Source organism: Symphalangus syndactylus, chromosome 1 (assembly GCF_028878055.3).
Source record: "Symphalangus syndactylus isolate Jambi chromosome 1, NHGRI_mSymSyn1-v2.1_pri, whole genome shotgun sequence".
Taxonomy (NCBI): Eukaryota; Metazoa; Chordata; class Mammalia; order Primates; family Hylobatidae; genus Symphalangus; species Symphalangus syndactylus.
The window spans coordinates 27,466,341-27,710,133 of NC_072423.2; the positions used below are offsets into that span (position 1 = coordinate 27,466,341).

Here is a 243,793-nt window from a genome sequence, read left to right on the forward strand (position 1 = left end):
CATGGGGCCTTGGATGGTATCCTTCATTTCTGAGAGTCTCAAATCCCTAATCTGTAAGATTTCAATAATATCTTCTTCAAACTTTGCGATGAGGCTTGAAAGAGATAAAGTGTTAAAGTACCTGGCATGTAGTAAGTACTCAATACATGTTGACTGAAGAGTAATTACCAAACCCCTAAGACTCTTTCAATCTTTGGTACTTAGTTGACTCCAAATGCAGAGTTCAAGGACCCCCAAAATGAATGAACCTCACTTCTGATACCAATTGCAAGGTTACAGGCCCCCCCAAACCACCCCTGTGTTCTGTAATTCACTAAGAGGACTCATAGAACCTTCCATGGTTATGGTTTATCACAGCAAAAGGACACAGGCTAAAATCACAACAAAAGGACATGGGTTAAAATCAGCCAAGGGAAAGAACCCCTGGGGCAGGGGCCAGGGAGGTTCCAAGCATGAAGTTTCTACCCCCAGTGGAGTCACAGAGTACTGACTTTCTCAGCAACTATATGTGACAGTGGCAGACTATTGAGTACTGCCAACCAAAGAAGCTCACCCAAGCCTTGGCGTCTGGAGATTTGACTGGGGCACCATCATGTGGACGTTTGTGGCTGCCCATGTGGCTGAGCTCAGTCTCCAGCCCTTCCCAAGGTCAAGCTGATACTATATGACCCAAAGCTCCCCACAAATATTGTTAGACCATTTGGTGCCACTCAAAACCCCCAGAGAAACAGGCTCTTATCAGGCATGGCATTCCAAGGGCTTAGCTATCACCTCTCTGGAGCGGAGGCCAAAGTGCCGAGTGCTTTTTGGGTAAGGTTCATTGTTTAGTAGACAGCCATAAATTTCTTGTGTTATCAGGTCTGACCCTTGCCTCAGTAAATCCTGCAGGCAAGGGCTGTGTCTTTTTAAAAACCTTTTTTTTTTTTTTAAATTTTAGGTACATAGTAGGTGTGTATTTTTAGGAGGTGCATGAGATGTTTTGATACAGGCATGCAATGCATAATAATTACATCATGGAGAATGGGGTATCTACCCCTTCAAGCATTTATCCTTTATCCTTTGTATTACAAACAATCCAATTGCACTTCTTTAGTTTTTTCAAAAGGTACAATTAAGTTATTATTGACTATAGTCACTTGTTGTGCTCTCAAGTAGTAGGTTTTATTAATGCTTTCTATTTTTTTGTACCCATTAACCATACCCTCCTCACCTCCCTTGCCCCAGACTACCCTTCTCAGCCTCCAGTTACCCTCCTTCTACTCTCTATGTTCATGAGTAACACTGTTTCGATTTTTAGATCCCACAAATAAGTGAGAACATGAGATGTTTGTCTTTCTGTGCCTGGCTTATTTCACTTAACATAAGGATCTCCAGTTCCATGAATGTTGTTACAGATGATAAGATCTCATTCTTTTTTATGGCTGAATGTACTCCATTGTGTATATGTACCACATTTTCTTCATTCATCTGTTGATGGACACCTAGATTGCTTCCAAATCTTAGCTATTGTGAACAGAGCTGCAACAAGCATAGGAGTGCAGATATCTCTTCAAAATACTGATTTCCTTTTGGTGGGGTATAGACCTAGGAGTGGGATGGCTGCGTCATAGGGAAGCTCTATTTTTAGTTTTTTGAGAAAACTCCAAACTGTTCTCCATAGTGGTTGTAGTAATTTACATTCCCACCAACAGTGTACAAGGGTTCCCTTTTCTCCACATCCTCATCAGTGCTTGTTATCAAGGGGCTGTGTCTTGTCTCACGTCTTCATCAAACCATCTAATTTAGGATAGAGACTTTTGCAATTGTTCAGCAAACAACTGATACCAAAATCAGTTGAAACCTATTATAAGACAGCGTAGACAAGAAAATGAACTCCCCTTGTGCACATGAATGATGAGAACAAACGGGAGCTTGGGTGGAAAGGAACCCTGGAGGGGGGAGTGTTTGGGGAAGGAGGCCAGTGGTATATTTTGGAAAACTAGGCAATTAAAAAAAATAGTTTTAATGGCATTTGCTTTGCTTTCTAAGTAGCTCTATATTCACAAATTCAAATTCAAAACGTACAAAAGTATATGCACCAAAAATCTTCCTCCCAGATGGACAATTTTAAAATGGAATTTTGAAGATGAAAACATCGATTCACTTACTATCCCCTCCCTCCATGGTGTTATTGTTTTGTTTTTACCAAATGAGCTGCATATAAAAAAATCATCTACATTTTAAATTGCGTGTCCTGCTCTCTGCCACGGACAAGGATAAGGTCGAATTTATTAGAAAATACTTTTCTTGGGCCGGGCGCGGTGGCTCAACGCCTGTAATCCCAATACTTTGGGGGGCCAAGGCAGGTGGATCATTTGAGGTCAGGAGTTTGAGACTAGCCTGGTCAACATGGTGAAACCCAGTCTTTACTAAAAATACAAAAATTAGCAGGACATGGTGGCACGCACCTAAAATCCCAGCTATTCGGGAGGCTGAGGCAGGAGAATTGCCCGAGCCTGGGATGCAGAGGTTGCAGTGAGCCAAGATGGGCCAATATACTCCAGCCTGGGTGACAGAGTGAGACCCTGTCTCAAAAAGAAAAAAAAATACTTTTCTTTTATTCTAAGATAGTAAGTAGCCTTGCTCTTAGACTCTTCCCTGTGTATTTGGACTGACTTGGGCACCTTCCTTTGAATGATGAAAGGCTACCTGACCTTGAAGCAAGGATCTAAATCCACACATGCTCTCCGTATTTGATGAGTAGATCTTCCTCAATGCCTCTGATCAGTTGAACTTTATTTTAATTTGAGAAATCACGTATTTTTCATCACTTTATTTGCCTTCCCAGTTAGAGGGCTTTGTACTCACAGAGGCTTCCTGTTCTTTACCTGGCAAATAAAGCAACAATATTCTAGGCCTGTTTGTCTCCAGGAAGCCTGCTGAAGTGCTATTAGCCAGAAGAGTGTGTCCAAATGGAAGCATGCAGGTTAATAGAGACCAGCCTTTGCAAACAGCAAACAAAGTCCAGCTGCTGGAAGACAGGACGAAACCATATTTGCAATTACCTGTTTGTTCAGAAACCGTGTGGAGTGTGTCTGGGGCATGCTTCCTTTAGAAGACCCTCCCCATATGCCCACTGCACTTCTGGGCACCTGTCATCAAACCTGGCAGCAACTGTTTGTCTTTTCCCTGCCTCTTCTCACTGCCGGTGCTGGGAAAACAGAAGGACGGTAAACAAAGCCCTGAGGGCCAATTAACCCACAGCACCACCTCTCACTCCCAGCCATTCTTCCCAAACACTCAGATACATGTTTCTGATGCACTGTTGGGGACTCTCTCTTTCCTGCCCAGCATGCGGATGGCGTACCTTGGCCTTGCAGTCTGCAGAGGGACGTGCAGCCCGGCCTGGATTTGCCTCCTGCCTCTCTGTGCCAGGTGTATTCATCTGTTCAGGCTGCTATAACCAAGTGCCACAAACTGGGAGCTTACACAACAGCTATGGATAATCTCCCAGTTCTGGATACCGGAAGTCTGAGAACAAGGTGTCAACAGAGTTGGTTCCTGCCAAGGCCTGCGAGGGAGATTCTGTTCCTTGCCTCTCCCCTGGCTTCTGGTGCTTGGCTGGCGATCTTGGTGTTCCTTGGCTTCTGCTGTGTCCCCCCATCTCTGCCTTCATCTTCACATTATATTCCCCGTGCGTCTATGTTGGTCTCTGTATCCAAAGTTTCCTTTTATAAGGACATCAGTTGTGTTGAAATAGGGCCCACCCTACTCCAGTATGAACTTATCTTAACGAATTTCATCTGCCATGACCCTATTTCTAAATATGGTCAAATTTTGAGGTATTGGGTGTTCGCTGTCAACATTTGAACTTTGAGGGAAACACAAGTCACTTTGTGATATGGTTTGGCTCTGTCCCCACCCAAATCTCATCTTGAATTGCAGCTTCTATGATTCCCACATGTTGTGGGAGGGACCTGGTGGGGGATGATAATTGAATTATGGGGTCAGTTTCCCTTATACTGTTCTTGTGGTAGTGAATAAGTCTCACAAGATCTGATGGGTTTTTGTTTGTTTGTTTTGAGAGGGAGTCTCCCTCTGTTGCACCCAGGCTGGAGTACAGTGGCACAATCTCAGCTCACTGCAACCTCCGCCTCCCGGGTTCAAGCGATTCTCCTGCCTCAGCCTTCCGAGTAGCTGGGATTACAGGTGCCTGCCACCACGTCCAGCTGATTTTTTGTATTTTTAGTAGAGACGGGGTTTCGCCATATTGGCCAGGCTGGTTTCAAACTCCCAACCTCAGGTGATCCACCCCCCTTGGCCTCCCAAAGTGCTGGGATTACAGGCGTGAGCCAACGTGCCTGGCAGATCTGATGGTTTTTTAAGGGGAAACCCCTTTCACTTGATTCTCCTTCTCTCTTTGCCGGCTGCCATGTAAGACGGCCCTCTGCTCTTCCTTCGTCTTCTGCCATGATTGTGAGGCCTCCCCAGCCCTGTAGAACTATGAGTCAATTAAACCTCTTTCTTTTGTAAATGGCCCAGTTTCGGGTATGTCTTTATCAGCAGTGAAAAAACAGACTAATACACCTTGGAAAACCAGGTGAGTGATCTGGATGGGCTTTTCAGCCTCTCATACCCTTCGTGTCTTTAAAATCAGGAGATGATGCCCATCTGAGGAGTGAATTTGGTAGTTTTGCACAGAACCTAGCACATGAAAGACATTTGATATTTCTTCAAACAATCAAAAGACTCCAAGATTGTTACCCTATTGTAGCTAGATCAGTTTGGCCCATGATGGTTTCACTTACCGGATTCTACTTCTGTTTTTAGAAAATGTTCTGCTGCTTAAACACAAACAAAACAAACCACTGATCTAAGAAGTACTGATCTAACAAAAGCAGCACTTTTCTGACATTAGCACTTGTCCCTGTCCCTCGCTTCAATATTCCTGCTCAGTGTGACACTCTAGAATGACTCTTCTGAGTGATGGGATGATCAAAACTAAATTAACAACCAGGACTCCAGGACTACAGAGTCCGACACAAGATCAGAAGAGCAGGAGCCAGTCCCAACCAGCTCTGGTTCTAACCAGCAGGGTGACTTTGAGCTTCAGGGTCCTCCTGTGTGAAGTGGAATATTTCTACCAGCCCTCTCTGCTCTATGGAAGAACAAGCAAAAGAACTTATGTAAAAGCCCGCTGTGAAGTGTATACTGTGAACAAGAATGGAACGTTCTGTCTTGCCAGGCTCTGTGATCAGAAATATGAGAAGAATTCACTCCACATGCATACCTCTTCTCCACTATTTGTCAATTCCATGTTGTATTGATCCCAACAGCCACTAAATCCATTGCTTCACACGGATTTATAGGCCAGAAGGAGACCCATATAGCCGATATCATTTATTACACCGTATTCCACCACAAAATCAATATAAATGTGTCATGAAAGATCAAAATTCTTCGAGTCTGCACCATATCCATAAATTAAGCAAAGTTTGGGGATTTCTGGTTTAATTTAGCCATAAGTATCAGGAAATAGAGAACAGGAAGTTGAGCAAAAAGAAACAGAACAAAATCAAAAGAAGTCAGAATCTGAATGAAACACAAGGCCTAGAGATTTCACTGCTCAGCGGTGGGTCCTGGGCGTGGTGGGCTGCTGGGTTTGTGAGTCCAGGGAACCATACCCCCGATTCATATCTTGCTTGGTTCCCTCCACTTCAGTGTCAGCTGGGCTTGTCACTAGTCAGCTTGAACCAACAAAGTGGCAGAAGGGACACAGTGTGGTTCGGAGCCTAAGCCTTAGGAGGACTTGGCAGCCTCCACTTCTGTGTACCTGAGAGCCCTGCGCTACCACGTTAGAATCTGGACCTCCTGCTGGAGAGGCCACATGGAGAGCACAAGCCCTGAGACTACCTGCAGAAGAACCAAGGAACCCAGGCCAGTGGGAAGAACTGAGGTCCCAAAGACGTGACCTCCAGAGAGCCATTCCAGCCACCCCCAGCCATTTGAACCATCCTTGCTGGGGCACTGGACATGGGGTGAAGACACCGCCCTGAACCTGTCCCAGCAGACACCACTCGGAGCAGAGAGAAGCTCAGAGGGCCACTGAGTTACACAGCAGTGGCTCACAGAACAAGGGTTGAAGAATCCAGGACAGGGGGTCCAGCTGAGGTCAGCTGTGCTCTGCCTCTAACAATTCCTAGTTGGAGCTGAAAGCAAGTATGGGCAAATTAAAACCCTCAAGGGGCAAGTTAGGAAGCAAAAAGAGGAGTTACTTGGGGCAAAATAGAGAATTCACAGATGTTCTACATACAAATAGAAGGAGGAAAGATGAGGAGAGGGACTTAGAAGGAAGGAACTGAGATGCTCTAATGGGGAATTTGATTAATTTCTTCTTCTCCATTATCTCAGGAAACCTTCAATACTGCTATCCATTTCTTGTGAATACATCGTAAAGGTAGATGTTTGAGAGATCCACCTAAGAGCTGGATGATACACTCAGGTGACACCTGCTCCTCAAAAGTTGTGTGCTGAAGCCTCAGGGAACTAAGGATTTTGCTCGTTGATTGGCTAAATCATGTTAATAAACTTTTGTGATTCAAAGATTTTCCTGCTCAAAGCATCCACGTAACCCCAAAGATGCTCCAGGAAGAGGCAATCCAGTTCTAACACAACGTAGCTAAATTATTTTGCATGGATAAGGCCAACCTCAGGTAATATAAATCCAATGCCTTTTTCAGTGATGACCAAGGTAAGGCAGGCCCCAAAAGAGCCCTGGGAAGAGAAAGCCAGGCAGATGTAGTCTTCAGGAGCCCATTTAATGGTCCAGAATTACGGGCAATTATCGCTGAAGAGGTCAGCATGCCAGAAGCCAGGCTTCAAACACTACCCTGCGCCTTCAGAATCCACTAACTTCAGCCAGATTCAATACACATGGTTTCTTACTTATATCCACACCAGCTGCAGCTATCTTGGTCTTGGGTTTTCTTGGGATTTTGCTATTTATTTGGCTCCGATTTTACCATTGACTACTGGCACTCTGCTACTGATCCAGGCCTTTCCATACTCACACCTTGCTCTCCTTCAATCCATCTGCCCAGGGCTGACATCAGCACGGGTCCCTGTCCCTAGCTTCAGTATCCCTGCTCAGTATAAACATTCCAGAATGACTCTTCTGGGGGATGAAATGATGAAAACCGGATTAGCAACCAGGACTGCAAGGAAATGAGAGGGTTTGAAGCAAGCCAAGCAGGCAGTTAAGAGACAGAACCTCCAGAAGAACATGGACATTGGAGAGGAAGGTAGGGCAACCGGGAATCTGAAAAACAGCAGGAATCCCAGACAAGCAAGGATCTAGCCAGCCTTCTCTAAAGATCTAAGAGGAGCAAGTCAAGAAACCGGGGAAGAAGGCTGGCCACAGCCCCAGTGCAATATCATGTGCACTGTTGTTGAGAAGAAAAATGACCCTGAAAGCGAAAAGTGATAAAACAAGAAGCCCTTGACCCTAAGGCATACATTTAAACCATCAGAGGATCTTTTCCATAACTCTGTCTCAGGGACAGGAAGACAATCGAAAGAGGAGCTGGGTGGCTGCACCTGCCCAGACATGAAGACAGGGCAAAGGTTGGGATGAAGGCAGGTTGGGGACATTACTCTCTACTTTGGTCCCTACATTCCTTGATGTTCAGTCAGGCCACATGAGTAGTATTGGAAGCAGCCTCCTATGCCCAAGTGAATGCCCAGACTTACTCTGAATGTAGCCTCTGTGCCATTCACGGAGACCCATCATCTCCTCATCCTTTCTCCTTAGACCTGTATAGTTATTTGATTGGAGTTTTAGAAAGAGGAATGTCAGTGGCAAGAACAGAAAGTTCACAGTCCCCATGATATGCTGAACAGGACAAAGAAAAGGAAATGTCACTACCCTCAAAAGACAAGTCACACACCAACCCTTCCAATCAAAAACACAACAGAGTGGCAGCTTGTCCTTTGCATGTGATCCTCAGACTCACCTTGCAGTGCATCAAGCTGAGTCACATTTGGCCATCGTTGAGGGGTGGCTGTAAAAGTTGCCCCTCTGTGGCCCTCCGGTTATTCCATGCCACAGGCCTGCCCAGTGCCATTCAGCTGCAGGGCCACCATGTCTTCAAAGACCACACAAATAACAGACTGTCAGAAATCTGCATAAGACTAGGAGAGATTGTGAGACCAAACAAGAATGACTCTCTCTGCAGAACCCTGCTGCAAACTGCCCCTTAGTTGATCTGAAAGGAGGACAAGCTCCATCTATGTGGGAGGAAGAGCAAAGTGCCTTCCTTCTGGTGTCTCTGAGCAGATAATTGGAGCCAGAGTGACGGGGAGAAAGCAAATTCACACCAGAGCAGCTGTTTCTTCTGCCTGTTTTGAAACTCATTGCAAAAATAATAGACTTCAAGGATGGAAGTGCACTCAGTTGCCACGCCCAAGATGGCGGTGTCATCTCACATAGCAGAGGGAATGGTGCTCTCCCTGGCCAATTTTGCATTTTAATGCTGAGAGGCAGCTGTCTTGTCAACAGCAGTTTCACTGTGTTTTAAGAGAGTTTCTTTCATATACCTCCTCGTTCACAGTGGAAAATATTGTCTCAAAGAGCCCCTAGAAGTGCTTTATTAGAAACCTAAAGTTTTAGGCCAGGCACAGTGGCTCACACCTGTAATCCCAGCACTTTGGCAGGCCAAGATGGGCAGATCGTTTGAACCCAGGAGTTCAAGCCCAGATGGGGCAATGTAATGAGACTTCATCTCTACAAAAAAATAAACAAAATTAGCCACATATGGTGGCGTGTACCTGTGGTCCCAGCTACTTGGGAGGCTGAGCTGGGTGGATCGCTTGAGCCCAGGAGGTTGAGGCTGCAGTGAGTCAAAATCACACCACTGCACACCAGCCTGGGAGACAGAGCAAGACCCTGTCTCAAAAAAGAAAAAGAAAAGTTTTGAAAGGTGTTATGGATTGAATTGTGTTCCCCTCAAATTCATATTCTGAAGCCCTTACTCCCCAGCACCTCAGGACTGTGACCTTATTTGGAAATAGGGTCATTGCAAGTGTAATTAGTTAAGATGAGGTCATACTGCTGTAGAGTGGGCTTCTAGTCAAACATGACAAGTATCCTTATAAATAGGGAAAATGTGGCCACAGATAGTGGGAACATGCCACATAAAGATGAAGGCAGAGATCAGGGCGGTGCTTCTGCAAGCTGAGGAGCCCTGAAGATTGCCTGCAAACCATGGACGCTGGGGGAGAGCATGGAACGGGTGCAAACCATGGACGCTGGGGGAGAGCATGGAACGGGTGCAAACCATGGACGCTGGGGGAGAGCATGGAACGGGTGCAAACCATGGATGCTGGGGGAGAGCATGGAACGGGTGCAAACCATGGACGCTGGGGGACAGCATGGAACGGGTTTGCTCTCACAGTCCGCAGAAGCCACCCCTGCTGACACCTTGATCTTGGACTTCAGGCCTCCAGAACTGTGAGACATTACATTTCTATGGTTTAAGCCACCCGCTTTTTAGTTCTTTGTTACTGCAGCTCTAAGAAACTAATACAAAAGACATTGCTGTATACAGATGAAAGAAAAAGACGAGTCAAATAAGCCGGTGCCACTTAATGAATTAGGTAGATTCTAAGTGTTGAAAGGGGTTAAAGAGCACATAATTCAAGGAGAGAAATATTTCACCTCCCAGGAATGTATTTTCTCACTGGAAAAACAAACTAGGTATTCAGGAATCGAGCCTTGGGTTTTTTTGTTTTTCGTTTTTTGGGTTTTTTTGTTTGTTTCGTTTTTTGTTTTTTTGTTTTGTTTTGTTTTGCTTTTTCTGAGACGAACTCCTGCTCTGTCGCCCAGGCTGGAGTGCAGTGGCGCAATCTCGGCTCACTGCAACCTCCACCTCCCAGGTTCAAGCGATTCTCTTGCCTCAGCCGCCTGAGTAGCTGGGATTACAGGCACACGCCACCATGTCCAGCTAACTTCTTTGTATTTTTAGTAGAGACGGGGTTTCACCGTGTTGGCCAGGCTGGTCTCGAACTCTTGATGTCAAGTGATCCACCTGCCTCGGCCTCCCAAAGTGCTGGGATTACAGGTATGAGCCACCGCACCCGGCCTCTTACTTCCTTTTTGAAAAATCGCATCACTCATGATATGATCTCAAGTCTCACAGTCCTGGTTCCTAGTTCTTTCTTATGTGTGGGCTAAGTCCCCCGGCCCAGGAACTGTGGCCAGAGGTCCCAGGCCTGAGCTGAGGGGAAGTCCCTGGGCCTAAAGCACAGAAAGCTCCTGGCCCTTCCTGCAGCCCCTGCCCCGACCCCTTAGAGAGGTTGCAGGGAAAGGAGAATTCAAGGACTTGTAGCATGTCTACTGGCCAAACAGGTGCCAGAGCTCTCATCACCCACTAGTCACCAGCACGGAGCCCTCTACATGAGACACCAATTAGAGGATCACGCTGGAAGGGCTGGGAGAGCCCAGTGAACCCACCAATGAAGAACGTGAAGGAGGATCATACCCTGTAGCCAAAGGGCAGGTATCAGAAGAGGGCAAAGGCAAGTGGCAAGGAGGTACCTGATGGGCCACAGCCTCCGGTCATTGCAAAGTTTCCTTGAGCATCTCTGTTCCTATGGTCTGGAATCTCCCATCTCAAGGACTACCATGTAGTCTTCATCAGAGTGCTGATTAAGGGCAGAGGCCAGGGAATCAGCTGGCCTTGGTTCAAACCCTTCTCTGTCAGTTACTAGCTGTGTGACCTTGAACAAGTGACTTAACCTCTCTGAGTCTCACTTTTTTCAACTATAGTATGGAAATAATAGCAGAGACTTTGGGATGGATTAAGTTAAATAACCCATCTAAAGGGTTTAGTACATCAACAGGTACATGGTAAGTTCTCAATCCATGTTAACTCATTAATAAACTCACTTTCACACCTGATAAAAGCATTACCTCCTTGCAGCCCATCTGGAAAATGTCCATCCTGCTTAATCAAACCCTCTCTCCTTGTTCACAGCAGCAAGTATAGGTTTTCTCTCTTTTTTTAAGAGACAGGCTCTTGCCCTATCGCCCAGGCTTGGAGTGCAGTGGCACGATCATAGCTCATTGCAACCTCAATGAGTTCTCTTTTTGTTGTGGCAGATCAGAGCAGACCCCATTAGATAGTGATGATTAGCTGTTGATTAGAGTCATTTCTACTATGAGATGAAAAGAAATCGCATTTCTCTCTCCCGGCATCCAAATTCCAGGCTCAGTTCCCTGACAGTCTAGGGGTTAGAGAATTAGGCAGTGTGTTCCTCTGCACATGCAGAGAAAACTTTTATTTATTTATTTATTTATTTATTTATTTATTTATTTATTTTTGAGATGGAGTCTCCCTCTGTTGCCCAGGCTGGAGTGCAATGGTTCAATCTCAGCTCACTGCAACATCCACCTCCCGGGTTCAAGTGATTCTCCCACCTCAGCCTCCTGAGTACCTGGGACTACAGGCAGGTGCCACCCTGTCATAGGGACAGGGTTTTGTCTTGTTAGCAAGGTTGGTCTTGAACTCCTGACATCAGGTAATCCGGCCACCTCGGCCTCCCAAAGTGTGGGGATTACGGGTGTGAGCCATGGCGCCCAGCCCAGGGAGAGCATTTTTGTGCTTTAACAAAGCATGATGTCAAAGTAATATGAGTAAGCTAGACCGCCAGAGAAAGAAACACTGGCAAGCTGCATTCTTTCAGAGCCAGACCGCACCTGAATTGGGAGGAGCAGAGTGAGTGAGAGCAGATGAATTCAGCGATACTGAGATCAAGTGTGGCCAGCACATCTCTGCCCACATCACACAGCCAGCTGTCAGGTGAACTAGATCATATATAAGCAAACACATGTCTCTAATTGTTGAGTCAGGGAATATGAAGTCACATGGCTATGCCTGCAAGGGAGGCTGGGAAATGGCGCTCAGCTGGGCAACCATGTGCCTAGCTACAGTCTGCTATTATGAAAGGAGAAGACAGATGTTGGGGAACACATAGCAGTCTCTCTCACAAGGGGGGATAAAGAGAGAAGATCGAGGAGGGGAGCCAGGCATGGCGGCTTAGGCCTGTAACAAGCCTCCCAAGTTGCGGCCAGGAGTTAGAGACTGTAGTGAGTTGTGATGGCACCACTGCCCTCCAGCCTGGACAACAGAGCAAGACCCTATCTCTAAAAAACAGAGGAGGGAATTAGAGAGTGAGAACAGAGGTGAGAATGGAGAAGAAGAGTTAATTATAAGTAGAAGAAAAAACTCCAGTTGCTGAGGCAAAGCCCTGGGGTTAGATTCCAGTCAGTGCCAACAGCATCATAGCAGTGGTTGAGTTGTTATTCTGGGGTTTAGGAAGAGGATGTCTGAGACTACAGTAAGGAAGGGGGGCCTAGTCCATCTCCTGGGCCTTACCAGCCTCCACTTCAGGCTCATCTTGTTTCTGTCATGATTTTGTGCTTCCGACTCTTAAAATTGTTCTGCATTTTGTTCCCTTTTATTTGCCCACTGTGGTTAAACAACTCGACCAGACAACTTGAACAAAAGCTATGACTGAACAGGGATCATGAAAAGTGGGGGTCCCCTGCTTCCACTATGAATGGAAAAGTATAGCACACTTTCTTCCCTTTGCATAGTGGTCATTTTTCAAAAGTTTCTTGCAGATGTTGTCTCAATTCCTTCTGTAACAAAACTGCAAGGCAGGGACAGACACTTAATAATAAGTAGTGAGGGTGCAGCCTCTGGGGTCAGACTGACTAACTGAAATCCCAACTCTGCCATTTATGAGCTGTGTGATCTTGGGGAACTCAACCCCTCCGAGCCTCATTTCTCTCAACTATAAAATGGGATACTAATAATATCTACTTGGAAAGATTGTTTAGTATCTATTTCTATGAGTTTTGTGTATTACATGAAACAATTCTGTTTGGCACATGGCAAGCACTTTACAGGTAGGAAAACTGAGGTTCAACTAAAGTGATTTGCTTAAAGATTCAAAATCTGGTTTTCTAACTTCCAATTCTACTCTACCTCAAAGCATAGGTTTTGTGGAGCTCAAAGCAGGTGAGTGGCTTGTGGCATTAAATAAAAATTAATGTAAAATTATGAAACAGAACAAAATATATAGATCAGAGAAAAGAAACCCAAGGAATGGCGATGTAACACAGAAAAGAGCCAGGAAGGTAATGAGAGAAAAAGAACAGAGCTAGGGAGAGGGGAATCATGGCTGCCAGAAGCATGAAGAGCCGGAAGCTGTCATTTTCCAGAAAAGGAAACTGAGGCATGGAGCAGTCACATGCAACTCCAGCAGACAGGGCTGCAGCAATGTTGGAAGGAAATGCATCCCCAGAATGCCAGAGAACTTTCTCATTCTGGTGATTCAGCCTCCCAAGTTCCCGGGGAAATTCTCTGGAAGGACTTTGGAATCTTCCCACTGGCTGCCCATCACTGCGGTCAGACAAGCACCACCAGTTGAGTGAGGAAAGCACACAACACAATGTGTTCTTCTTGCTTTTGTTTTATTTTAATCCCTCTAGGAACAGGAGACAGATAACCTTTCAATAATCTGAAATTCCAATAAAAAGAAACTCTCTCTGAAAAGTACACAGTGTTTGGGAAGGCTTTAGTATTTAGTAGACTTTAAAGATTTTCATCAGCCCTCCAATTTCTCTGTGTGCTTTGGAGGCATTGAGGGGAGTAATATTAGCTGAATAAAAGGTCACCACCACAAGAGTTGTTTTTAGCTAAATAAATTTGACATGGCAGGGTTGAAAGCTCTAGATAGATATTAAATTGCTGGTAATACTTGTGAGCAGGTGCAACTCTCATTTCCCACACCCCTAGGCAGCGGGGGAAGCTCTTTCACTCTAGATGGCTCGTAAATTTTTTTCCTCTCTGTTTTTGCTCTTTTTCTACATTCTTGTCCTCATTTCCTCTATGATGTATTTCAAGCTTCACCTGGCTTTGCAACTATAAACATTTTCACTTAAATGCTGTGTTGCTGGTTCCCAAACTTGAATAGAATGATCTCAGGGCCTTTGGAGACACTGATTGCTGGGCCCCAGCCCCAGATTTTCTGATGCAAGACGTCTGCATGGGAACTGAGAACCAGCGTTTCTAACAAGCTCCCAGGTGATGCTGCTGCGCAGGGTCCAGGACCCACACTAGGAGAATGGCTGGCTCAGATCACCCTCCCTTGGCTGTGCCCTGGACTCTGTCCTAGCCAAGGCCAGCAAATCACTCTGCATTTTTGTCTTCCTGTGGTTCCAAGGAGACTTTCCTCGTCAATATTGTAGCACTCCATTCAAGACCCAAAGATGCACCAATGAAGCTTCCAGGGGGGTGCTGTGGAAGTCAGCCTGAGAGCTGAGCAATGCCAGGGGGCACTAAGTCTTGGGCATCTCATCCCAAAGCCATCCCGGAAAGCACCCTGCTTGTTCTTTACTCCCAAGACAGGTGTAGATTCCACGTTAGTCCTTAGGTTTGCGATATCTCTGGCTGGCCCCCAGGGTTGGCTTTGATCAGAGGTCCTGGAACCTGGAGCTGAGCAGTTCTCCCAGCCATCCACTGACCCAGGAATGCCAGAGACCTCCACAGGGATCTCCCTCACCAGAGAGCAAGCACTGTCCCTTAGCTGAGGGTAGGAGGATCCAGCAGGACATTTGTCTGATGCATTGGGTCTTAAGGATCCAGGAACTTTGAAGTCCAGTCTGACCAGCAGTCTTTACCTTAGAAATTGAAAAATAAATAAAACATAAGATTCATTTCAAGTTCCTCAGAAAGAAAGCAGTGAGAATCACTGAAAAAAAAAATACTGTTTTCCACTGAAAATGATAGATTAGATTAGAAATATTAGATGTATTTCCTAAAGGATTAAGTGAAAACCTTATTTGGACATTCTAAACTCCTTAGTAGGCTGGTCATTTAAAAGGAAGCAATGAAGGCTCTTTGACTCCTCTACTTCACAGTCTGACAAAGTCTACAGTTTTCCTAGGAGGCTTCCGGTATGTTCAACAAGGCAGCGGGGCCGACACTGGTCTCTTACGTGCTGCCCTCTCGTGGTCACCCAAACACATGCAGCTAAAGCTTTCTTCCGATGCCGCTCATCTATTTGTTCAAATCCACTGGAACAGAGCCCAGGATAAAGGGGGACAGGTGATGGAGGTTGGCTACAGCACAGGTGATTCCACAGGTCTGAAACTGTTGCTATGGCTGGCACTTCGTCAATGTGTGGGGTTCAGAGGAGGTCAAAAAAATCACAGAGGCAAGAAACAGTGATTATTCTTTAGACTTTGTTAAGAGGAAATTTGGAAAGAAAACGTGTGTGTGTGTGCGTGTGTGTGTGTGTGTGTGTGTTATGCATATGAACACAGAGGTGGAGAGGGAGACAAACAGAGGAGAGATAATCTGATAGTGTGATTTTGTTCCAGTGCGCTGCCCACGTGGTCTGGTAGGAAGAGCAGGTGGGTGAACTTGGGCAGGAGACAACGCAGTTGCCTCACTACAAAATGATATCCTGGAGTAGATTATCTCTAAAGTCCCTTCCCATCCCAATTATGATTCTACTCAAAACAGAAAAGAAACCCCTTTCTTTCCCTGTGCTCATTTCACGCGCCCTAGGTGGTGGTCCTGGCTGCCCTTCTGCCTGCCTGCTCTCTTGCTTCTCTTTCCCTGTTTTCTAACAAAGAACTCCTTATGCTGTCACTTTGGCTTACATACATGCTGCCTTCTTTTTGAATCCATGGGATTTTCAATATGATGTACTAAAAGTTTCATTTTTCTTTTTGAGCCTCAGTCAAGGGTATTCCAATTGTCTTGTCTCTGAGTTTTTTTTCCTGCTTTTCATGCTCCCCTAAAACTTTCATGTGTATCTTACCCTGTCCTTTGTTGTTGGGAAAGATAAGTTCCTGGCCGAAAGCTGTCAGTGTCGGTCTTCAGCACAGAGCCCCTCTTTTAGGTAGGAAATACACCACGGTTGTTCATTCCATTAATCTGCATATTGGCTTAGAGTGGTGATTCTCGAAGTGTGATCTGGGTACCCTCCAGGAGTTCCTGAAAGACTTCCAGGAAATCCATAAGGTCTACACTATTTTCAGAATAAAACCAAGATGCTTGCTTTTTTCCCTTCTCATTCCTTTATGAGTGAGTGTATGCTGGAGTTTTCCAGAAGCTACATGATATGTGATACTGCAACAGACTGACAGCAGTGGCGGATGTAAGATCAGCTACGTCTGCTATTTAGCCGGCCATTAAAGAGATTTGCAAAACTGTAGCACAATGACAGTCCTCTCACTAGCATTTTTTGTTATGAAAATATATGCACTACCCTGAGCTTTAAAAAAAATGAGAAATAGGCCAGGCACGGTGGCTCATACCTGTAATCCCAGCACTTTTGGGAGGCTGAAGCGGGCTGATCACCTGAGATCAGGAGTTCAAGACCAACCTGGCCAACATGGCAAAACCCTGTCTCCACTAAAAATATAAAAATTAGCCGAGTGCGGTGGCTCACACCTGTAATCCCAGCACTTTAGGAGGCCAAGGTGGGCAGATCACAAGGTCAGGAGTTCGAGACCAGCCTGGCCAATATGGTGAAGCCCTGTCTCTACTAAAAATACAAAAACTAGCCAGGTGTGGTGGCACGTGACTGTAGTCCCAGCTACTTGGGGGGCTGAGACAGGAGAATTGCTTGAACCCAGGAGGCGGAGGTTGCAGTGAGCCGAGATTGCTCCAATGCACTCCAACCTGGGCAATAGAGGGAGACTCTGTCTCAAAAAATATACATATATATAAATTAGCCAGGCATGGTGGCATGTGCCTGTAATCCCAGCTGCTCGGGAGGCTGAGACACAAGAATCACTTGAACCCAGGAGATGGAGGTTGAAGTGAGCCAAGATTGCACCACTGCACTCCAGCCTGAACGACAGAGCAAGACTCTGTCTCAAAATAAATAATTGGTATTTTCCATAAAAATATGTTAGCATGAAATGTATAATTTGTTATATTTAAAGGAATTTATAAATATTGTCCAGTTTTTTCCATTTCTAATTTCTAGTATAGTAAATATCAGTAGATATATCCCACATAATAAACAAAGGCTCTTCGGGTCCCAGATAATGTTGAAGGTATAAAGAAATCTCGAGTCCAAATAGTTTCAGAATTGCTGACATAGAGGAACCGTGGGATTGCGGGGCGGCTCCGAAGCTCAGTTTGCACATGTATCCTGGGCCCTGATGTAACATGAGGAGAGATTTGGGGTGGGTGCCAGTTCAATAGTTACCTGATTTTAAAGAGTGGAGGAAGGGGGTTAGATTCAACACCGTTCCCCAGGAACAACCTATTCTCAGGTTGCATTCAACTTTCCCTGAGCCCAGGAAAAGTAAGGCTCGTTTGCATTGCACCTGTGCTAAACCAAAAGGCGTGGTGGCCCCAGCTGAACGTATGCTGCTGTGTGATACCAGGCAAGCTTGTTTCCCTGGTGCCGCTGCAGAGTCTGTGGCTGAAGATTCTAATAGGCTGGTCCTTGCAGCAGCTGTGGGTTCCATAAAGGGACTGGCCTGAAACAGATCCCCCCAGCTTCTCACTGCTGTACTGTAGAAACCAGAAAGCTAAATGTTACATTTTTAAAAAACACATTTGCAGCTGGGGTACTGTTATCAAATACTCTAAATTGTGTTCCAGAAAAGCATGTAGAAACTCTAACCCCAGCCAGACACCGTGGCTCACACCTGTAATCCCAGCACTTTGGGAGGGTGAGGTGGGCAATCATGAGGTCAGAGGTTCGAGACCAGCCTGATGGTGAAACCCCATCTCTACTAAAAATGCAAAACTTAGTTGGGCATGGTGGTGGGTGCCTGTAATCCCAGCTTCTTAGGAGGCTGAGGCAGGAGAATTGATTGAACCCGGGAGGTGGAGGTTGCAGTGAGCTGAGATCACACCATTGCACCCCAGTCTGGGTGACAGAGCAAGACTCCATCTCAAGAAAGAAAGAGAGAGAGAGAGAGAAAGAAAGAAGGAGGGAGGGAGGGAGGGAGGAAGGAAGGAAGGAAGGAAGGAAGGAAGGAAAGAAGGAAGGAAGGAAGGAAGGACTCTAACCCCCAATGTGACCTTTTTTAGAGATAGGGCCTTCAGAGAGGCAACTAAGATTAAACGAGGCCATAAGGGTGGGTCCCTAATGCAATAGGACTGGTGTCCTGGTAAGAAGAGGAAGAGACACCAGTGAAGCAAGTGCACAGAGAGAAGGCTATTTGGGGACACAGCAGGAAGGTGACTGTCTACAAGCCTCAGGAGAAACCAAGCCTGCCAGCACCAGGATCTTGGACTTCCAGCCTCCAGAACTGTGAGAAAATACATTTCTGTTGTTTAAGCCACTCTGTTGGTGATATTTAAACATGTCACAGCAAACTAACACAGGCAGTGACTGAGACTTAGATGCTGCCAAGCAGGCATTCACATGGGATTTGGAAGGTAGAAGTGAGATACAAAACCTCTGCTGCTTCTGCTGGAAAACATCTTGGACATGTCTGGTTTTTCTGTGGCAGCTTCTTGGTCATGGCAAAGTATGATTATATTATGATATCCTGATCATGGTAGATTCCTGATGATACTAGTTTCCAAAACATGGTGGAGGAAGCATGGCTCTGCTTCAGTAGCTGCGGCAGTGACTTTCCAAGTGACGTGGCTTCCTGGGAAGTAGCTCTCATGGTACTGAGATGTGGCTTTGAGAATTATTCCTGAAAGTGATAGGCAAGAGAAGACTCTCCAGCTGGTCTACCTTTGCCATCTGGCCCCTATAAATAGTACTCCAAGTATCTGTGGCACGTCAAGTAGCTCTATGAAACCTACGACAAACCCTTAAAGGTCTCTGGGGTCATGGATCAAAGCCAAGCCCTCTTTGGCTATTAATATTCTTCTAAGTAAAAGTTTCTAATTTGTGGCCAGGTGCAATGGCTCATGCCTGTAATCCCAGCACTTTAGGATCACCTGAGGTCAGGAGTTCTAGACCAGCCTGGCCAACATGGTGAAACTCCACGTCTACTAGAAATACAAAAAAAAAATTAGCTGGGCCTGGCGATGTGCACCTATAGTCCCAGCTACTCAGGAGGCTGAGGCAGGGAGAATTGCCTGAACCCGGAAGGCAGAGGTTGCAGTGAGCCGAGATTGCGTCACTGCACTCCAGCCTGGGCAACAGAGCAAGACTCCGTCTAAAAAAAAAAAAAAAGGTTCTAACTTGCCGTTGGGCCCTTATAAAAACAGAATACCTGGCTATGGGACACTAGTGGTCATGTGACTTAAGCTATCCATAATGAATTGTTATCTAATCCAGCAAGTCAGAAGGTTGGATGCCTGCAGAGGTCTCCATCATAAGTGGGTATGGAATATGGGGGCAGGTCCTGAAAGTGCCCGTACATCACTGGAGCAGAGGCTATACAATCTCAGTGCACCACCTCCTCCTGTTACAATGCCATCTGCCATGACCTCACGGCTGGTTTCCTGGGATCAGTTGACTAAGAAAACATTGAGCCTGGTTTACAGAAGGTGCCACACAATCATCTGAAAGTTGATACAATATTATAGCCCCATTCAGGGGTAGCTCTGGCAGGACAAAGAAATCCTTGTAACGGGTAGAACTTTGAATTCCTGGAAGAAGAGATGGCGAAATATATAGATCTTCACTAATTCCCAGGCAGCAGCTAACCAGTTAGCTAGATGACTAACAGCTTGGAAGAAGTGAGACTGGAGGAATTCTTGACAAGGCCTGGGGAAAGTTGTATGGAAGACCTTCTCAGAATAAGCCCCAAGTGTAGCAATAATTGTGTCCCTCATTACTATCATGGAAGAGCACCGCACATAAGGCTCTTAATTCTCAGGTGAGCAGGATGCGCATGATTCTTTGGCTGTGAGCCAGCCTCTCCCCATGCAGCCAGCATGCCACCTTGCTGATAATCCCGCTGAGCAAGCACAGGGTGGCTGGATAAAGAGACAGAAGCAAGGCAAGCAGCAACCTTTTGCTGCTTTTTTTGCCCTGGAGCAGGCGCCGTCCATGGAAGTATCTGATCTTAGCAGCATCCTCATCCTCATGGCTCCCTTCTCCACATCCTGCTCCACACGATGGTGCTGTTTTCATATCCTCTACCTCTAGGAGCATATTTTGGGACATCCAGGCCCTTAATGTCAATATCAGTGTTTCTTGAAGTGTAGGCATCAGAATCACTTACTTATGTTTGTTAGTATGTAGGAGTCAGGAAATGGATTTTTATCAAAATCCCCAAGTAATCTTTGTCTTCACTAAATTTTGTGACAATCTAATCTTGAACAAAAAGAAAGTAGTTCTCTTTTTTATTCTCTGTCTCTCTCAACTATCCACAGCCTGCCCTCTTAGTGCAGTTTCCTGGGCTAAGGACTTCCTTTTTCCTAGTGTCTGGCCCCAGGAACAATCTCTTTTTAGTGGCTGTAGCCCCCATATCTGCAAGATGGAGCCTTAAACCTCATAAAACTCTACAGAAGAACCACATCCCCATTCAGTTTTGCCTTGGCATCCATGTAAAAAATCTTCCCTTCCAAGAACGGAGTGGGTTGGGTCTTCCTTCTTTGCCCTGCCAGAAGTCATCATGATGAAGAAGGCTGACAGCTGGAGGACAGAAAGCTGAAGATCATGGGTTTATTGGTCCACTCCTCACTGAGGAGGGGTTGAGATTGAAAAATCCTAAAAGGGAAGCACCCCCCAGACTGCCAGCTGGGAAGGCACAGTCTGGGGCCAGAGAAGCTCCCCACTGCAGATCCATTTCCAGCGTGGAGAAAGCATCCTCCTGCTCCCTCCAGTCTCAGCCTGTCCTGTGGTTTTCTGCAGCCTTTCAGGCAAACACAGACAATGGCATTCCCATCTGCCCTAGTCCCTCCATTCCCACCATGCCACCTCCCCTCAGCAGAGTCCTGCTGATGTTCACCTAAGCCTCCACCCTCTCAACCCCTAAGCCTCCACCCCCTCAACCCCTAAGCCTCCACCCCCTCAACCCCTAAGCCTCCACCCCCTCAACCCCTTTATCCTCATCACCATAGTCATTACAACCTGCTTACTTTATTCATACCAAGTAGCAACTGAAAAGTCAAATTTATGCGGCTGGGAATGCTTAGCTCCACCAACAAAGTGTCTATATGTCAGACCACAATGGAGCGCAGTAGTTTGAACTTTTAAAATGTAATTAACAGCTAGACAGTGCTTCTCCAAACTCCCAATCCAGTAAGCGCTGAAGTGTAGAGTATCTAAAACCTTAACAGACTTCCCCTGTTTCTCGCAGGGGCTTTATAAAAGGATATCAAGGAGAATGACTGCCCTTCTAGCCCAGAGATTGTAGTAGGGGATTTGTTTAGAGTTAAAGAAAATCTCTCATGGGACTTGGGTTCTGTTGGGTTCTGGACACTGATTGTTGTGTCCAACATGACCAGATTTGCTTGAAGCCCATTGGTCTCAGGTTCATTCTCTGTAAAATAAGACATTTCCCAAGAAAGGGTCTCTATGTGTCTCAGAAGCTTTTACGAGGCTGTGAGCCTCATCTGATACCAGAGGAAGACATCACCAGCTCACTGTTCACAAGTCCATCCCATTCCCAGCGTGGATCTGAAAACCACAGAGTGCCAGTCTCTGTAAGTGTCCTCTATTGCCTCTGATCCAGATCCATGAAGATCCTGAATATGTTTGCATAACTGGAGGGAATAAGGGGGCCTCCTGGGGAGATACAGGGAGACTGTGTGACAATGGGGAAAAAGCAACACATTTGGAGGAGCCCTGGGTCCCCCAGGTCTGGTTGTAAGGCCCTCTTTTAAGCTTCCTTAGTCCTCATCTTCCTCAAGCATTGAGGAAACACAAAATACCTCACAGAATCCTCAAGGAGTGCAAATGTCCTAAGTCTTTCTCACCTTCCAAGCCCACATCACACTCCAGCTTCCAGCGATCTCTCTCCTGCATTTCACAGTCAAACTTCTGGAGAGAATTGCTCATAAACCCCCTGCCTGTTTAACCCATGAGGACATGGTGGCTGAGCATGTGGGCTCTGGATTCGAATTGCTTGGATTTATATCCTGGTGCCCCCACCTGGCTATGTGGCCTTGCACCAATGACATATCTCTGTGCCTCAGTTTCTCCATGTGTAGATGAGGATAATAGTGCTTATGTGCGTGCTGTATTAGGATTAAATGCCTTGGTTTCTGTAAAGTGCTTAGGATGGTACCTGGCATATAATGAGCCCTCAATAAATACTAGGTATTACTGTCTTACAAATCTCAATTTAGGCCGGGCGCGGTGGCTCATGCTTGTAATCCCAGCACTTTGGGAGGCCGAGGTGGGAGGATCACGAGGTCAGGAGATCGAGACCACGGTGAAACCCCGTCTCTACTAAAAATACAAAAAATTAGCCGGGCTTGGTGGCAGGCGCCTGTAGTCCCAGCTACTCGGAGAGGCTGAGGCAGGAGAATGGCTTGAACCCGGGAGGCGGAGCTTGCAGTGAGCCGAGATTGCGCCACTGCACTCCAGCCTGGGCGACAGAGCAAGACTCCGTCTTAAAAAAAAAAAAAAAAAAAAAAAAAAAAACAAAAACAAAAACAACAAATCTCAATTTAGGGCTAGCTTCTCAGAAATTCCACTTCAGGCCTCCTAGTTAGGGTCAGGCTTTCATAGTTCTCACTTAAGTTGAATTTAGGTATTTTTGGTGTGATTATCATGACCCTCATGCAGGGCACTCACTATAAGGTCAAAGGAAGCAGAAATTGCACCTGTGTTTCTCTACATTGTGTTCCTACTGCTTAGCTCAGTAACTGACACATAGCAGGAACAAATACGTATTTCTTGAACATACAAAGGAATGAGTGAGTGCTGGTACTGGCCTGAGTCCACTAATGAATGGAGGCTGCTGTCAGACAGCAAGTGCCCCAAGATCCTGGATGAACCCGTAATGGAAGAGATCTTTGGCCAAAGCGTACCTGGCCGCTTGAAAGAATGACTATGGCTCCTAAAGGGGGCCTATTAGGCTTCGAAGCCCTTTGGGCATAAGAAAGCTGACTTTGGGCCAAAGACTGTGCACGTCTTGGAGAAGTTGCTATTTGCATGTGAATGTCATCAATTGAGACCGTGATGTGGAACAAATCCTGTCACTCATTGAGTCCTGTGGCTCATTGGAATCCTTTTGGAAGTTTTGGAGAAAAAAAAAGCACGGATTCCTAAGCCCCACTCCAATTTGGAAATCTCCAGGAGTAGATCCCGGGAACCTAGATTTTTAAAAAGCTCTTCGGTTGATTCTGTTGCCACCAGCCTGTACAGACCAGCAGCTCTAATCTGGCCAAATTTTATCTTTTTACAAAGGAGGAAACAGAAACACACTTTTACCCTACATCAGTAAAGAGGGCATGAAATTTTTAATAAACACAGAAATTAGATGATAATTTGTTAGGGACTAGAAAATATGATGTCTGCCCTTGGAAACAGCACATAATACAAATCATGCATGGTAGGGGTCATTAGCATGAAATGAGGTCTGATTAAAAAGCACTGACAGCACTTCCTCCTCCTCCTATTGTGATTAGAGCAAATATTAGACTGTTTGGCACACTCAGTCAAGTTTCCTCCAATAGACTCGTCTCTCTTGGCCAGGGTATGTTTGCCAAGTTTAATACAGGATGGCCCAGTGTTACTTATCTAAGTGCTGACAGCCCTTCACACCTGAGTGTTCCTGGCTGGTGTGGACTCAGTGATCCAATCATCACCATCATTCTCTAACCCAGGGTTTCTCAACCTGGGCACTATTGACATTTTTATCGGATATTTCATTGCAAGGAGTGGGGGGTGCACTACCTTCTGCACTGTAGCGTGTTTAGCAGCATCCACGGCCTGTGGTGTCTACTCACTAAAGAACAATAAAGCATGCCCCTTGGACATTGCCAATTCTCCCCTAGGGAGGGAAAAAAGCCTCCCCTTCTCCCACCTCCACGTTGAGAACTGCTTTAACCTTACAAATTCACTTAACAGAGAACTCAAAGGACCACAGCACGACATCAGGAATTTTCACTGGAGCCTTTTTCCCCAATAGAAAAAAATATAAAAGAATATTTCTATGGATTTCACGGACAAGACCCAAAAAAGGACAAAACCAAAAGAAAGGATTGATAATTTTGCCTACATTAAACTGTAAAACTTTCATAGGAAAAACATCATATATGAAGTTGCCACAGGGGAGAAAGTATTTACAACACAAATAATCGATGAAAGGTTAATGTTCAGAATACACAATTGTATTAGTTCCTTCTCACACTGCTATAAAGGACTGCCCAAGACTGGGTAATTTATAAAGGAAAGAGGTTTAATTGACTCACAGTTCCGCATGGCTGGGGGGACCTCGAGAAACTTACAGTCATGGCAGAAGGGGAAGCAAACACGTCTTTCTTCACGTCATGGCAGGAAGGAGAAGTGCCAAGCAAAAAAGGGGAAAGCCCCTTATAAAACCATCAGATCTCGTGAGATCTCACTCACTATCACGAGAATAGCAGTAAGGTAACTGCCCCCGTGATTAAATTACCTCCCGCTGGGTCTTTCCCCTGAACTACAATTCAAGAAGAGATTTGGGTGGGGACACAGCCAAACCGTATCAATAAAGGATGTCTCAGAATCAATAACATAAAGAAAAACATCCAATAAAAAACTGGGCAAAGGATATGGTAGGCAGTCTGTGAAGAGGAAACTCTGAATGGCCAATACACTTGGAAACTGGTCAACCCCGTTAGTAGATAGGACATGCAAATTGAAATGATCACATCCTACCTTACACTCATCAGAGGCAGTAAATGAACAGGTTAATAGTACCAAGTATTGGGGAGCAGGCACCGAAGTGATAGTATCTACTCCTATACAGCACTAGTAGAGGCATAGATTGGTGAAAATCGCTTTAGAAAACTGTCTAGCATTATCAGGTAAGATTGGCTCTGCCATTACTCTCCTGAACACATACCCCAAAAAACTAACACATCTCCACAAGGAAGCAACATCAAAGGGTGTTTACAATAATGTTTACAATAGTGAAAAATGAAACAGACCAAGTATCTACCAACTGGGGAATGGATAAACATTTAAGATACACGTGCACATGATAGAATATCATTAGCATTAAAAATTAATGGACTCTATAACTATGTGTAGTGGGAAAATCATATTTTAAAGGGTAGTATAGTATGGACCCAACTATATAAAGCTTAAAAACAAAGAGTATACCATTTATAGACACATGCATATTGGTTAAAAAAAAATGTGTGAAACTTGGATAAAAGGGAGGAAGTAAATGGGATGCAGGGAGGTCTACAATTGAGTTTACAATGTTTTATTTTTTAAACAAACAAAAAGAAGAACATCTGAAGGAAAAATGGCAAAATGTTAACCTGTGTTTAATTGGGATTGTGGAGATATGGGGTATGAATTGTTTCATTCTCTAGACTTGTTTGAAAATTTTAGTTTTTTAAATTAAACATTTTAAAATAAATACATCTAGAAAAGGCAAAACTATAGGGATTGAAAACAGATAGGAGGTTGCCAAGGGCCAGGGATGGGGGTAGGTGTTGACTAAAGAGGCGCCCCAGTAATTTTCAGGAGTGATGGAACTGTTTTATATCCTGCTTATGGTGGTGGTTATACAACTCTATTCATTTGTCAATACTCACAGACATGTACACTTCTTAAAAGGTGAATTTTATTGTATGAAAATTACACATTAATGAAAAAATAAAAATATCTGCTAATAATGGTAGGAACAAAAGGTGCAGAATTAGACATGAATTATTTTAAGTTTCTTACCTAACAAAAAGGAAATACTATATAAAATTGAATTGTTACTTAGAAGCGTATATCAGTGCATTCCTAGGTGTAATCAATACATTTTAAAAATTCAATCAACATTTGAATTAATAATAATAAATGCATTTATATCACAGAATCTGCTGAAATACCCAGCACTTTACCCCTTTCTTAAACGAGAGTAAAATGCAACTTCAGCTCATTCTCTCTGCTCTGGGTGCTGGAACAGAACAAGATTTCTGACATTCATATTAATATTCTTGACGTTCTTATAATAAGTAGCTGTCAGAAATATTTGGTTACTGACTGAATGACTGAGTCAATAACCAAATGAGTGAAAGAAGGAAGAATCACTTCTCTGTCTTAACATCCTGTTCCTATTTTACTGGGGCAAGTTCTCTTACCTCTACAAGGATAGTGATAGTTTCATTAAGTTTTCTTCTCTCTGCATAATCTCCTCTCTCAAAATTCCTTTGTTCTGTGGATTCCTTTTAGTCTTACCCCTTGCAGATGTGAAAGGCTTTTCTTTTGTGATAACTGGTTGTGCTCATGATTAAGGGTGAGAGACTTACAAGCTGACTGGAAGCTTTGAGTCAGGGTGACCAGCACTGAGGGGTGTCCTGGAACGTGGGAGTTTCAGCACCAAAATCAAAACAGTCCCAAGTAAGCCAGGCTGAGTCGATCACCCTACTCTGAGCCCACGGTGTGAGCTCCACTGGAGGGGATCTGGCTGGGACTTTTCTGGAAGAGCCTTTAATGTCAATATTTTTAGGGATTTCATCTTGGGCCAGTCAGAATCCCCAAAGAAGCAACTTCCAGCCTTCTACCTGGAGGGTCAAGGCCTGTCTGGCAGGGATCCGGCAGCCTCCAGGATGCGGTATTCACACAGCCCTCACTCTTCTGATCTCTTCTGATCTTAGCGTAGAATCCCCATCCTCCTGGCTTCCCTCAGCCTAGAGATCCTGCTCTGTCAGCCTCTGAGCATCAGCCTTGTCCTTCTTCACATTTACAGATCTAGAAGCGTGACAAGGCTGAAGGTGGTAAAGACAAGGATTTTCTCCATGATGCCCGCCCCCCTCTGCAGCCATGCCCATCTTTCCCAGAAGTCCCCAGGGCACTTCTCCTTGTGTGTCATTGGTCAGAGCTGGGTCACGTGCCCAAACCTGCACCAGTCACTGGCAAAGAAAAAGAGGAGGCACATTATTGGTTTCTACCAAATATGATGATTTCCCTTGGTATGGGCACCTTGATAAGGGAAAAACATCAGGGTTTGTGTAGTGAAAGAGGAAGGGGTGTGAATGTGAGTAGGCCACCAAAAGTGGCTGCCTCGCAGCATATACGAGCGGTGTTGATTTAAATCCCACTTGGGGTCTAGGGACTAAAGTTCTAAAGGCTTCTCATCCCTTCAAGGGCCCTGGGGCCTCTCAACTTTGAGCTTCACTAGAAGTGTTACCAGTGGAGGGTGTCCAGGTTCTTGATGTTTTGAACAAAGAATTGAACAAAATGCACAAACAAAGCAAGGAAAGAATGAAGCAACAAAAGCAGCGATTTATTGAAAACGAAAGTAGACACCCCAGGGTGGGAGTGGCCTGAGCATAGGGCCTCAAGAGCCCCTTTACAGAATTTTCTGGGGTTTAAATACCTGCTCTAGGTATTTAAAATCCTAGCACTTTGGGAGGCCGAGGCAGAAGAATCCCTTGAGGCCAGGAGTTGGAGACCAGCCTAGGCAACATAGTAAGACCCCATCTCTACCAAGAACTTAAAAAAATTAGCTGGGAGGTCAGGGGCGGTGGCTCACAACCTGTAATCCTAGCACTTTAGGAGGCCGAGGTGGGTGGATTGCTTGAGCCCAGGAGTTCGAGACCAGCCTGAGCAACATGATGAAACCCCATCTCTACAAAAAATACAAAAATTAGCCAGGTATGGTGGCACATGCCTGTAATCCTAGCTACTTGGGAGGCTGAGGCAGGAGGATTGCTTGAGCCTGGGAAGCAGAGGTTGCAGTGAGCTGTGATCACACACCACTACACTCCAGCACTCCAGCCTGGGCAACAGAGCCAGACCTTGTCTCAAAAAAAAAAAAAAAAAAAAATTAGCTGGGTGTGGCAGCACACACCTATAGTCCCAGCTACTTGGGAGGCTGAGGCAGGAGGATCACTTGAGCCCAGGAGTTTGAGGCTGCAGTGTGATATTGCACTGCACCCCAGCCTGGGCAACAGAGCGAGACTCTGTCTCTAAAAAAATAAAAATGAAAATAGAGAAAAAGTATGAGGTTCCATGGACCCATCATCCAGCTTCAAACATTAACCACATAGCCAGTCTTATTTCATCTATGCCAGTTCCACCCAATATTGTTTTGAGGCAAATATCAGATTTTATATCATTTTGTTCATAAATATTTTAGTATGCAACTAAAAGATAAGAGATATAAATGTATGTATATATATGTAGTAATATATAACTACAATACCATTATTACATAAAAAGTGCAATCAGCCCTTAATATCATCAAATTACCTAATCAGTATTTAAATTTCCAGGCTTATAAACATCATAATACTTTCTTACAATTTGTTTCAGGATCCAAATAAGGTATACACAATCTATAAATCTTAAACTTCCAGGGAATTCTAGATTGAAACAAACCCAGAACAAAACTGGATTTCTCTAACCCTGCCTTATGTTATATAAAATTACACCAGTGGGAGGGTTGGGTTTTTTCCCTTATAAAAAAGTCTTTCCAATGCTGTGTCAGGCATTAGCTAGCTACTTCCACGGGTCCGAGATTTCTGGCCTCATAACTGGAAGCATTTGGCAATTTGGCTGCAGAACGATGTTGGCAGGTGAGTCATCTCCCACCGAAGTCCACCCATGTGGCAGTGTTACCCTGAAAATGCCACTGGTCCTCAACAGCTCCTTGGAGGCCTAATGAGGTGAGAGGGTTCAGGTGCCAAAGCAGCCACCAGGGGGCTCCCGAGGAACTCGATGAACTTCGGCGTTCACTGAAAAGCCAATTTGGCTGCCTTCTCACAGCGCGCCTGTTGAGCCTTGGCGCCCCACTCCCTCAGGTCGGCTTCTGCAGCAGAGGGACCAGACCTCAGGGAGATGAGGCTTGTCCCCCGTGGCTGGCTGGCAAGGCCAAGGTTAGCTGTCCATGGCCATCAGAGTGTTTGAAACGTTCAGCCCTCCCCTCCCCACCCACATTGGTCATCTTTGCAAACGCACTGGACAGCAAACAGCATCCTCAGATGTGGCGCATCCCACGCTAATAAGGACCCTGTAGCCTGCAGTTGTTAATACTTTAATGATTAAGTAAACAAAGAGCTTTATTATAAGCGATGGAATGGACTTAATTAATCCATAACTGTAGACAGTTAATGCAAAATTATACACCTAGAAAACACACACATCCGAGAGCCTAGATCCCAGCATCTCTGTTTGGCCTTGCGAGTCTCTCCTCATCTCTAGGTCTCATCGCTGCAAATTGAGGGGGTTGGGCTGGAAGCCACTGGCTGAGGTCTCTTCCTTCTCTGTTAGTTTTTGTTGAGGCGCTATGTTGGTGCATAGGGATATCCATCTATCTAGGGCCGCTGTGACAAAGTACCAAAAACTGAGTGGCTTGAAACAACAGACATGAATTCTCTCACAGTTCTGGAGGCCAGAAGTCCAAAATCGATGTGTCTCACAGGGCCATGCTCTCTCGGGCAGCTCCAGGGCAGACTCCGTCCTTACCTCCGCTGGCTTCTGGGGTTTGCCTTGGTGTTCCTGGGTTTGCACGTGACTGTCTTCTCCCTGGGTCTTCACATCGTCTTCCCTGTGTGCATGCCTGTCTCTGTGACCAAAGTTCTGCTTATTATAAGGACACCAGTCATATTGGATTAGAGTCTCCATCCCCAGTGACCTCGTTGGACTTCATCACCTCTATAAAGACCCTGGCTCCAAATAAAGCCACATTCTGAGGCAATGGGAGTTAGGACTTCAACAGATCTTTTGGGGGAGGGGATACAATTCAGTGCAAAACAGGGACTAGAGTGAAGAATAGGTGATATTTGAAAGGCCCTCTAATGACAGACCCATGAAGTATGCATGCTAGTGGGTCATACCACCGAGGTTCTAGGATAAAGTTACAAGTCTGCAAAGACGCCATAATAACACATAAACAATTCCGTCGTGGGAAAGTGCATACTGCATATTGTAATTTTACAGAGAAAAGTGAAGAGCATAACCCAAATGAGCTTCATAACCCAAATTACATTAAATTCATGACATTTAATCATTTCCTGTGATCACTGATATAGACAATCAAATGCAGGTTAAACCAGAAAGAAATCCAGTTTTTGTTTTGTTTTTTTTGTTTTGCTAAAATGGTACAACAGAAGTTTATTATTGTGCTACTAAAAATCTATAGAACTCTTTTACATCATAAGCACTAAGAACTCTTTCACATATTAAATACAAAGAACGTGTATATATTAAACTTTCACAAATTGAGATGCACACCCCTTCTCAGGAACGCAAGCATTCATTGCATAGATAAGGCCACCTCGTCTTTGCTCGTCATTACCAACAAGGCCCATCCATTCTTTTGTGTTTTAACCACAACATTCATGGCCCAGCAGGCACTGCTTCAGTTCCTGACATGGTTTCTCAATGAACGGCCTCAGGGCCAGCCCAGTGACGAAGGTCAGCACACAGTGTCCACAGAAAAGACAGAACTGGAGAGAAAGTGGGCAGGGTGAACACAGTTTTACTCTGGGATTCCTACTGTGTTCAGATCTAAAGTGTACCATCCTAGCTCTATGAAATGTATCTGTAGGACAATCAGTGCTACATATTAAAAATAAAATAAATAAAATAAAAGATATTATCCTGTGCTGAAGCTCTCCCTCTTTCTCCCACAAATAAAGCAAAGAACAATGAAGTTCTTAAAAAAAAAAAAAGGCTTCCACAAAAGCAAATAGGTTGCCTTGTTGCTCAAGAAGAGAACAAGCTATGGTACCATAGCATACAGTAACAGAACTAGGAGCTGCGTGCTGACTCACCACGTTGGTGTCAGTGTAGTGAATAAGTGTTTCCTCAAGGCGATTGTAAAGGATGATCAGAATCGGATGCACCAAGTAGCAAGCATAACTGATGCTGGACAGGAAACTCCAGATGTCCCAAGAAAGCACACGGTTCACCAGACCTGGAGGGAACAAGCACTGATGCATGAAGCCACAGCCTGTCTCTGGGCCGGTGAAGATGCCCCATCATCCCATCGATGCTCCCATTGCACTCTGCGCCTAAGTCTGTGAACTTTTCCTAAGAAAGTCTTTATGCGTTATCATTGTAAGACAATGTACCAAACCAAAAACCACCTTTCTGTTGCAAGAATTATGATAACACAAGAGAGATACATGGTTTCAGCCCCTGAGCATAAAACATTCCATGTATAAAACAAGGTATAAATTCCTCATACTCACCTGGGTTCTGGATCAAGATGCAGCCACAGGGAGGCCTTGGGATAAGGCATTTAACATTGCCAGGCCTCAAACTCTTCATCTGTCAGTGAGAGGCTTGCATTTGATCACACTTTAGGTGTCTTTCAGGACAAATATTCTGTAACTTGGTATATATTCTAGAACTGTGTTGTCCCAGACAATAGCCCCTAGCCACTTGTGGCTATTTAACTTAATTAAAATTAAATGCAATGAAAACTTCCTTTCTGAGTAGGACTTATTGCTATCTCTCGTGAGTTGCATGGTGATCTTTCAAAAGATATGTCCACCCAGAACCTCAGAATGTAACCTTATTTGGAATAAGAGTCTTTGCAGATGTCATTAAGAGAAAGAACTAGAGTTGAGATCATCCTGAATTAGGGTGGACCCTAAACCCAATGACAAATGTCCTCATAAGAGACAGAAAAGGAGACACAAATGCAGAGGAGAGACACAAAGAAGAGAACCACGTGATGACGAAGACAGAGACTGGAGTGAAGAGTCCACGAGCCAAGGAATGCCAAGGCTTGCCAGCAGCTACCAGAGGCTAGGAGAGGGGACGGGACAGATTCTCCCTCAGAAAATCCAGAGGGAACCAACTCTGCCGACACTTCGATTTTGAACAGCTAGCCTCCAGAACTGTGAGGGAAAAAATTTCTGTTGTTTTAAGCCACAGAAATAAAGTATAACTTCTGTTTCTCCTTTGCACAAGCCTCATTTAAAGTGCTCAGTAGTGCATCACAGTCTGCTCAGGATAAATCTTTGGAGCTATCCCAGACTCCTTTCATTCCAGACTCCATAGAGTGCTTCCAAAAATGTGTCTCAGATCAGACCATTGCTCCTCACCTCCATGGCTAACACCCTCGTGAACCTTCCATCACCTCCTGCGTGGGCCTCCATGGTAGCTTCCCAGTGGAGCTGTTGGTCTCTGCTCTCGTTCTTGCCACCCTATAGTCCCCATACCACATCCAGAGTAATCATTTAAAATCACATATTAGGGAGAAATGGGGGAGGGGGAGATATTGATCAAAGAGTACAAAGTTTCAGTTAAACTGATGGAGTAAGTTTTAGTGATCTATTGCACTGCATAGTGACCACAGTTAATAATAACGTACTGGATATTTTTCAATGGCTAAAAGGAAAGATTCTTAACATTCTCACCACAAAAAAGAGATAACTTGGTGAAGTGATGCATATGTTTATTAACATGATTTCATCTTTCTACTATGTATACATATACCAAAACATCACATTGTACCCCATAAATACATACAGTTATTATTTGTAAATTTGAAAATAAATTTTACAAATCCACAAATCAAATCATGGGCTATGATCTGAATGTTTACATTCCCCCAAAATTCATATGTTGAGATCCTAATCCCCAAGGTGATAGTATTAAGGGGTGGAGTCTTTGGAGAGGCAATTAGTCCACAAGGGCTGGGCCTTCAGGAATGGGATTAGTGCTCTTATGAAAGCGACCCCAGAGAGACAGCTCTACCCTTCCACCATGTGAAGACACATCTAGAAAGTTCCATCTAAGAACCAGAAAGCAGGCCTTCACCAAACACTAAATCTGCTGGTGCCTTGATCTTAGACCTCCCAGCTCCAGAACTGTGAGATATAAATTTCTGTTGTTTTTAAGCCACCTCATTTATGGGATTTTTGTTATAGCAGCTGAAATGGACTACGACTTCATGCGACGTGGCATTTAAAATAAAATCCAAACTCTTCCTATGGCCTTGAAAGCTCTGCCTAACCTGGGTCCTACCTTCCTCTCTGAGTTCCCTTCCCACCTCTCTCTCCCCCTTGACCCTTGGTTCCTATCTCACTGGTCATTTTGCTCTTCCTCCAAGCCACTAAGCTCGTTCCAGTCTAAGGACCTCTGCCTTCACATTCCATCTGCCCAGAATGCTTTCATACAACATCTTTGCAAATGTACCCCTAGTCCAGTTAGTTACCCACTAATCTCTGCTTTATCTTTATTCACTGTATTTAAACTTCCCCCGACCCCATTGTAGTCTCTCACAAGGGAGGGATTTTTCTTGTCTATTGCTGTATCCCCAGATTCTTGAACAGTACCTCGCATAGAATAAGCATTCAAGAAGTATTTTATGTAATTAAGTGAATAAATACAGATGGACTTACAGACAAAAGACGCTTTTCCCCCAAGTGAAGGCTATAAAAGGTAAACCACAATTTCACTGTAGAACAAAACAAAGTAATTGTAGAAAAATGAAGTCAGCAAAGAACCCATGCTCACACAGATAAGCCAAACACAAAAGAACACGCCCTAAAGCAAACAATACCGTGTTCATATTATGAGCCACAAGTGATTCCAGCAACTATTCATCACATCATATTAATGTTGCTAATGCAGATTTTATTGGTTGTATAGTTTTATGATTACTTCATACATTTGCTTTGGCTTTCTGAATGCACATGCTATAAACATAAAATTTTGTATCTAGGTTTATGTTTGTTCATGTTTAGGCAAAATTGAAACAAAAATAAGAGCATATAGTCAGGGTAACTTGAATCTATGTTCCCAGGAAAAAAAATGTATTGAAAAAATCTGAATAAAAATAATTTGGGCCGGCTGGGCGTGGTGGCTCACGCCTGTCATCCCAGCACTTTGGGAGGCTGAGGCGGGCAGATCACGAGGTCAGGAGATCGAGACCATCCTGGCTAACACAGTGAAACCTCGTCTCTACTAAAAATACAAAAACTAGCCGGGCTTGGTGGCGGGTACCTGTAGTCCCAGCTACTCGGGAGGCTGAGGCAGGAGAATGGCGTGAACCCAGAAGGAGGAGCTTGCAGTGAGCCGAGATGGCGCCACTGCACTCCAGCCTGGGAGATGGGGCGAGACTCCGTCTCAAAAAATAATAATAATAATAATAATAATTTGGGCCAACACCAAGAATCCAAAAGAATTCTTATTTCTTTAGAATAGGCCCACATATACTTAAGTTTGAGGAGGAAAACTGTAGGTGACAGACCACTACTGAAGGGCTTTAACTGAAGGAGTAATGTGGTCAGATGACTCTGGCAGCTCAACAGAAGACAACTTTGAGCATAACAAGACCAGCATGGTCTACATTGCTACCAAGCAAAGATGGTTAAAGATTCATTGAATCATCAAGATCCCTTCTAGTCCTGAAAGTCTCAACTAAACATTTATTCTTATTCAAACTTCTTATTTTTTTTCTAAAGATCATCAGCTAGACACTTTTTTTTTTTTTTGAGACAGGGTCTCACTCTGTTGCCCAGACTAGAGTGCAGTGGCATGATCCTGGCTTACTGCAACATCTGCTTCCCAGGTTCAAGCAATTCTCCTGCCTCAGCATCCCAAGGAGCTGAGATTACAAATGTGCACCACCATGCCCAGCTAATTTTTGTATTTGTAGTAGAGACAGGGTTTTGCCTTGTTGCCCAGGCTGGTCTTGAAATCCCAGGCTCAAGCCATCCACCTGCCTCGGCCTCTCAAAGTGCTGAGATTACAGGTGTGAGCCAGGTAGACACATATTTTCCAAAAATGTATTTAAGCTATCACCTCCTACATTCACCTACTAATCAATCTTGATATCTTATAGATAGTTTTGGAGATACAAATCTAGGACATCAGGTGCCCCTACAGTTATGGATTGGCTAATGACAACACACCTTTGAATGATAAATTGCTCAAGAATAAGTAAACTGGCTTGCTCATCACCTGGGTGATGAGATAGCACCCTTACTCAGACTAATGATGGAGAGCGTTTACTTGTTCCACTGTAATAATAATGCTGCGGGCTGGGCGTGGTGGCTCACGCCTGTAATCCCAGCACTTTGGGAGGCTGAGGTGGGTGGATCACGAGGTCAGGAGTTCGAGACCAGCCTGGCCAACATGGCAAAACCCCGTCTCTACTAAAAATAAAAAAATTAGCCGGGCGTGGTGGCAGGCGCCTGTAATCCCAGCTAATCAGGAGGCTGAGGCGGAAGAATCGCTTGAACCCGGGAGGCAGAGGTTGCTGTGAGCCGAGATCGTGCCATTACACTCCAGCCTGGGTGACAAGAGCAAGAGTCTGTCTCAAAATAATAATAATAATAATAATGCAAATTTGTTTAATCTTCTAACTTAACCTAAGTCATTCCTCTCTAATATCATTTCTGTTAGCCAGTTATTTTTGATAAACAGCAGCACCTCTCACAGTAGAGAGGAATACTGTGATGTTTGCAACATTATAAATGGCCTGTGCCAGGCCACAGGGAGTAGTTGTTTATGAGGCTCTATGACAGCTCAGGGACATGGTCACGGGGTGAGGCAGCAGGGTTGTGGCAACATATCCCAGAGTTTCCCATAAATGCAAATACATCCAGTCAGAGAGAACACAGTCCATTTCCTCTTTAGTATCACTTTTCCATATAAGGGAAAGCTTTTAGAATTAAAATATGAAAGATCATTAAGGCTCATTTTAAAATTAAAACATTAAAGAGCATTGTTATATTAAAATACTTATAAAATTTAGGAACCATTTTAACATCTGGGAGAAGTGCTATCACTTAGGAACGAAGAGCACTGGCTTTGGACTTTGTGCTGGGACCTGGGTTCATTTCCTAGTTCAGCCACTCACCAGCTGTGGGACTTTGACTCGGTCGCTTTCTCTCTAGACATGGTTGTTCTCATTGCTAATTATAGGTCTTCCTCCCAGGGGTGTGGTCAGCGCTACCGGGGATCTGGGTGATGTTTCCCACAAGGTCTAGTATACAGCATGTGCTTGATCAGCTGGAATTGTTTATCATACCATTGTTTTTCTCTTTAAATCATTATTTCCCACCACCTTTGCTGAGGCTGACTGGCGTGGGTTTACAGGCTAAGTTGAAACTCCTCCTGATGGGTTATTTCCCTAGAGTATGAAGCGGGCATGCTTCCCCCCAGATCCACTGCTCCTGTGTCAGGGCTTTGGGTCGCTTGAGGCCAGAATCTCTTCTGGGAGCTTCCTGCCAGCCTTGTCCTGTTGTTTGCTGACATCCCAAGCACACAGTTCCTACCTCTCGCCAAATAGAGAGGACAGGGAGAAAAGCACCAGGTGATTTGGATACACCTTTCTAACCTGGAGAAGATTCTTTTCCATTGAAGCCTTTTATCTGCTTGGGTCTCTGCACATTGAAAGCCAACTCAGTTATCACAGGGGATCCTGGCAAGCATTTAATCTACACCTTCAGATGGGAAAACCAAGGCTCAAGGTGCTGTGACTGGAAGTCTTGCTCCCAAGCACTGATTTTTTTTTTCTCATGACATTACTCTGCCTGAATTCCCTTTCCACCTTCTAAACTAGGTGCATTGGAGAGGCTGCATCTTTTTCTTTCAGAACCTGCACTTGTGCATAAATCCATGTAAAAATCTTATACACAAATCCTTTGTCTTTTCCAAGGATAGAGAGAAATTGATATTTTTGAATCAATATCAGTCATTCATCAACCACTCCAGAAAACAGAAATCGCTCTGGTACCCTCCTTGTGTGTCACCTTTAAAGGAACAGGGTGTGAACCCAACAGCAAAGCCCGGAGCCGCTTCCATACCCCCATATCCTCCGTGGCACGCAAAGAGGACCCAGCCCACGGCCGCCGCCCACAGGGTCCGGTGGAGGGCTTGGTAGAGAGCTGCAGCTACTAGAGAGGAAGCAGAAGAGTCATCCACCATGTATGCCAGAGTGGCCACCACAAATAGGGTGACCAGGGAGCAGCTCCACCCCAGCAGGACCTGCATCTGCGGGGAGAGGAGAGGCGGGGCCCAGCCCTTTTTAGCCATTGTAAAATTCCCTCCTCCTACACAAACTTATTTTTTGGTGTTATTACTGTGACTTAGGTCTTTATTCGCAAACCTCAGTCAGCACAGATCTGACTAAAATGGAAGGTTGTAATTTAAAAGGGGTGGCCAGGAGATCTTTGTGGTGACAGAGAGTTCTGTACCTTGACTGTGGGGGTGGTTGCACAAATTTGCACATGGGACAAAATTACCCAGAACCATACAGATGTGCGCAAATGAGTATGTGTAGAGTTGGTGGATCTGAGGTCTATTGTGCCAATGTGATTTTCTGGCTGTGGTCGGGTTCCATAGTTATGTCACACGTTGCCTGTTGGAGAGCCGGAGCATACAGCACCTCTCTGTACCTAGTTTCGCAACTTTTGGGGCATCTATAATCATTTCAAAATGAAAGTGAAAAGAAAATCTATAAGTAATGTTCTAACCCACTCCTAATCTCCCGTTTTGTCCCTTAACCAAATTAAGGCTCCTTGATGGCTTCTGCCTTCACCGTAAACATGAGGGCCTCCAGCACACAGCCCCGGCCTGGGCAGCGGCCTAGTCAAGTGGAAGGAATGGGAGGATGAGAAGCCTTCAGCTCAAAGAATAGCCCCATGAGTTAAATCCTAACACCTGACTCGGTTCAAGATCTTGACCTTGCGTCACCTGAGTTGACCTTTTTAGACCCAGACCTGTCTTCCAAAGAGCTCTCTTGCTTCTCTGTGCTGTACTCAAGCTGCTGTGATGATGTCTACACTGCACTGAACCAACATCGGATCAGTCCACCGTCTTGTCTCTGAGACGTGCTTAGGTCTCAGGTTCCTGGTTGCGGGAGAGGAAGGGTACGTACCCAGGAGCACTCCACTCTTTTAGCCTGGGATCTCCCTCACCTCTCTGCTACTTCCCTGGCCCAAATGGGCCTGCAGTCTCTCAAAATGCATCTTGGGTATCATGTTCTGTTTCTGTCCTTATCTGCTTATCTTTATTATGGTACATCCTGCCTTATCTCACTCCTGGCAGCTTCCTCTAGCTTAGACCCTGTGTCTTTATTTTCTAGCTTCTAAAGCTTTGAGTTTGGTATACCCAACTGTTCGCGTTTCTCCAGGTTAACTTGGCTTGTGTTCCAGCTCCGGGCTTCCTGGTCCTGACCCTGGCCCTTGAAGTCATTCCCAAATGCTCCCTCTTCAAGTTAAGTTTTGCCCTTTGCTGACACGCATTTTCTCCCTGGTCCCCCATGTAACCTGGACTATGTTGAAGCCTCTCTTTAATGGCACTCTGTTATAATCTACAACTGAATTGTGCATTTCCAGGAAAATATCATAACTGCAACCTATAGAAAAAGTCACATAGCTTCTGTATATTCATTCCTTTCGGTAAAATCTTATCTCCTCTTCCTCCCATGGGCAGCACAAGGTTTTCCAAGGACCAGGGCCTCTTCTCTGGAACATCTAGGTGAGGTACCCACAAAGCCTAGGCAAACAAAGGCAGGACCTGGCAGAGGGGTTTGGGGCAGGAGTTGTATCCTAATTTCTGGCCCTTCCTCCATTGAGAAGAAAATTCTCTTTCAGTCATTCGTGTGTTGAGTACCTTCAGTGAGTCAGGATCTCAGAACCAGATGCTGGCGATTCAGAGGTGAGACAAGTAGTGAACTCCAGGAGCTCACAGTCTATGGGGTGAATAAATGCTTTATCATGCGGTACAAACCAGGGCCCAAGAATACACAGTGAACAGAGGAACCCAAAAGAAGGACACAGCCTGGCCTGGAGGGATAAGGAAAGACTTCCCGGAGGTGAAAACTCTAGGTAAGCCTTCTAGGCAAAACAGGAGTTAAGTCAGATGAAAGGGAGAGGGGAGTAGAGGGGAGGGGGTAGAGGCAGATTCCAGACAGAGAAGGAAGCATGAGCAACTGCACAGATGCCAGGAGCAGCTTGTGTGTGTCAGTGGCGGCAGTCAAGGGCACTGTGAGCAGGTTGGTATCACTGACGTGCAAAGTGCAAGGCAGAGAGTAGTGAGAGAGATGATGCTAGAGAGACAGGCAGAGTGATGTCATGGGGACTCTGAAGGCCTTGTTGAACAGATCAAGCCTTATGATGGATGTAAAAGGAAGTCATTGAAAGATTTTGCACCGTTCAAGGGCACAGCCAAGGTGGTGTCTTAAATAGATCACCCCAAGAGTAGATTTGAGATCAGTAAGACTAGAGGCAAGGAAACAAGTGACAACATCCAGGCAAGAGATGAGAAGAGCTTTAAGGTCAGTTCAAAAGGCTGAGAGAGGATGGCAGGAGAAACCATCGGCAGGGCATGGGGGATGATTGGCTAAGGGCAGTGGTCAGTGAGGAGGAGGCATCCAAGATGAACCCGGGTTTCCAGCTTGAGTAACGAGATTGGATGGTGAACTAGAATGATTGCCCACAAAGGAGCCAGAGATGAAAATGAGTGCTTGGGGTACATCTGGAAAAGCAAAGTAACAGCTTCTTCCCCTCTAGACCCCTCACGTCCTGATTCCCAGACACAACCATCAAATCTGACCAAGAATCTTGTATATAGAAACCATTGAGCATGTGCTGTTAAAAATCCAACCCAACACAGTATCCTCTTCCAGAAGAAAGTCTTGCACTGTAATTTCACTAGGTATGTTTTCTCACATTGGTGGTTTCTTTGGGTCAGTACCAAGGCTCCTACAGATGGGACCACACTGGGTTCCAAATCTGGAGGATCATAAGGAGAGGTTAGTGAAGAAAGCAGAGAATCAAGCTCTGGCAGGAAGATAAAGGTCTTATCTTTTTAAAAAACAACAAAAAAAATGAAGACGGGGGTCTCATCATGTTGCCTGAGCTGGTCCTGTACTGGACTCAAGGGATCCTCCTGCCTCAGCCTCCCAAAGTGCTGGGATTACAGGTGTTAACCACTGCACCTGGCCAATTCCTTCTGATTCTTTAGCACAGAGAGACATCAATAACACTCTACAGCACAATACAGTACCTAGCAGGCTGACTCCTTCATCCACAGCTTTGGAAGAGCCTGGCCAGGTGGGCCACACAGTCCCAGCCAGACCCATGCCCATAGAGTGAGGCACGGGAAATCATACCTTGGTTCTGAGAATGTTTTCCTGGTGGCTTTGGTGCATGCAAAGGCTCAGAAAGAGACCCACAAGAAATGGCCCAAATCGGCAGTAGGGCTTTGTGTAGTACTCCACGAAATACAATACAGTCTCCTCTTCACTGAAAAATACAAGGAAATAAGGCAAAATGTTATGTTTGATCTGGACATGGCAAAGGGAATCCAAATCCCTGAGATGTCCATTGGAATAATCAGCAAGCCCAAAGGTACATTTAGGGCACACTTGTTCCTTAGTCATGGTGTGCAAACAGTGACCTCATGGCCCTGCCTCAGCCAAAGTTGGCTTGCTTAGGTTTCAAATTCCCTCAGGCCCCTCCACCCAAGATCCCAAGGAAATATGATATGTGTGTTCATTTTAAATAGCTCTGTCTGGTGGCCAATATGTCAGAATGCTCTAAAAATGTAGCACCCAGATGTGAACCCAAGGGTCCCAAGGACAGAGACTGTCCTGAGAGAGAAGTGATGAGAGGTCAAGGCCAGGCCATTAAAAGGATACCAAAAACTATTCTTTGAAGCTGTGTTTTTCAAGGTTTCGTCCCTTAACATCAACAGCTGCATCAGGCCAGGCATGGTGGCTCACACACGTAATCCCAGCACTTTGGGAAGCCGAGGCAAGAGGATCACTGAGCCCAAGAGTTTGAGACCAATCTGGGCAACATAGGGAGACCCCATCTCTACAAAAAAAAAAAAAATTAGCCAGGCCTGGTGGCACATGCCTACAGTCCCAGCTTCTCAGGAGGCTGAAGCAGGAGGTTCGCTTGAGCTCAGGAGGTTAAGGCTGCAGTGAGCCGTGATCATGGCACTGTGCTCCAGCCTGGGTGACAGAGCCAGACTCTGTTGCAATAGAATAAAAAACACAAACAAAAACAAAAACACCTGCATCACCTGAGAACTTATTAGGAACCCAGACTCATGGGCCCCACCCAGACCTACTGGCGGTGGGCTCAACCATCTGTGTTAAGAAGCCCTCCAGGTGACCCTCAAGGCTGAGAAGCATTGCCTAAACAGTGCCCTTCACGGGGGACATCCAGGTTATACCCAAGCCCATGGAATCATCATCTCTGCACATGGACTCATGGACTAGAAATTTTAAAACTCTCCTGAGCTTCCCAAATGCAGACTGAGAACCTCTGCTTTAAATTTATCACCGTTAAAATTATCACCGTTCCCCACTGAAGCTAGACGCACTCTCAGCCCCTAGCTGCCCACGCAGCGACCACTGGAGGAAGGGAAGGTGTTTGAGGACTAGACGTACGGTTCTTCAACTGTGGCTGCACATAAGAATTTATTCTGCAAATTAGAATTTGTGAGCACCCTGGGAGTGCTTACAAAAGTCAGCTGCCTGGGCCCCATGCCCAGAGATTCTGATTCAATTGCTCGGAGGTGGGTGGGGCTGGACGCATCAGTAGATTTAGAAGCTCCCAAGTGACTCTAATATGTGGCCAGGGTTGAAAACCCCTGGGCTGGACATGAGTGAGCCCCCTCCTCAATCACTTCGCCATGCCATGATATGGGAAGGGCATGATAGTCTCCTGGTCAGGAGGCTTGGGATGTCGTCACCAATTCATTCATTTATTCTCACATGCCACCCACTCACAGATTCACATGGAACACTCACATGCCAGGAACGGTTCTGGCCATTTTATTTTGGAAGATCGGCAAAGGCTGCTCTGAGGAGGTGACATTTGCACAGACACCTGAAAGATGTGAAGGAGAAAGCCCTGCCAAGATCTTAGATTTTAACAGAAGACTAATTCAGGCTCAACAGCAAGTGCTAAGGACCCGGGTTGGGGAGGGTGGGGAAGGGGGTTCGGGGAGCATGCTTGGTGCGTTGAGATGAGTTGGTGTGGCTGGTCCAGTGTCAGCAGGTAGGAGGGTGACCAATGAGGCCACTGGAGGAATTCGAGCAGATAACTGACATGATCTGATTTTCATTTGTGTCACTGCATTGAGAAAGATTAGCAGGTAATCATACCAATTTTTCCTGTGTAATTGTCATACGTGCCTCATTGGGGAGGGGAAACAGCACTGTGGATTGGCTTCTAGGTTCAAATCACACCTGTGCCACCTACTAGTTGTGTGACCTTGAAGAGGTAGGTTCAGTTTCTCCATCCAACAGAGCCACCAAGCAGCAATTGGCTGCTGGAGGAGAAACATAGTAGAGCCACATGGGGGCGCTCCTTTCCTCTGAGAAGCGTTTCAATGGGCAACGTGAGTTCAGAGAGGACCTACCAGTGCAGGTTGAAAGGTTCAGAAGTTTGGAAGCAAGAAGGCAATCAGCTTTCCCATCCAGACCAAAAGTTTCGTACCCACTTTTTCCATGAACCAAAGGGCACAGGGTGAACAGCCTGGCATTCAGCAGCCCTCCCCAGGAAGTCCTGGCCAGAGAGGGGCAGGCTGGGGAACCCTGTTACCTGGCTTCTGATGGAGCCACGACAGGAAGTTTATATGCCAATGTGATCAGAGCAGTGGCTGTGAAAGATGCCCAGAACAGCATGGCCCCAAGGAGGATGAGGATTTGTGTACTCCTGCAAAGAAGAGAGGACACGGAGAGGAGTGCCCTTCAGTTTCTTGCCCCACACATGCGCTTCCTATGGCACGAAAGCCTGGAAATCCTGACCATCAGAGGAACCTCCTGCTGGCCCTGCTTTTGAGAGGCTGATGAGGGGCAGGGAGAGCTAGGCTGTGGCTGGAGGACCCGAGGCAGCCTCGGTCTTGACCATCCATTAGTTGTGCCACACCGGGCAGGGCCTTGAACTTGGTTTCCTGATCTAGACAGGAACAGTAATCGCATCCTCGCCTGCCCACCCTGAGGCTTACTATGCAGCTCAAAAGGAGTCCATGCCTGGGAACGTCCCTTGTCATCTATGAAACATGATATGGACACAAGTGGTGGTTGATTTGGGAGAGAGGACTGTCAAAGGCAGGGTGGGACACGCGGTGGACCCACTCCAAGCACAGGGGAGAGAGGATCAAGAAGGAGGATGGTATGGTTTGGATCTTTGTCCCTGCCCATATCTCATGTGGAATTGTAATCCCCAGTGTTGGAAGTGGAGCCTGATACGAGGTGACTGGATCGTGGGGATGGATTTCCCCCTTGCTGTTCTTGTGATAGTGAGTGAATTCTCATGAGATCTGGCTGTTTAAAAGTGTGTAGCACCTCCCCACTTTGCTCTCTTCCTCCTGCTCCCACCATATTAAGATGTGCCTGGTTCCCCATCTGCCCTGATTGTAAGTTTCCTGAGGCCTTCCCAGAAGCAGAAGGCTGTACAGCCTGCAGAACCATGAGTCAATTAAATTACCCAGTCTCAGGTAGTTCTTTATAGCATGTGAAAATGGACTAATACAGAGGGGGAGCCAGGCATGCCTTCAACTGAGGAGCAGAGCCTGAGACAAATGTCTGGGTGCAGGTAGTTCACGTGGGAGTAGGAATGAGGGATAGGGTAGGAGAACAGGGAAGCAGGGAAAACCAATACCAGGATGTGCTATCAAGGTGGCCAATGCTCAGTTCTTCCAGAGTGTTCCACGGGGCCTTATGAAATGTACCTTAAAACTGTCCTGTGAGATGAAAGAGAGAAGCATTTTCCCACTGTCTTCTATCTCACATGGGTTAAGGATGGTCCCACACAAATTAATTCCTCCACACTTTGGGACTCTGCATGTATAAGACTAGGATGTTCCCTAAAGCACCCAGAGTGAGGCGCTGTCTGGTTGTACCTGCTCGAAGTGTGAGGGTTTGGATTAAGAGGATCCACAGTGGTGTGGAAGAAATGTCAAACACAAGTGCGAGACCATCCAGGCACACCCTGACCTGGAAAATGCCTTTGACAATGCAATTCTGCTAGTAGAAGTTGCCATGGCTGTTCATGAGGAAGGGATGAGATAGACGCTATTCAGTTATCACCACAGTGATACAGGGAGAAAATTATTTTCAGCCAGAGTACCAATGTTAGTGTAATATTTGGAAAGAAGGATGAATTCTAGCTCCAGGGTGCTATGATTGATTAGTAATGTCTGCTATGAGGGTAAGCAGGAGGTTATGGTAATAATGCTGTATGTATATTTACTGTGACTTCTGCCAGACCCCTTAGCTCGTCTCTCCTTTAATTACTGAGCTCCAGAAACACCTGATTCCACTGGCATTCCATGGAATTATATTCTCTAAAGGAAGAAAAGCCCTATTTTTATACTTCCCTCCACTTATAAGCTAAATCTTGTTGCATTGTCACAAGTTTGGACAGTGTGGGCTTTCAGCTGAAGGACTGAAATCCACCTTCCACAACAGCCTTTAGGAAAGATGCTGCCATTGGGGCCAGTGCTCCTCAGTCACAAGGACACTCACAAGGGTTCCCAGGCAAGTCTAGAGTGGGAAGGCATAAGAACTCAGTGTCCTAGGTAAGTGGTAGTTAGGCCATCCAATAAAAACCCACAGCCACCCAAGTAAATATGTGTTCAACTCCCTGGGGGACTTGAGCCCAGTCCCTGGCACCTACTTCCAAGATCAGTATCTCCACCACAGACTCCACAAGTCTCTTCCAGCTAGCACCATTTCAACTAAACTCATAAATCTTCCTGACATTGAATGTTATGGGCTGAATTATGTCCCCAACAAAATCCTATGTTGAAATCCTAACCCCTAGTAATTCAGAATGCGATGTATTTGAAGATGGAGTCTTTAAAGCAATAATGAACATTAAATGAGGTCACTGGGGTGGGCCTTAATCCAATATGACTGTGTCCTTACAAGAAGAGGAAACTTGGACACAGAAGGAAGAACATGTGAAGACTCAGATGTTTTGTTTTATTATTAATATTCCATTCTGGCAACAGTTAAATTGGATGACTAGAGGACTGAATATTGATGTTCCCTCTAAGGAAAGTGATTTATCATTATGATTCAAGAGTGCAAAAGACATTCACGCCCTTTGACCTATTAATTCCCCTCAAAGATATATATTGTAGAGAAATATCAAAGTTGGAGACAAATGGTTTCCATGAAAATATTTATCAGTGGCCGGGCGCGGTGGCTCACGCTTGTAATCCCAGTACTTTGGGAGGCCGAGGCGGGTGGATCACGAGGTCAGGAGATCGAGACCATGGTGAAACCCCGTCTCTACTAAAAATACAAAAAATTAGCCGGGCGTGGTGGCGGGCGCCTGTAGTCCCAGCTACTCGGACAGGCTGAGGCAGGAGAATGGCGTGAACCCGGGAGGCAGAGCTTGCAGTGAGCTGAGATTGCGCCACTGCACTCCAGCCTGGGCGACAGAGCGAGACTCCATCTCAAAAAAAAAAAAAAAAAGAAAATATTTATCAAACCATTATTTATGAACGCATAACATTGGAAATAATCCCAGTATTAAACAACAGAAGGTATACATAAATTATATAGTTAATTCATGGAATGGAAAGTTATGCAGACATTTAAATTACGTTGCTTTAAAAATAAAATAATATGGGGAAATGCATGTGTCATAAAACTATTGAAAGAAAGATACTAACGTGTATATACAGAATGTTTTCATGTATCAAAAGCTGGGCAGAGCCTGGGCAACATAGCAAGACCTCATCTCTTTAAAGAAGTTAAAAAATTAGCAATGTGCAGTGGTCCATGCCTGTAGTCCCAATTACTCCAGAGATTGAGGCAGGAGAATCGTTTGAGCCCAGGAGTTGGAGGCTGCAGTGAGCTATGATGGCACCACCGCACTATAGCAGCCTCGGTGACAGAGTAGACCCTCAGTCTTTAAAAAAAAAAAAAAAAAAAAAAAAACTGGGCAGAAAAAATATCAGAAGGATAAGCCCCAAAATATTAGCAGCAAATTCTCCTTCCCTTGACTGACAAAGTGGAACCAGGGTGATTTTCCCCCCTCTCTTAACTCCTAATGTTTTCCAATGTTTCCTAAATTGAACATATATTTTAACAAAAATAACAATAAAATTTTAAAATATGGCATGAATAATCCACAACTATAAGTCTCTCCATGAATTATTGAGGCCTTAAGGTGTTTCTAAAACTAACAAAAATTAAGGTGGTAAATAGCCAATGTGGGAAAGCCAGTGCACCGATACATTGCTGAGGGCATTGTAAATTACTTCACTCTTTCTGGAGAGCAATCTCACAATATGTGACAAGTGCCACAAAATTGTTCCTACCCTCTGACCTAGCAAATCCACTTGGAAATCTGCCCCCGTGAAAATAACTAAGAGAAAAAGTAGTGTGTTCAAAGGCATGCATTGCAGTGACATTTATAATCATGAAAAATTGGCCACAATCTAGATACCCAACCATAAAAATGGTAGATAAGCCCTAAAACTGCCAAGTATGCAGGTTATGTCAATATGTGGCAATGTTTATAAGAACAGTTAAATGGAAAAAGCTGAGCACTAGATATTACACGCACACACTGATTGTAACTCTGCAAAACACACTGACTGGCGTAGGATCAATGTTAGAACAGAATGAGGAAGAAGGCAAACAGTAGAGGATTTGGTATTTACTTTTCTGTAAAGTTTCCTACATTTTAAAAAGCAGCTCTGCACGGAACTGGGATACTTTCTGAGGGTTTTGTGAAAGAGGCCACACGAGGAGAAAAGCTTGTCCCAATCAGACTCACTTTGCGTGGATGAAGATAATCACTGGTGTGGTGAGGTGGAACTGGAAGTCACTGGCAGGGTACCAGGTCCAGCCACTGCACTGAAAAGAGAGCAGCAAAGGTCACTCTTCCTTCATTTACCAGTTCTGTTCCACACTCTCCACCTGCCTGGACTAGGAGGAAGAATTCAGTAGGTGAGTGGGGTGAATTTCCATGGGAAGACAAAGGAAATTGAGTTAGAGATATTCATATTTCACACCCCTCATCTTGAGCCTTATACCAAGCCTGGATGGCGGGTATTATTGCTGCCGTTTTACAAAATGGAGATTCAGACGAATTTTCTCTTTTGTTTAAAAAAGAAAAATGATCATAGCCCATCTCCTAGGACAGTTGTGGGAAATGAACTCTGTCATGTTACAGGAATGTAAGAGTTTCTCATCATTATGGTGCGCTTGGAAGTCAGAGGGGTCAACGTTTTTCTCTTTTCTTTGCCTCTCCCCATGCCCCAACTGTAGGTGGAAAAAACATGTTCATTTAGAACCAGGGCTTGGCTCCAGGTGATGTTTTGTGGAGAACCCCAGAGTTCCCATGGATGATTGACATGGGATCGCCTGGCCAAAATGAGTTCCACAGACAGTCCATGCTTGTGCCAGATGAGATAGTTACCAGTATTTTTTTCTTCAATACGAGGAAGTCCCTTGGGGCAATTCTCTCCAAAGGGCCCTGGCACCTCTGCTTTCAAGGATCTAAGGTGGGCTCTACCTCAAAAAGGCCACTGGCTGGTATCCTTGCCACTGCTTCCTGCAAGTGGCCCAGATCAGTTTGCATCAGGGAAAACAGCGCAGATTATCCCCCGGGGACCCCATCACAGACAAGCGGGCCCCACCTGCAGGCAGGTAGCTGGTGATGCAAGCCCGTCCATATGGCTGGGCCCTTGCAAATGGAAGGCAGCCATCTAGTTAGTGAGTTGTTATGTGCAAAGATTAGGGCCCTGCCACGCTTTAGCGATTCCCTTTTCAGCCTTGACTTCAAGGCATATGTGGAATTGGTGATATAATTTCATTACAGCTGTTTCACTTTCACTTGCTTCAAATTCATTATGAGGAAACTGGAGCTTTGGAGAAGCCAAGACACACATAGATCTTGTTGCTCCAAAGCAACAAGATCTTTGAACTTGAGTAGAATTCCACATAGTAAGGGTGTGATGCAATGTCCCATTGCAGTATAGACTCAACAGGCGGAGGTGAAGAATTTGTCCTTTCCCAGTTGGGCAACATGGGCTGGCACAAGAACAGTGATGGGGCAGGGTCAGCTGCCTCCGGGACATGTGCCAGGATGACTGGCCCCTTGTTGGCCACTGCTATGCTCCCCTCCCTCTGCTGTTCACAGCGGCTGCCCCCTGCATAGCCTGGTAGGGTTACACCCACTGCATGACCAGAAGCCATCCCCCACTCACACAGCCCACCTTCCTACAGCATCACCAGTACTCCAGAGAAAACACCAGAATCAGGTTGGCCCTTGGAAAGTTCACCACACTGCTTGAAGAAATGAGACTCCAGGTTTGCACCGTTCTGCCTTTTCAAAGCCAGCAAGTCGAGACTCACGGCATTCTTGACAGACACAAAGTTATTTAGCAACAGCAGATTTGTCCACCATGCTTGCTGGCAGTTATCCCAGTGGAATTTGGGCACTTCCCAGACAGGTCCCCAGGAAACAAGAGAGAACAGTCCAACCAACAAGCACACCGAATACAGGTGGAGATGCTGCAACCTGGCAGGAGAGAGCCGAGAGAAAGAAGGTGACTTTCCACTGGGGTCCCTCCAGTCCCCTCAGTGGGCATGTGGCGGGTGGGGCATAAGATGCTCTAAAACAGATTGTTTGTACTGTGGGCAGCTGCCACCCAGCCACACCTCAAACGTTCAAGCATCCACAAGTTCAAGATCACTTACTGAGCACCTATCATGTACTGGCTCAGGTGCTACTGCTGCAAAAATACTGCTATTTATTTCTTTTTTTTTTAAGAGACAGGGTCTCACTCACTACGGCCCTGACTTCCACCTCCTGGGCTCAAGCGATCCTCTCACCTCAACCTCCCAAGTAGCTAGAACTGCAGGTGCATGCCACCATGTTCCACTAAAAATACTGTTATTTATTGAGCAAGTCATATAGGCCAACCACTGTGGGAGCAGCCTGCTAGAGATTTCCAAACCTCAAAACAATGCAAGGTAGCTGTGACCTCCATTTTATGAAGAAATTATAGCCAAGAGAAGATAGGGTGACTTGCCCAAAGTCACTAACCATATAGCAGTACCAAGATCTGACACTGGTTCATGTTCTTTCCACATGGCCTCACAAGATGAAAAACTCTTTCTTCTTTCCCTCCCTCCCTTGCTTCATTTCTCCCTTCCTTCACACCCTACCTCCTCCAAGCAAGATCTGAAGCAGCTACAAAGGGGAAGAATCAAGAGTAAGGTGTCTAGACCACCGCTATTCAATAGAAACAGGATGCAAGCACAGCTGCCCCCAATTTTACACTTTCCAGTAGCCACAATTTAAAAGGTAAAAAGAAATAGGTACAACTCATTTTAATATTATTTATTCAGACCAATATATCCAAAATATTATCATTACAAACGTACCCAATATGAAACATTGTTAATAAGCTATTTGACATTCTTTTCCCTTTTACTGAGTCTTCGGAGCCCAATGTGGGCTTTGCACACACAGCACATCTCACTTAGCCACTCACCTGGTGGCTATTTGCTGGACGGTGTGGGTTTAGAGTTTAGAAATGAGATTGCAGCCTGGAGGCGCATACAATACTGGCATGGATTCTGCATGGGCTGGGGTCAGAGCCCTCTTCTAAAAGAATATAGCTAAAAATCCAGGGTAGTTTTGGCTCAACTAGGGCAGAACAATGGCCCAGCAGTACCTCCAAACATCTAGGTGAGAGGGTGGGGGCTGGGGTGGTGTTCACAGATGGGAACTGGCAGAACTTGGAGCGTCTCCACTTAGAGACACATCCCCAGCAGAGAGGGGCTCAGCACCAAGCCTCTGGTCTGCACCCGGGGATGGAGACCATTGATTCCCCTGTTCTCCCCACAATGAGAACTTCCTACATAGAGAGTGTCCGGTGGGTGGGAGGGCGGTAGGCATTCTAGGAGAGGGAGTGGAATTGTTGATCAATGTCATAGAGCAAAGGCAGGCAACTCTGTCAAGACACAGCTACCCAGATCAGCTCCCCTGCACGTTTGCTCAGGCAACAGCCTCCCTGGGTCCTAGGCACTGGGTCCTGCCATGTTTGCCATCTGACCATGCTGCCCTGCAGCTGCCCCTACAAGCCTCCGGCCCCGCCTTTTTGATCATCCTTCCCACCATCTGTCACCTCCCCTCCCCAGGGAAAGTAGCCAGAGCTGCTCCCTTCAGAAGCAGAGCAGAAGGGAGCATTCCCCTGCCCCCCACTCCAGGCAGCATCCCTCACCTCTGCCAAATCCCCCCTCCCCAGGGTGCTTGTTAAAATGCAGACTTGGAGTCTGCAGGCTGTTGGGTGGGCCACACCTTGAGTAGCAAGCTTGTCTAAACTTTTCACACTGAGAAAATCATGTAATGTCTCCTCTTTCCTATCCTCTAAAAGGGAAATGTGGGTTTCTGCTTTCTAAGATTTTTTGAAAATCTAACAAGAAAACAGTTTGAAACATCTAAACCACCCTAAAATGTACACGTGCTACGTTTTTGTCCAAGTTTCCAAGAGAATAATAGTCAAAGTGGGTTTTCAAAGATTAAAATGTGGGATACTGGCCAGTGTGGTGGAGGGGTGAGAAGCAGGGATTCTCATACCTGGTGGGTGGAAAGATAAATTGGAAAATGCACATTAAAATGTTAAATGCCCAAAACTCCCAATTCCACTTGTGGGAATTTAGCCCACAAACATGTCTATACAAGTGCACAAAAATATATAGAGATTGTCCCATTGTCTAAGACAGCAAAGAATTTGGACATTAGCTCCATGCCCACTAATGGGGACAAGTTAAATACATAATGGTACACCCCACTGTGCCATACTGATAACCTTTAACATCAAGGATGTGGGTCCTTGTGTGCTTATAGAGAAATAGGCCAATTCTGTATTATAAATGAAAACACCACGTACAAACAGTGAAGTATATACTGCAATCCTATGCGTGCAGGAGAAGAACGGTGCCTATAAATACATGGAAAGTTTCTGCAAGAATTCCTAAGAAACTGTTAAATACAGGTGTCCTGCGGGGAGTTAGACTAGAAGGGGGACCCTTTATTTTAGTTATAAGCTTCTGTTATAGTTAGACATTTTTATCACAAGATATAAAAAAAAAAACCCTAATTTTTAAAATGTACCTGCTAGTTGACATAACCAGGCAGTTCTACGGATCTAGAGCTTTACTCTCTTCCTTTCCTGTTAGATAATCTCTGTCCTGACTTACCCCTAGAAGTTGGGTTTGGGGATTTTCTTATAACTTGCAATAGCTCCCAAATGGTCTCCCCTTGTCTGGCCCTTACAGCCATTCTCTGCCTGCAGCCAGAGGGAGTCTTGCAAGATGTAAATCTGCCCATGCCACTCCCTTGCTGGGACCCTTCAGAGGTTTCTGTCTCAGAACAACAGGGAGAGTCCTTAGGGCAGCCCCCGCCCATCTCTGACCTCATTCCTCCCACTGTCCACGTGGCTCGCTTCACTCCACGGAGCACCTTTGGGCTCTTTAAGGCTCTTTAGACACTGCGATGCCCCTCCTTCCCCAGGACCTTTGTGATTCAGTTCTCCCAGAATGGACCATTCTTCCCCCACAGGATTTTCTTTGCTTAGAACATTCCTTTACTTTCTTCTGGGCTCTGGCCAAAAGTCACCTCCCCTGACTGCCCTTCCAGAGAAAGCCTCCAGCTTGCTTTCTTCTCTTATTTATTTATTTATTCGTTTATTTGAGGCAAAGTCTCGTTCTGTCACCCAGGCTGGAAGGCAGTGGTGCGATCACGGCTCATTGAAGCGTCCGCCTCCTGGGCTCAAGCAATCCTTCCGCCTCAGCCTCCCAAGGAGCTGGGACCACAGGCACATGCCACCACACGGGGCTAATTTTTTGTATGTTTTGTAGAGGTCTCACTATGTTGCCCAGGCTGGTCTCAAACTCCTGGGCTCAAGGGATCCTCCCACCTTTGCCTCCCAAAGTGCTGGAATTGTAAAGTGTGAGCCACTGCACCCGGCCTCTTCGCCAAATGATCACTTTGTGGCACCCATCCTCCCTGGCCTAGCATACATTTATTTGCATGCTGCAACTTCAAAATTGCATATTCATTTAGTTATTGTCTGCCTCTATTCACTGGAATGTAACCTGAGGGCTGGAAGGCACCTTTGCATGGCTTATTAAAACTCTGTTCTCAGGGCTTAGGACAGCACCTAGCACAAAATGGGCCTCCAGTGAACACAGAATGAGTGAGTAAACAGACGTCTGACCCCCATCCTCCTGGAGATAAGCAGACAAGTGATAAGTGCTAACCAGGTAGCATCAGTGAGTTACACCAGCACACGAGAACCTCAAAATGGCCAGGAGCACGACTCTTTTTTCACTGGGGTTACCTTAGTGAGGGTGAGTTCGAGTTGTGGGTTGGTGACACTTCCCTCCATTTTCAACAAAATTTTTTCCCAGGTTGGACTGATTGTCTCCCTAGCTCCCACTCTGACTTGCCTCCCTTCCAGAGTTCCCCAGCTCAAGGATGCCAGCACCACCTGCCACGTTGCTCAAGCCAGAAAATTCCTGAGTCCTTGATTTCTCCTCTCTCCATTCCCACTGCCAATTGCCAGTGCAAACCCTGCTCTCCTGCCCAGATACTGCAGTAATTTACTCACTGGGGTCCTTGTCTTACAAGGCCTCACTACCACCTGACTCTCACCCCGTGCTCCTCCCGCCCCTACCACTGCTCTATCCACCTTGAAAAAAATCCCTCTCTCCTCAATCCACAGCTCCAGACTTTTACTCTGAAGTAGGTTTCCCAAAGCTGGATGCAGTGGCTCACACCTGTATTCCTAGCACTTTGGGAGGCCAAAGCAGACAGATTATCTGAGGTCAGGAGTTCGAGACCAGCCTGGCCAACACAAGAAACCCTGTCTCTACTAAAAATACAAAAATCAGCCAGGCGTGGTGGTGGGTACCTGTAATCCCAGCTACAAGGAAGGCCGAGGCAGGAGAATCACTTGAACCCAGGAGGAAGAGGTTGCAATGAGCCAAGATCGTGCCACTGCACTCCAGCCTGGGCGACAGAGCAAGACTCCACCTCAAAAAAATAAATAAATAGGCCAGGCGTGGTGGCTCATGCCTGTAATCCCAGCACTTTGGGAGGCTGAGGCGGGCGGATCACCTGAGGTCAGGAGTTCAAGACCAGACTGACCAATATGATGAAACCCCGTCTCTACTAAAAATACAAAAATTAGGTGGGCATGGTCATGCATGCCTGTAATCCCAGCTACTCGGAAGGCTGAGACAGGAGAATCACTTGAACCCAGGAGGCAGAGGTTGCAGTGAGCCGAGATTGCGCCATTGCACTCCAGCCTGGGCAACAAAAGCGAAACTCTGTCTCAAAAAATTAATTAACTAATTAATTAATTAATTAATTAATTTAAAAAGTTGGTTTCCCAAGCAGAACCCACCATGGCATTAGATCCCCTGCCCCAACCCCCAACTAACCCCGCTGAGCATTTATCACCATGACCCCTCAGCCTGTATGCCAGCCTCTCCCCTCCAGAAAACCTCAGGGCAGGACAGGCTGCTTACCCCAGTGCCACACACCCAAAATATATTGAAATCATAAGCCTTCTGCCCTTCCCTGGAGGAGGGTTAGATTTTATAAAGCTTGGAAGAAACCACAAAGACCGTGGTGAAAAGAAACCAACAAAGGTCTATTCCTTAGCTTCTCCTCATTCTTCACCTATTTGATGGAAAGCTTAAAAGGTATAAACAACCACCACGCTAAGAATGATAGCTCCTACGTATTAAGGGCTTACTATGTATAAAGCACCCTTCCAAGTTCTTTACATACATTATCTCATTGAATCCTCACAAGAGTCCTGTGACGTGTCACTATTCTTCCCATTTTAGAGATGAGCAAACTCAAGCACAGAAAGATTGAGAGAGACACTTGACTCAAGGTCACACTGCTGCTATATGATTGAGCCAGAATACACGTTCAGCAGTCCAACTACAGAGTCTGCACTTGCCCACTGCGTTTCACTAGCCCCAAAGATTATGACACGACTCCTCTTCCTATTTTGTGACAGTGTGGTATAACAAGATGAACGTGAACCAGGAGTCAGGAGTGCTGGCTTCCAGCTCAGCAAATAACCACGAAGTAGAAAATATATCAATGGCAGGGTTGGATGACATGAGCTGAAGTTTCCTTTTCTCCCTTAACTTTGTTGTTTGTTTGTTTGTTTGTTTGTTTGTTTGTTTGTTTGTTTTGAGACAGGGTCTCAATCTGTTGCCCACGCTGGAGTGCAGTGGCACAATCTTGGCTCACTACAACCTCCACCTCCGGGGTTCAAGTGATTCTCCCACCTCAACCTCCCGAGTAGCTGGGATTACAGGCGTGTGCCACCACGCTCAGCTAATTTTTTGTATTTTTGGTAGAGAAAGAGTTTCACCATGTTAGCAAGGCTGGTCTCAAACTCCTGACCTCAAGTGATATGCCCCCCTCAGCCTCCCAAGGGCCTCCCCAAAAAGCCTGAGATTACAAGCATGAGCCACTGTGCCCGGCCCTTCCTCCCTTAAGTTTGGTTGTCTCATTCCGTCACTGCCAGTCTGCTACCACTGATTCCGTATTCTGTCCCAGTATTGGAATCCCTTCTGCATTGATACCAGCCACACATTCCTAAAGGAGACCGTCAGCCGGGCACGGTGGCTCACGCCTGCAATCCCAGCACTTTAGGAGGCCGAGACGGACAGATCACAAGGTCAGGAGTTCAAGACCAGCCTGGCCAACATAGTGAAACCCCGTCTGTACTAAAAATACAAAATATATATATATATATATATTAGCCAGGCATGGTGGTGGGCGCCTGTAATCCCACCTACTTGGGGGGCTGAGGCAGGAGAATTGCTTGAACCCAGGAGGCAGAGGTTGAAGTGAGCGGAGATGGCGCCACTGCACTCCAGCCTGGGTGACAGTGCGAGACTCTGTCTCAAAAAAAAAAAAAAAGGAGATCGTCATTCTTCCTGCCTCCCTCCCAGCAGAAGGGCCATGGCCCAGAGCTTTGACCAAGTTCCTTTCCTGGTCACGTATTGTTTTATTTTTATCATTACCATTAGCACTCTGATTTATAGGATCCAATTACTACTAATTTGCAGACAAACAAATTTTCCTGTTGAATATAGATTCCATGGAAATCTGACAGTGCATTTATTGAACTCTGCTGCCCATCAGCTGAGGACTAAGGATGTTTTTGCCAGTGGAACATACTGGTTTTCATGGTATTTGTCCCAGTAGAATTTGAACCATATTAAACCAGCTTAAATCAACTGTATTTAGGGACGAAAACTATTTCTTTCAGTTTATTTTTCTTTGGAAATTCTTTTAAAAGAGGGTTAAAGACAGAAAACTAATAAATCATTACATAGCAATGAGGAATTGAGAAATTATGTAAATAAACCTACTGTCAGGCCTCTGAGCCCAAGCTGAGCCATCATATCCCCTGTGACCTGCACTTACACATCCAGATGGCCTGAAGCAACTGAAGATCCACAAAAGAAGTGAAAATAGCCTTAACTGATGACATTCCACCATTGTGATTTGTTTCTGCCCCACCCTAACTGATCAATGTATTTTGTAATCTCCCCCACCCTTAAGAAGGTTCTTTGTAATTCTCCCCACCCTTGAGAATGTACTTTGTGAGATCCAGCCCCTGCCCGCAAAACATTGCTCCTAACTACACCGCCTATCCCAAAACATGTAAGAACTAATGACAATCCCACCACCCTTTGCTGACTCTCTTTTCAGACTCAGCCCACTTGCACCCAGGTGAAATAAACAGCCTTGTTGCTCGCACAAATCCTGTTTGGTGGTCTCTTCACACGGACGTGCGTGACACCTACCTTACCAGGCGACTGAGAAAGTATCTGAGTATGACTTTAGGGATCATTCCTTTGTCTGAATTCTGATGCATCTTTAAAAACGACCTTGCACTTAACCAACCACTAAAAGAAAAAGAAGAATTGTCACAGAAATTACTTATCAGTGATACAGTTCATTGACTGATTCACTTGGTTATCCCAATCTGGATAGAATAAATTATAATGCGTTAACAAAGCACCTCCAAGTCTTAAAACAATTTTTTTTTCTTAGACGCTGTCTAGCTCTGTCACCCAGGCTAGAGTGCAGTGGCACAATCTCGGGTCACTGCAACCTCCACCTCTCCGGTTCAAGCGATTCTCCTGCCTCAGCCTCCCAAGTAGCTGGTATTACAGGTGCCTACCACCACACCTAGCTAATTTTTGTATTTTTAGTAGAGACGGGTTTTCACCATGTTGGCCAGGCTGGTCTCGAACTCCTCACCTCATGATTCACCAGCCTTGGCCTCCCAAAGTGCTGGGATTACAAGTGTGAGCCACGGTGCCCAGCCAAAAACAATTGTTTTGTTCTTGCTCATGCTGCATGCCCAGGTTGACAGAGCAGCCACCATCTGAAACCTCACCAGTGGCCATGGAAGACGACAACAGCATTCTGGAAAGCCACAAACTAGCAATTGAACCATCTATCTAAAAGTGGCACGATTAAAGCTCTTAGCATAAGAGTTTAAAGCACTTAGCATAATGGCAATACCAGGTACCACTTGGTCAGAACTAATGATGTGACCCACCCAATCACAATGGGGCCAGGAAGTGGAATGTTGCCAAGTGCCCAAAAGGGAGGGACACAGAAAGATTTGTTGAACAATATTAATGACTACCATTTGGTCTTTTGAAATAATAATACCAAGACTTTCCATTTGTGTAGTAACACATCACTTTCAAAATACTTTCACTAATGAGATTGCTTTTCCTTCTCCAGTCGTACCAAACTACTTTGCAAAAAAGGTTTGTTGGCCGGACCCAGTGACTCACACCTGTAACCCCAGCACTTTGGGAGATGGGTGGATCACTTGAGGTCAGGAGTTCAAGACCAGCCTGGCCAACGTGGTGAAACACCACCTCTACTAAAAATACAAAAATTTGCTGAGCGTGGTGGCATGTGCCTGTAGTCCCAGCTACTCAGGAGGCTGAGGCAGGAGAATCGTTTGAATGTGGGAGGCGGAGGTTGCAGTGAGCCAAGATCGCACCACTGTACTCCAGCCTGGATGATAGAACGAGACTCCCAAAAAAATAAATAAATAGTTGTTTGTTGAGGGAATGATTGAATAGATGAATAAACAGCTCTATTAGGTAAAAAGGAAGATACTATCATTCCGGCTTCTCTGATGGGAAAAGTGAGACCTAGAGATTATTGGCCAGGCGCAGTGGCGCACGCCTGTAATCCCAGCACTTTGGGAGGCTGAGGCAGGTGGATCACGAGGTCAGGAGATCCAGACCATCCTGGCTAACACGGTGAAACCCCGTCTCTACTAAAAATACAAAAAATTAGCTAGGCATGGTGGCGGGCGCCTGTAGTCCCAGCTACTTGGGAGGCTGAGGCAGGAAATGGCATGAACCCAGGAGGCCGAGCTTTGCAGTGAGCCGAGATCGTGCCACTGTACTCCAGCCTGGGCGACAGAGCGAGACTCTGTCTCAAAAAAAAAAAAAAAAGATTATTAAGAGGATTGCCCAAGATTACAGAATTCTTAACCAACGTACCCTGATGACAAATTCATTACCCAGAATGTGCAGCTAAAGAAACCAAAGTTATGCCTTTTAATTGCTACTGGATGGTAAGCAAGTATGTGAGTTTCTCAGACTTTTGACATTTATACCAGTGATCCTTGTGGGTGTTTCCCTAAGGAGCTAATGTTTTTCCTATTGCAAAACAAAGCCGTGTGTTGGGTGGGACTTGGAAGGGATCAGGGAGGGTTGGAGAATGTCTCCATTCTCTGCCTGCCAGATTTTCCTTTGAAAAGCAGCAAGTTGGACTCATTAAATAGGAACAAAATTTATAGAGACATCTAAAAGACAGTGCTAAGAGGAGGAAGCAGGGCAGCCAATTCTGATTCCGGCCCCCTCTTAATTTCAGGAAAGGATAAATCAGGGCAATTCTTTCTTTTCAGAGTGACTGGCTCCCCCTCTGCCAACACGGTTGCTAAGCAAAGCCTGGGCCTCGCTGTGTGTGTGGGCATGCACCTCCCGGCCTGCAAGTTCATCAAGAGAGGACAAGGAGAAAGACGGGCAGGAAAACAGGCTCTGAGCAAGATAGCTAGCTCCAAGGGGCTACGACCCAAACACCTGAACACACTGCAACAGAGCAAAGCACGCACTAGTGATGGGTGAAGTCAGCCTGGGAGGTGGGAGATGATTACAAAACAGTCACCAACTAATTATTCTTCAAGATAATCAGAAGGCTTTGCTTTTACTATATAAATATCAGTGACATAGTAAGACATGGTTTTTCCTTGTGAAACAAGCTATACTTAAGCTCTAATTCTAACCTTACTAACTGTGTAGACTTGGACAAATTACCTCATTACTGAATATCAAGAAGTTTCTCATCTGTAAAAATGGGGATGATATGGGTACCAGTTTTATAGGTTTATTGTGAGAATTGCATGGGATAAAAGATTTCAAGCTCTTAGCATAACGGCAATACTAGGTATCACTATTAATAATGGTTCATTGTTCAAAAGAAAATTTTAAATAAAAGAAAATGTGAACCTTTGAAAGTAATACAATAAAAACTGAAGGAAAAGGAAAAAAAGACAGTCACGGAGACTGATGGTGAGAAATGGAAGCAAATAGGGATAAAGAGAAAAGAAATGTACTTCTCTGTCTCTAGGCTGCTGTCAGAATCTGCCTGGCTTCCGCCACCTCTGTTGGCCTCAGCTTTTCCTGCCTGGGCTCACACAGAGCTTCTCAGGCTTCAGCAGGCACAACCTGGAGAGCTTGTGACAGTCCACGTTGCTGGACCCATGCCCCCAGAAAGTCTGATTCAGTGGGTCTGGGGTGGCGCCCAAGAATTTGCACTTCTACCAATTCCAGGTGATGCTGGTGAAACTGCACCAGGACGGCTCTCTGAGGACCACTGACATAAGGCACGGCCCTCCCTGACCCCAGACCAACCCAGGTGGGAGATACGTCATCTACATATTTGTAGTTTTCTGGGCTGTTTCATATTTCAATAGCCTTGGCCTGTGCTTTAGATATCTCAGGACTGACCTCGTGGCTTCTCTGGTGCCTCCGATTCCCACTGATGGCCCAGAGATGACCAGTGGCCTTTCACGCCTTCCATCTTTCCATCCTAGTGACAGCTTTCCTAGTCCCCAGATTGAATTTGGCTTTGGTGCCTGTCATCCTGATCTGTCTGTGCCAGTGTCCCTCCCAGGGCTTGGACCCTGCCACTCAGTCCCATCCCAGCATACAGACGTTTTTGCCTGGCTTGTAGGGAACAGAGTTCTGGTCTTTGCCTGCTGCCCCGTGGGCAGACCCTCCCCGTCCTCCAGGGACCCACTCCCAGTCTTCTGCGACTGGGCTTCCCCTGCCTGGTGAGACCCACTGCCGCCATCTTGGAAAGTCTGGAGTCCAGGGGTTCCCGTATCACTGCTGGGTTTGCTGCATACTGTGGACCCTGAGCCTGGCCTGTCTGGGCTACTTGCCACCTCCTAGCATGATCCTTAATGGACAGGTCTGAGCTCATTCTGCATCCCTCTTTCTCAGCATTACCACAAGAAACGATCACACCAGATTCTGGAGATAAGACAAGAAATCATTCAACAATGACTTATTGAACAATATTCTGTGGCTAGCACTGCTTCAGTGACCTGGTGACACAGCAGTACACAAAACAGAAAAACAAACTTTCTGCCTTACACTCCACTGGAGAGACACAGACAATTAATGAATCAAAAATGGCAGCTATAGTATGTTGGATCAAGAGAAAAAATGAAGTCAAGAAGCCTGGGTAGTTGCACTTCAAACAGAGGGGACGAGGAAGGCTTTGCTGTGTAAAAACTTGAAGGAGAAGAGGAATCAAGCCACCAGGCTGTTAGGGAGGTAAGTGTCACAGAAAGTGACTGGTGATTAGTAATCCCTAACTGTTGCTCTGTGCAGCGTGGGAGCTAGTTCTCCCCTAACTGGGTGGGTCACACACATTTGAATTTAATGACTTTTTTTTTTTTTTCAAGACAGAGTCTCACTGTTGCCCAGGCTGGAGTGCAGTGGCACGATCTCAGCTCACTGTAACCTCTGCCTCCCAGGTTCAAGCGATTCTCCCGCCTCAGCCTCCGAGTAGCTGGGACTGCCACACCCACCTAATTTCTGTATTTTTAGCAGAGACGGAGTTTTGTCATGTTGGCCAGGCTGATCTCGAACTCCTGGCCTCAAGCGATTAGCGTGCCTTGGCCTCCCAAAGTGCTGGGATTACAGGTGTGAGCCACCACACCCGGCCTTGATGGCCTTTTTTAAAAAACGGGGGCACTTATGAAAACATTGCTCTGTGGCTATTGTAGTTTGACCTACAACAGCATTTCCAGCAGCCATTAGTTTGCCCCTTTCTCCTCAGTGATTCTCAACATACCATAGGTATGTCTTGAGTCCCTTCTCTTTTAACAACCTTCCTTTGTGCCCTGGACAGAGTCCAGCTCCACTCCATTTCTTTTCTCCCTTAAACAGCAAAACATCTTGAAAGAGTTGTCCAAAGTCATTGTGCCTACATCCTCCCATCTTCACCCCACTCCACCAGACTTCCATGTCCACCACGCCACTGACCCGGCTCCTGACAATGTCACCAAAAGGCCTCTGGTTGCCAAAGCCAAAGATTGTTGCTTTACACAATCAACTCCCGGAGCGTTGGGCCCCGCTGACCACAGCGTTCCTCCTTGAGGCACTTTCTTCTCTTGGCTTCCTGGTCCCCACAGTGTCTGACTTGTGCCCCATTTCACTGGTCACTCATTCTCAGACTCCTTTGTGGGTTCTTCTCAGCTTCTAAAGGTTGGAACACCAGAGGTCCTGGCCTTCAGTCCCCATCGGACATTCCATTCGCCTCTTAATGTGATCAGATTCAATACTGTGGCTTTAAATGCCTCCTATATCCCAAGGACTCCAAAATTTACGTCTCCAGCCTTGATGTTTCCACTGATCTCCCGACTTACAAATGTCAGCTACCATATCATGAGTTATGATATGACTTATGAATGTCAGCTACCGTATCATGAGTTATGATATGACTTATGAATGTCAGCTACCATATCACGAGTTATGACATGACTTGTGAACGTCAGCTACCATATCATGAGTTATGATATGACTTACGAATGTCAACTATCATATCACAAGTTATGATATGACTTATGAATGTCAGCTACCATATCATAAGTTATGATATGACTTACAAATGTCAGCTACCATATCACGAGTTATGATATGACTTATGAATGTCAGCTACCATATCATAAGTTATGATATGACTTATGAATGTCAGCTACCATATCATAAGTTATGATATGACTTACAAATGTCAGCTACCATATCATGAGTTATGATATGACTTATGAATGTCAGCTACCATATCACGAGTTACGATATGACTTACAAATGTCAGCTATCATATCACGAGTTATGATATGACTTATGAATGTCAGCTACCGTATCGCAAGTTATGATATGACTTACAAATGTCAGCTACCATATCACGAGTTATGACATGACTTACGAATGTCAGCTACCATATCGCGAGTTATGATATGACTTACGAATGTCAGCTACCATGAGTTATGATATGACTTATGAATGTCAGCTACCATATCACAAGTTATGATGTGACTTATGATAGGTCAGCTGCTCACCTGACATTTCTACGTGGCTGTCTAAAAGGCCCCTTCATCTTAATTCATCCAAAACAGAAAGCTTGGTTTTCCCTCCAGACCCTGCTTCTCCTCCCACCTTTTCCATCTTAATGAATGGCCATCACCATCGACTCAGACACTGAAACCAAAATCTAGAAATCATCCTCAACTTGTCTCTTTTCTCACACTTCACATCTGATGCATCAACAAGCCTTAGCAATTCCACATCTTAAACACATCCTGAATGTGACCTCCTTTCTTGATTCCAGCCACCATCACCCCAGCCTTACCATTTCTCATCTAAAATAGGGCAAAGGTCACCTAGTCAATCCTGCTTCCACTCTTGCCCTTCTTAGGTGCATTATTCACATAGGAGCCAGAGTGATCATTTTTCAAATAAATCAGATCACATCACTGTCCAGATTAAAACAAGCTCTCTCACTCCTTCCCGTTCTACCAAGACTGAAGTCTAAACTCCTTAGTGTTGTTACAAGGTCCCCCATGGTCTAGCCTCGCCCTTCTCTTGTGTTTTCTGCCACTCTTCCTCATCTTCACTAAGCTTCAACCTTCCTTCTTCTCCTTAACAAGGCTCCCCGGCTCTTGCCCGAGCACCTTTGCACTAATTGATCCTTTGCCTGAACTTTCTTATCTCAGATTTTCCCATGGCCAGCTCCTTCTTGCCATTCCGGTCCCAGATGAAATAGCACCTCATCCATCAGACAAGCCTTCTGAGACCTTTGGAATTAGACAAAAGTGGTCATGCAGGCTGGGTGCCGTGGCTCATGCCTGTAATCCCAGCACTTTGGGAGGCCAAGGTGGGCAGATCACCTGAGGTCAGGAGTTCAAGACCAGCCTGGCCAACATGGTGAAACCCCGTCTCTACTAAAAATATAAAAATTAGCCAGGTGTGGTGGCAGGCGCCTGTAGTTCCAGCTACTTGGGAGGCTGAGACAGGAGAATCGCTTGAACCCAGGAGGCAGGGGTTGTGGTGAGCCGAAATTGTGCCACTGTACTCCAGCCTGGATGACAGAGTGAGACTCTATCTCAAAAAAAAAAAAAAGTGGCTGTGCAATATTGTAAATGTATTAAATGCCCTGAATTTTACACTGAGTGGTTAATTTTATGTTATGTAAATTTTACCCCAATTTTTAAAAACAAAAATGAGAATTTTCATGAGGATTAAATGAGATACTATTTCAAAGTGCTTACCACAGTGCCCGACATTTCTCAATTGAGAAATTTTACCTCTTAATAGTTCATATAAATAAACATAACTTTATGAAACATCATGCCATTTTCTGAATTTTTCCCATTTCGCTATAGTGAGAATTCGGAACTTCATCAAGCGCCTGTACCACTCTGTGGGCCAGAATTTGAGAAGCACTGAAATAAACAATTTTGATGAATACAATCAATGTTTGTAAAAGGCCTGTGTTATAGAGCCATCCTAACTCATGTAATAAACGGAAGATACAGTGGAGAGTCTCTTGTGATAACGCTACTGTCTAGAAATGGACAAAGGCTCCGGTGAATAAACGTGGGTCATTCAGCTTTTCTCATTAGAGTGAGAATGGTAACATATATGCATACACACATCCCAAAACAAACACCACAAGCCCCACAGCAGTGACAATGTAGTTCAACCTTATTACCTGATCAGGAAAAATGTATCAACTCCAAGACAGAAGAGACCGCTCTGAGAGTAAACATACAGTGGGTTTCTAAGCACTCTTCTTTTCCATTCAAGCACACTATCTGTAACAAACATTAAAAAGCCGTGTCTTTTTGTTTCATAGAAGAAAATCATGTGATTTCTCTTTTCAGAAAAAGCAAGAGAAACACCTTCAACTTTCATTTGTACTGGGCAGGCTTTAAGAATCACTATAGGCCAGGCACAGCGGCTCACACCTGTAATCCCAGCACTTTGGGAGGCCAAGGCAGGCAGATCACGAGGTCAGGAGTTCCAGACCAGCCTGGCCAACATAGTGAAACCCCGTCTCTACTAAAAATACAAAAAATTAGCCAGCCGTGGTGGTGGGCGCCTATAATCCCAGCTACTTGGGAGGCTGAGGCAGGAGAATCACTTGAACCCGGGAGGTGGAGGTTGCAGTGAGCCGAGATCGTGCCATTCTACTCCAGCCTGGGGGGTGACAAAGTGAGACTCCGTCTCAAAAAAAAAAAAAAAAAAGAAGAAGAATCACTGTAATTCATGTAGGAGGAGAAGTTAGACTGGCAATAAAAGGTGGTGACTGAGATCCCTAACGGTCGTTCAGGAGCTTTGAGCTCCTTTGTGCACTCGCAGTGGCCGCAGCCCCCCTGGACTGTAGCACCACCTATTCATGGGCTGGTGCAGACCACCTGGGAGGCTTCTTCAATCTGCCCTGGGCTGTGTTTGCCCCTGTTTAGAGAGTACCACTATTATTGATAGGAGCGCTTCAGGAGGGTAGCAGCAGGGAGAAGGTGGAGAAACACTGATTTGATATTAGTGGACCACGTTTATTTATGCTTGTCTGCTTTTCAAGGAAAAACAAGTGTTAGGTCCTGGCTTCATTAACCATGATGAGAGAGAACTCGGCTCTTTGGATAACGAAAATACAATACCCAGGTATCAGTATTCACCTGGCAGCCAGGTGCCTGATTTATACCTAGAGGGAGTGAAAGGAGCCACTAGACACTGGCCTGGAAAGCTTACTGATGGGAGGTCACACACAGTGTCTCTAAAACAGAAGGAAGGCTGCTCGTGGGAAGGCTGCCAGCCTCCCATCCATTGGCCAACATGATCCCGCCATACCAAAGATTATCTCTTCCCTGACTGCTCCTAGAGTAAAGGCTCATCAATTCTCCGCACCCAAAGACAGCTATGCAGTCATCTGACTGGTGTGTCCGGAGAAGACTCAAGACACGAATGCCATTCAGTGCAGAGCAGGTGCCACCTGGTGTCTTTGTAGTCCAGATGGCTGGCACATTCTTCTGCCAAGAAAAGCACTCTAGAGCATGAGCCACGGCTCCTAGAAACCCCGGGCAAGAGCAAAGTTGTTACTGTCCACCTTGACCGCCAGGATATCCACATACGAGAACCAAAGCGCAATCTACAGATCTTGGCAGTTACACGGAGGCTCTCTTGCTCTGACCCTGGGCTTCTCAGCTTAGCCTCCGTGGTTCCATCTTGATCTATCTGTGGACTTTCATACTTGGCATCCCTCCCTTTTGAATCTTGACTTTCCCTAACAGATTGACCTGAGTTTGGTGCCCCACATGCTTTGCACAGAATACGCTGCCTAAGCTCAGGCCCCAGAGATGCCAACCCCTGACCCCAGTCCTGCTTGACAAAGAGTTGAGGCTTGAAGGGGAATGCAGACATCAGTAAGAAATGATGTGGTCCATAAAGCAAGCCTTTCACTTGAAAGAACACCCCTGCAATCCTGAGGACTAGTTGCTTATGAATAATGAGCCAGGCGCGGTGGCTCACGTCTGTATTCCCAGCACTTTGGGAGGCCGAGGCAGGTGGATCACTTGAGGTCAGGAGTTTAAGACCAGCCTGACCAACATGAAACCCCATCTCTACTAAAAATACAGTTAGCTGGGCATGGTGGTGCGTGCCTGTAGTCCCAGCTACTCTGGAAGCTGAGGCAGGAGAATCGCTTGAACCCAGGAGGTGGAGGTTGCAGTGAGCTGAGATTGCACCACTGCATTCTAGCCTGGGTGACAGAGTGAGACTCCATCTCAAAAATAATGATAATAATAATAATAATGAATAACAACCCTAACGTAGGTCAAAGTATAGGCATGAAAACAGAAGGACCAGTGGCACAGGAGCTTAGGGCACAGGCCATATAGCCAGATGCTCCTGGCTCTGATTCTGTCATTTATCAGTTCTGTGACCCCCGGCAAGTGAATTAACTTCTCTGTGTCTAAGTTTCCACATCTGCAAAATAATCAAAGTAGATTTTAAAGGATTATCATGAAGAACAATGAGATAATGCTTATAAATCACATTAAATAGAAGCAACCTAGTATGTACTCGTGAGAACACAGCTACTACTACCACTGTTTTAAGCCCTATCACTTTAAGAATGGTTAATACCATCTTCTTAATTCATTCCCTTTCTTAAAGAATTTAATGTTTACCTACTCTGAGAACGAAGCAAGTGTCTGGAATTGCAAAACAGGGGCCTCCAAGCTCAAGCTGGCTCTGAGAGACTCACATTCCCTCCTGGACAGAGCCCTGTGCCTTCAACATTGTGGGCACAAAGAAGTCTTTGCAGAATTAAAACTTATTCACAAATGAGGTCTGGCTCATAACCAAGCTCTGGAAATCTAAATCAATTTCTTAAATTGAAGAATTTAACTACCTAACATTTTTAAGTTCCAGCCGTGAATACAAGTTTTTCCATTTAAGTCACTCTTTGTGATTGCGTCTGTCTGAAGTCACCACACCCACCCTTTTCATTCACAGGGGTTTTCACTCAGGAATTGGCCATGACTACAGCACAACCAGCGGCCTCCTAGAGCTGATTCACCTGCTCCTCCTCAGTTTCCCGAGCAGTGGAGAGATACAGGACCCGGGCTCTGTCAGGTTTGGCCAACTTCTTTAGCCTCCCTGAGCCTCAGTTTCCTCGCTTTTAGAATGGGTATAATTTTTGGCAGCGTTGTAATGGGGATTCTAGAACATCACATATCTGGTTTGATGCCTACTGTGGCGAGCTAGTGCTCAATATGTTTTGTTACTATGTTTTTTCCATCCAAATTCTGCTAGTGCATGAACTTACCCATCAGTGGTTTATAAAGGCTTTTGAAGATAACTGGTCTGGAGGGAAAACAACCTCCCTGAGGCTCATTTAGCTCATTTGTAAATGGAAAGTGTTATAAATAATAAGGACGTGGGGAGGATTGGATGAAACGATGCTTGTAATCACCAGTTCTCAAAGTGGAGGTCTCAGAGCCAGCAGCTTCAACATCACCTGGGAACTTATTAGAAATGCAGATTCCCAGGCCCCACCACAGACCTACGAGGTCAGAGTCTTTGGGTCAGGGCCCAGGAATCTGTGCTGTAATAGTCATCCAGGTGACTCGGATGCACTCCAAAGTTTAAGACCCATTGGTTGTGACAATGCTCTAAAATACTTTGCAGCCACTTCAGATTTGCTCAATCACAGTGAGCCCACTTTAAGCAACAGGCCATTAAGTAAGAGCCCTGTTGCCCAGGAGCTGAATCCATAGCTATGTATGTATGTCATGAAAACCTCCTTATACATTCACTCATATTTTTCTCATCTAAAGAGCAAAGGACAGGCTCATGTAACGGGAAACCATTCTAAGCAAATGCAATGGTTATCTGGAGGATAAAGAGTCAGGAATCCAAATACCCAATTTGGCTCTAAGCTTCAAGAAGACACGGTGGTCTTATGTTGATTTGACTCACTGATTAACGTAAAAGTGGAGAGAGAAAAAAATGCTGAATCTCTGGGTCTCTCCGAGTTGATTTTTATTTTCAAACATTCAGAGATGTGATATTTTACCTTTGATGGGTTTTTGTTTGTTTTTTCTTTTTGAGACAGGGTCTGGCTCTGTCACCCAGGCTGGAGTGCAGTGATATGAACTCAGTTCACTGCAACCTCCATCTCCAGGCTCATGCAATCCTCCTGGCTCAGCCTCCTGGGTAGCTGGGACTACAGGCACACACCACCATGCCTGGCTAATTTTTGTATTTTTTGTAGAGACGAGGTTTTGCCACATTGCCCATGCTGGTCTTGAACTCCTGGGTGCAAGCAATCTTCCTGCCTCAGCCTCCCAAAAGGTGGGGATTATAGGTGTGAGCCACCATGCCCAGCATCCTTTAATGGTATTAAGTACAAAAATTAAAAAGTTGTTATGGCAACAGAACATGGAAAACCCCCATTTTGAGACCACAGTTAAATGTGCCTGCTAAAAAAACCTAACATAACTTTAATGTCCTGATCATAGGGTGCCTCATTTTGGGTGAGGAACCTAAAGTTTCAGTCCCTAACACCATACCAGGTGTGTCTGGCCTAAATCCTGTGATCCAGCCTTAAAAGGTCGGGCTCTGAGGGCCAGACTAGCACAGATGAACACAATGGTGACTTCTGATGACCGTGGGCTCCACTCCCATCAGAGGGTTGGAAGCACGTGGCATGTCCCTGCAACCCAGCTCTGTGGACGTGGCATGTCCCTGCAACCCAGCTCTGTGGATGTGGCATGTCCCTGCAATCCAGCTGACCTTGCTGCTCACTGAGTGAGGTCAGAGCAGCCCAAGCATGTAGCCTTGGCAGATTTAAGCCCCTACCCTTTCTTTCCTCTCCTGGCTTAACCGAAGAGAATGAGGAAACAAGGAACGAATTTAGGAGGAGGTGGTAAGTACTCATGATCTCATTTAATTCCTTCCACAGATCCCATTCTATGCCCCTGTTTTACACATGTGGAAACTGAGGTTCATAGAGGTCACACAATCTGACCAAGGTCAGAGTTAGCAATCAAAGCAGGTTTGATTGGGTGACAGGATTCCTAATCATGTGCTCTTTCTGCCACACTGACTGTGGAACTGTCTATAGGCTGCTCGTGTGGGAGTGCGGGGTTGGGGCTGGGGAGCGGCACAGAGACAGAAGTCTAGAACCACATCGCGTGAAGTAATTGAGGGATTCTGAGACTTGGACAGGGCCGTCATAACTGCCCTCAACATCTGATGGGGCTGCAATAGAAACAAGAGAGCATGATTATTTTCTGGGCCCTAGAAGGCAAAACCAGGGCCCCTGGTGGGAATTACAGGACAGCAGGGATTGCCTCTCATTCGGAAGCTTGACAGCCAGCACTGCCCATCACAGATGGGTCCACAGGAAGCCACCCGGCTGCTAGAGCTGCTTCCAGCTTTGGGAAGGAGGTTGTGCCAGGGACCTCTAGGCCTTCTTGGCTCCTTCTTATATCATATCTCTGCTTACACAAACATGTGTTTTGTTTTTCTTATTGTTGAGCTTTTTGTTGGTGTTGCTCCTGTTTTTGTTTTTGCCTTAAGACCCGAATAGGGCCGGGCGCCGTGGCTCATGCCTAGAATCCCAGCACTTTGGAAGGTCGAGGCGAGTGGATCGTTTGAGCCCAGGAGCTTGAGACCAGCCTGGGCAACACATGGCAAAACCCCATCTCTACTAAAAATACAAAGATCATTTGAGCCAGGAGGCGGAGGTGGCAGTGAGCTGAGATCATGCCACTGCACTCCAGCCTGGGCAACAGAGGGAGACCCTGTCTCAAAAAAAAAAAAAAAAAAATCTGAATAGGATTTGAGAAAATAATTTCTATACCTTCCACAGTAGGTATATTCCCTGAAGCTGCTTATCATTTATTCATATCCATTCATATCCTTGTAGTTCATTCACTGAAATTTCTTTTCCTTTCTTTTCTTTTTTTTTTTTTTTGAGACAGAGTCTTGCTCTTGTCACCCAGGCTGGAGTGCAGTGGTGCAATCTCAGCTCATTGCAACCTTTGCCTCCCGGGTTCAAGCGATTCTCCTGCCTCAGCCTACCAAATAGCCAGGATTACAGGCACCCACCACCATGCCTGGCTAATTTTTGTATTTTTAGTAGAGACGAGATTTCACCATGTTGGCCAGGTTGGTCTCGAACTCTTGACCTCAGGTGATCCACCCGCCTCGGCCTCCCAAAGTGCTGGGATTACAGGGGTGAGCCACCGAGCCCGGCCATTCCGTTTTATTTTTATCCCCCTAGTTGGAGTAAGAAAGGACAATTGTGTAGACCTAAAATAAATCTGCCAAATATTATTCCACGTTCTGTTCTTTTTTTTTTTTTTGAGTCAAGGTCTTACTCTGTTGCCTGGCTAATTTTTAAATTTTTTTTGTAGAGATGGGGGTCTCGCTACATTACACAGGCTGGCCTCAAACTCCTGAGCTCAATCAATCCTCCCACCTTGACCTCCCAAAAGTGCTGGGATTACGGGTGTGAGCCACTGAGCCCAGCCCTCTTATTCCACATGTTCTGAAGGTAGTTGGGTGACCAGGCTTTTTTGTGTGAGAGAGAGATATATCCTATTTGCCTTGTTGTATAGGCAGGCAGGTAGAAATGAAGGCAATGCTCGTGATTTTTCACTAAAACGCAATGCAGTCTATCTCATCAAAATCCAGCCTCTCACTACCTATGCTGAGTTAATCTGTTTCTGGCTCACACATGCTGTGCTGCGTGCATTAGCTTGTGTTGCACACTCAACACCCTCCCTTCAGTTTCTATGTAAATCACTCACCTTCCTGGTGATGTCAGGAAGCTTCTACGGGTCATGTGTGTAAGTGTGACCCTGAAAGCAGGCACTGTGGTCATGGAATTGTTTCTTAGAGAATTGCTGCAGTGAAACCCCAAGCCCTGTTCTAGTCTTTGATCAGCACAAAAACACACTGGATAATTGTACCCACAAAATAAAGCAGCATTTTTAGCGACCTTGCCTGACCTTAGCAAGCTGCTGGTAAACAAAGACGGGACTGTCGAGAGCAGAGATCCAACCTCCACACTGACATTTGGAAGCTGCCGGGCGTTCGCTAGAAGCCAGCACTGCAGGCATTCGTTTCCAACTGCACACTCGGCTAAGTCACCTCTCCTGGGTGGTCTTAGCTTCATTCAAATGCCTACTTTTTCCTCTGCTCGAGGCTGCTGACAGGGGCAGATGTGCTGGGCAGTGAGTCCGTGGGATTCCGCTTCTTTGTTCATTGTTCTCCGCCTCGCTCAATGGCAGACTCCCGTAAGTGGCCAGAGGTGCCCCGTGTTCCCGCGATGTCCTGCAGGCTGACCCCCGTTCCCTAGCTGCCACGCAGACTGTTCCAGCCAGAGGGAGGGTGAGACCCAGCAAGTTGATGAACCTGCAGGAAGAAGACACAACAGTTGCGCCTTCCCTCATCTCAGGGCACCGAAACGAGTCGCCGAGAAAACGGGCCTGTGAAAAGCAAACCGCTGCATACTTATGTAGAAAAACCTTTAACAATTTTAAGGATGGAGAATGATGCTCTAAGAATAAAACTAATGAAAAAAAAGAAAAAATATAAAGGAAAATATTAATGGATTTCACTTAACTTGTCATAATTATTTTTAAAATCTTAAAGCAACCAAAATACTGAGGAAGATGTCTGCAGCTGATATGACTAAGAATTAATATTCTTTATATACATGATAAACTTTAAAAATTAGTAAGAACCTGGCTGGGTGCGGTGACCTGTAATCCCAGCACTTTGGGAGGCCTAGGCGGGCAGATCACCTGTGGTCAGGAGTTTGAGACCAGCCTGGCCTACATGGTGAAACCCCAACTCTACTGAAAATACAAAAATTAGCTGGGCATGGTGGTGTGTGCCTGTAGTTCCAGCTACTTGGGAGGCTGAGGCAGGAGAATCTCTTGAGCCCGGGAGGCAGAGGTTGCAATGAGCTGAGATCGCCCCACTGCACTGCAGCCTGGGAGACAGAGCGAGACTGTCTCAAAAAAAAAAAAAAAAAGGAAGAAGAACCTAACTAACACACACATGGAAAAGGGGGTAAAGAATATGAATTTACGCCGGGCGCGGTGGCTCAAGCCTGTAATCCCAGCACTTTGGGAGGCCGAGGCGGGCGGATCATGAGGTCAGGAGATCGAGACCACGGTGAAACCCCGTCTCTACTAAAAATACAAAAAATTAGCCAGGTGTGGTGGCAGGTGCCTGTAGTCCCAGCTACTCGGAGAGGCTGAGGCAGGAGAGTGGCGTGAACCCAGGAGGCGGAGCTTGCAGTGGGCCGAGATTGCGCCACTGCACTCCAGCCTGGGTGACAGAGCAAGACTCCGTCTCAAAAAAAAAAAAAAAAAAAAAAAGAATATGAATTTACAAGAGAAAAATACAAGTGGCAGATAAACTTAGGAAAGAAAAACCCTCTTTGCCAGTTTTTTGAAGTTGTAAATTAAACCAATGTATTCACCTATCAAATTGGTTCCACTTTTTATAAAGGTAGTAGCTTTTGATGCTGGTGATAGGGTAAAGGAGCACATGAGAGTTTCCTACTGGGGGCAGGAAAAATGAATTGTTCAGGAAAACAGCATCAAATGATTTAAGAGTTATGACCCAGCAATTGTACTTCTATTTAATTTATGCTAAGAGGCCGGGCGCAGTGGCTCACGCCTGTGATCCCAGCACTTTGGGAGGCCGAGGCAGACAGATCATGAGGTCAGGAGTTCGAGACCAGCCTGGCCAACATGGTGAAACCCCTGTCTCTACTACAAAAATATAAAAATTAGCCGGGCATGGTGGCATGTGCCTGTAGTCCCAGCTACTCGGGAGGCTGAGGCAGGAGAATTGCTTGAAGCTGGGAGGCGGAGGTTGCAGTGAGCCGAGATCACGCCACTACACTCCAGCCTGGGCAACACCCAAAAAGTATTGGGTGACTTGCTGTAATGTCTGTAGGCAAGGCAATGCCTCAAATAAAAGATTAATCTTCAGTGGTCACCTGACAGCAAGGAACAGGAATGTTTTGGGATAGAATACATTTCTCAGTGGTCCTGAAACCAATCACACTGGGCATGGTCGGCCTTCCCCTTGAACACTTGTGCATTTTCTTGTTTAAGGTAAATGGTGGGCCGGGCATGGTGGCTTATGCCTGTAATGCCAGCACTTTGGGAGGCCAAGGTGGGTGGATCACCTGAGGTCAGGAGTTCGAGACCAGCCTGGCCAACATGGTGAAACCCCGTCTCTACTAAAAATACAAAATTAGCTGGGTGCGGTGGTGCACGCCTGTAGTCCCAGCTACTCGGGAGGCTGAGACAGGAGAATTGCTTGAACCCGTGAGGTGGAGGCTGCAGTGAGCTGAGATTGTGCCACTGCACTCCAGCCTGTGTGACAGAGCAAGACTCTGTCTCAAAAAAAAAAAAGGTAAATGGTGATCTCCCTGTGTCTCAGTCTATTTGGCTGCTATAACAAAATACCATAGGCTAGGCGGCTTATACACCCCAGAAATTAATTTCTCACAGTTTTGGAGGCTGGGAAACCCAGGATCAAAGTGCTGGAAGATTCGGTGTCTGTTGAGAGCCCACTTTCTGGTTCATAGACGGCGCCTACTAGCTGTGTCCTCACATGTTGGAAGGGGCGAGAGGGCTCTCTGGGGTCCCTGGTCTAAACTACCTGACCCCATTCGTGAAGACTCTGCCCTCATGACAGGCACCTCCCAAAGGCCCCATCTCTGGGTATCATCACATTGTGGGTGAGATTCCAACTTATGAATTTTGTAGGGAAACAAAAACACACAGACAATAATATCCTGAAACAGGCAGCACTATGAAATTTACTAGTGCAATGCAGCGGATGAGGGGAAGTTGATAAAACAGTACCGACAGATCACAACCCACCCAGGTACCTTGGATGTCCATACTCACAGACACACGGCAGCAAATGTGTCCAGGGGGATCTTTCCAGCAGCACATCTGGCCACACTCCCACCAGACGAGGAGGAAGAATTTACTGTAAAAAGAAAGAGGGAAGGGGCCAAAAATGAAGGATTTCTGAATCTTAAAGTATCTACCAAAAAAGAAAAAGAGATTGTATAAATCATTTAGTTTGTAATAATGCCTTACATTTTTCCAAGTGTTTTCATATCTATTATTTCAAAACGAAACTTTTACAGTGAAAAGGGACAGCTGGAGCTGGGCGCAGTGGCACACGCCTGTAATCCTACACTTGGGAGGAGGCCGAGGCAGGGTGATCACTTAAGGTCAGGAGTTTGAGACCAGCCTGGCCAGCATGGTGAAACCCCGTCTCTACTAAAAATAGAAAAATTAGCCAGGCATGGTAGTGCATGTCTGTAGTCCCAGCTACTCAGGAGGCTGAGGCACAAGAATCACTTGAGCCCGGGAGGCAGAGGTTGCAGTGAGCCGGGATCGTGCCACTGCACTCTAGCCTGGCCCATAGAGCGAGACTGTCTCCGAAAAAACAGGGCAGGGACAGCTGGTTTTGAATATATCTGATTTACAGCTGGAGGGAAACAGGGCACAAAAATGTGGAAACTCACAGAATGAGGAACTCTTAGCCTAGCTGGAAGTAAACCCGGGTCTCCTGAATCAGTCTGTTCTCCTGGCCTTTTCTAGCACACGGTACTGGGTACAAAAAACCTAAACACGTGCCATTGCTGGCTCAAATCTATTTGTGAACAAGCCCCCCCGAGAGAGAAATGCAATATGAGATGGAAATATACAATTGCAGCCCATAGTGTGGGGAAAGGTGCCATCTGAAATGGAAGGTAAGAAGCAGCCAGTCAGGACACAGCTGATGGGCACTGGAAGAAATTGCGCGTAAAGATCTTACTGGTAAGACTAGGGCAGTTGTCTCCAATTTTAGCAAGCCTCAGAATTACCTTGAGGGCCTGTTGGCTCTCTGCCTCCCCTCCCTGCAGGTTTCTGATCCAGGAGGTTCGAGGTGGAACCTGACTTTGCACTTCTGACAAGTTTACAGGTGCTCTTGCTGTGAATCCCAGGAGCACACAGTTAGAATTAAGACCAGGGGACTTCCAAAATCTCCACAAAGGATGGGAACACGCTTTTCCTCCTTCTTTAAAATGGAGATGATAATAGTACCTACCTCCTAGGGTTGTCATGAGAACTAAGTGACACAATGACTGTAAAGCCCTTAGAACAGTGCAGGACAGGCAGTAAGTTTAATAAATGTTGAGTGTTCCTCATCTCACCACACCGCATTGCCTAGTCTTGCATTCAAGAGGCTCAAGTTTGAGCTAGCTTGCTGTGTGACCCTGAGCAAGTCGCTTCATCTCTCTGGGTCTCATTTCCTCATCTGTGTAACAGTGAAGGGTGGGTCAGACACGATGTATTCTTTTATTATTATTATACTTTAAGTTCTGGGATACATGTGTAGAATGTGCAGGTTTGTTACATAGGTATACACGTGCCATGGTGGTTTGCTGTACCCATCAACCTGTCATTTAGGTTTTAAGCCCCGAATGCATTAGATATTTATCTTAATGCTCTCCCTCCCCGCGACAGGTCCCCGTGTGTGATGTTCCCCTCCCTGTGTCCATGTTTTCTCATTGTTCAACTCCCACTTATGAGTGAGAACATGCAGGGTTTGGTTTTCTGTTCCTGTGTTAGTTTGCTGAGAATGATGGTTTCCAGCTTCATCCTCGTCCCTGAAAAGGACATAAACTCATTCTTTTTTAGGGCTGCATAGTATTCCATGGTGTATATGTGCCCCATTTTCTTTATCTAGTCTATCATTGGTGGGCATTTGGGTTGGTTCCAAGTCTTTGCTATTGTAAATAGTGCCACAATAAACACAAGGGACATGATATATTCTAATGTCCTTTCCATCTCTAACCCTCAAGGTTCCCATGAGTCTGTGACCCAAGGGTTTCTGAAATGTCCAAAAATGCTGCTGAAAGACTAATAATATGTGATTAACTGTGATTCTTAATTGTAGCATGGTAAGGGTAGAGACAAGAAGGAAGGGTCATCTGTGTGTCCTCAGCCCTCGCCAAGAGTTGGGGTGCTTGATCTAGGTTACCAGCAGGTTCCCACAGGAGACCTGGCAGCAGAATTTTTCATAATCCATTTCCATTTGCTCTGAACCAATGCTCCCCAGAGCTACTTCCTGTTAGTATTTGGGTATCCAAACTAAACTCTTCCACTGAAAACGAAGTGTACTGACCAGCCAGCACACGTCTGTTCCCTTTGGAAGTTCTATTTCTAATTTTAAAGGAATCGATTGGCGTTTTTGTTTTGGTTTGATTTTTTTGTTTTGGTTGGTTGGTTTTTTTGTCAATCAACCACAGCCCATCTCTAAATCCTGCCCTAGTAAACAAAGACAACCGGCAGCCCACGCACATCCAATCAGCCTTAAGTGTCTATGCTGTGCTAGACTCCAGATCTACAAGGGGAATATGAAACCTTTATTGGAAACCTCTGTTGAATCTGTTTTCCAACAACCTCTCACCGCCCCCCACCCTGACCTCTTCACTAACACAAGGTCCGCTCAAGCCCTGTCTAAATTCCCCACTCTTACTCTATCCATGCTGGGCTCTGCTCCTCCGGCTTGTATGCCCAGCCTCAGCACTTGATGTGAGTTGGACATTTCTTTCCTAACAGTGTTTCCTAATAGCTCAGGCACACACACTTTTCTTCCTAACTAAATTGTACATTTTTTTGAAACGAGTACTCCCAATCATTTTGATCCCCTCCCTCCTCCCCAGCACAGATAGGTGATGTCTCATACAAAGGCCAGAGAGAAAATTGCTCAATAAATATTATCTGAATTGAATTGAGAACACAAAATGGTATTCTGTGAAATGTTTTGGATTCCTTTTGAATTCTCAGCCAGAAAGGCAATTCTATGGGTAATTCAAGGAGTTACTATTAAAAGAGTTCCATTTTCTCCATTGGTGCTCAGGGAATCTGTTAGAGAGAGTTCGAAGAGAAAAATCTTCCCTAGTGCTTCTAGCACCATTGTTCTGCTATGTAGGCCTAGTGATTCTCATAGGCAAAGCAAGGTGAAATTAGCCCAATAGAGCATAGGAAAGAGTACAGTTTAAAGCTTATTGTAAAGGACTGTTAAACGTTGATGCTAAGCAGCTGGGAACTCATTGCTTTTGGCCACTGCAAACTGGGACAGTGTGATCATCACAAAACGTTATGAAGTCTCCAATGGGACAGACTTAGAGTGAGTGAGTCTTAGACTTAGAGTCCCCAAGAATGGAAATATGCAGCCCTTCAGTGTTGTGTCTGGATAAAATCGGACGCAACTCAGTGTTAAACAGACCTTTAAAACAAGCCCCAGGCTGGGTGCGGTGGCTCACATCTGTAATCCCAGCACTTTGGGAGGTCAAGGCAGAAGGATCGCTTGACTCCAGGAGTTTGAGAGCAGCCTGGCCAACATAAGGAGACCCCATCTCTACAAAACATTTACAAATTAGCCAGGTGTGGTGGTGCATGCCTGATCTCAGCTATTTGGGAGGCTGAGGTGGAAGGATTGCTTAGACCCAGGAGATGGAGGTGGCAATGAGCCATGATTGTGCCACTGCACTCTAGCCTGGGGGACAGAGCAAGATCTTGTCTCAAAAAAAACAAAGCCAAAACAAAAACACCCAAGCCCCTTCTTTGTCAGCTCTCGTGTGGTCCCTGTGACCAGGTAGATTGCCTCTGCCTCACAATTAAACTTCAGCAAGATTATCTAACATTTGTCAAGCATATGCTAAGAGCAGAGCCCCAAGCTAAGGGGCTGTGAGTCCCCATCCTCCCAACTCCCTGTTTTGTTAAAAGGAACTCAGATAATCTAGCCAGGCTAGAAAGTAGGTATTAGGTAGTCTTTTGGGTTGAACTGTGTCCTCCAAAAAGGTTCAAGTCCTAACTCCTAGTACAGCATACGTGATCTTATTTGGAAATAGGGTCTTTGCAGATGTAATCAACTTTAAGATGAGGTTAGGGTGGGGCCTAAATCCAGCATGACTGGTGTCCTTATGCGAGGGAAGTTCGGACACACAGGGAAGAACTCCACACGTGGGTGGAGCTAGAGGTTGGAATGATGTGGCTACAAGCCAAGGAGTGCCAAGAATTGCTGGCAGCCACCAGGCACGTGGAGTGGGGCAAGGAACAGACTCTCCCTCAGAGCCTCCAGAAGGAACCAACCTCATCAACACCTTGACTTCAGAGGTTTAGCCTCCAGAACTGCGAGAGAATGAATCTCTGTCGTTCTAAGCCACCTAGTGTGTGGTCACTTGTTACAGCAGCGATGGGAAAGGACTATTAATGACACCAAAATGCATGGGTCTGGATTTTTAGGAAAATATCCCATAATTTGGTTTCATATTCACCACATTCAAGTTCCATCCAGGCTCTCAGCATTCTGGTGTTACATATTTTTATTCTTCGGAACTCTGGTAAAGTCTGTTGGGTGAAATTTTATAACATTCTATGACAACAACTGTGCAGCGTTTTGCCCTAGCCTTTGGCCAAAAGCAGTTATGTCCTGACCTGCCAGGATCTTGCTCTCCCTCTGCAGTACTGGGGCATTTTTTTCTCACCCAATATGAGACCGGCCCTCCCTGCTCCCCTCCTCTGGGTGAGTGCAGTCCGTGCAAACAGTTTCCACCTGGTACTGCTGAGCTGGTTGTCTCACATCTGTAGAGGAAATATTGGCAACTCCATCAAAGAGCTTTAAAGAATAGCTGACAAATCCTTTCCAGATGGGGACCTTTTACCCTGGGCAAAGACCTCCAATTTCTATCTGCTGCCTCTGTGCCAGAGCTGGAAAAATGCCTGGGCAGCAAAGACTGAATTCCCCTAATCCATCCACCCACGTCAGCTCAGCTCACAACAACCAGGCCGTTTTCTTTTCCTGGTTCCTCAAAGAGAATGTTTCTCTTTGAATGCTTCTTTCTCAAAATATCTTTTTTATCAATGGCAATTATTTCTAATACTTTATTTTATTCTAATGTCAACTCTGGCTAGAAAGCTTGGCGTTAGTCTGAGAAATTAGGCTAATTGACAAACCTCTTAAATAATAAGGACTATTAACTCATTAGACTTACAGAGTCACTTAGTCACTTGAAATGCTAATTTAATAATAACTACACATTTATCTTTGTTTCTGGGATATTTATGGCTTATCCAACAAGAATTGAAAGTTGAATTTGATTTGCAATGATTTATTGCTTTTTTAAACAGCACATGAAATACCTGGGTAGATAGGTAATATACCCAAAGCTACAGGAATCGTCACAAATGCAAAGGACCATTTAAGATTTTGACAACTAGCTGCAATATCAATACTTTACAGGAGAACTCTTAATAATGTATAACTTTATTATATGTTAGTTCTTCTCACTCCTAATAATGTATAACTTTAGTATGTGTTAGTTCTTCTCTGGATGACCAGAATAAATATAAAAGACACCAGTGGCAAAAATCTAGGCTTAAAATTCTTGCTTTGAAAACTTTGAAAGACTTAGGGGAAGTCAAATCAGTTTCTGTGGAGACTAAAATGTATTCCTTCTGCATAGCTAAGGGAGAAGTGATTAGAAGGCCATAGAGAGAGCCATGCAGAGCCACCCCTCACTGCACAGAGGAAGAGACTGAACTTGGGGAGATTAAGTGATTGGCCCAGGATCACACAGCTGGGAGGTGACAACCAGGATCAAATGCTGGGCTCTTAACACTAATCCATTGCAACATGTTGACTGCACACAGTCCTTGTTCAGAATGGCCTCTGGATATGGCAGGTGGCAGATTGCCACACATGGGCCAGGGCACAGAACACTCACAATACTGAAACCAAACACCACCCACCTCCTTTCTTCAGCCTAACCAGGCAGTGGTGGGTGAGGAAAGATTGTTTAACTTTACATTTTTGTTACATAAAGATTCAGCTCTATCTCTTCCTTATTGTCTCCCTTCCTACCTACTCCATTACTATTCCACCATCTTTACCCCTGAACCCCTCAAACCTCCATTAGGCTCAGTTTATTAGATTGATCATGATGAAAGGTTGGTTCAATCCTGAAGGAATTACCTTTCTTGGTTCTAAGAGCTGGGGTTTTTCCAACATTATGCTGTGAGATGATAGTTTCACTGGATATTCTTTTGTACCTACCCAGCCGAGACATCAGAGTCACATCCTCTTCAGCACAAGAATCAGGGACACACACGCCCACACTGTAGTCTGCCCCATCCTGGGAAACACAATGTCACAATGTTCTTTCATTTTGGCATTCAAAACATATATGCATGATCATCCCAAGTAAATAATCAGATTGGGAGTGGGAGAGAAGAATGTTGAAAGAAGAAAAGTGTTCTAACTTCTTAAAAGATGACTTTTCCATTACTGAGTAGTTCAAGTGAATTTCCAGAGCATCAGACACATGCATATTTAAAAAAAAAAAAATGCTTCAAGGCTTATTGTAGCTGATTCTTTAAAAAGCAACCACTAGTTTTGGATAATCTGCCCCATTGCCTCTCTCTTTCATATTAGAGGTCATTAAGAGTTGCATCTCCTGCAAGTTTCAATACAATTTCCAAGTTGCCATTTCCTGGTGGCAGGACACATTGTATCAAATAAAGATTTTATTAACAAATCAAGCCAATAACTAGAATGCCTGTCCCAATAAAGAAAACATCAAATTATAAATAAAAAATTCTGAGGTGATTGTTTTAAACACATAATTTAGAGGATTGTGTAGGCCTGACCTTTTTCTCCAATATCAAAACCATTAATCTGCTTTGAAAATGACGTTTGTATGCACTGATTAATACCCTCAAGCAATCATTATCCCAACCCTCAGCAGGACAAATGGAGCTAGGTGGTCATCTCCCTGTCTCCACGGCGAACCATTCTAAGATCATTTTATACCATTAATATCAGAGAGCTTGGATTTCTTATTGTTACTTTATACAATTGTTATTAGCCAACTTGTAATTTTCCTTTAGTACTGTGTGACACACATAAAGTCTATTTTTGTATTTAATAACAGGCTATGCTCTTCCTAGTTTTATTTTTTGTTTTTGTTTTGTTTGTTTGTTTTGTTCTTGAGCAATAAAAGGATTAACATGCTTTGAAGATAGCCCTGCAAACTTGGTCCACTGATTTAGTCATGTTTTCATAAAAGTCATGGCCCATCTGCTAGGATAACCTCAAATTCATGTTTAGAGCTCTGTTTCTGAGAAAAGAGTTAAGGGTAATGGGAAGTCCACCCTGCCTCTGGTATTCTAAAAGCTGTTGATGAATCAGGAGTGCATTTAAAGCTCCTTGACTTAATCCACCTCATACCAAGTAATGATGCGGTTCCCTGACAGCAAGGATACAGAATGGGGATTTGGTCTGGGACCAAATCCAAATTTTGAGGTCCTTTGGTAAAGGACCTCAAAACCTGAAGTAGAGGAGAGTCCCTACTGGACCCCAGCAGAGAAGGGCAGAAGAGAGCTACCAGCAAACTCAAAATAGCTCTCAAAAAGAGAGCTATAGCATTTGAAGCTATAGAAGCTGCTGGCCAGTGTTTGACTTTGGATTCCCGGTGAAAGTTGTCCAGAGGTCTTGCCCCATACAATGTGGTAGAAGGAATATCTCAAGTCCTATGTGGTTTGTGAACAATAGTCATTTAATGTCCCACACTCAAGATGCTGAGCAGGTTTCTGTCAAGTATTTAAAACTTAGTTTTTATTTTTTGCAAAACATCGTAATAGTTTTTTTTTTTTTAATTAAGAAAAGGAATCAATGGAGTTGTATTTTGTTCTATATCATGACATTCACTTGTCCTGCAAGAGCAAGCGTGCAGGTCCCCCACACTCACCTGCAGTATATGAAGCTTGCAGTACTGCCCTCGGAAGTTCCCCTTGGGAGCATGGGTGGAAAGACACTCGTTGTATGATCCCAGCCTGTCCATGTTTCCATTGAGAATGTTGCTCCCAAGCTTCCCCAGAGAGTCATACACTGAATTGCAAGGCAAGAGAAGTTTGCAGAATTACCTTTCTGGAGTCACTTTTAAATAAATTGATAGGTACTCAGCTCTACCTTCTGAATCTATCAAACTTGTATGACTGAAAAAGAAGAGAAACAGAACTAGTCAGATGCTACTCTTTGAGCCTATGTTTTGCATACATAGTCCCTCTCAACATGCTGGGAGAACAATGATGTGAATTTTCGTGCTATTACATTGTCTGCCAACAGTGGCTGAAAAAGATGAAGAGTTTGATTTCTTTTAAAAAACAAATGCTTTCTGGGAAGTGAAAAGGTATAACTAAAATTTGATAGCTTTTCTTTCTCCTCCACATATACCCAGGAGAAAACACTCATGTTTTTAAAAAATTTTATCCAGTTTTGTGGGACCTTACTTTAGAGAGAGTTAATTTTTTTCTTTTTTCATTTAACCTTAGGAGTGGAAGATTGGAGTGATCAAGTTCCACAGTTCATGGCATTTTCAGCCCTGGTCCTGCAGAGTCTTTTTTGTTTGTTTATGCTTATTTATGGCCTTTATTCCTTCATTTAAAAAAAATTGTTTCCTTTCATCTTTCTTCATCCCTTCCTTTCCCTTTCTCAGATTCCCCTCACTCCATATATGTGTGCTGTGTATCCTCTCATTTGTAGGTGCTCTTGTTTTGTGTATGTGTATTTGCCATATGTATGAATGGTTTTGTGTTTCCACTCTCCCCCTGTTTCTATATATGTCACACAGTGCTATATTTTTACAATTTTATGTGTATCTAGTTGAGGGCCACTAACTTCTGTATAATAATCCATTACCACCTTTGACTTAACTATTCCCCAGATGATGGATGGATAGATGACTCCAGCCCACAGAAACACACAGTGATCATCCTTATATGTGTCCCTTTATAGAGCAACGTGAAGATGGAGCTCAGATTCTACCTGTGAGTGGAATTGCTGAATGATAAGGCACACAAATACTTAGTCTGTGTTAATCCAGCCAGATTACTTGCTAGAGGGACTCCTTCAATCTATATTCCCCAGGGATGCTGGTTTTTTTTTTTTTTCTTTTTTGCTTTGTACTGTTTAGCTTTTTAATTTTTGGCAGTTAATGGATATAAAATGATATTTAATTACTGGTTTAATTTTCACTTATCTAATTACAAATGAGCCAGGGTATTTTTATTGATTAGTCAGTTATTTAAATGTTCTCTTCTGAACCCATGTGTCCTTTGCCAATTTTTTATATATTTTTTTCTTTTTGGTTTGCCAGAGCTGCTTATTATTCTATACCTTGATTCTGTCTGTCTGAGTCATTGGAAGTAGACACTCTGGCAGTTATCTGTCAGTTGGCTTTTCCATGGTGTCTTTCATTGAACAGAAACCCATACTTTTGGTATCATGAAATCCACCAATATTTTGCTTATCGATTGTGCTTTTGGTGTTTTCCTAAGAAATTCTTCCCCATTCATAGGTCACAAAAGGATTTTCTAATATTACCTCCTACCATCTTTATAGTTCTACATTTTGTATTTAAGTCTTTAATCCATCTGAGTCATGGTGCATTTTTTTTCCCTCCAAAAGATGGGCCAGTTATCCCAAAACCACCTCTAAATAGTTTTCCCTTTCATCATGGATTCATGGAGCAAGTTTCTTCTTATATCCAGGTCTCATATATACATGGATCTGCCTCTGAGCTCTCTGGTTTATTTTGTTTATCTGAGATGACACTGACTACAGAGCATGTAAGGCCAACGCAAAATGATAATGCAGGGCCCCTTGTTTAAAAATGGTTAAGAATTTGAAGATGATGACAGCAAATCACACTTCAGCCAAGTATGAGGCTCTTTTAAGAGTAGGTCCCTGTGTGACTGCAGGAATTGCATGCCCTGGAGCCAGCCCTGATTCTAGCACTGGACTACATACATATAAAATTGTAAAAATGTAGCACTGTATGACATATAAAAACAGAAGGAGAGTGGAAGCATAAAACCATTCATACATATGGCAAATACACATACACAAAACAAGAACACCTACAAATGCAAGGATACACAGCACACATACATGGAATGAGGGGAATTTGAGAAAGGGAAAGGAAGAGATGAAGAAAGATGAAAGGAAATGAATTATTTAAATGAAGGAAAAAAGACATAAATAAGCATAAACAAACAAAACCATATGGTTTTTATTATTATGGATTTGTATTATATCAGGTATTCTGCCTTTAGTTGTTTTTTTTTTTTTCAAAGTGGATCTAGTTAGTTGTGGACAATTAATCATGTATACAAGTTTCAGAAAAAAGTTTGCTGAGTTCCTCAAAACATCCAACTAGACTATTGACTTAAAATTGCTTTGAATTTATACATTAATGTTGAGGAAGAATTGACATTATTTTTATACCAAGCCATCATTGGAGACCATGCTATTTATGCAAATCTTTTTGTATCCTTATAATTTTACTTTTTTTTCCTTGGTAAATTTAAAACAGATTATATAAAACAACTCCTAAATAGAGTAGAGTTGGCTATTTTCTGTGGTATTTTATTTTCAGTTTATATTTTCTAATTGATTGTTGCTGACGTAGAAATATGCTATTGATTTTTATAATTTGTTCTGATATTTGGTGAATTTGCTGAACTTTCTTATTAGTTCTGCAGTTTTATTTCTTCCTCTCTAATCCTTGTACCACTTCTTTTTTCCTCTTCTAGTTTTGAAATTAAAGTTATAATCAAATTTACAAAGTGCATTGGGCAGCTTTCACACTTTTTTGCTTTCAGGAACAGCTGTAATGATTATTGGTTGCTAGGGTTAGTGATGTTGAGGGAAGTGGGTTATATATGGCTGTAAAGATATAACACAAAGGAGAACGTTCCAGTGATGAAATTGTTCTGAATCTTGGTTGGAGTGTGGCTTACGTAAATCTACACATGCCATAATGACATAGAACTATATCCACAGATTACATCAACATCAATTTCCTTTTAAAAAAATATTGTGCTATAGGTCAGGCGAGGTGGCTCACACCCGTAATTCCACTTTGGGAAGCCAAGACAGGTGGATTGCTCAAGTTCGAGACCAGCCGGGGCAACATGGTGAAACCCTGCCTCTACAATACAAAAAAAAAATTAGCCAAGCATGGTGGTACATGCCTATAGTCCCAGATACTCAGGAGGCTGAGGTAGGAGAATTGTTTGAGCCCAGGAGGCAGAGGTTGCAATGAGCTGAGATTACACCACTGCACTCCAGCCTGGGTGACAGAGCGAGACCCTGTCTCAAAAAAAAAAAAAAAATTATGCTATAACTATGTTTGACACAATTGGGGAAAACTGGATGAAAGATATGTGAAACCCTTCTTGTTCTGTGTTTTCATAGATTTTATATTTGTCTATTTGGCATTGACTCATTCATCACTCAATTGTGTTAACTATATTTTCTTATTTTCTGTATTTGTGAAGCTCTGATATGTGTGGCCTCGCTGACTAAGAAGAGACTGCCCCTCCCATGGCTACCCAATTCTTAGAAGGAGCAAAGTCTCATCCTAAGAGCATACCATTAACATGCAAATGAATCAATCCAGAGCCCATGACCCCAGCTATCGCCTTTATGAAACTCTCACACACCAAGTCAACGTTCCTCTGCCCTAAAGCACCCCAGGGCCAGGTGCCAGACAATCTGAGATCACCCATGTTACCCAGAGGCCACCTACAGTATTCAAACCAGCCAGTCCTGCACTGTTCACCCTGCTCTGCCTGGCTTCCCTGCAGAAACCCTGATAAAGGCAGTGACCTATGCTTCTCCTTCACCCTCCTGCCTCCTGGCCAACCATATGCTTCTCCAGGTGGCTCTGTGTGGCATGGCAGGCCCCTCCTTCCAGGAAATGCAAGCACCAAAAATCATCTTTTTTTTTTTGGAGACGGAGTCTCACTCTGTCACCCAGGCTGGAGTGCAGTGGCGCGATCTCAGCTCACTGCAACCTCTGCCTCCCAGGTTCAAGCAAGTCTCTGCCTCAGCCACCCGAGTAGCTGGGATTACAGGCACCCGCCACCATGCCCAGCCAATGTTTGTGTTTTTAGTGGAGACGGGGTTTTGCTGTGTTGGCCAGGCTGGTCTGACCTTATTTTTATTATGTCCTTATTATTTCTTTGAGATTGATCTGTTTGTCTTTTATAAATGTATTGAGTTGATTGCTTAGTTCATGTTTTCAGCCTTTCTTGTGTCTTTATAACATGTATTGAGAGCTAGGAATTTCCCTCTAAGTACTGCTAAATCTGCATCTAAATTTTGACCTCTGGTGTTTTCATTATCATTCAGCTCTAAGTGTGTGTGTGTGTGTGTGTGCACAACTTTCCAGTACACTTTCTTTCTTCTACAAAGAGTTAGCTGGTAATATAATATTTGTTTCCACACAGAGAAGGTTTCTCTTTCAGCTTTTCTTCTGTCATTTTGAAGTCTGATGTCAGTCTGATTGCTGTTCTCTCCAGAAGTTTTTAGAATTTCCTCATTGCTTTTAATATTCTTAATTTTATCTCTACTGACACGTAGTCAGGTGTAAATTTTCTTTGTTTTAGCGTGCTGTAAACTCTTTCAATCTGATATTTTTAATCTTCCTTTAATTCCACAGAAAGTATTGTCATTATGCATTCAAATATTGCCTTCCTTCCGTTTGCTTTGTTACATTTCTCCTTTTGGTTTCTATTATCCAACTGTTGGCACCTTTAGCCTCAATATTCTTTGGTTTTTCTTTTACCTTCATATCTCTTTATCCTTTTCTGCACTGTTTTGAGAGATCTTCAAACTGATCTTCCAGCTCACTAATTTTTCTTGGCCTCTATCCATCTTACTATCTATCCCATCAATTTTGTTTTTATTTCAACTGTTCCTCTTGACTTTTCATGATTGCTTTTTCGTGCTTTGTATCAGTCATATTTTCCCTTATCTCTGATTATATTTATTGTGCTTTTTAAAATTCCTGATGACCCACCTGTTCCAATCATTCAGCTTCACATAGTACACATGTTTATTCAATTCAATGTCCCTCTTTTATGTGCCTGCTCCTCAGGGATTTGGGAGTTTTTGCTTGTGCACTCTTACACTCTGTCTGGTGAAGTGCGTGTGTTTAAGACCATGTGACAGCCCAACCCCTAGAGTGTGTGCCACCTCAGAAATTTAAAGAGTGTAAAGAAGAGAGCACGACCCTCAGGGCAGAAAACCTGGCACACAGAATCAGCGGCAATTCCAACCCTACCAAGCAACTCTCTCAGTCTGGAATTTTCCCTCAAATTATGTGAAAGAAGCAGCACCAAGAAGACATAATCTCCTGCGACTGTGATCCCCCAGCTTCTTAGGGAAGAAAGAGGGCAGAAGGCAGAGGGCAGAAGGGTGAATGAGTGAATGACCAGGAATATTGGTTAGCCCCTAACCCCAGGGAGGCAGAAGAAGGGGCAGGAGGGTGGGATCAGAGCCCTGCCCTGCCGCGAATGCTTGGGACAGAGGCTACCCTGGCTGCAACTGTGGATTTCTTTCTCGGGCAATGGTGGCCTGCGGTTTTCATAGGCTAGTGTGCTTCAGTGTCCCTGCAGGCTTGGTAAAACACAGAATGCTGGGCCCCAAAACCAGAGTTTCTGATTCAGTAGGTATAACATGTGCCTGAGCTTGTGTTTTATCAAGTTCTCATGTGATACGGATGCACACTTTGAGGACCACTGTGTAGGCAGTAACACTTGCACACATACAAATGCACACACAGACACACAGACACACACACACTCTACATACCGGGTGACAACCTTCAGGACCCTAAAGGCTTCTCACAGTTTTAACATCAGTAACAGTAACAACTAACATGTAGGCCCTAGTGTGTGCCAAGCATGTTTTGAGTTGCTTTCTGTCCATTGTCTCATTTAACCCTCACACAACTGTGTAACGCTATGAGCTAAGTAATCATTATAGTCCCCATTTTACAGATACAGAAACTGAGGCACAGGGAGGTCACGTCACTCACTCAAGGTCACATTACCAGTAAAGGGTAGTAGAAGTGAGAAAACTGAGGCTCAGAAATGATAAGTAATATACACAACAACATAAACCTACCTCCTTTTAATTGCTAGCAAGAATTAGAGCTGTGTATTCAAACCCAGTTTAAGCTGAATTCATAACCTCTTACTCTTTCAAATAGACACAAGGACCCAGTTTTTACTTGTCAGTTTGGAATATAGATTCTTAGACATAACTAAAGATAATGGTATTCCTTAGAAGGAGTGGGGAGAAAACCCCAATAGAGCTTGTGAAATGACCCAGCTCCTCCTACATTTCTGTCTTAACTACTACAGTTGGATTTCTGAGATTTAGTCTGGAAATCAGGTTGAAGGAACTGCATTTTGCTTACATGTGTGCTTAAAAAAAAAAAAAGGAACTACGTAGGCCGAGTGCGGTGGCTCATGCCTATAATCCCAGCACTTTTGGGGGCTGAGGCGGGTGGATGGCTTTGAGCCCACAAGCTAAAGACCACTCTGGGCAATGTGGCAAAACCCCATCTCTCTACAAAAGATACAAAAAATTAGCCAGGCGTGGTGGCTTGCACCTGTAGTCCCAGCTACTCGAGAGACTGAGGTGGGAAGATTACCTCACCAGGGAAGGTCAAGGCAGCAGTGAGCCATGATCACACCACTGCACTCAAGCCTGAGAGAGAGAGAGAGACTCTGTCTCAAAAAAAAAAAAAAAAAAGGAATATGTTATTTTGAAAACCTCCTGGTCCTAACTTGACGAACAGTACTTGCTGAGTTCACCGGGTTAACTGGCTTTTGACAGGAGCCCTCGCCTCTTCTTTGGCCAATTCCACTGCATCAGACCTCTTGGGCTCAGCCAGTGCGTGCTGGTTATCAGTGACCTCTTTTCCATAGGTTTTCATTGTTCCAGGTTTTTGCTGGATTGAGAATTACTGACCCCCCCATTTTTATTGCAATGAGTTTGAGTCTCCTTGTTTCTCACACGCTCAGAACATGAGAGCTGGTGTCCAACTTGGTCGTTTATAGCCATCAGTGATCTTCTAGACTGAGCTGAATCACAAGACTGACCATGTCCCTTCCCTCCTTTAAACTCTTCAAGGCACCAAGAACGTAGTTAAAAGGCAAGGAGAGAACACAGTCACCATATTTATAACTTAGATAAAGAATTGCATTCAGAACATATAAAGAACCCTTACAAAGCAAACTTTTTTTTTTTTTTTTTTTTGAGGCGGAGTCTCGCTCTGTCGCCCAGGCTGGAGTGCAGTGGCGCAATCTCGGCTCACTGAAACCTCCACCTCCCAGCTTCAAGCAATTCTCCCGCCTCAGCCTCCCAAGTTGCTGGGATTACAGGCGTGCACCACCACACCCAGCTAATTTTTATATTTTTAGTAGAGACGGGGTTTCACCATGTTGGCTAGGCTGGTCCCAAACTCCTGATTTCATGATCCACCTGCCTCAGCCTCCCAAAGTGCTGAGATTACAGGCATGAGCCGCTGCGCCCGGCACAAAGCAAACATTTTTAAAAAGTCAAACTAATTTAAAATCCACAAAAGATATGAACAGGAAACCCTTGGAGAAGGAAATCCAACTGACTAATAAATATGAGAAAGCTGTTCTGCCTTGCCAGTGAACAACAATTAGATATCACTCTTTTCTACTTACTGTATTGGTTAAAATTTTTAAAGTTAACACAGTTAAGTGTTGGTGAGTGTCATGGTTTGACTGTCTCCCCCAAAATTCATGTGTTGGAAACTGAGTCCCCAATGTACCAGTATTGGAAGGTGAGGTCTAATAAGAGCTCATTAGGCCTAATAAGAGACTTAATAATGGACTAATGTCATTATTGCAGGACTGGGTCACTTGTGTAGAGAGTGGGTTATTATAAAAGCTAGCCTGGTTCCTTATGCTTTCTCTCTCGTTTACCCTTCCACCTTCCACTGCAGGATAACACGGCACAAAGTCCCTTACCAGATGCCAACACCATGCTCTTAGACTTCCCAGCCTCCAGAACTGTGAGAAAACAAATCCCTTTTCTTTACAAATTTCCCAGTCTATGATATTCTGTTACAGCAGCAGAAAATGAACTAAGACAGTAAGAATATGAATAAATTTATTTATTTTTTTTTTATTTTGATAGAAATGAGGTTTTGCGATGTAGCTCAGGCTGGTCTTGAACTTCCGAGCTCAAGCAATCCACCTGCCTCAGCCTCCCAAAATGCTGGGATTACAGGAGTGAGCCACCACACCCTGCCTGAAGAAATTTTTTTGGTCTCCTGGACGCCATTCTCTCTTCTTAGTAAGCAACTAGATTTTCTTTTAGAGAATAACACTCCCCAACTGTGCACAATCTTGACCAAAAAAATCAAGGTGGTCTGTCCTCTCATTACAGAGCCCAAAGGGATCCCTGGAAGCCACACTCAGCCTTACTCCTCATCACTGTGACACACGGTCAACCCTCTGCCAGGACTTTAGTGAAGTTAGACAGGGCCCAAAGCCAAGCTTGGGCTCCACTCATCTGCCAGGAAACAGGTGTTTGGCCTTTCCCTCCCTCCTCTGAGCTGCCCCATACTTTGCCAATAGCTTTCCTTTATGTTGAAGTTTGCCGGAGTCCGTGTCTGGGGTTTAACCAAAGACTCCTTTCTAACTGCTAAGCACAGTGACCCAGCAAGTCAACGTCTCAGAATCTGCCCCAGAGATACACACATGAGCACACATTGCAAGATGCTTGTGGCAGTAATTCTTGTAATGGCAAAAAATTGGACACAGACTGTGTCCTATATATATGTGTGTGTATATATATATATATGTGTATATATGTATATATACATATGTGTGTACATATATACATATATACACATATATACCTATATACACACATATGTATACATATATATACACATATGTGCATATATATATATATAGAGAGAGAGAGAGAGAGAACATTGCTCTGTCACCCAGGCTGGAGTGCAGTGGTATGATCTCAGCTCACTACAGCCTTGACCTCCCAGTCTTAAGCGATCCTTCCACCTCAGCCTCCTGAGTTGCTAGGAGTACAGGCACACACCACTACACCCAGCTAATTTTGTTTTTTAATTTTTGTGTAGACAGGGTCTATACATTATGTTGCCTGGGCTGATCTCGGACTCCTGGACTCAAGTGATCCTCCCACCTTGGCCTCCCAAAGTGCCAGATTACAGGCCACCATGCCTGGCAAGAACAATAAACATATTTTTTAAACTTACAAAACAAAATTATGTCTTTCTAGTACATACCAAAAAGAGGAAGGAGAAAATTCTAGAAAAATTTATACCTCATTGATAACACTTATTATCTAGGAAAGGGACTGGTATTTGAATGAGGGAATAAAAAGGCCTTGAACTTTGTCTGCATTATTTAGATTCATTTACAGTGTGAACAAATTCATGTATTATTTATGTAATCTGTGAAAATTTGAATCAATATACTTCTTAAATTCTTAATGTCGTCCCATCATCTAGAGTAGGGGTTGGCCAACTATAACCCTGCTTGTCTTTTTTTTTTTTTTTTTGAGATGGAGTCTTGTTCTGTCACCCAGGCTGGAGTGCAGTGGCGCAATCTCAGCTCACTGCAAGCTCCGCCTCCTGGGTTCACGCCATTCTCTTGGCTCAGCCTCCCAAGTAGCTGGGACTACAGGCGCCCGCCACCACGCCCAGCTAATTTTATTTTGTATTTTAGGTAGAGATGGGGTTTCACCGTGTTAGCCAGGATGGTCTCGAACTCCTGACCTCGTGATCCCCCCGCCTTGGCCTCCCAAAGTGCTGGGATTACAGGCATGAGCCACTGCGCCCGGCCACCCTGCTTGTCTTTTAAGAAGTTTATTTTTAATATGGCCATGCTCATTCGTTTACATATTGTCAGAGCTGCTCTCCCACAAAATGGCAGGGTGGAGTAGCTGTAAGAGAGACCCTATCGCTGACAAAGCTGAAAATATTTACTATTAGGCCCTTTAGGGAAAAACTTTGCAGACCCCTTAGCTAGAGCTGTGATTCTCAGCTCTGGTGGGAATTCTGGTGGGCATTCGGATCACCTGAGACATTTAAAAAAAAAAAAAAAAAAAAAAATCCTCACGCCCAGGCTCCACCCCAACAAAGAATGACTTAATTGGCCAGGGGTGAGGCTTCAGCTTTGTTTTCAGAATGTCCCAGGTGATTTTAATGAGCAGCCAGGCTTGCCTGCTCTGACTTTTAGGATTAATTCCAGACTCCTGCGTATGGTTTAAAAGGCCCTTCGTAACCTCGTTTGCCCCCCTGGTCTCGTCCTCCCAACCCACGCTCATTTCCTCTGCTCCGAGATACAGAACGCACCAGGCGACACTGTCTTTAAGCTTGGAATGTTCCTCCTTTCCATCTGCCTGGCAAATGTTGAGTCATCCTTTAAGTCTAGGCTGAAGGATGTTTTTCCCTAAGAAGCATTCCAGATTCTTGCTTACACGTCACACTTAAAGGTATGTTGTCACTGTGTACCTGTCTGTCTCCCATGGTGAGGGGAGGGAGGAGGTGCTGCGTCTTCATGTATCTCTCAGAGTAGGAGCTCAGTGAACATTTGCTGAATCAAATTAAATTTAAAAAAATCTAAGTTCAAATGCCCAAAATCCAGCTCCACAGAGACATTTTGAAGTCCTCCTTGTGTCAGAAAAACAAAACAATAACAAAAAACTGGATGCATTTACTGTAACAGACTAAATTTTTTTTTTTTTTTTTTTTGAGACAATCTTGCTGTCACCCAGGCTGGAGTGCAGTGGCACAATCTCGGCTCACTGCAGCCTCCGCTTCCTGGGTTCAAGCGACTCTCGTGCTTCAGCCTCCCAAGTAGTTGGGATTACAGACGTGCACCACCACATCCAGTTAATTTTTGTATTTTTAGTAGAGATGAGGTTTCTCCATGTTGGCCAGGCTGGTGTCAAACTCCTGACCTCAAGTGATCCACCTGCCTCAGCCTCTCAAAGTGCTGGGATTACAGGCATGAGCCACTACCACGCCCGGCCTGTAACAGACTAAATGATTTTCAAATCCCCTTTTCTGTCACGGAGTAGCCCCAATTCTGTAGCCTAAAGTGTAAGAAAGGGTCCGGAACCATAAGCCTTGAAGCAGACAGAAACAAAAGAGATGTGAAAACTGAGGCTGTCTCTCTCCTTAGGTAAATCCTGAAGGGCACATGAAGAATATCCCATTCTTCATTTGAGAAGATTCTTGTTTTCTTTCCAGTTAGTATTTGCTTTCTAAACTCATTGCATTTATGATTGTCTAGCTGAGCTAATATTATTTGCTACGCAAATTTTCAAATTGCATTTGCTTCCTGAGTATGAATTCAAATGGACAAGTTGCCCTTTTCCAAACTAATGCTTAATTAGCTTCTGTCAAGGACCTAAGAGATGCCAGGGCACGGGCACCCTCCAAATCAAAATACATTGTGATTGTCATGGGAGGGAGAAATAGAATAAATGAATGATTAATCGCACTTGCTACGTCAAATCATATGGCAGTTGTTCCAAGTTTCATTTTCAAAAGATTAAAAACAACTTATTTCAATTCTGTGCTAATTGGCAGGCAAATTTTCTTTCTCACTTGGTGGCAATGAAATGTGGATATTAAAATGCACAGCTGAATAATTTCTGGGTTTGAATAGAGGAAAAAGGAGATCTTGGTCTACAGTCTTAAGTTTTTAAATATGCATTGACAATCATGAAGCTGAAGGCAGTGGAAGCTTCTGGAATGCCGGGCCAGAAACAAATCCTGAAAGGAATTATGACCTTGAAGCTTTTATTAAGCACCTAGCAGATTGCTGTTACACTGGAGATTTTTAAAAACGAGAATAGTCCTTGCCTTATAGTTGATGATACAGGGCATACAGTAAAATGCTAACTATCTGGTGCTAGAGATTCCTTGTGGTAAAAGAAAGAGCTGAACGTGCTCTCCATTTCACAGCCTAGTTCCCAAGACAGGCACTTAGACACTTCCTGGCAGTCCCCCTTGTGGTCTGGTCAGCTATCAACCTTAGACCAAAAGAACAAGAATAGCATGCATATTAATTTCTTGTGGCTACTGTAACAATTACCACAGATTTCATGGCTTAAAACAATAGAAATTTATGTTCTCACAGTTCTGGAGGCCAGAAATCCAAAATAAATATGACTGGACTGAAACCAAGGCATTAGCAAGGGCTGCACTCCTTGTGGAGGCTGCAGGGAAGAATCTGTTCTTTCCTTCCTCCAGCTGCCAGCCTCCCTTGGATTGTGGCCACAGCATTCCAAACTCTGCCTCTGTGGTCACATCATCTGCGTGTGCCTGTGTGGTGGATGCATATTTCCTCCTGTCTCCCTTTTTTTTTTTTTTTTTGAGATGAAGTCTCACTGCCACCTAGGCTAGAGTGCAGTGGCACAATCTCAGCTCACTCCAACCTCTACCTTTCAGGTTCAAGCAATTCTCCTGCCTCAGCCTCCCAAGTAGCTGGGATTACAAGCACCTGCCACCATGCTTGGCTAATTTTTGTATTTATAGTAGAGATGAGGTTTCATCATGTTGGCCAGACTGGTTTCGAACTCCTGACCTTCAGTGATGCACCTGCCTCGGCCTCCCAAAGTGCTGGGATTACCAGCGTGGGCCACTGTGCCCGGCCTGTCTCTCTCTTCTAAGGATACATGGAGCTGCATTTAGGGCCCACCTGGATAATCCAGGACAACCCCCACATTTTAAGATCCTTAATTTAATCATCTCTGCAAAGACCCTGTTTCCATATAAGGTAACATTCACAGGCTCCAGGAATTGGGATGTCTTTTGGGGGACCCTGTTTCAGTCTACCGCAGCATGGATATTTGGTATCCAGTGAACCCGGAATTTCAGTGAAGCCCAATTTCACCCTTTATCTTAACATTTGCTTCATTTCAGCATCTTTTCTGTCCCTTGCTCTAGCACCAGGAGAGGGTCTGGCCTTGAGTAAAATGCCCTCCAGACTAACAGCTGGGTGGGAAAAGAGGCAACATTCAGAGACTGAAAATCAAGATGATCAGACCTGCCCTGGCGACAGGGGACCCAGGCTTGGCCAGGGTCCTGTGATGGGTGCTGGTCCATTCAGTGTCTACCTGCAGACCCCTGCCTCCAACAAGGCATCAGCCGTGGCCCTGGCTTCCAGGAGAGAAGATGAGGCACACGGACTAGAAACATGAAATAAGCATTCCAGGAGGGAAACGAGGAAGCCAAAGGGAGCAAGTGACCCGAGTAGAAAGCTCAGTGCCCTGGCCATCAGGGTGGGCTCAGGTCTTGGTATAGGAACCAGGGAAGAGGGACTTGAAGGGTTAAGAAAGTCTCAGAGCAGAAGTAGCTGCTTGGGGACAATTTCAAGAATGTGATGAGATTAGAGAGACAGGAAATGAAAAGCCCTGCAGGCTGCTTGGGATCCAGAGTCCTCCCTTCCTCCCTCCTCATTCTGTCCCAAAGGAATCAAGTGCAGCAAAATGCAGCAATCACATGAAACCTGGGGAGGAGCCAGGATCTGCCTAGCAAAGTTAAAATTCCACACCAGTAGCTTCCCCTGCAAGTCCTCTGCTGTAGACACACATGGGCCGGTTGCACTTTAAGAAAACGCTCTGAGGCGAGGCAGGGTGGCTCACACCTGTAATCCCAGCACGTTGGGAGGCCAAGGCAGGCAGGTCGCCTGAGGTCAGGAGTTCAAGACCAGCCTGGCCAACATGGCAAAACCCCATCTCTACTAGAAAAAATACAAAAATGGGCCAGGTGTGGTTGTGTGCACCTGTAGTCCCAGCTTACTTGGGAGGCTGAGGCAGGAGAATCACTTGAACCAGTAAGGTAGAGGTTGCAGTGACCTGAGATCGTGTAACTGCACTCTAGCCTGGCAACAGAATGAGACTCCTCAAAAAAAAAAAAAGGCTCTGCTACATCTCAAGGAAAATGAGTCCCTGGACCTACCTGAGAGACAGTGCTTTCCTTTCCCGCCTCCCCCGCCCCCCGCCCCCATTCTGGATGATAAACGCATGCTTTTGATTTTGATTCTAGAGTGCATTTGAGAGGCATTAATACACAGTTCTTTGTAATAGTTTGCTAGTGCTGTCTTCAGAATTTTCCGCAAACTGGGTGGCTTAAAACAACAGAGATGTATTATCTCACAGTTCTGGGGACTAGAAATCTGAAATCAAGGGCTGAGAAGCATTGGTTCCCTTTGGAGGCTCCAAGGAAGAACCAGTTCCATGCTCTCCTAGCTTCTAGAGGTTGCCAGCAGCCCTAGGCCAGGAGGCATCACCCCAATCTCTTCTCTATCCTTATGGAACCTTCTCCCTCTGTGTCTATGTCCAAATTTCCCTCTTATAAGGACACCAATAATGGGATTAGGGCGTACCCTAATCTAGTATTACCTCCTCTTACATAACTGCAAAGACCTTATTTCCAAGTAACTTAACATCCACAGGAACCAGGGGGGTTATGGTTTCAACATATCTTTTGGGGAGACACATTCAACCTATAACACTCACCGGGTGGGGATTAGTATCGATTACACTGATGTAAAAACCATGCGAGACATTGGATTCATTCGCTAGGGCTGCCATAATGAAGTACCACAGACTGGGTGGCTTAAACAGCAGGAATTCATTTGTCCCAGTTCTGGAGGCTGTATGCCTGAGATCAAGGCACTAGCAGGGTTGGCTGCTTCTGAAGCCTGTCTGCTTGTCCTCTAGGAGACCGCCTTCTTGTGTCCCCATGTGGTCTTCCCTCCAGGCATGTCTATGTCCCAAGCTCCTTTTCTTATAACGGTACCAGTTACTGGTTAAAACAACCCCCACCCCAACTCATCTCATTTGGGCTTAATAATCAATCTTTTTTTTTTTTTTTTTTTTTTGAGGCAGGGTCTTACTCTGTCACCCAGGCTGGGGTACAGTGCCATAATCACAGCTCACTGTAGCCTCGAACTCCCAGGCTCAGGTGATCCTCCTACCTTAGACACCTGGGTAGCCAAGATTACATGCATGTGCCACCATGCCCAGCTAATTTTTTGTATTTTTTGTAGAGATAGAGTTTCACCTTGTTGCCCAAGCTGGTCTTGAACTCCTGTGCTCAAGCAATCCGCCCACCTCGGCCTCCCAAACAGCTGAGATTTCAGGCGTGAATCACTGCGTCTGGCCCAATTATCTCTTTAAAAACCCTGTCTCCAAATAGAATCCCATCCTGACGTACTGGGACTTAAACATATGAATTTGAAGGAAACACAATTCAGCCCATAACATACACAAATTACAAATAATGAAGCCTACAGTATAATAATGAGGTCCTTAGTATCAATTCCACATATAATGAATTGATTCTCTTGGAATACTTTCATTGATTTTTGCCCAACTCTTGTATCTGTAGCCAATCTATGGTTTCAGTTGACTAAGTATCATCCCAACATGAATGTTGATATTTTCATTCAAGTTAATGAGTAATACAGATGTGAAACAAGATGTATGTCAGAACTTATTTGTCCACGATGTGAGCAAATTTTTTGCTGGATTTTATAACAGTCGGAGTACTGAAGATACTTCTTATCTTTTTGTGCTATTCATAATGTAATGGTTAGACATTACACACTTCTAATTTGCACTCTTTTATCCATTAATTTCCTCAGTCTAGACAATAAAACAATAAATCAAGCCCTGACTTGTAGCAATTACTGACTTCCCTGATGAAGATACAGTCCCGGTGGCTGACCCCCAGCTCTCAAGGTGACGTCCCTGAACATGAACTTGGAAGGCCACGCACAGTCACATAGCAGTGACTTCCACTATACAGACACGAGAACTGTAAATAGCATTAAGAATATAGATTTTTTTCTTTTTTTTTTCCTTGAGACGGGCTCTCTGTCGCCAGGCTGGAGTGCAGTGGTGCGATTTTGGCTCACTTCAACCTCCACCTCCCAGGTTCAAGCGATTCTCCTGCCTCAGTCTCCCGAGTAGCTGGGATTACAGGAGCATGCCACCATGCCCAGCTAACTTTTGTATTTTTAGTAGAGACGGGGTTTCACCATGTTGGCCAGCATAGTCTTGATCTCTTGACTTCGTGATCTGCCCACCTCAGCCTCCCAAAGTGCTGGGATTACAGGCGTGAGCCACTGCACCTGGCCTACAAATAGTTTTTTTAATGTAGTAAAATAATTAGGAAGTGATGAGTTTTGAATATTTATTACTTTTGGGCTGGGCATGGTGGCTCACACCTGTAATCCCAGCACTTTGGGAGGCCAAGGTGGGCAGATCACCTGAGGTCAGGAGTTTTGAGACCAGCCTGACCAACTTGGTGAAACCCTGTCTCTACTAAAGATACAAATATTGGCCAGGTATGGCAGCGCACACCTGTAATCCCAGCTGCTCAGAAGGCTGAGGCAGGAGAATTGCTTGAACCCAGGAGGGGGAGGCTGCAGTGAGCCAAGATTGCACCACTATACTCCAGCCTGGGTGACAGAGTGACTCTGTCTCAAAAAAAAAAAATTATTACTTTTGTTCTTAATATATAATTTAATTGTAAATTTGCATGAGTTAGCCCCTAAAAGTAATTATATTTAACAACCACCTTGACACTTAACAATTGGCTCTCTCAAGCCAGCACAGACTGCCCGTAGCACACTGCTGGGCTTAGGAGTCGGAATTCCTTTTTTGTATTTTAGGTTCTAGGTATATGTGCAGGTTTGTTATAGGTAAACTGTGTGTCATGAGGGTTTGGTTGGAATTCCTTAAAGTTGCTGTAGATTTCCAGAATTGAGGACGCAGCCTGGCCATTTATAGGTGAGGAACTTTGTTAAAAGTGATGTGTTAAGCAAGGTGATGTGGCTTGGGTGAGGCCACACAGCTGGTGATTGGCCTAACCAAGAGGCGGTCCCAGGCCTTACCATTGCCAGCCTAGCACAATTTCCACTGCTTAGTATCCTGTCTCTAAACCTTGATTCGTTTACAAGAGAAGTACAATGAGGAAAGGAACAAAGTGCCTGTGGGAAGGTTCAGGGGGTCAAGCAGAGAGAAAGAGAAGGAGAAAAGAGACCAATTGTCAGCATAGAAGGACAGCCCAGACAGGGGACCAACCCTGAATTACAATAGAAATAGACAAGTATGAAGAAAGAGGAAGGCAGCTCATTCTGTGGTAGTTAATGTAAACCAAAAATACAATTCTAAGACCCCCAACCATCTGAATGCACCCTTCCTTTCAGCCAAGGGCATTCTAAAGTCAACCTGAAAAACTAGTTCAGGCCACAGTGGGAAGGGAGGGGGGACATCCCTCCTTATAGCCTCCTCCCTTTCAGAATTCAGGCAACCGGCCAGTGTTAACGTAAGACTGACAGAACAGACTTAAGTCTGATAAGAGACATTGACAACATATTGTCTCTGAAGCTTGCTACATGGAGGCTTCATCTGCATAATAACCTAGGTCTCCATAATCCCTTATCTCAACCCACACACTTCCTTCTATGGATTCCAGGTCTTTAGATAAACTCTTTCAACCAATTGCCAATAGGAAAAGCTTTGAATCCACCTATGACCTAGAAGCCACCCCACTGCCTTCCAGTTGTCCCACCTTTTCAGACCAAACCAATACACATCTTACATGGATTGATTGATGTCTCATATCTCCCCAAAATGTACCAACCTGCAGTCTGACCACCTGGGCATATGTTCCCAGGATCTCCTGGGGCTGTGTCACAGGACATCAGTCACTCATTCTGGCTCAGAATAAATCTCTTCAAGTATTTTACTGAGTTCGACTCTTTGTAGACATTAAGGAGAAAGAACATTTAAAAATAACCAGGAGAGAGGATACCAGTGATCTTTTTGGATGTGGTTTTTGTTGTGTTGTTCTGTTTTTGAGATGGAGTTTAGCTCTTGTCACCCAGGCTGGAGTACAATGGAGTGATCTCAGCTCACTGCAACCTCCGCCTCCTGGGTTCAAGCAACTCTCCTGCTTCAGCCTCCCGAGTAGACGGGATTACAGGTGCCTGCCACCATGCCCAGCTAATTTTTGTATTTTTAGTAAAGATGGGACTTCATGATGTTCTCAGCATCCCAAGTAGCTAGGATTACAGGGATGCGCCACCACGCCTGGCTAATTTTTGCAATTTTAGTAGAGACAGGGTTGCACCATGTTGGCCAGTCTGGTCTCTAACTCCTGACCTCAAGAGATCTGCCTGCCTGGGCCTCCCAAAGTGCTGGGATTACAGGCATGAACCACTGTGCCTGGCCTGGATGTGGTTTTTGTACGTGATAAGAGGTTGAATGTAGGACTTCTGAGGTTTATGGAGTTTAAAACAACAGCAACAAAACCAGAAACAGTGAGTCCAGAACACTCGCTAAGGACTTCAGCAGCCAAAAGAGACATAAAATAAAACCCCAAGATCCTAGGAGGGTGGCAAAACCAAAGCACACAAAAGTACTTGGTGGATTTTGTTTCTGTAAGGATGGTAGATATGAGAATGTTAGAAAGCAAATGGAAAAAGATGGTGGAAAGGTTGAAACGGAGTCTCCTTTTAGAGTTAGATTACTACAGTGTTTCCTACCATGCCTGCCCTCTTTAATCCATCTTACCCACTGCTGGATGAGTCTCTCTAAATATCAGTCTCTCTCCTGTTCTAGAACAGCCATGACTCAAGGACTCTCTCTCCACCTTATTCCTTAGGCCCTGGCTGATTATCCAAGCTCCTATACAGCCCATGCCTGCCACCATCTTTGTGTTTGGGGATTGGAGATGGCATTTAAAAATGCCATCATGCAGCTGGGCGTGGTGGTTCACGCCTGTAATCCTAGCACTTCAGGAGGCCGAGGCGGGCAGATCTCTTGAGGTCAGCAGTTCGAGACCAGACTGGCCAATATGGCGAAACTCCGTCTCTACTAAAATTGCAAAAATTAGCCAGGCGTGGTGGCGCGTGCCTATAATCCCAGCCACTTGGGATGCTGAGACAGGAGAATTGCTTGAATCCTGGAGGCAGAGGCGCAGAGATCACGCCATTGCACTCCAGCCTGGGTGACGAGTGAAACTGTCTCAAAAAAAAAAAAAAAAAAGCGATTGTGTGATATTTAATACATTAAAAAGGCATAAACAATAAAACAAATGCATATGTTCCCACCACCCAGCTTAAAAAATAAAACTTGACCGATCATTTGAAATGTGTGTTCCTAATTGCATCCCCACCAAGGCTAGCCGTGGACTGAATTTGGAGGTTATCATCCTCATGCATTTCTGAACATTTGTACTACATATGTAGAACCACATAGAGCAAGATAGCACCTTAAATTGCATTTTTTTAAACTTATATATGTATACAACTTTCTGCAGCTTGTTTTTTTCTTCTTGATGTTATTTCCGTGTGATCCTTTCATATTGATCTGTGTAGCTCTGCTTCACTCTTCTTGCTATTGGGTTTTATTCTGTTTTTCTTGTTTCTCTTGTTGTGGCTTATTTTATTTATTTACTTGTTTATTTATTTTTTTTTCTGAGAGAGTCTTGCTCTGTCACCCAGGCTAGAGTGCAGTGGAGCAATCTCACGTCTCTGCAACCTCCGCCTTCCATGCTCAAGTGATCCTCCCACCTCAGCCTCCTGAGCAGCTGGGACTACAGGCATGTACCACCACACCAGGCTAACTTTTTAATTTTTAGTAGAGACAGGGTTTCACCATGTTGGCCAGGCTGGTCTCAAACTCCTGAGCTCAAGCAATCCACTTGCCTCAGCCTCCCAAAGTGCTGGGGTTACAGGCGTGAGCCACCGTGCCCGGCCCTGTTGTTGCTTATTTTATTCAACAATTAAAAGTGCAGACTCAGGAATCGGACGATGTGAGCTCAAATCCTATTTCTACCACTGCAGGCAGGATACTTTGCATTTCTGTGGCTCCATTTCCTCTTTTATAAAAGAGATGATACTAACGCTGTCCTCCCCCACATAGTGGCTGCTAGAACTAAATGGCACCACTCCCGCCCAAGCCTCGGAATGATGCCTGCCGTATAAAAGTACTCACTCACCAGTGACTCTTACTCTTTTTCCATCTGCATGACTGCCAGGAAAACCAAGCTGAGAACTAAGGTCAGAACGACATGCTGTGCTCAAAAATCTCAGGCAAAATGTCAGAGTAACAACGCCAAGTATTTTCTGGTACATTAGAATGAAAATCAGTTTAAAAAAACTACCGATTATTGTATTCATCTGTTAAAATAAATTAAGTCATCTATCCACTTAGGTAAATCATTCAATTCTTTCCCAAACCATTTATCTTGGAGATATCTTTTTAACTTAAAAGATTTTCAATTTTCAGGCTCCTACAGATGGAATAAGGTCAGTGCATGACTAGAGCAACTTACAAGGCAAATATAGCATTAACATGGCTGTGACTAATGATGACAATATGTGCCACCACCTCATCACCAGGAATCTGAGCCAGCCATGGCACCTTCTGGATTTTCTTGGCCCGCTTATTTGGCCCCAGTCTGTCAGAATGTTCCCTATCAACATCACCAAGTGTTGTAGCAAAACACAATCAATTTCAAAATGGGACTTGAAGAAGATGGCCAGTAAATCAATTGGATTTGTATTCTCTCGCTATTTCATTAAGTATCCGGACATCTGATCCCATGTAGAACGGCAAGTGCTTCAAATTATGTGCTATTTTGAACGACAAAATATCAGATGAAAGCTTTTGATTACCTTTATGATGGATATTATGCTACTAAGCGTTTTTCAACACAAAGTACATTAGTCATGCATTCAAAATGTGAATGGAAATTGCTATGTTCATTTGTCTGGCTTTGAAAAAAGCAAGTTTTTACATTTTTCCTTGTTAGTGGTTTCCATCAGCATCAACTATGAATCATTCTTCTGAAAAGGAGGTTACCCCAATGAAAACACATCTGATTTTTTTGTCCCTTTCCGGCAGGAAAGTATGTGTGTCTTTAGTTGTGGGAATGATTTTGGGAAATACAAATAAACTTCTGACCATCCGAAGTCCATCTATATCACGTGCCAAGAGGCGTGGCTACAGTCTCCCTCCTTCCAGCTTGAGCCCGTGCATTTTACAACACACTCCTTAGCATTTACTATCAAGCATGGAATGGGCAAGACTTTTTCCCTGAATAAGGAAGCAACTCATTACCGAAAGCAAACTAAATGTCTAGAAAAAGAAGGCAGCTGGGCGCAGTGGCTCATGCCTGTAATCCCAGCACTTTGGGAGGTGAGGGTGGGCGGATCACGAGGTCAGGAGTTCGAGACCAGCCTGACCAATATGGTGAAAATAAAAATACAAAAATTAGCCAGGCATGGTGGTGGGCACCTATAATCCCAGCTACTCAGGAGGCTGAGGCAGGAAAATCACTTGAACCCAGAAGGTGGAAGTTACAGTGAGCCAAGATCGTACCATTGCACTCCAGTCTGGGTGACAGAGTGAGACTCCATCTCAAAAAAAAAACCCAAGATATCTCATATAACAGTGAAATGTTATCCATATTGATGACATCAATGATGTTAATAATAATCAGCATCATACAGTGTATAAACTATTCTTATCTTTTTCTTTTTTTTTGAGAAGAAGTCTCGCTCTGTTGCCCAGACTGCATGATCTCTGCTCACTGCAACCTCCGCCTCCCAGGTTCAAGTGATTCTCCTGCTTCAGCCTCCCAAGTAGCTGGGATTAGAGGCGTGCACCACTGCACCTGGCTAATTTTTGTATTTGTAGTAGAGACGGGGTTTTACCATGTTCACTAGGCAGGTCTTGAACTTCTGACCTCAAGTGATCCACCCACCTTGGCCTCCCAAAGTGCTGGGATTACAGATGTGAGCCCCCATACCCGGCCTCTCATCTCGAAAGATTGGTCTTCATGAGATTCTGCTGGCTAGACTGACAGTTAGAGCCTCCTACACTAAAAATTCCTCCTTCCTCTTTGATTCTTGGCAAAATGCAAATTAAGGCTCATCTTCTCTTTCCCTTCTGGTTCCGTGTCTTTAATTCTCAAGAGTTTGTCTAGAATGCTGCCAGCACAAACCTCCACTGCCCTGTGTTCACCTACACAATGGGCCAGGGAAACCTACTTACTTCTTAGAGCGTATTCTTTGGGCTTCACTGAATTCAGATCGGAAAGGAATTCATCAGTATCTTGCATGCGCTTCAGAGAAATGTTTCTTGCAGGAAAAACAGAAGGAAATTGAAAAGACAGCAGGCAAAATAGTAGAGTCAGGCTCATCATTGTCTCCTAACCTGTTAGGATAAGCCTCACATCTTGGACAAACAGCCTTATATTTATGAAACACTGGTGTATAATATGTCGCGGGTAAATGGGACATGCTCGCTCCTTAACAGGCGGAGAGACAAGCTGTATCTCCCAGCCACCTGCAAAGTGGCTGAGACGAACAAACCATGGAAACCAATTTATATACAACTTGTTATTGTTGAGTAACACAGCACTGTGGATGTGGGGGCTGCTGACCACCTGGCTTCCTTTAGTTATGCAGATTCACATTTCCAGTTAACATGGATAATGCTGGATTTTCTCTAGCTAGATGGCCTGGTGTATGTCTCTGGGTTTCAAAAATACAGTGACTATGTTAAGTGGCGATATTTGGCTTTTGTCCAAGAAGGATGATGAACTCGTAAAACATTTGGATGAATGATAAACAAAGAAGGGCTTCTCCGTGATGGTCTGCATAGGGTATGCATCTGCTGAAGCATGTGCTGGACTTTGAGAGTGGTATCAGCGTGGGAGTGTTGAACTGCCCCGTGGGAAGGAAGTTGTCGCAGTAGGACAAATATGCACACACATCCACATGTGGGAGTTTCGAAAACACATCCTGGGAAGTCAGACACTGATGAAGGACCATGGGAATGGTACGCAACTACTTTGAGAAAACGTAAAACGTGTAGATCTGGATTTCTCACGGTGTAAATATTCTTTTTCCAGAAAGGCTTGCTTTAAATAGTAACTTCCATATCTCCATTTAAAATGGGAATCAATTTCTGTAGATCTTGTTTACACTGCTGGAACACATCTGTACTTGTGGGTGGCTGTGACTCAGTTGTGCTTCCTGCTGCCAGTTGGCTTCAGAGCATCTTCTAGCATCCCAGACCACCCCTTTCTATGCACACACCCCACCGACTCTGACTTCTGTTCCTTGTTCATGCCCTGCCCTCTGTCTGGAGCGACCTTCTCCCAGCTCCCCTCCTACTGGGCATCCTCATCTATTCCTACTTACTCTTCTAAGTAGGTGTTGGCTCTTCCAGGAAGCCCTTCTGGGCCTCCCCTCTGAGAGTAGGCTATGAGAATAGCCTCTTCCCTCTGCTGCCTAATTGCTTTGCACACTCCCTTTACCTCCTCACTTTGAAGGTATCTATTTCTGCCTCCTGTTCTCTTATAGACTGGAAGCTCCAGGAGGCAGGCACTGTACTCTTCTAATCATCCTGGAATGTTCTCAGGCCTTCTGGGTAGTGATTAAGAGCCAAAGCTGTTCCTTACTGGCTGTGTGACCTAGAGCAATTGTGCTGTCTCATTGATCTTTGATCTTATCTTGAAAATGAAGATAATTATAGTCTCTACACCTTGGAATACGAAATTTAATATGAAGTATTAAAAGAAGGCCAAGTGTGGTGGCTCATTCCTGCCATCTCAGCACTTTGGGAGGCCAAGGCAGGAGGATTGCATGAGTCCTGGAGTTAGAGGTTACAGTGAGCTATGATTACACAACTGCACTCCAGCCTGCATGTCAGAGCACGATCCTATGTCTAAAAATATAAACAAAAATTTTAAAAGTACTGAAAGAGGCTGGGTGTAGTGGCTCATGTCTATAATCCCAGCCCTTTGGGAGGCTGAGCAGGAGGATCACTTGAGCACAGGAGGTCAACCAGCCTGGGCAACATGGTGAGACCCCTGTCTCTACCAAAACTTTATAAAATTAGCCAAGCATAGTGGCACACACCTGTAGTCCCAGCTACTCGGGAGGCTGAGGTGGGATGATTGCCTGAGGCCAGGAGGTCGAGGATGCAGTGAGCTGTGTTTGTGCTATGGCACACCAGCCTGGACAACAGAGCAAGACCCTGTCTCAAAAAAAACAAAAGGTACTGAAAGAGTTCCTGGCCTATTATAAATACTCAAGAAATACTATATGTTGTCCTTATATTCTAAATGCCCACTACATACCTGGCAGATAATATATATACCAGATATCCTGATAATGTATCTACAAGGGGACATTACAGTATCTGACCTTTTGTAGACCCTTAATAAACAGTAGGTACTGTGGCAATTTAGGATATTTTTTTGTTATTGGTTTAAAGAAAAAAACATTCAGGCACACAAGCTGAAGTAGTTAACACACTATCAGGTAAATCGTTCCTTGGAAAAAAAAAACCAGATAATTTAGATCCAAGTTACAAAGGGGGCAGCTTTAAAACAAATAATTTTCTAGTAGTCAAAACTACTCAAAGATGAACTGGGGCTCTTTCAAATGACATCACGGTCTCCAGCCTTGGAGGTGCTCAGCTGTTTGTTGACCACGAATGAAGGCATTAGAGAGATTCAAGCCTCAGATGGTCCATGTACAAATTAACTCTCAGGTCTCTAACTTTGAAATCCTCTGCACCTACCTTCAAAAATATTTTCGGCCGGGCACAGTGGCTCACGCCTCTAATCCCAGCACTCTGGGAGGCCGAAGCAAGCAGATTTGAGCTCAGGAGTTCAAGACCAGCCTGGGCAACATGGCAAAACCCCATCTCTACAAAAAACAGGAATTTTTTTTTTACCATTAATGTGTTGGTTATTATTAAACACCTCTGGAAGTGTTGTCTAATTGAAGTAGACATTGAAATTTCAATGTAAAAATGAAAGCATCCAACTTGAAATATATAGATAAATCAACAACTTGTAGGAAAAAGGAAACCGAATTTTGGTGCCAGAAACCAGGGTTTAAGTCCTGGCTCTCACAGAAGCAGGTTCAATTTCCCTATCTGTAAAATTATGAACTCAGCCTAGTTCACACAGTTGCATTGTAGTATGAACTTAAAGCTCATGATACAAAAACATTTATAGAATCCCAAGTCCTAAATAAATGTTTGTTAGCATTAGAGCTCTCACTGCCAAGTTGCTTTTTGGGTTTTGTTTTGCTTAACCATCTTTCTACCTTAGGAAAGGGTGAGAGAGGGTATTGAAGAAACTAGATGTTTAGATAATTTGAACGCAGTCTGCTGGTTTCAAATCCATGGATTGAATCAATGGTGGAAAGAAAAGATTCAGAGGGGAAAAAAACAACTTTTAAAAATACAAATAAAACAATATAGTGTAACAAGTACTTACATCGTATTAGGTATTGTATGTACTGTAGAGATGATTTAAAGTATAGGGGAGAATATAGATTATATGCAAATACTAGACCATTTTATATCCAGGAATATCAGTGGATTTTGGTATCCACAGGAAGTGGTTCTGGAACTTTTCCACTGCCAATACCAAGGGAAGTCTGTATGAATGATTAAACAGAAAAATCTCTGAAACTTGGATTTATTCCCGGGTTAGTTGCTGATGTCATGTAGTCACTGAAAGTAAGAATGACATTGCTTTTAGAATTCAGCATTAAATACTTCATCTTTTTTCAAGTGGAGAAAAAATATAATGAGCAGAACCCACCTCCACATTTTAATCATTAGGAATAAAAACCACTTACGGTGGTTTAAAAATACTACCTAAATAAAAAGGAAAAAGAGGATCTTACTGCTGAGTAATTAATAGCTCAAGGTCCTTCTGTTTGTCCCAACCCCTAAGAAAAAAAAATTATGACTAATCAAGGCTCAAGGAAGCTCAGTCATTTCATAAAAATATTTTAGGTACCTGTTTTGTTTTTTGTGTTTTGCAAGCAGTTTGCTGGGCGTAAAAATAGGACATGAAAATAAATAATGCCTTCGTTTCCTGAAAGCAGGCCTCTAACGTTTCCAGAAGCAGCAGCAATCAACCGGCTGGTGCTATTATTTATGACACGGTCACTTTATTCAAGTAACTATTGAAAAGGAAAGGGCATCCGGCTTCCCATCACTTGGCAATGGGTTTGAGAAAACAAGGATCAGTTTTGACTGTCCAGAATAAGGATCAAAGGGGAAAATATAACTAACACCCACTGCTCTCAGGCTGCGAAAGGAAGAATGCCTCTTGCAATGAGAGGAGGTGGCAGTTTCAGATTAGAAAGCAAGCAGAGAGTTCATGAAAAATCTTAGAACATTCTTCCAGGGGATGGCAGACACTTAGCACATAAGCATATCATGTCAGGCAGTGATAAGTGCCAGGGAGAAAAATAATGGGAAGCAGAGATGGAGAGTGGCAAAGCAGGTGTGTGCTCAGTGGGGTGGGCACATTTCAGTAAGGGACTCGGGGAAGGCTCTCCAGGCAGGGGACTTCTGCGTGGACCAGATGTGAAACATGTGAAAAGCCCTCATGAGAACTGGGGAAAGAGCATTCCAGGAGAAGGAAGAGCATGTGCCGAGGTCCTGTAACAGGAATATGAATCGTGGATAGGAACGAAAAATAGAGAGTGACGTGGGAGTAGGGGGAAGTGATAGGAGGTGAGGTTAGGTATGGTGATGGGAGTGGGGAGGTCTTCTGGGGCTGGTCTTATAGCAATTGAAAGGCATTTGCTTCCATTTATGTTGGTCTCTTCTGAAACAACAGATACTGGCATGTTGTTTAGCTGGTGTCTTATTCAGAGGGAACCAAGAGTCTAAACTTTAGGTTCTCCCCATGATGTTGGCACTGCTTGTGTCCAAGACAGTTCAGTAGTTCCTTAAAGACAAACTGACTTCCCTCATCTTGACAAGCAATTCACAAGTCTACTCTCAATTCAGAGTCACCACAGCCATTGCCACTATGCTGCCATCATTCCACCAGACAAATGGTGTTTAACTAGCCCACTCCTTTGTATCACCTACTGAAGAGTCGAGCAGGAGCATAGTTTTGGTCATCCCGTGCCTGAAGTTAGGCTGCTGGGAGTCAGGGTGAGTGACCTTCTGGATTCTGCAGTGGGAGGTAAGATCTATCTCTTGCCAAGATTCATACAATGGCAGGTGCCCCCAACACTGGAAAGGGAAGTTCAGGTGTTGAACTGGCAAAGTAGAGACATTCATTACTCCTGCTTACAGATGTATCTGTTTTCACCTTGGAAAGGGTGGAAGATGTTGCTCTACTTCTCGTTAACTCTTGTCAACATCACACCATCCTCTCTGATCAGCGGACCTGTGCCTACCTTGTTCTTTTTAAAAAAATAAATAGCATTTGTTCTCCAAAAATAACCAATCCAATTAAGCATGACATGACCTGAAGGTCAGGAAATGACTCATGGACTCAGGGGCGAAACCCACACTTTCTGGAACTGAGTTGGACTTGGAGGTGTGCTATGGTGGACTCTAATTATAGAACTCCCCTGGGTGAAAACATGGTCTTGCCAAGGATTGTGTTTGCAAACAGATCTGCCATGGTCATGTAATGTACAGTTCTAACTATAAGAAAAGCTCGAGGATAAAGCAGCTTGCAGTAAAATAGCACAGCAAATTTAATAATCAGTTCCCTTAAATACTGGGAAACATTATAAATAGCGCTACGTGATGAGTCAGAACTAACCTCATAAATTGAATTTAGAAACTGGTAAGGAATATCTTCTGGGAAATGCGATTCTGTTTCCTTGCATAAAAATAACCCTAGGGAAAAGGTATAATTCCAGGAGAAACCTGGCGAGGTAATTAGAAAGGGTAAATGTAGAATCTGAAGTACCGTATTCCATCAGAGAGCCTGCGTATAGGGGACGAAATGCATGTTGACAAAACAGGCATAGAACACGCACTCCTGAAAGCACATGCCATGTGTTGGTGATCATTATAACCTCCCACTCGGAAACCCAGATCCTTCATCCACTCTTCTTTGTCCTGTTTTGTGCCCAACACACGGACATCTATAGACTATTACTGTGGCTGCCTTGTTGTCTAGCTTGTATTTAGCTTTGGAGGTGTGGGCTCCTGGTGATTCTGCTCCCCGCATCTTCCTGGCTTCACTGTGGCTCTGGCAGTGGCTCTTCCTGAGTCCCTTTTTCTCACAGCTCCAGCTCCTACCCCTACTCAGGCTTCTCAGGCCTTGTTCCAGCACACAGATCTGTGTATAGTCCCTTCCTTAATTTCTTGAAAGTTAAACCTTTTGCAGTGTGCTGCACTGCATTCTGCTGAGACCTTAATTGAAACAGGATCTAGGGTACTCCCAAATCTAGATTTCCAAAGAAAGGCAGCAAATATAAATGAGCAAATGCCTAGAAAAATGTAGGCTAAGATCATTAAAGTTTTATCCAATGTATTGAATCTTTGCTAGAACATTCAAAATCCATTGGGACTGTGAAGAAAAAATGGATGTGAAAAGAAAATACTCTGAAAAGACAGAGTAGCCTAGTCTTAAATTCAGCCTTATACTCAAACCATGTGAACTGAGGCTGGGCTGTTCAGAATGGGTTGATTGGGGGTAACAGTGACTATAGAATGACAATTGGCTACTACAGAAACTTCTAGTAGCATGAAGAGAGACTTTTCGCAGAAATATGGCATTTCTTGCTATAAATTTCCCTCTTGGAACTGCTTCTGCTGCATCCCGTAGGTGTTTGGTATGTTGTTTCTATTTGTCTCAAGATTTTTTTGATTTTCTTTTTTATTTCTTCTTTGACCCATGTTGTTTAATTTCTACTTATTTGTGAATTTTCCAAGATTTCTCCTGTTAGTGATTTCGAGTTTCATACCATTGTGGTCAGAAAAGATACTTGATGTAATTTTGATCCCCTGAAATTTGTTTAGATTTGTATTGCAGCCAAACATATGATTCATCCTGGAGAAAGTTCTGTGTGTACTTGAGAAAAATGTGTATCCTGTTGCTGTTGTTGCTGTTGGATGGGATGTTCTGTATATGTCTGTCGGGTCATAGAGTGTAGTTCAAGTCCAGTGTTTCCTTATTAATTTTCTGTCTGGATGGTCATCCAATATTGAAAGTGGGGTATTGATGTCCCCTACTATTATTGTATTATAGTTTCTATCTCCCTGCAGATCTATTAATATTTGCTTTATATATTTAGGTGCTTCATTCAATGTTGGATACATTTATAATTGTTATATCCTCTTGATGAATTGACCCTTTCATTGTTATATAATGTCCTTTGTCTCTTTTATTGCTTTTGACTTAAAGTTTTGTCTGATGTAGGTATAGCTACCCTCTGCTCTCTTCTGGTTCCATTTGCATACAGTATCTTCTCATCCCTTCACTTTCAGTCTATGTGCATCCTTAAGAGAGTTGAGTCTCTTGTGGGCAGCATACAGTCGGGTACTTCGGTCTTTTTTTTAATCCATTCAGCCACTCTGTCCTCATATTAGAAAATTTAACCCATTTACATTCAAAGTAACTACTGACAGGTGAGAACTTATTACTGCCATTTTGTAATTTGTTTTCTGGTTGTTGGGGATGTATTTTGTTTCTCCCTGTCTTGCTGGATGGTTTGTGGCTTGACGGTTTGCTGTAGTGGGATGTTATGAAAAATCCTTTCTATTTATGTTCTGTGCATCTACTATAGATTGTTTTCTGGTTACCATGATCTTTATAAAGAAAGACATTCATATTGTCATATTCCAAAGGCTTACAACTAACTCGGTAAGGGTGTGAGATTCATAACTGAGAAAAGGAAAACAAAAATTGTCAAAGAAAACAAGAAGTTTCAAGGATCCATTTAAGCAGAGTGAGTTACATCTCCTGAGTAGGAGCCAAGTTTTTAAGGTAACTAAGGGTAGGTTCTTTATTTAGATGTGTGTTAAAATTAAGAGCTACAATCTGGAATCCTTACAGCATCTGATATTTGCAAAGCGTGCGTGTGCATGCGTGTGTTTGTGCATGTGTGTGTGTGTAAATTGCATAAATAGCATCCTACATTTGGCACATTACTTTTTATTTTCAGACTATCTTTTGGGATAGATGAAGGGTTCCTCTGAGTCATATTTTATAAATTTCTTGGCTGCCCAAAAATTTCAAGAGGAAATTTCACTGTTGGTCAAAGATCCTAGGATGGAAACTCACTAGCCTGCTGACACTGGTGAGACATGCCCACCAGAGCTTCAGGGTAGAACAGCTGTTCTTTGGACTACTTGCTGTGGTAGGAGTAAGGAATTTGCAGAAAATGTGTTTGGGAGGAAGAAGTGGTCTTTGCCATGCAGTGTAAGCCTACATTTTCCTTTTTCTCATTTTGCAAGTAACATTTTGCTGGCATTCTTTTGTATGCATTTGTTACTCAGCTATTGATATATCACCCAAACACATAAAAACAAAAGCATAATTTGTATGTATACCTGAAACTTAAGATCATCTTCCTGATAATCAGCTCTTAATTTTTACTTATATATATATATAAAGTACGTATTAGATATTATATATGTATTATACATTTTATATATGTATTATATATTATATATGTATTTTATATATATGTACTATATATTATATATATATATAAAATTTTCCTTTTTGGAGATAGAGTCTTGCTCCGTCACCCAGGCTGAAGTGCAGTGGCACCATCTCAGCTCACTGCAACCTCTGCCTCCTGGGTTTAAGCATCCTGAGTAGCTGGGACTAGAGGTGGGCGCCACCATGCCTGGCTCATTTGCATTTTCAGTAGAGACGGGATTTCACCATGTTGGGCAAGCTGGTCTCGAACTCCTGATCTCAGGTGATCCACTTGCTTTGGCCTCCCAAAGTGCTGGGATTATAGGTGTGAGCCACTGTGCCCAGTCTACTTCCATATTTTTAAGTAACCTAAACCTTGAGAAAAAATGTAAGGAATCACATAAGCCTGAACTTTCAGATTAGACTTTCTCTGTATTCCACATTAAGAAACCCTCTGGAAACTGTTTCCGAAATGCTGCTTACAACTGAAGCCTCTTTCCAAGCCTACTCCCACTACCCTAGGTCAAGTGCTCCTACTGTGTTAGCACCATAGCTATGCCAATTTAAACTTTATTCCTGTGATGTCCAAATATTTTCAGCCTCCTGGGCACGTGGGAGGATTGCACTTCCCAGCCTCCTTGTGACTAGGTGGCTCCGTATGACTGGTTTTGGCCAGTGACTTGTGAGAAGTGGCATCTGTCACTTCTGGGCCACAGCATTTCATTGCATTTTCCCTCTGCCACAGCTACTGGCAACTTTTTGATAGTGGGGTAATGGGACAAGGAGATACGGAGCCATGCCTCCAGCCAACCCACAGTGGACACTGAATGTGAACAAGAAATGTCTTGTGATAAGCTATTTAGACTTAAGGTCATAACCACAGCATAACCCAATCTATCCTGATTGATATACTCCATCCTAAACACTGCTACCAATTAATCTGGTCCTATCACTCCCCTGTCCAAATGACTATCTCTATCAATACAAACCCCTTCATTCTATCATTCGAGGTTTTTTGTTGTTTTTGAGATGGAGTTTTGTTCTTGTTGCCCAGGCTGGAGTGCGGTGGCACCACCTCCCCTCACTGCAACCTCCGCCTCCCAGGTTCAAGTGATTCTCCTGCCTCAGTCTTGGTGTAGCTGGGATTACAGGGACCTGCCACTGCGCCCAGCTAATTTTTTACATTTTTAATAGAGATGAGGTTTCACTATGTTGGCCAGGCTGGTTGTGAACTCCTGGCCTCAGGTGAACCACCCACCTCGGCCTCCCAAAATATGGGGATTACAGGCGTGAGCCACCGTACCCAGCCTCATTGAAGGGTTTTTACAACTTGGCCTAAGCCTATGCTTCCAGGCTTAGCTCTCACTTCTGCACTCAAGAGTACAAGGACTTCCTAAGAATTAAACATACCTCACGTTATCCTCCTCCTCAAATGCCCACGCCCAGCATCTACAACTAATCAATGGGCAGAATTTATGTCCCGGCATGATTTTTGTTGAGCATTCGCTGTTGACCCAAGTATTAATGTCTTTCATTAATGGCTAAGATTTTCTACACTGACCTTCCCAGTCCTCTCTAGTCCCCCTTTCTGGAACTTCCATTAAACTGAAGCTGGATCTTCTCATTTTGTCCTTGATTCCTAACCTCTCTTTCATATTTGAAACATCACTTTATCTCTGTGCTGAGGCTAATTTTCTCAAGGGCTATCTATCTTCCAGTTTACCAATTCCCTCTTCAGCTGAACAATCCAGGTTTTCCCCCAGGGTTACAGCATTGTGTAGTATTTTTCTAGAATCTAGATTTTAGTTTCTTCATTTTGGACCTCTGGGCATTTTAAAAAACTTTCTTGTATTCTCACCTATGCATTTAATAGGTGTTAATTTTATATTAAGCATCGCTGGGTACTTAAGAGTAGAAAGACTTTCAGGTTACTTATAAAGCCATAGTGCCAAAAACAAAAATTCTGTATCATGTTTTGTACATACTTTTTATTTGTTGAATAAATGAATATTTGTCAATATGTACATAACCACACAGAGCGAGCATTAGATTTAGAGAGCAAAATATTTGGGTTCTAATATGCAAAGCCACTTACCAGCTATGAGGGCTTCGGCAAAGAACTGAATCTGAGCTCAGCTTCCTCAACTGTAAAACTAGGTTATTCGGACCTATGTGGCCAACACACAGGCTTATTGCAAGGTTCAAATGCAGAAACATATGAAAGTGCTATGAATACAACTTAGAGCAATACAAACATAACAAGTAACAGCAATGGAATTTCAAGCTGAAATTCACACCCTCGGATTGTACCGATGTACTGATGGAGTCAACGAGAAAGTGACAAAATAGCTGATTACTAACGAGAACGAATATGCCATTCTTCTGAGTGGGAAGAATTCTGCAACATCCTGTAGCTTGTCCCTGCAATGAATCACTTCCCAAACTTCACAAAGATGTCAGAGACCCACCATCAATAACTCTCTCACAGAAGCACAAGGGCCAAATGTCCCACGTTTATTTACATATGAAATGTGTTTCATACAGTTATGATGGATGGAGTGCATAACACCTGACAGCAGCAAGACCTTTCGAGGAACCGAACGTTGACTACAGTATATCATGCAAGTATCTATATATACACAAAAGAATTCCTTTTCTTAAAAAAAAAAAAAAAAAAAAGTACAAAACATGTTCAGGGATAAATACAAGATATAAAATGCAAAAGAAAACACAAAACAAAACCAAAAAATAGAACTCTCTCAGAGAACTATAAACGGAAGGGACAGAAGAGTACCTCTGCTGCATTTAATAAAGCAGAACTACTGACGCTAAATATACTTCTTGAAATGGCTGAACTAAACCCAGGTGGCTCAGTGCTTAAGGTAACGGCCAATTGCAATACACAGGCGGCTGCATTGATAAGTCGGTGGTTGAAGTTGTGCATCCCGACTCTAAGTACCAGAACGTTTGGCAGTAGCACCCAGAACAGGAAACGCCAACTCTTTTGACAGCAAAGGGTTAAGTCAACTGATTTTTTTCTGTCAAGAGCCAGAGAAATACTTGATATTCTTAGTTGTGTTTCTGTAATAGTTAATAAGTTACATGACAAAAACCTGACTATATAAATCTATTGGTCTAACTACGTATTTGCAACTTTTATAGTAGTCCAGCCCTTTCGTTATTTTCCCTCCTTGTGCTCTTAAAGCCAGCCTGGCAGATCTGCCGAGAAAACAAGTCCCATTTTTTTCTTTAGAATAGCCTTCCCCATTCCTCAAAATGGAACTGAGGAAATCAGCATTCCTTTTTAGGTTCCTGGCTTCAGTTTTTATCCACGGCTAGGAAAGGAGCAACCTGCAACACTGCTTTAAACACCCTTTGGCGTGGCCTGAAGACAAAGGCACGCCCACACTGGAGTGCAGTTGTCTCAAATGTGAACTCACTCCCTCAGGGCAGGCACATCAAGGAAGTGCTAAGACACTTAAAAGTTCCTAGTGTTTTTGAGACCCACAATTACTTACAATTTACGTAGTGAATTCTAAAAATTAAAAACACTAAAAAAGGCATTATTTTAGCCTGTAATTAGTTAACCCATTCAAAATCCAAACATACAAAATGGCGTATTTGAATTCAGGAACTGCCCCTGTTACTAAGAACTCTGTTTTAAAGAAACGGTACAAAAAGAAAAATTCTAACCCAAAACAACTCAAATGGTTTTCCACTAAATACTGATACAAACATGTAACAAAGAGTATAAAAAGTTATTCATTTAAATATATACAAACTCTTTTAAACTCAAATACTGTTTTAATACTTATCGAGGATATATACGAAGAGGTGAAGGAAGGTACATTGAAAGAGAATATATTGCAACAGCCTAGACAGTACTGTTAACTCTATTATACTGCAAACTTTTTGTAACAAAAATGTCTTTTTTATTCCAATGTGGACAGGGATTTTCCTCATGGAGCATCTGTGGCTATTTCTCGGCTGAGCTCATCCTTTTGGATTTGATGAAGGCCATGCCGTGTGTCCGCATGTGAGTATTTAAGGCAGCTTCAGTTTCAAAAGTTTTTGCGCACACTTTGCACTTTCTGTCTGACACGGCGCCATCAGGGGATTCATCCTCGTGGCTGGGTTTGTTCTCCTGTTGGTTATCTTCCCCAGCCCCATTTTGCTTGGACACTGGCTGAGGTTCCTTTAACTTGTGTACGATGAAGAGATGCCTGGACAGAGAGACGTGAGACGTGTAGCAGAGGCCACACTCCCGGCACTGGTAGGAAGAACCATCCGATTTGTGCTGAGGGATGTGTTCGTGGAACTGCAGCAGGTTTTCGGTGGTGAAGCCACACACGGCACACTTGTGAACCTTAAAAACATTGATTTTCAGCTTTTTCAGTGGTTGAGTGATTGCTCCTCGGGGAGGCCTGAACTCCAAAACTGGTTCTTCCAACTTCCGCTTGGGACTGGGGACCTTTCAGGGAAAGAAAGCAAATGACACGACTGAAAACCATCCTTCACGGTGGCTGATAAATGATCGGTTCTCTCACTTTAGAGCTGCCAGGAAAACATGTGCCGAACGCTTTGGGATTTAGGGGCTTTAAAGCTGTGTCTGCCACCCCCTACAGAGGCCCATGCCTTTCTTCCACTCCAGAGAGAAACCTAGTAGCTGTTGTTAGCAGGCAGTGCTCCAGCCAGTGGGGCACAGCAGTGGACAAATGAGCTCCTAGCTTCCTGGAATTCGTGGCAGTGGAGTTAGATGAACAGAAACAAATGAGAAAATATGCAGTATGTCAGACCCAGGACAGCCAAGCAGGGTGGGATGAAGGCCATGGGAAGCAAGGGGGGTGTATGTGTGGCTGCTAGGTGATGTGGTACGGTCAGGGATGGCCTGGTGACAGGTGACATTTGAAAAGAGACCTGACACAGTGTGGGGAAAGCAGTCCAGGCATAGGAAGCTGTGAGTGCCAAGGCCCAAGGTGGGAACAGGCCTGTGAGTGGGGGACAGAAGAGGGGCCAGAGCCAGTAGGAAGGAGTGCTCAGGGAGACCGCAGGAGGTGGACTGTAACGCCTTGTGGGAAAGAGTGTCAGGATTTTGCTTTTGGACTGAGAGCCTCTGGAAGCTTTCCCCACCCTTTCCTGCCTCTTCACCTTCACACCATTTCCCTACTGCGTCTGCCTTTATCTGTCCCTTCCGGGGCTCTAAATCCCACTTTGAATCCCCTCCCCAAGCCAACGTGCCCCTCCTCTCCGCACTCTGTGCCCCAGCTTTTCTGCTCTGCTCATGTGCACCTTCACACGTGGCCATGACCTGAAGCTACCTTTGCACACACTTTTTTTTTTTTTTTTTTTTAAGACGGAGTCTCGCGTTGTTGCCCGGGCTGGAGTGCAATGGCACAATCTCGGCTCACTACAACCTCCGCCTCCCGGGTTCAAGCGATTCTCCTGTCTCAGCCTCCCAAGTAGCTGGGACTATACGTGTGCGCCACGATGCCCAGCTAATTTTTGTATTTTTAGTAGAGACAGCGTTTCACCATATTGGCCAGGCTGGTCTCGAACTCCTGACCTCGTGATTGCCTGCCTTGGCCTCCCAAAGTGCTGGGATTACAGGTGTGAGCCACCACGCCTGGCTTCACACATATTCTTTAACTCACCACCAGGAGCACTTGAAGTACTGCATTTTAATGCCACACCAGTCTGACTTATATTCTGAGGAGGTTTTACTCAATGATTAACTCCTTGAAAGCACATACAAGCTTTTACCTGGGTACATTCCAGATCTAGCATAGCACCGAAGACAGGAGGGCTTTTTAAGTATCTGCTAACTTTTTTTTCTTTGGGAGACAGAGTCTCGTTCTATCGCCTAGACTAGAGTGCAGTGGCGTGATCTTGGCACACTGCAACCTCTACTTCCCAGGTTCCAGCGATTCTCCTGCCTCGGCCTCCTGAGTAGCTGGCGATTACAGGTGTGCACCACCACGCCTGGCTAATTTTTGTACTTTTAGTAGAGACGGAGTTTCACCATGTTGGCCAGGCTGGTCTCGAACTCCTAGCCTCAAGTGATCCGCCCGCCTCGGCTTCCCAAAGTGCTGGGATTACAGGCATGAGCCACCGTGTCCGGCCTAAACTATTTCTTTAAACTTTTCTCTGGGAAAAAAAAAAAAAAAAGTCTTGCTCTTGTCCCCCAGGTTTGAGTGCAATGGCTTTATCTCGGCTCACTGCAACCTCTGCCTCCTGGGTTCAAACGATTCTCCTGCCTCAGCCTCCCAAGTAGCTGAGATTAAGGCACCTGCCACCACACCTGGCTAATTTTTATATTTTTTAGTAGAGATGGGGTTTCACCATTTTGGCCAGGCTGGTCTCGAACTCCTGACGATGAGGTCAGAATTGGTCTATGGGGAGATTAACCATTATTTTATATGGTCTGAGTTTTTTTTTTTTTTTTTTTTTTTTTTTTTTTTTTGAGACAGCCTCGCACTGTTGCCCGGGCTGGAGTGCAGTGGCATGATCTCAGCTCACTGCAACCTCCACCTCCCAAGTTCAAGCGATTCTCCTGCCTCAGCCTCCCGAGTAGCTGGGCTTACAGGAGCCCGCCGCTACGCCCAGCTAATTTTTTATATTTTTAGTAGAGACGAGGTTACACCATGTTGGCCAGGCTGGTCTCAAACTCCTGAACTCGTGATTTGCCCGCCTCGGCCTCCAAAGTGGTGAACGTGAGCCACTGCGCCCAGCCAGTCTGAATTTTTAAAACTGTAACTATGCAACAAAAACTTGAATGGAAGAAAATGAATGGGAAAAGCAAGTCAACACAATTTCACTGTAAAGCAAACATCTGCATTGTTAGACCTTGGTGTCTTCTTTTATTTCTGTTTCCTCCTCATTGGTGGCATCTGTCATTTCTTTCAGGTCAGGGTCCTTGATGCCATGCATCAGCTGGACGTGCTTCTCCAGCATCAAACGTTTGGTAAAGGTACGTCTGGAGTCTGGGCAGTGCCTGTGGGGTGAAAGGCAAGGAGATAACGCACTTGCTGACAAAATAAGCTACTGTGGAAGAACTCACGGTCGAAGGTCCTCCTTAGCCGTCAGTTCACACAGACAGGTCCAATGAGCTGAGTTCACACCATGGTTCAACATGCAATCGGCAATTTTGCTAGGAGTGGCCCTTAATTTACAGGTCTAGATGGCTTTAATTTTAAAGGGAAAATATTGCATTTCAAAAGTTTTCACAATGACTCAGTATTCTCTCAGAATGAGCACCATGCTGAACACATTAGTATGAGGTCCCTCCTTGACTCCTTCGTGCTGCTGTTAATTATTCCTATCCTCTGCCTTGACAAAGACATGAGTGTCCAGTGCCAAATTCCTCCAAGCACAAAAGCAACATGCATGTTTATACTCATGGCAGTCGAGTGTGTATGGTCACTCAGTAGATGATAAGCAGATCAAAAATAGGTCGATTATTTTTCAAAGAAAAACTTATTTTAGTAAAGCAGGCCAAAGATAGTTTAGAAAACAGGTTGGCTGGGTGCAGTGGTTCACACCTGTAATCCCAGCACTTTGGGAGGCCGAGGCGGGTGGATCACCTGAGGTCGGAAGTTCGAGACGAGCCTGACCAACATGGAGAAACTCTGTCTCTACTAACAATACAAAATTAGCCGGGCATGGTAGTGCATGCCTGTAATCCCAGCTGCTCGGGAGGCTGAGGCAGGAGAATCGCTTGAACCCAGGAGGTGGAGGGTAGGGTGAGCCGAGATCATGCCATTGCACTCCAGCCTGGGCAACAAAAGCAAAACTCCATCTCAAAAAGAGAAAAAAAAGAGGTGATGGCCCTCGTTATTATGTATGCTATAAAACCAGGTATCAAGAATGCTACTGCAGGGAAGGACAAAAAGTCTCTTGTGGTCTCAAATCTGCCTTCAAAATGGCTTCGGAGGAATTTATACTGATTTTCCCTAAACCCTGATGACCTCACATTAGAGACCCTTGCAGGGCAGTGGCAGGAGCCAGCACCACCCCCAAAGGACGAGGCTCTCCATGAGAATGAATTTTTCGTTGGCCGTAAGTTAGTGGAACAATCCCAGCATTTTACTGCTTTACAGTGAGTTCATGGGGAAATAATAAACAAAACCTATCAGTGAAGCATTATGGGCCAGATCTCCCATCGTCTTCTTGGCCCAGAGCATCCTTTTAAATCCTGATTCTTTTGATTTGGTCTCAACATATACTTTATTCATAATCATTCTTATATCACTAAACAGCTTCAGTTTCACTGAATCAGATGATTCCTACCCAGTTATCATAACCCCCTGCGAATCCGACAGCCAACCTTTATGAGTCTCCTGATCCATAGGGTCCATCTGGCCAGCACTGACATCCATGTAACATTTCAGTGCTTTAGCCTCAGGGTCCTTTTGTCTCTCTCTCGAGACATGCTTTCTTCTTATCAACCCACTCCAGGTACATTCCAGCTGAGTGAACAGACTTTCACTAATGATGAGATACGTGCTGGTGTTCACGTATGAAGTAGCAGCTTATGACTGTCCACTGGAGTCTGGGTTGATGTTGGCCCACCCAGTCCCTTGCATTTGGTCACAGTCTGCCCCACCTTCGGTGGTGACTGCAGCCAACGGGCAAAGGGCCCAGCCCTGAGTAAACAAGCTAGCCAAATCACCTCACCAATTCGGCCAACTCGACGTGTGCAGAGAGACCCTGTACTGCCAATCAGTCGCTCCCCCAAGACACTCAGGGATCAGGCTGGGTGCCAGGGCTCACGCCTATAATCCCAGCACATTGGGAGGTAGCACGTGGATCACCCAAGGTCAGGAGTTTGAGACCAGCCTGGCTAACATGGTGAAACCCCGTCTCTACGAAAAATAAAAAAATTAGCTGGGTGTGGTGGCATGCGCCTGTAATCCCAGTTACTCAGGAGGGTTGAGGTAGGAGAATCACTTGAACCTGGGAGGCAGAGGTTGCTGTGAGCCAAAATTGCATCACTGCACTCCAGCCTGGGCAACAGAGTGAGACTCTGTCTCAGGAAAAAAAAAAAACCCACACAATGTATGTGGGATATGCAAGAAAATGCTCCTTTTTATTTTCATATTTAAGTGTGACAACCCAATCCAAAAACTGTATGCCAGAACAATAATACAATTAAGAAATGTAATGTAGGAACTGTGGAGCACACAGCAAGTTAATGGTACTACACTAAAAACCTTTCAGAGGTTCCTCCTGAGTCCTCTCACTGCGTTCCGTTAGAAACCAGGACTTACGAGCAGGCGTACACTTTCCTGATGCCTTTGTGCTTGATCCGGTTGTGCCGGCACAGGCTGTGGGACGAGCTGAAAGACTTGTCACACTGGCGGCAGGGGTGTTTCTTCATTTGCTGGAGGAAGAGAGAAAGTTCACTTAAGGGAATGAAAATAGATGCACTCAATTAAGAACTCTTTTGTAATAGCTTAAGTTAAATCATTATTACAGGTCCCCAAATCCAAAACTGAGGGTTGACATGACACTACACATGGAAAATGTCATACCTGACCTCATGTGATGGGTCACAGTCAGAGCTGTCTCATGCACAAAATTAAAATTATTTTATAAAAGTACCTTCGAGCTATATATATAAGGTATGTATGAAACATGAATAAATATCACAATTAGAGTCCCAAGATATTATATATATTTGAACATTCCAAGATCCAAAAACATCTAAAATTTGAAACACTTCTGTTCCCAAAATTTCAGTTCAGGGATATTCAACCTGTATTTAGGAATATAGTAAGAAAACCAGAAAACTTTACAAAAATATATAATAAAAATGAGGACAGGGCTCAGGTAACCATGATGGGGCTAATTTTAGGAGGATAGATTAAACTATCAAAAGGGTAAAAAAAAATTCTCTCTCAAAAACACAGGTTTCTGATTCAACACAAACATCCAGGTATTTGAAATAACATTATGTAAATCTTTTACTGAAAAGATAATATATGAAAACATACATCAGTAAATACCAAGTAAAGCCACTACCTAATTTGTGGTAGATAGAATATGCTATTTTATTCAGTATGCCATGTTAAATGAAATCTCTGGCTACCCTTTAATGACTAAGTAATTATTCATTATATAAGGGAAGTTTTCTAGAAGGATTTTTGTTTGAATAATATCACTTGATCATCTCAAGAACACAGAACTTTGAAACAACTTTGAGGAGGCTGCCTGCTGGTAATACTTAGGGGATGAGAGAGAGAGACAGCAAACACACTGTCAAGTAGGTAAGCTGAATTTTCTTATATTTAAAAGTTTCCCACTCAGGCTGAGATATTATGTTAATTGAATATATTTCCATGCAGAACCTTTGAAGTAAATTAGTGGCTTAACTTTAAAACAAATTCTTTGGTTATGACATGCATAGCAGTCTGGAACTAAACAATGTCATATCACAAGGAAATTAAAGAGCTGTCAAGCCTCATGAATGGAACAAAATCTGGCTCTACTCATTAAAGACTGAAGTGGGAAGAACTTTTCATGTGAGATAACACTAAGAAGTGATTGCAAGCTATGTGATAAAGAAATGATTACATTTTTTTGGGACTGAGTCTCATTCTGTTGCCCAGGCTAGAGTGCAGTGGTGTAATCTTGGCTCTGCAACCTCTGCCTCCAAGGAATTCTCATGCCTCAGCCTCCCGAGTAGCTGGGGCTAAAAGTGCCTACCACCACACCCGGCTGATTTTTGTATTTTTAGTAGAGACAAGGTCTCACCATGTTGGCCAGGCTGGTCTCGAACTCCTGGCCTTAAGTGATCCGCTGGCCTCAGCCTCCCAAAGTGATGGGATTATAGGCATGAGCCAGTGCCCAGACTGATTTTAAAAAATGTAATCATTTTCCCATAACCGCTTGACAAACATGTCCTCGTTCAAACCAGGAGGCAAATCAGAGTGGCTGAGTCTGGCCGGCAGCACCTAAGATGAGCTGGCACCCGGTCTCTGCCTCATGAATCACAGGACCTGGGGAAAGCCACTCAACCCACATGAATGGCCACTCCCACCCCTGTGAGGTGGGCTTGCAACAGTGCCTGCCTCCCAGGACGATTAATAAAGGGCGCAGGCAGCATGGACACATCACTCAGGAAATGCTCTTGTAAATAGTCAAGTTATGCAGCCAACTTCCACTTTAAAAGAGTAGAAAAATACTGTCTTTTAAATAAACCAAATCAGTCTGGTAGATATTCAAAAGGGTCTTGAATCCAAACAAGGACAAAGGAGAAAATTTCTTCTCCATGTTAAAAGTTATACCAATGCTGTTCATCTCTGGGGGAAACAACCAAAGAGAGAACAAAGCAAATAACAAGCTGGTGCCCCCCCAAAAATATTCTCTCATAAAGAAAGATTTGATTACACAAAATAGGCCAGCAGCAATCCCTAACCTTGGATTAGCATTTATGCAGCAAGAGTGACTAAGAAGTAACAAGTCCTTATTTATTTATTTTAAAGCTTTAAAGTCATGAACAACAGTTCTGTATTTCAATAAAGATATTTAACAATCTACTATCTAATGCTTTTTACATTTTCTACATATATAAATCAACTGAGGCTGGGCGCAATGGCTCACGCCTGTAATCCCAGCACTTTGGGAGGATCAGGAGTTCAAGACCAGCCTGGCCATCATGGTGAAACCCCATCTCTACTAAAAATACAAAAATTAGCTGGGCATGATGGCGGGTGCCTATAATCCCAGCTACTCCGGAGGCTGGGGCAGAAGAATTGCTTGAACCTGGGAGGCAGAGGTTGCAGTGAGCCGAGAAGATCATGCCACTGCACTCCAGCCTGGGAGACAGGGCAAGGCTCCATATCAAAAGAAAAAAAAAAAAAATCAACTGAAAGTCATCTTTCTAAAAGCAAGACTGCTTCACCAAATCATAACAGATTATAAAGAAAAATGTGTCTTTCTAACAATACAATAGGGCAAGAGACCCCACAGAAAGGAAAATTGGATTTCCTATTAAGGTGACAGGTTTATTTAATATTCTATTTCTTCTTGTGTAGTAATATTAACATCAAAACAAAATTTTAATACAGAAATGCCAATAAGAAAACCCTAAAAAATGAAGAGCAGCTTAGCAAATCAGTAACTATTTTGAAAAGATTAATCAATGTGAGAGAGACATCCTTCTGTTTCAGCATCTTTATGAAAAATGCAGAAATGAACTCTGCAATTCAAAAATAAGCAGGGTTTCCAATTCACTGGTGACAAGAAAATGAGGTTTAAAACACCTGTTTCCAGATCAAACCTGCCTGGTCACATTACCTAACAAACGACTTTCTTCCTCTGTTAGATTTTAAATACAAACTTATTCAAAGGTGCTTTGCCAAATTTATTTTCGTAACTTCTGTTCCTCAATATTACTAGCTTCTTCTGCTTTTATAAGTTTAAAAAGTGGGAAAACAGCATTCCAGTGTAAAGCCCACCATCATCATTCTAAGACTTCAGGCTGTTTGCTTCCTCCTGGCTTTACTATAAGCTGAGATTGAGGGCTTTGAGTGGACTTTTTAATAGTTAACTAAGATCAGAAAAGGAACATGTCTTCCTACTCAGTTCTGAGTTACTTTGTTTTTAAATAGAATTCTTTAAAGAAATAGTGAACCAATAAGCTGGCAGCATTCCCAAAGTTTTTAACATAAAACTTTTTGAGTAAAATATCAAACACTTGGGTACACTTCCTGAACTTTCTTCCTCCTCTCTCATTTTTGACTTTCATCTTCACAGCTTCAGGAAAGCATTAATCCCGCCTCCTTTTCTCCAGTGACTGTGCTAGGCGTGCGCTACCCCATGCTGCTGCTGCGCTTGGGATGGTACGGCCTCGGCAGGCCATTCTTCCCGGAGAGCACTTGGTAGACATGTCTCGGTTTGCCACAGGGCTTCCCTCACAATCAGAAACTTCCCATTCTAATAACTTGTCCTTTCTGTTTCTCTGCTTATGGGTCTCTGTTTCAGGTAACTTTGGGGAAGTTAAGAGGGAGAAAAGTCATAACTTCATACCCAGATCTGGTAAGGCATCCACATCTCACCTTGTCCTGGGAGTCCTACCTCCATGAGGTATCTGCCTTGCACCAACATGCAAGAGCCTCCTTAACGACCACCATGCAGCCAGAAACTCCCACAAACTTAAGACTGCAGGGTACAGGATTATCCTCAACCCTTGCTGACACATGCCCTTCAGCTCACACCTTTTATGAAAAAGGAAAAACCAAGCCAATTACATGATTTAAATATAGCACAGCAGCAGACAGTTCCTCCAAAATTCACTCCTAAAGCTCTGACCCCTTCCACTGGGCAATCTATTCTATGGAGAGACCTGCATACTTACTACAGCCCGTTTCTGCTGTAATGCAACATCGGTGCTCCTAAAAATCACTGCACTATGCAAAAATTCAACAAAACAACAGGGCCTCTAGCAAAAACGGAGTCATGGAGACAACACTCAAGACTTTGTCAGTGACACATCGAATGAAAACATTGTTTTAACTACGTCAAATGGTTAAGAAATGCAAAAAACACTGCACTTTACCTTGAAAAAGACCTGCAGTGAGCTTGTAGAGGTCAGAGGGTTGCAGCTTGTGAGTTACTGTGAAGTGGTGGAAGGAGGGCAATCTTAGTGGAAGGGAAGCTTGCAACAGCAGCTGTGGATGGGTGTGACCCACAGTTGAGAGGAAGGCCCTGGTGAAATCGGAGGTTTGTAGTGTGTGTGTGTTTTGTGTTTTCCTACACAACTCCACAGTATTCTGTAGTCACTTAGTATTTCTCAGGGATGAAATCACACATAAGCAAACATGAAATTCAGGTTAAGCTCCCATTGTTCTGATAGATCAGTGGTACTGGAATAAATTTGTTTGTTTCAGCATAAGCGTTATAGCAGAAGTGACTGTGTTCAAGTTTATTCACTGCACCATTGTGTACAGTGGGTCCATCAAGGGAGAACTGGCTAAATACATGCATGCACTCATACAGTAAGATGCCGTGCCGCTATAGAAATGGAGAGAAGATCTCAATGCACTGATACGAAAAGAACCATAACTACTAAGCGGAGAAAGTACTGGTACACAAAATTATAGACGGAAGCTGTGTTCTGTATTAGAAGAATGAGAATATATGCATATATGCTAATACTTGCATAAAGAGACTTCAAGATAAGAAACTTAGGAGTTAAGACTTCACTATATTCCTTCATATTGTTTAAATTTTTAAACTGTAAATATAGCACATATCCAAAAAAATTACCGCAAAAAAAAATTGAGGCTTATTGAGATATAGTTTATAAAATCACTTTTTTAAAAGTAGAGTTCTATGAATAAGTGCCACCACAGTCAAGATATAGAACAGTTGTGTCATCCCCCAAAATTCCCACGTGCCTTTTATAATCAACCCCACCACCTCGACCCCGCTCTTGGCAGCCAGGGATTTGCTTTCTATCTCTGGTTTTGCTTACTCCATTTGTCATGTAAATGGAGACATACAGCACACGTGAAGCTTTGAGTCTCGCTTCTTTCACTGAGCATAATACACATATTACACATAATACACATAATACACTTTCACTCAGCATAATACATATATAATTCCTCCATGCTGTTGGGTCTATTGGTATTTGTTCCTTTTCTCTACTGAGTAGTGTTCCAGTGTGGATGTGCCCAAGTGTGTTTATCCACTTGCCAAGTGAAAGCCATTTAGGTTGTTTCTAGTTTTTGATATTATGAATAAAGCCACTATAAACATTTACTATAAACATTCATCTGTGCATATGATTTCTCTTGGGTAAATGGTAAATACCCAGGAGCGGGATTACTAAGTCATATGTTAAATAAGAAACCGTCCAACTGTTTTCCAGAGCAGCCGTCCCCTGCATGCCCACCAGCAGTGGAGAGGAACTCCCACCATTCTGCCATCTTTTAACATTTGGCATTGCCACTTCATTTAGTTCAGTCATTCTACAGGGTGGCCAGTAGTATTTTCTTGTGGTTTTAATTTGCATTTCTCTAATGACTTATTAAGGGTAACAAAAATATCTTTCTGGCCAGGCGCGGTGGCTCACACCCGTAATCCCAGCACTTTGGAAGCCAAGGCGGGCGCATCACTTGAGGCCAGGAGTTCAAGACCAGCCTGGCCAACATGGCAAAATCCTGTCTCTACCAAAAATACAAATATTAGCCAGGCATGGTGGTGTATGCCTGTAATCCCAGCTATTCAGGAGGCTGAGGCACAAGAATCACTCAAACTCGGTAGGCAGAGGTTGCAGTGAGCAGAGACAGCACCACTGCATTCCAGCCTGGGTGACAGAGCAAGTGAGACTCTGTCTCAAAATATATATATATACACACACACACACACACACACACACATATATATATATATTTCAATTAGTAGGTAAAACACCAACTTACGGTAAGCCTCTTTCTTCAAAGAAAAAGCCTACAACCAAAGTTTTGTTGTTTTTTAATTATTAAAGGGATGTTTGGGGGCATTTTCCCTCCCCCATAAGCTCCTTGAGAATAGAAGCTGTGAATTGTTCATCTTTGCATCAGAAAATAGTAAATACTGTGGGAACGAATAAATAAAGATTAACTGAACACAATTATCTACTTGGAAAATATCAGCAGGTTCTACGAAGTAATCATGGAGTAACGAATTTAGGATAAAGTGCTGGACACAGAGGAACTCTGCTTATTTCCTGCAAGATGGGTGAGACATGAGGGTGTTTAAATACTGATAAGAAAGAGCCTGTAATACATGAAGAGACTGAGGATAGAGGCGAGAGATGAATGAATGAGCAGGGAGACAGGGAGGGATTCAGACACAGGAAGAACAGCTCTTCCTGTGTGGCCAGAGCCAAGGCGTCATCCGGGGACAGGTGTGATGCTTATTAAAGTCAGGGGTGGGTGGGTGACGAAGGGGCCCAGATATTGAGGGAATTCCTGCCCAGCAGCTTCCATTTTCAAAGTGATGCACGTATGGTGCATCTAGACTTCAGACTCAAATAACTGTGGCCTTCATTTTCTTACTTCTTTATCAAAGTAACAAATGCTTATTGCACAATGTAAAAGAGAAAAGATTGCTTCCAATCTCACCCATCAAAATAACCACTGTCAATTTCTAATGACACAGCCTTCCCATTTCTTTTCTGAATATACACACTGACGTGTATTTATATTTATAAAACAGATCTATATTATACATATTGGCTTTTAACCTGACTCTCCTTCACTTGTAAAACACACATATCTACACACACTGACAGTTGTTTTTTTGTTTGTTTTTTTTGAAACAGAGTCTCTGTCACCCAGGCTGGAGTGCAGTAGTGCAATCTCAGCTCACCATAGCCTCTGCCCTGGGATTCAAGTGATTCTCGTGCCTCAGCCTCCCAAGTAGCTGGGACTGCAGGTGTGTACCACCACACCTGGATAATTTTTTATATTTTTAATAAAGACGGGGATTCACCATGTTGCCCAGGTGGGTCTCAAACTCCTTACTCCTTACCTCAGGTGATCTACCCGCCTCAGCCTCCCAAAGTGCTGGAATTACAGGCATGAGCCACCATGCCCAGCTAGTTCTGCACTCTTAACAAGTGTATTGTATTCTGTTGCACAAATGAACCATGAATTGTTTATCTTCTATTAATGATTCAGGTTGTCTCAACTTCTTAGTAATTACAGATACAAATTTCTGTAATCAATTATTTCCTTTGTATAAACTATTAAAGGCAGTCTTTCCAATATAAAGGTTGTGAAAAATGTTAAGCCTCTTTAAATGCCAAACTGCACTAAAAAAGATTCATTCTACCACCACTAGCACGTTCACCAAGGGAGTTTCCAGCACCAGCTCTAGTCTTCAACTCTACCAAAGTGATAGGTAAAACAGTCGACCAACTTTTTCTCTAAACGGCCAGACGGTTGTTAGGCCAGAAACCATAAGGTTTCTGTTGCAACTACTGAACTCTGCCCTTGTAGTTTAAAACCAAGAATAGACGATAATAATTAAATGAATGGGCATGGCTGTGTTCTCATAAATTATTTACAAAAACAGGTGGCAGGCCCATGAAACGCAGTTTGCTGATCCCTGATTGAGACCACTGTTTCACATTCAATAGAAAATAGAGATAAGTCTCAATCACTCAGAACCAAATTTATGTAAATTTATGTAGATAATCTAAAGCCAGTCATAACTATAAAGTGAAAAGAATGCTTTTTTTTTCATATGCCATGCTCTAAACAGGTTCTGAGAACCAGCACTATCACTGTCATGCGCCTAGATTACCGAGGTGATAACTTTGAAATAAAGAGGGTTAAACCAACGTGTGCTTACCACTATGCTTATTTAAAACAAAAACAAAACCAAGTCTCCGAAGTTTCTGGTTATAAGACTGTCTGGTCTGCTGATGACATTGTACAACTGGAAAAGTAATGACGCAGAACAGTAACAAATGCACAAGAACAGAAGGCCAAATCCGGAGCAGATGGCAAAGAAACGTGTCGCACCGTAGTTTCTGAGCTTAGAGCAATGTCAGACACTCGGGCAGAGAAAAAAAGGGCTGAAGGAAGGCTACCTAACTTTCTAACAAGCTGCCAGCATCGTGCCAATGAAACCCAGAAATGCCTGCCAGGGCACGGTGGGGCTACCAGGGGTACACGCCTGCCAGGGGCCTCTGGGTCCACCTCCACTGGCCAGTGGGGATGTGCAGCAGAGGTTTGGGACTCTCATTGCAGACCCTAAACAGACCTCACATCTCTTCTCTGTCAGGGGACTCTTGGGTCAATACCCTCGTGCCATCCACTGGGTACATCTTCATTAATCCTCATTAGAAAGCTGACAAAATAAATCCTGACTAATCTTTACTGCCTCTCCTTCACAATGATTGATGCCCTGGAAAGAGGGCTGACAGGTGCCTTGAGGCGTGCATTGCCATGGTCATAAACTCTGAAACATTCACCAGAGACCACCTGACTATGAAAAAAATCTTTGCTGCCCTATTTGTCTGGATCTGGTTCAACTTCATTCCCCTTCTTCTACTTGCAGGCATCTGTCCTACCTTTGAAGCCTCCCTGGTTCCCAAGATGTCCATCTACAGATGGGTGACATGTTATTTCTCTTATTCCTGTTCTCAGAGAATCCAGTCTTCAAAAAGAGACCACTGGCAGGAATACACAGAATATTTTCTTCTAGTACAGTAGTTATAGAATCTTTTGGCCCTTTTTAATCACAAAGCAATTGAAACAGAAAAAGGTCACTGTGAAAGATTTTTTCCCCATATAATAGCTAGTATTTTATAAAAGGACAAATATGGCTGGGCACAGTGGCTCACGCCTGTAATCCCAGGACTTTGCGAGGCCGAGGCAGGTGGATCACGAGGTCAGGAGTTTGAGACCAGCCTGACCAACATAGTGAAACCCCATCTCTACTAAAAACACACAAAAATTAGCCGGGAGTGGTGGCATGCACCTGTAATCCCAGCTACTAAGGAGGCTGAGGCAGGAGAATCGCTTGAACCCAGAGTGGGAGGTTGCAGTGAGCTGAGATCACGCCACTGCCCTCCAGCCTAGGCGACAAAACGAGACTCCATCTCGGGGCAAAAAAAAAAAAAAAAAAAAAAGGGACAAATATTGCTACATAATAAAAATTAAATACCGCTTGAAGACTTACATAGAATCTTTCTAGTATTTATTTCCACAAATCAAAAGACAAAAGAAACTAATCATTCCTTTTAAAGATAATTGCTGTTTTATCAGATCAATAAAAAATGTGTTAACAACATTAAAAGGTAAACAAGCAAACACAAATGTCAAAAAAGCTAACAAACCTAGCGATGACATGTCCCTTTCTCCACAGTCCCAGCCCCACATCATATAGGAACTTTCCAACTGCCTGAATGACCACTTTAATAAGGTCCCACTGGTAGGTATAATCAACCATCATATCTGAAGGTGTAACAGAAAAAGGGCAGTGCACAAGTGACCCCTTAAGAGTGTCCCAGGAAGGTGCTGTGTACCCAGGTGAGAGACCAAGCTGCCGGGCAGCGATGAAGATGCCCCTCTGTGCTCTGTGTCGGTGTTGATTGTGGTGTTGCAATGACTGGTTTTGAGGAGACATGAAGAAAGGGTATGAGAGTGGAGCCCGTCTTCCTCCCTGAACCACCCTTCCAACTGGACATTAATGTGGACTTGCTGGATTTGGCAGACTGGACAGAACTTTCCTCTGTGCTGGTCTCACCCTAGGCCCCAGCTCTCCTCCTGCCAAGCAGTAAGACTGCGTTCTCACTCACAACTCGAGGTGGCTGCGGAAAAGTTCACACCCCGAGGCTCAGGCACGAGGGCTAAAGTGCTCTGCAAAAAGTCCTGCAATCCCTCTGGGTCTGAAGTTTTCCCAACTTGAAACTAAAGCGAGCAACTATCTCCTACCTCCCAGTTACCTTCTGGTGCTGTCTATCTTACAAGTCCTTATTCATTCAACCATGCTCAGGAATGGCCTCTTATTTCCTTTGATGTCCCCATCTGTGGCTAAGTTATTTTCTAGTTGTTTTAGGTTTCAAGGTAATGTCAATTTACAGACGGAATCATGTCCTAAATTCTTAAAATCTGAAAATCTGGTCTGCCAATTGGATTGAGGAACACATTTTCCTAAAGAAATTACAAATGACAGTTACATTCTAGGCCAAGTCCGTAACAGCCTCACCAGGCACTGCAGTAGAATCACAACATTGGACCAATGCAACAGAGACAAACCACCCTTTTCAGCACTGATTCAATGAAGAAACCTAAGCCCAGCACAAATCTGGGCTCTTCAAGGCATGAGAGATATGACACTCCTCCCACTCCCACCACCCCAAGGGATCTATGTCTACACTCTACCTGCCATGGATTCCAGGGACAGGGAGGGAACCCTGGGTCACAAGAAGGGACTTGAGATTGAGAGGACAAGGGAGAAGGTTCAGGGAGGCACTGGCCTGGGTCTGCAAGAAGCCAAGTCTTTGCCATCTGTAAGCTTCCAGGTATGGGAGCACCATGATGAGACAGCAGAACCCAATCTCCAAGCCAAAAGGAAGAGAGGGGCGATGAGCTAGACTCGCTGCAGCCATGGGCACTGGAAGCCGAGCTGGAAGGAAAAGTGCTTGTTTGTGACAGTGAGGGAGCTTAGTCTCTGGCTATGGGAATGTTTTTAATCTGAAATATTTTTGGCCAGGAAGTCCTGGTATATTCTCCCAAAGCAGACAGAGACAGGCAACAAGTCTCCTATTTTTCCTGTCTCAGCAACAGTACCAGCCCAGTGTCAAGGGAGCCTCTACCTTCTGGGCCCCTTAGAGATAAACAGGAAAAGCCAGGGAAGGAAATATCTTCCTTGGCCTCCAAAATAACGGCAGCCCTGGTAGGCAATGAACTACAAATGTCTGAAGTGTCTGTAAACATCTTAGTCACTGTGGTGTTCTTAGGCACCATGTTCTAACCCGTTATTGCCCGCATGCCTTGTAGGGTACTGACTTTTCAGAGATGAGTACCATATGTGCTGTACTTCATGTGCAAAGATACAGCTTGGTATCCACAGCTCAAGTGCTGTAAATGATTTTTTCTAACACGTTTAATGAGCCTGCACTGAACCACTCCCTTTCGGCCGGCAATTCTGGCCAAAGGCTTGCAACTGCCATGCGGCAAGGTAGAAGGTGCAAATCTATAGTAATAAAAAGTGGTGAGAGTAAGTAGCCACAGCCAGTCCTCAGCCAAACTGAGGTCTGAAGCAGCCTCAGCAACCCAGCAGGCCGTGGGAGACCGAATGCCGTGCGTTTCGATTAATTCCTTCCACGGTATTTACTGAGCTCTGACTCTAACTTGCCAGGCTCTCCATGCCCTTGAGAAGATTATAATCTGTTGAGCAACGGCAGAAAAAAAAAGTATGGTGGAGGCGGCCACAGGTGCACAGAAGGGTGCACGGGGGTGTAGAGTGGGGACGGAGAGACCTTCTGGCAACAACTAGCTCACAGGCAGGCAATGCACCAAGGAAAGGTATGTCCAGGCAAAAGGAACAGAAAGTAACAAAGTCAAGGAAGAATGTGGCACATGTCAGGAAACTGCAAGCAGCTCTGTATTGCTGGAACAAGAATAGGCAAGGGTCCAGGGGGAGGAGAGGTGGAAAAGGAGGCAGGGTAAGATCATGGAGGGCTCCAGGGCTGCCTATGACAGTCGCACTTCCAAGAGATGCTCTGGCAGCTGTGTAGGGTCTATCGGAGAAAGCTTTGTTATCTGGCAATGGGTTCTAATGATAGGGGGATTGGTTCTGTTGGGGACCCTCCACTGGGACCACCAGCTATTCCAACTCTAGGCCTACCAGCCCCTAAATCATAGCAGACTTTCAGAAAGAAGCCCACTGACCTGGTTACTGGACTCAACACCTTTGCCTTACTATTACTTTAATAATTTCATTGCACATCCTTCGATGTGGGGTTTTTATACTTAATATCCAGTGGGATGTACATTAATATACTCTCATGCAGTGTCATGAGAAAACATGCACACTGTAACAATAACAAGAGTTAATAAAGCCACAGCTTTTTCCTCAGACCACATAACAGGACATACATAAATACACATTTATAGCCCTTCAAACTTGTTTATAGCAACCTCGGGTGAGTTTACAGAAAAATGCCTCCAACAGACAGACATCTGACCAAGCACCAACATGTCACAGTAAAGAGCATATCTTCCTAAGAACCTGAAAAAACAAACAAACAAACAAACAACAACAACAACAACAACAAAAACGCCTTTTCTGGCTATACATAAGATGTGGACTAATATTTTACAGTCTTATTTGTGTCACATTTTCAAAATAACGTGTTAGTCTTTCTTGAAAGGATTTATTTTTCCGTCCCTAATGGAAAAATAATCAGTAAATTTTAGAAATGGAATCTGGTCGCTTGTCATTTCATTTTCTTTCAATTTAGAGGGCAAACCTTATGGTTCCTTCTTTGTATCTTTCACTTTGTTTCAGTTCAGTGAAAATTGCCTGGTACTGGGGCAAGCTTGGGGCTTTCCAGATTCTTGTTCATGATCCAAAAATAAACAGGTTTGCTAAAACATATAATAGTTATAAAATACAATTTAGAAAATTATAAACACCAAGGCAAGTAATTTTAAGATAAACATTTTAAATGAAAGATAATTCCCAAAGTAAAAACTCATGGTTTTTCTAGCTATTCTTAAAAATATATAACTCCTAAACTGAAATTATTCTCCAATCTCATCTTCCTGTTAGGCAGCTTTTATAAACTCTCCAGCATTAAGAGCAAAATCCCCTAAATAGCTTATCTCTCAGCTTAATCCCTTTACAGCAGAACTTCTCAAGGAGAAGAGAGAGGGTAGGAGAGTAGGAGGGAATGTATGTAAGTGTGAAGGTAACACAATTATCTAGAGAAATTTAAAAATAGACTTCACTCCTACCCAGGTCCTACCCACTTCTCCACATCCCAAACCCCCACAACCAGACTCAAAAAAACCCTGATTCTAATTGTGCTCTCTCCCTCGAGAGCCTCTGCTTTAAGATATCTCCTGGAGTCAAGAAGGGGCCTCTCTCTTGAGCATTTCTCCAGATTTCCGAGACTCTGCAGGAAGAGGCTCTGTCCCCCATAAGGCTCAGGCCCTGCTACAATCCATGCAGCCCCCAGATACCTCCTAGGCAACTGCTAAATTCAAGCCACTCTAAAACATTTCATAATTCTGTAGGAAGATTTGCCCAATTAATTAACAACACCACGGTGCTGTTAACAGCAACTGCAAGTAATTCCAGTAAAGCATCAGGCCTCAGCTAAGGAATGTAAAACCACGACACTCAGTCTTCCAAAACTACACATACATGTCCAGTTAACCATGGCATAACCAACTTTAACCAAGATTGAACACCTAAATGAAATGAAAATGACTAATCAAAAGCAGAAGTAAAAACTGGATGGAAAGACATATCTGCTAACTGTCCCACACCTATATTGAAAGATTCAAGGAGACTAAAATTAAGCAGCTTTTGAAATGTCAGCTTTCATTCTGTGCAAACTGCAGAGTCTGGGCTGGAAACCTGCCTCTGGCAGGCTGCAAAACCCCGGGGTAAGTTACTGAACCTTTCTCAGGCTTCATTTCCTCACCTAAAAGTGGGATTCGTAACTGCCTCCCCTCAGGAGCCTGCTGCAATGAAGATAGTAAGTAGGGTAAGCCCTCAGACAGTGTTAGCCCCAGTATCCTTAACACCACACCTTCCAATTTAGCCACAAGCTACCAAAATCACCAATAGTTCAATATGTATTTTAATATACTCTGAACCGCCCTCAGTGTTAGCCCCAGTATCCTTAACACCACACCTTCCAGTTTAGCCACAAGCTACCAAAATCACCAATAGTTCAATATGTATTTTAATATGCTCTGAACCAAAAATATTCAACATCCTTTTTACAACACATTTATAGCCTTACATTAAAAAAAGTTTTTATTAAATCAAGTGGAGGACTTCAGAAAACTACATATAGTAAACCATACTAATAAAATATCAAATAAACTAATAAAATATAAATTATAATAAAAATAAAATTAGTATTAAAAAATTATAGATTTATATAGTATAAGAAATATATATTATATATAAGATATATAGTATAGAAATATATAATTATATATAAGAAATATATAAAGTAAAAATATTTAGAATATAATAAAATTATAGGCCAGGTGTGATGGCTCACATCTGTAATCCTGGCACTTTGGGAGGCCGAGGCTGGAGGATGACTTGAGGCCAGGAGTTTGAGACAAGCCTGGGCAACAAAGAGAGACAACTCCCTCTGCCCCCAACTCCCTACAAAAAAATGAAAATCAATAAAAATTAGCCAGGCATGGTGGTGGTCATCTGTAGTCCCTGCTACTCAGGAGGCTGAGGTCAGCAGATTGCTCGTGACCAAGAATGTAAGGTTGCATTGAGCTATGATCACGCCACTGCACCCCAGCCTGGGCGACAGAGCGAGACTCCGTCAAAAAAAAAAAAAAAAAAAGTGTGTGTATATATACACACATATATACACACATACACACACACACACACACACACTAACAAAATATCAATTCCAGTGGCCAAAACTAATGAAAAATAAGTTTCATAAAGTCAGCAGTGATATACATTTCTAGCACGAATATACAAACTCTTAATGTGCCTTTCAATCACATCTGACACAAATGCAGAATCAAGTGAGAAGCCATCATTCTGTAACAGTCAACCAGAGATAGAAGAGAACATGCGACTGATTTAAAGATATTTCTCCTAAAACCTTGAGATCACAAATAAGTTCTAAGCCAAAAAACATAGGAGAAACTGGTTTTTTAAAAAAATGTTTACCTGTTGCTAGGGTAACAGGATTTTGGCAGGAAGTCAAAGTCGCCATAGCTAAAAGATGAGTTTTAGAAGGATAAAAATCTATTATCTCCCTACGTTTAGATTAAATAAGAGACTTTGTAGTAAGGCATGCCTAATGACAACAGGATGAACTCTAACAGTAAAAGAATGACAATGAAACCATCTGGCAATGAACTATGCAAACTAGACAGTATTTCAGTATTTTTATCCCCTTAACTAATGGCCATCACCACAGTACAGCACGAAGACAGGAACAACATGGAGATGTAACGTTTTATTTCACAAAGTTCTCTAAACAAGTTTCAGGGAGATTAAGGGGGAAAATTATGCCCTACCACACATTTCATACACATGGCTAGGTTCCAGGTTGTGTGGGTGAGCACTTTTTAAATTTCTTTTTTTTTTTTTTTTTTGAGACAGCATCTCACTCTGTTGCCCACACTGGAGTGCAGTGACAGGACTGCGGCTCACTGCAGCCTCAAGCTCTGGGCTCTAGCGATCCTCCTGCCTCAGCCTCTGAAAGTGTTAGGATTACAGGTGTGAGCCACTGCACCCGGCCAGGTGGGCGCTTAAAAAATTTATATACATATACATACACACACACACACACACACACACACACACACTTTTTTTCTTTTAAATACTGTGCAAGTGACAGTCTCTGCAAAGCTCCACAGTGAATCTGACTCTAAGCATGGTGGTCCCAAACTAGGAAATGCAAGCTGATTGCCTTGCCATTCTTTTCAAAAGTAACAACAGCACACCTGCCTCAGTGGCTGTGGTCATCTCTCCACACTCTGATCCTTTCATTCTCCCACTTTCCTTCACTGCCACTGCTGTCTTTCACAGTGAACTGAGTGAAACTGAAAGTGAAATTCAGAATGGGAAAGGCTACAAAATAGCAAGTATCCAAATCACCTGCACCCTATATGGGAAATGCAGATGAAATCTATGGACTTTTTTTTAAAGGCTTTAGGAACAGAAACATTAAGACATCCTAAAATCATTTATAATCAGGCTTTAAATTATATTGAACAGACTTACTAATGCTGTAAATCCAACACCCAGAGAGTTATGTCCCCTGCCTTCACCACCAAGAGTGAACGTTGGGTGGAGTCTTTAAACCAAGAGTGAACGCTGGGTGGAGTCTTTAAACAAATACACTTGAGATCAACCTTCCCCAAAACATAAACTCAACAAAGGTGTGTTGGTGCTATAGAAGTCACACAGTGAGGGCCACAGCAATGAGCATCAGCAGCAAGGGCAGGTGCACAGCAGATCCCAGGTGGTATGAGTGTTCCCGGCCCTGCCGCAACACTGGAATCACCTGGAAGCTTTAAGAATGCCAGGGCCGGCTGGGTACGGTGGCTCACACCTGTAATCCCAACACTTTGGGAGGCCGAGGTGGGCGGATCACGAGGTCAGGAGATCGAGACCATCCTGGCTAACACGGTGAAAGCCAGTCTCTACTAAAAATACAAAAAATTAGCCAGGCGTGGTGGCGGGCACCTGTAATCCCAGCTACTCGGGAGGCTGAGGCAGGAGAATCGTTTCAATCCAGAGTGGGAGCTTGCAGTGAGCCGAGATCGCGCCACTGTACTCCAGCCTGGGCGACAGAGCAAGACTCCATCTCAAAAAAAAAAAAGAATGCCAGGGCCAGGTCCCATCCCTAGTGATGCCAATTAGCTGGTCTGGGGAGCACAAGTGTGCTGGGCCATAGGCTCTCCGGGTGATTCTTGTGTGCAGCCACCGAGTCAGACTCACTGCTCTCCCTGCAGCCTTCCTGCTGACAAGGACTTCTTCCTAGAAGTTCTGTTTCGATCCACAAATTAGATTAACTGTGAAACCAAATGCTTTCTACAGAAACTTGGTTAGTCCATGGAATGACTTTTAGACTGTGACTGGTTTAAAATATCTACCTCACACTAGCAGTGGCTACTAACATAGATTACCACTGGTAGTTTACTTTCATTCCAGTGTCCAAGGAGAAAGGTCACATTGGCCCTAGAATCAATTTTTTTTTTTTTTTTTTTTTTTTTTTTTTAGGTAGAGTCTCGCTCTGTCATCCAGGCTGGAGTGCAGTGGCGCAATCTCGGCTCACCACAACCTACACCTCCCAGATTTAAAAAAGTCTCCTGCCTCAGCCTCCCGAGTAGCTGGGACTATAGATGCCCGCCACCATGCCCAGCTAATTTTTGTATTTTTGGTAGAGGCGGGGTTTCACCATATTGGCCAGGCTGGTCTCAAACTCCTGACCTCAAATGAGATACCCACCTCGGACTCCCAAAAGTGCTGGGATTACAGGCGTGACCCACCGTGCCCAGTCGACCCTAGAATCCATTCTATTCCATTATTTTACAGATGAGCATTTGGCCACTACCTGAATAGTTCCAGCAACAGATAGGCAGACATTTCACTCACGCATGGCCCCAGCTGATCTGGAATTATCACATGCTGGTCCTCACACAGAGGACATCTATCTGAAGACAGCTATCAAAGCTCCCTTTAACCCCAACTTCCCTCTTCCTCCTGCCACTGTTTCTAGACTCAGCATTCTGCTTACCTCCTCTGCTAGTTGTCAGCACCCATCTTAAATCGGTGCAATGGAACCTTTCCCCCCATTTAGATTCACTGTGGCCACCTTACTGCAGGTGACAAATACTACTTGTCATTCCCTCCCCTTTGCGGTACATGGGGGAATATATTTGGGGCTGCTTACATAATTCATTCTGGCCAATGACTTGTGTTGTGCATCACATCCAGAATAACGAGCGTGTAAAGACCAGGCAGGACTCGCCAGTCTTTTTTTCAGTGACACCTACGTTGAGACAACGGGGCTGAAAGAAACAGCCTTGATCACTGAGTTACCAGCGGAAGGGATGACTGCCCCGGAGAAATGCAAACTCTGCATAGCAAACTCTGTATGTGCAAGAAATGAACTTTTATTGGATAAATCAATGGGCTTTGGGGGATTGTACTGCCACATAGACTAAGCCAGTAGTTCGCAAAGCATGGTCCCAAGATGAGCAGCATCAGCATCAGCCAGGGCTTGTCAGAAATGCAAATGATCGGGTTCCATCCCAGACCTGCTGAATCAGAAGCTGTGGGGTGGAGGCAGGCAACTAGCTGAACAAGCCTTCCAGTTAATTCTGATGCACACTCCAATTTTGGGAACCGCTAGCTAGATTACGGTGTCAACTCAAAGGAAGGGTGTTAGCTTTCCTTGGTATGAATGCTACCTCAGCAGCCACAAAGAAGGATGGGTTGTAGCAAGATAGTCAAATAAAGACAGAATACTTTTTCACAGAACTTCTTAGCTAAGCCTTATCTACCTCACATAATATCTGTGTACTTTTATTTTTTTAAGTGGAAAGCTCTGCATTTAAGATCTGCCTTGCAAAATCCCTCCTAGCTTCTCTTCCTATAATTAAGTCATTGATAGAAAGACAGGAAAATCTGATCCAAGATGGAAGCTTTCTCTCCAACAAGGCAATGAGCCATAAGTCAGCTATCCATGCAATATTTCACCCAGGCCCTCCTGCACTACACTGTACAGAACAGTATCAAAACAGACAGAATCTGTCAACAGTTTTGCTGAAACCCAGTTTCTGTCTAGAGGGTTATTCTACCTACCAACCGGTCCCTCTGTAAAGAAAAGGAGATTGATCTGCAATGACATGTTCTTAGTCTTCGCCTAGTTCTTTTCCCCAGTGCTCAGGCAGGAACCAGCTACTTCACCATCTGTTCTCTGAAATGGCTGTGCTCAGTAAGGTCAGACAGACTTTATCTGAAATCTTCCAAATCTGCCCAACCTTCTCCTTTCACACAAGCAGGGTATCTGGCCACAGCTCATTCTCCATGACATGCATATATTTGCAATCTCCTCTCACCCCATGTAAAGATGGAAAAGTGGCCCAGTACAATGGCTCACATCTGTAATCTCAACACTTTGGGAGGCCAAGATGAGAGGATTACTTGAGCTCAGGAGTTCAAGACCAGCCTGGGCATCAGAAGGCATCTCTACCAAAAAATTTTTTTAAATTAGTCAAGCAGGCCGGGCGCAGTGACTCATGCCTGTAATCCCACTTGAGGTCAGGAGTTCAAGACCAGCCTGGCCAACAGGGTGAAACCCTGTCTCTACTAAAGATACAAAAATTAGCTGGGCGTGGTGGCACCCACCTGTAATCCCAGCTACTTAGGAGGCTGAGGCAGGAGAATCGCTTGAACCTGGGAGGTGGAGGTTGCAGTGAGCCAAGATCGTGACACTGCACTCCAGTGTGGCTGACAGAGTGAGACCCTGTCTCAAAAAAAGAAAAAAAAAAAGAAAAATCTACTTAGAAGTGGTAAATGTATAACGTCTCTGTATGAAGAACCTTCCATTTTGGTGAGCTTCTTTCTAGCAAAATTTAATTTTAAAAAAATCTATAGTGTTCAGAGAGGAAATACAGTATAGAAAATATCTATTACATACTGTGCTACATGCTCTCATTTTATTTAATTTCAAAAGACTCTTAGGTGGTAAATATTTCCATTTTAGACCTATGCAAACTGAAGCTGATGCTGGAAGATGGTGGTTGTTAATTATTTTTTCACAAAGTCACACTGGTAGTTGTGGTGCCAGAATATACACCCAAGTCTCCCAGGCTCTTCCCAAGTTACAGACACAGGACTGGACCACATCTATCTACATCATGAAGAATCTTGAGGCCGGGTGCACTGGCTCATGCCTATAATCCCAGCACTTTGGGAGGCCAAGGTAGACAGGTCACTTGAGCCCAGGAGTTCAACTGGGTGACACAGTGAAACACTGTCTCTACTAAAAACACAAAAATTAGCTGGGTGTGGTGGCGCACACCTGTAGTCCCAGCTACTCGGGAGGACTGCTTAAGCTTGGGAAGCGGGGGTTGCAGTGAGCCAAGATCACCCTACTGCACTTTAGCTTGGGCGACAGAGTGAGACCTTGTCAAAAAACAAAAACAAAACAAAACAAAAAAACAAATGAGAGAATGAATACAATTATCACAGATTGTGTCGTAATTTTCTAGATTTGAACAGGTACATATAACATGTAACTTCTTTTTAATTTTAATACTGGCTCACATAATTACAGAATGTTTGATCTCTAAGAATGACCTCAGATATTATCTCATTCAAAGGATCTTAGTTTGGTTCCTAAAAGGCCTTCTAGAACAACAAAAAAGAAGAGCAAGAGATCCATCACCTGCCTAAAATTGTATGTAAAACTCTGTGCATTTGTACATGGATCTGAGGAGAGGCTCAAGGCTGGGATGAGATCATCAGGTTAATGTGACACTGACACGCCCGTCCTCCTGATTTTATAGTTGAGAATATAGAGACTACAAAGGTGGTGGGATTCTGTGGTTAGAAAGCTAGTTAGGTACCTGAACCTAGACTGCAACTTGTGTGTGACTGTGACTAACAAAGCCCCTTCCCATATGTGCAAGTAACAATCCAAAGAGAACTGCTTCAATCAGTGACTCCAGAGATACTCTGCAAGGCACAATGCTGTAAACCATAGAAGACTGTAATAATAAAATGGACATACAACTCGCCCTCAAAGACTTTACCATTTACAAGGACAGCTAAAATTCGGCCATAACAAAACAATAATACCAAGTTTAGAAAGCCAATAAAAATTAGACAATACATAAGCATTTGAGAAAAAACTTTAAAAAGAGAAATTGATCAGTTTTTTTACTGCTTTCTGTATACAGAATTTGTAACAAGAACTTCTTAAAATGCTGCTGCTTTAACTGTTTTTCTTTTTTAAATAGCTAAAGCAGTAATTCAGCAAATTGTAGGTTTTAAGATGATTACGCCTTTAATAAATATGTACTGAATATCTGTCAATATTTTTTTAAAGTATTTGATGATATCAGATTACGAAGAATAACTGGAAAAAAGTTAAAAACCACTGCAAGTGGATACTGACAATTCATTTTTTAAAAAGAGCATCAGAGACACAGAAAAGCTACTGAATAACTAGCAGAGCCAGAATTAGGTTTTTGTTTTTTTTTTTTGGTTTTTTTTGACACATTGTCTCGCTCTGTTGCCTAGGCTGGAATGCAGTGGCACAATCTTGGCTCACTACAACCTCCGCCTCCTGGGTTTAAGCAATTCTCGTGCCTCAGCCTCCCAAGTAGCTGGGATTACAAGGCGCCTGCCACCATGCCCAGCTCATTTTTGTACTTTTAGTAGAGATGGGGTTTCGTCACGTTGGCCAGGCTGGTCTCGAACTCCTGACCTCAAGTGATCTACCTGCATTGGCCTCCCAAAGTGCTGGGATTACAGACGTGAGCCACTATGCCTGGCCAGTTCTGAATCCTAAAAACAAAGCTACTGAATATCTTTACTTAATAAATGGAACTGTATACAGAATATTTATTTTTAGTAAAGTTCTTCTGGATGGGAACTGAGAAGGGGAAGAAAGGTCAAAAACAATTAATGAAACCAAAATGGCCATCTAAAATAAGTAGCAGTGAATTATAATGTTTCGACATAAATTTTTAACTTATGCCAGTTAAATTTACTCCTAACCTGAAATATTTACTCCAAATCTTATCAAAATAATAATCATACTAGAAGCAGTAACACTAAGGTAATAACTGTACTGTGGTTGGCAGAATACGTTCAGGTTATTCCCCAAGTTATTTTATTTCTATATATATGTATTTTAAGTCATAATTATGATACTAAAATCAAGTATACATTCAAAGTTCACTGGTTCAGAACACTGACATATTTATCCTAATGCATAGTAATATTTCATTGGGTAATCCAATAAATTTGGATCTTTCCAATAACTTCTGGGCTGGTGGAAGTAAAAATGTATTCTCTCCCGAGACCTTTAGCCGAATACAATTTTTGATCTCTTATATGTGTGTAGCGTATTTCATATTGATATCTCATCTTAAACCCATAAGGATTAGAGAATACTTATCACCTCATATATAGTTCTCTAGGTACTTACAACACAGGACACTGGAAGATCACTAAACACGTACCCATTTTAAAGAAGAGGAGGTTAAGTCTAAGGGGAGTTAGAGGTCTTCCAAATCAGAACTCATTCTTGGTCTATTAATTCAAGAAATACTTTTCAACTAACTGGAGACACAGATTTGGGTGCTATCTGTATATATACTGTACACGAGAAGCAAAGTTGTAAGAGTGGTTGAATTTTCCCAAGAGAAAGTTAATGTTTCTAGGACAGAAACCTGATGGGTGTTCTGGTAATGGTGAGAGAACCCAGGAGAGAGTGGTATTCCACAGTAAGGGTAGAAAATGCTTTTAGAAAGAATTGCTAATTGTGTGAAATACTGCTATGGGGTGAGTGGAGGTAAAGACAGGAACATGTCCAACAGACTTAACAACAAAGGGGTCACCAGAGAACTGGGTTCAGTGATAAGGTGGCAAGCCCAGGGTAAATAGGAAGGAAAGATATAGACAGCAAGGTGCTTGCCTGGTTGTCTGAAGGAAGACGGAGAAACGACAGCACAGGGGCTTTGAATTTTGGGTGACTTAAGTTTTCTAGGAAAGGAGAAATGAATGGAGATAGACACAAGATGCTTGTAGGGGGGTGTTTGGAAATGGGTGCTCCAGTGTGATTCGGCATGGTGGAACTCTCGCACTCAACATCATTCATTTCACTAGCTTATGAAGACGCTCCTCCCCTCTCCTCACCCACTCATCTCCTTCATTCTCTCAGGAGGCTGAGGAAACAGGATTGAAACTACAATCTAATCTGATGTGCCTCATTCCAAAGGCAGGGCCTCAACTCCTTCAAAGCCAATCCTAAAATCATACTAAGCCAGACATTTCCATTCGGATGAACATCTCCATCAAAACCAAGGGCACATGCGTGCACACACATCCAATTCAGAGTGGGCTCTCTGCTGCAGGTCCTGAGCAAAGGCTTTCAATCAGTGGTACATTTCATCCCACCAACCTTTTTTGAAACCATCTCCTCCTCTTATATCCTAGATCTAATCATTATCTCATATGTAAGATAAAGATAGTTTTTTAAAAAAGGAAAAGAGTTCTGAAATGTTACAAGATAGTTACAGAAATCTCACGAAATGAAAGGACTGGACTACCGGATGATGACGAAGGCCAGCTCCTGTTTGACTCTTCTGCAATCTGGTATGGGTGCCAAGTGAAGACTCCCTAGAACCACCACATCAGACTCTGACAGCACCCTGGCAGTGTATTTATACCATAGATTATTAATGTATTGCTCCTTAAAAACTACCCAGTATTTACAATGAACACTGTACAATGCTAGTAGGAAAGCCTGAGACTAAATGATTAAATAAGCAATGTGCCACTAAAGCCAAATATATTCTGTAAGTAACTACTTTTTATATCAAGACACACTGTAGTGCGACCAAATACAATAAAAACATGTTTTTGCAATTTGTGAATATTGTGATCCAGCCATGTTCACAGGCCATTTGGGATAATCACAAAGTAAAACATATCAGTTTCATGAGCAGCTCAAACAAATAGTACAAATAAATGAGATTACAGAATCTTAGCACATTTAATGAACAAACTTCTCAAAGATGTAGTGTATACTAACTACAAAACAATTCCTATGTACTCTCTATATAGTCTCACTGCGGATGACTATTTTGTTCTATTGGCTTAAGTTAAAGCAGTCAGATGACTTTCTTTAAAAACATCGTGTATTTGAACCCACTAATCAATCTCAGTATTAGGACTACAAATGAGACAAGCTGGTAGCTGGTATTATGTTCCTCATGATGAAATACAAAAAGAATACAGCACCTATGACATATTCTTTGGTTGCTTCTTAGTTTTGAGACAGGGTCTCACTCTATCGCCCAGGCTGGAGTGCAGTGGCATGATCATGGTTCACTACACCCTGGAACTCCTGGGCTCAAGTAATCCTCCTGCCTCGCCTCCCAATGTGCTGGGATTATAGGCATGAGCCACCATGCCCAGCTGACAAGGGCTTACCTAAAAAATTCAAATCTAATCAATATTCCAGGAATATGAGATAAAGAGGCACAAGTTAAACGGTGTCAAAAAGTGGCAAATTCCAGCTGGACACAGTGGCTCACACCTGTAATCCAGCACTTTGGGAGGCCAAAGTGGGTGGATTGCCTGAGGCCAGGAATTCGAGACCAGCCTGGCCAACATGGTAAAATCCCATCTTTACCAAAAATACTAAAAAATTAGCTGAGCGTGGTGGTGCACATCTGTAATCCCAGCTACTTGGGAGGCTGACGCACAGGAATTGCTTGAACCCAGGAGGCAGAGGTTGCAGTGAGCCGAGATCACGCCACTGCATTTCAGCCTGGACGACAGAGTGAGACTCTTTCTCAAAAAAAAAGTAGCAAATTCCATGTTGGTTCCTAGTGTCAACAAGTTAAAAAAAGAAAAGTATCAATTACCCAAATCTAGTAAAGTGAGGGACAACCTATATATATAGGACAAACAATCCAATTTTTCTAACAAATCAACTGTACATTAAAAAATAAAATGGAAGGAGGACTACGTAAAATAAAGAATTACACAATAACCAAATGTAATATATGGACTTTTTGGATCCTGACCATAACAAACCAACTTTGAGACAATCAGGAAATGTGAATACAGCCTAATATTGTATTTAATACAGTATTAGATAATACTGAAAAATAATTTTGCTAATGTTATTAGGTCTAATAATAAGTATTTTTTAAACTCCTTATCAGTTGGAGACATATACTTACTATTTAAAAGAGAAAGGATATACATATGTGACTCAGATTTTTCAGTGATTTTGAGTTACAGAGCTTCTACTGGAAATTAAAGGATGTGGTTCCTCTTCCCACTACCAAACTCAAGGAAGAATCATGTAAGTCATACAAATGCTACTGGCAATGTTCAACATTTCCACTGTCTTTCTCTGCTCCTTTCTTCCTTAGCTGGCACAGGGATAGAGGTAAATTCAAATGCCTTTAACCTTGGTTTACTATTTTTCTCTTTCCTAAGCTATAAATATGAATGTGGTGGGTAACTTACCACATTCATGCACACCAGTCTGAAGGAGTGCATGTGAAGGCAATGACCAGGAAAACTGAAGACTGAAGGATTTGGAAAGGTCTATTTTACAGATAAAGAAGTGAGGCAGAGAGACACCAAGTGATAATTTTAAGGTCACACCACTGATTACTGACAGAGCCAAGCCAAGAGCCCGCATCTTGGAAGCCTGCCAGTCCAGTGCCCTCTCTTGCACTCACCCAGAGCAGCTTTCATTCTTTACTGACCTTCCCGTGCTCCTTCCTCACGTGGGATATGTACACATCTCTCTGCATGAACAGGCGGTCACACTCCCAACACGTCCACCCGGGACTGGCCACTTTCTTGGTTTCCATTGATTTTTTCACAGGAGATGGAGATTTTTTTTCCAATTTCTCTTTCCCATTCATGGATTTGGTGTCCTCTTTGTTCTGATTTGCTGAATTTTGAGTTGCAGGCTTAATGCTCAAAGGCAAGTTTATACCCAAGTTTGGAGGCCCTTCAATACTTTTCAATGTTCCATGCATAGACTACATTATAAAAAGAGAAGAAATATCTATCACAAATCACAACACTAAAAGAAAGCACAAGTATGCTATCTTAACACGTGGTACACATTTCAACACCATTTTATATTCATTCAGAAATATTTCTTAATATATAAAGAAAAAAACCTAAGCTAAATATACATTTCAAGAGATAAAAGTCTGCTATGTTATGCATTTCTCTTTCCAAATGCTTTTTAAAGGCCTATATATTTGTACCATTTTAAAATTCTTTAAAGAAAGACCTCTGTATTGAACACAAATTAATCCTGGTACTTTATCCTCCTGTAACATCCCTGAGTGCAGTCTCTCTACAACAAACCATTTCAGAACAACTCTCTCCTTTCCCATCAGCCTGGAAATGTTTAAATAGGCTAATACATTATTAGGAATTGAACCAGAACAAACTGACTTGAGCAAACATCTAAGATCAATATGTTAGTAAATAGCAAGCCTTTTTCTTTTCATGCCTTTCACATTCTTGGAATACTTGTAACAGTCTGGGTTTTTTCTGGTTTTGTCAGTAATTTTCATCTCCTTACATCCTATCCCAACCCATCTTTTCTTACTGATGGCAGCCAGGCTTGAGAACTACACACATTAGATACTCATGTCTTTTTAAATTGCTTAGCTAACTATTATCATTAACATAATAGCCACAACAGCCATCTTCAACTTAAACTCACTGGATTTCAAATTTGAAAAGGGTAAAATTAATGCAATTTGATTCTAAAGACCAGCTCACTTTGGTTTTTGTTTTGCATTCTAAAAGCATGGAATAAAAACAGCGGGGTGGGATGTATGCAGTGGCTCACGCCTATAATTCCAACACTTCGTGAGGCCAAGGCAGGAGGATCACTTGAAGCCTGGAGTTTGAGACCAGTCTGGGCAACACAGAGAGACCCCACCTCTACAAAAAGATTAATAAATTAGTCGGGCATAGTGGTGCATGCCTGAAGTCCCAGTTACTCAGAAGGCTGAGGTAAGAGGATTGCTTGAGCCCAGGAGTTCAAGGTTACAGTGAGATACAATCACGCCACTGCACTCTAGCCTGGGCAACAGAGCAAGACCCTGTCTCAAAAAATAAAAACAAAAACAAAAAAAGAAGGTGGAGGAGAGCAAAAAATAAAATCTTTGCATTCCTGAATCTACAGAAAGACAACATGAAAAATCTTTCCTAAAAGGCTTTCACACATCCGAGTTCCCCTGGGTTACAGAGACTCACGCTGATAGACCTCAGCTCCACATTCCTTCTTGGATGTTTAAGAAAGAAGCCATTCCTTCAGGACACTCTCCATCACACTTTCTCAAGGCAAGGGCTTCTCTAAACAGTGCCAAGAACTAGCTAACCTTCTTCAACATCATTTTTCCCCAGAGGGAAACAGGGGTTCTATCATTTTCTCATTGGCTGAAGTCACAAGGTCTACCCAAACAGGCAACAATGAAAGTGGCCCATAAAAGGGTCCTGAGGTGGGCCACGCACAGTGGCTCACGCCTGTAATCCCAGCACTTTGGGAGGCCGAGGCAGGTGGATCACGAGGTCAGGAGATCGAGACCAACCTGGCTAACACGGTGAAACCCCGTCTCTACTAAAAATACAAAAAATTAGCCGTGCATGGTGGCAGATGCCTGTAGTCCCAGCTACTTGGGAGACTGAGGCAGGAGAATGGCGTGAACCCGGAAGGCGGAGCTTGCAGTGAGCGGAGATCTCCCCACTGCACTCCAGCCTGGGTGACAGAGCAAAACTCCATCTCAAAAAAAAAAAAAAAAAGTAGGGGGGGAGGTGGCGGAGGGGTCGGAGGGCGGGGGCTGAGGTGATTTTCTAACCATGTTCTTTGCAAAGAGAAAATATGGAGCAAGACATGATTTCTTGATAGCCAAAAGCTATGCCTTGCTTCATGGCCACCACACAGGGCAGAAGGCTTCTGTGTTTCATTGCTCTTTTTCAAAAGAGAAGCTAAGTTTTTCCATTTTTAACTATTTAAAACCTAAAGAAAACAAAACCTAAAACCCTCTAGCAACTTTTCATAAGTTTCTAGGCAAATGCATTTTTACCAACTGATAAGCTGAAGAAAGGATAAAATATTAAAGTACTCTTCTGTAAGATAACCTTAAAGTGCTACAGAAATTACGGAAAAGAAGCAACAAGTTACACTCTAAGTAAAATTAAGACTATTAAGGCCAAGTGCAGTGGCTCAGGCCTGTAAATCCCAGCACTTCAGAAGGCCAACGCAGGAGGATCACTTGAACCCAGGAGTTCGAGACCAACCTGGGCAACATAGTGAAACCCTGTCTCTGCAAAAAATACAAAATACAAAAATTGGCCAGGCGTGGTGGCACATGCCTGTAGTCTCAGCTATTTGGGGTGCCGAGGTTGGAGGATCACCTAAGCCCAGGACGTGGTGGCTGCCTTGAGCCCTGATATGCCACTGCACTCCAACCTGGGCAACAGAGTGAGACCTTATCTCAAAAGAAAAAAAAAAAAAAAGACTCTGAAAAGCAAATGTCAGCTGGCAATGGTGGCTCACACCTATAATTTCAGCGATCTGGAAGGTCAAGGTGGGAAAACCACTTGAGACCAGAGGTTCAGCCTGGGCAACATAGCAAGCCTCATTCATTCATTCATATTGTCATTTTTAAATAAAGAAACAACTTATTTCTTTTCAAATTGATTTTTCCTTACCTCCTACAACAATAATTAATTTGAATGTTGGTAGCTTGAAAGTTTAAATATAAATGTCAACATGGAGGTCCTACAATGTAAGTTTATATTTTGGAAGGAGAAGAAAATGACACAAATTGGATTAAACTGGGCAAATAAAAGCCCATCTTTAAGTGAATATGTATGTGGAGAAAACTTGTGCCTGTTCCACTTCCTCTTCCTTCCTCATGAAAAACTGCATAGCACAGGCACAGGCAATGTAAATAAATAACAAGAGCTAAACAGATTATCTTAAAAATTAAAAAAAAAACAAAACAGTATGCCCCTAAAACTATGCTTACCCAACCCCAAACATATAAATGCAGGATAATATTTTTAAATGTATAGAACTTATGTGAAATGAGAACATAAGTGATTATTCCCACTGTTTTTGTATCATGTAGTCTTGCATAGGTTCAGGTGAATAAAAACAATTCTTTCCTCCTTGTGGCCACAGGATTTTACCACTCCTCTTCAGTTTCTATTTCTTGGAACCTTGTATTCCTCCAAATCCACTATTAACACAAGGAAGACCCTAATCACAAAGTTGATGATCCGATTTCCAGATGCAAAGATGAGTTCCAGAAACCAAATACCTTAAAATCCTCTTAAGAAGCAACCGTTCTTTTCTTTGTTGTTGGCACACATATAGTAAGTTAAAATATTTTGGTCTAATTCTAACGTCCCTAAATTTTTATTAGCAGTTTTAAATTCTTCCTGATGTTTCATTGATATTTACTGTCAAAATAATTATGTAATTTTAGCTAAAAGTTAAAGTATCTTAAGAGGGTTTTACTGTACTTCAAATGAGAATGATGAAATGCATCTCCCATGCATTTTATTCACCCAAGTAATGCCATAACCACCACTATCTTCACCTTGCCTGGAAGAAGAGAATCTCCAAGATGTTCATTTGCATTAAGCAATTACTCTATATGAACTCACATATGTTCAATACAGGAAATGTCAAGGATTCATAATCCAGGCATTTAGCCGACATGAGACTAGAATAATTCAGGGACTTTATTTGAGCTTCAAACTGACCTTTTTTGTATAATTTTTTGTTTGTTTGTTTGTTTCTGAGACGGAGTCTTGCTCTGTCACCCAGGCTGGAGTGCAGTGGCGCAATCTCAGCTCACTGCGATCTCTGCCTCCTGAGTTCAAGTGATTCTCCTGCCTCAGCCTCCCAAGTAGCTAGGATTAGAGGCAGTCACCACCAAGCCCAGCTGATTTTTGTATTTTTAGTAGAGACAGGGTTTCACCATGTTGGTCTCAAGTGATCCGCCTACCTTGGCCTCCCAAAGTGCTGGGATTACAGGTGTGGGCCACTGTGACCAGCCTGTATAATGTATTTTTAAAAGAGCAAAACTAAAAGAAAGAGATTGAGTTCCTGATAATATGGGGTCTCTTGTTTCTCTGTTTAAAACGTAAATCATTTTAATCTCTGAAAGCCAATGGATATTATCTCCTAATCACACAAGGAAAAAAAAATGCTTAACATATTACAGTGGACAGTTAAGCAGCTAGAACTAAGCATTGGCCTTAGTAAGCTTAAAAGGCCATAAATAGATTTCTGTGCCCCTTTTGGGGGTTGGAGAGTAAAACAGTCCACACCGGATATTTATTCATTTCATTAACTAAACACCACCAGGTGCCAGGTACCATACTATATCCTAGATATTTAACAGTCCATTTATAATGCAATCTTTACAGAAAAAAAAAAGAAACTAAAAGGTTTAAGGGCATTAATTACAATGCAAACCTAACTGCTTAAATAATTTCAAGGGAAAAAACCTTCATTTTTCTAAATATACCAATATTTGTATGAATTAGCTAATTCCTCAGAGCCCTTGTCTGTTTCTAAGTCTTACACAATACAGAATTCTCAAGAAAAGGAAAACTTCGGCCAGGCACAGTGGCTCATGCCTGTAATCCCAGCACTTTGGGAGGACAAGGCAGGCGGATCACCTGAGGTCAGGAGTTCAAGATCAGCTTGGCCAACATGGTGAAACTAAAAATACAAAAATTAGCCGGGTGTGGTGGTGCACGCCTGTAATCCCAGCTACTCGGGAGGCTGAGGCAGGAGAATCACTTGAACCTGGGAGGCAGAGGTTGCAGTGAGCTGAGATCGTGCCACTGCATTCTAGCCTGGGAGACAGAGGGAGACTGTCTCAAAAAGAAAAAAAAAAAAAAAGGAAAGGAAAGGAAAGGAAAACTTCACAGTCATCATTTTCACATATTAAAAAAAAACAAAAAACAAAAAACTTAAAAGACTTTTTTTACTCTTTTAAAATCAGGGCAGACATTGGTTCCTTTTCACTAATCTTTAGTAGGCAGATCAGAACTCCTGAATGAAAAGCACCACAGTCAAGTGAACACATGATGACAGCATGTAAGTTCCTCACTGACAACGACCAGCATCCATCCCTTCCCTCGACAGTGAGGCATGCTTTAGAGTCACCTGCAGCTCAGCCTTGATTTATGACCAATGAATGGATCTGCAGTTCATTTAAAGGAGAGGATAGATGCACACACACCTTGATATGGTCCATCATAAGTTGCTTCTGTGCATATAAAAGAGAACAGTCTGGACACTTGAAAACAGACACCTTCTGGTTTTCAATGTGTTGGTCAAAGTGGCGATACAGCAAGGTTTGCAGGGTGAACACAGTGTCGCACATGGAACACTTATATATTATTCTAAAATAGAAGAGTGCAGCGAGATCATGTCAGTCAGCCTCTTTAAGTCAAAGGATCTGCTACGTTACAGCTGAAGAACTTGGGAGGCAGAGGCACATTGAGAACACACAAACACAATAAATAGAACAACGATTAGCTTTGAAACAAACTTTTGAAGACAACTGGCATCACTCAATCATAGATCAACCTTAACATTTTGAGTAAAGATGCATTCGGCTACATTTACATAGAAATCTAAATTATGACCATTTTACTATTCACAAATCTATAACTGGCACATGTTTGTACAAAGTCTTCATGTTACTTTAACACAGAGCAAAAGCATCCTTTTTTTAAAAAAGATTTTTTTTTAAGATCAGACAAGGCAATGATGATACCCTGACTTGGAAAAGAATGTTAATCTGATTAATAAACTAAATAGGCCTACTCAACTCCAAAGTTTTCATTTAGAGTCAGTAGCAATTTTATATTTGAATGTCAGTATTTCTATACCTGTTCTTAACACAGGAAGCCCTACGCCAGTAAACAAATATACAATAAAATCAAGAAACAAAATAAAATCGATACCACTGTTATTTCAACAATGCTTGAATGTTTCTTATGCTTAAAATGATTTAAAATATTCACTTGTCTCCTACAAACTATTTCCATGACGAATATGTTACTAACAAGCAGCCTCCTCAAATGAATTCAGTAGACCTGAACCTTCTGAACATAATCCCTCCTGCCCATCCACACTCTCTACTGAAACGAGGGCAGGAGACGTCTTGAGACGGTAAAGGGCTGCATCTACCCTGCCGCCGGCCTCTGCCTCCAATGGATGTGTGATTGGTCATTTGAGAACGGTTCTGATGGCAGCAGGTCACCATTTTTTAGTCACCGCTCTGGGTCACCCTGGCGCACAGGAAAGGGCCTATGGGCATCTCTATTTCCTCTGGAGAACTGTGAGAATGAGCACAAAGAATTCTAAGGAGCCGCTTAGGAAAAGGTCAGAGAAAAGCCGACTGGATGTGAGGGTCAGAAATGAGAAGAGAGAAATTGAGGTTTTACCTGGTACTCCTACGGCAAAGGTGAAGAACGGAATGCCTCCTAAAACCACCTGCCTTTCCTCTCTCAGGGCCCTGAGAGAGGACTTCCCATGTAGCTTCAAACCTCACTGTGCAATTCTCTGTCCAAAGTTACAGATGTAATTTTTTTCTCTTTTTCCCCATAAGATTTATAAGTTTAACTGGATTGGCCTGTTTTTACAAGGTCTTGAGATGTTAGTTACTTTACTGCAGAGCATAAGTACCCTTGGGGGAGGGGGTGTTGAGGAGCAGACAAGGCTTTCAGGGCCGTACAATGCAGCACAATGTTGTATACTAATCATTTGTCATCACTAACTGTAGCAGGTGTGACAAAGATGTTCACTTCCTCCCTGTTTGAAACTGCTTAGTGTTGTCAACAGCCCAAATGTCCAAGAGTATAAATAAATGGTTAAATAGAAAACTAGGCCAGCGTGGTGGCTCATGCCTGTAATCCCAGCACTTTGGGAAGCTGAGGCAGGCGGATTGCCTGAGCTCAGGAGTTTGAGACTAGCTTGGGCAACAGGGCGAAACCCTATCTCTACTAAAAATACAAAAAATTAGCCGAGTGTGGTAGCTACAGGTGGCTGAGGCACAAGAATTGCTTGGGCCCAGGAGACAGAGGTTGCAGTGAGCTGAGATCACGCCACTGTATGCCAGCCTGGGCAACAGAGCAAGACTACGTCTCAAAAAAAAAAAAAAAAAACTATATGAAGATTTTTTAAAATGATGTCACAGACCTATACCAATGGCATGGAAAGATTTTCATGCAAATTAAAACAGAAGATAACAAGATAGAATGTATGATATGATCACATTTTTTAAAGGGCATAGAAAAGAGAAGGCATAAGATTGTCAGCATCTCTGCTGGATGACAGTATATGTATTTTTATTGCTTTTTTTTGTCTCTACTTCCTGTTTTTTCTGTAATTGGCATAGTACAATTGTTTTAAAAAGGACAGACTTGGCCAGGCACAGTGGCTCACATCTGTAATCCCAGAATTTTGGGAGGCCGAGGCAGGCGGATCACGAGGTCAGGAGATCGAGACCAACCTGGCCAACATGGTCAAACCCTGTCTCTACCAAAATACAAAAAAGAATTAGCTGGGCCTGGTGGCGTGCACCTGTAGTCCGAGCTACTTGGGAGGCTGAGGCAGGGGAATCGCTTGAACCCAGGAGGCAGAGGTTACAGTGACCCGAGACTACGCTGCTGCACTCTAGCCTGGTGACAGAGGGAGACTCCGTCTCAAAATAATAATAATAATAATAAGGATAGCCTCAAGAAAAGAACTGAGATTTACTAGCTAGGCTAAGAAATTGCTCAGAACTCAATTTTCACATTTTGAGAAATCACTATTTCACAGCTACGCCACAGCTCATTTTGTTCATGCTACATTCCTTTGCGGAGGGATTCTGTTGTTTGGGTGTGCTGTCTTAATAACAAAGTGTAAAACAGGAGACCACCTATTTACGTAGCTATCATTCTGAGGAGGCTGAGCAGGTTGTTGTGTAATATCAGAATCCCTCCCCACAAAATACTAACATATAAAAGGGAGAATGGTGACTTTATAATGGAGAAACCAGGCAGACACTGCCTTGCCTCGATGATGAAGGGCGGCATCACCACTACCTTGTAGGACAGGTGGATGACGCCCTTGCCCCCAGAGTGATCCTTTGAGAAAAGCATGGCATCATGGCCCAGGCATTGCCGCCAAGAGCACATGCCTGAGTCCAGCAATGAGAGCGCAGTGACAGACCAAGTGAGGGTCAGCCACAGGAGAGGCCTGGGTCCCCTTTTGGACGGCCAAAGACATGAGAACAGGGGACACTGAGCAACTGCTTCAGATGGAAGGACACTGATAAGGCAGCACAAGTGAATCCAAAATTTAAACCCAGATAAGATCTCGGACCAGAGAGGAGAAAGACACACGTAGCAACTGGGAGGAATCTGGATGAAGTCAATGAATTGGATGGTATTGTAATCAACAATGACTTCCTGACTGGGGGGCTGCATGGAGGTTACTTACACAAGTTCCTTTTATGGAAGAAAGCAAAACACACCAAAGTATTTACATCATGGTCCCCCTTTCCTCCTAAATACAAAGCAGAGAGGGAGACAGACCAATGACTGCAACGCTAACAACTGAGGAATCTGGGGGAAAAAGATGCACGCATTCTCTCCATGTTCTTCCAGCTTTTCTTGTAGGATAAAATCCATTATAAACTGCAGCTGATTTTTTTTTTTAAAGTCCAAATACGACAAACCTCACAGACATGTCTTTTAGGAGGAGAATCTGAGGATGAAGCAAACTCTCCAATGAAAATGGAAAATCCCCAGGGAGATGGGCTGCCAGGCAGAGAGGAGGGGCAGCATTCAAGATGGAGAGACCACTCTGCACAAAGGCAGGGGTCTACTGGGCACGGTTTGCTGGGCAACAGTGAGAACCCCAGTGTGGCTGGACTCCCAGGGGTGTGGGAGTGCCCAGAGGGGGTGCTTTAGAGTTGTGCAGGGCTTTGAAAGCCAAACCTGGAAGTCTGGACCTAATCCTAAATGCAAGATTGGATGAGTAGCAGGGTGACTACACCACAACAAAGGCAGTACGGGAAGGAGAAGAGGGAAGAGAGAGAGAGAGGAGAGGGGGAGCGGGAAAGGAAGGAGAAAGAGAAAAAAATAAAAAGCTAAAACCAAATACCCATACTCAGGTCAAATTTACAGCAACAAACTCTCCAGAATACTTCAAACAGGTGTCACAACAAATAAATAAAAGACTCCAAGCTTTGAAATTGCTGCCATAAACCTCCTACATTACCATCAACTGAATCCAACAAGGGGCAAAGCACCACCCTCCACGTCATATACCTAATCCCCACAGCCACAGTTAGGTAGATGACACTGCTGCCATTTCACAGATGGGACACCAAGACTTAGCAGACTAGATAATCTGCTTGGTGTTAAACAGATTCTAGGGCCAAAGTTCAAATTCAGCTTCCTCTGACTCCATACACCTCTCTCATGCTTCTATTCTAATTTTGCATGTTTTACTTCTTAGGAACATGTTCAAAAACTTTTGTCTCTTATACAATTCTTATTTTGAAGTTCTCATTTCTCCACTTATATACATTTAGAAATTGCAAATAAAAGGAAGGCACAGCAAAAGAAACTGCTGTTAATCAGCAGTCAAGGAAAAAATAGAAGCAGACACAAAACTTTATTACCATAAGATATAGGCTAGGCGTGGTGTCTCACACCTATAATCCCAGCAATTTGGGAGGCTGAGGCAGGCAGATCACAAGGTCAAGAGATTGAGACCATCCTGGCCAACATAGAGAAACCTCATCTCTACTAAAAATACAAAAATTAGCTGGACGTGGTGGCGTGTGCCTGTAATTCCAGCTACTCAGGAGGCTGAGGTAGGAGAATCACTTGAACCAGGGAGTCAGAGGTTGCAGTGAGCCAAGATTGCACCACTGCACTACAGCCTGGCAAAAGAGCGAGACTCCATCTCAAAAAAAGTAAAAAAAAAAAAAAAAAAAAAAAAAAAGGCCGAGCACGGTGGCTCATGCCTATAATCCCAGCACTTTGGGAGGCCGAGGCGGGTGGATCACGAGGTCAGGAAATCGAAACCATCCTGGCTAACATGGTGAAACCCCGGCTCTACTAAAAATACAGAAAAATTAGCCGGGTGTGGTGGCGGGAGCCTGTAGTCCCAGCTACTCAGGAGGCTGAGGCAGGAGAATGGCGAGAACCCAGGAGGCGTAGCTTGCAGTGAGCAGAGATCGCGCCACTGCACTCCAGCCTGGGTGACAGAGCAAGACTCCGTCTCAAAAAAAAAAAAAAAAAAAAAAAGATATAGTAATGGACATTCAAAATGATCTCAAATTATCCAGAAAATATTAAGGTGTACTCAAAGTTTCCTTTTAAACAGCAGGGTACTATGCCTGCCCACACACTGGAAAACAAGAAACAAAGTGCTTACAACAGTACCCAGTACACGGTAAACGCAGTAAATTAAACAAAAATCGTGTGCCATGCTTTTTGAACTGGGATGCTGGGACTGTAGGACTTCACGGGTATATTTTCACACATCCATATGTTCTCTAAGAAAAACGGGTGAGAGGTTATTTTAACACTGATCATTTAAAACATTAATGCAAATCATTTGCATACATTTATGTCATTTGTATAACCACCTGTTAAACAAATACTGCTGGGGAATTTCACTGCCTGAGCTGGGACTATTTAGTCATTTTGGACTGATGTAAACAGAATAGAGATGGATTTAATGCCAAAAGAAACCTTTGGGTCAAATGTAGGCCAAACAGCCAGAGGATGAAAGCTTTTACCTTAGCTTTAATTGGAAAAGGGGGTGAGGGAGGGTTATCTCCGGGAACACTGCAGTACAGGCCTACTGGGCCCAACAGAGCTGGTGCAGCAGCCCTCATCGCCACAGTCACGCTGCGAGTGAGGGCTCCAGGCAGCCAGACCAGCCCTCACACTGAATCCATGCGATTAACTTATCTTTCATATCTTTCACCGGCTTTGGAGTTTTTGTTAACCACTTCTTCCATAAATTTGTTTCACTTTTATAATTTAAAATACAGTACCTATTTTTAGGCTTGCACTTAGGAAGGAAGGAAGGAAGGAAGGGAGGGAAGACCGGGCGCAGTGGCTCACACCTGTAATCCCAGCACTTTGGGAGGCCAAGGCGGGCGGATCATGAGGTCAGGAGATCGAGACCATCCTGGCTAACACGGTGAAACCCCGTCTACTAAAAATACAAAAAATTAGCCAGGCGTGGTGGTGGGCGCCTGTAGTCCCAGCTACTCAGGAGGCTGAGGCAGGAGAATATCTTGAACCCAGGAGGCAGAGCTTGCAGTGAGCTGAGATCGCACCACTGCACTCCAGCCTGGGCAACACAGCCAGATGGGGGGTGGCGGGGGAGTGGGGTGGGGGGGAGTAAAAAGAAAAGAAAAGAAAAAGAAGGAAGGAAGGACGGACGGACAGGAGGGAGGGAAGGAAGGAAGGAAGGAAGGAAGGAAGGAAGGAAGGAAGGAAGGAAGGAAAAGGAAGGAAGAAAGATGGAAAGAAAAGAAAGAAAGAGGAAGGGAGGTGAGGGGAAGAGAGAAAAGAAAAAAAGAAAAGAAACGAAGAAAAGAGAAAAGAAAAGAAAAAAAAGAAGAAAAGAGAAAAGAAAAGAAAATACTGGGACCGGGTACAGTGGCTCGCACCTGCAATCCCAGCACTTTGAGAGGGCTGCTTGAACCCAAGAGTTCAAGACAAGACTGGGCAACACGGCAAGATCCCATCTTTACAGAAAACTTAAAAATCAGCCAGGCGTGGTGGTGTGCGTGTGCACCTGTGGTCCCAGCTACTAGAAAGGCTGAGGCAGGAGGATCACCTGAGCCCAGGAGGTCAAGGCTGCAGTGAGGTGTGATCACACTCCAGTCTGGATCAGAATGAGACTCGGTCTCATAAAAAAAAAAAAAAAAGAGAGAGAGAGAGAGAGAAAAGAAAACACTGGAATAACTGTTTTCTATACAATACCCAAATTTGAAGAAAACTGTTTTAGCCTATTTTAATCATTTGCTTCCTTACATTCTGAGGTAACAACTACTGTTCCAGATGTCACACACATTTCTGACAATCAAATTTTATTTATTTTAATAAAGAACCAAATAAAAACTGTATTCATCCCAGAAGGAAAGGCTGCATTAGTACCCAGAAGTCTAACAGTCCTGAAAACTGAAGACACTAAAATTCACTAATCCCCATCTTCAGAGTCAAGACATCAAGACATGTATAGATTCCTTAATTTGTAATGTGTTTCATTTTGGGATCAGCCTACAAAGATCAGAATGAAGGTCCTACTAAAGTAAAATTAAACTTCAACATGGTTTTTTTTTTTTTTTTTTTTGATAAAACAGTCACTTCTGTAATATTCAATCACATTTCCCCAAAACTAAATGTTTCAACAAAAGCCAGGAGAGAGAGAGAGAGAGAGTGTGTGTGTGTGTGTGTGTGCGTGTGTGTGTCTAAAATATGGCATATCTGCATATCTTCCCCCTAATACTTCCTTAATTATGGAGTTATGGGCAAAAACACACCAACAGATTTGGACAGCAAATCTAGCTTCTTGTAATGATCAAACTCTATGTTGCCATAACTAATCCAGGAATAAAATGAGCACAACCAGGAGCATTAATTCAGTTCTGTGTGCACAAGGAGGGAGCGAAGACACACAGGAAGGAACTAATGCTGACAGAGCCCTCTATGCTCCAGACACAGGCACTGTTGTGCTACACATTTTAAATACATCATCTCATCTCAATCTCACTTAAGCAGGATCCTCACTTCATAGGGGAGAAGATGGCCGCTGAGACAGTGCAGGTCCCAGGTCACCCAGCCAGTGGGTGGCAGGATTCCGACTGGCTCCAGTGCCCACACTCCCTCCTCTTTGTTAAGCTGCCCGTACTGCAGGCAGGCAGCCCCTTTTTGCTAAAGAACCACTTCATTATTAAATACTCCACAAAGCAAAAATCAATCAAATTAAGAGCAAGATTAAGGCAAAAAAAAAATTTACTAATCAGGGACTTATACTGGCTATGAAGTTAAATTCAGTAACCAGTGTCTTCAGTTGCCTTCATCTTAAAAATATTACTTTTTAAGCAAAAGTGTACCCTATAAAAAAGGAACTATGGAAAAATTTAAAGATGACAGGGTTTCTAAAAAATAGTTTTCCTAGGAGTTGTTAAAAATCATCTTAAGAGGCTGGGCGCCATGGCTCACGCCTGTAATCCTAGCACTTTGGGAGGCCGAGGCAAGTGGATCACGAGGTCAGGAGATCGACACCATCCTGGCTAACACGTTGAAACCCCATCTCTATTAACAATACAAAAAATTAGCCAGGCATGGTGGCACACACCTGTAGTCCCAGCTACTCAGGAGGCTGAAGCAGGAGAATTGCTTGAACCCAGGAGACGGAGGTTGCAGTGAGCCGAGATATTGCACCACTGCACTCTAGCCTGGGCAACAGAGCGAGACAGTCTCAAAAAAAAAAAAAAATTCATCTTAAGAAAAAATATATAAATATTTACTTGTTGAGCAAAAATTCGTGACAAGAGCATAAATAGGTAACATTTTTGGACAAGGTCTTTACCTGGAAAGAACAGAAAGGTTTGGATGAGCTATGAGCTATATTTCATAAAGCATCAAAATTGGCATAGCTGCATAATTTTTCAGATCTTGGTAAATGTTATTCAATAGAACAACTACTATCTTGCCTCTAAATTGCTAATAAAGCAGTGGAGTAAAACTCGAAAGTCGGTATGACTTACTTTGGTTCTCCTATCTTGATGCCAGGATGCTGTGTGTAGGCGTGGGAATGTGTGCTTGGGGCAGACTTAAACGCCATTGGACAAATAGGACACTTGTAGAAGACTTCACAGTGAGAACCTTGAATGTGAGACTTCAGAGCAGCCACATCAGAGTACACAACATTGCAATGCACACATCTGTTAGAAAAATAAACACACGGTCATTAGCACAAGACCATAACACACGTGTAACTGCAAAAACTGGGTGAGATGAACACACTTTCATAGCCCTTTTAGGTTTTTAACGGCCCTTCGGAAGTATATTTTAGTTTTTTTCCTATTATAAATCAACTTATTTTTTTTATGTTTTTTTGTGGGTTTTTTTTTGAGACAAGCTCTCGCTCTGTCACCCAGGCTGGAGTGCAGTGGTGTGATCCCGGCTCATTGCAACCTCCACCTCCCAGGTTCAAGCAATTTTCGTGCCTCAGCCTCCCAAGTAGCTGGGATGACAAGTGTGTACCACCATGCCCAATTACTTTTTGTATTTTTAGTAGAGATGGGGTTTTGCCATGTTGGCCAAGCTGGTCTCAAACTCCTAGCCTCAAGTGATTCGCCCACTTCAGCTTCCCAAAATGCTGGGATTATAGGTGTAAGCCACCATGCCCAGCCTATTTTTATATGTTTAAGAGAAAAGATCATGAAGATGAAAAATAAAACTCAAATGGTCTATTTCTGGAGTATCTTTAACATTTTTAAGAATGGATGTCAAGTCTCCAGACCACTGTTTCTGGAGAGGCCTACATATGCTGGATTCTGGCACCAGGGCCCTGAGTTTCCTACCCATCTCCAGGACCCAAATAGCATTTCTAATGGAAGAAATCTTCAGTGTCTAAACCTACATGCCAAGAACAGAGGGGCAGAGAGGAACAAAGAAGTTCTGGCTCCAAGGCCTCGGCCCACTGTTTCCTGGTACACACTGATGTGGTCAGTGTATGTGGGGTTCATGGTGGTCCACAGGATAGAGAAGGTCAACCACCTAGGTGTTTTGTCTCCTAGAAAATAAATTTAAGTACACTTGCATTTGTTTAAGAAATTGCATGAATTATAAACCTCTGAAAATTCAGCATCTCTAAAAAAAATTGTCTAGCTAACCTCCTTACTTTCTGAATTTCTAATAATCTCACAATTAGCTCATTCCTTGCTCAAATATAATCCAACGAAGACAAACTTTAAATCTAAGATACATTTCTCCTCTATCTCGTCTTTTTCACACAAAGACTCTAAGCAACACTTACAACACCTCCACTTGATGACCAAGTCTTCCTTATTCACACCTGAAAACTATTTAAGAGTGGTCTCTCTGCAGGTACAAAAGTCTCCAGAAATATACCTCTAATAGAATTGAACATACGTGCTCCCAGATGTGAGCTACCCAGGGAAGGAAGACTGCAGACAGGGCCTGGTTTCCAGGGCGCAGTGTCCAAAGACTTCTATGACAATCTAAGATGTTTCTATTCTTAGAACCTCTCTTCTGAATCATGGAGATGCTTCCAAAGTTACATAGGAGTGGCATGTTCTGGACTGTATGCATTCTATTTAGGCTTTGCAAACATTCTGTTAAAAATCATAACTAACGCATTAGCATTTCCAGTGACTTAAGGCATTATGTTCAGCAACAGCTATGTTTAAACACTAAATAACAATAGGAGAATAAAAGGACAGCCTCTCTAGCCTATCTACTTGAACTGGTATTTCGGGCAATAGAGCCACCCAAGCATACTGAAACTATTTTGGGTTAACTTACTGAGTTGTCTTGAACAGGTTAATGCTCCTCTCTGGGCCAGTTACTCATTTTGTAAAATGAGAAGAGTTAAAATAGATCATTTTTAGCTCTTCCCAAACCTAGAAGCCTACAACTCCCATGAAAGAGGAAGATTATGTAAAACAAAAGTAGATGAGTAATTAATGAAACTGAAGGACCCACCACACCATAAACTATAAACAGAAGATTTTCCCATGAAGGATAGAGAGATGGTGTTCAAAGGGCAAAAGACCCGGGAAGGACAAAAAGGAATACAGAGAAAAGCAATAATTACCTAAAGTCACTCGGAGTGAGAGGAAGGTTTAATGTACAGCAAATAAAAAGGAAGTACCTAAAATAAAGATGGAATTTTTTGAAGCAAGAGGAAGTGGCTATGACTCAATCCAGAGAACACCATGGAGGCCAAGGGAAACCCTCCTTAATGTAAGAAATGAAAGCAGGGTATTTTAAAAAGTCGTAAAACATCTGCCTACAGGAAGAAGAGGAGTTTCAGGGGGCAACAGAGGCCAATGGGGGATGTAAATAAGACAAAGAAAGGCAGACTTCGAACAACTCATACAGTATCTTAATGCTATGAAAAATCCTGTCTACTGGCCGGGCGCGGTGGCTCACGCTTGTAATCCCAGCACTTTGGGAGGCCGAGGCGGGCGGATCACGAGGTCAGGAGATCGAGACCATGGTGAAACCCCGTCTCTACTAAAAATACAAAAAATTAGCCGGGCGTGGTGGCGGGCGCCTGTAGTCCCAGCTACTCGGAGAGGCTGAGGCAGGAGAATGGCGTGAACCTGGGAGGCGGAGCTTGCAGTGAGCCGAGATCGCGCCACTGCACTCCAGCCTGGGCGACAGAGCGAGACTCTGTCTCAAAAAAAAAAAAAAAAAAAAAAAAAAAAAAAAAAGAAAAATCCTGTCTACTAAGAAATATGTAATACCCTGAAGTCCTGTTCTGGAGAGCAATAAAGTTTATTTTTTGAATTAAAAAAAAATGTTTACAGTATAAAATCCTATAACCATTCCCCTTTCTAGATATACAGTCCAGTGAATCAAGAGGCAGGAAAATTCAGAAAAAATATTTGACTTGTATCAATATATAACTTTTACTAAGTTAACCAGGAGCCAGGGATGACCCATCGATATTTGGGAGATGTAATATGAGCAAGAGGAGAGACAGCAAGGCACACTGCACCAAGACAAGACAAAGTAACGCATGGGAACCGTGCTGCTACATTACACTCCTCTGGCTAAAGAAAAGACATATTGAAAATGAGTAACTATAGAGCCAAAGAGAGCAAAAAACATGACAAGGCCACGGGGCTACTAAGCCCCACTTAAACATGAACGTAGACCATTATATGAAGTAGCAGAGGAAAAGAATTACATTTAAAAATGCTCCTCTCTTCTAAAGGAGCAGTCAACATGAACTAAACTTCACAACACATCATTGTTTACCAGCCCCATACAGCCTCAAGTCCAGGGAGAAAAAAAATCTACATTTAACACAAAATTTTTGGTTAACAACTTGAAATCTGCAATTCAAAATACCAAATTTGAACAACTCTGTGAGTAGGGCAAAAGAACAGAAGAGCAAGGATGGTCTTTTCCCAAGTGAGTTGATTACTTTCAGCCCGCATGTGGAGCTTCTGTTTTAATTTAGGAAAGATATCAGCAATAGCTAAAATTGAAGAAGTCATACTTCCTTTAATCATACCAACTTTCATTATATTAGAAAAACTAAACATTTGAGAAAAATTTGACATCAGTGCAAAGAAGAGCACTTGGGAAGTGCTGCAGAGCTGCTTTCTATTATTAAACACATAATCCATTAATAATAGTTTCAAAACGTGATGGCAAGAACGAAAAGTATTATTCTGCATGGACTTTGCAGATCTAGGGCACCTTTGATTATCCTGTTTTGCTCAGTAACATCCCAGTGGAGCTGGAGGCAGACCATGCACCAGTTTTACAGACAGAGGCACCACAGCACAGAAAGAATACGTGAATTACCACATAATTAGTTACTGGCAGAAGTGGTACAAGAAAACTGGTTTCTTGATTTCCAAGCCAAAGGTTTCCACCAGGCTAGATCTCAATCCATAAAACATTTGTGCATTACAAGTTTGGAGGCATGAGATAAAATGTGAAGTTAAGTCTCATAGCTTAGTGTTTTTAATGCAAAACTGGGCAGAACCACCTAGGAATTGATGATACCATAACCTAAACTTAAATAAAACCATCAAATCATGCCAACTGGACTTCATTTTTATTAAACATAATTTATTACAGGTAAAAAAAAAATCACTGCATAGTAACAATCTAACAAAGTTACCAGGTAAGCAAATACTTAATGTTAAGATAAACATATAATACAGTAATACCTCTATTAACAAAGACACTGTGTATCAGTGACATGTTTTTCTTGGTGGAATCTTCTTAGTGAAAATATAAAAGGCACAGGAAGGTCATAAGATGGAGAAAAAAGTTCAAGTGTATAACCATTCATCACTAGCTAACATTAGATTTGCCAGATGTTGTACAATGCACATCTGAGAATCCTGAGGGACAGTAAAAGGGACCACAGTGAAGATATGCAGAAGAGACAAGGGAGGAATGAGAGAACTCGAAGGGGGAGAGGGAGGAGGAGGAAGGGGGGGAAGAGGGAGGGGGGAGAAGGGAGGAGGAGGAAATGCAGAGGAGGGAGAAGGGGAGAGGGAGGAGGTGGAGTGGGGAGGAGGGAGAGGGAGTAAGAGGGAGAGGGAGTAGGAGGAAGGGGGAGGAGGAAGGGAGGAGAGGGGAGGAGGAGTAAGGGAGGAGAGGGGAGGAGGAGTAAGGGGGAGGAGGGAGAGGGAAGGAGGAGGGGGAAGGAGAAGGGGAGAGAAGGGAGGGGGGAGAGGGAGGAGGAGAAATGGAGGAGGGAGAGGAGGAGAGGGGAGGAGGACGAGTGGGGAGGAGGAGGAGGTTATTTGGAGTGCAAGGCTGGGACATACACCCCATCCTTCAATGTGGACAAAATAAAAGTAAAAGACCATCGCACTATTTCTGTTTTCATTAGAGAAGGGGAAATATTAAGAGGTGCGGAATGTATAGTTTTCTTGCAGGGGTTAAAATGCAAAGAGTATGATAACAAAAGTCTGCTACAAAGGGTACAGAAACAAAAAAAGCTGACAGTCAAAGCCACACCTGCACACATGCAAGACTGTGCCTAAAAGGACGGGCCCCATGACCCTCCACTTTGTGTGGACCAGCAGGGCCAATATTACATTAAGAGGATTCAAACAGATGGACTCTACAAACGAGCTAGGTTCCCAGAGGATCTGTTAATCGAGGTATCACCATATGACCCAGAAAACTGTGTGTGCAAACCACTCAAAATGCTGTGCGGTTGTAAGTGAACGAGTTTTACTTGCACATAAGTGAATGATATACTGACCGAAAACCAACTCTCCTCGTGTAGTGCAGACAGTTCTTGGTGACGTGGGTCTGGAAGTGCACCGACCTGCAGATGGCCCCACACTCAGGGCAGGTGTAGGGAGATTTGTGCTGATGGATTCTCTGGTGTGATGCATAACTGCACTGGTTAGGAAGCAGCATCTGGCAGATAGTGCAAGTCTTCTAAACAAACCAAAGGGGGAAACAGGGTTGGTCCTACTAAGTACTTTCTAATATGCAAAGAACCTTGGTTAAACCTCCAGATAATTATATATCCTTCATTTCAAACACTATAGTAATTGATTCTAAGCCCAAGGGAAAAGCCAACTTGAAAGTTACATGTCCAGCGTACAATTCTTTATCCTGTAAAATCACAGTATGTGCTATGTAGTCAGGCTCATCTCAAAGTATGAGCTAAAAACACCCGTTTTAGCAGAGTTCCAATTCCATTACTTTTGCATTTTGCTTAGGGCAAAGAGGTATTCTTACAAATTTATGTGAGCAAATGACTTCAATATATAGTAACAAGTTTATAGGCATACGTATCTTGACAGTAGTCACAGTCCTCACAATTCATAAAAACCTTTCTCCAAAATAATAAAAATTAATTAGAAGCTAATCCAATTGTTCCCCGATCAGTTATTTGAAATCTGAAATACAGGAATGCAAAAGAATGGCTACAGCAATTATTTGTTCTTTTTGCACTTAAATTGGCCTTTAAATGGATGATCTGGCCATGATATAATTTATAATTAAAACCAAGGAACTCAAGTTCGAGTATATAAATTTAGACATTAAATTAAAATTTTATAGAGCTTAAAATCTGATTATGTATAAAATAAAATTAAGGGTGAAATAGTCTTTGGAAAAGGCTCTATATCATTAACTATCCAGGAAAACCCAAAACACTATTTTTCATCCTCTTAGATATCGGCACTAAACATGGTATATTTTTAAAAACACAAAACCAAAAAAACTTCAAGTAAACATAAACTGAGGACTTATTACTTCCACCCCAAAAATAAACCTCACATAGCATATGACATGAACTGTGTTTAAATACTTTCAGACATTCATGCAAAGACAAATTATCTACCATCTTCTAAAATGTACAATTTGTATTAAAGCCAAAGAAAGCCTCAAAATATAGATTCTTGGTAAGATTTAAAGCATTTGTTTATATTGACAACAGTTAAGAAATTTTAAAAAGACTTTTTTTATTCTTCTAGTTTTTGAAGCACGTCCAAAAATTAAGGTTTAAACTTCCAAGTGACTTAGACTAAGAAAAATAGGAAACTCACTTGAAAATTCTTTCTTGATTTTCTCCTGAAAGGACTAAAATACAAATTTTATCCCATAAAATGTTTATTATAATCACAAAATAGGAACATTACAGGTAGCTTTGATGAAGTTAGCATCATTAAAAAAATAGCACTCCTTTTCTCATAACACATATTTCAAAGGTTAGAACAAGCCACAGCAAGGAAAACCAGTCAACAGATTCATTAATAACAGATCCGGTTAACATCTACATTACCACAGGTAACCATTTGTTTCTGTGAACTAAAGTCTTCTATCTACCTTCACACAGTCCCAGGCAGGGAATTACGACGTCTGAACTTCCACAGGCATCTTAAAATGTCTTGCACTTACTTGGGAATAAAGTTAGCATTTTCTATACTAAAAGAAGTCAAAAAACATTTATATATATATATATATATATATGTATACACACACATTTATATACATACATATATACATACACATGTACATGCATGTGTGGGTATATATATATTAAAATATATAGATTGGTCCCATCCTACCATGAGTCAAATGGTAAGCTAGGTATTTTAAATACATTAAGTAAATTGAAGTACATCATCTCATTTAATTCTCATAACCTATGAAGCAGATAATACCTCCATTTTACAGATAAGGAAATGAGGCTTAGTAAAGTTAAGAAACTTGCCCAAGGCTCCATACCTATTAAGTGGAAGAACCAGGATTTGAACTGGAGTCTAGGAGTGGGGTGGGGATATAATGAATGAATAAACAAAAACACACAGGGAAAACCATTAGCAAATATACCTGAATGCCAACAATGACCACGGCATGTCAGAGTAGAGGTGAGTCCCCTCCCCTGCTGCTTCTCTTTTATCTAAAGTAATGTGATTGCACTACTTTTAGAACGGTAGAAAATGGAAAGAAAATCTAAAAAGCACAGTGTTCTCTGAAAAAAATTTTCACATTTTCATCACGATATACTACATATGGTTATCCTTCACAATACATATAAGATGCACTAGGAATTACTTAAATTCATTGGAATGTATCATCATCATGTCTCTCCACCCCAACTGTAGCACTCTGCGCTCACTCGTTCCCATCAGCTGAGGTTCCTTGCCCACTATCGATACAGAAGCACAAGGAGAAAGAGGGAGTCATAGGGACTACAGCCTCAAATCAAAATGCTTTCATACTTTGCAATTCCTGAAGTGGGAGAAAATGGTCTCTGGGGAATCATGCTGGACACTAGAGACCTTGCCTTTAGTTTCTGTAGATGCATGCATATCCACGTACAGACACTTAGTTACTCCCGCATTTCTATCTTTATTTACCTGCCTCCTCTACTCCTTGACTCCATTTCGTTTGGGTTTTGTTTTTGTTGTTGTTGTTGTTTTGAGATAGTGTCTCACTTTGTTGCCCAAGCTGGAGTACAGTGGTGTGATCACAGCTCACTGCAGACTCCACCTCCTGGCCTCAAGCAATCCTCACTCCTTAGCCTCCCCAATAGCTGAGACCACAGGCACATGCCACCACACTCAGCCAATGTTCACATTTTTTTTGTACAGACAGGGTCTCACCATATTGTCAAGGCTGGTCTCAAACTCCTGGCCTCAAGCGATCCTCCTGCCTTGGCCTCTCAAAGTGCTGGGACTACAGGTGTGAGCCACCGTGCTGGCTCCATTCCATTTTGAGAAAAAAAACATGCTATTTTGGTTGGAGACATCCTCCTCCTTGATGTTTGCATGGTATCAATAGTTTTAAACTCATATGACAGCATTTGCTTAACTGTACTCCCTCAAGTTGTATTCACTGTTCCTGTTACAGAAAACTTGTCATCCCTGCTTCCCATGATAGTGGTGATGCATTTTCACAGCACAAAGGAGTATCTTCTATTAGCTTTTCTGGAATGCTTTGAATTCATGAAAATGATGAACATCCTCTGGGTTTGGGGGATGTATTTGAGCATAAGAGCAGAAAAGGACTTCTTTGTGGCCTGTAATGACTGACTTTCCTTACTTTTTTTAATCAAGTAAATTAAAATATATCTTAAAATTCTAACACTCTACTACACAAGCTGAAGCTACTTAGTAGAGGATAAAGCAGTTTAATGTGACAGTAACTGCCTTTTCAATAGAAGAAAGCATAATAAAGGGCACCTAAGTGGTTTTATGTGTGTCTTGACATTTTACTTACGTCATCTAAAAATGGATAAATGTTTTCGGTATTTAGGTAATAAACAGTTAATTTCTATTCTAGGGCAGCCTTATTTGCTCAGTTAAACTGTTACTTTTTAAAGTAAACATTACTTTTCAATAGGTAATACCAGAAAGCTATAGGAAAATAAAGCTGAAAAGCACCCATATTCCACGCTTTGCAATTACAATCAACTCTCTGTATCCCGAGGTTCTGCATCTATGTATTCAATCAACCACAGATCAAAAATATTTGGGGAAAAAAATAAAAAATAACAATACAACAATAAAAAATACCATATAACAACTATTTATATTTACACTATTAGATATTATAAGTAATCTTGACGATTTGAAGGACACAGGCAGATGTGCTTAGGTTATATGCAAATACTATGCCATTTTATAACAGGGGCTTGAGCATTCTCAGATGTTGGTATCTGAAAGGGGTCCTAGAACCAACACCTGAGGAAACTAAGAGATGACTGTACTCTTTTTTTTTTTTTTTTTTAGAGACGGAGTCTCGCTCTGTTGCCCAGACTGGAGTGTAACAGCACAATCTCAGCTCACTGCAACCGCTACCTCCCAGGTTCAAGCAATTCTCCTGCCTCAGCCTCCCAAGTAGCTGGGACTGCAGGCACACACCGCCATGCCCGGCTAATTTTTTTGTATTTTAGTAGAGACAAGGTTTCACTATGTTGCCCAGACTGGTCTCGAACTCCTGAGCTCAGGCAATCCGCCCACTTCGGCCTCCGAAAGTGCTAGGATTAGAGGCGTGAGCCACTGTGCCCGGCCGACTGTACTCTTACTGAGCCTTTTCTATCCAATCCTGTCACTGAAATTGATCAATGGCATGCAAATACAGGCTACAGGGAAGGGGGAACCAGGTACATTGTGGCCAGTTAAGGAATCAGAGAGTGTTCAAGCTTGACATCCTCTTTCAATAGATGAGGAATTAGCTGAGTAATAAGAAAAATAATTCTACGTGTTTTTGCTCATATTTTAGGCAGAAAAATAGCCTGGGAGACGTACATGAGAGTGAGAGGCTAGAGAAACTTATGGCTGTATATTTATGCTTAAATTTCAAACAGACCAAAAGCCTACACCAACATGAAACATTGGAGCTAAAGGCAGAAACAATACCAGCTTAACAGTCAGCCCGGATCCTAAGTAAATTACTCTCACCTCATTAAAAGAAGTTCCATAATCTTCTGCCTAAAGTATAATTATCCAAAAATAATAAAAGTATACCAGTGTGTTTTGTGGCTTTCACTTTTGTCCAATTCCACACTGAGAACACAAAGAAAGCATTTCATTTCAGATCTCACTTAAATGGAAGTCATACCAAGCAAATACAGCAGAACTGGCTTTATATACCTTTTGCTCACAGAGCTAGCTGGTTGTGCTGGTTTTGTCCTCAAATCATTCTGCTGCACAAAAAATTCCCTAATAAGAGTTGACAGTTAAATTAACAAATTTACACAAAGCTACATGGCCAACACATATCATCTACTTAGATGCTTATTACTGAAGAATATGGGTAAATCAAACGTTGATAACACTAAAATATAAACTAGGACAGGACTAGTCTTGACCAAAATTTAAATTAAACACTTAGAAGAGCAGGACCAAAAGCCAAGGGTCACGAGTCTTCAGCTAATAAGGGTATTTTGGGAGACGGCGAAGGGGAGGAATTCAGGTGAGCTCCCTGGTTTCCAGAGGAAGCTGTCTGAGCAGAGCGGAATCTAGAAATGAGAACCAGCAGAGGCTGCTCACGAGAATACAGTTAGTATGTTGTATTAACGATGCCCAGAAAGTTCCTGAAACTAAAGTGAACCAGCAATCCCTGAAAATGAGGACCACTGCAAGTGTCACCTTTATCCACGCTCTTGAAGGTGACTCGGAAGTAACCCCAAGAATCCATCCTTATGTGATTCCTATGGTCCCTCCGGCTGTAAGAGCCTATGCTTCGACATCTTAGAGAAGCAGAAAGCATGAACCAGCAATACAGAAACTTTGCCTTGAGTCCCAGCTCTGCCACCAATTGGGCATTTGTTTTTTCAATTATAAAATAAAAGGGCTGGCCAAAAGACCTATAGCATTCTGTGATTCTATAGCCGATATAAATTCCACAAGAAGAAAACAGGTTTTTAAAATTAAGGGGTTACAGAAAACATTTCCAGTCTGTAGTTGGTTAAATTTAGACATGGTTTTAAGAGGAGGTGAAGCAATGACATCCCAACACATTAAAATATCAATTATTCAAACGACAGTCCTCAGCTCTTAAATACTTCATGGAGAAGAGGAAAGCTCCTCTGGTCTCTTGCCCACTACCTTTTCTCAACATACCCCGAAGCAGGGATTATTAAGCAGATAGATCAGAATACAAACCCCCTAACTGGGGCAGATTTAATGGCTAAAGAGTCAGCTGCTCAGAACTGTTTTTATTTACTGCTTGATTCCATGCTCCCTAGAAAGTAGTAATCCCCACAAGGCCCTCAGCCCTCTAGGCTCTCTCCCTCTGCCGCTGTCTCCTCCAAGGGGTAACGAGATGCACGCAGGCAGTCTAACCTCAGCCTAGCAGGCTTTCCATTCCTGGCCCAGATCGTGTACCAGAGTGTGATCAAATCCCAAGACAGCTTTGGGAACGTATGGCAAAGAGGGCCTCGAGCTAAAACCATATATTCCAACACAGCTCTTACCAGAGACCCGCTCTTGGGGTCACTGAGCATAGGCCAGTTTATAAGGAAGTGATGCTTTTGAGTCTCTCTGGCAATTGTTACTTCTGCATAGATTGTCTACAGAACACTCGGCGCAGCAGCAGCAACTGGCAAAGAGAATGCACCAAATGCCACCCAAACATTCCTTTAACCCATGGCATACTGGCAGTCTCAGAAGGCTAAAGGCATGTGTAAGGGGAGGTGGTGAGAGGCGTGGGAGGACCAGCCCCAGCTGGTGCTCACAGGCAGACAGACCCTTTGCTAGGTGCAGAGAAGCACCCTGGGGAAACTGAGACAGGCTCTGTTCAAAACATAAACAGAGGTCAAAATACAAAATAATAGCAAGGGAAAAATAAAATATAAAATGAAAGATAAAAAAAGGGGATAGTGACTGAGCTAAATCAAGAGAAGTATATTCTTAAGAGAAAGGCTGAGGTCTTCAAAGAGGCTCAGCTCACCAGATGGGAAAGGAAAAAGAAGCAATTCTCACTCCTAACTGCTTTTAAAGACAGGGCTAAGAAAGGAAGTTTACACTGGGTGGAGAAAATGTCTTCGACTCAGAGACAACAGAAATCCCAGGAAGTCAAATGGAAAGTCACCCTCCCAGGAAGCCTAATTGCAAAAACAGAGATTGGGGTCTGAAAGTCTCCAGTAGAGCACAATGATGCAATTACAAGATCTCTCCTTGAAGACAGGACAGCTACACTAGGATCTTTTTTAAACATGGAGTAAAACGTCCACTTTCATGAAAATGGAATAAAAGTAACTTTCCCTATGCCTCCCATTAAGTACAACTCAAAACCCTGAACATTATATATAAAACAAACATAAAAGGACTCTGAAAGGTGGAGTGAAAGATTAGCTAGGGATCTCAAGACCCTAGGAATGACAGGGTAGTCAGTTCCCTGGGTTTCTCTTTGCCTCATATACCCCAGATTTGAGCTGAAGAAGCTAGCAACCCGAAATGCCAATGGGTAGAGACAAAAAAAATTCCCAAGAAAAGCCTGTGCTCTGTAGCCAACCACCAAGAAAGGGGTGCCTAGGAAAACAGAAAACTTTTAAAGGAAGACTGCGCTACTCCAGCCAAATCCCACAGAAAACACTGCGGCCCCACCCCAACCTGTGCCAAGTAGAGGTGCAGCCAAGACTTCAGCCCTCTTGAGACTGTAACGAGCTGTCTGTCCCAATGCCCCTACCCAGATGGCGGGTGTCAGAGAAGGCCAGTAGCGAAGGGGAATTTTCATCTCTGCCAATTCCCCCCACCACCAGCCCAGCAGGTGTTTTTTTTAAACCCTAGGAAAGAAATCTCTAGGCCCAGATGGTTTCATTGGAGAATTCCACCAAACAAAGAAAAATTAACACCAATTATACACACTCTCTTCCAGAAAAATTGAAGAGGAGGGAATACTTCTCAATTCTTTAAAAAGTGAGTATCAACCTATCTCAAACCAAACAAGAACAGAACAAAAAAGGAAACCTACATGCATATAGATGCAAAACTCCTTAACAAAATAGCAGCAATTATAATTCAAAATATATAAAAAGAAATATGCAGCTTGACCAAGTGGGATTCATTCCAGAAACGCAAGGCTATTTTGATATCTGAAAAATCAATATCATCTATCCAAAAAAAACCCCTGAAACCAATAACTGAGTTCAACAGAGTCGAAGGATACACAAAAAAATATATAAAAAGTATTTGTCTCTATATATATTAGCAATGAATATGTCCTCACCAAAAAATATAATACCACTTACGATTGTTTGAAAAAAGTAATCTAACAAAACATGCACAATGACTTATATGATGAAAACTACAAGGCTGGGCGCAGTGCCTCACGCCTATAATCCCAGCACTTTGGGAGGCTGAGGCGGGTGGATCGCCTGAGCTCAGGAGTTCAAGACCAGCCTGACCAACATGGAGAAACCCCATCTCAACCCTGTCTCTACTAAAAATATAAAATTAGCCGGGCACGGTGGTGCATGCCTGTAATCCCAGCTACTCGGGAGGCCAAGGCAGGAGAATCTCTTGAACCCAGGAGACGGAGGTTGCCGTGACCTGAGATCGCGCCATTGCACTCAAGCCTGGGCAACGAGAGCGAAACACCGTCTCAAAAAAAAAAAGAAAAGAAAACTACAAAACAAAGAATCAAAGATATAAATAAATGAAGAATCACTTCTCGGCCTTTTGGCTAAGAACAAGTGTAGTGTCTGTTCTTATCAGTATAAATAAATGAAGAATCTGTGCTCATGTTCATGGACTGAAACGCTCAATATAGTAAAGATGCCAATTCTCCCCCAAACTGATATCTAAGTTTAATGCAATTCCTATCAAAATCCCAGCAAGTTGTTTTACAGAAACAGACAACATTATTCTAAAGTTTATATGAAAAGGCAAAAGAACTAGATGAGTGAAAACAATTTTGGGAAAGAAAAATAAATTGGAAGCATCCATCTACCAGACTCGAAGACTACCTAATTACAGTACTCAGACTGTAGATACTGATAGAGGGACAGACACACAGATCAATGGAACAGAATAAAGAACCCAGAAATAGCCCCGCACAAACGCCTGACTGATACTTGACAAAGGGGCAAAAGCAATTCATTGGAGGATGACAGCATCTTCAACAAATGGCCATGTATGGGGGAAAAAAATGACCCTCCACCTAAATCTCACACCTGATACAAACATCAACTCAAAATGAGTCACAGACTTCAGTGTAAATCACAGAATTATAAAACGTTGAGAAAAAAACACAGAAGAAAATGTTTAGGATCTAGAGCTATGCCTTAGACTTGACACCAAAAGCAGAGGTCATAAAATGGAAAACCGATATACTTGACTTCATGAAAATTACAAACTTTTGCTCTGCTAAAGAAGAGGACGAACAGACAAGCTATAGACTGGGCGAAAACACTTGCAGCCACATAGCCAACAAAAGACTAGTATCTAGGCTCTATCAAGAACTTGTGAAACTCAATGATTTGTTGTAAAAGCAAACAACCTAATTAGAAATGGGCAAAAGACGTGAAGAGACATTTCACCAAAAAGGAAAAACAGATGGCAAATTAAACCCATGAAAAGGTGTTCAACATCATTAGCCACTAGGGAAACACAAATTGAAACCACAATAAAATAATACCACACATCTATCTAAATGGCTAAAATAAAATATGGTAACAGCACCAAATGCTGGAGGATGCAGAGAAACTGGATCCTTCGTGTGTTGCTCCTGGGAATATAAAATGGTACAGCCACTCTGAAAAACAGTTTAAGAGTCTAAACGTGCAAATACCATGTAAGCCAGCTGATAAATAGGCATTTATCCCAGAGAAATAAAAACTTATGTCCACATAAAAACCTGTACACAATGTTAATAATAGCTTTATCCATCATAGCCCCCAACTGGATCCAGTGCAGATGTCTTTCAACAAGTGAATGGTTAAATGAACTATAGTACAACCATACAATGGAATCTACTCAGCAATAAAAAGGAATATACTATTGATATACGCAACAACCAGGGAATTATGCTGAGTGAAAAAAAGCCAATCCTAAGGAGTTACATACTATATGATTCCATCTATGTAACATTCCTGAAATGGCAAAATTATAGAAATGAAATAGCTTAGTGGTTGCCAGGGGTTAAGGAGTGAGGAGAGGGTGTGGGTGGCTATAAATGACTGAGTCAATGCCCATATCCCAGTTGTGATACTGTTCTACAGTTTTGTGAGATGTTACCATTGTGGGGAACTAGATGAAGGGTATACAAGTTCTCTCTGTATTATTCTTACATTAATCTACAATTAAAAGAAAAAGGGAAGGAGGTCCCTCTGCTAATGAAGTCATACCTTTCTCCAGACCTGGTAAACCGAGGAGCTGAAAGGCACTGAGTGAAGGGTGATGGACCTGCCAGTCTAGCAAGGACCCCAGAAGCCATACCCTTTACACTTTCCGAACTATGAACAGTGGCAGCAAGGTTGGTTCAGGAATCCACTTCGGGTGACAAGACTAGACTAACTAGACACTAATGTGCAGACCCGGGGCATCCTGCCCCAGAGCCACAGGCACAGGCTTAAACTGCACTAGGTTCCTACCCCAGAAAGCACAGGCCAGGGTGTGAGCACCAGAAAAATGTTACAATGTGGACTGGTATACTCTTCCAGTTCACCCATGAGCTACCAGGAATGTGGAGGTCAATGGGGAAATGGAGTTAAAGTGTTAAAATACATGGAATGCTAGCCAGGCGGGGTGGATCACACCTATAATCCCAGCACTTTGGGAGGCCAAGGCAGGTGGATCACTTGAGGTCAAGAGTTCAAGACCAGCCCAGCCAACATGGTGAAACCCCGTCTGTACTAAAAATACAAAAATTAGCTGGGTGTGGTGATGTGTGCTTGTAATCCCAGCTGCTCTGGAGGCTGAGGCAGGGGAATCACTTGAACCCAGGAGGCAGAGGTTGCCATGAGCCGAGATCGTGCCACTGCACTCCAGTCTGGGCGACAGAGTGAGATTCCATCTCAAAAAAATATGTATGGAATATGTTGTACAACAGAGGAAAGGAGGGGCTTGGCACAGCTGCCAGTACTTCAGGCTCCCCTGTGTTCATTTCTAGATTTGTAAGCAGTCACGTGTGTTTTAAGTGCCATCCTCAGACAGAAACCAAGTTCTGTGTAATTTTTTCCCATTCGAGTTGAACAAACTGTAAACTGGCCGATAGTCATGTGACTGGCAAACGAGAAGGATGAAACAAAGGCTATTTTCTCTTTTCTTTTCTGTCTTACTGCAGCCCCCACCTCCCACTCCCATGGCTGCTGGATGGCACCCCAGGCAACAGTAATGGTCGAGAACTCCCATGGCCACATGTGGAGGCTAGAATGGCAACAGCCACAGGCATCCTACTGAGCCCCTAGAACCAAGGAAGAGACTCCAGGTTGGGTTAAACCATGAATGCTGAAGACACAGCAGCTATTCCTACTGAGGCAGAAGCCACACTCCCCGTTTGGGTCTGAGTGACACAGTCTGGCTGAGTCTGGGAAAATGGCAAGCTGTGGAGAGGCATTCTGGATCCAGTGAGAAAGGGGAGACGAGGAACAGGAGGAGAGCGTGCTATGGGGCCTTTTCACACTGCTGGTCCTGCAGTGCTTGGCTATGCAGTGGGTTGAAGCTCACTACAAACCAACACCCTTCACTGGTGAGCTGAGTGGCCTACATAGATGAGTGGATGGCTGCAAAACAGAAACAGATCAGGAGGTGAGTGTTTTGCTTGTGTGTATCTGGTCTGAGAGTTAAATATACATTCTGCCCTGATTCACTCCTTGGGATTCCGCGTCAAATAGGTGACCCGCGTACTCGTCCCAGCAAGATACAAAAGTGATGCCAAAGCAACCACGCACAAAAGAAAAGATGTTCATCTCTCCTCCTGGGGACAGAGCTTCACCCGTTTCACCCTACTTTGCCTGTTGAGCCTAAAAGGTTAATAAAGAACAAAAATTAGGGAAACGCAGGGAAGAAGGACATTCCTACCCGCCTGCTCATGCCCTTCCTTGCTCTCAGAGAAGGAGGTCTCAGACAGACACATCTGAGGGTAGCTCCAAAGGCCAGATACAGAGCACACAGCTCATAGTGAGAACCCTCCTAAGCCAGGACAGAGTCGACCGCTCTACACAGCCCACCAGCAGACACAGACACGAGGACAACAGAAATGAAGAAAGAGCTTTTTGGCTTTTTTCCCTTTTTTACTGCATCCTGTTAGGATGAAAAGAAATATTATCCTTTTGATGAAGCGGTGTCAAGATGGGAGGACATCCATGTAGACAGAACCCAGGCATTGTCACCGGGCTAGGTTAACAGCTGGAGCCATCACAGCCTTCTTGAACTAAGTTGCTGCTTTCCTGCTTTTTGAGCATTTTACTGCCGGAGCCAATGAAACATTTAACATTCAAACCTGCAAGAATGCTGTCAAAACTCTTTATTGCTTCCATTTCCACTGAACTGAAAAACCAGAGAAAAAAATTACCGGGGTATTCTTGATCTTTTGTTCCCCAAACTCAAAATGCTACAAAGAACTTAAACCAGTAATTACCCTTGAGGAACTAATCACCAAGATAGTACCAAACTTCTGAATTGCAGCATAAACATCCTAATTAACAAAACATTGGAGGGAGAAAAAAGGGAAAGCCCAGTTTACTGTTAAATCTTTATAGAGATGTTTGAGGGGCAGAGTATATTAGCTCAAACTAGTGCTCCCTTTGAATTTCACAATTTTTTTTTCTTTTTTTTTTTTGGAGACAGGGTCTTGCTCTGTTACCTGAGGCTGGAGTGCCGTGGTATGATCTCAGCTCACTGCAACCTCCACCTCTCAGGCTCAAGTGATTTTCCCACCTCAGCCTCCCAAGTAGCTGGGACCAACAGCATGCGCCACCAAGCCTGGCTAATGTTTGGTATTTTTGGTAGAGATGAGGTTTCGCCATGTTGCCCAGGCTGGTCTCGAACTCCTGAGCTCAGGCAATTCACCTGTCTCGGCCTCCTAAAGTGCTGGGATTACAGGCATAAGCCACTGTGCCCAGTGAAATTTCACAAGCTTTCTGGTTTGGACAACACGTCACATGGTCTAACTCAAATTTATTTCATTCAACATGTCTAATTACTTCCAAATACTAGTATTATGTATTTATGATAAATACATTTATCTATCAGCTAAAAGTTGCCTCACGAAGTAGCAAATGATGGAGATAAAAGGCTGATTGATGCCCACTGTGAAATGTAATTCACCAACATCGACCTGCACTTCACTACAAAACAAAAGCTGCAAACACACACAAAGGTATTCTGTTCAATTGGAGATGGGTTTGCCATTTGTGGCTTAAATTCATTGCAGTGAAGGATATTACTGAACACACTTCTGGATCACCATCTTAAGTAAGCAGACATGCCACAGAAGTGGGTACTGATAAATGCATTTAACTATAAAAGAAAGATCAGCATTATAAATAACAACAGTAAGCTCAGTAGAGCTGCCAGCAGATAGATAAATAAATAACAGTAAGTATTTTTCTAAATATCAAAATTGTCACTAACTCAGGAACTCTGATGATGAAGCCGGGCTCAAATACCTAATACAATGGGATGACACTATAATCCGCTAAATCTCAGACTTTCAATATACATTCCAATGACCAAACGATTACCAAAATCTGAAGTTCCACAACTCAACTAGTACATATATATTATCCTCCCCTCAAAAAACTCGTTTTATTAAAATAAGATTCATGTTTCAACATTGCTTCTATTCTTTTTTTTTTTTAAGGAGATATGATCTCGCCCCAGTGCTAGGCTACAGTGCAGTGGCTTAATCACAGCTCACTGCAGCTTCGAACTCCTGGGCTCAAGCAATCTTCCCACCTCAGCCTCCCGAGTATAGCTGGGGCAACAGGCACACGCCACTGCTGCCACAACCACAACCACAACCACCACCGCCACTACGACTCCTGCTACCACCTCCAACACCACTGCCACCACCACATCCCCAGCTAATTGTTTCTAGTCTATGAAAACAATCCTTACTGGATCATGTGCCCGGCTGCACAGGCATTCCCCCCCTACACACACACACACACACACACACACACACACACACACACACACACACACCCGTCCATTTCACTGTGTTCCCACCCTAAAATCAAGGGCATCTTATCAAGCACTCATGCCTACAGACTCATCACTGAAACACAAAAATTTAAATGATACTCTACTTGTCCACTCGTATCTGCAGCCTGCTGGAAATGTGTAGCCAGCGACGTCTCGTCCTGGAAGACTTCATTACACTCCAAACATTTTAGACTATGTCTACACAGTTTGGAGGGGTCTTCATCTAGGGGCATGGCTGGGGTGATGGGAGTGCTTGAAGGAGCCGATATGACTGTCCCAGTTATGCCAGACTGAATTTTTGTGACAGTGTGTGTGCCGGCTCCCACAGGGCTCTGAAGAGTGGAAGTTGAAGTGGAAGTATTGCTTGATGGAGAAACTATCATTTGATCTGCTGGGACTGGCTTTAAAATTAAGTGGGAGCATTGCATTACCACCCCTTTCTCCTTATGCCCACGGGCATGGGAAAGGAGGCTGCATTTGTTGTAAAAAACGAGGTTCTTTGTACAATGGTTGCACGTTACTTCGATGCGCACACTCCGTCTGTCGTAGTGCTGGGTCAGACTCTTTTCAAGTGCAAAGGAGTCCCCACACTCCAAGCACTTGTACCCACGCGTCGGTAACGTGATCCCTGCATTGGCGGGAGGACTGAGGTTTGGGATGTAAACAGGGACTGGATTGACACTGCTCAGCACCTTGTTGAAAGCTTCCACCACAGAACTCTGCAAGGACGACACCACCTGGACTCGAGACACCTTTTTGGGGGGTTGCGAGGCTGCTGCATTGATTATTGCCTGCTTTATTTGTTGCTGAGGTTTGGTTAGCACTTGGCGGAGTTCAGAGGTGGCCTGGGCACCCTGAGGCAAAAGGTTAAGGTTGGCAAGGTGCACAGTCTTTGGCACGAGTTTGGCATTGGCCAGGCTGGATGCCGGCACCACGACAGTTTGCTGCTGGATGGCGTTGGCGGCTTTAATGATGGCGCTGCTGGCGCTCTGGACAGAGGCAGCAGATATGACCGTGGCTTTCACCGTGGTGTTGTTAGCGAGCTTCAAATTAATGACTTGGGATCCTGCCGTCTTCACAGCAGACACTGGGAGGAAAGCAGTAGCCACAGGTTTGATTGTGACCTGTTTTGGGGTGAGCTCTGCAGGGGAAACTGCATTGGTCACGACCGCGGACTGGAGAGGCGCCCTGGGGGGAGAGGAAAGGACGGCGGCTGATGCTGGAGATGACAGAAGGGATGTCACAGAGGCCATCACAGACGCCGTCTGCTCGGAAGGTTTCTTCCCAGAGTCAAGATCCACTTCTGGCAATACCCTGGTCACTGTTCTCTTGATTTCCCCAGAAGACGTCTTAATGGTTTTTATGCGGACTTTGGGGATTGCTGGTGTGGACCCTGCAGGAGAGGACGGGGATCCCTTGCTGCTGTTCTCACTTGAGATGCTTCTGGGACTATCTGGTTGCTTTAGGGATGGTTTTTTGGTCCCGTCGATGAGATTCTGGGATTCAGGAGACTTGTCAGCAGCTCTCGGACTGTCATTTACTTCTTTTGGTAATGGGGAGGATTCCCTCGAATTGGCCATTGGTTCTTTGCAGGAGTCTGAAGCCGCCTTTTTGGCGCTGAGAGCCGCAATGGCAGCGATGCAGGACGAGAGCTTGGAGGACGACTTTGTCTTTGATGGCGCAACGCTGGGGAGGCCGGTGTCATTCTTCTCGGAGCTTGGCTTCCCATCTAGGACTCTGTTTTCCAGCACCTTGTCAGAGCTTTCCTTCAATTTATCCTCTGCTTTTCTGACTTTAAAAGGTTCATAAACACTCAGGTTTATAGAACTGGCTTCTGTTTCTCTCTTAACAACTTTGTTTTTCTCCATATTGCCTGACGTAGAGAGTCCAGTTTTGCTGGAGTTCTCCCCTCCGAGTGCCTTCAGCTTATCGTAGTCCTGCTGGGGAGCCGACCCCGTCAACACGTTTGACCTGAAGCTTGATCGCACGTCCTCCTTGTCAGGGGGGTCATCCACCTCAATCTTCTCGTCGTCATCAAACTCTTCAGCACTGGAGATCGGGCTAAACTGGCTGAACGTCGAGTCTTTCAGGGTCACCTCAGAGGCAGGCACGTCTCCTTTCAAGGACTTTGCTCCATCCTTACTGTAACTGTCAAGGGAGGATGCTGTGAGAAACCCATTATGTAGGCCATTGCCGGTGGGGTTGTGGCCGTCTTTCTCCCCGCCCTCGGAGGAGTCGATGTTCCGAACATTCTTGACGATAACGCTGACACCCACATCGGAAGATGATGGTGCGTGGGAGTCGTCCTCTCCGTGAGCATTCTGCTTCATGTGGCTTTCATGGTCATCATGTCCAGACTCAATAGCTGCTTTAGGATCGACCATATCTGGGATGTCAAATGCTGCCAGGAGGTCATCAAAGTCTGGGGTCTTCATATCCCCCATGGTCATGAATTTGAGCAGATGTTCTGTTAAATGAGCAGAAAATAGTTCCATCAGTAATTGGCATTTCCTCACGATGAGATAAAACCCCTATACAATTCACACTAATGTAACGATTACCAAGAAAGAGCAAACAGGACTCAGGAAACTCTGAGTCCAAGTGGACAAACATTGAGAAAATACATGTAAGACCTAGATAATTTTAGCTTCAAAAGTAATCCCTCCATACTGCTATACGGTGTTACCAGCGTGGCTCCCAGCTAACAAGAATGAAGTTGATTGAAACTGCTGTAGCCTAGAAAAAAAGGTTCTGGTGTAGCAACTAGAAAATGTGTCCCTTTCATAAAAAGCTACTTCCAACATATTTTGATCTTGACAGCATTTAATTCCGCTGGCAAAATTATCACTATCATCGTCACCATCAGATTTGGGATACCTTATTAAAAGAAACATGCCACAATCAAAAAAGCCAAGTACAGATTTCAGTATTCATCCACAGAAAAAAGAAATGAGCATCCACAGCCACCGCAGGGTATCTGCTAATAAATTCCATTTGGGACTTTTTTCAAAAAAAAAAAAAAAAACCCTAAGGAGCTGATTCCGTCCATTTTTATTTAACCCTAATTTTCCCTATTATGTTTGTTAAAAAAGAAACATGCTCAGATGACAGGAGTAATGGATGGTCACAGCCATTACTAAACATGAAGGATATATGAATACATGCAGTGCTGGAGGGATCTTTAAAAGGGGCTCTTCCCCCCACCCGCAGAGGACACGTGATTGTCAGGGGACAATAAAGCCTCCACTGCAGGGGGCATGTTCTGCTCCCTGGACCCCCAGCCTTCCATCCTGGGACTCTACTGTTTCCTGGTCTCTACTCCAGTGTGTGTGTACTTGTCTCCTCTTACAGACTGGCCTGTAAGCTGCCTGAGGACAGGCAAAGTGTCACTCATCTTTCTAGCATAAATGTCAAATAATTAATGCAACACCAAGACAGGCACTGCGTTTATAACAGAAGAACAGGGCTGGACCCAGCTGTGTCACTCACTAGCTCTGGGGCCCTCAGCAAGTGAGGGGATCTCTTGGATCTGTTCCTTCTGTAGTGGAGGCAAACAGCCAGGAAGAGAAGGAAAGGGAAGAGGAGAGAGTGAGAGAAGAGAAAGGGGAATGAAACAAGCAGCAGTCAGTCGGAACGGAAGAGGGTAGCAGCTGACTTCAGGCAACTTTCAGTGGAAGAATTCACCTAGCCAATTTAGATGCATATTCCTAGACAGACTCTGCCCTTCAGTATTTATTGTGTTATTATCCTTCCTTCAAATCTGCTTTAGTGGTCCCTGACACGTTGTCTCCTTCCACATCTTACTGAAGCACTTGATTTTTTTTTTCTTGTACAATCTAGAAAACATCACACATTCCTAATAAAAGTAACCATTCCAGGGTCAAGACAGAATTTCTACTCAGAATATACATGCCTGAGAAAACTCATATACACCACAAATCTATCAACAGCTGCTAAGACCCTCAGCATATTAACTCACTCTGGGGACACATCCAAACACTCTGAAGAATTTGGTTAGAAAAAAACTACTGCTGAAGGTGAAATCGACACTTAGGGTTCGATGGCAGCTGAAGAATAAATCCGCTTCTATTCACACCTGTCTCGATTAATACCGAGCTGAAGAAGTCACACGTGCTTTTCTTTTGATGGCTTACTCAGCCTAGAGAAAACACTCTGTGACCACTCTTCTCTCAGAGGGGCGCCTGCGGAAACAGAGGGGGAATAACATACCCCCAGCACCAAACTACCACCAATGCAAAACGTACACAGGAAATAAAACATTAACATCTCTAAAGGGATGCTGACCTACAAATATCTATGAGAAGTCAGACCCAGTAGGAAAGTCTGTGATTATGATTTTGTTTTTTAAATGAAATTGAACATTTAAACTGCAAAATGTGGGGAATGAAAAAGCCATCTGTCAGGCACTATATCCACAAAAGAATCCACCCACTTACAAATAATCCCTGAATGTCACCACTCTTATTTCTATTCATCATCCTAGTGTTGTAAATGGAATACTCACAATAAAGCTGCCATTAGCTGAGTATCCCTGTGATCTATCTTTACCAACCACGTTGATCTAAAGTTAGAGGTCACTGTGATTAGAAAACTCAAGACACCACCCCCTGCCCCACCAGGGTTGAAAGGGCCTGAAAAGTAGATTTTTAACTGATGCAAAGCTTGGGCTCGGGCTCTGGAAGTCCCCGTGGTAGCAGGGCTCTGCCCTAGTCCCTCCACCTTTTCTTGCGAGCTTCACAGGATTTATGTCATTTGCCCTCTCTTTATGACTCTGGTGAGCAAAAGACTTTATACAGTTTCACACTGTTCATCCCAGAGGGCAGTCGGTTCAGGAACAAAAAGAAGATGAGAGATAATTCAAACACTCTGTGGGTGGGAGGCCCAGAACATACAACCACAAGAATGAGGAAAGGTCGCCACATGAAACCAAACTTGAGTGGTCGGCAGTGCGACTGTCTGACATTCTTATGAACCCTGGGAAGGTTAATATGGCTCTTCTCACCTTTTTCTGCTGTTATACGTACAGGAACCTCCTGATTTATAAATGCATGCACAGCAGCCGTATTGAATCACTGAGTTAATGCTAAACTTGTTGCCCTCCACACCACCCCTATCTTTTCCTATCTGCCCAGCTAAAGCAGAGTTAAGGTCTAGAAGGCCCCAGAGAGGAACTCCCATGCCTGCAAACCCCCCAAGGGGTTGAGAAGCAACTCTTTCTCCACAGTGATCCAGCCTCACCCTGTCCCCATCCCTCTACTCCACCTAAGGTTTATACTCTTCTCTTGGGGGGCAGGGGGGTGGGGGTGGGGGGGAAGCCCAGCATGAAGCAGTGGCGTGTGGTAAGAAGTCAGAGTGAACTGATGGTAGTTTTAAAAAGTCATCAGTCATCCTAGCTCACCTGCAGGAAGGCCGACTAGAAGCTGAAAATGCATAATGGGCGTTTCTGAGTGCAGTGGCCAACCGAAAGCGCATCATGTCGTCTGAAACCCGAGATCACTGTGGCGCGTGGACTCCCCTCTCTGGGGTTGTATAACTAATGGAATGGATACCACTCTCTGTAACTTCACCCTTCTTTTTTGGTTTATAGGAATGTTTTTCATACCCACAATCACATTGTCCTATTACCCTTTCCCTTCCCACATTCTGGAAGGCAAGAGCAAGTGTTCCATTCCACTTGGAGGGGAAAAAAATGTATAACTCCCACTTCATTTCTCAGTTATACTGAATACAAAGAGGAATGTTTATGTCTGAAAGTTTTCTTCACTTTCCACCCCAATTCCTAAGTACTACTGTCTTAAAAATAGATTCTTTTGCTTAAAAACATTACAAAAATAAATCTCAGTCCTCTCTTTTAAAAGATAAAATAGAATGATCTCATTTTAGCTTCCCTTTCCCTCAACGGTTTGCTTTTCAAACAGAATTAGCTTTAGTTATTTTAACGATGTCTTTCACTTATGCCCTATAAAATACATCTCCCTTCAAACGCAATAATAGTCTTTTATTTTATTTATTTATTTTTTCTGAGATGGAGTCTTGCTCTGTCACCCAGGCTGGAGTGCAGAGGCATGATCTCGGCTCACTGCAACCTCTGCCTCCCGGGTTCAAGCAATTCTCCTGCCTCAGCCTCCCGAGTAGCCAGGATTACAGGCGTCTGCCACCACATCTGGCTAATTTCTGTATTTTTAGTAGAGACGGGGTTTCACCATGTTGGCCAGGCTGGTCTCGAGCTCCTGACCTCGTGATCCACCCGCCGCAGCCTCCCAGAGTGCTGGGATTACAGGCGTGAGCCACCACGCCCGGCCAGTGGTCTTTTAATTTAAAAGTAAACCCTATATAAACGACCTATAATTCACTAATGGCATTTGTGCTTAAGGTATAATGTTCTTTCACCCAAAGACATCAACAATATCTGAGGGAATTAGACCTGTTTACAAAAAAGGAAATTGAAAGAACTCAGGTCTGTCACATGATCACTTTATTTTCTCCTATGACACAGAGACAAAACATTTCCTTTCCTACTCAAAGCCTCTGAGAATTATGAAAAGCTATTTCATCTTTGTTGGCAGAAGTCAAAAGTTATGAAGTCAAAAGAAAAACGTAAGAGAAACCTATTCACCCCTTAATCATACTTTTCATACTTTGTAACAAAATTCTTCTTCCTTTGCAATAAAAAAATTGTTGGTTTCCGAATTTCTAATTACAGAATGTCAGTATTAAAGGCACAGCACAGCCTAACCATTGAATCCCAACTTTAATACTGAAACAGAAAGACGCACGCCTAAATCCAGCCAAGGTCTACCTCCTCTGACCTGTGAAAATGCTGGTTCCCTATTTAATAAAGAAACTAACATTTCCCCTAATGAAGATCAATACCCTCTAAATCATAACAGTCCTACTTAGAGAAAAACAAATCAAAGTCTACTGACCATCTTGACAGTATTATAAAGGCTTCCCATAAAACAACTGTAATAATACAAGGTCTGCTTTAGGATTCCCAGTCTTATTTTCTAGCACTGTCTGGCCACTGAGACCCTTCATTGTATCTTTTTTATTCCGCTGAATTTTTTTTAAAAATAATTCTTTTATATATATTTTTTCTCCTTTCCCTTTCTTTTAGGACGGGGTCTCACTATGTTGTCCAGGCTGGTCTCGAACTCCTGAGCTCAAACAATCCTCCTGCCTCAGCCTCCCAAAGTGCCAGGATTACAGGTGTGAGCCACTGTGCCTCGCCCAAAAAAAAAATTCAATAAATGAATGGATCTAGCATGTTTTCATCTTTCCTATCTTTCCTTCAAATATAAAATGTTCTTATAACATATGTTTATATTATGTAATGTTTCAAATTTAATTTCCTCCTCTTAGAAAATGAATCTAGCTAGCATCCCCAGTTTTTATACATGTTCAAGAAACACAGGGATTGACTTCTCTTGGCCGCCTACATTCAAATTCTTGCTCTTCCCATTATCCCATTATGTAAACCTTAGCTCTGCCTCCATCACCAATCTCTTACATCTTTAGAATTTCCAAGGCTCTGCACATTGTATCTCTTCCACCAAAGAAAAGAAAAAAAACCTTCTGTCCTCTCTTCCAACTGATCTTCTGCCGCTTTTATCCCACTTCAATCTCAACTGCGTATCAGGGAAACCTATTTTCTCACTGCATTTCCATTCCAAACACCACGTCGGTTCAGCTACGCAGGTCGACCTCATGCTTCTTCACTCTTCCTAAACCAGCTGGGGACAGGGGACAGTTTGGGAGCCAAGTTATTTTAAAAAATCTGATCAGCCGCACCTCTGGAGCAGCTGCCATCGTTCACTGCCTCTCTCTAGAAAGTGCAGGCAGGGGTGGGAGAGACTGGGCCCCAAAAATGGCAGATTCTCAGATTTCAAAACAATAGCATACATGCAGACACACACATGAAAAAATGTGGAAAATAAAAATAAGCAATTATGAAAAAAGCTATGGAATATCTTAATTACTTGCCATCTGAAGGTCCCACGCCAGTGACAAATGCCACAGAAAAGTTTCATTTTATCTTTAGCCTTCACACTAGTCAGACCCTCATTAAGTCGAGACAGCGAGCCCAGAGTACCTTGCAGGTCTAAAGGTTCCCCTCTGGCCACAGGGAAGAAAGCTGACACAATGGGACACCAACAACTCGCCTGGACCCTCTGACCTGTCAGCACTGCTGGGCACCCTGATCACACTCTGCCCCCTCTCAGCAGAAGAGCTTCATTTTCTAAGCCGCCTGCACCAGGGTAACACATAGTATACAAATACAGTTTATATGCACAGTCAAAGAACAAATGCATGTTTTGTTAATTCTGTGTGAGTTAACAAGAAATTAGCAAATACAGTTGCTACTATCCAAAATAGATATTTACTGGTTTCCTTAAACCTGATGATACCAATCGTGGATATACAAATACTTTGCTCAAGTTAGTATGTTTTCTTCTTCAGCTAACACTTGATATTCCTGATCTGAAATATAACAGATTTCCTGATCTGAAATTCAAACTGCTTCTGGAAATACCAACACAGGAGTCACTAACGCCACGAACCAGGGCACGACCTTGGGAAATAGAAGAGTGAAGCCAGCCCCAGCCCTTTGCTGCAGTTATTCCACACTCCTCCCTCAAGGTTATAAAAGTAGGCTCCCCACCCCCATCCATTCCCCCCTCGCACATCAGGAGCAACTAAGGGAAAGTCCCTGTACCTACAAACCTCAGCCTTCTCTGAAAGCTCAACCTCCCCAACTCGGCCTACTTCTCACATCACAGCTCTCTAAGGAAGCTCGCTCCCCAACTCCAAGCTCTCCTGGGTCAAAACGAAAGCTCCGCTACAGTGAGAGCTCCTTTGCTTTTTCCAGGACAGAAGCTCCAGGGAAATTCAGGGCATGCCTGTGGCCCTCCACAGCAGGTCCTCAGCGTCATTTAGCACTGCAATTTTGTTTTTCCTTATTAACTCCTGTCCTGCCAAGAGACAAGGGCTGCTTCTTTCCTTTGACACAGGACCTGGCTCTGCTGTCCAGGCTGGAGTGCAGTGCCATGATCATAGCTCGCTGCAGCCTCGAACTTCTGGGCTCAAGCGATCCTTACAAGCACCGCCACACTCAGCTAATTCTTATTTGCTGTAGAAACGGGGTCTTGCTCTCACCCAGACTGCTCTCAAACTGGCCTCAAGTGATCCTCCAGCCTCGCCTCCCAAGTGCTGGGATTAAAGGCTTGAGCAACCCTGCCTGGCCTAAGGCTGTGTGGCCTGCAGATGTTACTAATCTCTCCCTCTTCTAAACTCCATCTCCCCTTTTGTTTCTGAGGTTAGTTTAAAAAATCATAGTTGGCTGGGCGCGGTGGCTCACGCTTGTAATCCCAGCACTTTGGGAGGCCGAGGCAGGCGGATCACGAGGTCAGCAGATCGAGACCATGGTGAAACCCTGTCTCTACTAAAAATACAAAAAAATTGGCCGGGCGTGGTGGCGGGCGCCTGTAGTCCCAGCTACTTGGAGAGGCTGAGGCAGGAGAATGGCGGGAACCCGGGAGGCGGAGCTTGCAGTGAGCCCAGATCGCGCCACTGCACTCCAGCCTGGGCGACAGAGCAAGACTCTGTCTCAAAAAAAAAAAAAAAATCATAGTCACCAGTCAAGAGGTCTCCCACAGCTTCCTTCCTTCAAATCTTGCCTGTACCTCACTGCTGGCTTTGCCAAGCTGATCCTCCACAGTGAGCTTGGTCTGTCCCTTCTATTTTGGGTAATTCCTATCCCATCTGCCTAGTGGCATAGAGAGATCCCCCCCAGCCTTACCCTGGAACCCTTGGTGCTCTGTCCTCTTGCCACGCAGCCTTCATGGCTCAAGTTCTCCAGTACTGGGACATATCCTCCTCCTCCCAGTATCTCCCCAGCCCTCTGACAATCCACTCTCTCGAAACCACCATTGAAATCCAGGCGGGGCTGGGCGTGGTGGCTCATGACTGTGATTCCAACACTTTGGGAGGCCAAGGCAGGATGATTGGTTGAGCCCAATTAAGTCAAGGCTACAGTGAGCTACAATCACGCCACTGCAATCTAGCTTAGGCAACAGAGTAAGACCCTGTCTCAAAAAAAAAAAAAAAAAAAAATCCAGGCTGAAGGAGAGAATTTTAGGGCTCATGGAATAGTTCTGTATCACAAATGTGGTAGTGGAGACATGTTTCTGTGCATCTGTCAAACCCTTGAGAATTTCAGGCCAGGCGCGGCGGCTCATGCCGGTAATCCCAGTACTTTGGGAGGCTGAGGCGGGTGGATCACTTGAGACCAGGAGTTCGAGACCAGCCTGGCCAACATGATGAACCCCCCCCACCCACCCCCCCAAAAATACAAAAATTAGCTGGGCTTGGTGGTACACACCTGTAATCCCAGCTACTCGGGAGGCTGAAGCAGGAGAATCGCCTGCATTGCAGAGGTTGCACTGAGCTGAGATCACGCCACTGTACTCCAGCCTGGGTGACGAAGTGAGACTCTTTCCCAAAAAAAAAAAAAAAAAACTAGAGCATTTCACTGTGTGTAAATATTACATTAAAAAATAAAAACCAGGAATGGGAGGGGGCGTCCAAAATTAAGACCAACTGTAATTTTGGTCATTCATACAAATGAATAACATGGCTACACTGAAGGGTGCAGAGAACAAAAAACTAACCTAAACAACTCAGAAAACAAAATTATGACTGAACACTGTAAGGCTAATGAAAAAGGACCGTGCACAAACACCATCCTCTAGTAAAAAAAACTGCTGAAATCTAGTTAGTAGTATTGTACGAATGGTAATTTTTTAGTTTTCACAAGTGTGTTAGAATTACACAAGATGTGAACTTTAAGAAAAGTTGGGTAAATGGGTACACAGAAATTCTCTGTCCTATTTTTGCAACATTTATTTTTTCTTTTTTTTTGTAGAGACAGGGTCTTGCTATGTTGTCTAGACTGGTTACTCCTGGGCTCCAGTGATCCTTCCACCTTGGCCTCCCAAAGCACAGGGATTACAGACGTGTGAGCCACTGTACCCAGGCAAAACTTTAAGTTAAAATTATTTCAACATAAAAGTTAAAAAGGGAAAACCCAGGCTATGTGACATAATACAAAGGAGACAGCTTTGGAGATGAAATCCTTGCTGCCCTATTTACTACTATTAGCTAGTGACGTGAGGTGGCCACGGCACCTCCCTGAGTGGCCCTTCCGTCTGGGTCCAAATGAAAGTGCATGCCCTCGCTGAATAGTGTAGTCTCACAGCCAGAAAACACTCCAGCAATGATCCATTCCCAATCTGTGTTCCCACGTGTCTGTTTTTGCTGCTAATCGTCTTTCATGTTGCCTGTGACCTCTCTGCAGAATTTCATTTTCTGGTCATCCTTTCCTCTCGTGGACCCCACGGCACTGCCTCAAGCTCACCTGGCTTTTCCTGACTCACTGGCTCTACCTCTTCTCTCCTTTCATGAGTCCCTTCAGACTCTCTTTTGTTATCTACCTTTGTTCAAAGGCAACCTCAGCAACTCCCATGATCACAACAGTCAGAACAAACAGGTAGATACCTTTAGCTCTAATTCTGCCTTAAGAGTCGTCTTTCAATTGCTGGGATGATATTCTGCTTGGCTCTCCCTACACAAGGTCAAACTTAAAACTAAAGCCCTCATATTCCCTCCCAACATGTTCCTCTAAATCCTATGTTTTGTCAACGACCTTCACCTTCTCTAGGAAAACATTAAAAATCTTCAGGCAGGCCGGGCGCGGTGGCTCACACCTGTAATCCCAGCACTTTGGGAAGCTGAGGTGGGCGGATCACCTGAGGTTGGGAGTTTGAGACCAGCCTGACCAACATGGAGAAACCCCATCTCTACTAAAAATACAAAATTAGCCAGGCATAGTAGTGCAAGCCTGTAATCCCAGCTACTCAGGAGGCTGACGCAGGAGAATTGCTTGAACCCAGGAGGCAGAGGTTACGGTGAGCCGAGATCGCACCACTGCACTCCAGCCTGGGGGACAAGAGCGAAACTCCATCTCCAAAAAAAACATCTTCAGGCAGCATTTCACAAACCATAAAACACAGATACTAGTTCTGTAGGATGTTATTAGGTCTTTCACAAAGACAAGACTGAAATGCACATAGCAAATGCTGGATTTTCCTAAGTTAAACAGATTTCTTTCAGGCAAGAGCTACTATTATGCTAATGAGTATTACAAATCTCCAAAAACAGGGATGTCAATAGTCACCAAATTTTGATCTAACTGCAGGTCATTTTTTCTGATCCATGAATACAAATGCCAAAATGATTTCCCAAAAGGCTGCAGAAACTTTTATTGTAGCAAATTATGCATTAGAGTTATTTTTACTGCATCTTGTCCCCCAACTTCATAAGCTAATGTCATTATTAGCTAATATCAAAGGCAACAAAAAGATGCCTTACTGTATTTCACTTTTCCTATTATTTGAATGTTTACTTTTTTCTCCTATGTTTTTGCTAGTTATAAATCAATGAATGATGAATAAATGGATGCAGGGAGCTGATGAATTTCCTGTTTATTTCTTTCTTCAGCTCTATGAAACAACTTACCGATCTACACTCTTGTCATTTATTAATAAGCAAGGGCACACAAAGCCTATCCATACAGTTCCCTGAAATAAATTGTCTATGGACAAACCTTCATGAAGAAAAAGAGCATTTAACATCTCAGCTACACAACACCCCTGGCAACATGATTCCATTCCAGCACCAGCATTCCCTTTGTTCCTGGCTTCTTTGTGTCCAAAAATTTTCCACCTAAAAAATGAGGATAACAGCATACACTCAACCCCAGGGATACGGAAAGGGGCTACTGATATTTAGAGGGAGCCTTGTCATAATTAAACACACAGCACAAAACAGCATAACATTCAAACAATGAGTGACCAGTGGTTAGAGAATGTCAAAGAATATTCCTACCCTTTTCATTTCAGAATCACAGAAAAGAGACCTACAACCAGGCAGGAGACCTATTTGGCCAGAATCACATTCAGGAAAGTCTGTGTTCATCTTATTTATTAACCTTCCTAGTCAGACCATGGCTTTCAGCAAAAGAAAGAAAGAAGGTAAGTGGGCATCATCCTTACGGGGAACGGCTGGTGCTAGAAGTCTTTTGGGAAGCTCAGGGGCTCACCTTGTCAAAAACAGAACTCAGTGGCTGGGAGTGAGCCTTGGGAGAGATCGGAATAAGAGGCTGAGGCAAAAATGACCAATCTACCAGGTCAGAACCTGGAAGGCAGACGGAAGACATGCTGACCGGAAGCACAGCTACCTGACCATCCTCTCCTGAACCCTCCTGATCTTTGCAGCCCCCAAATGACGACAAAATTATGAATATACACACACACAACACTTCACTGTGTACAAACCTTCTCCGCCGGGATCGCACCACTGCACTCCAGCCTGGGGCAACAAGAGTGAAACTCCATCTCAAAAAAAAAAACTTCTTGGCTGGGTGCAGTGGCTCACACCTGTAATCCCAGCACTTTGGGAGGCCAAGGTGGGCAAGGGGGATCACGAGGTCAGGAGTTCAAGACCAGCCTGGCTAACATGGTGAAACCCCATCTCTACTAAAAATACAAAAATTAGCCAGGCGTGGTGACATGACACGCATCTGTAATCCCAGCTACTCAGGAGGCTGAGGCAGGAGAATTGCTTGAGCCCAGGAGGCGGAGGTTGCAATGAGCTGAGATCATGCCACTGCACCCTAGCCTGGGCAACAGAGCGAGACTTCGTCTTTAAAAAAAAAAAAAAAAAAAAAACAACTCATAAGCAGCAGCAGCCTTAATGGTCATATCTGAAAGGACCCGTGCTTCTCTGCGCCCTGCAAAACATGAGGCTGTCTCCTCTGTAGATAGGTGGAGGAGGAGGTGAGACCTGTGAGCCATCTTTTCCAGGTCCTCAGGAACCTTGCAAGTGAGTTTTCCCAAGGGAACCCCAAGAATTACACAGAAATGCAAAATTCTGAGATTTGGGTCTTTGTTAAAATTTAACTTTAATAAGTTTTTAACTATTTCACTATGGTTCATAAATCTGTAAAGTTCCTGGACGTTGTAATAAAAGACAAATGACAGTCCAAAAACACTATCAATCCAAATTCAATCTTTACAGCCAGATTCCTATGTAGTATTAATATTGGAATTCAGATCACATAAGGAAGCAGCCAATTTCTCATTCAAGTAATAATAATTTTGTATTAGCTTCGTCTTCTAAAAATCTGACAGCTGTAAAAATCAGAGCTGGGCAATCTATGGCAAGATTAGATAGGAAAAAGAAGAAAGTGAGGTCATGGGAGAAGGTGAACCCAGCACCGGTGCAGGTGCCTGACAACAACCAAAAGTGAGGAAGACAACCTGCCCGGAGCTGCATTTCCCACACCATTCTCCACTGAACGAAGCCAGGGCTCCTCAGAGAAATGACCGATCTAGGAATGGGTAGGAAATGCACCTACCAATGAATCTTATAGTGTCAGAAAGTAAGAAAGAGCTGAATGTCCCCCTGCCTCCAAAAAAACTACACTGATGGGGCATGTCAAAGGGACATAGAAGCCCATGGAAAACTGGAACAATCCGAGCAACAAAATAAAGTAGTGTTGTGTTACAACCCAAAATATTAAATAAATACCCATGAATGCATACTGATATAAATGATGGAATAACTGAACAGGATATGCAAACCATCCCCTGTGCAGAAGTTCCAAAGTAATTTATGTAGACGCCCCACCCTTATGCAGTGAAGAACTCCCCGCCCCTTCAATGACTTTCTTCCGAGGACAGTACGGAGAGGGGAGAAAAAAGCAACTTTACCGTGGAGAAAGAAACCTGATGAACACCTCAGCCAGGTGCTCAAGGTCAGCATCAACTGCGGTAAGTCACACGGACAGTATGTCCCCGGGCTGTGATGAGACGGGCACACTGCCTCTGAGACCTTCTTCCCAGAGACACACTACCCTAGCCTGACCACAGGAGACACATCAGACAAATCTCAACGGTGGGACCTCCTACAACATCCCTGACCAGTAGTATTCCTTACGATTGCCAAGGTCGTCGAAAACAAGGGAAGTCTGAGAAACGGTCATGGCCAAGTAAAGTCTGAAGACTAAATGTAATGTGATATCCTAGATGGACTCCTGGAATAGAAAAAGGACAATAGGTAAAAACTAAGGAAATCCAAATAAGGCACAGACTTTAGTTGTTGTTGGTCGGTTGGTTGTTTTTAAAGTAAGATAGAAATAGTGAACAGTTAAAGAGAACTGGCCAGGCATGGTGGCTCACACCTATAATCCCAGCATGTTGGGAGGCCAAGATCTCACAAGTTTGAGACTGGCCTGGACAATATGGCAAAACTCCATCTCTACAAAAAATACAAAATTTAGATGGGCATGGTGGAGTGCACCTATAGTCCCAGCTACACCAGAGGCTGGAGTGGAAGGATGGCTTGAGCCCTGGAGGCAGAGGCTGCAGTGAGCATGTTCTTACCATTGCACTTCAGCCTGGGTGACAGAGCCAGACCTTGTCTCCAAAAAAAAAAAAAAAAAAAGAGGAGAACCTGGGAGCGTGAAAATGCAGGGGAGAGCTGGGATGAGACGTTGCATACTATAATCCTTTTACTTCCAAAGAATATTGGCGAAAAGCAACCTAAAAAAAGAAGTAATTCCTACAGTGTTTAACAGCTCTGGATATGTAGATATTGGCTTTCCATTTTCTCCTCTCACCAGTAAACTGCCTCAAGGTCAGTGACTAATCAAAATAATGTAGCAATTTTTAAACCATAGGTTATTAGAAACACAATTTTCAGGCCGGGCTTGGTGGCTCATGCCTGTAGTTCCAGCACTTTCAGAGGCCGAGGCAGGTAGATCACTTGAGGCCAGGAGTTCAAGACCAGACTGGCCAACACGGTGAAACCCTGTCTATACTAAAAATACAAAAATTGGCCGGCCATGGTGTCACGTACCTGTAATCTCAGCTACTCAGGAGGCTGAGGCACGAGAACTGCTTGAACTCTGGAGTCGCAGGTTGCAGTGAGCGAAGATCGTGCCACTACACTCCAGCCTGGGTGACACGGTGAGACCCAGCCTCAAAAAAAATAGAATTTCAAAAGTTTGAATTCTCTATGGTTTCTGCACACAAAATCATTGAGATGATCTTCCACGACTACAGCCAGCCCCAGTCCATGGCCGGAGATGATAAATGATTTATTTGGTTTATCTTTTTGTCCAATGGTAGGCAACACAACAATTGGATCACTGATCACTTAATATATGAAATAACAGCTTATCAAAAAAAAATAGGTCCCTCCTAAGAATTTGGTTATAAGGGTCACAAGGAAAGAAATATTTCTCTCTCTCCATCCTTCAGGTATCTTCTAACAATGCCAGCCTTTCCTTCCGCAACAGCAATATAACTGGGTTTTCAATTCTAAAAATTAACACCCATATATGGGAACTACCGTTTCCCTTTAAAATATAGCCAGGTGTATATTTAACTTTTTTTAATCATGGTAAAACACACAAAACATAAAATTTACCATATTAACCATATACATTAATTTTTTTTTTTTTTTTTGAGACAAGGTCTCACTAGGTTGCCTAGGCTGACATGCAGTAGCGTGATCTCGGCTCACTGCAGCCTCCCCCTCCCAGGCTCAAGCCATTCCTCTCACCTCAGCCTCCCAAGTATCTGGGACTATAGGTGCACACCACCACACCTGACTAATTTTTTATTTTTTGTAGATACAAGGTCTATGTTGCCCAGGCTGGTCCCAAACCCCTGAGCTGAAGCAATTTGCCTGCCTCGGCCTCCCAAAGTGCTGTGATTACAGGCGTGAGCCACCACGGCCAGCCGCATTTAATTTTTATATGAAGAACATATTAAACAATAAAAGCAAAGAGGCCACCTATTATTACTAAGGGAGGACATGCAGGGGAAGTTTTAAAAAATTAGTTCAACTGTTCCCAATGTATGCTGAAAATTTCTTAAATTTTTTAAATCTCTAAAGGGCAATCTATAAATGCACACATTGTACAAGGTTTAAACTTCAGACTTCTGATTTTTTAAAACTGTATTCACTAAACACCCCCACATCAAACCACAGTCACTTCACTTCAGAGAGGTTCAAATCTGGTTTTTGTTTTTCTTGAGATATCTAGTTCAAGTGCCTTGCGGGTATTTACAATCAGATATCCCACAACCATTTCAGCTTTCTTAAACTAACTTCGTCATCTCTTACTCAATATCAGACTCCTCTCTTTCAATACCATTATTTTCTAAAACTAAGAATTTCACCTCCAATTCTTCTCCCTGGGCCCTGCCCGCTTCCCTGGCGCTGTTTTGCAGATGCACCCTCATTCTCTTTGTAATCAGTCAGTCCTCCATTTTGACCATCTCACCTCACACCAAGACCAATGCTCTGTTCTCCCTGTCTCCAGCCTCTCATTCAGAATTTCCAGATAAATCTTTCTAAAATTCCTTTTAATTATAGCTATCACTCCTCCTATTAAAAATCCTGGAATCACCTTCCAAATTAAGTCCAAACTCCTTGGCCTCACACCAAATTCCCAATACAATCTGCCCCCAACCATGAGCTGCTGCGGTTCCGCATGTGTTTTTCGCAGGCCCAGCTTTCCTTCTTGGTTTGCCCTTCTGGATAGCCTCTGACCTGGAATGCCTCCCCCAACACACACTTATCTCCATTAGCCAAGTATGAAGAACTCATTCTTCAGGTTCTACTGAAGGAAGAGCCTCAATTTCCTCATCTTCCAAAAGGGGAACTAATAGTTAACAGCCGTATCACAGGGTTATTCTACAAATGGAAACAAGTAACATGGAAAGCGCCAAGCACACAGACATTAAAAGGCTATTTTCTTCCTTTATGTGTTCTAAAAATCAAAGAGGAAAAACTAAATTAATATTCTTGAGAAGAGAAAGTGAAGAAGTTGTGAGGTGATGATGGTATGATCAGAGGAAAAAGAAAAACGAGGGGATTCTTGGGTACTTAGCAGAGTGCTGGCACTGGTTCCCTAGTGCATTTCATTCACTTCCAAAAGCACAGCCTTTCTCCTAATGTGGATGTGCCTCCAGTCCTACTCTAGGTATCGGCCACTAGAAGGATCCCCTGGGGCCAGGCGTGGTGGCTCACCCCTATAATCCCAGCACTTTGGGAAGCCGAAGAGGCAGATCACCTAAGGTCAGGAGTTCGAGACCAGCCTGACCAACATGGAGAAACCCTGTCTCTACTGAAAATACAAAATTAGCTGGGTGTGGTGGCACATGCCTGTAATCCCAGCTACTCGAGAGGCTGAGGCAGGAGAATCGCTTGAACCCCGGAGGTGGAGGTTGCAGTGAGTCGAGATCACACCATTGCACTCCAGCCTGGGCAACAAGAGTAAAACTCCATCTCAAAAAAAAAAAAAAAAAGGAAAAGGGTCACCTGGAGCTCAGAAACGAAAAAGAATGCACATGTTTCTCTTAAAAGGCAGCAAAATGATCGCGCCACTGCATGCCAGTCTGGGGCAACAGAGGGAGACCCTATCTCGAAAAAAGGGCAACAAAATTTCATCAATCCACAAAACATCTCAGCATTTCGGGGTCCCCTGTGACTCTTGCTTTTGACTTTGAGACCTGTGTCTTCCCCATCAAGCACTAACCAAAGATGGGCTATGATCTCAACCACCCCCATCTAACCCTGCCCACCCCACACCTCCACACCATGCTGACACAGACAACATCGCTGCACACGGCCGGGCTCACAGACCAGGCCCCACACAGAGCAGAGCACTGGGATGCGCAGCCACAATGTGACATGGGCCAGGAACCCCAAACCACAGCAGTGGTACCCATGCGCCGAAACAAACACTCTAAGAGAAGCTGGAGGAGAACAGGCATGGAGAAACTGCTGTTAGAGAGAAGACAAAGAGAAAGTGGGCTAAGAAGTCCTCACCATGCTGTTAAGGGGTCTACTCCTAGCTGTCCAGTTCTCTGGAAGGGAGGCAGCCTCAGGGAGGGGAGCCAGTGGGTACCCACTGGCCAGGCCACCAGCAAGTCAGCACTAGCCAGGCAGGCTGTGAGAGCAGGGTGGAGTGCAAAGCCAACACAGAAATCCTGGAGCTCCAGAGGAGATGGGGACAGGGTTCCCCAGGAGCAGCCAGGATGATAAGAGGCCAGTACCCATTCAGGGCAATCCTTAGGCCATGCTAACTGGTGACTCCACCCCCGCAGGTGCACTCATCGTCACTTGTAATAAGTACTGTTGTCTGCTTGTATATTCGTCTTCTCTCCCTCGCTGGTTTAGAGTTCCAGATTCCATTTTGCAAAATTACCCACAGCAGTGCTCTCCAAAGAGCAGGTGCTGGCTAAAGAGCAAATGCATCATAGTAAAATATATTAAGTGACTAAAAGTCCTATCTATTTTTACACAGCCCACAGCCTTGACTTCTGAACCAAGAAGATATTGGAGGGGCCTGGACTCAAGCTGGCCTTCCAGCTCCCCAAGGCAACTCCTCTGCACAACAGCTCTACAGACACCTGAAAACTGCCAGAGGCCGAGCGCAGTGGCTCACGCCTGTAATCCCACTTTGGGAGGCTGAGGCGGGAGGGCTGAGGTCAGCAGTTCAAGACCAACCTGGCCAACATAGCTAGACTCCGTCTGTAAAAAAGAAAAGTGCTAGAAGCCAAGAGGAGACGAAGGCCACTGATGTGGGCTTCGCAACTCCCAGCTCCAGAAAAGAGAAGTTCAGGTCAAGCAAAGACATTAAACAAGGGCATAAGAAGGAAAAGAAAGAAAGAGACCCAGAGGAAAGGGCCCATCTCGGCCATGGGTCAATACTCTGAAGGCAGAAATAGAAACAGGCAGAATGGTTTCTGAATTTTAATATTTTATACATGGTAAGGACTGCCCATGAAACAAGGCTGAGTGAATTCACGAGTTTCTTTCCCTTCTCTCCTGAAACCCTACAAAGATGGCATTAAAAGTATTTTTTTTAATTTAAATAGGCAAACAGAGACAGGAAGTAAGTGGTTGCTTAGGGCTTGGGGGTTGGGAAATGGACATCATAGCTAAAGGATACAGGGTTTCTTTCTGAGGTGATGAAAACGTCCTAAAATTGACTAGTGGTGACTGCACAACTCTGTGAACATGTTAAAAACGACTGACCTGTGTGCTTTAAAGAGGCGGGTGACATGGTATGTGAATTATATCTCAATAATGGTTACCAAAAACAATACGCTGTGAGAATGGAGTCAAAGACAAGGTGAGGCATCAACGAAGTTTGGTGAAGCGGAGGACAGGGAGGGGCAGGTGACCGCCAGATCATGAAGCTCCGTCCTAAGGTCTGGTAGGAGGCTGCCATGGAGGTGGGGACGGTCAGTCTTAGAGCTGCAGAGACACCCAGGCCTTGGAGCCAGCAAAGGAAGCAGGGAGCGGGGCAGGGCTGGAAACAGGGAGCCCCTGACCCTGCATCAGCTGGGAAAGCTAGGGAGGAGGGAGAGGAGAATCTCTGGGCTATCAAAGCCGTGGAAGTGCAGGGTTCAGGACCACAGGGTGAGCATGAGACAGAAACCAAAACAGAGCCTGGCCTCCATTTCCTCCAGCCCTACAGCCTAAAGCCAAGTTCATCCCCCAGGCAGAAGCATGGACAAGTCTCCTAGGAAAACAAAAGCTCCAGTGAAAAGATTCCGGATGCTGACTGCTGTGATCCTCCAATGAGTCCAGCTCCACGAGGAATCAGAGAAGCCCCTGGAGGACAGGCCGCAGCTGCGCAGACAGAGCTCCCCAGCAGCTCTCCACAGCCTCATCCCTAAACGATCGCCAGATGCATGGGAAAGCCTCTGGACAAAGAGATCCGAATCAAAACAAAAATCAAGAGGACAGAGATGCTACAAGGAGAGGAAGAAAAGAGTATATGTACAATTAGTATCCTCAGAGAAAAATGGACAGGAAGTTATGAAGGAACTTTTGGAAATTATAAGTATTAATAACGGAAATAAAAGATAAAATAGGCCAGGCGCGGTGGCTCACGCTTGTAATCCCAGCACTTTGGGAGGCCGAGGCGGGCGGATCACGAGGTCAGGAGATCGAGACCACAGTGAAACCCCGTCTCTACTAAAAATACAAAAAATTAGCCGGGCGTGGTGGCGGGCGCCTGTACTCCCAGCTACTCGGAGAGGCTGAGGCAGGAGAATGGCGTGAACCCGGGAGGCGGAGCTTGCAGTGAGCCGAGATTGAGCCACTGCACCCCAGCCTGGGTGAAAAAGCGAGACTTCGTCTCAAAAAAAAAAAAAAAAAAAAGAAAGGACCTCATTAGGCTGCCAGAAAAATAGAGGATGCCAAGTTAAATCTGAATTTCAGATAAACAAATCATCTTGTAGTGTAAGGATGTTCCACTGTTTATCTGAGCATCTTGTATTTTTTATTTGCTAAGTCTGACAACTCTCTACCTCTGCTGGCCCAGCACAAGAGGTGGAAAGAAGTCCACACTGGAGTGAAATTACAGAGCTCCAAAAAGCGAAGCAGCAGAACCAACAATCACACAGTCTCGCTGTGTCCAGGCTCTATTTTAAGAGGCTTGCCGCTGTGAGCGCATGGATCCCCACAGCAATCTACGCGCACTCAGCACCTATGCCTCCAGACAAAGGGGGCTCTGCCCCAGCCTGCGTGGTAGACGACAACCCGTTTCTCTCCAGCGCTGAAAGCCAGAGAGACTGTGCTTCTCAGTCTCATGGGAAAGTTTTGTTTCATTCCCTTTTAATTTTGGAAACTGGCTGAACAAGGAGGAATTCTGGGAGAGACAGGTGAGTGGGAAAGGGGGGGGCATGTATGTGCAGATGACAGCCCCTGCCCTGGGGTACCAGAGAAAAAGTGGGTGTCTAGGCAGGACAGGCTCCCTGATTTCCCCAGCACAGATGGTACAGTTTTGGGGAGGTGCTTAGAAGTGTCTGCAAATCAGACAATCAAGGTGGGAGGGAATACGATAAAATCACCCTAGATGGAGACAGGCTCCTGGGAAGCTTGAGCTGCCAAGATTACACCTGGGATCAGTGCGTCTAGCGCGGCATCCAGACTGGGCTGCCGGGGCAGATGCCGGGGCCTGGCTCAGGGCTGGTCCAAGTGTGAGGTTGTCTGTTAGCCTCTGGTCTTGAGGGAGAGTAGGCTGCAAGGCCCTGGGTGAACACAGGGGCCAGGCCATAGACAGAGCTAGATTTGAACCCTTTAAATATTCAGGCATATCATATATACCTTGTAAATATTTAAATATACCTTTTAAATATTTAGCCATCTGGTCTCCATTAGTACCCTTGCCCCAGGCCCTACAAACATTAAAGGTAGGCCTCGGAGCCATTATGATGATGGTGGTGATTATTCCTATTCTATAAGACAGAGAAGTGTCTTGCTCAAGGACACACGGCGAGTGAGCAAGAGGATTCTGCCTCCACAGTCCAGGCCTGTCACCTTCTCTCTGACCACACACAGTCAGCAGGTACTATCTCAAATGAACAAGTCCAAGTTTAGCGGTGTAAGTACATTATTTAGAAATAACAGAACAAACCAAATAATTCAAATTCACTGCCTAAGGGAATTATGATGTAAAGTACTATTTTTTTAATCTATGTACATGTATTACTTTGACAAAAAATTTTAAGTTGTTGACAAGAGTTAAGTAATAATCTTTATTCATTTATTTATTTACTTATTTATTTTTGAGACAGAGTCCCACTGCTTTGTTACCCAGGGTGGAGTGCAGTAGCATGGTCTTGGCTCACTGCAACCTCCGCCTCTGAGTTCAAGCGATTCTTCTGCCTCAGCCTCCTAAGTAGCTGGGATTTCAGGCGCCTGCCACTACTCCTGGCTAATTTTCATATTTTTAGTAGAGATGGGGTTTCGCCATGTTGGCCAGGCTAGTCTCAAACTCCTGATCTCAGGGGATCCGCCTGCCTCGGGCTCCCTAAGTGCTGGGATTACAGGCATGAGCCACCGCACCCAGCCAATCTTAACTCTACATCTCTTCCCTCGATGTAAACAACTGAAAAATTGCTCTGCTCTTCAAGTCGCATTCCTCCAGAACATAAAATATAGTCATCATTTTTCCTAATGCCAATCTGTCGTGATAACTAATGCTAAGGTTACTGCTGCATTTAGTGCATTCTCAAAACTGCTTACAGTGAAATACAGCAAATTCTATTATTTGTCAGAAAATGTTCCATAATTGAAAACCCAAAAACAGTCATTTTAGATTGCAAAATCAGGTTTCGTGTATATGTCGAAAGTATTATTCAGTGTATTTTTCTTTTATAGGTCTTTTTCCCCCCAACAGGGGGAGCTTTAAGTATTCAACTACTTTATATTCCAAAAGGCTACAAAACTTACAAAATTATGTTCTTAATGCAGAAACAGAGCAACTGTTCTGTCAAACTGACCATATCTAAGAGCACACACACCAAATGAAATGTTCATAACAATCCCCCCAACCCCTGCTAACCAAGACCAGAATCAAAGAGAAATTCCAACCCTGAGAATATTTTGTGACTCGGTTCAAGCCCCGGGGGAAAAAAACAGAAAGAGAAGAGAAAAAAGCTTACAACCTAAGACTAGACCCCAGAACAAAACCACAGCCCTTTGAAGAGCGCAGTCCATACAGCCTTTCATGCCTCTACCTCGCTGGGCTGCCTGCTTTCAAATGCATGGTCACATGGGACAGGGATCTTGTCTCCCTACTTATTTTGCCGATTTATCTTCATCTGCTCCATTTGTCAGTCTAGGCTATCTTCCTCCTGTCTAAAGCCCCTGAAAACACCTCCCTCTACTGATTAATCCTTCTAATCGATTGGTCTTTTCAATATTTATGTCCATCATGTGGTATTGTTGTTTTACTTAATAAATACCTCTACAGAAAATCTGAGGTGGTTTATAAGAAGAGAAACATAAATAAGGCCCAAATAGGGTACAGAGAGAGAGGAATAAAAAAGCTGTAGTTATACCTTGATAAACAGATACATGAGTGGGCGGAGGGACAGACGGATGGGTGGATGAACAGATGGACAGATGCACATGGCTGACGACATCCCCAGCATGTGCAGCAGCCTCTTTCCCCACCTTCCCAGCCCAGACATGGGTGGTGGCTTGACTGGGTCACAGCAGATTGGCCAGATAAAAACTGCTGCACTTACTTGAAGTGCCTAGAATAGGCAAATTAAGAGACAGGAAGTAGAAGAGAAGTTACCACAAGCAGGAGGAAGGTGAGAAGGGAGAGTTATTTACTTGGTTCAGAGCTTTTTTTGAAGGTGATGAAAAAGTTTTACCAAGGGTAACATATTTCATCTCACTGAACTGTACACTTATGGTTAAGATGACAAATATTATGTATATTTTACTTAAAAAACAAACAACAACAACAACAAAAAAAAAACACTGCTAGATTTAACAGGGAAGAAAGTTGCATTGCACTGAAAAGCAAGGATCTGGCTGGGTGACACCCGTAATCTCAACACTTTGGGAGGCTAAGGTGGGAAGATCGCTTGAGGCCAAGAGTTTGAGACCAGCCTGGGCAACAGAGTGAGACCTCATTTCTATTTTAAAAATTTAAAGTTAGTGGCCGGGCGCGGTGGCTCACGCTTGTAATCCCAGCACTTTGGGAGGCCGAGGCGGGGGGATCACGAGGTCAGGAGATCGAGACCACGGTGAAACCCCGTCTCTACTAAAAATACAAAAAAAAAAAAAATTAGCCGGGCGTGGTGGCGGGCGCCTGTAGTCCCAGCTACTCGGAGAGGCTGAGGCAGGAGAATGGCCTGAACCCGGGAGGCGGAGCTTGCAGTGAGCCGAGATCGCGCCACTGCACTCCAGCCTGGGCGACAGAGTGAGACTCCGTCTCAAAAAAAAAAAAAAAAAATTTAAAGTTAGTGAGGCGTGGTGGCATGCACCTGTGGTCTCAGCTACTTGGGAGGCTAAGTTATAGGAGGACCGTTTGAGCCCAGGAGCTCAAGGCTGCCAGTGAGCTATGATCATGCCACTGCAGTACAGCCTCCTAGACAGAGTGAGAATGTCTCAAAAAAAAAAACAAAAAAAAGACAGTGAAGATTTGAGAAATGCACTGTATTCTAATGTCTGGCATCCCTTGTGACACTTTTAGGGAAATGGGCTGATAAATATCAGCAACATGCTAGCAACCTTTAGCAACAAGGAGTGTGAGGGGTGGGGAGCCCTGATTTTTAGGCTTTGCCCATTTCTGTGACTTAGATCCTCCCACTGGGATACATTTCAAGCTACTAATAAGATGTCCTGGTGGAGCTGGGAAGAGACACATACGATATAGACTGGCAGCCAGCCTCAGCCGGCTCCAACAGGCAGGCACATCCGTCACTGTCTCCCAGAATGTTTATAGACATTAGGAACAAAGGAGATCTTAGGGTCAAATGGTTAAACAAAGTTTAAACTGGTTTCTTTGCCACAAGAGTTCCCCAAATCTTTATCCCCAACCCACTTTGAGAGCTTTAATATATTAAAGCACATTTTGAATCCCCAAGAAGGGCTAGAGCATAAAATATTTATCAAATCTATCTGACCTCTGGACTCTCTTTTTCCCTAACAGCATCTGGGAGGTGTACGTGCCCTTTTGGGAAATACTGCCTTAAAGACATGCGTCTGTTCCTTTGCAGCCAAACGTGAGACAGAGGCTGCAAGCATCTAGAAGACGACACAGCTACTGCTCAGTGGAGGGCCACCAATACCATCTGTGACTGGCACCCTGGCAGAAAATTGAAGTTGGGCAAGCCGATTTAGGTCAAACTTTAGCAACAATTTACACAGAAAAGCCCAATTAGAGCCTCTGCCAATGGCTCTGTGCCACAGGGATGGGTGGAAAAGAAGGACAATGGCTCAGGCACAATTTCTTTTGGCTTTTCCTGTGGGATAGTAACTTTTCTCTGAGTTCCACAATGCTTTTTCTTCTAAACTACAGAGACAAGGCCTATGTTGCCTAGGCTGGTCTTAAACTCCTGGGCTCACATGATCCTCCTGCCTTAGCCTCCCATGTGCTGGGACTACAGGCCACCATGTCCAGCTCCCAAAATGTTCATGTACATTAATCTCTAAATATTCCAAGTAGACAACAACATTAACCTAGAAAATATGCTAAAATAACTAGAAAAATTGACAGGGTAGTTTGTTCGTAAAAGGCCAAGTAATGCCTGAAAATCGAGGATGACTTCGTCTAATGAAAACAAGGTGCATAAAAGGAAGCTCAAGACCACACAAAAGGCAAATGGTTAATTACTTCCTTAGGGAAGAATAAGGAGGTCAATATTCATAAAGCCTAGCAAATTAATACGCACAACGAGCCATGGTTTACTGGATTTGATTAGTAAGAACATCCTTTTCACTTATTCCATTATTTAAACTCTTCCTAGACCAAGGAAAGTCTATTTTCTTTTTTTTTGAGATGGAGTCTCGCTGTTGTCACTCAGGCTGGAGTGCAGTGGTGCGATCTCAGCTCACAGCAACCTCCACCTCCCAGGTTCAAGAGATTCTCCTGCCTCAGCTTACCGAGTAGCTGGGATTGCAGGTGCATACCACCACACCCGGCTAACTTTTTTGGATTTTCAGTAGAGATGGGGTTTCACCATGTTGGCCGGGCTGGTCTCGAACTCCTGACCTCAAGTTATCTGCTCACCTCAGCCTCCCAAAGTGCTAGGATTATAGGCATGAGCCACCACGCCCAGCTGGAAAGTCTACTTTCAATGGCAAGATGAAAATCATATATTTATGCTCCTGTGCATAAATGCTCTGAAGAATGTAAGACAAGTGACAGGCCATAAGGAAAGGCCACAGCAATCTACCACAAAGTTACTCCAACACAGAAATGATGCCAGACACATCTCTTCTTTCTCTCCGTAGTTTGAGTCTAGAACCAGAAGAACATGGTGGTTCTATCTCACTACCACAGACAGTAAATACAGGACAAGCGACCAGCCACAATCAGCCCAGTGAGGAGATTCAGGAACCACCCAGCTGATCCACAGTTAGGTAAAAACAAGTCGCCATTCTGCCCCCGTGTAACCACTGCTCTCTCTGGCTTGTACCCCCGAGAAGCAAAATGCAAACCTTTAAATATCAAAATATCAAGCCAACCATTTCACAGGTGACAAGTTAGCTCTTAAGCAGTCCTAACAGATCAATATAATAAGCATGTGGGTCCAAAATTCACATAGCTTCCCAATTATCTCATTTTTTTTTTTTTTTGAGACAGAGTCTTGCTTTGTTGCCCAAACTGAAGTGCAGTGACGTGATAACGAGTCACTGTCGTCTCCACCTCCCAGGCTCAAGCGATCCTTCCCACCTCAGCCTTCGGAGGAGCTGGGATTACGGGCACGAGCCACCACGCCCCGCTAATATTTGATATTTTGTAGCGACAGGGTTTCGCCACGTTGCCCAGGCTGGGCAAGTGATCCACCCATCTCAGCCTCCCAAAGTGCTGGGATTACAGGTGTGAGCGGCCACTCCAAGCACCAGGCAACTAGTTATCTCATTTCTAAAAGCAAACTATTAACATAATAATAGCAAGAGATTCATTGATTTCTAAATCAACTCAGAGGGACTCAAAACTCCCGTAATCCCAGCACTTTGGCAGGCCGAGGCAGGCGGATCACCTGAGGTCAGGAGTTCAAGACCAGCCTGGCCAATACATGAAACCCTCTCTGCTAAAAATGCAAAAATTATCTGGGCGTGGTGGCACACACCCGTAATCCCAGCTACTCGGGAGGCTGAGGCAGAATCACTTGGTCCTGGGAGGTGGAGGCTGCAGTGAGCTGAAATCACGCCATTGCACTGCAGCCTGGGCAATAGAGCAAGACTCCATCTCAAAAAAAAAAAAAAAGTACAAATCAGAAATTGCTGAGTTGATAATCTGGAGTATTTGCTCTCAGTTAATTGACAAGCATTCCTTGGGACTTTCTTTGCAGAGTACTACAGAAACAGCAGTCACAGATCTCATCATTTCACCCACCAGCAGCAGAAAACTGAATTCTCTTCTATGAGTTCTTCTGCAGTAATGACGGTTCCCCTCCTGTCTCTGCCACACCCCCACTTGGGGAACCTTCAGCCAACAGAACCTCTTAGATTCAAAATCTCTACACGAACACTGCTTCTGCATTACAACTGCTCAAACTTGAATGCCAAAGTAGCATCGTTGTGAAGCGCTTTATTTAGACGACAAGCTGCCCTTTGTTCAAATGTACCTCTTTCATTCCTGGATTTTATTATAAGAGTAACACCCAGAAGTATAAGCAACAGAAACCAAAGGCCCAGGCCTCCTCACCAGAGATCAACTGGTAACATTTGGAATACAGATTTCTAAATGCATACATAAGCATAAATATACATACACATACACAGGCATTTTCACACTTAGCAACATATCACAGATACTGTTCCAGGTCTACGGGGTTTCCATCAAATCAGACACTCCGTGTCAATTCAACAGCGTTTTCAAGAGTACCCTTTAAATTTAGATTGTAATATTCTCCAAAGAGAATTTAAAGCCAAAGCAAGTAACCACAAGAACAACCTTTTTTCATAAATTCTTACAAAAATAAGAACTCTTAAACAAACAAACAAAAAAACCCTTTGAGACACAGTGTTGTGTTTCACTCTTTTGCTTTAAAATCCTGAAGATATATGTTTAACTCACGATAAAATCAAAGATGAGAGAAATGGAGACATTAAAATAATTTACTCATGCTCCTAAATCATAATTTTTAATGTTTAAAATGTCTCAAAGAATACCTTCTGTCACTCTATCCATCAAGATACTATATATTCTTGATTTCACAGTAAACCAGCCTTGCTTATGGGTGAGTGGGGGCTGGTATTTTAGCACTTTTACTTTCATTTTCCTAAAGGATCTTGGCCTGAAGGAAATGTTCTATTCCAAATAATAAACTACTTTCCCCAACTCAAGGTAAACGTGAACCCAGGAGTTTATCCAGCTTTAGGTGGGAGGGCAGACTGGCATAGGCTGGCCCTTAGTATCACACCAGGGTGGGAAAGGGGATGGCACGGTCAACAACAAAACGAGGGCTGGTCAGAACAGAGAAGGTTAACCAACTTTCTAAGAGATCCTTAGTCAAACTCATTATAAATAAATTCCTATTTTAGGTAAAAAGCTTAAAACACATGCAAGAACACAGACCAAAACCAACAGTAAAAAGTCTTTTTAATCACACAAAGCATGATCCATTTTACCTGATTTTTTAAATGTTCATAAGTACAACGTCCCAGGTTTCATTCATTCATTCATTTTTGAGACAGTCTCTCTGTGTCGCCCAGACTGGAGTGCAGTGACACTATCTCAGCTCACTGCAACCTCTGCCTCCTGGGTTCAGGCGATTCTCGTGCCTCAGCCACCCAAGTAGCTGGGAGGCGTGCGCCACGATGCCCAGCTAATTTTTTTATTTTTAGTGGAGAAGGGTTTCGCCATGTTGGCCAAGCTTGTCTCAAACTCCTGGCCTCAAGTTATCTGCCCACCTCAGCCTCCCAAAGTGCTGGGATTACAGGCGTGAGCCACCAGGCCAGGCCTCCAGGTTCCTTTTAAAAGGAAAGAGAGAGGCCGGGCGCGGTGGCTCACACCTGTAATCCCAGCACTTTGGGAGGCTGAGGTGGGAGGATCGCTTGAACCCAGGAGGCCGAGGCTGCAGTGAGCTGTGATAGCACCACTGCACCCCAGCCTGGATGACAGAGACCCTGTATCTAAAAACATAGTTTAAAAAGGAAAAAAAAAAAAAGGAAGGAGAGGAACCATTTACCTACAGGGAAGAAGAGGTGGAGAGGTCTGAGGAAGAGGAAGAGGTGGGGTGGAAGAGGAGAAGGAAGAAGCTAGAGGGCAGGATGGAGAAGAAGAAGGGGAGAGGGAACAGACCAGGCATACAGAGTCACATTACGGTGACTGGTGAGATTACAGGTAGTACTTAATAACTAATTCACATATCCTTCCTTATATTTTAAATTTCTCAAAAAAAAAAGCGGGGGAGGTGAGTGCGAGGACAGAGGGAAAATAATTCCTGTAACAGAGCAATGCGAGGTCATTGGGATTTTCGCAAGGAGATACCAGATATAGTTTAAGGTTTAAAAAAAAAAAAAACCCAGAAGTCACTAAGGAGATAATGATGGAACCACCTTTGTATCAAAAAAAGAATAAGGATCAAACTGGAGTCGAAGGCACAATAACGGCCCTCTGGGTAGAAGAAACGCAAATATTTTGATAAAGCCAGGTTGTAACAGTTCAGTACTGACCAGGGTACTTAATTTTACTTAAGAGTTTTTTTCATATATATAAAAATATATATACATAGAATATATTTATATAAGTATTATATATATATATATATATATATATATATATTTTTTTTTTTTACCTCCCCAGGCTGGAGTGCAGTGTCCAAATCTCGGCTCACTGCAACCCCCACCTCCTGAGTTCAAGTGATTCTCCTGCCTCAGCCTCCCAAGTAGCTGAGATTACAAATGTGTGCCACCATGCCTGGCTAATTTTTCTTTTTTTTTAAACGGAGTCTCACCATCTCCTAGGCTGAAGTGCAGTGGCGCAATCTCGGCTCTCCACCACCTCCACCTCCTGGGTTCAAACGATTCTCTTGCCTCAGCCTCCTGAGTAGCCGGGACTACAGGTGCATGCCACCACACCTGGCTAATTTTTTATTTTTAGTAGAGGCAGGGTTTCACCATGTTGGCCAGGTTGGTCTCCAACTCCTGACCTCAGGTGATCCCACCTCGGTCTCCCGAAGTGCTGGGATTACAGGCGCGAGCCACCACGCCTAGCCAAATTTTTGGGGTTTTTTGTTTTTTGTTTTGAGATGCAATCACACTCTGTCGCCCAGGCTGGAGTGCAGTAGCGTGATCTCGGCTCACTAGAACCTCCGCCTCCCGGGTTCAAGAGAGTCTTCTGCCTCAGCCTCCCGAGTAGCTGGGATAATTTCTGTATTTTTAGTAAAGAAGGGGTTTCACCATATTGGCCAGGCTGGTCTCAAACTCCTGACCTCAACTGATCTGCCTGTCTCAGCCTCTCAAAGTGCTGGGATTATAGGCATGAGCCACCACACCCGGCCAAGAGTTTATATTTCTTAAACACTCTGGAAGGCCGGGCGTGGTGGCTCACGCTTGTAATCCCAGCACTTTGGGAGGCCGAGGCGGGCGCATCACGAGGTCAGGAGATCGAGACCACGGTGAAACCCCGTTTCTGCTAAAAATACAAAAAAATTAGCCAGGCGCGGTGGCGGGCGCCTGTAGTCCCAGCTACTAGGAGAGGCTGAGGCAGGAGAATGGCGTGAACCCGGGAGGCGGAGCTTGCAGTGAGCCGAGATTGCGCCACTGTACTCCAGCCTGGGCGACAGAGCGAGACTCCGTCTCAAAAAAAAACACTCTGGAAAAATATCCTTTTAAGTAGAAAGTACAAGTTAATGTAAGTGCTGTGTTCTTACTAACTGTATTTTATAGAAAAAGTAAAAGTAAAGTACATGGATATGTGTTACATGGCTCAAGAAAGACAACCTGATAAATTTCAGGTACACCTGGAACAAGCATCCCTCTTTATTTGTGGCAGTTACCTGGAAACAGGAAGTGCCCAAGGAGGGTTTATTCACCTCTATCTAGCTAACATCAGAGCTTTTTAACTCTATGTGTTAACTACTTAGGCATACATATCTAAAATGCTTGGAAAAGACAGAGAAATAAAGAAAATCATGGAAAGAGAAAACATGATTTGTAAGGGGTTTGGGGGAGAAGTACACTGAATATTCTAAATCCGAAATGCTCCAAAATCCTAAACTTTTTGAGTGCCGAATTAACACTCAAATGCTCATTTGGAACATTCAAATTTTGGATATTTAGATTTGAGATGCTCAACTGGTGAATATAATGTAAATATTCCAAAATCTGGAACAAAAAAACCTAAATGCTGGTCCCAAGCATTACGGATAAGGGATACTCAGCCTGTATGGATTATATATATATACATTTTTTTTTCTCCTTTGGAAACAGAGTTCCGCTCTTGTCGCTCAGGCTGGAGTGCAATGGTGTGATCTTGGCTCACTGCAACCTCCACCTCCCAGGTTCAAGCGATTCTCCTGCCTCAGCCTCCCAAGTAGCTGGGGTTACAGGTGTGCGTCACCACACCCAGCTAATTTTTTGTATTTTTGTAGAGACAGGGTTTCACCATGTTGGCCAGGCTGCTCTCGACCTCCTGACCTCAGGTGATCCGCCCACCTTGGCCTCCCAAAATGTTGGGATTACAGGCATCAGCCATTGCACCGGCCATATTTTCATTTCTAAAAAGAAAACTTAAAATGAAAATATTTGATTTTATATTTATAAAATTAGAAAACATGACGTTGTACATTCTTTTTTTTTTTTTTTTGAGACGGAGTCTCGCTCTGTCGCCCAGGCTGGAGTGCAGTAGCTCAATCTCAGCTCACTGCAATCTCTGCCTCCCGGGTTCACGCCATTCTCCTGCCTCAGCCTCTCCGAGTAGCTGGGACTACAGGCGCCCACCACCAAGCCCGGCTAATTTTTTGTATTTTTAGTAGAGACAGGGTTTCACCGTGGTCTCGATCTCCTGACCTCGTGATCCACCCGCCTCAGCCTCCCAAAGTGCTGGGATTACAAGCGTGAGCCACTGCGCCCGGCCAACGTTGTACATTCTTAACGATTCTTTACTTTCACATGGAGTTAGCGGATTTAATATTTGACTGATTTGCAGTTTGCTAAAATCACATGAAAGTTCCAAAATGCTCAATTTTCCTCTATTAATGAACTATCTAAAAGTTTTATGCTGTCTGCCTATATAAAATAAAATACTCATGATGATTGTGGTTTATTATTCAACTGAGTAAATTCCTTTAAAATATATTGTTTTCATAATTTAGATTACAGCATAATCCCAGAAAATCCTTAAAGATATGAAGTTCTGCTCTTTCCATTTTCTGAGAACTAGAATAGGACAGCAGTTAGAAATAATTTATGAACGCAAAGCTCTAACCTAATAAAAAGATGTTTGGGGGAGGGCTCCTTTAATTCCGCAGGAAAAGCCATTGGCATATTATTTCTGCTCCCCTCCGCCCCGGGGGACGCAGGGATAAAGCAGCTTTCACAAAGCCCGGCTGCCTCAGTCACTTCCTCAGGAAGTGGCACTGACCGCAGCTCGCCCTGACTCGGTGTGGTCTCCAGCCTTCAGATAGGCCCTAGGATTGGGAAGAGGACACTAACCACAACCAGCAATACTGCCTAGTCCTGCATGACGGTCCCTCCTGTGAGCGTGGGGGTTCTGTTTTGGTTTGTGGTTTTGTGTTAAGCCCAGGTGGAAGATGACAGGTCACACAATGATGCAGCAGACTACCCATTTTCTTTCCCTCTTCTCCCACCAGACCACCTAACTGACCCCAAACACATGACAGGCAAAGGGCTGCATCACCCCAGAGGTACATATGCATCGAACAATTACCAAATTAAGCAACACCAGCCAATTCATGTGACCAGTGTTTTCTTTTTCTTGCTCAAAAGTCAAAAATAGAATTGTGCTGACTTGCTGTGAGCGTTAAGGTTCTTGAACAGTAGAATATCTACTTACTGAATATATAAAGCCTCCAAAAATACCTGCCCCATGTTTCTCTTCAGAAAACAAAATGTACATTTAAAGGGCAAGACTGCCCTCAGGTTAGCATTTCAAAACCGTGGTTCTGCACAGAAAAATTCAAACACAGAAGAGTTTACTAAATACCAAACCACTGCAGGAGACCAGAAGGCCTGGATTCTGCCCAGGGCCCCTCAGGCCCCTACACAACTGTGTTATGGAATAAGCCACCTAACAAAGCTATCAGAACTCCATCATCTGCCTGTGTTCCCTCAGGGTGTTCTTCATTTCACGGCCAGGAAAGCCTTAGGAACCAGGTAATTTACCGGAGCTGACCATCCCTGCAGGTATCTGGTAAAGGACAAGTGAAAATGAGCTCTGGGCAGGCTTGCCCAGGAACTCACTGAGATTACAAGCTAATGAAAGAACATCTCCAACTAAGGAGATTACTACAGGATAGTCTCTCTCTAATAACATACCCACAACCAATAAATTCTCAAAATCCATATAGAAAAAAAACCTACTCTTCCCCTAGTTATTCCTAAAGAAAAATGGGCAAGGCCTCTATGTGCTGTATCTGGATAACACGTCATTGATCTCAGGGCACAGGGGCAATGTTTTAAACCACAGAAATAAAATCTCCCAAATTGAGGATCACATGTACAAAAACGTTTGATGCAGTTATTTGTAACATAGCAAAGCACTAGAAATCATGTACATATCCATGACAATGGTACATAAACGATTATGTAACAATCATGGTACATTATTTTTCAAATTGTGGTAAAAATACACATAGCATAAAATTTACCATCGTAACCATATCTAAATGCGCAGTTCAACAGTGTTAAGTGCATTCACATCATTTCTGGCACATTCCTTTTTTATGGAGTACCACGCCCTGATTAAAAGAGAGGTTAGAGTCACTGTAAGTACTGAAGTGGAACAATCAAGATTGAACATTAAGTTAAAAAAAAAAAAAATCAGGTCACAAAACAAAACATACACTACCTTAAAATAAAATAAGCATACGTTTTTATATTTAAGCATATAGACATGTAAAATTCCTAGATACATAAAATCGAATGAAAGGGCCAGGTGCGGTGGCTCACACCTGTAATCTCAGCACTTTGGGAGGCCAAGGCAGGAGGATCATTTGAGGCCAGGAGTTCGAGACCAGCCTGGCCAATGTGGTGAAACCCTGTGTCTTCTAAAAAAATACAAAAATTAGCTGGGCGTGCTGGCACACACCTGTAGTCCCAGCTACTCAGGAGGCTGAGGCAGGAGAATCGCTTGAACCTGGGAGGCGGAGGCTGCAGAGAGCTCAGATGGTGCCACTGGGATGACAGAACAAGACTCCGTCTCAAAAAAGATAAACAAATAAATAAAGTAAAATTCATAGAAAGGCTCAGAAGGATGCCACCACAGATCCTGACCCCCAGCTTTAAAAGGCCATGAAACGGGGTGAGGGAAATTTTGAGCTTTTACTCTCTATTTCCAACTTTTTTTTTTTTTTCTTTTTTTGAGACACTGTCTCGACCCAGGCTGGAGTGCAATGATGTGATTTCAGCTCACTGCAACCTCCGCCTCCCGGGTTCCAGTGATTCTCCTGCCTCAGCCTCCCGAGTAGCTGGGATTATAGGAACCTGCCACCATACCCAGCTAATTTTTGTATTTTTGTAGAAACGGGGTTTCACCATGTTGGCCAGGCTGGTCTCGATCTACTGATCTCAAGTAATTCACCCTCCTTGGCCTCCCAAAATGCTGGGATTACAGGCGTGAGCCACCATGCCCGGTCCCAACTGTATTCTTCTAACACTAAAAAGAATTTTTTCAAAATTCACGTAAGTGTAGGTTTACATTTTCAAAATCTCATATGTGCACAAAAGGCAGGAGGTGGAAATTTAAATTTCCTACAAACTTTGAAGGTCATAATGTGTATCTGTAAATGAAGATAATAATAAATTTCCCACAATCATCAATCCTGGCAATTCTGTCAAAAGTACTTTCGTACAAGCTCTGTTTTCCACTGGATATACATTCTTTTAACCTTAAAAAAAAAAAAAAAAAGAACACCCAGCTGAGCACTGTGGCTCATGCCTGTAATTCCAGCACTTTGGGAGGCTGAAGCAGGCGGATCACCTGAGGTCGGGAGTTCGAGACCAGCCTGACCAACATGGAGAAACTCCGTCTCTACTAAAAATACAAAAATTAGCCAGGCGTGGTGGCACATGCCTGCAATCCCAACTACTCGGGAGGCTAAGGCAAGAGAATCGCTTGAACCCGGGAGGCGGAGGCTGCGGTGAGCCGTGATTGTGCCATTGAACTCCAGCCTAGGCAACAAGAGTGAAACTCCATCTCAAAAAAAAAAAAAACAAACAAACAAACAACCCTTGTACTGGTAGCTTACTGATTCATCAGTGAGTTTATAGAAATACTGAAAAGGTCTAGGCTAAACCTGTCACTTTTAATAAACTTCAGGAAAATCCATAATAACTTCTGCTTGAAACGGGTTATTCAAATAGCTTCACAATGAGAAAACAAGAAAAAATTTATAAATTTCTTTACTGTTTAGATACAAACTGCCATTTTTTTTCCCTTAATGAAGCATGTTTGATGAATTTTAATATTTCAAAACTAAGAAGTCGGGCCGGGCGCGGTGGCTCAAGCCTGTAATCCCAGCACTTTGGGAGGCTGAGGCGGGCGGATCACGAGGTCAGGAGATCAAGACCATCCTGGCTAACACGGTGAAACCCCATCTCTACTAAAAATACAAAAAATTAGCCAGGCGTGTTGGCGGGCGCCTGTAGTCCCAGCTACTCAGGAGGCTGAGGCAGGAGAATGGCGTGAACCCGGGAGGCGGAGCTTGCAGTGAGCCGAGATCGAGCCACTGCACTCCAGCCTGGGCGACAGAGCGAGACTCCGTCTCAAAAAAAAAAAAAACAAAACACTAAGAAGTTACTTACCTGTGTGAATACTAGTAACAAGAGATTCCTGGTTTAGGAGGAAAACTCATACCAACTTTAGAAGCATTCCTTTGGCATTTTGTAAGTACCATGCTTTTTAGTAGCATCTCTAAAAACTGTAGCTTCAAAATATTGATTTTCTACATTAGAAGTGATGTTTTGAGTATAGAAAAAGAATAACTTCAAAGTAATTTTCCTTTGTCACCTGAATAAGCCTTCTACATTTTTGTGCGTAAGTCCTGAATCCTGCACAGCAGCTTTTGTCCTTGAAATGCTCTGAACTATCAGCAATAGTCGCTGCTTCTTCTCATTTACTTTGTCAATTAAAAAAAAATTTTTTTGAGACGGAGTCTCACTTTGTCACCCAGACTAGAGTGTAGTGGCACAATCTTGGCTCACTGCAACCTCCACCTACCAGGTTCAAGCGATTCTCCTGCCTCACCCCTCCAAGTAGCTGGGATTACAGGAGCGTGCCAGTACACCCAGCTAATTTTTTTTTTTTTTTTTTTTTTTGAGACGGAGTCTCGCTCTGTCGCCCAGGCTGGAGTGCAGTGGCTCGATCTCGGCTCACTGCAAGCTCCGCCTCCCGGGTTCACGCCATTCTCCTGCCTCAGCCTCTCCGAGTAGCTGGGACTACAGGCGCCCGCCACCACGCCCGGCTAATTTTTTGTATTTTTAGTAGAGACGGGGTTTCACCGTGGTCTCGATCTCCTGACCTCATGATCCGCCCGCCTCGGCCTCCCAAAGTGCTGGGATTACAAGCGTGAGCCACCGCGCCCGGCCCACCCAGCTAATTTTTGTATTTTTTAGTAGAGATGGGGTTTCACCATATTGGCCAGGCTGGTCTTGAACTCCTGACCTCAGGTGATCTGCCCGCCGTGGCCTCCCAAAGTGCTGGGATTACAGGTGTAAGCCACTGTGCCCAGCCAAATTTTTAAATTTTAAGCACTAAATTTAAAATGTTAACATTTGCAAACACTTTTTGAGACTTCCAGCATTAGAAAACATGGAAGAGAAAACTAGTAGCTGAAGGTAATGTACTTCTCTGGGGATTTTACAGGTCCACGAGGCTGACTGGCTTGCTTCCCTCAACAGAGGTCTTTCTTTTGCAATTTTCATCCCCTGAAGTTTTGAAGTATTGTTCTTACTACAAGGCTTCAAGCAGTGGCTCTCTACTGGGATGACCTATCACCAATTATATTTAGCAATGTCCAGAGACATTTTGGTTGTTCTAACTTGGGGGAGGAGGCATGCTATTGGCACATAGTGGGTAGAGGTCAAGGATGCTGCTAAACAGCCTAAGACACACAGGACAGCCCTCCCCACAACCAAGAATTATCTAGCCCCAAATGCTAATGGTGCTGAGGTTAAAAAACTCTGCTTTATGTGAGCAGGGACACCTTCCCTATATCACCTTATCCTCCTCCCACCAATACTTAATCCTACTGGAATCATAATAAACCTGCTTGCTTCGGTCATTCATGCCAGAGCCATGTCCTAGTATACAGACAGTAGCAATTCCCTGTTCCAGCCAACCCTGACCCTGGCCCTCTCCCATGAATTGAGGGAGTGGACAAATAGGCTCCCTGCACAGGTATCACAGCTGTTCTCATCCTCCAAAATGATGCCACTGGCTAATCATGAAACAATTCTCACTAGATACCAAATTCACTTAAAACACTTTTGGAATTCTGAAACACAGTCCCTTCATCTAAAAAATATGTCTGAGAGCATCCCCCACAGTGATCACCCACAGAATGCCCACTGCCGTTGATTTTAAAAATCAATTCATTTAAAAGTTCTCTTCCTGGAGTAGACAGAAAACAGGAAAAAAAACACAGAGAAAGAAAATTAATTACATCAGTATATCAATCATTATGTTATATTGAGAAGAGGATGGATGAAACTCTCTGAGTCTTCCTCACAAGGCCCTCTCTCAGTTTTCATTAATTTCATCAAAGACACCAACAGCTTGGAAGAATATTTACCCAGGAATGTTTCTCCTGTTACTAAACGTTCCACCCAAGAAAGGGGAAGAAGGGGTTCTACAGTCTAGGAATTTGAGAACTGTTAGATCAAATACACACACACACAGCCTGATTTCTTTCCTCAAGGCTTCTCAGAACTTTCCAGAGCTAACATGAACCTCCAATGTGAATCTTCAAAGTGGGGATCCAGGGCTTTAGCGTTACCCAAGTTTATCTGATGCTGGAATCTTTCAGGATGAGATATCTCTGGGACAAACGTGAAGCCAGGTTTAAGAAATTATTGTCTTTGGAGACTGGGGATGGTGTCTCACACCTCTAATCACAACACTTTAAGAGGTCGAGATGGGAGGATCACTTGAGGCCAGGAGTTTGAGACCAGCCTGAACAACAAAGCAAGACCCCATCTCTACAAAAAATAAAAATAATAATTAGCCAGGAATGGTGTTGCACGCCTGCAGTCTCAGCTACTTGGGAGGTTGAGACAGGAGGGTTGCTTGAGCCTACAGGTTCAAGGCTGCCATGAGTGGAGATCACATCACTGCACTCCAGTCTAAGCAACAGAGCAAGACCCTGCCTCTTAAAAATATATTCTCTTTAGGAACTGGTTTTAGGAAACAGGCATGCATCCTACAGTTATCATGTGAGGGAGGTGCTTCGAGCCCATTTTCCTGACAACTCTAACTCCATGCTTTTCTTGGCAGTACTTCCTCTCCAGACACACCTCTGCATTAACCCAAGATGACTTAAGGAAAGAACAAGTTAACAAATCGCCAAATATGGAGGGAGAGCAAGAATGAAGAAGTATTTCTAAAGAGACACCACCTAAAGTTTCATGCCATAGAAATGATCATAAAAACTATGTTCCCAGCTTGGGCAACATGGTGAAACCCCATCTCTACTAAAAACGGAAAAATCAGCCAGACGTGGCAGCGTGCACCTAATAGTCCCAAGCTACGCAGGAGGCTGAGGTGGGAGGATCACCTGAGCCCAGGAGGCAGAGGCTGCAGTAAGCTGAGACTGCACCACTGTACTCCAGCCTAGGCGACGGAGCAAGACCCTGTCTCGAAAAATAAAAAAAAAAACCTTGTTTGATGGTTCTAGAAGTATTTCCAAAAAGAAGCTATTTGTATTGTAAAATGCACACAAGTGGGCACACATATATACTGTAAAGGAAGAACAATTAATAAAAGCACAAGATCTCTTAATGTTTATGGACTTTTGAGTAGCCACAGCCACATCAGTCTTCTGAAGCAAGAAATACCTCATGGCTCTTGACAACAGGAGAAACTGGTTGACCTAGCAGTGGCTTTGAACCTCAAAGGTATCTGAGCCTGCCACCAATTAGCTATAAAATTGACACCTATAAACCACAGGACACTGTAGGTGATTAAAAGCATGGGCTACTTTGTAGTAAGACAAACTGAGATGAGCTCTGCCTTTTAGAAGTTACAAAATTCTAACCAAGTGACTTAACTTCCATAGGTAATAACAAGATAGATGTCCTCAAAATTTACAACAACCACATGCAATATGATAAATAGCATCCTCAACTTACGTGCCCCTTGCAGATACACAACCCAGCAAGGTCTTTTAAGAAGTAAAACAGCCTGGGTGCAGTGGCTCACACATGTAATCCCAGCACTTTGGGAGGCCAAGGCAGGATCGACTGAGGTCAGGAGTTCAAGACCAGCCTGGCCAACATGGTGAAACCCTGTCGTCTCTACTAAAAATACAAAAAAAAAATAGCTGGGCGTGGTGGCAAGAGCCTGTAATCCCAGCTACTCGGGAGGCTGAGGCACGAGAATCACTTGAACCCAGGAGGCAGAGGTTGCAGTGAATCACTTGAAGGAGGCAGAGGCTGCAGTGAACCGAGATCACACCATTGCACTCCAGCCCGGGCGACAGAGCGAGATTCTGTCTCAAAAAAAAAAAAAAAGAAGAAGCAAAACAGATGCAGAACAGATTTTTCGTATCCTCAGTGACCTGAAATTAGACCACTGTGTAACCAAAGATGTTATAGCTCAATTTGAAACTTCAGCTGAAGTCAGTAATATCCTAACACTCAAGATTAGAAGAGAATTTTTTTAAAATCCTGAGCCATCTAAATCAAAAGTAGTAAAGCCTAATCACAGTATTACATCAAGTGCTAAACTATGTGCTTAATCTTTTCCAAAATTAACATTGGCCAGATAAACCAGACTTGCATTTTGCCAGATATATACCTCTGAGGGGCCCCAAACACACACACACACACACACATATGCGCGCGCGCCTATAAGAGGGCTCAAATATACATCTATGTACCTATAAATGACCCTGAACTTTAGGTTTGAACAATTCCACCAGTCATTTGGCCAAATTTCCTACCTTCAATTCTCAGTCCATACATTACTCAGACAACCAGCATTTGCTATGCATTTATGGAGCTAATACTGCAAGCTAGACATACTGTTTTTGTGATTTCTGAGTCAACAGAAAACAGAAAAAAGATTCACTTTCCACACTCAAAAGAGCTCATCCACTCTGGCAATTGTATTAAAGAACAGTAAAGGTTATAGACTTCAGGGTCAGAAAGACCCGGGTACAAATGCCAATCCAACTTAGCCTTGGCATATCCATTAACCTCTCTGAGCCTCAAGTTCCTCAGGAATAAAGTGGGATAATAAGATGACCCACTTCTCAGCGTTGCTCTGAGGCCTAACGACTTAGATCTCAAAATGGCTCCAAATAAACAGAGTTTCCTTAGCTGCATCTATCTTACCAAGGTGACCAAGTCACCCGTTAGCTCATCTTCATTGTAACTCTTGCTTTTCATCATTTCTTAGCAAACAAATGTCTATCGAGCCAGACAGCTATGCTCAGCGGCCTCTGCACACTTTCTTCTCCTGCTAACTAAGTGTTCCCACCATTCCCTCTCTGGATCACCTTTCTTTTTTGTCCAACTCCATCCCTCTCTTTTTTCACACTTCCACCAAAACATCTTTTTCAGAACCTCTATTAGGATCCAATCCTTCTCTTTTTTGTATTCATCCCGTCCTTGCCCCTAGAATCCATGTAAGCAGCCGGGCGCGGTGGCTCACGCTTGTAATCCCAGCACTTTGGGAGGCCGAGGCGGGCGGATCACGAGGTCAGGAGATCGAGACCACGGTGAAACCCCGTCTCTACTAAAAATACAAAAAATTAGCTGGGCGTGGTGGCGGGCGCCTGTAGTCCCAGCTACTCGGAGAGGCTGAGGCAGGAGAATGGCGTGAACCCAGGAAGCGGAGCTTGCAGTGAGCCGAGATTGCGCCACTGCACTCCAGCCTGGGCGAGAGAGCGAGACTCCATCTCAAAAAAAAAAAAAAAAAAAGAATCCACGTAAGCATGTCAGAAAACAGTGTTAAAAGTTAAGGACACAAATCCAATTTACTTACGGGTAAGTTCTTTTCTCACAATAATGAATTAAGGCAAAGCTACAAACTGCACCCCCAAAACAGTACAGTCAAGTAACAACTCTGTGCTGAAGGCTGTAAGGAGAACAGATGAAAGATGGAATGAACCAAGGAAAATACATCCCTACCACTGAAAAAAAATCGTTGGCCAACAGAGTTGTTTTTAATGTATGAACTAGAGTACATGCTATAGAAAAAGGCAGCCACCAACAGCCGGGTGTGGTGGCTCACACCTGTAATTGCAGCACTTTAGGAGGCAGGGGCAGGTGGATCACAATGTCAGGAGTTTGAGACCAGCCTGGCCAACATGGTGAAACCCAGTCTCTACTAAAAATACAAAAAAATTAGCCAGGCGTGGTGGCAAGCGCCTGTAATCTCAGCTACTTGGGAGGCTGAGGCAAAAGAATCCGGGAGGCGGAGGCTGCAGTGAACCGAGACTGTGCCATTACACTCCAGCCTGGGCAACAGAGCGAGACTCCCTCTCGAAACAATAAAAAAGGCAGCCACCACTTGCATTGCCTTTTTGCCGCCAGCTTGTTACACTTACCCAATAAACATGCACAGCTCATTTCTCATTGACTTTACTCATTTACTTAATTGTTTTGCCAATGTCTGAACAAAGATTTTTTTCTCACAATGACATTCTCTAGAAAGCATCGCATTTTAAAATAAGGAATGCCTTGGCCAGACACAGGAGACACTAATGTATCAGATTTGCCTCTATGGCTCCTACTGGCCCCGCCAGGCATGTCTCACAAGCCCACTGGCCACCTTCACTGAAGGCTACTGTCGCCTATTTAGGGCTAAGAACAAGAACAACCTGCCCTCCACAGCTGATTAGACCAGGCCCAGTGAGATTTTTGGCCTTGAGAACTGCAAGTAGGACAGAGGACTACGGATGATGTCCACTAGTATTTCAAATGAGGACATGGAGACACAGGGGCTGTGGAACAGCATTGTTTGGCCATGTGTATAGGAAAGAAGTTCTAAAGCGGAAGCAAAAGAGACAACCAAGGGTATGTGGTCCTCAAAAGAATGTGGAGTAAGCTTAGTGCAAGATGACGCTTGAGTTCTTGATGTCAGGTCCTCCTGACAGCTGCTAACCCTGGGCCTCAGAATGAGCTGCCTTTCTTACTGCACAGCTTGATCATGTCCTACAAATCATGCACTCTAAACAATCTAGTCTTTCAGAGCCTTCTCATATGAACTTTGCCAGGCAAGGAGCTACTGCCTCTCCCAATGCACACCCCTCACCTCAGCCACCTGGGCCAGGTGGGCCCTCAGTTACCACTCCACATGAAAGCTGGGTGAAGTTGGCTCCGCTTCAGGCTGCAGTTATCCAGTGATCACTGGAACTGGTAGCTCATATAGTCTTCATTCATTCCCCAACTCACTCATTCATTCCACGGTCGTCCTGCAGGGGGCCTCTCCTGTCAGCACCACGGATCACAGATCTCTCGGATCGCCGACTCCTGCCATCCTGCACTTGTGCACAGGCATCTGTCCTGCGTCTGTATGTGTTCCTGTCCTTGCCTATTTCACCAGACTCGTGCCCATCATCTTTGGCCTTCTGACGTCCTCTGAAGGTCTACCTGCCCAGCGTTTTTTTTCTGAGATGGAGTCTTGCTCTGTCGCACAAGCTGGAGTGCGGTGGCTCAATCTCAGCTCACTGCAACTTCTGCCTCCCAGGTTCAAGCGATTCTCCTGACTCAGCCTCCCGAGTAGCTGGGAATATAGGTGCGTGCCACCACACTTAGCTATTTTTTGTAGTTTTAGTAGAGACTGGGTTTCACCATGTTGGTCAGGCTGGTCTCAAACTCCTGACCTCTATTGATCTGCCCACCTCGGCCTCCCAAAGTGCTGGGATTACAGGTGTGAGCCACTGTGCCCAGCCAACCTGCCCAGTCTCTGACTCCTAACTTACCCTGACTCTTGGCACGCTATGGCAACATTCCGCCCTAGCTACATTTTGAACTCACCCCCAACTGTGACTAACTTCCATAGTTCCACTTCCTTCCTCCATGGCTGGCCCCACAGCCTTGACCATCCTTAGGACACACCCAACCTTGTCCCTATTCTTCCAAACCCCACTCCACTCCCCTTCCAACAATCTGTGACTCCATAAGGGCCACACTCACAGGCCCACAGCAGATACTGTCACCATGCCAGGCACAGGATTCTGTACAGCACAGGGAGCTGACAGACTTGGCCAACGATTAATAAATCCAATTCAATATGCCAGATTCATATAACACAGAACTCTCAGTGCCCAGATGTCCAATAATATCTAAATTTCAACTAGAATTTCTGTGAAATGGCGGACTTTCTTGTAGAGAGATGGGGAAGGTAACTGACCTCATGCAACAGACATTGTTTTATTGCTATAGCTGATTTAATCAATGTGCCTTCCCAAAGTAAAATAAACCCACTAAGTAAAATTCTCCAGTCTCTTACCTAAGAGTTTAAACACATAACACAGTGAACTCCTTCCTGCAACTCAATCTCCTGTTTGGTCCAGGCCCCAAGGCAACCTTCCCCAGGACAGCTTCACCCAAGGACCCAATGGTGGCTGTCTCCATCACGTGCTGGAGAGGTGATGTGACTAGCCATTTTCCAACACTGCTACACGAAGTGGCTCTTCTAACCCCCATTCTAAGGAAAACTCCCAAGTCACCTCTACTCCTCATCAGGCAAGGGGGGCAGAAACGGTGGCAGGCTAACTGCCTTCAGTCTGCATCTCTCACTGGATACTGAATCCGTGAACCAAACATGGCATAGTCACTTTTCTTTTCTGCTTTTTTTTTCTTGAGACAAGATCTCACTCTGTCGCCCAGGCTGGAGTGCAGTAGTGTGATCCTAGCTCACTGCGGCCTCTAACTCCCGGGCTAAAGTGATCCTCTTGCCTCAGTCTCCTAAGTAGCTAGGACTACAGGTGCACACCACCACAGCCAGCTAATTTTATTTCTTTTAGAGACGGGGTCTCACCATGTTGCCCAGGCTGGTCTCAAACTCTTGGCCTCAAGCGATCTTCCCACCTCAGCCTCAGCCTCCCAAAGTGCTGGGATTACAGGCGTGAGCCATTGCACTAGGCCCAAAGTCACTTGTCTGTGCTGATCTAAGGCCTGACAGTCTTCATGAAGTCATAACAGGCACCTTTGCCACATCTCATGGATGCAATCACAATATTAAAATTATCTTCCATCTTATCAGACTACAAGTGTCAAAGCGATCACAATATCAAAGGTGGAGTAATGCAGGAACGTGGGAAGAGGAATAAACCCAGGATCCAGTCAGATCCTGAGTACTCAGAAATTAGCATTCATGCCAGAACTGGGCATCTGTGATCAAAAAAACAGTCCTGGCCCCCATGTCTGCTCACTGCTAGCACCACATGCCAAGCTAGAGGGTAAGTCCCTGTGGTATCAGGGAAGGCCTGGAGAATCTGATCACTTTGGAAGCAGAGAGGAAGCAGGTCCGAGACCAAGGAAGGAGCGGAGAGCAACAGGGTCAACAGCACCAGGAGGTTACTTAGAAATGCAGAGTCTTGGGCCCATTCCAGCCCTACTGAATCATTATCTGTATTTTAACAAGATCCCCAAGTGATCTGTATGCAAACTAAAGTGTGAGAAGTACACTCTAGACGACAAGGGCTCCCGAGAGGTACAGAACACCAGCAGCAAGCCGGAGCTTTTACACGGAAAAGATGCACAAAGTGGTAGAAACAGAAAAGAACTTCAAAGCTGGCCAGACCCTGGTTCAAATCTAGGGTTGATCACCTACTAGTGGAGCATTCTTCAGCTGGTCACTCAAGCTGTGAGTCTCAACAGGGATGTGAAGTATAACCTTACAGGAGACAGTAAGTATAAGGCATCCAGCACACAGCAAACCTGTGATCAATACTGGTTCCCTTTCCATAATGAAGCAAACACCAACCCAGCGTGGCTGTGTAGACCTGTGATAGAGACAGGTGAATTAGGAACACTTGAGAGAGAAAAAGGGCCCAAACTAGCACTATCTTTGTTAACAGGAGGAGAGTCTCAATGTTATCAACAAATATGACTACTGCAGGGCACCAGAAAAATTTCATTGCTAAATTTATTTAAATGTCCACCCACCATTCCAGAACAGCATTGTCCAAGGGAAGTATAACGAAAGCCACGTATCGTTTTACATTTTCTAGCAGTCATATTTTAAAAAGAGGAAAAAAAGGAGTGGGCACAGTGGCTCATGCCCATAATCCCAACACTTTGGGAGCCTGAGTGGGAAAGACCACTTGAGTCCATAAGTTTGAGACGAGCCTAGGCAACATAGCAAGACACTCATCTCCAGGAAAAAAAGTTTCAATTTTTTGAAAAGGAGAAAAAAAGGGGGGAAGAAGGTGAAATAGCCAAAATGTTATGAATTCAACACGTACTCAATATAAAAAACTAACAAGATATTCTGATTTTTTTTCATTACATCTTCAAAACCTGATACGTATCTTATACTTACAGCTTATTTCAATTAGGATTTGCCATATTTCAAGTGCTCAACAGTCATATGTGGCTAGTGGCTACCATTCTACTGAACAGAGTAGTTCCAGAAATAAAATAATTATTCATAGATCCTTCTCCACTCACCCTTCTATCACCCCCAAATCCCAGTGTGCAGAATGTAAGTATCTAGGCATGGTCAAACAAACATGGGAAGCGAAGTGCCGGGGGAAAGGGTCAGAATACAGGCTTTTGCTAACCTGGCATATTTTCACAATCAAGTTTTGTTTTGTTTTAAACTTTGGTCAACGTAAATTGCACCCACAGACAAGCTAAAGTACAGCCACTCAGTGGAAAATTTTTCCAGGAGCAAAAAAATGTTCAAGTACTACATTACGAATACAAAATTCAGGCCAGGCGCGGTGGCTCACGCCTGTAATCCCAGCACTTTAGGAGGCCGAGGCGGGTGGATCGCCTGAGGTCAGGAGTTCAGGATCAGCCTGACTGACATGGTGAAACCCAGTCTCTACTAAAAATACAAAAATTAGTTGTGCATGGTCGTGGGCGCCTGTAACCCCAGCTACACAGGAGGCTGAGGCAGGAGAAACGCTTGAACCTGGGAGGCAGGGGTTGCAGTGAGCCGAGATCGTGCCATTGCACTCCAGCCTGGGCAACAAGGCAAAACTATGTCTCAAAAAAAAAATAAAATATAAATAAATAAATACAAAATTCAGACAAGATTCTCCAACCACAAATCAAAGTAGAGCCAAGTAGGAACAAATACACTACCCTTGTGCCTACTTCACCCACTTTTAACCTGATATAGGGCAGCTGTAACTAAAGCTCTAGAGACAAGGAGGAGACACACAGTCTGTTTTCATGGTCAAAAACAAATATACTTGCCAATGAGGTAAGGCAGGACAGGAGACAATACCCTCCAAGAAAGAAAAAAAAAAGTGCTGGGACTAAGGCTGCTCTCCCAAAACAGAGACCAAAGACCACAAAACAACAGCTAAGATTGTAGGAAGGACTTACCACACATATTCTGCTAAACACTTTATATGCATTTAATCCTCCTAACAACCAACCCTCAGGAAACGTATGGTTTAGAACTTACATAACCTGTTCAAGGTCCCGCAGCTAGTAAGTGGCAAAACACAGGTTTACATCATTGACAGTTAGGCAATCAGGTTTATATCATTGAGAGCTGGGCAAAGGCAAGTGAAAATCTCCATGGCCTTTATCACCCAGATTTCACTAGAACACAAGACAAAATCAGTTTTAAAATTACCTCTCCCATTCCTGCTAGGTTAAATCAGGAAAACTGGCCAGGTGCGGTGGCTCACACCTGTAATTTAGGAGGCTGAGGTGGGTGGATCACCTGAGGTCAGGAGATAGAGACATGGTGTTATCCCGTCTCTACTAAAACTACAAAAAAATTAATTAGCCAGGCATGGTGGCAGGCGCCTTTAATACCAGCTACTTGGGAGGCTGAGGCAGGAGAATTGCTTGAACCCAGGAGGCAGGTTGCAGTGAGCCAACATTGCGCCATTGCACTCCAGTATGGGCGACAGAGCAAGACTTCATCCCAGAAAAAAAAAAAAAAAAAGAAAAAGAAAATCAGCAAAACCATTAAAGACCAGCTTCTCAACAAGTACCTGGGTAAAGCTTAACTTAATCAACTAATGTTTTCAGGTTCACATAAAGATTATAAATAGGAGGTGGATTAAATACCATCAAAACATAAGATAGGCCAGGCGCGGTGGCTCACGCTTGTAATCCCAGCACTTTGGGAGGCCGAGGCAGGCGGATCACGAGGTCAGGAGATCGAGACCACGGTGAAACCCCGTCTCTACTAAAAATACAAAAAATAAAAAATAAAAAAAATAAGATAGCTGGGTGCAGTGGCTCACACCTCTCATCTCAGCACTTTGGGAGGTCAAGGAAGGCAGATCACTTGAGCACAGGTGTTTGAGACCAGCCTGGGCAACATAGAGAGATCCCATCTCTACAAAAAATAAACAAAATCAGCCGGGCGTGGTGGCATGTGCCTGTGGTCCCAGCTACTCAAGAGGCTGAGGTGGGAGGCCAAGGTAGGAGGATCACTTGAGCCCTGGGGGTTAAGGCTGCAGTGAGCAAAGATCACAGCACTGCACTCCAGTCTGGGTGACAGAGTGAGACCCTGCCTCAAAAAAATAAAACATAAGATAAATTTTAGGCCGGGCGTGTTGGCTCACGCTTGTAATCGCAACACTTTGGGAGGCCAAGGTGGGCAGATCACAAGGTCAGGAGATTAAGACCACCCTGGCTAACATGGTGAAACCCCGTCTCTACTAAAAATACAAAAATTAGCTGGGTGCGGTGGCACATGCCTGTAATCCCAGCTACTCAGGAGGCTGAGACAGGAGGATCGCTTGAACCTGGGAGGCGGAGGTTGCAGTGAGCCGAGATCACGCCACTGTACTCCAGCCTGAGCGACAGAGCAAAACTCAGTCTCAAAAAAAAAAAAAAAGATAAATGTTGGAAAGCAGAGAGAAGGTAATGATGAATGCAGTCTTGGGCTAGGACTGTAGTGCTGGGTTGCAGTTCTAAACCTGCTATTGGCTACCTGACGGCCCCACCCTCCAATGTGGGCTCACTGTAGAAAATGAGATAACTACAAATGTGTGAAGCACTTCCAGCTATGAGGTCCCTTAAAACAGAGGGCTTTGAATTTTCTAACCTTATTAGGTTTTTCAATGATCTAATCCTTACTATTCAAATCCCTAGAAAGAATTTGTTCCTCACAAAAGAAAATGATAAAATCAATACCCATTACTAGCCCCAGGAGTCAGCCTTGGGGAAAGGAGGAGTTTGTGTCCCAAAATGCAAAAGCTGATGGTAAGAAAACAGTTCAAGAACCACAACGCCCTGATTTTATCTTTAGGTCTCCATGGATCACTCAAGATGTCTAAAAACTCTAATTATGTAAAGCTGTAATAATAACTGACTGAAAACAGAAGAATACAAAATCTGCATTTGGGGCCCCTGAAGACCATCCTTAAAGAGTGATCCTTCGTAAGGAATATGTGAGACAGCTAAAAAAGCCACTCTGCGTCTGTCTAAAAATTACTTATTTCAGTCTCCAGATTTAAACAGAATTTGCTCTCCCTCATTATAAAACAGCCAGAATATAGAACTTCCTGCCGTAGAAGATGATTCAAAGAATTCTTTAAACTGTGTTTATTTATTGTTGGAACAAAAGATTCTTCTCGGCACCACTTTCAATTTGCTTTGATTTTCTCAGCCTTTTCAAAGAATACATAAAACAAACACATCTTTCTAGCCCTTCTCCCCTCCAATCTGTATCCTCACCCCAGTGCCCAATAAAATAAGTCTTTTCAACATGCTATTTCTAGAGCTGTCTCTGGTGCAAATACAGATGCTCTGCTCTCTATGCTGACTACAATCAGGGAAATCTGGCTAAATACAAAGGCCCTGAGTGTACCTCAAACTTCTCCACTGCATATTCTCACGCTGGCAGTCATCAGCTATCACCTCCAACGTGAACGGCGTCAGTGTCTTTGCTGTTTAGCACCTGCTGTGCCCTCTCTGGGCACCTCCACACCCTGAAACAGCTTCCATGCTCAGCCCTCAGTCCACCAACTGTGCTCCCCCAAGGCAGAACAGCACAGTGAGAAGGAGCATGTTTCAAATCCTGTTTCCACTTCCACTTACGAGCTGGGAGGGTCTCTGTCTGTTTCCCCACTGGTACCACAGGGATAAACACGTACAGCTCCTCTCATCATTTCGGTATCGAATGAGGTAACGTAATAGCTGGTGGGGTGGTGCATGCCTATAGTGAAGCTACTTGGCTGCTTGGGAGGCCGAGGCAGGAGGATTCCTTGGGCCCAGGAGTTCAAGTCCAGCTAGTTTGAGTCCAGTCTGGGCAACATAGCAGGACCCCACCTCTAAGAAAAGGTTTAAAAATCAGAAAAATGGGGCTGGGCGCGGTGGCTCACGCCTGTAATCCCAGCACTTTGGGAGGCCGAGGCGGGCGGATCACGAGGTCAGGAGATCGAGACCATCCTGGCTAACACGGTGAAACCCTGTCTCTACTAAAAATACAAAAAATTAGCTGGGCGCGGTGGCGGGCGCCTGTAGTCCCAGCTACTTGGGAGGCTGAGGCAGGAGAATGGCGTGAACCCGGGAGGCGGAGCTTGCAGTGAGCCAAGGTCGCACCACTGCACTACAGCCTGGACGACAGAGCGAGACTCCGCCTCAAGAAAAAAAAAAAAAATCAGAAAAATGGGATAACAGACGTAAAGTGCCATCACCTACTGCAGCATCTGCAGGTTTTAGCTACTGGTATCATTTTCCACCTTCCTGGGAATCTTCTGCCCTCCAACTTGCTAAAGCACAGGTTCTAAGTTCTTCAGCCACCCCTGCTGCTTTGTTTATGGTTTTTACTATGTAAGCCATTATCTTAGGGGACCCAAACCCAACCCTTTTTAAAATACCTTTCTTCTATCCTGTCTGTTGTATGTTCTACCAATCTTGACCTCCAGCCCAAGCAACCCTCCTAAATTCCAGACTCACAGAGCCAGAGGCAACTGGAGCCCAAAACTGAACTCACTGTATCAAGTCCCTCCACCTCCACTCTTCCAAATCTATTCTGCCTTCGGAATTTGCTATCTCAAAGACAGGAACACCCAGTCTCCAAGCAACCCCCAGACAGCCACCTAAGAAGCAGCCTTACTCCTCCAATCAGGCACTACCTGGCCCCCTGAAGCAGCCCCCACCTATCACTCCATCCCCACAAACAACACCTGGGATGAAAGACCCTCATCCTTTCTCTCCTGGATTGCTGGTTCCCTCTTTGGCCTTCCCACCTCCAGCCTGTACAGCCTCTATTCCATCCTCCATGGGGCTGCCACAGGACCTTTGTAACGAAAGGTCCGTCTTTTCTGCCTACACAGAAGTCCACCCTCAAGGAACTGCACCAAAAGGCCTCATTAGGTGGCCCTCAACTGCCTTCCAGCTCCATCCCCTCGCACACCCACACCCCACTCGAAACACCAAGCTCTCCCCAGGCCTTTCCACGTGTGCTGCATGGACTTACACGCTCTCCCAGGCTCTGACTGCCTCACATATTCTTACCGGTCTTTCACAGCTCCTCTGTGGACGCTTGGCATGAGGTGGCCTATTCACATTCCTATCATAGCTTCTGGGGCTCCTTCCACTAGATTTTTCTCCCTGGGGCCCTTTTCCCTCTGCACTCCCATGCTTAGCACAATGCCCAGTGCTTAAACACTCAGTAAGTGTTTGTTAAATGACAAGGCAATCCCCAGGTTAACATCATGTGCCACTTCTTGGGCTCCCCTCCATCTGTACCACCATTACCTGTGTCTGTTCTTTCCAATCCTGAAAGCTATTTTATCCTTAAAAAAAAAAAAAATCTGGGCCGGGCACAGTGGCTCACACCTATAATCCCAGCACTTTGGGAGGCTGAGGCGGGCAGATCACAAGGTCAGGAGTTCGAGACCAGCCGGACCAACATGGTGAAAACCCCGTCTCTATTAAAAATACAAAAAATTAGCCAGGCATGGTGGCACACATCTGTAATCCCAGCTACTCAGGAGGCTGAGGCAGGAGAATCGCTTGAACCTGGGAGACAGAGGTTGCAGTGAGCCGAGATCATGCCACTGAACTCCAGCCTGGACAACAAAGCGAGATCCCCAACTCAAAAAAAAAAAAAAAAAAAAAAAAGAATCTTCCAAAATCTCCCCTCTTCACTGCTTTCACTGAATATTGATTAAACATTTTCAGTTCCTAAAAACACATAAAAGCTGAGTAACTGCAAATATTATTAATAAAATGACCCCAATACTTTGGCAGCCAATAAATCAAATTATAATTCAGAAGTTGTTTACACACAACTAAGATTTCAACAAAGATCTGTGGTATCACTTTCCAAAATTTCTATTCTATTGTTGTTTTGTGTTTTATTGAACCTGAATGTAAAAATTAGACTGCCAAATGTTTCTGAAGAGATTAAAAATAATTGCTGCAGGAAATAAGGGATATTTTACCACTTGCAGTTTTTTGTTTCCACTTTTGGCTAATTCTGATTAGTTCAGGGTTATAAAGCATGTCATCCCATTAGAGAGTGTTCTATTATCGTGATCATCTCTCGCGTGTCTTCAGACAATGTTCACTACGATCTCTTTCTCGAGGAGTCTTAACTGCAGCTGTCAAGGCTAGATCTTTTTTGTGAGTTACAAGTTGGATTTATTTTCATTCAAACTTCTAACTCTTATGTATGTACCATATGATCCAGCCACCCCAATTCTAAGACCAGTCATGCAACACAAACCAACATTTTGGTCAACAATGGCCCACATACACAGTGATCCCATAAGATTATAATACCATATTTTTCCCGTACCTTTTATATGTTTAGATTGGTCAGAAACACAAATAGTTACCATTATGTTAAAACTGCCTACAGTATGCAGTACAGTAACATGCTGTATAGGTTTACAACCTAGGAGCAATGGGCTACACCATATAGCCTAGGTATACAGTAGGCTATAGCAGGCTACACCATCTAGGTTTGTGTAAGTACATTCTATCTTTGCACAATGACAAAACTGTCTAATGATACATTTCTCAGAATGTACCCCTGTATTAATCAACACGTGACTGCATTTAGCAAAAAGAAATAAAAACTTACGTTCACACAAAAACCTGTTCACAAATGTTTACAGCAACTTTCCTCACAATTACCAAAAACTGGAAAAAACCCTAATGTCCTTCACCCAGCAAATGAATAAACTGTGGTACATCCATACAGCAGCAATGACAAAGAATCAAGTATCGAAACACAGAGCAACATGGATGAATCTGAAACCCATCTTGCTATCTGACATTCTAGAAAGCCCAAACTCTAAGAAGACAGAACCATGTCCCTATAGTGAGACAGTGGATGCCAGGGGTAGGAGAGGCTGACTAGAGAGGGGCGGCAAGAGGAAATGCTCTGGTGTGATGGGCCTGTTTTGCTTCGCCTGTGGTGGTTGATAAGTGACTCCTCTACATATGCCAAAACCCACAGAACTGTACACCACAGAGTAAATTTCCCTGTATACAAATTTTAAATTTCTTTAAGCTAATTCTTTAACCATGACTTGGTTAAAGATCAGCCCTAAAATAAAATGAACACAAAGGTGTGTGTTTCCATAATGTTTATCAAGTCTGTAGTTCTTGTTCTGATGGTCCTGGGATTAGGAGTAGATGATGGGGAATGAAGGAGTCAGTTTCCCTTGTATTGGCAACTTCTGCTCCAGCTGTGAACAGCCAGCTGGCGTTCTACCAAGGATACAGTAAAGGTTGTTCAAAGCCAACTGCAGAGCGACTGTATTGCACAGAAAAGTCCAAGAGAACATTTCAAGAGAAGAAATAAATGGGAGATGGGAGAACACAAACCCTAAAATTCTAACTCACAGTCAAAGGCATCAGAAGATTCTACTGACAAGTTGGCAACCTCCTTCCTAGACCTTCCTTAAAATGAGTCAAGGTGGGTGGGGGCAGGGAATCGCTGAGAAAAAAAGAGCAAAAGAAAAAGAGAGCGTGTGTGCTCCTGAACCAGGTTGCGCTGAGAGTTCCAAACGCCCTGGCTCCAATGTTCTTTAACATGGAAAAAATGACTGAATAGGCAAAGGATAAAAACAAGAAGGGTTCAACACCCAGTTACACTTTCTTTCCAGTGTGCTCTCCTCAGCCAAACCCACACATTCCTGCTCTGGAGGGGATGGACCGCAGGTCATCCTTAGAGCCTGCTACAGGCACTGCCGACCAGGGGCTGGGCTCTGGGCTCCACAGTGACAGGAACTGCAGGCACCGGGTCCCCCCTGGCTCTCCCAGGAAGGAACATGCCCTAGCTCATCCTGCACACTCATATCCACATTCCCCAGCCCAGAAGACTCTCCCCACTCCAGGGAGGCCTGGGCCTGCTACATTGTTATACCTCAGCATGAGATCAACACCTGAGACAAGCTCCAATCCAAGATGAGCTCATGACTCCCGCCCCAGAGAACCAGCTCTCCAACCCTTAGCAGCATTTGCAGCTGGAAAGACTGGTCTAAATGCAAAACAAATGCTATCTTCAGGAGACTTCAAGGGGGAGGGAGAGGAACAAAGCTAAAAACCACCAAGACAGAAAACCAGAACATTCCATGACATGCAATGCCCTATGAAGAGGTTTTTTTTTAAATATATTCGCACTGTATAGCCGTGGCAAGGGGTTAGCTGTCAAAGTTAAACAAAAATCACTGACTCTCAAAAGACAAGAATGAAGGACTAAATAATGAAACAGCTTATTGTATTAAGCTAATTAAGGTTTATCATATTAGCCATCTGAGTTTTAGTTGACATCAGAAACGCAGAAGCAGCACACCACGCGCAGCGTGGATTCGGATCTGCTTCGCAAGCATATTCCTGCCACACTCATACACAGAACCTCTGGCAGTCAGAAATGATGGAGAAATGAAAACCAATTTTAGCACAGTGATTTGTAAAGAATTTTGTTCCATCGTGTAAGCTATTTACTGGTATATCCGTCCGAGATTACATTTATCTCTATTAAATACTCCATAAAGTATCCTGAGCTAACCATGCACTCTTGTTTCCCTTTTGCCAGTTTTATCACATAGTGGATGTTCTGTAGCCAAATGAAAAACATTTTAACAATAAAACCCTTGCATACTTGACGTCTTTCACTGCAGATATCCTGCCCACCAACTGCCAGCACACAACTTAACCAATTCTAAGATCCTCGGCACTGCTGAAAAGCCCCTATTCTGCTGAACACGGAGAGGAACAAAATGCCCACTTTGAAGTAGGGGAAAATTTTATTTTCAGTCATGTCTTCTATGGGCTCCTCTTGACTGTACTTTTACCAAAAACCAGCAGAAAGGCCGGACCAGTTCTATCTGTTGTTGAGATCACACTGGATCCCATTCTGGAGCTGCTGGTTTCCTGTTTGGGGAAGTTGCAGTTCTTTTCACAAGGAACCCAAGGCAAAATGTTGAGTGTTCTCCTGTAAGCCCCCTCAGCCTTTGTTCTTCACTTTGCTACTCTCCTTACTCCTTCCTTCTCTCCTCTCCTCTCCAACCTCTGGTTTTGGAGGGTGCATTAAAAAATGCCTACTCAAACCTAATTGCGATCTTTAAAGGCATCAAACATTTTCTACCACCCATTCCAGTACAGCTTTGAGTTAACAGGCATCTTTTCACAGATGAAGCCAGACTACCCGGATTCCTCCTGGTATTGCATTAGTATTCCACATTAAACATATGCCACAAAGAATCCAATGGCGAACTCACCGTCAACAGCCCCCAAAATCAATAAAAGACATTCCACCACTGGAGTCGGAGTGAAAAACCTTTCAGGTTAACACAAGAGAGCAAGGTAAAAGAAAGGTGATGAATGAACAAAAGGCAAATCTACCTTCAGACTCCTCAAATCCTAAAAAGGTGGCTAGGCTGCCTCGATTTGGTGAAGCCCTTCCTTGTCTTATAATCATCGGGAAAATGCCACATGTGTACTGCTTTCGTCTTATGCAAAACAGCACATTCTCCACAAGGCCCTGACGCCTACCATTCTCCACACTCGCTTCCTTCCAGGCCTGACTCTCCCAATTGCCCAGACACATGCGATTTAATGAAGGCATTCAGATTTCGCCTTGATCGCAATACCATCATAAAGTCACTCTAATCCCATTAAACTGGGATAATATTAAGAGCATTTCTTCTCCACTCTGAACCCAATTTTATCTCCTGGGTAGCAGTCCACGGTCCGTCTGTGTCTAAATGGATCTGAAATAAATATTTAAATTCATGCTCAAAACAGCGTATCTCACCTTGTGAACCTTGACCTTTTGGAAAGACTTTAGACCAATGTTCAGTTACTGTCACACGGCTGCATTCTCAGCAAATAGGAAAGGGTTAAAAGCAGCCCCAGTCAACAGGCCTACAAGGAAAAAAAAGACAGCATGTATGGCTAACAGCATCACTGGAATGCATTTATGCTCATTTCCTAGAACAATATTGTTACCTTTTGGCCTTCATAATAGTCAGAAGCATCCCCAACACCCTTTAGTAGCTTCTAAAAGAAAAAGCACAAGACAGAACATAGCCTGCAAGAGAAAAAAAGCATGCAAAGTAGCATTCTCCAGCAACAAACTACCATCACAAACCCCTCAGTTCAGTTTGGTTTTGTTTTGTTATAAACACCGAGAAAGAGAGAGAGAGAGACTGCATCAACCAAGTGTCCCCACCCTAGCAAGGCACATTTTTTTCTCTAATAAGGGTCATAAATCTCAGCTCCTTGTCCATCCCTTAAGCAAAAGAAAAAGGCAGGAAAAGCCCAAGTAATCTCAGACCCTGCAAACCTGCACCTTTTTTTCCATCTTCTCTACCCAGAATCTTTTAGGGCTCCATTAGTCACGTACCAGTGCTGTGTGGTGTCTAAGTGTGCATTCACATACTGTGTAGGGATGGTACCTTCCTGCAAGCTCCTCTGCTTTTGGCTGCCATGAAGGGAGGAAGCTGCTATCCTACTGTAGTAGCTCAGTGACTGCATTGTGTTCAGGAGCTGATCTGCCTCAAACCAGTTTCAGCCGGTTCTGGTCACCCTACATAAAAAAGCTATGGCAACCCTCGCTGAGTTGCCAACAAGTCCCTGAAAATCATCAGCACAAGGGGGATCTCGCTGGGGTTTGCTCTTCCCTCTTAGGTCTTCCTGAGGAGGAGAAGGTCATCGTGTGTCCCCCCACCCCACGAGCACACAGCCTTGGAAATGCTCACCTCGCAAGCACCCCAGAACCCCTCAGGGCCCATCCCCCCTCCCCTCCACCCCACAGCCCACCGCAGACACTGTTTCCCCCTCCTTCTCCTTCCCCCACTTACCTCCCACAACCTGGCTCAGATCTTTGTGTACGTGTGTGTCAGTGTGTGCTCTCTCTGTTGGTGGCTGACAAAGAGCCCCCAAGAAAGCGAGCTATGTGTGTCTGCTCACACGGGATGCGTCGGCTGCAGAGCCGGCCTGGCCTCCTAGCACAGTGGTGCTGGCTTGTTGACCAGGCTCCTCTCTGCTGTCACCCCCACCCCACCCAGCCCCCTCCTCCCTTCCGTCCCTCTCCTCTCTCTCCCAGCCCTGTCACCACCACCAGCAGCCCCCCAGTCTCCTCCTCCTCCTCCTCCAACCTTCTCTTCTTTCAAGCACCTGGGGGGAGAAGTCCAAATCCCTTCACCTCGGGGGAAGAAAACTGGGGCTGTCTGGGGAGGGGGCGGGGGGCGAAGGCAGGGCCAGTGGGAGAGGGGGCACGGAGGCCTCTGGAAACGCATCTGTGCCCGGCCGGCGCCGGCGGGGGGAGTAGGAGAGCCGCGCTCACGTGGCCCCCCTCTCGTAACCTGCCGGGCCTAGCCCGGGCGGTTCCTCCTCGGCCCCCCAAGCCAGTTGGCGGGGCGCGAAGGCCGGCTGTCCCCAAGGCCAGGGTGCAACAGGCCACTGCGGGCAGGCCCAGGGGCCTGAGCCTCACGCGCTCACCCCGGCCCGCAGGAGTGGGCACGAGGGGCCGCACCCCGCCTCTGCCTGGCGCCCACCCGCGCCCCTGCGTCCGGCTGCCCTGCGCCCCTCGTTCGCCCCGGCCGCCTCCCGCCGCCCCGCACCCCCAGAGGCGCACACCCACCCCCTTCCCGGGGTTGGCCTTCGCGGCGGTCAAGCCCGGGCGTCTGGGCCGCAGCTCGGATGACCTTTGTTCAGCGCGGCGCCGCCGGCGGCTGCTGCTGTGGCTGCTGCTGCTGTCGTCGGAGCGGCGGCGGCGGCGGCTTCCATGTTACGGGCGTGTCATCTGCGTTCCCGCTGCCGGGGTCTGTGTGTGCGTGTGCGGTGGAGCGGCCTCGCCGCCGCCGCCGCCTCCCGGGCTCCCCGGCCGCCGCCGCCGCCGCCGCCGCCGGGCCTCGCCAGCGCCCGGCCCGGGCCCCGCGCCTCCCCGGGCACCGCGCTCTAGGCCGCGCGGCGGCGGCGGCGGCCGGCCCGCCACGCCGGGGCCTACGGCTGGGGGTGCGGGCCCGGGCGGCGGCGGCGGCGGCGGCGGCTCGGCCCGGGCGGCGAGCGAACAAAAGGGAGCGCGGGCGAGGGGGAGGGGGCGGCCGATGGGGGAAGGGAGGCTCCGGGAGCCGGGCGGCGGCAGCGCGAAGCCCCGCGGCCGGCGGGCGCCGACGCCCGGCCGCTGCGGATCCCCGAGTCCGGCGGCGGCGAGAAGGCGCCCCGCGGACCTGCCAAGTCTCGCCCATACGGGGCCGCTGGCTCGCGGCTTCGTCCCGGGAGCGGAGCGGGGTGGTGGGGCTGGTGAGGGGGCGCAGGGAGGGCTGCTTTTTTCCAACGACATTGCGGGCTCTCACCCAGTCCTTTCCGTGGCCCCAAGCCGCGACTTACTCGAGTGGAAGGAAGCAAGGCCTCGCCAAAGATGGTTGAAAAGACCGTGAGCCTCTACCCAGGATCTTGAAGCCAAGGTGGTGTTTTGTTCTCCTCGTAATGGTGGCAAATAAGTAAGAAGAGAGCACGCTATCTTCGGACAAATTAAATCTGAAATTCTCCCTGGAGGTGGAAGAAGGGGCTCTCCTCTGGTTAGTTAGTGGTTTGGAGCCCTTTTCGCCTTCAACTGAGCCACAGAAGAATGGAAGACACCCCCTGGGGTGGGGAGAAAGCCCTGGTGTAAAAGACACACGTTTGCTTTCAGAGAAAAAGCCACTGGGGCCAGATTGAAACATGGCATGTTCAGTTCATGTAGGTTTTTTTTTTCCTTAATGGGGGAATGATATTGAGTAAACAAGATGTAATAGCTAGGTCTTTAAATTCTAGAAGGGAGATGGTGTACAAATGTAACAAGCACATATTGTACATACAGCAGGTGGTCATAGCCTACGGAACACAAAAAGATACATATGTAAGCCCGCTAAAGGTCACGAAGGTGTACAATCGTGACCCGTGCAAGGGCGAGAGACGATAGATTTCCATTCCAGATGAGGTATACTGTTTTCCCAGCCCCGTGTCCTCGTTCCTTTATTGTTCACAGACGTGCACTCCATTGAAAGGTTTTTAAAACCAGACAGAAACGCCCAAGTCAAGCTAATTGTGCTGACACTGGGAATAGGACAAAATGGAAGGATCTGAAAAAATGTCACCATAACCTGTTAAAAAGGTTCACTCCTGTTTGATCGGAATCTGAAGACACAAAAATAACACTCAAGTAGCAGTAATGACTCCAAGCATAAGAAACATTTCTGTTTCATTTTAAGTTTGATTCATTGGTTAGTATTTGCAAAGTGTGCTGAAAAGTTAAAAAAAAGTCTCAGTATACCTCTCTACTGCGTTAACTTCCATTGAGGAAGCCATTGTTCTCTGTAATGGGAGCACTGTATGATGTAAATTGCAAGTAGCATTTTCGCTGTTTAAGACTTTTCATGTAAATGACCCGAATTATTGTCTCACAGAAGAGTTGTTGGTCTTTAATTTCCAACAGCAAATTGTTTGGAATTGCACATAAATTGGAATACATATTTGCATATTTACACACGTTTAGAAAGACCTATGTAATCTGCAAATTTTGCCAGTCACAGCATCCTATTTATCAGCATTACAAGATGATGAAATTGAAACCCTTGTCTTCTTTTGGCCTGAAAACGGTGCCAGTACTTTGTGGGTTGGGTTTCAGCTTTACCTGGGCTTGATTTCATTTGAAAGGGAGCCTTTTTTCTTCTCCCAAAGATGGGCCTTTATTAATATGCATATAAAAACCGTATGTGCATTGAAGAGTACACTAGGACCTGCTAATTTGAAATCTTGACATGCTACACAGTTTACAATATATGGAATTTCATAATGTACATACCATGATAAATCCTAGATTTCATGGATTTGGGATCTTTGTTTACTTAAAAGACTCTCTTGCCCCTCCCCCATTCCCTTCCTTTAAGAGTTGAAATGACAGCAAAGCAGCATTTGAATGGTTACAAGAGTTGTACTACCAAAACTAAAGTCTGAAATGCTTATCATAAAGAGCCTTCAGCTATACAACTGCCTTGTGGCTTCACCATGCCAAACGCTTTTTTGAGTAGGGCTTTGTACAGAGCCCAGTGATTTAGCCGGAGCCTCGGCTGGAAGAAATTTGGTCTAGAAGCACAATTGACCATTTGCACAAATGGCAACAAATAACATTGCATCTGCTTTTAAATATCATAAACAAAAAGTAAAAGATATTTTATTGCAAGTTATCTCAGTTCTATTTTTATAAAGAGAATTTCAGAGAAACCCCTTTGCCAGGTAGACCAGTAGTTAAAAGCAAAGCACCCGTCTTAGTCCATTTTGCAAAATCACTAAATTTCACAGCTGAAAAGACAGCATTTATTCTGGGTTTTTTTTTTTTTTAAAGTGGACACTACCCCTCTTCCAAAAACACAATACAAAAAGGTTCATTCTATTATTCTACATATGTAAGGCTCTCTTGTGCACCTCTCTGCTTTGAGCAACAATAGAATCAGTCACTTGACTGCAAGAATGAAATAAAACTATCATTTGAGTGCAGTCGATAAGGAAGGGCAGAACAAAGAAATCATATGATTCTTATGCCAAATAGAAACTAAAGGAATTCCAAACCCTTTGGGATTTTGTTGTTGCTGTTTTTATTGCTAACTCTCAATGTCTTGGCTTTTCCACCAATCAGTGTATTGCAAAATCCTAGCTTTTTTCTTTAATCTTTTGTGGCTGGAAGCCGGCTTTGCAGAAGCATGTAAATATCATCATACTTTCCCTCCAAATGCCCTTATGAAATTAAGAAATTCGTTTGTTAGGTAGAGCGCACAAAAGGTGTGTTCCTGGAGGGAAAGTGGAAGGAAAAAAGGAAACACCTTTTCTTTATCTCACCATCCAGAGGCCCTGTGGAACTAACTACTAAACCGAGCAGTCTCATACCTTGAACTACACATTTTTAGCTTGAAACCAAGCTAAGCCTGGGGGTTTATAGAGAGATTAATATGTTAAATGTGTTAGCTTCTTTTTAAAGAAATTATTACACTGTTCAATCCTAGCACCACAATTTAAAGATTTGTAGGAGGGTAGCCAGCAAAGAAAAAGGAAAAAACAAAAATCTACCTTTTCTTTTTGAGAACATCAAAATATGGATAGAGTCAGGTTTTTTTATATTCAAAAACATACCCTTGAAAGAAATCATAACCAAGTTTAAATTATTATTAGCCTGCCAGAAATAGACTGTAGAGGATTCCCCTTATCCTTTGTTCGTGATTTCGTGAATAGATTTCTGTGGCAAAACGACCTCTCCTTTTCTGAACCTCAGTTTGGAAATGCCTGCAAAGGCCTTTAACCAAGAGACCCGAAGCGGGTGGGGGTTGGGCTCAGCACTGGGCATTATTTAGGAGGCCCCTCGATATTTGAATGACCTCCTAGGTCCTGGCTACTGGATGAATCCACTAATCCTTACCTCCTGCTGTCTCTGTAGGCCTAAATGCTGGAAAGCTGGCCTTGTCCAAGGAAATAGTTGAGAAGGGTAGGGATAGAGAAAAGTGGGTAGTTTCTATGAGCCCTCCCTTCAGGAGTCAAAGGAGAGCCAGAAGTACGGGGATTGGGATCCTGGTAAAGATTCATCCGCAGAAACTGGGTCAAAGGAGAAATCTGTAGAGAACTTTATAAGATTTCCTAACCCTTTGTAACTTTTTTATATTATATCTGGGCTTCCTTAAAAGAAACTTGTGTTTGGGTTGGTTCTCTGCTCTCCAAGTCCTAGAGGAGGGGAAGAGAAAGAAGAAGAACCTAGGGAGGTATCTGAGAAAGGAAAAGGCTTAATCCTTTGAGGGCCTACCTGAAGGAGAAGGGAATGCACAGGAAATGGGGACCCAGTTCCTCCTGAGAAGGAATCTCACTGGTCTCCTGCAGTGCGGACACTACCCTGAGCACTATGCATGCACTAATATTGACTTCATCTTCCCATCCTGCCCTCATCATCCCTGCCATTGCCACCACTTGGCACAATGCTTTGTACATCCCATAATTGACATTATCAGTGAACTAAGGAATGGATAATGAACCCAGAGTCACCTAAAAGTAAATATGTCCCCAATTAAACCTAAGCTCTTTTGCTATCGTGGTGGATACAGTAGTGTTTTGTCTAGGTTCTTTCTTCAGAGCATACACCCTCATCCTCCAGCTGCTAAGAATATTGGCTGCTGACTACTTACAGCTGACTCTCTCTCACTGCAAATTGCTTTGGCCACTGTCTTGTGACAGTTCTTGGAAACTGTCTTGCCCAAGGCTACACCCACTTCCAAGAAGCAGCCAACATCTGGCCGATGTAGAGACAGAAAAACTTGGCCCCCTTGCCTTTATTTGGGCCAACTCTGAAGGGTCATCCCAGCCCCAGAGCTCCCTGTAAATTGGCTGAGGCCTCAATCACCATAGCATTGTGGGTCAACTCCTCCTTTCTAATCCTGCCTTCCTCAGTCTCTCACAAGTGTATCTCCAAAGATTATTCAGGGTCTGTTTCCAGCACCGCAGCCCGAGACACCCACCCAAACCAGATTCATCTCCGCACAGTACGACCCTCATTCCCTCTCATCTGTTCCATCACCACAGGCTGGGAGGGTTCCACCTCTCAAGTGTCTATTGATCCCAATCCCTTCTCTCGGCTGACATAACGCACACCCAACCTCAGGCCCATCATCCCAGTGTGGAACTGGTCACTGAGTCCTTGCCTCCAACCTGGCCAACATTCAATGCATTCTGCACACTAAACCTTGAGGAATCTTTCCAACGATACCATCTTGTCACTCCTCTGCTCAAATGTTTCCAGATGACTCAATTGTCCTTAGAATGAGGTCCAGATTATAACTGTGACTTAGAAGGTTCTTCACGATTCGACCCATTTGCCTACCCACGTCCCTGCCCCTCCATCCTCATATTTCAAGATCCAGGCTTGCCTTTTTGTTCTTTGAATATCACCTACTTCCTGTCACTGTCAGGCTTGCGCACATGCCAGCCCCGCTTTCTGGAAGACTCTCCTCACCCTTCACCACCTCCTCATCTAAATCCTGTGTATTGGCCAGGTGCAGTGGCTCACACGTGTAATCCCAGCATCCTGGGAGGCCGGGGCAGGTGGATCACTTGAAGTCAGGAGTTCAAGACCAGCCTGGCCAACATGATGAAACCCCGTCTCTACTAAAAATACAAAAATTAGCTGGGTGTGGGGGCGGGTGCCTGTAATCCCAGCTACGTGGGAGGCTGAGGCAGAAGAATTGCTTGAACCCGGGAGGTGGAGGTTGCAGTGAGCTGAGATCACGCCACTTGACTCCAGCCTGGGTGACAGAGCAAGACTCTGTCTCAAAAAAAAAAAAAAATCTGAAAGTTAAGTGTTCAGAACACCTATAAGGTTTGGGGTTTTTTTTCCAATGACAAAGATAAAAGATGATCAAATACTTTAACATTTTCTGCTAAACGTAATGATGACTATTTTGAAGTCTCTTTTGAGGTTTCTTATTTATTATCAAAAGACTAGAAGTCACATGTCACTGGGAAAACAGTGGTTATTTCTGGAAAAGTTTAAAAACAAATAATAATAATTGACATATATAAATAAAAAACAAATGCTAAAAT

General features: G+C 44.0%; 1 protein-coding gene, 1 long non-coding RNA gene and 1 pseudogene across 17 annotated transcripts; 2 read left to right on the forward strand and 1 right to left on the reverse strand.

Annotated features, from left to right (window-relative positions):
* Positions 1–58,478: 58,478 nt before the first annotated feature.
* LOC129492583 (uncharacterized) lies at positions 58,479–63,223 on the forward strand. Its single transcript, XR_008660933.1, has 3 exons — positions 58,479–59,054; positions 59,645–59,980; positions 63,094–63,223. It is a non-coding gene; the product is annotated as an uncharacterized lncRNA (long non-coding RNA).
* A 50,418-nt stretch (positions 63,224–113,641) lies between these two features.
* On the reverse strand, positions 113,642–238,811 carry ZNF532 (zinc finger protein 532). 16 transcript variants are annotated; one of them, XM_055297535.2, is made up of 11 exons: positions 237,883–238,069; positions 236,183–236,264; positions 235,989–236,098; positions 179,671–182,033; positions 165,712–165,893; positions 160,487–160,663; positions 151,925–152,087; positions 146,390–146,671; positions 120,947–121,059; positions 118,524–118,671; positions 113,642–116,151 (listed from the first exon to the last, which is right to left on the reverse strand). In XM_055297535.2, exons 4-11 carry the CDS (start codon positions 182,014–182,016, stop codon positions 115,657–115,659), a joined length of 3,906 nt encoding a protein of 1,301 aa, XP_055153510.1. In that variant the 5' UTR covers positions 182,017–182,033; positions 235,989–236,098; positions 236,183–236,264; positions 237,883–238,069; the 3' UTR covers positions 113,642–115,656. The 16 variants fall into 16 exon arrangements, with proteins under 16 accessions (XP_055153510.1, XP_055153509.1, XP_055153511.1 ...); XM_055297534.2 differs by having other exon boundaries at positions 237,819–238,069; XM_055297536.2 differs by lacking the exon at positions 237,883–238,069 and adding an exon at positions 237,037–237,804.
* LOC129461798 (uncharacterized) lies at positions 174,082–174,251 on the forward strand (annotated as a pseudogene).
* Positions 238,812–243,793: the final 4,982 nt, after the last annotated feature.

Excerpts from the sequence above, each read along its gene's own strand:
- ZNF532 (XM_055297531.2), bottom strand. The coding sequence starts at position 182,016 with ATGACCATGGGGGATATGAAGACCCCAGACTTTGATGACCTCCTGGCA. Across the intron at positions 160,664-165,711 it reads ACGAGGAGAGTTGGTTTTCG|ATGTGTGCATTGCAATGTTG; the intron begins GTCAGTATATCA and ends TTTTTCTAACAG. Across the intron at positions 116,152-118,523 it reads AAATAAAAGAAGACACCAAG|GTCCCCAGTCCCAAGCGGAA; the intron begins GTCTAACAATGC and ends TTTCCCTGAAAG.